This window comes from Netta rufina (assembly GCF_964035555.1).
Source record: "Netta rufina genome assembly, chromosome: 4".
Lineage (NCBI taxonomy): Eukaryota > Metazoa > Chordata > Aves > Anseriformes > Anatidae > Netta > Netta rufina.
In genome coordinates, this window is record NC_140127.1 from 66,033,967 (window position 1) to 66,312,621 (window position 278,655).

The 278,655-nt window shown below is 37.9% G+C and overlaps 3 protein-coding genes across 7 annotated transcripts; 2 read left to right on the top strand and 1 right to left on the bottom strand.

Annotated features, from left to right (window-relative positions):
• Positions 1–24,796: 24,796 nt before the first annotated feature.
• On the bottom strand, positions 24,797–171,616 carry ABLIM2 (actin binding LIM protein family member 2). 4 transcript variants are annotated; one of them, XM_084286157.1, is made up of 21 exons: positions 171,525–171,616; positions 133,958–134,101; positions 119,248–119,431; positions 109,352–109,467; positions 104,867–104,993; positions 103,347–103,440; positions 82,813–82,900; positions 79,446–79,504; positions 76,191–76,268; positions 71,468–71,614; positions 65,645–65,765; positions 63,846–63,944; positions 57,825–57,926; positions 56,631–56,684; positions 51,445–51,497; positions 50,660–50,807; positions 43,693–43,751; positions 41,394–41,448; positions 39,972–40,036; positions 39,714–39,794; positions 24,797–26,577 (listed from the first exon to the last, which is right to left on the bottom strand). In XM_084286157.1, exons 1-21 carry the CDS (start codon positions 171,538–171,540, stop codon positions 26,464–26,466), a joined length of 2,004 nt encoding a protein of 667 aa, XP_084142283.1. In that variant the 5' UTR covers positions 171,541–171,616; the 3' UTR covers positions 24,797–26,463. The 4 variants fall into 4 exon arrangements, with proteins under 4 accessions (XP_084142283.1, XP_084142282.1, XP_084142284.1 ...); XM_084286156.1 differs by lacking the exon at positions 171,525–171,616 and adding an exon at positions 141,955–142,092; XM_084286158.1 differs by lacking the exons at positions 63,846–63,944; positions 171,525–171,616 and adding an exon at positions 141,955–142,092.
• A 19,095-nt stretch (positions 171,617–190,711) lies between these two features.
• Positions 190,712–216,039, top strand: SH3TC1 (SH3 domain and tetratricopeptide repeats 1; the record flags this gene model as incomplete). Its single annotated transcript, XM_084285969.1, has 17 exons — positions 190,712–190,940; positions 193,189–193,263; positions 195,698–195,825; positions 199,193–199,298; positions 201,125–201,268; positions 201,967–202,144; positions 202,985–203,058; positions 203,963–204,158; positions 205,116–205,243; positions 206,145–206,186; positions 207,673–209,361; positions 210,052–210,232; positions 211,656–211,806; positions 213,929–214,051; positions 214,343–214,493; positions 215,390–215,586; positions 215,809–216,039. The coding sequence occupies 17 exons, from the start codon at positions 190,712–190,714 to the stop codon at positions 216,037–216,039; spliced, it is 4,023 nt and encodes a 1,340-aa protein (XP_084142095.1).
• Positions 216,040–249,086: 33,047 nt separating this feature from the next.
• On the top strand, positions 249,087–273,011 carry HTRA3 (HtrA serine peptidase 3). 2 transcript variants are annotated; one of them, XR_014618422.1, is made up of 9 exons: positions 249,087–249,773; positions 257,571–257,670; positions 259,441–259,663; positions 260,364–260,558; positions 263,212–263,244; positions 263,898–264,012; positions 269,436–269,480; positions 271,092–271,187; positions 272,140–272,176. XR_014618422.1 is itself a non-coding variant. In XM_084286875.1 (9 exons), the coding sequence occupies exons 1-9, from the start codon at positions 249,350–249,352 to the stop codon at positions 272,303–272,305; spliced, it is 1,401 nt and encodes a 466-aa protein (XP_084143001.1). In that variant the 5' UTR covers positions 249,087–249,349; the 3' UTR covers positions 272,306–273,011. The 2 variants fall into 2 exon arrangements, 1 of the variants encoding a protein (XP_084143001.1); XM_084286875.1 differs by having other exon boundaries at positions 269,432–269,480; positions 272,140–273,011.
• The last annotated feature ends 5,644 nt before the right edge of the window (positions 273,012–278,655 follow it).

Sequence of the window (278,655 nt, forward strand, 5' to 3'; positions counted from 1 at the left end):
ACTTTTTCTGGCTTCAGAATATTTTTTTTCCTGTGATATGACAGCACACTTTTTTTTGTTTGTTTGTTTTATTTTAAGTCTTTGCAGTAGTAATAAAACTCATTATTTTTGATCTATTTAATCCTGAGAACCTTGGTCACCAAAACACAAGACATTTTATTTAGTGAGACATGGAGCACAGCAGTATAAATAAAAATCTCACAACTGAATGAACCAACATTTGGTATACAATCTTTTATGAGAGCATTGTGGCAAATTTCTCGTAAAACAGAGAACAAAAATTAAACAGCAATTCTCAGAAATACACAGCTAAGAATTTTATACCATAAAACTCATTTTCCAGAAATCTGTCTCTGTTATCATTCCTGCATTTCAAATCTCTTTTCAAGGATGTTTTTATTTAGTCCTGTGATTGTTCAAAGCCTTTAAGCAGCCATACAAATACATTGTGACAAACTTTTTTCTAAGTGCCACAGAAGCCTAAATTGAGCGTACAAACCAAACAAACAAACAAACAAACAAAAACTATCTATGCAAATCCAGAGTTGTCATCTTGTTTTAAAACTCCTAAATAAATTATTTAACTTTAGAAGAATTACTCATTTTACATGGCTGAAAGTAGGGAGACAGGTCATTTGAATTTCAGAGGTGACATTCCTCTGACTAAATGCCAACACTTACAATGCAGTCATCTGTATTTGAGCTAGTTGCCCTAGGCTCACTGTACAGTCAATGGAGAAGTTTAGGCTTCCTAATATAGACATATAGAACAGAACAGATTAATTACATCCTCAAGAAGCAAATCTCCATCCAATGATCATAAAGGGAGTCTACAGGGAGCAAGTTCAGCTACAGACCTGCTCTCCTGTGTATGTCTCAGGTCTGGCAGGATGGATCCCACTATAAGGGCCTATAGGTTTTCACAGGCATTTAATTTGAAAATCTGATTCCATATTTACTAAAGAGAAAGTGAAAAATAGCTCTACTGTAATGAGACAGCACTTTAAAGATTATAAGACAGCTGTTTAAATACAGCCACATTATTTTCACATGCATATTTAATAGTGCTAGTATTACTTACCATCTTTATGACATCTTTTACCTGTGCTCAACCAGTTTTACAGGGAATAGAAATGAGAGAAATATCTAGACTTAAGTTTTCTGAAGTACATACTACTTGGTAACATTGAGAGCCCTTTTTTGTCATGTTCAGGATCACAGCAGAGGTTTCATCCTACTGTTCCAAGGGAAGGGAGAAGGAGGGAAAGAAAGCACTGCTGTCTCCTGAGCATCAAGAACAACCTATGCAACAGCCACCACAACAGTAAGTTAAATCATTTGAACAAATGTCACATATACTACCTCAAGTGCCACAGATAAGCAGGGACTTACACTGCACTCAGTTGCTTTGCTTTTCAGTACAAATTCAGCTCCATCAATCAGTCATCCTCTTCAGATCCCACAGTCCAGTGAATAACACAGTTCTATATCCCATTACTACTCTTCTACATCCGATGATAAACATCAATGCATTTATTTCACAAGTCTCCCTCTCTGTTACTGTTTGAAATCATTCTTTGATCAATATCCAAGTTGCTTGCCCTCTGCTTCACTTTGTCTTTGGTTGCAGACCTGGCACATGTCAAGTCACATGATGTCCCTGAAGGACAGTGGTTGAAAATAATCTGAAATTAAATCTCCTAAATAATTTCTGCCTATGGCCTTTTGATTAAAAATAAATAAATAAATAAAATCAGACCCAAACAAATTCCCACTGACAAGTCTCTGCATGGAGGGACTGAAAATTACCGTGCTGGAGCACCTTGGTCACGTTTCTTACAATAGGGAACTTTCTCATCCTTTATCTTCTAAAGCAATTTGTCAGGATCCTGATTCCATAATCTCTTATCACATGAAATTTCACAACAGATGCAGGTCTTCTTCAAATACAGAGTAAGGCAAGGCAAAACAAAACATACATATGTATATATATACGTATGTGTATATATATATACACATACGTATATATATACATATGTATATATATATATATATGTATATATACATATATACACATACGTATATATATGACAGACAATTATCAGACAGTTATACAGAGGATAAGGCAAACAGGCATATAGGGCAGACTTTTGTTTGAGAACAAGGTAAATATACATAATAATGATGATTATTCTGGGGTAGGATATTTACAAGCATTGGTTTCACTGTGGAGATGAATCTTTTTAACATTTTCCAAATCCAGCAGGAGTTTTATCATCTTTGGACAACACAGTTAGATCAAGCTCAACCTACATTGTAGAGTATCCTATGTGAGTAGATGCTGATAGATTATCATTTGAAAATATGCTTGGACAAGTAGCTATGAGTCACAGTCAATACACCATTTTAAATTTTCCCTTCAGAAGTTTCAATTTTCAACCTGAAAAACTGATAGTAATCTGACCTAACAAGTACCTTTGCAAAAATCCTACAATAACAACACAGCAAAAGAAAGGTGACACATTACTGATTACTTATCTTATACAGTATACAGGAAAAATACACAACTCTTCCCTTGAAAGAGTCTGAAAATTGGTGCACATATGAAGAAGGCAGGAAAAAAAAAAAAAAAAAAAAGGAAGATGAAGAGGCTCTGGCAACACAAAATTGCATAAATCAATCCCTTTGCAAATGTTCATATACATTTTACAGTTGTTTAACTAGCTTAATAATGCCATTTCTTAGCTCTCACACTTGGAACAGATGGGATGCAACTTTCTGATCCTTAAATTAAAGCACACACGATTTTATGCTGATGACACTTTTAATCATTGAGGACACACAGCCTACCACCACCAGAATTTTAATTTAGTGACATAATTCCATGGTGTGATCAGATAAAGAAAGGAAAATAATGGTATCCTCAAAAGCACAGCTTCTAGTAATCTTTAATACTAGTAGCAAGCCATCAGACAAGCTGAATGTAAAGCAAGACAATGAAAATTCTTTGAAAATTCAATGAAAATTCAAAGGCAGCAGACAATGAAAATTCACACTCTGCTGGCATTCAGTGATTTTCCAGCAGTCCTATTATTGGGTCCTAAGTCACTGATCCTCTGATTATTAGTCAATGACAAAAATTCACTTCCTACAGGTAGGGAAGGGGGCCAGGGAGAGTGACTTATTGTAGATATGGATACTATTTAAAAAAAAAAAATTACTATTTTATAAAAAAAAATATTTAAAATTATATTAAAATTAAATTTATAAATTTATAAATTTATAACAAATATTAATATAGTAATTTAAAAAATTACTATATTACTATTTTTTAAGCACAAGAACCAATCATCACTCTGATTACAACTCTGAATTTAAGACTGAGTAAATTATTAAATGTTGTAGGTTTACTACAGCATAAAATGTAGATGTTCTACAGTATAAATAATTGCTTAAAATTCCAAAAGAAAATGCACTTCAAATGAGAAATTTGTAACCACTGAACATTTATTTTTTCAGGTGGCTTTTATCATTTTGTTCTTAACAGTTTGAAATGGCATTTTCCCCTTCTGCTTTTGGACAACTTCCACTGGTGAATGTGGAGTATCTATTTCCTCATGATTTTCAAATTTAACAAAAATCTCACTGGGAGGAAATTCTCAATTTAATAAAGAAACAACAACAAAAGAAATTTCACATTTTCAGAAAGTATCCAATAATTACAATTTTGAAAAATTATGCCAGTAATAGCTATTTTTCCAATCCAAGGAAAAAACTTCTTGTAATGCCGTTTGTCTGCTTTCATGTAGTTATACTCTAACAGAATCTGTTATCACACAGGCACAGTTGCCTACAATTATTTTATACCTTTCTGAAACACCAAAGTTATTATTGAGTACACACTGTGAAGTGCTAAGATACACAAAGAGCCACACTTTGTCCCACCCTTCTTGGAGCTGACAAGAGCCTTCAAGAACTGTATGCATAATTTTAGTGGCTTCATTGCAATGGGTAGAGCTGAACTGAACAGGGGAAGGATTATTTTGGCAGACTGCTATGGAGACAGGCACTGTGAATACAACCAAAGAAAAAACACACATGTATGTGTGGAGAGGCCCAGCATGTCTCATTTCAGTGAGATAACTCACATGGCTCTTCTTGACTGGCTTGCTAGTCTATGATTTTAATAGCAAATAATATTGAATTATGTGATACTGCTCATGTAAGGAGAACAGGGCTGTAAGACAGCAGGTGAGATGTTTTTCTCCACACATTGCTTGACAGAAGGGCAAGGTGAGCTGGACTCTAATTAACTGCAGTTCAAAAGTAGTGCGACAAATGGTGTTGTAGATATAACATCCACCTTTATTAAATAAATTGTTTCCCAAGTAAAGTAAATAAATGCTTGTTTATCCCAGCTTTTAGAAGTGCTCCTAAACTCATTTGAATTTCAGGAGTTAAGATAAAAACTTGTAAAAGAGAGGTGACTATAGCAGGAAGAGATGCTATAGGACTCTTACATGCTTCTTACCCTCCTATACACTTCATTAAAATGTAGTTTGATTAGGGTTTTGTACTGAAATCTCGTGAGTGTTGAGTCAGTAGTGGGGCTGATGAGAGGCTGATGATAAGTAGCATGCCAAAATCCTCACAACTTTGCTAGGCATTTGTTTCAAGCCTTCAAGGAAACCAACCTACTTCTCTCCTTCCCACTGCACCCTGAATATCTGCCATTTCCTGTTCCTAATCCCCATTCCATCTCATGAAGTCATTAATTTTTGATGAGTTATTAACACGTAAAGAGCTGCTCTAAGTAGGTGCTCTGTAGGTCCCTAATGACAACTTACTAGAAGGACACAGACTTCTTTGTATAGCTCAAGCTGTATCTCAGGTGAGTTCCCGTTCCTGCTCTGTTATCTCTGGTCAAGAACAGCTCCGCAATCACACCAAGGCAAGGTGTGCACCTTCGTTTCACATATCTGTACTTTCAGGTTTTTACAATTAGATCTTCCTCTGGGTTGACCAGATCGTGACTCACAGAGAAAAGCACTTAGACCTCAGTAGGAAGGAGTCCTTCCCTCCAGCGATGAGCAGGGAGAGGGCCAGACTCGTTCATAAATACTGCTTCCAAGTCAGCTCCCTGAAGGGGAGAGGAACTTAATGAGTGTGAATGCAAAGACTGAGACTACTTAAAGCACACTCAAGCCATGCTAAGGTCTAATCCCTATTTGGCAGGGTATTTTTTCTTTGTTTGACTGTTTTTCTTTAAGGCTGGCAGAATGACAACCTTGGAACAGCTGTTTTTTTGCAAGGGCTGGTATGTCAGGAAACCTATCCCAAATGACCCCAAGTCTCAAAGACTGATTTTACCCTTTGCTCTCATAAAGTACAATAAACTTGAGGGCAATCTGAGTTTGCAGTTAGATCTTGGAGCCCTAGTCCTTGGAGCACATCTATGCTTGTGCTGACCAAAAAACAGAAAATGCAATTACAGCAGAGCTAGTCCTGTAATACTTAAAATGATATTACTGTGACACAGAAGAAGAGGAGGGCTGAAGATCCCCCAAAATCACTACAATCCCTTAAAACCCCCCAAATCATACCCTTCAAGACAGCTTTTGCTTTCCTTGCAATATAATCAGGATTTTAGCTGTTCTTTGAGGAGGCAGCACATGGGCCCCGTGCGCATACACATAATTGCCTTTAGGCTGTACAGAGAGCTACTGTTTAGAGGGAAGCCTTCAGGGTAGCTGCTCTTTACACTCAAATTGCTTTCAAAAGTCACATAGTTGGACTATAAGCAAAAGGAAAGAAAAATGAGAGATCTGGAGACGATGAGGTCAACGGGGTAACAGCTCTCAGCTAGTCTTTCCACATATGCAAAATCTAGACTAAGTGCTTTGTAAACAATAATAAGGGAGAACATCCAAAGGGATGTGAAGGAAATGGCTGCATTGAGTGGATATGAGGCTCAGTCATGGCAGACAGACAGACGGGAACAGCAGTTACCAGGAGACTAATTGGACCCTGAGTCAGGTTAAAATTACCTGTTGTGTCTTTCTGGCTTGCTGGACAAGGTCTAATCCAGATCGGCACTGTTGGAAGTTATCTCAGGCTGGCTCACAGCTGCAGGAGCAGAGATTGGTAGGACAGCTAATTTGGGGGACAGAAAAGTCGGTGCCAGGTGGCCAGGTGGCCAGGTACCCACCAGCCCGGCTGACTGGTGTTTGCTTGAGCTCCCGTTCAGCAAAGCAACATAAACACGCATACAACCCAACGCACTGATTTCACCGACATCAGATGCGGTGATTCACTGACTTAGAGCTGAGTGTTTGCAGCAACACTTCTCAGAGCTCTTGGGAAAGAAGTGCAGGAGACAAAGGAACTGCAAAAAGTGAACCAAGGACAGCAGAAAGTCCCAGAAAAGATGAAAAGTTCACAAGCCACAGGAACAGACAAACTTTCCCAGAGAGGGAACAGCACTTCTTTTCCCTGGAGGACACTTGTTTTGCTTATCTGAGGATTTTGCTGTGTGATTTCAGTTGTTTGTATATTTAGGGGCTTGCTTTCATTAATTTCTGAAGTGCCAGACTTAGGTTTTTTGCTTTTTTATGTGTATGTATGTGTTTTTTTTAAGGTCTCCAACTGGGTTTTTCCTTACAGATAAAACTGTACTTATTAAATATTCTTTTTTTTTTTTTTTCCCCTTCCCAGCAGAACTAACTAACCTTGGAAATATGGTTGTTTTTGTAACCAGGTGGGGTCCCACCCAACTGCACTCAGCATTATTCACACTGGCCCTCATCCAGAATCTTCCCCAAGACACTTCAGGGTGGATTTCATTCCTGTTAAGCTCAAAACAAAATGCTGTGGCCTGACCTAGCCTCTACCTCCTTCCAGCTCTCCTGGTTCTTCCTGAAGGACCCACCATGCACCTATCATCTCCTGTCCAAGAGGACTTGCAGTTTTTCATGGGCCTAATTAATTGAAAACACATGGTACAGATGGAGGGATGGGGTGAGAAGAGCTCTGTATATTCACAGAGGCTCCTCAGCCTTTTCATTCCAGAGGGTATTCTTTGATAATACATTTTGATAAAGCTGAAAACTGGATAACTCTAAATATTTAAAAGTTGTGTTGTCCCCCCCCCTTTTTTTTTGTTTGGTTTGTTTTTACATTTAAATGTATTTTTTTTTCCTCTGCCTGTATCTCCTACAGCCAGCTACAACGTCCAGTGAGTATTTAACTCTATTCCCTATCACAGACTTGACTTATAAAAATAAATTCCATACCATACATAAATTCCATACAAGGGAAATTTCTTTCAGTCTGATCTATGCTAAGCCCCAGCGGCAGCATCAGAGTGGCTCCTCTGTAGCTCAGCTCTTAGCCATCCCAGTCTCGGTAACACTTAACAGCCCTACTTCTCCTTACCTAATGACTTTGCCTCTTACATTCTCTATTTTGTTTTCAGCTCCTGCTATTCTATCATCTCCCCACTGTGGCCCATCCTGCCTGTTTTAATAAAGGATGCCTTTTTGTTCAGTCTGTGCCAGGGCCAAGCAGCCAGCTTGGAGCACACAAAGCAGGAGCACCCGAATGATGACACAGGGCTTGGCTCTGATTTGGCTAGCAGCTTCCCCTTTCTACCTCAACCTCCTGCTGCTGTGCACCCTGCTGATTGCTTTCATCTCCCACAACTCCTCTGCCAAGGCCCTGTCCTGAGCCTGGGCACAGGAGCTGGGCTAAGACCCATGAGTGATGCTGGCTTGGCAGTGAGGGTGGCACCACGTGCACTCAGCAGCTAGCAGCACCATCCAACACCACCCAAGAACACCTCAGGACCCTTCCCCTTGGCTTCCTAACGCTGCTCTGCATTTACTGAGTGCTTTCCTTGCACCTGCTATTGTATGTTGTTTATGGCATTTCCAGATTCCTCGCCCAAACCTGGTACAAATGTTGCTTCTGCCAAGAACCGACTGGTTAAAACCCCAAATGAATTATAGATTATACCCCACTCTGGCCAGCAACATCACCAGTTTCCAGTTCAGAGCCTCAATATAGTTGGTACTGAAACAACAGTAAATATATATTAGTAATGAGCCATTTCTCTCAAAAAACCTGTGACAATTGCAGTTGTAATACGTATCACCTATACAATACACACTCTTTCTCTCAATGTTCATCTGTATATACACACGAGCATAGGCTCACCAAGGAAGTTATGACTGCACACTAGCACATCTGCCTGTCCAATTGCTCCTTGCTCTGCCATCTAACTGGAAGCAAAGCACGAAGTGACAACCTGCTGCTGTGCCAAGCCCTCAGAAAGATGGCGAGAAGGTTGCACTTCCTGCAGCTCGCACGAAAAGGAGAGCAAAGGGACTTGGAAAAGGCATGGGATTGTAGCAGCGATCTAAGAACACAAATTGTTCTGAACTGCAATACAACTCTAAATGCAGACCAAGGCCGGTAGGGAAAAACAAACAAACAAACACAAAGCAAACAAACAAAGCACTTACATGGTGTGAATAATGCTTTGCAAGTTTGAAAGCTTGATGTTGCAGCTCACAAGCTGACTTGAGCCATCATAATAAACTTGCCTCCAAATGCAAGCCCCAGAAAAACCTGTGAAGGCACACAAGTTCCCACCAAAGCCAACAAACTGCTTCGTTTGGCAGAGCTGCATTATTTCATCCAAGAATCAACAAGGCTCAAAACCCTTCTTCCTTCCCTAACGCTTATGTATGCAGAAACTACCTAAAATAATCTAACTGCATTAACTCCTTGGTAAAAGTAACACTCAGGATTAGCACAAAATGAGAACAATGACTGCGAAAGGCTGAGGATGCCCTGGTTTGTGAGTAGTGTCTTAAGGACACCGAGGCTTAGTGTGAGTCTCTTTCACTGCTTTCCAGACATCGTATTTTATTAATCAGACCAATGGCACATGGTAAAAAATGAAGTCTGTCTACAAAGCTGGCATACATGGGAAAAGCTCACTCGTGTTTGTTTTATTTCAAACGAAACCTACAGTAGCTCCCATTGTTTGTTTGTTTTCCCCCCAGACTAGACAGCATGTGGCTCATGAGCCACACTGACAGACGCGATAAAGCTCGTGCCAGATCTGATTGATGACTGCACTAGGAAATGCAGTGAAGGTCATGCTGTAATTCTCTGTTTGCAGCTGCTCCTGGTAAGAAACACTGAACACAATAAAATCTGGGTCTGCTAATTGCTAATAATGTGGAAATTCCTTCCTTACCTTTCCATATCTTCTGTTCCCTGTTTGGACAGCAGCAACTCCACAAGCATATGCAACCATTCAGAGACCACGTAAGTTTGAAAAAGATACTTAAACATACTTGAATGAAGAAAAAAATAAAAAACACCCACAACAACTGGTCAAATATTGAGCTTTAATAGATTGGAAGACAGTTCATTATAATAGTTTGCATGAAAGCAGCATATTAAAGAGTTTTTACTATTTGCTTCTCTGCAAATCTGAGATAACATAATACTACATGTTCTTTGAGAAAGAGTGCTGTCCCTGATAATTCACATGAATTAAGCTAATTTCCCAGAGTCTGTTTATTTTAGATGAACCAAGCCAGCATGCTCATTAGAAGTGGCTACCAGCACAGGCTAAATTCATTGAGCCAGAACATCAGTCAGTCGAGTAGAAGGACACCAAAATCTTGTTTTCCCTAAGTGTTTAGATGTGGTTAGGAAAGTGATAAGAGACTTTGGGGAATTCACAAACATGATATAATGGCAGTCCCCTAATGAATAATATATATTCAGTGCAACTCATGGCAATTACCTCACATATACAAAGTGCTGTACTTCTTAAGGGTTAAAACCTTTGGGGGTTAAAAGTCTTTGAGACATCAACTAGATTACGGATTAAATCTGAGATCCCTTGTGCACTCTTTTATGGTACTTATTATCAATGGATGGACATATTATTATTCAGCATTTTGTCCTCATAAACATTTTGGCACAACAAGGACATTACCAACATCTGTCCTACAGTAAGATAGTTATTACCACTCAAAAATACATGGTAGCAGAGAGATGCTGGCAGCAGAAAACCCCAGATACTAAAAAACCACCCACCACTATGTTACCATGAAAGGAATAACGTACTGATTTTTAAAATGCTTATTTATTTTTCAGTTTAGGAAAGATATTTAAAGAAAACAGTCCTATGCAGTTCTGCTTATTTTACTGACATGCATATGGCATTGACTTTTAAGATACCACCACACCTATACAAAAGCAGATTTATAAAACATCCTCTTAGGAATTTCTTTCCTAGATTTCTTGATGGACAGCTGTGAAACTTACAGCAGATATTGACTCATCCTTTTCACAGCCTAGGGTGATCTCCCAGGGCTACTTTAGGGGAAATGATGCCCATTAGCTCACTTTGACAGTGTTGTGTGTTCAGGGTGCTCAGCAGCTTGAACAGCCAAATTTCACTACGCAACGTATGTTGTGAGCAACTTTCTGTCAAGGTAGCATGGGATAATGGAAGGCGGACAACTCTGTTCTTCTGCCATGTAGGACTTCATTTCTTGCCATATGTGAAAAAAAAAATTGTCATCTGCTATAAGATACCCTCCTTTCTATACTAACCCTCATTATGGTCCTGCAATGGTATCCATTAGCACTGCTAACTTCAGCACATGTTTCATGACCTGGAGAGTCCAGAGTTAACTTTTAATCAGAGAGTAAGAGCAATGAGCTCTTCTAAATCTGTACCATTGTATATGCAGTAAAAATACCAGACCTTCAGGTATATGTGCATGGGTAGGTGCTGTCTGACAGCCATGTACATCACTGCCATGTGATCACAGCTACATATTATCCTACTGCCTCATAGTGTTGATGGACAATTCTCTGTATTGCTTTATGCAGACACTCTACAGAAAGACATCTGGTATGATATTAAAAACTTACTTTTTCTCTAAGACCAACTTAGGACAGAAAAACTAATAGCAGAAAAACTAATTCCTCCAAAATTTGAATACGTAACTATTAAGGAAGACTTAGGAGCACATTCAGGACTTATTTTTTTCAGTCCTGGTTCACAGTAATGCTGTAAAATTTTGTATTGGGATATATTAACCTGGAATATTATCAACTGATTGTGTAAAACTCTCACCTGCCCTGCCCAGACAGAAGTTCCTGAGCCAAATGAGACGTGGTATTTGCCAACAAACTGATGAATCAGTGGAAATCCAGGGCCATACCACAAGCTAGGTGTCATTCACATGTAAAACAAGTTGAACTGCACAACTGCAGGATGCATGAATTCTTCAAGGACTTGACACAGTAGGCTTTACTGTGACTAAAACCACAGTATCACAGAGTTAACTAAACTGTTTGGGAGTTTGGAAGCTAAGTCCTTGCATCCCACCACTGCCACTTCAGCCAGGCAGAGATCTCCTGCAGATGAACACAAAGCACATCCTCGCTGCATCCACGCCACACAAAGAGCACAGCTTTGAACAATGCAGTTAACCAAGCGGGCCCTTGCTTACCCGTACTCTCATTGACTGAGGTATCAGATATGAAACTTTTGAAAACAGACGGAAATTAAATTGACTGACTCCAGATTGCATAAAGCAGCCCTGAAATGCTGGCTCTTTGTCCTGAGGCAATGTCTCAAGGAAGTCTGCAGTGAGCAGCTGGGCAAGACAATTCCTGTTGTGACCTTACAGAAGGCTCCCTTTGCACCACTGAAAGGAGCAGCACCATTAGTCACATGTGTATCAAACACAGCCTGGCTTCACTGAGATTGCACTGACACCTGCAAATGTTTTTGATGTCTCTGAAAATCTCTCTTCAATTTTGAAAGCTGCAGGAGATGAAAATAAAAAAATGCTTCACACAGGTTGAAAAATTGTAAAGTCATCTGAATGGCTGACCTATTTAAATGTCTGTATTTTACCCCTTTTTGCTGTCACTGCTTCAAGAAACACTGTGATTTTGACCCCAAAGACCTTCCAAATACCCTTATCTATAGATCTACCTGAGAACCAGGAGCATCACACACCACTTTGAGTTTTGCTGACTATTTCCTGGGAAACACCAAACAGTTCCGTGTATCACCAAAGGCAGTGCATGTCTGCTCATTGTTCTGCATGCAGACTTGTCACTACAATCACTGGGTATTCAGGCACACAAAGAAATCCGTAGATGCTTTTTTTTTTTCTTTTTTTTTTTTTTTTTTCCAGAATTCATTTCAAATGCTTCTTAGCCTCATCTGGTGCCCTATAGCCCTAGAAAGACAGGATTGCTTTCCCTTCAGCTCTAATACAGGATTCGGTTCTGTTCCACCCCATTTCCACAAGGAAACAGGAATTGTTCAAGAGGAGAAAGCAATTGTGCAGCTCTTCCTGTGGAAACCACCAGGAGGCATAAGGGATGACTGAAGGGCACAAAGTGCCCATATAAGAGAGCGCTGATGGATGGATCCATCTGGCTGCCAGGCTGTTCCCTTGTCCCTCTGCCCCAGCCCTTCCCAGGGAAACAGAGGAGAAGCCCTTCATAATACTTCCATTTTTATACAAGAAAAATGTGGCCCTGAAACACCTGGAGCCCACAGCCACAGAGCACCTGCGAGGGTGAGACACCCCACTTATGGAAAGAAAATACCTCTGAGAGCCAACCCAGTCCGTGCTGTGACATTTTTCCTCCCCTGGAACAAAACAAAGAACTGCACAAAGAACAGCAAAGCCTATCAGCCGAGGAAGCTTTGAATTGCTGTATGATACTGAATTAGATCATTCTCAAAGCAAGAAAGCTGATAAAATAATAGGAAGACCTCAGCTTAAAAGATCAGTCATTGCACAGGTACGACATATAAAACAGGCACAAACACAGCAAGTGTTTGTTGCGTCAAACTGTTCACAGAGGATCCAGAGGGGAGATTAGCTAAACACTTTTCCTGACATTTGTCTTGTCTTGCCTTTCAGAAGAGTGCATCCATTCATCCATATGGTGTTTGTGGGCAGGTGAACGCCTTGCTTTCTGAGGGCTGCCTGCCTGAATGCACCAATTCCGTTGACTCCAAAACTCATAGTTTATAAAGCAATGTCTGCTTTTGGCTGTTTATCTGGCTCTCTCTTTTGCCGGCCATTATTTTCCTACTGGCTAAATCTTTGGCAAGTTTCTTCCATGCCTCCCTCCCTATACACAGACAGAACTGACACAGTGAAAATCGAGTTTCCAAAAAAACTCTCAGTGGAAGAAATCAAAATACGTCGCTGCGAACTGAATAGCCTTCTACCAATCACACGCTGCTTTTTAGTTTTAACCTTTCTGTTAAACAGGAAATAAAAAGGAGGGGGTCAGATGGTGAAGCCAATGGGATAGATCTGGAAGGACGGTTCTTTTCGCCTTTGCCCTTACTGAATCCAGGACTGTAACATGATGCAATCTCCCCACTACGATGAAATGGGTTCGAGTGGCAAAGTCTGCAGAGAGACCACCTCTTCCCACCCTAAAAGGCAGAAAATAATGCAACTCGCAGCTGTACAAAGCAGCAGCCCGCCTGCGCCGGGCTCCCCCGGCAGCCAGGCTGGTGCCTTTCCCTGGGACAGGGGTGCGAGTTTCTGGGACGGCAGGAGGAGGGTTTGGTTCCGGGGGATCTCAGCCGGGTTTTTTGCCCCTTCAGAGCCCGAACGAGCACCGCACGGCGCGGCGGTGCTGGGGCCGAGGGGACGCAGCCTCCGCTTGATGCTCGGGCTCGCAGCCTTTCCCGTGCTTTTCTCCCGCCCGGCCAAGAAAACGACCGAGACTTCACGTCTTTTTCCTCGCCCCTGGGCTGGAAAAGCTCCCAGCAAGCCCACTGCTTTGCCTGCTAGCAATGAGCCCGGAGCAGCGGAGCCTCGGCAGAAAAAAAATAAAATAAAAAAGCCCCTTTCTGTGCCCAGCCCTTCCCCTCCCTCCATCCCTCCCAGCCCACGGAGCTGGGCAGGGGGCTGCTTCCCGGGGGCAGCAGGAGCCGTCCTACCTTGCGAGCCGTCCTCGCCGCGGCTGCCGGCACAAAGCGGGCTCCGCGCAGCACCGGGGGCGGGCGCAGCCCCGCGGAGCGCAGCCAGCGCCGCGCCGGGGCGGGAGCGGGAGAAGGAGGAGGAGGAGGAGGAGGAGAGTGGGGGACAAGGGAGGGGACAGGGCCGGGGAGGAGCCAGCGGAACAAAGGCCCCCGGTACGGGATTTAGGGAGGGGGGGCAGGTGCGCGGTTGCCCCCATTGTAAGGGGAGCGGGGCGCAGTACGCCCCGGGCAGGGCAGCCCCAGGCAGCCCCGCTGCCAGGCTGCTCGCCCCCTGGGGGATGGAGGCTGCCCCCAGCTCCCGGGAAAGCGCCACGGCTCGGTCCTTTCCTTTCCCTGGTCATGGTCCTGGTGCCGGCCGGGTGATGCTCTGCTCCGGCTGTCGGCCGCGGGGCACACCGAGCACGTTGCCATCTGTCTAAAGCCAAGATTTAAGCCCTTTTGTTTAAAATGGTGTAAAATCACTCAGCGCCAACGCTGATTTAAAACCATCTACTTTTGGCACAAGACAGAGGTGAGGCAAAAGCACAAGGTGAGGCTGGTTGTATCGATTAAAGTTTGTATTGAAAGTTCCCTCAGAGAGCTTAAAGCAGATTTTGATTTTTGACAAGGCTGCGGGCTGAACCTGTGCACAGTGCCATGGTGGGTAAAGATGTTGCAGCTTTGATAAATTCACATTTTTATTTTCTTCTCTTTCCATAAAGAAATTGGTAAACTGAAGCCACAGAAACGTAGCTAAAGCAAGAGCATCAGTTTCTTCATTTTTAGTCCACTGGGTGTTAGGATATTTTTAGCTCTTCTTCAGCTGTAACAGTTGGCTACACAAATGTTCTCTTGCAACAAGTATTTTTGCAGCATACTATATGCAAGTTCACACTTACATGTATGTACCAGGATGTAGCTCATCTGTGAGTATACAGCTCATTGAGTCTTTACATTTGGTGAACAAAACTCAGTTTGATCTCACCAAACTTGATACGGTTTGCTGTCCATTTTTATCATCCTCAGTCATTTCAATTGGGTGATAACCAAAGTAACAGGTTAGACCAGGGAAAGTTCTATTTATTCAGCATTTACAGTGCTTGACCAGCTAGGAAATGGATGAGCTCTCTGTGGCCTAAAACAGGAGTGCCTACTTCATGGCCCCACCTTGTCAGGACAATTTATCAAGCCTCAATCTCCCTTCCAGCTGCTCCCTTCCTTGCATGCCTTTGGATATGGGCAGGGAAGGAACTGCTGCCAGGATGAGCTCTTCCAGCAGCAACAGCAGCCTGCTCCTACCTGCCTTTTTGCATTATGCCTGTTGGGAGCTGGCAGAAAGGGGGTCTGGAGTACTTAGAAGCAGTGATTTTTCTGGCAATATTAAAGGGTTCTGTCGGCCTTGAAAAATTAAACCGTAGCTCCTCTTCTCCACAGTTCAAATGCTCTCAGCTATTGCTGTCACAGAGCTACTTGATTAGTATCAGGATCTGCAAAATGTGAGAGCTAACAAGAACAGTCCAAAACAGTTTGCTGGAAAAGTCAGAACAGCTCTTGGCTGCTCTGGCACATGCAGTGTAATCCATACAGAGTACCACTGACTCGTACAATTGCAGCAAGCACTTCTAGGATATGCTGGCTTTGCTGCCTCTGGACAGATGAATTTTAATGCACACATTACATTAAGTAACATTTCAATGCTCAGCCTCTGCCTAAGTTGTGCAGCCTCTCTGCAGTCTGTAAGCAGGGTGCCTGGGGCTAGCCGTACTGCAGAATATTTCTTCCAAATAAATGTCTAGAAGATGTTATGAAGCTGTTATGAGATTAATTACTAGTTAGTGTCCCAGCTCTGGCAACAAAACAAATCAAATTTCCAGTGGTAATTTCTGCAGCCTTTCCAGAGTGGATTCAGAGACTTAAAAGCTCTGCAACAACACAGACAAGACAACAAGCACTTTATGCCCTATGCTGGGTGAGAGAAGGTGCTTGTCCTTAGGCTGTTGGAGAGACTGGTAAGGACTTCATGCCTTCTGGTGGTAACTCCATCGGGACTAAAGGGTGGGACGTTTCTCATGGAGATGAACACCAGCCAGCACAAACCATTCCTCTTGGAGACAAACTCCCTTTAAAGCTGAAGAGCTCAAAAGAACTTTTTCTCATTTGAATTACTGGTTTCCACAATCCATCATTTTTAAATGCCATTTTTCCCCCCAATTCTGAATTTGGCCATGTGCATTTTGTGAGCTACCTCAGCTGCAAAACAGGCTGTAGAGATTCAGTGAATTTCTTTCCCATGAGTCTTTAATGATACTATTTAAACACAAAATCTATTCTATACAATTAAAAGGAACAGCATATAACTCACCTCAAACACAACATGATCAGAATAAATCAATTGATTACTAAGGAGTTTCTTGCATGGAAGCTGAAGTCACTTCATTAATAGGAAACCTGTGGTTCACAGTAACTGTACGTCATACCTTGCACCCAATAAAATTCTTAAACTAATCATCTAACACAAAGCTCTACAAGGTAAATTGGTACAAATCCTCCCATTTGAAACATATGTCCTCCATGTTTGAAAAGTGCCTTCTAGTTTTAAGTTACGAAAATGACAAGTTACTGGTAATAACAAACATCCATGTCATGTTCCAAATACCATCTTTGTTCTCAATAATTCACAATAAATTGCTAGTCTATCAAGGGTAACTTCATTAACATAGGAATAGTCTTTGGAAGCTTTAGGCAATATTTGGTGAAGCCTTGATACCCTTACCTTCCTGTAAACTTCTTACCATTCTTAGTACTGGTTATCACAAAAATAAATAAATAAATAAAATCAATAAAAAGAAATCATAGCAATAAAAAGAAGAAAGAAAGAAAAAGAAAAAAAAAGAAAAAAAGAAAAAGAAAAAAAAAAAAAGAGTACTCCTAGCAGTAAGATCTCAGTATAGTTGTTTACAAGATTGGTCTTTAACTATCAGATAATCCCCAGTGTGTTGAAGGAAGAAAGTTATGACAATGACAGGCCATATTTATTATCTTTAGGAGAATTATTATGCATGTTTGAAGATTTTTTCCCTTGGAAAATCAACATTGGATGAAAACTGAGAAACACAGGCATGAGAAAAAAAAATCCCCAACCATTTGTTGAGATTTATGTCTTGTACGAAACTCCAAGCAATTTGGATTTGGCTCACTTAAGTAATGTAAAAAGGCAGGAAAACAGTACTTTAAGCATTTAAAAGCATGGGTCAGTTTTTAAAAATACACTCAGTTACACTTCAAGTCTGGACTCTTGGACTGAGTCCATGAACAGACAACTTGCTAGAATCAGAGACCCCAAAACCTCAGCAACATCCTTGTGGAAAAAAAAAAAAAAAAAAAAAGAAAACTTTAGAAAAGCTATTGAATGATATAAGTGATGCATCCCCAAAATGTCAGTGCAATACTTTTCAGTAAGACCTTTCTAGATGCCTAAGCAAGAATATGGCTTTGTCAGTAACTTAGTGAAATCATAGCTGTAAGAAGCAATCTGTACGTTCTTGTCATTTTGGTACCAGAAAGGCTGTCAACATAGCTTCCCCCACCCCACCCTCACCTCCCCCTGCAACTGGCAAAATGACACAACGTAGTGGCCAGACACTGCCCCACATCATGGACACTGGCATTTGGGATATGGGAGATCAGAGCTTCATGGTGGCAGCCTTGATGCCACTGCCTCCAGCACTGTCTGACCTTCGGTCTTCCCATCCTACTGGCAGGGATGTGAACGGATGGTTTCAGGGCATTTTGCCTGAGAAGAAGGCAAAAATACTGTGCAATCTGGGCTGTCAAGAGATGGAGTGACATTACAGTAATTCCCACTGTCTTCAGTAAAATATAATGATGGCAGGATTTCAAAACAAGAAAGCATGTTACGGATTTTTGGAAAAACAAAATCATCTGTCACCTTGAAACTGTGATTTTTCTGTAAGAAAAAAATCCTTTCAGCTGTCTCAGAGGCTTGAGACATTTACAAACTAGAAGAAATGCACAGCATTTCATTCACAGAGTAAGCACAGCAGAAAGCTATTGATAAAGGATTTGTTTGTTTGTTTCTTTTATCATGTACTGTGATCCTGTTACTACCAACTCTATTATTGTTAATACCAAAACACTCGGCATCTTTCTGAATGTTTTAAGTGTATCTTTCTGAAGCAGCTCTTCAACAAGTTTTTTGTTTGTTTGTTTTGTTGTTTTTTTGATTCCCAAAAATCCCACTTTTCAGGTTTGCTGGGGAAAAAATCAGTTTTACATATGCATTCAAAATTTGCTTGAGGACTCTCAGTTAGCACTGAGTATATATATGCCCCACAAGGATTTCTTATATAGGTTAAATTCCCTGTTACAGAAATGCCATTCACCTTTCTGCAGAAAGCAAATTTTAAAACGTGTGCATCACAGAAACTTCAAGAAGAAAGATTATGCAGCTTTTATATAACACATGTGCTTCTCCTGACTCTTTACACAAGGAGAGCTTCTGTGTAACAAAAGTATTTGCAATTATACTCTCTTCACAAATGTAAAATAAACTATTGTTTTCATTCCACCGTTGATTGATTTTGAATCAGGGTGAGTGAAGGAATCACAAAAGTGCTGTATACTTTCCGGAGTCTGAATTCATAGCTTGAAGGGGTTACTTCCCATTTACATCCTTCTGCTTGAGTTAAGCACAAACAAACAATCCCCTCTTCTGATTCCACTTTCAGATGTTCTATACAACCTGACCTTTGCGGTGCTCAGCAAGTAATACTTCCACTGATTCCAGTGGGCTTAGCATTTAACAACTGACATTTTTAAAATGTTATGCTACGAACCTTCTATTCTTTGCATATTAAACTCCTACAATCACTGAAAAGCAGCTCCACCTTTGTGTAGTACGAATGTAATTTATTTATTTATTTTTAAGGCTGGGCTCGTTATTTTTATTTTTACATTAAGGTCAAACATAGCAGGATAAGATTTCCTGTAAAACTTGCCTCCTTGTCTCCAGTTTCTTCAAACGGAGGCATGACAGTGCCAAAAATGGAATCTCAGTCCTTCCCTGCCTCTCTTCTTTACCCTGCATTGTTCAACAACACATGAAACTCTATACCCCTCTTCTCCTTTATCATCACGATCAGGGAACAGCCAGTTCTTAAACTTACAATCTGTCAAAATAATGTCTGGGCAATCCGTTGAAAATCTCCACTATTCAGCTAAACCTACTGTGTTGTTTTACAACACTGGTTCTTCACACTCTTTCCTCCTGAAGCTCACTTACGTAAGCAGTGAAAAAGCAACTTCAAGTTACTCCTTATTTATATCTTATTTACTCTTGAGGTGACTGTCTGTGATATAACAGTCTCTCTCTTTTTTTTCTTTTTTCTTTTTTTTCTTTTTCTTCAAATAAGTAGTTTTCTTAGTCCTTCAAGCAAGCATAGATACTTTCAGAAGTAACAAAGCCATGCTGTTCATAGTTTTTCTGCTCTAAAAAACATTTCTGATTCTTCCATTTAAGCTAATGAATTAGAAGGATTTTTGAAAGAAAAAAAGACCTTATTTATGGTTGTACACATGCTACTCTAATGCTTGTTTTCTGTACAGTGTTTGGAAATCAAAGTCTGATGATGCAGAATTGGCATCCTTGTAAGGTTTGCTTTACAAATAGTAAGCCTCCTCATTTCTTAATGGAATTTCCTACAGAGATGTTTTGCCATTAATTTTTTAGTAAGCAAGACGGGAGGCAAGAATTTTTTCATACATACATCTAATTTCAAAGTATTGCCAAACTTATGATTATTTGTATAAAAATACTGATTTTATTTATCTGATGAGCACAGAAGACCTGAAATGTGCTAATTTATACAAGAACCCATTTCAGAGGTACAAATGTAAAGTAAATGTGAAAGCACAAAATCTGATATTTATATTTGTATAGGAGATTTTCAAAAACATTTACAAGCCGTGAAAGAAGACATCTGACTTGAAATTCAGCTCCTTGTAACAACCTATAACAGCAGTCCTGCTAATTACACCAGTATGTTCTGTGGAACCCTTTCATTTTAGCCCCTACTCAATAAATAAATAAATAAATAAATAAATAAATAAATAATAATAAATACTTTCAGCTTCTGCTTCTACTGTGCATTTATATTCTAATGTGTCATTTAGGAAAAAAATAATAAAGTCATTCAGTAGCCTTTGATTACTATTATTTTTATTGCACTAAACAAATAACCAGTTATTACACTGAAGAAAGAATTTAAAAAAAAATGCAATCTGAACAATTTGATGTTGTTTATATTTTATTCAGTGACTCATATAGTTCTGTAGACACTGCCATCTATTAAATACTAGCTGGGAGATGAAAAATGTCTAGTATAATACTAGAAAAAGTGGGGTGTCCAAAGCATCTGTATCCTTAACTTGAGAGAGTTTCTTTAAACCCTGAGTAGCAAAACCATCAATTGACAAGAATAGTATTAACCTGGTTCCCCACCTACATTATTCCAGGCCATATAACTATAAAGAAATTCAGAAAATCCATTAGAAACCTGGATTGACTTAGCATCTATCATGTTATCTATTTAATTATTATAAGGGAATGTAAGGATTGCAGTGGAAAAAATTAAAAACACTCAGAGTTCAGAAGCATGTCCATTTAGGCAAAGAAGCTTGCAACATCAGAGTTTCAACAAAATGCAAGTTTATAGTAAAAAAGTCAAAGTCATTCTTACCATTCTTTTTTCCCTGTCTAAAAAAAAATAAAAAAATGTTAGAATGTACTAGAATGTTTGACATAATACAGAGAATGTAAGGCAAATACTGTAATGCCTTTATTCTGGGTTAGGCCACCTCCTGAACACAAGGTACAATGGGATGAGAAGAATTATCAAGGGCACAAAAAGGTTTTCACTTCAAAAAAAAGATTGAAAAGATTGCAACTTTTACTGGAAACATGAGTTAAGAGGATACAATGCTCATCAGAGAAAGTGGAGAAAACAGACCAACAGCAAATCATTCAGGACACAGTTTTAACATGAATTCAGGAGAGGAAATCAAGGATATCCAGATTTATTCAAACAAATGGTAAATATACCATAGCTGAAACAAGAAAAAATCATCCTTAAATCTGTGAATCACTGTACATTTAGATGATACCCAGGACAGCTGTCTTTTGCCTGATTTGGGTTTCTTACCTAGATCATTCTGGAGCAGCTGGTGTCTGGCACAGAACTATTGGCTGGTCAAAACTTTTTGAATGCTGCAGACATTTGTTTGATTATTTAAAAAATGGAATCTTCCTACTACAAATGCCTGGATACATAGATGTCAAGACATCGAGCACCGAGGAGTAAGACAAAAACATACTGAATGATTGAAGAACACTTAGAAAAACAGGTGAAACTATTTACTTCTCTTAGCTTTAATCAGATAGATGCTGGATGTGAGGAGAAAAACATAACCAGCTGCAGTAATCCATCAAGCAAACTTCAACTTGCTGCATGTACTTGCAGCTTTATCATCAGAGAAGTAAACTATTGAGTCCTACTGTTTCAAAGGCACATGTTCTTCATGAATATCACCTTTTCCAACATGGCTTTCTCAGAATAGAAAGAGTGAGAAGAGATGCAAAGATTCAAAAAGCATGAGCAAGCACCTCCAAGCACCTCCAGCACTTGCACAGTGAGCCTGTGATGATTAGGTCGTATGTCAGAGGTAGTCTGGTGCAAACCTCCAGTATTATTTAACATGTACAGGAGGTTTTCAGTCTGTTATTAGGATACTAAAAAGTAATTTATTTTTTTTTCAGATACTCAAGATATCTGTAAAATAGTAGCCATGCCTGTGTTCTATCAAATAATTGATCACGTCAATCTAGATATTAGGAAACTTAGAAGAATATGACCCTCTTCCTCACAAGTCAAAGGGACAGTAAAATGATGCTCTGGAGCCCATGTACCACGCATATGGCAGTGCCTGGGATCTCATCACTGCAAATAGCAGAGCTGTGAAAAGGCTAATAAAATTAATGGTCTGTCTTCATCACACTTGAGAGAATTTATATAGGTGGTTCCTCGTCAAAATGAGGAATGTAATACAAGGTGCCTCTCTCGCTGTGAGCTGCATTTTTTTTGCTCATGTAAAACTAGCCTTGTCTTAGGGGATTATTAGATTCTAGGGAGCTTCTCATAATTATGTATTTCCCTGTTTCTGCAATTCCAGCTTTCAGAGTTCTCCACTGAACCACAAGGAAAAGAAATAGAAGGTCAGATAAAAATGTCCAGCCTTCTCAGACAGCTATAATAGTAATCTGGCATGCCTGGTTTCCTATCTGGAATTGTTGGTCAGATATGCTTCAGCATTAGTAAGTCAACCACAAAATCCATGTGTTCCTTTGTCTCAAGGAGTATGATGATGAAATAAGTTGGCTCTTTCATTACTGTGTTTGAGACATGCCTTTAAAATACATGAAGTGAGAATTAGGTCATACATCAGGGTTGTCATAAACAGCTGAGACGTACAAATCAGATCCAGGTATGAAAATGAAATCTCTGACAGAATTCCCTTACTTCTTGAATACATATCAAGAGAGGTTTCTTCAAGAATTAAAGTGATCCTTTTGAACCGCACAGCTGTACCCATACTTACCACAATGCTGAAAGATAGCATTTCTTTGAAAACAAGGCAATGGAACAATACCTAATGGTAAAGGGCATAATCCTAAAAAACAGCCAATGATTTGCTGAGACACTGATTTTCTTGCTGCCAATGTTGGACCATGCTATTAGATGGAAAATTCTGGCAAAGATTTATCTAATTATTCTGAAATGCATTTTCCATTTCATAATGCTATTTAAGATTAGCATATGGAGTTCTAGAAAGAAACCAGAACATCGATTATGCACATGTTAATCTATTCATGCATAACAAGACACTCCAAGTTATTGCATCTAGAATATATGACTAAAATTTCAATTCACAATTCTTAAATGGGGAAAATATGATAAATTTTAAAAACACAAATGTATTCTCTGGTATGCCATGTTCTGGTTTATGGAGTTTAAGTGATGTACAGAAGAAGTAGCAGTAAAGTGAATTAAAACACTTTATGGTCCTTTTCCACAGGTATATCTGGCTGGTTCCAAATCCACCATTCAGTAGCATGCTGTAAATGAGAATGATATGCTAAAAAGAACAACTAGCTAGGTTTATAAACCATGCGACAGTAGATGCTTTAAATATAGAGTGATACACTGCCATGTAACACCTGAAGAACAGAACAGCTTATTGAGCTATGCCATCTTCTCACAGAACAGACATCTACAGATCATTTCAAACTTTGGGGAAAATGAAATAAGAAGGATACACAACTTGTTCATCTAATGTCAGCAAAGGTTTTGTCTATGGAAGCCAAAATTCCTTTTTGGTTTGGCTGGCAGTAGGAACTTGAGTTGATAAACTGGCTGTCGTCTGAGACATTTTTGTGTGTTTGGCATTGAATGTTTGGTGAGTATATAATGAACACAAAGAATTATTTTATCAAGGCGTTTTATGAGATCTGTGCAATTCAAAGTACCATCCTGATGGCTTGAAAGTGATTTGATAACATGGGTTAGGAACTGCCAATGGTTGCGACACTGATACTTCACCACATTGAGATTGCTGTCTTAATGTTTTCACTTGCACAAGAATTCATTTTGTCTAAGATTAGGTAGTATGCAATGCATATTTCTCCATCTGGATTGGCTTTCTTTATATGCAGTGGACAGAAACATGGTAGGTGTAATTCATATAACTGGCTTTTAACACTAGGATGTGATCAAAGTGATTTTTTCTCTTGACTGACCATAAAAGGAAACCCAGAACGATGCCCACTGACTTGTAAGCAAATATGGGTGGATGATGGGGTACCATTCCTAGGTACAGTTGTGCATCATCATGACAACTGGTGCTCACGAGCTAAAACATTGACATGGGGGTATGCAAAATAAGAATTGCATCTGTTTTAGCAGTGATAAAAATAAGGATGAGGACCTCCAGAAGATACTTTTAAGCTGTTGGCATTGTGACAGACTAACTGACTCCAAACAGCATAAATGGGCCAAACAGAGCTCACATGCTTTGATTGTCCTCACATGTCATCTGCCATAGATCTGTGTAACTCAATACAGCAATATGGAGCTCTTGATCACGTGTTGATTAGCTATGCACATTTTCCTTGCACTGGTACAGTAACTGCCGTGGTTAAGCAATCTTCATGTTATTTACAAAGATCCGTGCTAAACCTGATCTGTATCACAGATTGCTGGTCACATTCTGCATTGGTCAATTTCAGTGCGCAGCAAGGTCTCACAAATATGCAACACGTAACAAGCTATTCTGAGGTTGAAAAGAATTAAGGATGCTGCCTGCATCCCTAGTTGAGTTGAGTTCAGGACCTCTCAATTAAGACTAGCTTATGGCTGTATACACTGAACACCCCAGCAAAGCAGCTCTTGCCTGGTGAGGTATGCCCATTGCTAGATGGATCATTTAAATCATGACAAACTTTGCAGTAAATTGATATTCAGAGGTATACTTCACAATAGAAGATATCCTTTCTCCTCATTGAACAAATCTAACAGAAATTACATATTAGTAACATAAATATTATTGGAAGAACCTATCCAGAGCAGCAATACAATCAAAAAATTATACACACATATTAGTATAGTCATCCAGTTATGTCTTTGTTTTAATGATTTTTTTTAAACATTTGTATCATCAGACAAAACATTTAGGTCATGAGAAAATATTTATTTCCAACAGCATGGATTTTGAAAGTTATTGGAAGAAGGCATGTTCAATGCTATGATTTTTCTGATGCTGGGGCAGTTGAAACAGTGTGTAGTAGTGCATATATTAACCAGTTACTTCAAGGAAATGGCAAAAAGACATAGTGAAATAGGAAGTGAGTACAAACATTCAAGGCAGTAAAAATGCAGAATACTGACACATGGCTGAAAAATGTACTTTTGTAATGCTCTTTTAGTATCACACAAAACTAGCAACTCACTTTAAAACATTCTTTGTCAGCAACCATACTTGTGACCGTATGAAATTATTAAATTTAATACAGTCTTTCAGCTGGAAGAGATAATAAGATCTAACGCTCATATCAAATGCTTGATTTTGTTAGCTTTGTTAATTAAGATAGTTTCAAGGTACTGCACCGGTATCACATAAAGTTGTTTGTTTTTTTTTTTTTTTTTTTAATTGACTTGTACAGAAACATGCAAGTAGTAATGCATGAGGGTTTCATATATTTGATTATAATTTGATAGACTATTGATAGAGCACACCAAGCTTTTTTTTTTGTTACATTTTATGCTGAACTGTTCCATTTCCACATCTACCAATTGCTATTACAGTTCTCATGGCTTATCATGATAAGCCAGATAGTGGAGAAAGTAAAAATGTCTTTACTTAGAACATATATTAATGAAAAAAAATCTCTTATAGATAGATATCTATCTACATATAATTAAGATTACATGGCATTTTTATCAGCATGAAATGTAAAAAAAAAAAGTCCCCCAAACATCCTAAAATAGTAGGAAAACACAGTTTACTAGCATAATAAATTCTTATGCCAGTTTTGTAATAAGGCTTCAGTTTTCCTGATGAATGGGACTACATTTTTAAGTAGGTTTCTGTATACATTTTGTTATTATAAGTGTTTTATGTCACAATATACTTTTAATAAAATAAAAACTCTTGTGCTGTAATTAAAGATAGCTAGTTACCATTTAGACAAATACAGCCTTTTAGAGAGTAGGCTGTGTCTAAAGTATAAGAAATAGAATTAAGGTGCTTCCATATTTTTGCTTTCATTCTTAAAAAGTACCACACATAAACAAAAGCTGCAATAATTGCTTGTGGACATGCTTTTCTTTGGCTTTTATCACATTTTCAATAGCATGTGATCCCCCACTGGTGAATTTTATATTAATTACTTACTTGATTTCATAAAAATTGTATTGTAAAACTTAATGAAACAAAATGTTGGATGTATTTCCTTTGTCACAGCTACACTTTTTCTCTTCCTTTCAGAATTTTGATTTGCATCAAGCAATAACTGCAAGCAACAATAAATTTAAAGCTAGATTTTTGCATGTTGTAAACTGGATAGGACCAGGAGTTACTGACAAAACCAGCTGGTCATGCAAGTTTAGCAAATTGTCTGTATTCCAACGCATTGCCATCTAATCTGTCCTGTTTCCCCTGACACATACTAACACAATGAAGCTGGACAATGGTTGAACAGCAAGTGCATGTGATAGTTCTGGCAAGACTTTTTTTTTTTTTTTTTTTTTTTTTTTTTGATTAAGCACATATTTATCCATGAGGGACTAGAAAAGCAGGGCCTTTTTCTTCAGGTCATTCCGCTTCCAAAGTGCCAGACGATCAAATTCCTCAATGCTCATTTTGAAGACTTCCTGGAACTCTTCAGGGGACAAATGCCTCTTGAAAATGAAAATAAAAAAGTATCATTAAGCTCTTCTGTACACAGGCACATTTCTGCCCTTCCTAATCTTTAAAACACACCACAAAATAATTCATTTGTATTTACATTTAAATTCCCAAATTCTGGAAGAAAACACATCAAAACCAAACCAGCTTACAACAGCTGGGCATTGAAATTGTTAGCACTAGCAACTTTTGAAAAAACAAATCTTTTCAATATAGTTCCAACTGAGTGGAAGCTACAGTCTTCAGGAAAAAGATGTATTTATATATGGTGCACGATGACAGAGCACACTGAGACAAATTTAAGCGACTCCTGGACTTTAAAGAAACTAATAACAATGTAATTTCAGAATTGGATTTGTTTTGCCTTGATCTTTAATGAGAGCTATGGACATCACACTGGTTCATTAATAGCAGCCTTATAACAAAGGAGAGAGCACACTGCTAAATTCTTAAATCCAGAATGTGATTATCCACAGGGATAGACTTGTACCAGGAGCCCAAGTTGGATAAAGCTTTTTTTAAATGCCAAGAACTATGCTTTTATTTGATGTTTTCATATATGAGACAAACACAAAAAGGGTAGAATAACAACTTTAAGAATTGGAACTAGGTAGGATAATGAATGTATACAAAGTTTGCCTAACAATTACTAGTATACCTGCAGAAAACGCTGAAAAGATAAATGTGTGAATTAGAAATGAAAAGCATACAAAATTCTTTTGATAACTGTGGGCTAACTTTTATTCAAGCATTTTAGTACTATCAATCAAGGTCCTGTTTCCATTGTCTTAAGCATACACCGTCTGAAAGGGACAGATTAACTGCAATGAAAATTACAAATTTATTATTTATTTTTTTTAACACGTCCTCTCATTTTCCACAAGACTTTCCTTGAAACCTTTCTGCTATTATCCAAAATTCTGGCAGGGACCACGCTAACGTGCCCTAATAATGCCACAATGGTTTATCTGACTATGGTGGACATGACCTCACTGGCCCTATCTTACACAGCTATTTTTTTTGACAAATTTGAAAGCAAAATTTTGATTTCCACTTATTAACGTTGAATTTCTCTTTTTAATGTAAATTACACATGGAAAATTAATGAATTTGTTTGCAAAGTATGACTAATTACCTTGAATGGTCATTGTGGGCCCTTATGGTTTCCTAAAAAAGGACAGGCTTTCTATTTTTTTTGCCTTGAGATTCCACATTTTCAAATCAACACTGACTAAGAGTTTGGAAGTGAGCCTTCATTCTTCATTTGACCAATGATAGCAACCCAAGCACTACGCATAGCATGGAACAAATACGCCATGCATATTTGGCAGAGGAGATCCTGTTTCACATGGAAATAAGCAACATCTGACAATGTATTTTAGAAAAAATCTCTCACTGACAGAATTTAATTCTACTGTGTTTGGAAAGAAAAAGAAACTTCTGCCTCCACTAACTTTGTTGTATTTTTCTGGTAACCTAGTGGATAAACTATAGCAAGCTTAACTTATTTTCTCAAAGTAAGGAACATGTCTATGAGCTGTGGGGTTGAAAAAAAAAGTTTGGATGAGCATAAGGTATCATAGTTTGTTTTATCTTGCTTCTAGACTGTGGGCAACTCTTGAGATGTCAGCTCAAGAGAAATCAGTGACAAACTGTAGTTCATATTCCAAAAGAAAATCAGAAAGCTTGTACCTTGCAGGTAAATCCAGTAAATCCAGTGACCATTATTCAAAACCATAGTAAACTATGATTTTAAAAAGAATAATTGCTCCTTTTTTTTTTTTTTTTCCTGAATTATAAGTTTTTTTCCTAGGAATTGCTATAGTCTCATCAGATCTATTTAAACACTGAAAGAAAAACTGTAAGTGCTACATCAGGCCACAGGTCCTTTCTGCAAGGTGCTGAATACTTGCTACAGCTCACTACCACAAGAAGCTTGCCACCAACCTCAAAAAAAAAAGCTCTGCAATTCCTCCTTTCCTCTCCAAGGCAGAACTTTCACATTTATCATTTTGCTCTGCCCTCAGAGTTAATGAGCTTTGAGTCCACATGCATCTATCCAAGCCAATAAAAATTAGATATGCTCTCTACTCCTGCTTATATGCAGATGACATCACTTTCATTCCTTGCATGCACTAATTTTCTAATTCTACTAAAGTTTGGTTTTATACCAGCAACTTTTTTTTTTTTTTTCCTCATAGAAGTCCTCAGTTGGTGCAGCCTGCTCCAAGAGCAGCTGAGAGTTTCCAGTCCAAGAATACCAACTAATACCAGAGATTGAGATGGGGAAAGGATGAGCTCTCTTATTTTTACCTCCCACTCTACTAAGCAGTTACTTTTTGCTTCTAAGTCTCCTCTATATACTGTACCTCATGTCAAGGACTAAGCTACCAGACTGCAATATCAGCAAAGTTTTTTACACTATTAATGCAATACCCACACTCAAACTTAATTCTAGTAGGAGGTAAAATTAATTCTAGTAGAAAGGAAAACTTCCTCTTTGGTTTGAACCCTCTCTGAGGACAGCCATCTATGCCCAGTGTCGCATGATTCCCACTGTTTTTCCTGCATCTCAGAAATTTTCACCATCCCTTTTTTAAGCATCATGGGCTTTGGGACCAACCCTAGCAGCAGCGATGATTACAGTTCTGTCTGCAGATTTTGGAATAACCCTTGATCCCTGAAAGATGTTGTCAAACTGGTGACATTTCAGATAAAAGCAACAAATATAATCATGGGTTGCAGAGTTTGATTTATGAGGAAAGACTAAAAGGCCTAAGTATGTAAAATTGTAGCCAAATGATGACTAAGGGAAAATATGGTAAATGTCTACAAATACTTGAAGGGTCTAAACGCCATGGGAATAGGCCAGTGTGGGAAGCTTATGTTCATACTTTTCTTTATGTGTGATGTTAAATTTTGTCTGCACTGTTGTTGGACTTTCTTAAACCTTATAGCTTTCAGACCTAAAGCTCTTCCCAAAGGCAGAGAAAATAGACTGCTAAGAAATATTAGACTGATTTTTCTTAGGTATTTGAATATTAATTTGTATTAGCTGAAATGCTCTCATGCAGAAGCATTGCCTTTTCTCATTAGTCAAACAAAAGAAGGGAAATTGAAAATTATTCATAGGGAATAGGGCAGGATATTCATCTTGAGGTATGAGATAAAATACGTATGAGGCCAAGAATGTGATTTCAGATTTGTTTTTTACTTTTTATTTTTTATGATTGGATCAGCTTAAAATATCCAGCTATGTTAATGCTGCATAATTGGGTCATTAAATGAAAAGCCCAAGTTATAAGCAGAAGTAACTTTTTTTTTTTTTTTTTTTTTTTTTTTTTTTTTGGCCTTGTTTACAAAGGAAGTCTGGGTGTTTTACAGTATGCCAGGAACCACTTCCTAACTCCCTTTGTGACAATTTGGACGCATTCAGACAGCTTAATCCAATCTACTTCTCTGCTCTGCTTCAATGGCAAAGTTGTACACAGTGCTGACACTGAGGAGAGGTACACAGGACAAGGCTAAGGCCCCTGTCTGAACACATCCTAACTGGCTGTATTTAGATTAGCTTAGTTTGGAAGCTGCATAGTGATGTTAACATGATGCTGCCTGAAAGCCTTTGTAAAAGATAATGTAAATAACTTAAATATGGTTCTTCACTGAAATGGCTGCTAACCTGGAGCCATTGGATGGTTGCAACATTCAACATTTTGGATATATTTAAATGTTATCACACTGGAAAAGACTACTGCATCACATTGTTTCAATAAAATCATATTAATCGGAGCCTTATAAAGTCAATAGCGTTCAGTCTTTTCTTCTGGACATCAGTTTGTGTCAGTTTGCATGGGAAAAGAGAAAAAGACAGTGAGATTCAAGTTCAGCAAAGTGCTGTATCTGTAATTCCTCATTTGCATGTTAGCTGAAATATGGCACAGTGCTGCCTGCAAAGGGTAACCATGCCTTTGCTGTAATCATGTAGCTAGCTCTCCTAAAACATAGAATTAAATGCAAAAAGAATTTAAATGCAAATGCTTTAATGATATGATATACAGAACTAGAGGGCTGAGCTAAATCTCTCTACTGCATTGCAACCACTAAAATGGAAAATCCTCATGTTCAACTAAGCATGATCATTAAGATGAGCAGTATAGATATGTGCTCAATTTTAATTTCCCAGAAGAAAAGTAATCAGTTGCACATTTTAACTCAGAAAGAAGTGATGCTTTTTGCTGTAAATTAACGAGGCTTGTTTCTGTTTTTCTGTGGCACGCTAAAAAGCCACTAATCATTCTACATGTAAATAGAGTTATAATGTTTATTTAATTCAATGAGATTTCTTTTGCACAAGAATAATCGTGCTTTTAATGTAATTCAGAGATCTTCAAAACTAATACTTAGGAACATGGCATTAGTGTGAATAAGTCACAGTAAGGAAAAATTGCAATTAACTACAGCTGTACTGTAGTAAGCAGGTCATGCTACATAACTGCATTTATTCTGTGTCAGTAATTGGATGGGAGTCCTGAAGTGAAAACTTGCTGATGTAGGAAATTCAGAGGATATCATACTTCCTCATAAGTCAATACTGAACCAATGAACCAACACAGAGGATGGCAGGAGTTGATGAGTTGAAGATAAGAAAAATCAAAGTCCTAATTCCTAGGGGTTATTTAAAACATCTGGCTTGTTTCTCTTTTTGTTTTTATTATCTTATGTACATAGGAAACTGCAGCTAAGTATTATATTGCCTTTGCTACTGTGCACTCTGTTGTATAGAATGTAATTTTAAATAGTTGTCCAATTAAATTAATTTTTGTTCAGAGTCCTTGTAATACTTCCAACTTATGCTCCACAAAATCTAGAAGTAAAAGCTATAGGATCTTTACCGGAGTCTTGAAAATGCAAAATACTCAAACTAAACTTGAATTTATCCAAAAAATTAACCATGGGTATGCATACATGTAAGTAAACAAATTTTAGTTCTTTAGGGTAATGCAGAGACTGTACTGATGGGATATAATCTTACTTCCTATATTAAAATTTAGGATGCTAGACGTATCTTAACTGAATATATTTGGAATAAAAATAGCCTGTTCCTTTCTCCCTTCTTCTGCTCCTGTCCCCCTCCTGTCCCGCAATTCCCTTCTCCCATTTCTCTAGAATTTTGACCAAATGTCACTTTCAGATGCCCAAACATATGTTTTTGGAAAAAAATCTCTTTGATGTACTGAATTTTAAATCCTTATTTTGCAGCATCAAGATGAACACTCCTCTGCATTCTTTCTGTTGCACTGCAGGGGCTCAGAAGGCTTTTCAGAGGCTTCTTCTAAGTCTACTGCATGGCTCATTACAAAGCTATAATTAGCCATGTGCCATGTTCCCAAGGGAATATTGAATGTTATCCTCATCTACCAAGTAATTAAGCTTCATGCCTAATAAATATTTTAAACTATTAAGTAATTATATGATAGGGGAAAGGAAAGTTAAGAAATGGCAGGAGTTGCCACCTCATGAACTTTAAAAGTATGAAGAGAGAACTGGGGCAACTCCATTTATAAGGGCCTTGTTTACAAAGGAATATATATATATAATATATATATATAATTTATATATAATATATATATAATTTATATATTTATAAGGTAGGAAGTGCTGCAATTGCGGTTTTGCTAGAACATGACACTTAGTCACAAAACTGACTAGTTGGGGCACTTTGTGCAATCAAGTGTTTGCAGGAGGTGTATACCCCCTTTTCTTCTCTGCTTCCACATTGCAATGTGGGTCCCCAGGAAGGCTCCCAGAAAGAGCAGTACAACAGAAGCAGCAAGAAAGGAAGTTTGAAACCCCTATCACTTGCCAATGTAATCCCTAGCATCCATACAATGCTCCTGGATCTGTGAATATATGTCATTTAGTATCTCACAGTATCATGAAACTCCACAGAGAATCTGCATTCCACTGAACAGCACTACTATGGGGTACTTACAGTTCAACCTGTCATGAAAGAAGGCATATACAAAATATTCTGTAGTAGTACAGTACATTCAATATTTTCCCTGTTTGAGTAATTATGCAAGAAGCTGAAAAGATACAAGTATTTCAATCAGTGATATCAATACATTCCCTACAAAGTGGTGTAAGAAGAACATCTCTAAGGATAACTTATCCCATCATTCTGTCATTCAACCAAATGAGCTTTTATATACTGCCATTTATGTAAGTAATTGCCTTCAACTTACTGCCGATAAGGATACCATTAAGAAAATGATTCATAAATAAAATTAAAACTATGAATCCATAGTAAATTAAGAAAATATATAGAAGATCTTGAGTTTCAAAAATTTAAGACATGTAAGTGCAGTTTTCTTAGAAGAGGGAGACATAGATGATTATTAAACTGGAAAATCCAATAAAGGTATTTACTGTGTATTCATGGATACTAGTGCTAACACTTGCTTGGATATTTGTCGCAGACTCATACCTGGGGCTCAGAGGTTTGGTTTCTGGTGATCTATCTGTGGTCTTTGGGCCTTATCCAAAAAAAGTACACTGAAGTCAACACGAAACTTTCCACATACACTTGCTTTAGGTTCAAAATACCTTGCTCCTAAAGCAGATTTTCCAGTTTTCCTTAATTTGGGTTTTCGTGTATCCACAATACTCATTCTCCACATCTGATCCCTCTTCAGTTCTACACTGGTTCCACTCTGGTAGGAATTAGCTCTATTACATATCATGTCATTTCTAATGTGTGCTTTTGTTTTGCAATGGCTCCTTTCATAAGGACTTTGAAAATTGATATAGACATCCAGCACTGATCACAACACAAGCATATGCTTAGAATAAGAAACACAACATGAATGTTTTGCAAGTTAAACAGTGTGAAGTTCCACTAAAGTCAGTGAACTGCGCTTTTTCATGCCAGGTTATGAGCTTCATTGTGAAGTGAACTTAAAATTCAAATTTAGCTTCAAACTACAAACTGCTCTTCCCCATGTTAAAACACATAACATTCCACTTTTGCCTTGATTTTTCCCATCCAAGCTCTAGAGGAGGTGGCACATACAACATTACTTGTATGAATGACATCTACAAGCTGGGGCTGTTATAAATTCAAACTGAATTACTGGAATCCATTCCTAAAATGGTTGCAGCCCAAATGGCTTGAACCCAGGGCAATTGTTGAATAAAAACTAGTGGAAAAAATCTCATCCTTAAAACAGATCCAGACAAGCAGTTTCAGGAGGAAAAGCATGTTTGAATTAATGTTAGTGCTCAGTTCAAACAAGACCGCACCCATGTTTAAATCTCTGATTTCTGTTTACAAGAGAACAAGGTGGCAGATGAAGGTTTGCTACTTGACATTCCAGAATATTTTTTTCCTTAGTAATTGTTTCAGTTAAGCAAAGAATGAACAGGCTCAAACAGAAGTGGAATAATATATTTTCTACTGTATCGGATGGGCATGAATGAATAATGCTTTTAACTCTGACATTCAAAAGAAAAGGCTAGAGAAACTCAGATGCATCAAGATAAGAAAATCAAAAGAAAAAAATAAATGATGTTTTCTAAATGGACTTTCCAAAAAAGACTCTAACTATGTTGACTTTCAAAACTACCAGCCTGTGACCAGGAAAGAAATATTATCCTCTGTGATAAAAGCAACTTCCGGAGAAAAATAAATAAATCTATGTGGTTGCGCATGAGCCATACTCAAAAACAGACGAGCAATATCCAGTGTAAGCTAAAAATATCAAGCACATTCTTTTAGGAGCCCAAGGAAAAAACTGTAAAAGGTATTCAAGTGCTTAAAAGTGGCACAAATATTTTCAAAAGTGTCCATAGGCATAGCTTCTGTTGGAGAAAATACAGACCACATGGAACACTACTCAGAAAAGAGCAGGTAAAGAATGTGCTTATTTATACCATCCAAAGGTGATGTCTTAGCCCCAGAACATCAATATTTAACCCTCTGCATAATAAAATGAACCTTTTGATAAAATGTTCCAAATGCACCAAAGTATTTATTTTTTCAATGCTATTGCAGCAAAAGTAACCTAGAATCCTATTTTGTGATTAGATTACTTTACATTAAGGCCTTGTCTCCACAGAACATATCATGATAAGCAAATTAAGGAGCTATGGAGGTCTTCAGAGTGGGGCTGACTTTTAATCACATCACTCAGGGCCTTGTCCAGATGAATTCTAAATGCTGCTTCAGCCTCATGGGTAACTGCTGTTCCAGAGCTTTACTCTCCCAGTGAGGAGCTTCTTCCTTATATTTAATTGTAACTGGCCTTCCTGCAACTCATAACTGCTGCCTCTCAACCCTTCAGAGCCTACATCTGAAATGGGCATGTTTTCTCTATAACCCCTTTACTGCCAAATTGTGCTGATGACTCACGTTCAGCTTATCATCAGGACCCTTCTGCAGAGCTGCTCCCCATCTTATGTTTCTGAATGGTGTTATTCCATCACAAGAGCCAGAATTCTGGTTTATCTTTGTGGCACTTCATGAGGTCACTATTGACCCACTCCTCTGTCCAGTCCAGGCCTCTTTGAATGAAAGTGCTGCTCTGTAGAGTATCAACTACTCTCCTTCCAGTCTGTGTTATCTGCAAACATGGTGAGGGTGCAATTCCTTTTCTTCACCCACATTGTATAATCCAGTCCCGTGTTACTGTTTATATCACCTAAATTAACTTGTTCTTCAACATTTCCCCTTATAACTGCTTGTGGGAATGCTGTTGCATTCACCTAACATTAGAATAAAAAGCAGCGTGGTAAAGAGAAACTTCTTAAAAAATCCTGGGCCAAATCCTTATCTTTTGTAAATTTCTCACATTTCTAATCAGCTTATATCAGAAGATCCAGGCTATTCATTCAAAATCAGAGTGCTGGTAATATATTTAAAAATCAGCATGTCATTTATTATAACTAGTTCTCAGTGCTGTGTGTATTAGCTCACTGTTGGCATAAGCATCTCCTCTAGGAGCACAAAGAACTGAACTACTTCTGCCTCACTGCTGAGTTAGAACAATCAAACAAAAACATGCCGAGTGTTTCTACGTTTACATATATGTGGTTTTGAAGAAAGAATTCCTATTATTTTAAAGGATTTATTACCAGTTGAGCCCTCCTAATCTCCAGATGCCTCTTAGGCTTAGAAAAATATGCATTTTTAGAAGAAAAAAAAAATATTATTTATAAGCCTTGAAACAGATTTCTTATGCAACAAGTAATCTAAAAAATACTCACAAGGGGAGCAAAGATAGGCAAACACTACCAAACATTAAAACCCCACCCTCCTGCAATCCTTGACCATTAGCAGAAACTTTCATGGCTGCCTCCCTTAATCTGACTCAAGGAGCTAATACCTTTTATGTGAGTTCACTTTTCATGATAAGAACATTCTCTACAGGAAACTTTCCTTGTAATAAGGAATCAGAGAACAGTGCCTTCTCCATGACATCTATGCTGGATCATTCAAAGTTCATAACAAACCCTGTTTCACAAAGAGGAGTTTGCTTCTAGTCAACTTGCAAGGGCTTTTAAAGAAATCTATCTCATGCAGATATACTGATCTTACTGCGACTAAGCAGACCAGGAAATCAGAGATATGATGTGTAAGAGATTTTAACTGCCTTAGGACAAGGCAAGATCACTTTCAAGTTTGACAGTTAATTGAAACCAATGATTTTAAGATTTCCTTTCACCAACACCACATCTATCCTCCTGTCCCTACCCATCACACCTAGGAGCTAGTTTACATTTGCAGTGGTGAGAACAAGGTAAGACTTTAGCCTGAGAAACTGATGGTAATAAAGCTATAATATTAGAACATTGACTCTGAAAATATTTTCTGAGATAAACCACTCTACAGTTTGGATAATACACAGGCTTAGCAGTGCTATCATCCTCACCATTTCTGCAGGCAAAATACAGCCCCTTCAAGAGTGAATTGGCTTTGCAGGATGAAAACAGAAGCTGGCAGCCCATTCTGCTTGGAGGGAGCACTTGCCTCCTGGAGATTTGTGAGCATTGAATCACACTTTTTAGAGAAAGTGAAACATAGCTTAAAAAAAGGTTAGAAATCTAACCTTACTGCTTACTTCCAGTATTCACAGCGTTGCCTCCAATATCTTAAGGATATCAAAAAATGCTAAATGGGTCCTCTACTAATGGACTGTGTATATATGTGTGCATGTGTGTCTAATCTCTGTCTGTTCCTGTGGAAACTTATAAACCCACGTACTCTTGGGCTGATGAAGTCCTGGGTCTTGCCCAACCTTGAAATCCACTGAATGTACAAGTCAGCAAACAAGTTACAATCTTCTTCTTCTGCCACAAGAGGAAATAATGACAAACTGCTTTTCTACCCAAAGCTACCTATTTCCAGCAATCCTTTAACACAAAAGAGTGGGACAGAGAAGAGAAGAGGCTGGCAAGTGAAGGCAACAGTTTAATCCTGTCACTCAACTCTGCATATGGTTTGAATGCATAGATGAACTGCTGTCTCTGTTTTTCCAGTAGTTATAATCCTTTTAAAATGTTGCTAATTTAATTGTTAAAAAAAAAAACAAACAAAACACACCTACCAATCCCTAATAAATGTAAGATGGTCTACAAAAGGGTCATTTGTAGACACACATGTTTAACATAGTGCAACAATCAGCAGATCGGTCTGGTCCCCTTATCGCTTTTCTGCTGCAGGTTTGAAGCAGACCTTGTTTATTGTTCTTTTGCAAACCTCTGTGAGATCTGAAGTGGTTGTGCTTCTTGAGCCATCAGGCACAGAGCTGCACCTGGGGTGAAGCAGACTGAGCAACTCTAATGTTAAACAAACAGCAGTCGCAGCTGAGGAGAGTGTATGCGTTATTGATAATGGCAGTCAGGATGTGCATGATCCATCCAAAGCAAACTATATGTTGTCTTAAAAAAGCAAGCTGGAGCTGCATTTGGTATTCAGACAAGCCTGATGTCTTTAAACAAAGATGCAATTTTTAAAAATACACAAACATATATATGTGTACATAAAAGAATCCTTTATAAGATGTGTCCAGATTAGTATCCTCCCAACTCCCTGCTCCTTCTTCTGGATTCATTATGCTTTTTATTATGGATCTCATACCTTGCTATATATCAGGCTTAAAACAGAACACTTTTGAGGCTGTCTTATCCTTACAATCAAATCCATACCATTTGTGGGGTAATCAAGCAACAAGCACATTGAACTACTTAAGGAATGTACAGCATTTCCAAAATATACAGTATGTTTAAGAATTCTATATATGATTTTGTTTTTGTTTGCTTTATGATATTTCTTCATTTCTTATAAAGTTATCATGTTAATAATACTATAAATTTATTTAAATATAAAACTTCCCCAAAGTCCAACATTGTTAATCACATATTTATTGTTGAAATCTCTCTTATTAATAATAATTAAAACAAAGGTACAAAAGCTTAATAATTTATTCAGTCCTGTCATTACTCAGGAAAAAAAATTAACTTTGTGAATTTTGCCTGAACATAACTTCAGGATTTGGCCTTTGGAAACAAAGCTCCCCTCTATAATATCTGCATTTCTCCAGCCACATTACTACTCATTGAGAGAGGTGGGTGCTACTGCAAAGTTATAGTACATTCTCATGTGATCATAGACCATACAGCCAAAAGGGGATGCTGAATGAGATAACAGACCTGTAACATAGTTCCATACATTAGAAGGATAATTGGAGCTTTTCTCTTTATTTTGTAATTCTCAGGTTATTCTAGGAGAGTTTTTTTTTTTTTTTTTTTTAAATATGATCTGCAACGAATAAGTTTCTATCTACCCAGTTTTTATTCCCAATACCCTGTAAAATCATCTAATACTAAAGGGTTTAATTGCTGTCTTTGTGAAACACCATTCTATCACACATTTTGGGGGTTTTGGGCTACTCCACTTCAGTTAAATTGCCTATGTAATATAATATATATATATATATATAAATATATATATATATATAGTATGTACAATTGCCTTGGGACTGGTACTATTTAATATATTTTTCAATGACATAGACTGTGGGATTGAGTGCACCCTCAGCAAGTTTGTCGATGACACCAAGTTGAGTGGTGCAGTTGATACAACAGAAGGAAGGGATGTCATCCAAAGGCACCCGGGCACCAAAAGGGACATGGACAATCTTGAGAAGTGGGCCCACATGAAATGAGGTTCGATAAATTCAAGTGCAAGGTGCTGCACCTTGGCTGGGGCATTTCAGACATGAGTACAGACTGGAAGAACTAATTGAGAACAGCCCTGCTGAGAAGGAGTTGGTGAGGACTTTCATCTGGTGGATGAAAAGCTTGAAATGAGCCAGCAGTGTGCACTTGCAGAAGGCCAACTGCATCCTGGGCTGCATAAAGGGAGAAGTGGCCAGCAGGTGGAGGGAGGGGATTGTGCCCCTTTGCTCTGCCCTTGTGAGACCCCACTTGGAGTACCGCATCCAGGTCTGGGGCCCCCAGCACAAGAAGGATGTGGACCCATTAAAGTGGGTTCAGAGGAGGGCCATGAAGAAGATCAGAGGGCTGGAGCACCTCTCCTATGAAGAAAGGCTGAGAGAGCTGGGGATGTTCGGCCAGGAGCAGAGAAGGCTCTGGGAAAACCTCACTGCAGCCTCTCAATACTTAAAGGAGGCTTATAAAAAAGATGGAGAGCAACTTTTTGCTCAGTCAGATAATGACAGGACAAGGGGGAATGGTTTTAAACTAAAAAAGGAAAGATTTAGATTAGAGGTTAGGAGGAAATTCTTCACTCATTGGAACAACTTGCCCAGAGCTGTGGATGCACCATCCCTGGAGGTGTTCAAGACTGGGTTGGATGAGGCCCTGGGGAACCTGATCTAGTGGGTTGCATCCCTGCCTATGGCAGGGGGTTGGAATTAGATGGTCTTTAAGGTTTCTTCCAACGTAAACCTTTGATTCTGTGATATACTGGTGCTTTCAAATAAAATATTATATATAGTGTTATTTTGCTTGTTTCATTGCTGTTACTTAACTTGGGCTTAGGAATACATCAGATGGTAAACAGACAGGACAAAGACTTGCAAAGCCATCAAGCACATATCATTCCTACCTCCAGTCTGGTCCTGTCCACATCCTTAGGCAATTTGACACGAACTCTGTTTGTTACAATAAGGGTTTCATAAGGATAAATCTGTTAAAAAGACAAGAACATATGAACTCCAGCCAAATCTGATTCTGATTTGTGGAAATGACAGTGTGGGGAACTTACTAATATTAATGGTACATACTTGCATCCTTATTTGACAAATATTTCACTGGGACAAAATTGACAAAATAAAATAAATAAAAAAAAAGAAGCACATGTAACCTTGCTAGGAAGTGCTGAATCTGATTGTTCTTCCAGTGTTGGAAAAGCCCTTCTTACCTTGTATTCTGCAAGAGAATGAGAATAGGTTCACAGTTTAGAATTTATAGGCTGCTTTTGAAGTCACCATTATGAACATATAGGTACATTAGTAATTTGTTATCCTACTACATTTCTCTTACAGTTTTCAATAGTTGTTGGATAACTGCATGCATTGTAAGCATTTGACCCCAATGGTCTCAATGCCTAAAACACTGAAGCAACAGTCCTTGAAATCAAAGGTTTATTACAGAAACTCCATCTCTTGATACCCCGTGAATATGGCAAAATTGGGAATTTCTCTTTATAAGAGGCTTTTGTGCAGAGTTAAGTCAGACTGTCATCCAAAAGTCCCGCCCATATTGTTCTTTACTGAAAACAGTTAAAATATATGGATTATTACAGGCATGTCATTTTGTGAACATACACAAAAATCATTAAGTTAATACAGTGTTCCAAGATGCCAACACCCTGCTCTTGGACTGACTGCAGTGGAAATAATGACAGCAATTGTTTTATTTTTTGGGGGAGTAGGGTGGGGTGCTCCTGCATCTAAATTAACACAAGAGTATTCTAGCTAGGCCAGTGTTGATAGATATGACTGCAGTATGCTCATCTATTCTCATATACATCAATGATTAAATGCTACTAAGACATCCAGCATGTTTCCATAGAAATATTTTTTTTTATGGTCAAAAAATTAAAATCAAAGATAAATCTACTTTTCAAAATTTACACTCTCCATTACTCAGACAAATATTTTTATCAACACAGAGGCATGAAGTGTAGCATTGGAGTAAGATTCTTTAAAAAACAAGATTAAGTGTCTTGGAAAAAAACACCCTACTCTTTCCCATCAGAAGCTGCATGTTCCTAAATTGCTCATCGCTTTTGAAAATTCTAACCCAATTTCCATATTAAGCATACAGTCCACTTAAACTGTAATAAAATAAATTAATGTAATGTAATTCTGCTTTTTGAATGCTGTACATCTTAGCCCTACTGTAGGACTAACAAGAAGCACAATGAACTTTATCTTTTTATCAGATACGGCTCAAAGAGTAATTAGCTTAAGTTTCTTCCTCTCTTTGACATGAGAACACCACCTGTTAAGCAAAGAGAATCATGGAGGCTGTTGCCATATATTCAGAATACTGGGATAAACTCAACATTGTTACATCACTTTGTGATGCAGGTGTCAGGCCTTTGTATTCAGTCAGATAAAAAGAAAATTCTCTGTGATGAACACGATACTGAGCTAGCTAGCTATCACTATCACATGAACCATGGGATGATATCAGAATAGTAACCCTTCTGGCAAGAAGTTAACAAACATCCTCAAAGGAAGAAAACATGAAGCGGAGTGGAAATGCTACTGCAATATACCTTTCATCCCCCAGCTTGCCTCCTGGTCTGTTTCGTATTGGCCCATATTTTCAGGCTGAAAGAGAAGAAAAAATGCAATGTAACAGCAAAATACACCATAAACCAACCCACACCACTCTGTGCACAATCAAAATACAGATCCTTATGAGACAGAAAGAGAGCAACATTTTTATTAGAAATTGACCTAATTGCTCTAAATGGGTATGCAGAGCACTCACAACACCCTTCAATCTACAGGAGCAAAGAAGGAGCTTTTCTTGTAGAAGTGGATGGAGTGTCAATAAGTGTACATCAAACTCTGAGGTAGTGCGGGTGCAGTGTACTGTCTACACTGTGAATTTCCATGGACCAATGAAAGATGGTGCTTGGGTGTCATCCAGGGAAGCAACTGCAAAGTCTTATCGGCCCATCTCACCCCTAAATCCTGTGGGTGTTTTTAAGCTCTGATTCTTAGCAATTTCCAATCAGGTTGAAAGGTGTCAGAAAGCCACCAGCCACTGTCATTTGAAGACCTGACATGAAGGTAAGCCTCCAATGCCTTTCCCTGCAATGCAGTGTTGTTATGACAGTCATCCCAGGAGACCTGATCACTTATGCTGCACTGAAACCTGTGTGTCTTATTCTGTTTTCTGCTTCACAACTGCAGATGCCACTAAGATCAGGGAGAACTGTCCATACGTGTCATAGCTTTGCTTGATCTATTGTCTTTTTCTTTGCTGGAAAATGCTATGATGATGACAGTTATTACAGGAGAAAGGCATTATTATTTTTTTTTTCCACTAGCATATACACCATGTGCATATCCAGGCTCAGAACAAACAGCAAGGCTCCTTATTGTTTGTTTTTGTTTTATTGCATTATGCACCAATGGGATAGTTGATTAAAAACAACATACCAAAAAAGCTGGTATGAATCTTCAGTCTAAACAGAGCACTTTCATTCTGAGAAGAATTTGATATAAAGGATTTGATCATTTTCAACTTTCCTGAAATTTTCAGAGATGAGGTTGCACCCCTTATATGGGACAAATGCTGCCATCTGCTGCTTTCCTATCACATTACATGACTTAAACCTGCAAAAGTACAGCAAACACTGCATCTATACTTTCTGATGGCTTTGTTTCCTCAACAGTGCAGAGGCTGTGAGCAAGTTGATCTTTTGCTTGGTCCAGGTTACTGGTAACAGTTATTCTGAAAAGTCAGAAAAAAAGCTATTGACTCTGAAATGGGGACAGGTTTATCCAAACATTTTCAAATTCATAAATCTAATTTTGTTAAGTCGTGTTGCCATTGGTTTCTTTAGAGAGGAATTCAAGCAGTCAGGTATTTGAAATATCACAGGCACAATTAGTCTTGTAATATTAACTCAAAAGGATGGACAGTAACTACAGAAAAAATCAGTTCAGCTGCTCTCTTACAATTACTTTCTTGTAGCTCCTACTAATAACCTATAGTTTAACTCATCACTGGAGAAGTTTAGGCCTGCTTATATACTTATGAAGCTTTCATATCTTTGTTTGGAGAAAAGAGGGAATTTGAATGAGGTCTTATCCATATAATTTAGACACAAATCAATCTTCAAAATGCAAGTGTATCTACGTATTCCCAATTTATCACCATTAACCATACTGTGTTTTTACCAAAAAATATGAGACATGAACTGAGAAGACAAAATATCGAATGCCAGAGAGAGAGAGACCACAGTATCAGTGATGGACTTTTCCTGAGGAATTACAAAAAGATACATAATAAAGAATTAGAAAATGAACTCCTAGTCTTAATCTGATCATAATTTTGTTATGTATTTTGCTTTCTAGGTTGCTTCCTGCCGTTCTCTCTGCCTTGCTCCCTCCTGCTTTATATAATGACTACATGTATATATATACACATACCAAGAAGGAAAAAAAAAATAAAAAAATAAAGTGGTTTAAGAAATGCAAAGGGTATGGGCTGCTCCACCTTTGCTCTAAGATCATTCCTTGCCTAATGAAAGGTTTAACCCATCCCATCATTAATTCAAGTTATACTGTGGTCTGTTAATATATGCAGCTTGTACATTTTGGACCTTGGTCCAAAGAAGAAGAATCAAGATTCCCAATGCTCATGCCACACCCAATCAAAACGAAAAGACTCAGTCTTACTCCTGCAGGCAGACAAACTGTAACCCTCATAAGGTATGAATCTGTCAGGCAGGGCTCATAGCCAAAAAACTGTGAAGTGTTACTGCTGTGTATATTTTTAACTAGTTGCCTATTTATGAAACGCTATTACATGGAGAATGCGTTTAAATGTATACCTACCTGATGCAAGCCGTTCCTTCCATAACCAGGTAGAGAAGCAGATTTAGAATATGGAAATCCTATAAAAGACATGATATATATATCATGATAATATTTTTTGTAAAGTCCTTTACAACTTAGTAGAACACAGAAATCAGGACAACAGCCAGAAACAGCAATTGCAAGGTAACTATGTATATTGTATTCATAGGATGAAATATAACTGAGTACTACTCATTTTAGAAGGATTAGTATCTTATCACTTAAGAGCAAACAATCAAACAAACAAACAAAAAAAACAGTCATTTTGAGTTCTTTAAAACTTACACTGCTTCAAGTGGAAAAAAAAACACAAACGTAAATGAAAGTATGGCAATGGAAAAAAGAAATAAGTGAGAGCATAAATACTGAATAGAAAGGTTCTGCATAGATTAAATTCACAAAGTGAAGTTACCAGTAACAGAGTAGATCTAATATGGTGAAAAAAAACTTTTAATATCTAGGCTAATAAGAAAGTTTGGGTGTTCTCTTTGTTGGTAAATGGACAAAAAGTGTTTTAGACTAGTTTGGTTTATAAAAATAATGCTGCATAGAAGTGGCAAGTTGAATCAGTTTAAATTCAACAGAAGATGAAGAAATGTGTCTGTAGTAAACGCTACTGATTTCAGTACAAGAAACTGATAAACTGAGGCAAAGAGTTAAGAGAAGTCACTTAGCTCAAAGAACTGAATGTACAAGTGTTCTTTCTGACAAAAATGCTAGCAATTTGTATCCAAAGGGGAATAAAGGAAGGGAATTCAGACCCAACTGGATTAATAAGTACCCTAAGGAGATTATTAGGAATAACCACATAGAAAGAAAAAACAAAAGATGGATCAGCAAAGAGCTCACAGTGTGCTGAGATAAAGTGAGAACTGCCAGGAGTCAAGCTGAGTTAAACATTGAAAATTATATTAAAACAAATAGCAAAAGGTTCTGCAGCTACACAAACAAAAAGAGAACAAGAAAAGAAGAAATGGGATCACTGGGAGTTATGCTGTGTCAGTACGCAAGATGAAACCTAGGTAGGACTCCAAGACTAAAGGATTATTTCACCTCAGCTTTTAGGAACAAATTTAGAGTATGGAGCAATGATAGAAAAAGCTAATACAATAAGGGTATGCAAATGAATCACAATTGTGACAGAAACATAATTCAAAGCACTCTGTACTTAAACAAGGGAGCCAATAAGCTCACAAAAGATTGGAAGTCCAATTGCTTATATCATTGGAGAACAGCAATTGCAGTTTTTGTGTTTGAGAAGGGAAAAAGGTAGTCAGAACTTTTTTGACAGAAAATCAATTATATTCATGTAGATTTTGATTGGTTTAACATAAAAGTTAGAGACAGCATCATAGTTCCGTGGTTGTTTTATTTGCTAAGAGAAACAACTTCCACGCAAAATAAATTTTATTGGATCTCATCTAATAAAATATCATCAAAATGTTCCATGTGTTGCCAAAGATGAAATCAAAGCTTCTGGAGAAGATGGAATTTATCAGAGGAATTTTAAGGTCAGTAGGGAAAAAATGAAATGTGAGAAATAGTGAAAACTGAGCAGTTCTCACTAGAGAGGGAAACGTCAGCATTAACTGGTGTGGAGTTGAAATTCCTTAATATTTTCACTAATAAACTGGACACCAAAAATAGTAATGGGCTAATAAACTTGGCTGTCTACACAGAAGTATAAAGAATTGCCAATATAGAGGAGGATTCCCCAATCATTAACTGGGAAAATCTTAATCATAAAAGTAATTGAAATGGGATGCAATTTAATAATTCATGGGAAAAATTGTACTTAGGGACTAATAAATATCCCAAACTTCTGCTATTTAAGCTCAGAGCTCATCATTTGGAAACAATGGAGACAGGCATAGTTATACAGCAACAAGGTGACCATTATAAATACACTTATTAACCTAAGTGTAAAAATGACAAAAGTTGGAAATGGCTGTCTTGATACCTTCAAGATATGGAAATAATTGTAGTGACAGGACATCATGGAAGGATGCTCTGTTCAGGTGGGTTAAATCAACTTCACTAGAACAATGGTCTACAGGATAACTGGGGCAATGAAAGCTCATCATATGAAAAATGGCTTTATGAAATTGACTTTTAATTTAGGAAAATTAAGACAAAAGTAAGAGATGTTTTAGAAATAAAATCTAACATCATGGAAGGAGTGGTATAAATTGTGAGCATATAAATTTGTTGGCATCTTGGCTACAGAGAAGGTGAGTGGGATTTGTTCTTTTGCCAAATTTGTCAGTTACAAGGGAAAAATACACTAAGGAAGAGATCATGGTTTGAAAACAAACACAATTAATTTTAGCACGTAGAAGCTCAGGAGTTGCCTCCCAGGCTGCCAGGACTGAGCCACATTTACAGGCACAAGCGACATCGTGTGGCTAGCTGGAAAAAACCCAAGAGGTGTATAAAGCTGGAAGAGCTCAGAACATACTAATAAGAAAAGAGACAGTGACTCCAGCTGGAAAAAACATTTCACCTAGTTTCTGTTTCCCATGAACTTATTTGTGAAGTTAAAAATGTTTTATTTTGCCTTTTTTTTTTTTTTTTTTTTTTAATAAAAAAATAACAGCAAAAGCCACCTACTGCTCATTATCACATCCAAATGCAGTTGTACTTTTATAGCAAATTTTCCCAAATTTTCTGGGGTAACTGATCAAGATACAGTAATCAGTCTCTCTAATTAGGCACTATCTGAACATCAGATACTCTCTGCATGGGCATGGATTCTGCTTTTTCCAATACGACATTCACTCTAACCTGGATATTCTGAGGCTGTTTTTCTGCACATCAGGTACACATTAACAGCAGGAGTTACACACCTTGTTAGATATTTAACTTCATAAATATGTGAAGTTAAAATAATGATTAATCATAGAATCATAGAATCATAGAATATCCTGAGTTGGAAGGGACCCTTAAGGATCATCAAGTCCAACTCTTGACACCGCACAGGTCTACCCAAAAGTTCAGACCATGTGACTAAGTGCACAGTCCAATCTCTTCTTAAATTCAGACAGGCTCGGTGCAGTGACCACTTCCCTGGGGAGCCTGTTCCAGTGTGCAACCACCCTCTCTGTGAAGAACCCCCTCCTGACGTCCAGCCTAAATTTCCCCTGCCTCAGCTTAACCCCGTTCCCGCGGGTCCTGTCACTAGTGTTAATGGAGAAAAGGTCTCCTGCCTCTCGACACCCCCTTACGAGGAAGTTGTAGACTGTGATGAGGTCTCCCCTCAGCCTCCTCTTCTCCAGGCTGAACAGGCCCAGTGACCTCAGCCGTTCTTCGTACGTCTTCCCCTCCAGGCCTTTCACCATCTTCGTAGCCCTCCTCTGGACACTTTCCAACAGTTTCATGTCCTTTTTATACTGTGGTGCCCAGAACTGCACACAGTACTCGAGGTGAGGCCGCACCAGCGCAGAGTAGAGCGGGACAATCACCTCCCTTGACCTACTAGCGATGCCGTGCTTGATGCACCCCAGGACACGATTCGCCCTCCTGGCTGCCAGGGCACACTGCTGGCTCATGTTCAACTTGCTGTCTACCACGACCCCCAGATCCCTCTCTTCTAGGCTGCTCTCCAGCGTCTCATCGCCCAGTCTGTACATGCAGCCAGGGTTTCCCCGTCCCAGGTGCAGGACCCGGCACTTGCTCTTATTGAACTTCATGCGGTTGGTGATCGCCCAGCTCTCCAACCTGTCCAGATCCCTCTGTAAGGCCTTTACGCCCTCATTTGAGTCCACAACTCCTCCAAGTTTGGTGTCATCAGCAAACTTGCTCAAAATACCTTCTATTCCTACATCCAGATCGTTTATAAAAATATTGAAAAGTACTGGCCCTAAAATGGAGCCTTGAGGGACCCCACTGGTGACCGCCCGCCAGCCTGACGCAGCCCCATTTACCATAACCCTTTGGGCCCTGCCCGTTAGCCAATTGCTCACCCATCGTATAATGTTTTTATTTAGCTGTATGGTGGACATTTTGTCCAGTAGGATCCTATGGGAAACCATGTCAAAAGCCTTGCTGAAGTCCAAAAAAATCACATCAGCTGGTTTCCCTTGGTAAACAATAAACTATAAAAAACCTATACGTATAGAAACAAGACACATTTATGCAGGTGGATGTAAGGAGATGCTGTCCCTGTCACTTAGTCTTCAACATGGCTGGACACAAGCAAGCTCCACTCCAGATACCTGCCAATTATACAAGCCTCATACATAAGTACTTTGATGTTAGATATATTCTTCTGGGAATGTAGCTAGAGTAATGTGACTAAATATCTTCTAGACCAGAATACCCTTCTTTGGTTTGCTCAGAGGCTAGATGAACGAATGCAGGGCTCTGCACAATGTTTGGACACATTTCCAGAGATTCACAGTCAGATGACTGCTAACCCTTCTATTCTGTATGTAACTGTTTGCACCAAGCCTGTATCTGAAAAGTTTATTCTCTTTGATACTCACTGGCAATGCCACAGAGACAGGGCTAAATGTCAGGTTAAAGATCTGGCCACTCTCAACCATAAGTGCAAAAGGGAGAAAAGCTACTGTTTAGGTGTTAATGAATTATAGATGTTAATAACTGTAAATAATAGATGTCCGGTGTGAGAAGTGATCAGACCTAGTTTTTTCTTGCTCAGGATTTTCTACAAAACATCTTGTGCACATGTATGCAATGTCTGGTGATGACTAAGGAATCAAATCCCTTCAGGTTAGACTAGTGAGACTGATGACCCAAAATAACCTTTCTTTTTTATCTTGTCACACCCTTGTGACAGGCTTTGTATCATCTGTTTTTCCTCTTTCTTGCATAGCTAAGCCATAATTTCCTTAATAGAAGTTGATGGAGCCAGCTATCACATTACCAAAATGCCCACAAGACTGACATCCTAGCCTTGCTGCCAGACATGCCTCACATTGGATACATTCTTTCGGAAAACTGCTTCCCCAGCTTTTTCACCCCAGATGACCTTCTACTGTTTTATGACATAAAGTGGAGGACACAGGGAGTGAAATGTCCAAGTTATCTGTTAAACTTTTAGTGATCCTTATGCTTTATCATGATACGGAAAAAATGGCTGTACTAATATTCAAAAGACATAATTTGTATCAAGGAGTAATTACCACAAGTCAAAAATATGCTTGATACTACTACCCTGTTTTGTTTTGTTTTGTTTTTAAATAGGTAGCGTACAGATAAGTGCTTTTATGTATTAATGAGGGGCAGGTTTTTGGTTAAGGAAATTCTCCTCTACAGAGAGATAATACAATTTCATTATATAAGCAATGCTTCTTACGGTATATAAGCACTGCAGCCAAGTCTGCAGTGACCATGAAATGGTAGAGTTTAGGATCCTGAGAGCAGCAAGGAGGGAGCACAGCAAGCTTGTTACCCTGGACTTTGTGAGAGCAGACTTTGCCCTGCAGGGATCTGCTTGGTAGAGTACTATGGGATAAAACCCTGGAGGGAAGAGGGGCCCAAGAAAGCTGGTTAATATTCAAGGATCACCTTCTTCAATCTCATGAGTGATGCATTCCAACAAAGACGTCAAGAAAAAATGCCAGGAGGCCTGCATTGATGAACAAGGAGCTCCTGGCCATAGTTGAGGCAGAGAAAGGAGGCCTACAGAGGGATGGGTAGCCTGGGAGGAATACAGAGAAATCATCCAAGCAGCCAGGGATCAGCTCAGGAAAGCTAAAGCCCTGTTAGACTTAAATGTGGCCAGAGACATCAAAGGCAACAAGAAAGGCTTGCAATAGCTGCATCCGTGTTTTGTAAAAGAAAGACTAGGGAAATTGCAAGCCCTCTTCAGAAGGAAATGGGAGACCTGGTTATCCAGAAGAGAAGAGAAGGCTGAGATACTCAACAGCCTTTTTTTGCCTCACTGGCAAGAGCTCTAGCCACGCTGCCCAAGTCACAGAAGGGGGCAAGCATTTGTGATCCTCAGGAAGTTCAATAAAGCCAAGAGCAAGGGCCTGCATATGGGTGGGGGAATCCCAAGCACAAATACAGGCTAAGTGGAGAATGGATTGAGAGCAACTCTGAGAAGGACTTGGGGATGTTGGTTGATGAGAAGCTTGGCGTAAACTGGCAATGTGTGCTTGCAGCCCAGAAAGCTAACCTGGGCTGCATCAAAATAAGTGTGGCCTGCAGGGTGAGGGAGGTGATTCTCCCCCTCTGCTCTGCTCTTGTGAGACCCCACCAGGAGGGGTGTGCCCCCAACATAAGGAGGACATCAACATATTAGAATCAGTCCAGAAGAGGGGCACAAAGATGATGAGAGGGCTGAAGCAGCTCTCCTATGAAGACAGGCTGAGGGCGTTGAGGTTTCTAAGCCTGGAGAAGAGAAGGCTCTGTGGAGACCTCATTGTGGTCTTCAAGTACCTAAGGTGGGCCTACAGAAAAACTAGGGAGGGACTCTTTGTCAGGGAGTGTAGTGATAGGACAAGGGGGAATGGATTTAAACTGAACGAGGGTCAATTTAGATTAGATAATAGGAAGAAATTCTTTGCTATGAGGGTGGTGAGGCACTGGCACAGGTTGCCCAGAGAAGCTGTGGATGCCCCATCCCTGAAAGTATTCAAGGCCAGGCTGGACAGGGCTTTGGGCAACCTGGTCTACTGGGATGCGACCCTGCTCATGGCAGAGGGGTTGGAACTAGATGATCTTTAAGGTGCCTTCCAACCCAAACAATTCTATGATTCTTTCATTAATAGAAAACTAAAAATAGTTTCAATATTGAAAACCAAAGGTACCGAATGCTTACAAGCCACATAGCTAAAACAACTGGAAAATACACATAACTATGATAGGGAAATGAAGCATAAAGCACTAGAGAACTATTTGGACACGCCTACAGCAGGGCCATCTTCCTTTGTCACATTCCTTCTTGCCCGCTATGACAGCCCCGAGATGCAGTACTCACGGGAGTATGTGGCAGTAGTACCCTCCTGTGTTCTCTGGAAGTTTTCTCTGTCAGTTCCGGGAGTAAGAGACAGGGACCGAGTTTCTGAATCTGGGGAATTAGTTCTGGTGTCCATATCCCCTTTCAGAATAAGCCAACTGGTCTTTAGCTGAAATGAATAAAAAACAATTAAATCAGCCAAGATTTAACATCCAAATGCACGTCCTACTTCACCAGCCTGGGAAGTCTTGCTAACTTGCATGTTTATACTCAGTACAGTCTGTACCAACATTTATCAAATTATAGAAATTGACTATATAACAGGATTCCACATTAGATGTCACAGCTACTGAAAACTTTTAACTTTCATCTGGGCTGAGGATAATTTCTCTGTTGCATAAGTTGTCCACTATGCCCCACTTTAGAAGATGTGCTATGTCACGTTCTTACAACTAACCTGTTATGACGTTTTTCTTGTATGTTAACACACACCCTAAGCAAAGGTCCAACAGCCTTAGCTGAATCACCAGTGTATGTATTGAGACTGAGTAAAAATCCACAAACTTATTGTTGCTAATCTTAATATCCTTATTTCTTTCTTTACTGAAAAATGTAAATTCTAAACACTCTGGGTGAGACATTATGCTTAATAAATATTCCTGAAACTGTCTTTTGTAAAGACCTAAAATCAGTAATGCTTATTTCAGTTATATAAAAGAATACCTTTAAACATAACCAGGTTTTATAGAACAGTTCCCTCAAGAAACTCAAGTAAACTACCACCTGTTGTTCTTTCTGGTCATTACCTTCTTACTGTCCTGATCCAAACTTCCATCCTCCCCTTCTGATCTTCTTGATGCTGGAAGATTAAAGTTAATTTTAAAAATTGAAAGAGATTACTTTTTGTTTTCTGTTTTGGCTGCGTTAATGTTCTAAATATTCTCAAAAGGGGAAAAAACAATACATAATGAATCTGAAGTTGGGCAGATAATTGGATGCGTAGCACTACGGTGTCACAGAACTAAACGTTTGGAAAAGATTATGTTAATACTAATTCTGTAGACATACAGTAAATGTAGAAAAACTAATCCTGATGGATTTTTAAACTATCTTCTAGGAAGAAGCTACTTCAGTGGAATGACAGGTGGTTAAAAAAAATACATCATAACTTAGGGACAGATCTATATAGTCACTGCACCAAGGAGCAAGTCATTTGCAAGCAAATCTCCATTATTCTTTGTTACCATGATCATGAAAGAACATATGTTTATATAGCTATATGGTGGTCTTGCACATTTGTGCCTCCTACGTTCTTCAGCATGTTAGGCAATGATGGCAAACAAAATAGGTACAAATTTAGTATTACCTCTTGATGATACCTGCAAGACAGGCTGTGTCAGTACAAGTGAGAGTGAAGGTAAGGTAAGGTGAGGTAGGTAAGGGCCAGGCGGTCCTGACCTTCACATAGCTGCACTCATCATTTCTTAGATAAAGTAAAAGAGGACTCTTAAATTCACAGGGTAACTCAATTTTTTAACTATATTGCTCTCTGTAATAATTTACTATCAAGAAATATTTATCTCTTGTTATATTATTCTGTAACCTGCCAACTTCCTGAGAAGAAAAAATGAAAATTGAAAACCTACAAGATAGTCACTGAATAGTTCCCAACCATTAAATATATTTTTCCTGGTATTCTCTACTAGAGTTCTGTATCAGAGACTGATTTATAACTCAGACAGAATTTTACAGAAATATTTTGTGCCAAATTTCATGCCATTTCAGATTACTTCCAAAAATCTGAATCTTTCTTGCCCTTGTATCACTCTATGTTGTGGGGAGAGTTTTAATGGTATAAAACTGGAGCAGTGCAATGTCTTAGTATAATTTTAAATCCATGAGAGCTTATAACAAGGGAATTGTCTGCAATATCTGAGTACAAGAGCAACAGAAGAATTCCATGCACAACGAGGCAGCCAGAAGAATATATTTATTAACAATACAAGTAGCATGAGAATACAAAAGTTAAGGAACAGATTAGATTGCTCAGAGACAGAGGTGAAGAGGAGATCAAGTTGCACCCTTAAAAGTCTGCAACACTCCCAGCTAGCTGGGAACAACTTTGCCCTCTCCAGTTCCCCAGCCAGCATGTTTGCAGAGGATCTGCCCTGCATCTAAACAACATAGTCAAAAGGCCACTACATTATCATTTCAGTGCTCTTCTGTTTCATTTTCTGGTGCCATTACACAGGTTGCATCTGGGCCTTAACTGGTTTTGTCAAGATAGTGATACTTGAAAAATTAAAAAATTTTACTTGTCATTTTGGAAATACCCATGTGAAAATATTTCAATGCTTTTTTTTTTTCTTTTTTTTTTTCCTTTTTTTCTTTTTTTTCCCTCTCAATATAATTAAACAAAAAAACAACATTGTGAAAAAAACTCTGTTTTCACAATTAGCTAATGGCATTCTGACCATGGCATTTTTCTGATATGGCAAGCTGTTTCTTTGAGAAAGAAATAATAGCAATTTGAACATAGCTTGTTGATTCATTAACAATGTGAAAGATGAAAAATTGAAGTGCCTACATTGCAAGAAGTTCTTGGACCTGATTTACTGGTATTTTGGGAGCATACCGTAAATCTCCAGTCAGCAAGCTGTTCCAGGTTATATGGATGGATCTCTTTCACACTCAAGAGAAATCCATGCAGAGAATTTGATGCATGTTTGCAAATTGATTTTGTTTCAAGACACTGATGCTTTTAAAGAATAAAAAATACATATATATTTTTTTTAAAAAGTGATATCCAAAGTGTTATTCAGAAATTCCAAACATCACATGCGATCGTCAAAATAGTTAAACACCCAAGTTTTACACAGAGGTCCAGAGGAGTCCAATGAAAATCAAAAGAGGCCTGCAAAGCTTGCCCCTCCCAAGTTCCTGACATTACTGGCAGATAAATCCAAGTGGCCTGAATTTCATCAGTATTGAGAACTAGCTTCTCCAATACAAGGGATACTTGGTTCTGTTGTGAACCCTGATGTGAACTACACCTTTCACTTAGATCAGTGCTAGCATTGCCGCAGAACAAACTTTTTTTTTTTTTTAACTTTGTATTATGTTCAAATGTTGTTGATATATCAATGCACAAAATAAACAAATAAATAAATAAAGACCATTCAGGCTCCAGCATGCTTTGATTTCTGACCCGATTTCAGACCTCTCAGCCTGACCAGCCTTGTATGAACCATTCTTCCACAAGCGTTTTTTTTGTTTTTTTTTTTTTTTTTTTCATTCTGCATTTAAGTGTTTATAATAGAAACACAGAAGCTGTAGCTATAGCAAATCTGTTGGGCACTGCTGTAACTGAAACCTCCCAAAGACAAATGTTTTGGAAGAGCTTCTTGCACTTTTTGTTTTAAAGAACATTTTTGTGCTTGTTTGTTCAAACTTGGTCTTTTCAGCGAAGGAATGTTCTCTGGCTCCCTTTCAGCATGCATTAGTTCAGTGTCCCTTTAGCTTGAGGAGTTGAATCATCAGTTGCTCATGTGTTCATGCTTTAGTAGAAAGATTTATAGAACTTCTGCTGGGAGTTCTTCCAGAACAAAAGGTAAATGCTACTTTTTTTTTTTTTTAAATGCAAGGAGAGTTCATTAATCCATTTTGTTTGTTTTTGAATTATAGTAAATTAAGTTTTGCTTCTCAGCAGAAACACAACTAGCACATATTTTCAACACATCTGCAATCCACACACTTAGAATATCTATAGTATATAAAAGAAGTTTAAAGTATAGATCCTCTTAATGTATAGTTTGCTGACTAGATAATTTCACTTTCCACTTCAGTGATTACTAGGAACAACTCCATTAAAGTTAGTGGACATACAGCAGTGCAAAATTGACAAAATCCAGACTTCAGCTGCATATCCAACTAACTGAAAACTGATATAAAAAGCCCTGTCCTGAAACAAAAAAAAAAAAAAAAAAAAAAGCTGCTCATTATAATCTTCTTTGCAAACCAAAAGTATCAGTAAAATTAAATGACACAGCCAGAATGGAAGAGCCATATCATCAGGTTGTGTAAATCGCTGAAGCTATGTTGATTTATATCAGAACAAGTTCTGACACTTATTTTGTAACTTTGCATTTGCTCTTTCCAAACACCACTGTAATATTCAACTTTTTCCTTTGTCAGTATTTTTTTTTTGCCCAGCTTTAGTACTTAACACTAATGATTTGTGCATCTAAAGAGAAGAAAGAATTGGACAGCTTGGGCAGCCTCTAAATTTCGTGGATGACACTAAATCAAGCACTACATCAAACAGATATTATCTTTTACCTTTGGAGGAAGCATTAGTTTGACCAAGATTAGGATAATGTGAGCAGAAAAAGTCTATCTAAAGTGCACTGAAACATCAGCAAGTCTGACTTTGCTCAAAACCAGATCAACCACAGAGGTTATCTAAATATTAATGATTTGAATGTGCAGTTACTTGAGCATGAAACACTTCAGTTACAGTGAATGTACACAGGGTGTTTCACCCAGCTGGGACATAACATTTGTCAATTTTGTTTCTACTAATACTGTATTGGATACAAACCAGAAGGTTAACCAAAACAGAAGTGTTGTTTTCCATGAAAGGTAGTATAAAAATTTTAACTACATAAAAATATTATTCTTTTCACTATGCTTATTGAGCATTTTAAAACAGCTAAAGCCCTCTGTTACCGCAACAGGAAGGTATTTAAAATGTATTATCCTTATTCTGATCATGAAGACAGTGATAAATCTGCAGTTTCCTAACCTTTCACTCATGGAAAGCTATCAACTATCAGTTAAAGTATGTGAAAACACATATGCATGGTTTTCTCACTCTTGTATGCAAAGTGGGAAGTCACCTCTGTGCAGAAAGTGTTGCAGGAGTTAGTAAAATGGGAGAAGTTGCTCCAACAGAGACCTGTCCTTGCCATTAAGAGTGATATAGCTATCTGTATTGCTTTCATCCCCTAAGTGCCTTAGGTACGGTTCGCAGTGTGATGAACATCCACTTCATTCTCTCACATCTTTCCAAGCAGGGGGGTAAATCATGGCTTTTGTTTTAGGGCAGATTCATATCATGCATTTCATTTTTATTTTTGCCTTTTTGTCTTTTGAGTACAGTAGCACCCCACTCATGATTCTTTTAAACAGAAATGTACTTCTGCACTTCTCAGGCATTCTATAACAGCATATGCCTTATATATTTGCTTCCAAAGATTAATAATGGAATTTAGCTCAGAAAAATGAATTCTGAATTACTAAGCCTGTATTATGAACAAAGATAATTGTCAAACATTACTGAGAACCCAAGTAGACACTGACACAAAGAAATTACAGTGATGGTAATAAGTGAAATATACAATAAAAATAATAATGGAAGAATGCAGACCTTATAATCCTGTATTTTTTTAATATTTACTAGAGTATCAATGCAGATCCTCAGTGGCATAAAGCATCATATATTTATTTCCATGGTTTGGAAACTCAGACAGCAACCTTGTTGCTTTGTCTATCAAATGGTTTCCAATCGTATCTTGCCAATGTTATCAGATACTGAATTTGTTTCTAACTGCCATGGTGTGATTACATTAGATCCCAATATTATACAGCTTGAAGAACTTGCAGATGAGAAGTAGGTATTTCAATTAGGTGTTGGACTCAATGATCCTTGTGGGCCAATTCCAGCTCAGGCTATTCTATGATTCTATAATATACACCAGTTCATAATATATATATATATATATATATATATTTTTTTTTCCCTCCAGCAATATAGAAGAGTTATTTACCAAAACTGGATATTCAAAGGCATGGTGTGAAAACAGGAGATCAATTTTCTATGTTTACACATTTTATACCATTATGTAAATAAGAAAACTGCTTTTAATATCTGCTCTAAATTACCAATACAAGTCAAAATATCTTTTTTGCAATAGAGAAAAGCAGACTGTACCATGCTGTTTGTAGATAGGAGGTTTCCTATAGATGTTATCTTTTACGCCAGTGTCTGAGGAAGAGGAAAGAGAAAGGAAAGAATAAAAGAGTAAGCAAGCAGTTCAGACTGTGCTGCTCTTGTCTCCTCTCAACAACACTAAAATGCAAACACTTGAGCAAAGACTGCTGATTATTTCATCGGTTTGTCATTCAGTTCTTATTACAAGAGAATGCAGCCTTACCCATCAACTTTATTTAAAACAGTGCCTACGCCTACCTAAATAGCATAATCCACTCTTAAGTCCCTTAAAATGTTTTCAGATATCTTGAGTGCTGCATTACCAATTTATATAGACAACAAAGAAACTGCATATACTCGTCATTATTTAAAATAAAATTAATATAATGGTAGAACAGACTACTATAAAACAGTCAAACTTGAAAAGGGACTGTTTCTCCATTAATTAGAAAGACAGATATATGGTCAGATATAGATGTTTATACTGGAAATTCTTATATATTCTAATATGAAATTCTATAGCTTGTCTACATATTGAAATGTATAGTTGGCCTTTCAGGAATTTTTGGAAAGCCCCCAAAACCACAGTCCAATGTTCCCATATCGTGTTGTAGAGATGTCAGATGTTACTTAGACCTACCGACCTGAGCAAATACAATTCCTAAGTACAGTGTGTTCATAGAAACACTAATCCCAGAAGCTAAACATAATTAAACAAAGTATACCATTGAGCTTAGCAGTCGGTGTGCTTAGCAGTCAAAAGCTAAGCAGTGTGAATATAAACGTAGTATGCTTGTAACTGAATGCAAACTTGAAAACAGCATAGTATGTATGCAAAGACACAGCCTCTGTGAGCTTCATGGAGGCCCAAAGTCTTTCACCAGTTTTCAAAGTCTGTATTTATGTGACTCTCTAGTTCAGAAAGTGAATGGATAAAGAAAAAAAGTAAAACAAAAAACCCCTGCAGCTAGGCTTCATAACATTTGCCATCATCTAATGCAAATTTTTATACCTAAGCACACAGTACTAACTCCTTTATTTATGAGACAGTTTACAGATTTTCACTCAGTAATTTTCTTCTTTTGAAGCTCTAAATTCACAAATTAATAGGAAAACAAACAAACAAACAACATTGAGAAGAGAATAAACAGGTGTCAGCAATTGAAGATCAAACACTAAGCAGTGAATGCCTACCTGGAATATGGAAATGTCTAGGAGCCTGCTGATAGACAGAAGATGAAGATTTGCTGTCTGAGTACATGGATAAGCTTGGAGTGCTCCGACCACTTTCACTGCCTCCAAGGGGAAGAGCAAAGAAAGCAGATAAAAGAAAAAAATGGAAGGCAAAGTAGAGTATTTCAAGCATAAAAGCTTGTTCAGAATGACTTGTTAATCCAACAGTTTTAAATAACTGGGAAACCATTTTCAACACAGTGAATTGGCTCAATCAACAAACATCTCATCAACAATTAATATCTGATAGATAATATCAGATTAAAATGCAGTCTTGCATCCTCTCTTTGAAACTAAAGCTCCTCTTTTAAAAACACCATAATGAACAAAATAAAAGGATGAGTGCATCCACAGTCTTGTAGTATGTTTTGCATAGTTAAGTGAATAACCTATCAATCAAGATTTTGAAAAGTTTAATGCTATGGCTCATAGCCTGCCCTTAAAACTAGTAATAAATTATTCAGTACTGTTCAAAATATCTCAAAGCAGGACTAGACCAAAAAACAGATGTTACAGTTAAGTCAAATGCTCCTACATGTATCAATTACAAAACTAGATGTTGATTTTTTTTAAATTGCAAACATTCCTCACAGATAACATGCCACAGCATTTTATATTTATGCAAAGTTGGATTAACAAGTCATAGATCTATAATGCCATAGTCACTTGACAAAATTTGAAGACGTATATAACATTGATCGGTATCCATTTTTCCACTTGTTTTGTCAAATACTCATTAAGTACCATTAATTTCCTCTTAGTTTATTTCCCTGAAGCACACTCTATGGCATTATAGTGCAGCTTGGCAAACAAAAAAGTAAAGCTCTACTTTTTTGGGACTTGTAAAATCCAATTAATTTATAGCACTTTTAAGCAACTGGAAGCCAAACATGACATTTATTCTAACATAAAAGGGCTGTTAATTTACTGTTATTATTTTAGTTCAGATGGAGCACAAAATTAATGGATAGTAATAATGAAATTATAGCAAGATTTTTTGGGGAAAGGAAGTGCAGCAGTTCAGAGCATTAGATCTATAACTGAGATCTGCCTACAGGGATTGGAAGTTTTATAACTATAAAACCACTGGATTGCCATAACTATCAAGGCTATGCCCACGGAGGGCATATCCACTGAACCCTTCCCAGATCTCTGTTGACTTGATGTATGATCGATGGTCTGTAACCAAACGCGGCCTGGACATGCACCACTGAAATCAATAGGGTAGTGCTACTGAGTTCAATGGGAGCAGAAGCAGGCCAGATGAAATCATGATGATACACTAAGTTATCCATTCTAAATTTTGTCTCTGTTATTTTCACATTTGGTGAAAAACTAAAATTGAAAACTATTTGGCTGTTAACACTGCACACTCAAGAACAGTGATTTCCTGTTGGAATAATGCCATGAAGTTGATCTGGAGCAACTCTCTTATGAAGAAAGTCTGAGAGAGCTGGGTCTGCTTCATTCAGAGGCTGGTTAAGCAGTCAAACAGGTTGCCCAGAGAAGTTCTGAATGCCCCATCCTTGGAGGTATTCATGGCAGGCTGGATGTGGCTTTGGGCAACCTGGGCCAGTGGGTGGCGTCTCTGTACATGAAAGAGGGGATGGAACCAGATGGTCTTTAAGGTCCCTTCCAACCCAAACCATTCCATGATTCTATGAAAATACAACTAGAACAGGTGAGAAATTGAAATTACAACTGTGGGTGGTGGTGGTGGCCTATGGTCTTTCCAAAAAGGAAGGGAAGAATTACAGAATTACTAAAAATCTGTTACACCACAATCAGTTTGTAGTCAAGTTGTCTTCAGACAAGGAACCAGACGGTTATTCAATTTCTTGATTCCCACTTTGCTCTTTGAAGGAAAGCAGTGGTGACAGGTTTTCACTATGCATTTATTAATTCCTTCTTTCTTTGCTGCTGGCTTCTGAGATGCTTGGCCATCCCTACTAAGCAGAAGAAGCCTCAATTTCACTCCAAATTTGAATGCAAAGAGCAGTGGTGGCTACTTACTTAAAGTAAATTTCCTGACAACTCCAACAACCTTAAAAATCTTCTAATGTCATTCATCCCAAAGTGATGTGATTGGAATTCCAAAGTGATTGGAATTTATTAATTTAAAAAGAAAAGGAAAGTTTTCAAGTGATTTTCACTGTGTATTTATTCGTCATTTACTTAAAAATTAGCATGTTATTAAAAGCATACATGTATTAATTAATATATAACCTACATGAAAAAACACTTCAGTGAACCCCAGTGACCCGCAGGTGCTGGCATTATACACCCATAGAGTCATTATTCTGGGATAGGGTGTCAGTAGCATATTCGGGGAGCCAGGAGGAAGCATTAATTAGGATGAATAAACTTGCAAGAAAACAGGAAGCAAGAACAAGTACCAGAAAACAACAAATCGCAAACTTCTCTGTGTAAGCATCACCTGAAAGGAGCATTTAGCAGAGCCATCACCTCTAATTTGCTTGAAAGGGAAGAATTATGGATGGAATGGGGGAAAAGTTTCTACTGGCAGCCCACTCATTCAAGTTGATGTATATTTAAAATATATTTAATATTCTGCCACTGATTTCGACAAACACAAAAGAATAGTTGCATTTCACATTATGCATATGAAAATAAGTATTTAATAATAAAGCAAAGTGGAGATATATGTAGGAAGTTCACATGTTGAAACTCCAGACACTCTTTTAATCTAGCCTATAATGAGTCTCTAAAATAAGACTCTGCCAAGAATTTGTCTCTTTCAAGGTTTGCCTTGTACACACTGAAGAACTTCAAATAAGGTCCCTGAGAAAATAAAACTACTGGACAGAGCAACTTTTCAAACTCTTGGTTTTGTCTTCTGCCACAAGCAGCTGCAGGATGTGATCTGATCTACTGGTCACTGTAGAGTGAAAAACCAGAATCACAAACTCTTCCCTGGATTTTGTTTAACTTGGAAAGAATCTGGAAAAGTTTACTTTGAACTTCAGCATCAACCACAAAACCCTTCTTGTGTCTTTTGGCTGTGGAGACGATAGGCTGCTCCTTTAACCTTGTGTATTTTTGTAGACAACTGACCAGAGCTCAAACCATGCTCCCTTTTTCATAGTGCTTAAGGGACTGTCAGGAAAAGTGCAATATTGCTTATACCTCCTTCCTTGTTGGCTTTTATCTTATTTGGTAGGATGAGAAATTCGATAACATGTTACATTAAGTGCTGTCTAAGTTTCCTGACTTGTGTTTGAACAACAAGCAGATACCACTGGCCAAATAAAGATGTCAAAGATTACCCCTGAAACTGGATTCTTCAACATCTATTGGCACATGGTGCATTAGGCTAGACAAAGTTTTTTGAAGTCTAATTACAAACTCTCTCCAAGTATTCAAAGCCAAATAACAAAGCTTTGGAAGCTGTGTTCCTACACTAGAAAGGCAAGATGCTTTCCACTGTGTTTCAAGTAAGCGTTTTTTCACTGGGGCTTAAGCACTGACTTTATGTTCCCTGACTCAATGCTCAATGACTCCATCAACTCAAGAGGAAGAGTTGTACCAAGCATAGGTACTCTGGAGATCACATACTATGATTCTGAAGGGCATGAACTGTGATGCTTTCTTGATGCAAGACTGTTACAGAATTTGTCTTGATGATATTTTGAAGACAAAAATTCTTAAAAAGGGGGGAAAAAAAAAACAACAAAAAACACTACAAGTAATTTATCTGCATGACAAAGAGCAGCTCATCCTATTACTCTTCGTGGAAGCTAGACTACTTCTACAGGAAGTGTACTGAAGAAAGAAGAGAAACTCGGTTATTTCTGTTGGAAAAATGATGAACCATGTAGCTTTTGGGAAGAACATGATACAAACTCAGTGAAATCAAAAGGAATATTTTGGCAGGTTTTATTTTTTCTTAAGGTAGTAAAAATTCTGTGAGCCAGAAGTTTAAAGAAATATTTTTATCATGATTGTGGACAGCTAGTTTTACAAAGATTAGTTCTATTATTACTAACTAGTGTATTATTTTCTGGATTTAATCAAAGCTTATTTATTTATTTGTTTATTTTAAAAATTAGTTTGATTTCACTTTTTAAAAGTTGAAATGGTAACAATAACCTTGGTCTGTATATGAAGCACAGAGTCCTACAACTCTATTCTTTCCACACTAACCACTTTGAAAAGAAAAAAAAACAAAAGTACAGCAACACCCTCAAAAGACTTATCCAGATAAGGAAAAAAATGCAGTCTTCAACTTAGAGAAAAGAATTCACAGAACTTGAAGAGGATAGGGCAAATCTTTCGACTCCTTTCAGGCTGAGACATTAACTCAGTGTAAAGCAGTGGTTAATCCATACAACCTCTGCAGGGCTCAGAACTACCTATAAAGAAGAATTATAAACATGCTTGCCTGCCTCGTAGGAGTGCTAAAAAGCATTATAAATTACTGCTTGCAAGATATTTTAGCTTCATGATAAAAAGTGTTGCAGAATTGCAAAATATTATAATTTTGATCACTCTACTAATAAATGTATGGGCAAAAACAGCTGCCACTTAAGGATTTCTTCCTCCAAACATCAGCAATAAGTAATTGCTGCTGCTCTGAGCAACAGCAGGTAGCATTGAACAGAAACTCATTTTAGCAAGAGTGCTGCTAAGCAACTGCAAGCCTTTGAATAAGAGCTTTCTGTGCAGTGAAATCAGGCAATGCAGCACAGTGATGAGCTTTTCTTACTCAGTAGATCAGGTTGGATAATATTGTCCAAATTTAGAGGATATAGAAAAAAAATGTTCAGGCAGTGTTTCAGGTGTGTCAGCCTTCCATGAATTGCAGGTGGGTGGGTGTGTTTGTGGATGGGGGAAGAAGCTTTGTAGGTAGACTTTAAAATGACAATTGGTTTAATCTCATCAGCTTTTTCTTCCAGAATTTTCTCTTAAGGATCACATTTGCAGCACTTAAGTCTAATTCTGTTCCTATTTGTGTTCATGAAATTCATCTGACTTTGAACAGAACTGTTTATGGATACATTAGAGACTAATCAAGATGCATTAGTTATTTTTTCCAAAGGCAATGAGCATCTGCAATTCATTTGAGTTTGTATGTCAGATCTATTTGTAAATCTGGTTCCTGCAGAGGGTCACTTCCTTTTCTGTAAAGGTTACAGTGACAAGAACAGTTTCCCTTTACTAAATAAAATGGTACATAAGAGCTGGGGAACAGGCACCGAAAATGTTTGCCATTCAAATCTCCTCCACACTCTTGTTGTTCCTGGAGAAGACAGAATCAGGGGAAGACACGTGGTAATTGAATGTCTTCTCTTTCTTCTGTTTAAGTAGCTAGCTAAAAGAACAGCATTTGCCTGAAAGGCTTACAGGTATTCCTCATTACTGTCTCCTGTCTGCAACATGGAGTTCATTAGCAGTTAATATCCAATGCAAAAAAAAAAAAAAAAATGTAATGGCAAGGAGACTAGTCTCAATTACTCTGCTTCAAAATACATGGCACAAATTATTTGCTAATCAGTGCAACTATATTGATTCAACCAGCTTATCTGGAAAGATTTCTGGTAATGCTGCAAATAATAATAATAATAATCTCTAAATGAAAGTTATAAGGTTAAATAACTGACTGTCTGATGTTGGATCAAACATACAAGCTTGTCGTAATACTTATTTAGCAACACCAAATTAGGGCAAACATAAACATAGTATCTTAGAACAAACAGGATTTAAAATTATTTCCCTCTCTCATTTTCGTCATAAAATCTATTTCCTCCGAAAAACAATAACACTCACTGAAAATAAATAAATAAATAAAACAACTCATACCCACTCATTTCTTAAAACTACACAATACGTCAAGAAAGCACTTGCAAAAAATTAAGACAAATTTTATCCAATTGGAAGCCATGCTTGCACAGACAAAAAAAGTGAAACACATCTGAATAAGTCTACAGTATCACAGCACGGTTTTGCATTCCTGGACCTTACCTTTGAAGAAAGGGATGTAATGATGTCTGAATGTAGATGTAGGGCTTGGGTGTTGGGGCAGGGAGATGCAGCTACTGGTACCAAGACTCTGAGTACCAGCTGGGGGCAACAGAGAGTAAGTGAAAATAAACTATTTAGTTCACTTACTGAAAGCCACAAATTACAATGCCATCCTTTTTTTTTTTTTCAGGAACATTTTCCTCCTGATGCTTAGAAAACATATATTTTATATGTAAGATTTCATCTTTCTCTGGTTATGTATAAAAACATCACAGTGTATGTGGCTGACCATGGACAAAGGATTTCAACAGAGAGTTATTGTATAAAACCTTGATAATGTAATGCATCAGAAAATATTCCAGAAAAGGAACCACAAAAAGCATAGCTGCACTCAGGGAATTTCTGCATATTAAAAAAGCTGCAAGAGGGAATGATATATGCTTATAATGGATCTAATGAAATGAAATGGGGAGTGCCTTGTCTGTGATGAGAACTGTTTTACAAGTGGGTCCAGTTCTCACTGCTGTCAGTGCATACTGGTAGGACTTAGTCCACAATGTACCAGGACACTCAAGTGCATGGCTAATTTAAGCACTTGAAGAAACGTCCTGGAGTTCTTTCAGCTCTGAAAGTCAGACATGTAATTAAATACTTCGAAAAATATTCTTAGAAGTCACTTTATTTGTTTGCTTTGTTGTAACAACCTCCTGATAACGTATTTGGAGGACGAATAGAGAACTATTAAAAATAACAATTATGATGACTAAATTTTCAGTGAAGCTGTATGACAGAATTAATTTGGAATTTCTTTCACCTTTGCTCCTTCCTTTAATATTGTGCAGCTAAGCTTAGGTATGACACAGCTGCCAGACCTTCAGCACAGACTAATCTTCCCTATCTCTAATAGATCTTTGATCCTCTATCTCATCTTCACTTTACCAAAGACTTTACATAGTACAAATAAACAATTCCTGTTTCTGTTACCCATACAATTTTTATTTCCACTGGAAAGATTAATAATTCAATTTTTTTTTTGTTCTAAACTAGTTTATAATTATAATGTATCCCCAATGAAATTGGTAGACACTGAGAAAACAATAGAAATTTTCTGAATTTCTGTGTTTTCAGTTCAGATGATGAAATGGAAAAAAATTAGAATGAATTTTGAGCAATTTGGTTGATCATTCTAAGGATAAAATTCTGCACAGTGTCCATTTTGTAATGGGCCTTAGTATGAGGCATCCATGTAAAGATCAAAAGAGGGTGATCCCTCCTCTTTGTGCACAAGAACATCAATAAACATTGCTGACAGCTTCTCTTCTAAAGCAATCTGGACTTCAAATCTAGTTGCCTCTTATTAGTGCCTCTAGTTGCTACTCTAGCTCTTGCACTGTGGTGAGGAGAGCCACCATGGATCATAAACCTGCAGTACAGAAGGGACACAAAATCACCTGAGCACCCTCTTGGCTTTGTGCACATTCACTGGTATTATGCCAAACCATGAAAGAGCTGTGGATTGAATGTGAGGAAGGATGGGACCAGGATTAAGTCTGTTATATCTTCTGTTTACAGATACATAAAATCAAGCTTTCTAGATGCTTGTTTTCTTTTTCTTAGATGTTTATACCTGAAGAATTTTCTCCTTCCTCCCCATGGGACAATCTGTTCATGATAAACAAAATACTATTCTGAACTACGCCTCCACCTAAAACACCTGTCTACTGGAGTCTACCCTGCCTACAACATGAGACAAATTAGGGGAAAAATCTAGAGAACTAATAGGGATGATTCTCAATTACCTGGTCTGCTGTAATGCTGAGGAGAATGGGACGTTGGAGTGTAGCGACCATAACCCAGTGAGCCAGCAGAGCTAGGACTTGATGTCCTGTACTGTTTGAAAGATCTGTCATCTTGGTCGCCCTGAGAGGAAGACAGAAAATATTTCATTAGGGAAGATAAATCACTTCCAAAGCAGGCAGAATATGCCATTTCACATGTTTCTGTGCTGTGTAGATGGAACTTGATGCTATTGTAATGCTCCATGCAATCCCAATGAAACAAGGTGGCTTTCAGCTGTAAGCACCTCAACTGCAGTATGACCAAAGGAGCTCTGGAACGGCCAAGTTTCACAGAATGGTCATGTTCACAGGAAAGGCAACACATACATGAATTTAAAATGACAGTATCATTTGACAAGAACATAATACTGTAGAAGTACTGTTTCAAGGCAGTATAATTTGTCAGTCTCTTCCACCTTATGTAAAAGTTTAACATACATGGGGGCAGGTGGAAGATGAGATCAGGTTAGCGCGATAGCACTATGGTCACTTTTTACCCACGTAGATGGCTGTAGAGTATAAGGGTCACAGACAACACAATATCAGCACTCGGCTTTACTGCATCACAGAAACTACTGTTATCTGCTATATAAATTGTCCCAGCACGCCATACTACAAGCAAAACATGGTCACTATTAGCTAGGTAATCTATAATACATACTCATATAAATAGCATTAGAATTAACACTGCAAAATTGTACAATATATAACCTATTTCCAAAAAAGCCTTGACTTCAGCTACTTAAAATCATGTACACCCATGCAAAGTCCCTCACTTTCTATAGCTAGTTAAATTACAGTTGTAATTTGCCCAGTGTCTTAACAGTAAAAACATCCAGTAATGAATTAGATAAGGAAATGACTTTCTGTCAACTAGCTACAAGAGCAAATTCAATTTTCTTGTTTAAGACAAGTGAGAAATGGCTTCAGTTAACTTCAGATTAGAGCAAATCAATGTAACCTAAAGATGCTCCCTTATGGAAAGTGCTATTCCAAAAAGTGCTACCCCCCTCCTATTCCAGTAGGAGTGAGTGAAGAGCATGCCATCCCATAGCAGGTGTTCGCCACTTATCATGAATCCTGGGATATCTTTAGGCATCTGTAATTCCCACTAGATAACTCATCATTTAAACACACTGAAGGTCCTAACTGACCCCATCATAATTTTCCAGATTCCTATCAGGACAACTAAATTATATCTGTTCATTCATCTTTAGATTCTTCCTGCCTGAAGTTTCCAATTTGGCTGCTCTGGGACTATCCTTGACACTGGGGATGTACAATGTCATCTCAGTCACCACTTTCTCTCCTCTGGCCAAAGTGTCCTCTGTTCCTTCCATGTCACCCCATACTCAGTGACATGGAAGTGACATACTCATTTTCGAAAATATTGAAGATCAGTTTTGCATACTAGGAAATAGCATTATTGCTTAAATATCCATTTCAAAGTCAGAAATACCTGAGAAAAGGAGAGCAACAACTGGCACCTTCCCAAGCATGCAGCATTATACAGGCATTCTGCCACCAACTCCCCCAAGGTCGGTTTGGAATGTTTCTCCATTTATGTAGCTATGTTATTTAATACTCATTCTAACCCAGTCAAAAAGAGTTATGCTGCAGTATAGCCACATCTCTGGAAAATCTTGGGATGATATTTTAATACCAAATGAGTGTTATCCAATGTTCTTTGAAGTTTTGGTTGTATGACACAGTGAACTTTTTTTTCTGATAAAACCCTCTCCAAAAAAACTGGTGACAAGTTTGCAGATGATGATACCTAAGCACTTGATCACAGACTCTTTAGAGGAAGACTGGAAACAGAAAAGCTGGATAACCTGGGATAACTTGTATGACATAGGTAACAGCAGCACTGACCTCCATACTAGTGCCATGTCTGCAATTTAACAGCATGACAACTAGCTCACTGATAGCTAATTGAAAGGAAATTATTGTAATCTTCCACAACACCAAGAGTTCATGTTGATTATTTCAGACCTTACCTTTTGTGTACTTTTGGTCTCTGTAATGAACAGTCATTCAAGTTCATGAAATCCAATATTAAATAAAACATGTTTTTATTTTTAATGTGTAAAATAAATTACATTTTGATTGGTTAAATTCTCTGTTTAACCAATATTCATGGTGAAAATTAATGAATTATAACTTTTAATGGAAATTGCAAGTTCTTCTCTACTACCAAAATTCTGCAACATAGTTCTCTTTACAGAAAATTGGAATAATGGAGAAATGAGCCAGGACTGTGATATTTGAGTTGATATCTGGGAAGTTATGTGAAATGCTTTTGCTGCCTATAATAAGGTGAAACAGTGACAGGCTTTTATCATTAATGTACATCAAGATACACTTAGAAGTTCAGGTATGTGCACGATTCAACAGTATATGTGTACAAACAATATAAATAGTTTAACTGGCTGTGGAATAAAAAGAAAAATAATAAATAAATACATAAATAAAAGAGAAAGCCATACCAAGCATTAATTCATATCAACTCATGCTGGCAGCTTTAAATGTTAAAATAAATCCTGTTTCCCAATGGAATTTATTCAGTAGAGCTTGTAGAAGTGACCACAATACAACCTTTATTTTGGAAAGCTGAAACATGGATGACAGTGGACATAGATGAATACAGATGACAATCCAGAAGCAGAGCACATATTCAACACAAGTAACACTGTTAAAAACAAATTATAAAACCCCATGCACTGCAGAGGCAGGAGGCAAACCCCACATTTCAGACGCTGCTGGTTATCAGTATGACCAGGTTTATGCATCACAAAATGGGTCAGAACAGGAGAACAAAGGCACTGGGGATTACCTCAGTAGGTGTTGGAGAGAGCAACTGAGGTGACTGCAAACAGCAACACACAACAAATTAGTGATACAAATTCATGCATGATGTTACTTGTGAGAAGAACTACTCTTAAAACATCAATATCCATGTATAACACATGATATAGTTAAGAAAAATAACTGTGAGGTAAATTAGAATATATTTTTTTAATTATTTTTCTTTGTTTTTAAACAACGTAAGAAGGAATAAGTTATAAAACCTTTCATAGACAGCTGTTCTTGATTTCATTACTACAAAATCCTGTGGCCTGGTGAGGCCAGACCTGTACCACAACGTACTGTTAGTAGAAAACCCACATTTAAAGCAGCTGCCTGAAGTACTACCAAAATCTGGATTATAATTCTGTTGCTCAGAGCTAGCTGCTTTAAGGGAAACAAAAATATTTGTACTATTTTATTTTTAATTAAATGTCATGTAATTCAATTATTTAGTGTTCACTCATTTTCCTTTCAAAATTAGTAAGTTTTAAGCTTGATTATCTGAGCACAACTCTACTGAAACTCCTGGAGCTGTATATATAGCCAGGATGCTGAAGTTTGAAAATCAGGATATTTTTTTTACCATGCTAAAATCAAGGATGTAAAATATTTAAAGCATCATGAAAATGTGCATGTTGGATTGAGAGTACAGCCCCAAATGCTCTTCCTAGTCTAGGCGTCTAGAAACCAGATCTTATTTTTTCTTTTTTAAGATATCACAGAGGTCTTAGTGACACAAATAGCTACATCAGCATAGACCTACCTAAGCAAACTTTAATCTAGTGCTACAAACACCGGGGAAAGAACAAATGCAACATGAAACTCAGTACATGCTTTAAAGCACGTCCATGAATGAAGGCAGAAAACTGGCTGGAAAGTCTGTGTTAAGACAGGTATCTTAATTGTTATTGGTAAGTAATATATCTAGCTTAAAGCTTGCTCAAATATATCTGTATGCTAGCAACCGTGGCTGAAGGGGACATGCACTCCTGAGCCTCTTTGGAAGCAAGCAAGAAAACAGCTGTTTTGTAGGCAAGTACTGGGCTGCTGGTCCCAAGTGAACCAATGTATCTCCTACTGCCCCAAGTGAAAAGACCCTTTTTTATGATGTGGTCCTTTTTATCATCTACAAAGGTATTTATCTTCCAAAAAGAGCAATGACTCCAGCTGTCCCAATAAACTTTTACTATAGCAGGATAACCACTTAGCTATACACTAAAAGCAGCAATACCCTCTTTGCTTTTTTTTTTTTTTTTTAAATTTATTTTAATTTATTTTATTTATTTTAAGAGCTCAGCTGCAATTGCCTTCTAACTCACTCCTAAAATTTCAGTGCTGAGGTTTCCAAAGTTTGCAGGCACTGAATCCCAGCCAAAAATGGGCTACCACCAAATCAGTCAGTTTCACTGCACCTCTGAGTGGCTGTCCCACCTGTGGCATCTCCAGATTTTGAGTGAAAACCATGGGGGTCAGATCACACCAGGGGTCCAGACAAAGCCTCGTACCTAGCTCAGCCACACAGACACCTACTCTGGCAAAGGACTGAAACTGCAGCAAGTGGCCAAGGATCTGCTGAAAGTGGATGGGAGAAACTCCCTCCAGCAGCAGCATATATTTTTGGTAGGTGAGATGCTTTTATAACCATCTCCTTGACACATGTGCAATGACTGAGTCTTCAGAAGAGCAGGGCAGAAAGTTGCAGAGCATATGCACCTCTGTCAAATCTAAATGTCACCTCTGAAAGGTCAGATGTGAATGGGCAGTTGAGGAAGGACACAAACATTAACAGCACCCACAAATTTTGACATAGAAAGGAAGTGTTTACACTGCATAGGTTCAGGGTGAGGCAGCAGCTTCCAGTTTTATGAATTCAGAAACCATTAAATACCATTTAAACTCTTTACCAGATATAATCTTAATTCTTTTAGCACTCATTATAATGGAGCTACTGTGGTTCAGCATTGTATGGGGAGGATTTGGAAGTGAGTCTGCAAGAACTAATATGTACTGCACTTTGCCTGAGAGTAGCACTGGAGACTTCAGTGGTACTGATTAAGCATAAAAGGCAATGGTGATAGCAAGACTGCGGCTATTATAAATAGTACTACTATTATTTCTAGTACTTATTTCTATCCATCCATTTACACCTATAGAGAAAAAAAGACTTCCATTCTAGACAGCATATAACTTATTAACCTACCTACTATACCTGAGAGCTTTAACTTGCAAAAAGCATCTAAAATTATAAAATATATTAGAAATTGAAACAAAAGGAAGATATGATTAGGGAAGAAAAATAAACTTGTATGACAGGAGTTATATACAAATATGCTTCACAAAAAAAAAAAAATAAAAAGGAAGAAGAAAGAATCAGAATTAATAAGATTATGTTAAATTAGATTTCATTACCACAAATTGTCTAACATTAGCTCTGCATATGAATAGATTGAAATGCATGTGTGACATGAGGATGAACTTTAGTAAGGGACAGTTGAAAGAAATTTGTGCATAGCAAAGTGATACCATTGTTGTGCTACCAAAATAACATAGTACACTTAAAAAAAATATCATGAAAGACATTTGGCTTTGCTTCTGATTTTTGCATTATAATTAGCAATGGCTCATGTTTCCTACCACATGCATGCAGAACTCCTCTCATAGAAAAACATATTTTAATTACATGTCATCTGTTTAAAAAATGATCACAGAAAGCAATTCTTTAATTTCCATGAGCTAAAAAGTGAAATGAAAGCCTCACTTGTATTTTTAGAAGGCTAAAATGCGTTGTGGGTGAATGCATGACATGACTCAACTAATTGAAGTTATAAAAGATATGTATTTTTTTAATTCTGCACATTTTAGTGTTCAGCAAATTTTAATGATGCACATTAAAATCTCAAATTTGTATTAAAAAAAATACCCATGTTTCAGTACCTCCCCGTAACTATGCCTGTCATCTGAAGAGTAACTGATATATGGAGAATAGGAGATCATATCTGGGCGGTCAATGTTATAGATGGCTTTATTTTTAGGAAGAGCAGCCAAATCCCTGTAGTCAAGAATTTCATCTCCAAGCTTTGCCTAAGAAAAGGAGGAAAGAAAGCAGTGAGAATAAGAAAGAATATGATCAGGATACAATCAGAAAAGGACAGATATATATAGATAGAAAAGTCATCATCATAATAATAGGCTTTTTCTTTGTGCAAATATAAGTATCTTATATTTACTACACAACACTAAATATTACTGTTGCTTTCTTATTATATACTGGTGCTTTCTCCTTTTCTTTTTCAATCACATTTAGCTAACAGGAGTAGCATGGCACAATTCCAGTTCCCTTGGTAATATCCCGCTTACTGTTAGCTGCACAAAGAGACATGTGGGACAGATATTGAAGTCTTTCTCAAGCAAAACACCCTTCATTTTAAAGTGGTTTTGGTGTGCAGGGTTCCCCTACCACAAGCAGTAGTGAATAATCAAATGTGTATTTCCAACATATACTCTCCAGACGCTGACAAACATTAGTCAGGTCTTTAATTTTTTCCATTCAGCTGTATCCCACAACTTCACCTCCTTTCCTGACTATTTCTAAGTAGTCCTTAATTACAGGTCACAAACCAGCAGATGATGGATTTGCACTGTGGTGGATTAGTTGGAAAATCACAGATGCCACTTAAATAAAGCTCATATACTTTCAGGAGACTCACACAACCAACAGAAGAAAAAAGCTTGCTCTTTCCCAGCTGTTTCACTCTTCATCCTCCTCTTGCTATCCTTATTCCAAAAGCATGATTATCAAAAGCCACATTTTCACAGATTATCCTTAGGATAATGGTAGCTTGCAGTAAAACTGTATCCAGCATGTATGTACTAGGCTTGTAGATATGATGACAAGCCAGCCACGCTGAGAGGAGAGAAATGGGAAGCAAAATTGTCTAATTCCTACCTCAGGCTTTACGGAATGATAAGTTCTTTGCTGGCAGCAAAATGATGACTGAATCACGCTTGTCTCTGAGAACTCACTGTTCTCAGTACAATCAGCTGTAAAACTGCAATAATGCTTTCCAAACGCAAAAGATATGAAAGTATCCAAGATTTATGTGTGCAGTGATTATCTCTTTTCTTACTATGAGATAATAAAAGTTCAACAGATTTTTCAGGAAAGTTTTCTTTTAGATTAATTATAAATACAGAAAAATTAGAAAGATTTAGATTAATTATAAATATAGAAGTTTGGCATGACAACTTTCATTTATCCCTTTCCCTAAAATAATGTATGAATTGTACATACATTAGCAACATGGAAAGGAAGAAGATTCTTCTTAACTAAGAAAATGGAATGAAGAGGTGGCAACCTCTAATGCAGGGACAGGTCATTCAAAGATCAGAAGCCTATCTGGCAGGTCTCTTCCAGGAAAAAAATGGGCAGAATTGTAGCTTACAAGGAAGACCAGGGAGGCTGTGATAATTTCTTTTTAAAGGTATTCAGGTTGTGCAGATTATTCTAGAGAAAACAAAAAAGTTCAAAATTGGGAATATGTGAATTACAGTAATTTTATCCCCTGTCTCTCTGTGTAGAAGTGCAATGTTGGATCCTCCCACAAAACTTCCAAAATATCAAGAGTAAAACTTACCTACTTACAAAATTCCTGTCACTCTAAATATCCAAATGTAAGCAAATTTGGATGAAAAAATGCCTTAGAGATATAGTTGCTTTCTAAACACTCCATTCTGCAAGCATTCAGCCTACATTTTCTATTTTATTTTTACCTACTTTCAAATACTTGAGTGGAATTTAAATATTCTAGAGATGACTCAAATTACAGCTAAGAGGCTTTATTCCATTTCTTCAATAATCTAGTATTTTGGATTCTGTTAAAAACAAGTTTTAAGTTTAGAGTATCTCTTTCATTTGGACTATGTACTTCTACAATTGTATAATAGCAAATATGTTTCTGTATGAAAATATAATGTGATTTATATTCCCAGTATAAGAATGTACAACACATCTTTGTAACCTAAACTAAACCTGGTTAGATATATATTTATCTGGTTAGATATATCTTTGTAGGGATAAAGCTCCTAAATATCCTTAGAATTTAGCTAAGTGTAAATAAAGACTTCTATTCAAGCTCTATTTAATGGCATGACTTAGAAATTTATTGATTTTATTGATTTTTAAGTGGTATTCAGTGACTCTGAAGGAATGTCTGCACTGGAGTAAATTTCAGTCTGTAAATTTCAGCCCAGTCATCTCTGAAATTAATGAAAAGATGACTGTTAACTTCAAAGGGAATTAGTCTATGCCCTCTCTCAGTGCAAGAAGACGCCACAGTCTATTACCAAGAAAAGAAAAAAAAAAAAGATATACAGCTTTAGTAAATGGTCTGCATGAACCACACTCAGGTTTAGTTAAAACATGCTTTCTTAATCTTTCCCTAGCTGACCAGTAAACCACAACCCAGAAGCACATCACCCCTGAGATGGTTCAGAACAATCATGTCACTCAGACTTGATGCCTTTGAAAGAATAAGTACCACAGAATCATGGTTCCTAAGTTTTAACTGTTTCTCAAAACGCTCTTTTGTCAAACACAGTTCTTCAAAGAGTTCAACAGCTGTTAAGGTACAGTTTCAATAATTATTTTAATTACACACATGCATGTTATTGCTGATGGTGCCTGTTGTGCATGTGCTTTACACTCTGCTCTGCCTTCCCTCACCTCTGTTAGCATTATAAATTTGGTAGACAGCTGGGTCTTTTTCATGGGTTATTTTCTAATAATAATAATAATAAAAGCTTTTCCTGGGTTATTTTCTAGCTGAAGATAGTCTCAAATCTGACTGATCATATCTCTGTGTACCAACTAGCACCAAAGAGGAGACAGGAGGACAGGGCTGGAGAGGAACAGGACCATGTGTAAGAAGGACTTTCCGTCAGTGGCAGCATAGATTTGGCTAAAACAGTCATGAAAGCACCCAAGACAAATTTTGAGCATGTCTGTATGTCATAAAAAACAGATGCAAAAGATAGCCGAAGGATCATTTGGATAACATATAAGTCCAAAAACATGTTTTTGATTCTTCTTAGTTTTCTGTTCCTAAAAGCTGAAATTGGATTTAATTGAACTCACAGCTTTCTGACAATTAAGCAGTCATATATGAGACAGATATAGCAAGAACTTGCACACCTCTGGGAAATCTCTTTTTTGTAATTGGCTCATATTTGCTTGAGAACTTTATTCTTTCATAGCCCCAGATGCCTCTAAAGGAGTATATTACAGTAACAAGCATTAGAGTTGTGTGCTAACTTAATGATATCCTTTGAAAAAAGCAGAAAAAGAAAATGGAGGTTTGTCCTTGACTGTTAACAGCCTATGAAGTACATTTAAAGTGATAATCACAGACACCAAGAAAGAGTACCATCTAATAAAAAAAAAAAAAAATCATTAAAAGTACATAAATCTTAGAAGAATGCTTATGATTTGTAAAAGCAATGGAGCAGCACATGGCTGAAGAGATGGAGACCATCTGGCCAAAGAAAATGTTTACGTGATAATAGTCTTTTACCACCATGAACTGTCTTCATAGCAGTCTTGGCAATGACATTTTTTTAAGTGGGAATATACCCTGGTATGCAAAAGCATGGAGTTTAACTGGAAGGAGAACTCAGAAACACTTATGGCCTTTCAGATAAGGGGCAATTCCTACACTAGTAGCTCATATAAAGGGTATATTGCTTTCAAAATTATTTCTATTTGAAGAAAGAAGACAAGTTGGCTTCAAGGCACGGTTTCACTTGTCTCTGTGCAGTAAATAAGAGTCCTTAACTTTAGCATAGCAACCTCTTTGACAGTCAATCACATCTCCAGCAATTCCCTCTAGTACTATTCAGTGACAATGACTTACCTGTCTGAGGACAAAGAAATCTTGGAAAGAACAAAGAATAGTCCTGAGAATACTGAAGACCTCACAGAGATGTTTATACAGATGCCACAATTCTGGATTTTTTTTCACCTATTGCTTACCAAGTGGTAGCTTTGAGACTTTGCTCATGAACAATATCTACAGCAATTATTACAAGTAAGGTACACCTGGTACTGAAAAAAATACTCAGCATAAGCTTTTATCATATTTGTGCAGTTATTTTAAACTCTCTGAGCTTTCCAGAGCTAGCACTTATTAGACCACAAACACATCAAAGGTCCTCTGAGGTTAGGGACTGGAATTTGTTGAGGCCTGAGTCCTGCAATCATACACAAGTGTTTTCATAAGCAATCAGAGGCAGCCTCAAAGGCTTGATTTAGACGTATAGTGTTCAAATCTAAGCTTGTAATCTACCTGTGGGCTGTACTGTTTACTTAAACTTTTCTTTTTAGAAAGTATTGTGGTATTTTGCTTGCTGTGGTACAAAACAGTTCTGGTGGTAATGTAAGTGCTATAAATACACCACAAAAAATAACAAGAAACTGCCAGAAGTCTGTTATGGTAAAGGCAGTATTCAAACATTTTAAATATGAGTAAGTAAATTCCATTTTAGAGGAATCACCAACTATAGTGGTTTGGAGACATTAACTTTACATACATGTTAAACTGTAGGAGGAAGCATGGGCTTTTTTCCACATCTCACAGAATGCATTTCACAGTAAAATACTTACATAGATCACACGGCTTGGGGAACCTGATGTACTTGAAGCAGGTACAGAAATAATACTCTCAGAGGAAGTCCTTGTTTCCTATGGCAGGAGAAGAGATGTGAAACAGAAGAAATAGGGAGACAGGTCAGAGACATTTCTTTTAATTTAATTTTTACCACTTAAAAATGGCATATTATATTTAGCTAAAAATGTACAAGCACATCAAAAACTTGCAAAAAATGTGCTTAATCCAACTGATAAATTTGAAAATGCAAAATGATTTTACATACAACTTGCTCTCCCCTCTTCCCTTCAGAAGAGAATGGCCTGGGGCATTCCTAGGCTGCCAGGACAGCCTTTGGACACTATCAGAGACATTACAGGAGCACTGCATCTGGTGTCACAAGGTGATTTATTTGCAATATTACTTATATTTGCAACTCTATGGTTGTAATGTCAAACCAATTCACGTTGCTACTGGAACGTGTCGTGGTAGTGTGTCATTCACTCAGAGCAAACAGCATGACATCCTGCAGAACATCCTGAATCAGATAACCAATAGCTTAGCTTTGCCCTCTCTGATTTTAAGAGATTTGTTTCAATATTCAGCTATTTTTTTTATGTTTTCAATCATTCTGGCATTCAGTGACAGATCATTATTGCTTTTGATAGATTCCTTTACGATGAAAAATATAATTACTGATAAATAACAAAAGGTTGTGAGAAACAATGATACTAACAATGAGTGAATAGATCTGACATTCTTAACTGAAGTTTAAACGAATCTTACTAAGAGTTTTATACCCTATTTTTACCCAGATATGTTAATGTATTGTAAAATATTTTTTCCCATCTATGGAGAAAACTGGCCCTGATTGGAAAAAATATGAATTTTGCCATTTGTTAAGAATGACTGTGATTTCCTATTTCACCAAATGCAGACAATTCTTATCTGGAGGTTACAATTGCTCAAAACCTTTTAGCATTATTAAGCTGTCAGGTCAAGGTAGCACCCTTCCTACTACTTGTCTTTTCTTGAAATATTTGCTAGCTTTTAGAAGCAATATGTAAATATACCTTATCTCAGAAGTGTCTGTATGGCAGGTACTAACACGACCTGAGGAAATGCCCATATTATTCAATTTGTTGGCAGAGAACCATAAAATGAATATGTAACACAGCAATCTCTTACCAAGTAGAGAAACAATGATCACTTAATAACATAGCATTTACAGATAGGGGTGAAACATTATTTGTAATCATTAAATGTTTTCACATGGAACAGAAAACTCTTTAATTATGAAGTAGCAAGAAAGAATGGCTAAAAGTAAAAATTCTATAAATCATACAAATATATCTATATATTCTTCATCAGTTTGATGAACTTTGACTTCTTCTGCCATTACCAGCTTTATCTCTTCTGTTTACTCATACTCCCCAAATTTTTCTTTTTGCTGTCACACTTTTTCACTTCTTCATCCCTTCCACTCCATCTCCAAAGTTTTGTAGTGTGCTGTTACTTACTCTTCCTACCTTTTTTACCTACTTTAGTTACATACTGTGCTTATATTGGTATAAATACATAGAGAGATGACTTTTTAAAAACAATACTCTTCACAGATTGACCAGAAGATTGCTCAACCAGTATATCCTATTCCCAGCTGTACTAGATATGCTGAAAAGTCCCTTACTACTCAATTTGAAAAAGCATCCTTTCTTCTTCTTATTTCTTGTTTGTTTGTTTGTTTAATTAATGAATATAATGATGAGGAAAAAAAGAAAAACAAAACAAAACAAATCAGGAAAACCCCAAAGAAAAGGAAAAATGACTAGGCTTGGAAAAATTATTTGAGTTTCATTCTGTTTTTTATTTGTACTTAGGCAAGCCTCCCACTGACTTTCAGATTCAGTTATCTTTCTCTGCTGCGGAAGGGGCAGACTCCCAGCACTCAGGTGATATGTGTCATGAATGACATGTGTCAGCCTCTACACAATATATTACAAGCATACTTTCTTTTCCTTGGTGGGGTAGAGACCGCCAGTATGAACCCAGTACAATAGTATCCACTGTTTGTCTTTGAAGGAGACAAAAAAAGGACTACTACGCTTTCAATAAAGTACACTGGGTTTCAGTCCTGCAATTTCAGTTACTCAGTCAGAATAATATCCTTAGAAAGCCTGATAATAGAAGCTGCGTAATGCTATTAGACTGAATCAGCAGCACTTATTAAACTGAAATATTTTGACAATATACTTCTTTTTTTTTTTTAATACTGAAACACTACTTACTTGGTATTCAGAGCCCGCCACAGAATACCAGAGCAATCACTTCCTAACACATGGGTACAAAAACTACAGCCAAGATCCTTCAGGGTAAGGCCCAAAAAAGATTTTTTCAAAACTGTAATTTAGTCAAAGTTGTACTTGCTAACACACCAGATTTGTAAACACTCTTTTTATAGTTGCTGCCTCCTGTTCTGACTTGTCCCATGTGACTTGTGTCCAAGCCTTCATGAATCAAAGCAAGGCTTTTTTGAACAGGATACCAAGGATACCACTTGGAGCATCAGAGAAAAGCAGAACCGAAAAGCTCCACAGTTGGCCTCTGCATTAAATGAGATAGCTGCATCTCAGTCCCACCACTTCAGAGAGATCATTTCCCCAGCTACAGATTAATTCTTCATTTCCTAAGGGCAGCTTATTCATCTGCTAACCTTGTAATTATTAAAGTTGCCAGAACAACCCCCTCTTCCCTTTGCACACAGACAGATGCACAAATCATCCAACTTAAGGAGGTACTTCAAGCCAGAGATTAAATTAAGTTGTGGCTGGCTTGCCAACATTTTACAAACAATAAAAAAGAAATTCCAAGGAGAATTGGTACTTTTTTTTTTTTTTTTGGTAAAAACAAATTAAGCGAACCTCCTCTGATCTTTTAAATGCTGAGCCACATAAAAAGAGAAAAGATCATGCACTGATTACATCATAATCAGACAAGTTAAAAAATAACTTGATTTCTTTATATTTTCATATTTTTTCCTATTCAGCTTATATATATATATAACTCTTAAGTCAGGATTCTCCTTTAATCACTAGTAAAAGCAGAATAAAAAACACTACTTTAACCAACTAGATTTCTGTCATTGAAGTTTAAAATTCACTAATTTTAATAAAAAATTCCAAATCTTTCCCTCTACACCTACTCAAAAAAAAAAAAAAAAAAAAAAAAAGGATAGGGAATAAAATGTAAAAAGTGTAAAAATAAGGTATTTTTACCTTGTTTTTTTCTTCAGCCTTGGCAGCTTGTCTACAAACTGGATGCCAGATGGATGTACCTGGAGAGTAAGTTTAAAGTTTTGCTTAATTAAGTTATCAAATAAGAGGCTTTTATAAAATACAGCATGCTAACTGATTTGACTGCCATCACAATTTTGTGGATAGTTTCAAAGCTAAAAAATGACAACAGCTCAGTATCAGTAAAACTGGCCACATACATTTTAAAGACTTGGTGCATTTTAGAAAGCTACATGGACTTCAATAAGTGAAATTAACATCAAAACCTGTGTCCTAAGAGGCATTATATGGGATCTCTGGAACTCCTCCAGCCTGACCTCCTGTTCACAGCAGGTCACATTTCAGAAAGCAGCTCAGGGCTGTGGCCAGTTGGGTTCTGACCATCTCCAAGGATGGAGATCCACAGTACTCCTGGACAACATTTTCCACTCTCATGGTAATTTTGTATTTCCTTATATGTACTCAGAATTTCCTGTTCTCTATTCTTGTAATAGGTTGGCCCAGGTCATATTAAGGAGAACCTAGTGATGGAATGGAATGTCACTGTGGCATTTAAAACTAGCTGAAAATCCAGTCTTTTTTTTTTTTCCCTAAATTCTTCATTGTACTGACCTTGCACTATGTGTTTGTGTCATATAAATTAAATATTAAAGAACTTCTTTAATTTAGGGGAATGTTCACCCTCAAGAAACAGAAAATACACAAATGAACCAATTCTATACTGCATATATGTGTTGAATAGAGGACTACAAACTCCAGAGATGTAAGTCAACAGAAGTGTGAAAAAGAAACTTAATGGTTTTGAATTTGTCAGAAAGAAAAAGAAATCTTTTAAGACTTCAACATAACATTCAGTACTCATTGTGTTCAATGTTCAGAGGAGTGGAATATGTGTACTTATTTAAAATAAAGAATTACATTCAAATTTTAATAGCAAAAAGGAACTGTTATGTTTATGTCAGGCTGACATAGGACAAGACACAAGCTAAAGCATTTCTCCACACATATAAATAATATCAGTGCACTACAAGTTCTTTCTGAGTAACTGGGAAGTTGAGAATTTCTGTTATAAAGGTTTAGTGTTTAGACTGGGTGGAGAGCACCAAGAGGATTTATAGGAAATGTTTTGTTTTCACAGCAATTTGATAATTTTCCAGCAGATAGTTTGATAGCAGTTTCACCAGTAGATTTTGGAAACAAGATAGAAACAGAAAGTCTATTTCCCAGAAGACAGATGGAGATCATCAGAATTCAATTCACAAGAATAATCCAGATGAACCCAGACTCAAACAGTAAAAGATTATCTGCAAGTCCAGACTGGATAAATTAAGTTTAATAAGTTACTGAAGTTTTCTAGGGACTGAACCACTAAGAAATGGTTTTATAGCACCTTCAAATTCAGTGCTAATTTATGCTCCAATTATGAATGGGTCTGAGCTCACCAACTGAAAGAGTTTGTCTCAAATGGCACATAATTTGATGTAAATCTTCCAAGTGGTTCTAAATAGTAATTAGATCAATTTTTTTGAATTACTTACTCCTGTCTGTGGTCACATGAAATAGGCTAGGGAACTTTTCATATAGAACAAAAAGTCATTTCACCCAAAAGTCATCTGCTGGATCTACTGAAGACTCAATTTCTGCTAAGGCACATGCTTAAAGTTCTTAAGGGAACTTTATGTGTGTTTATTAAGAGGACAAAGAACATGTTATAAACCCCTAGGATTTTTTTAATTATCTAACTCATCAGGTCAGGCAGTTCAAATAACTAATCACAGATCTTTCACAAAGTTAACACTTAACAAAGTTAAGTTTTTCATTTAAGTTTCTAATGGAAACTCCTTTTTACATGAAGTAATAAAGTGTATGATAACAAGTTGGTAGGAATGTTTCATGTATCAGGAAATAAAGTGAGTAAGATGGGTCTAAGTTAGTAGGACAAGAGCATAGTTTTTTAGCTATTGAACTGTAAATCTGGACAGAAATTAATATCAATCCTTACAACAAACTAAACTTAAAAAGATTCACTGCAAGGCAATTTCAGATGGTTTGAAATCTAGAAACAAATCTGCAGTTTGGTATCTTTTTTTAAAAGTATTGATTTCCCAGGGGATTTTAGCATTGCTAAGCTACTTTGCAATTGGAAAAACCACAGCATTTTCTGGCTCCTGAGAGAGAATGCATGAGCACAGACAAGGATCATTATGTCCTTTAACGAGATAGTTCTTGTTGTAAACCAAAGTGACAATAAAATTGTAATTTTGAATAACATACTAAATTATAATTAGATCTTACTGAGACCACTGTTTTGTTTTAAAGTCAAACTTTTCCAGCTTAAAGAATGATTTCTAAGTACACTTCTAGAAAACTGTGGACAATTGCATAAGTTGTAATGCAATGGGCAAGGATGTGATTTTGGAATAATACACCAACCTTGCAGTTCCCACATCCTACTGAGCTTCTCTTCTCTATTTTGTTTCGAAAACATAGGCCCTGTCAAAAATGCAGGCAAAAGCCTTCATTTTCTCTGGTGACTGACCCTCTATTTAACTGTGTACACAGCTTTTCTCTTTGATCAATTTAGTACAGCCAAAATTTGCTACTTCTGAAATGCAGATTTTAGCTTATATCTATGTTTATTATCATTATTATTATTGAATAATTTACAGACCAAGTCTTTCCTATTACCGCTGAAATTCCCTGACAAGAAACACTGAATTTCTTCTGTGCAAGCTCCTGGCTGTCTCCAGTACAGGCACTGTCTGGTATAGGCTTCAGATCCATGGCATCATCATCACCATTCTCAGAGGTTACCCTGAGAATGTCAGGCCTGACTAAGAATTCAGGTAAGGTTCTATAGGCTTTCTCCTTGTATGTAAATGAACAGTGGGTGCAGAATTGGTGTTACATCTTCAATGGTAGCTTTAAGAAACCTACTGTCCTGCATGTATGTAAACTTTTATGTGGAAGTCTTATCACTGCAGAAAAGTCACATTTTCTAGTAAATGGAAAGGTTCATAATCTTCACTGTCAAGCACTTCCATCTGCATGAAAAAAAAACAACCTGCTACCACTCATTCTTCCTGTGATTGCCACTTGCCCTGTGATTTAAATCAAGAGAGAAGTAACAGTGAATAAGAATAAATAAGTTTTCCTGCTGTTGCTTTTGCTTTTCCTTAGCCTACATGTTGCATTCTCCACTTTCTTTGGTAGTTATGAAGAATATGCACAATACAGCTCAGCCATGTGAGCATGCTGCCTAATATAACTGTTGTTTTTTTGTTGTTGTTGTTTGTTTGTTTTTGTTGTTGTTGTTTGCTTGCTTTTTTGTTTGTTTGTTTGTTTTTACCTTGAAGATACATTTCTTCTCCTTCTGCAAACATCTGACTGCACCTGACACATCGTGCGCAAGTTGGGTGATAATGTTTTTCTCCCGCCTGTTTGGGAAAAAAAAATGTACAATTGAGTAAGTATACTGACCGGTTTTGTAGCTTCATTATGAGAAGGGCTTTCTTCACAATCTAGAATGTTTAATTACAGTAAATTAGTTAATAGAGTTAATTAGTTCAACAGTCTTCTAAAGTCTCAATGCTTATTTTTGATTTTTGGTTACAGACACTTCATAAAATGAAATTGTGGTTTTCCCTAAAATAAATAAATAAATAAAAATAAATAAAAGTTAACATGCACTAGTTAGGTTTGTGAATTTATGAAACAGAAACACTTCAATATAGAGAACACTTTTTCCTGTGAATAATCATACTTTGCACCAAATGCAAGGTAGCTTAGGATTTACCTGCACAAGGCAGGTGGGAGGTCATGGATTGAGCATGGATTTGCAATTCACTGTATGCTCCTCACAACCCCCCTACACTCTTAATGCTTATCAAGAACCATCTTGTGCAACGAATGTTTGTATCTGCTTTGAAAGTGAAGTGTCTTGCAGGTAACAGGTACTGAAGTTGATCCATGAGAGTTGATCCAGAGCTTACACTTCCAGATACTATGCACTAACTTCCTCACACAGATAAACCAGGAGTTTTGCCAAGTAATCTTTGTAATTTAATACCACTGTTTTCATTTATTGGAATGAGAACAGAAAATTGCTTAGAAAAGTTTAGTAGGTCATCAATTTTCATAAGTTTCAATTTCCAGTTATTTTACAACCCCATTAATTTCAACTGTTTCACCACTCACTTCAGTGTGTTTTTCAAGAGGGGACACAGAACAAAAGAAAGAAAAAAGAAAAGAAAAAATCCACACACACACACAAAAAACAACAACAACAACAACAACAACAAAAACAAAACAAACAAACAAAAAAAAAACAACAAAAAACAACAACAACAACAAAACAGGAACAAGAGATTTATGCAGCACACTTTTTGGTAGCTTGGTAAGTTTTTTGCTAAAAAAAGCTTGGTAGCTTTGTTAACTTTTTGGCCAAAATTCAGTTCTATGGTCAACTGTGGGAAACCTTGTTAGCTCTGGTTCCTGTTTGCAAGGACAGCAGCAACCCAAGGCAATGAGCCAGTGACAAAAACAGCATCCAGGGAGTTGTGCTCTTCCAAGTAAGCAAAGTGGGCAAGTGACATCCCTTACTTTCCCATCTCCCCAAACATACCCCCGACACCATCTTTCAGATGACACTCACAAAACAGAAATGTTAAAACAATGAACTGTGAAACATTCTCCCTATGTGAATATATCCCTATGTGTATGTGTGTACACATACACATGACAATAGAATGGTTTAGGTTGGAAGAGACCTCTGAAGGTCAACTGGTCCAGCTCCCATGTTTAAGCATGGTCACCAAGAGCAGGTTGCTCAGGCCTGTGTCCAGGTAGCTTTTGAATATCTCCAAACAGGGAGACTCCACAAACTCTGTGGGCACCTCATGCCAGTGCTCGGTCACCTGTACAGTGAATACTTTCTGATGTTTAGAGGAAACGTCTTGTGTTCCTGTTTGTGCCCATTGCCTCTTGTCCTAGCATCAGATACCACTGAAAATAGCCTCACTTTGTCCCTACTACACCCTCCTTTCAGGTATACAACCCTCTATGCACAGTTCTCACCCACAACTCATGTGGTCTCTACATATAACAGATTCCTGTTAGGTTCAACAACCCAAAGCCAGCTCTTGCATATGCTCCAAGCAGCCCTTGCTCTTCAAAACCCCTATGGAAACAAAAGCCAGATCTTGTCCTCTTTGACCCTGCATTATTCAGAATGGCTCATGGTTTTTGAGGTCAATGTGGCTTCCATTATGAAAAAAAAAACACACAAAAAACCAACAAAAAAAACCACCACAGGAGACCAAGTAATTCTAAAGCTGAGTCTGACTCCAATAGAAGTTCTCAATGAAGTAAAAATATGCAAATGTAGACTATGTTGCCTGTTAACCTGGAGGAGGTTGAAAGGGCTACTAGAATTCTGTGTACGTTTAACAAATTACTAGTACTGTCCCACTATCTTCATCATCTAAATATGCTCCCAAAGCACTGTACCTTCTGTTAAGCTAGAAATTTTACACTATTACTACAGAAATGGCTTGTCAATCTTTTTCACTAAATGAATGTCAAAGCCTCCAGAGGTTTTTATGCTGAAGAACATTATCTAGGTCTAGGGGCTATTTGCCATTTGCTGTTTGAAATATGGGAGCATAATTTAGGTTAAAAAATCTTGTTTCTACTTCATAGAACCACAGAATCATAGAATGATTTGAGTTGGAAGGGGTCTTAAAGATCATATAGTTCCAGGCCTCCTGCCATGGGCAGGAACATCTTCCACTAGATCAACTTGATCAAACTTAACCAATGTAAAGTTCATGCACACCTGAAAACTTGTTCCTATTTTTGAAACCATTGTGGTGTAAATGCCTGAAGTATGATGATAGTGGTTGTAGGCAAAATCCTAACTCCCCTATTCCCACCTGGAGTGAATTGGTACAAGACATAGATAAGTACGGACACCGAATGGGCTGGATTAATTCATCCAGTATTAAATCCCAAGACCACTCGGCAGGTCCACCGAATCCACACTCAAAATCCCAGATACCCCAAATTCAAAGAGAGATTCAAACCTAATAGGGAATGGAGTGAGTTGTGGTGTCGGCAAAAAAACTCTTATCCCCGGGGAGGGCAGTGAGCCACCCTGCTCAGCGGGTATTAGCAATTCAATGGCTCTCTAATGAACACTCTGACCCTATCATTGCCATTCCTGTTGAACCCCCCAGAAATATTGGTAAATTTTCTTATTGATACCAGGACCCAAATGTCAGTAATTACACATGAGACAGCACAAACCCTGAGCATAACACAAACCCTGAGCAGGGGTGGTCAACACAGGGTTAAATTCACGGGAATCAATGGTGTGGAAAAACAATGTCCCACTGCAAAAATTTCACTCTGGTTGCCAGAGGAACAAAAATTAACCAGGATAGAAGTACTAGTTGGTGCTGCATATACTAATATTTTAGGATTTGACATACTGCATGGTTGTACGTGGAAGCTCCCTGATGGAACTGTGTGGAGTTTCGCGACACATCAAAGGGATTCAGGCACTGTGAGACTGAGCCTGTTACAAACATCCATACCCTTATCCCCTGCTAAAATCATTAATGATCGGCAATATCTGTTGTCAGCAGCAGCACTTATGGGGATTGACTGGGTGGTAACAGAATTGGAAAAAAGAGACATTATTAAAAGGACCCATTCACCTTACAATTCACTGGTGTGGCCAGTAAAGAAACCACCCAGGCAATGGCGTTTTACAGTGGATTACAGACAGTTAAATGCTAACACTACACCTTTGACTGCCGCAGTTCCAAACATGGCAGAGATAGTGAAAGCCCTCTGTGTATCTAACAGTAGTAATAGTGCTAACTACTCCCAAATATTTCTATGCATGGGAAATCAAAGATTGCTATTTCACCCTCTTTCTAACCCTGCCGGTTGAGTACAACCGAGCATATTTTATTTTCCTTTGTGTTCACAGGAACCCTGAGCGAACTGTATATGGACAGCTGGAAGATGATGAATCAACAGTTTGGATTAATAATGCTATGCTTTACCCTGACCTTGATGCAATTACAGACCTTAAAGGAAACTTAGCTACTGTGGCTGTGCATGGAACTGAGGTGTTTCACCATGGCATTTAACCACGTATTGTCACAGTATAGCACAGTACAAAATATTTTCAAAAGATGAATGGAGTTGGAATGATTCTCTAAGAATGGCTGAACTTCAAGCCATGTCTGGACAGACAATACAAATTGGTTGCCGAATAACTAACTGATCCACTTATAATTGGCCGACTGAAATTAAGACAGCTTCCACAATAACTGAACCAAATTTTGATTGCTGGTACAATTTTACTTTCACCAAACCTATAATTGTGTACTGTCTTTGGGGTTACAGAGGCACAGAAATATTATTTGAATTCATGGTTAATACAGAAACATCATCGACTACAAAGGATAAGAAGCCTCTGCCTCCGCAGATACTTGAAAACGAACCGACTCAGCCTCCCATTGGTCTAACTCCTTCCATCTTCAACATAGGTCCTTACATAATTAAAAATGTGGGACAACAACAAATTCTCTTTAACCCTAGTTGGTCCCTAAAAAGGGCCACGGGATGCAACTAGGTTATTAGGGACAGGATTAGGTATATTAAATAGCATTGGTGCTGAGGTCTTAATGAGTAGAGTAACTGCTACTACAGATGACCTAAGGAAACTGGAACAACCAATAAAATCATCCTTATTGGCTTTAGGAGCAAATCAATGGCTTCTATCAGATATTTTACCCCATTGGGAACAAATTGAGGAAAATGATCATCAATTAATTGTAAATGCCCTTGGAAAAGCCCAAGGCAATACCTCCCTTGCCTTGAGCTGCATCCAAGCGCAGTTATGGATACAATCTGTAGCAGCAGCTATTATTAGAGAGGGAAAAGGAAAAACTTTGCCCACTGAAATTCGAAAATTGATTTGGGTTATTACTTCAGAATTTGAAAAAGAGTTTCAAGCTTGGTGGCAATTAGTCAACTTTACCCATTGTGCAGAAAATGATGAAACTGTTGCCTTTATACTTACTATAAGTAATGCCACCGTATACAATGTATATCCAATCATTGCATTAGGACTCAATCATAATGGAACTATACTTTATCCTAAAGAGCATAAAGTATGGGCCCATCAAAAGGGAGGAAAGTGGCAAACAATTGATGTAAATGCATGTATTGTGCATGAACAAAAAGGTTTCATCTGTGAAAGTAACACGCTGGAATCCCAAGACATTTGTCTTGACACTGAGCAAAATATTTGCCACTTTGAGATACATCCTAATGAAACCCTTGAAACTGTACTTGTATATATTGGGAAAGGTTGTGTTTGCATGAGAACTCATTGTGATTCTATAGTCGTAGATAATGCAGTGGTAGATACCAGTAATCACTCTAATGTTTGTGTTTGCAATTTTACCAAAATTCTAGGATGTGATTTTAGATACTCAGTTCCTGACACTTCTTATCAACTTATTGCATCTAATTATATTCTGCTTCATGAACTGCTGCCTACTCCTATTGGAATGAACCTTGGTGAAGAAATTGCTGGTACATGAGGACCTGAAGCAGCTGATGACACAAGTCCGAGAAAATGGACAAAAGACTCTGATTACTGTCCATCATGATGCACAAGAAATACATCAAGTGATGGAAAGAGTAAAGAGAGATGAGAGACACCGTTGGTGGGACACTTTGTTTGGATGGTCACCAGCTGCCACGGGAATCTTCAACAAGATGCTTCACCCTGTTATTGTTCTGTTAATACTCACTGTATTATGTTTTATACTGACAACTAGTTTGTATGTTAAACTCTGGTTTATAAGAAACGTTTAGCATCCCTACACAATGTACATACACTCGATAAACCTCATTCTGAGAATGTATGTGATATCCCCGACATATTCCAACCATCGTGAAGCTTGAGTGACTATAGTCACGGGGTGGATTATGTGGTGTAAATGCCTGAAGTAACTAGGAAAATAAAACTAACATTCACATTTTTAAGGAAAAGGTACAGCATTGAAGAGGCTTTCAGGGTAGGGCATAACTGCATTACCTGAGCGTTTCCTAGGCTCCCAACCTTAGATGCTATCGCACTGGGGAAACTTGGTGTGCTAGCTCTAAGGAACAGCACAGAGCGTAGAGTGGAGTGGAGACACCACGGCTAGGCTCTGTAATCAGGTGGGGCCTCGATTGTTCTTGTTGTGCACAAAGCTGCCTCTTTTTGCCACCCTGAGCCAAAGACCTGTCATGTTTTGACAAATGCTGTACCCTAGTGTACTTTTTGCTCATTATAATATCATTATAATACCAAAACACACCTCCATCCCAAAAGCTACCCACCTCCAAGGTGCGACCACCCCTCACTGAGCATGCGCCCTGAATTTCTCGGAGCCTATTACTTTAAACGGAGACGGGAAAACTTTACACCAATCATAACTAAGATATGCTTGACTAGAGCCACTCAAGCTCCACCTAAAAGATAGAAAATAATATAAATTGGTCCAAGAGAGAGGGGATGTTAGGGAAGATACCACCGTCAGGGGAGATACCATCCCGAGGAAATACAACATCCTTAGGACCTCCTGACTCCTGGGATCAGTCGACGGGCTGAGCCTCTCTCCCCCCCCCCATTGGGATGCCTTTGGGTGAGATCTGAATACTTGCTTATAAATCTCTATAGAGTCTTTGATCCTTTTAACGTGTTTATTTCTAGGCTGCGCACCTGTGACACCTGTAACATCTATAACATCTATAACACCTGTAACATCTGTAACACCTACAACACCTATAACACCTGTAACATCTGTAACACCTACAACACCTGTGTATTTCATGCATACTAGCTTGCTTTTGCAGACAGTCCCTATCACCGGCAATCCAAAAGAACCTGATTATCTGTTGCTGTAATAAACCATACTTTATTGCATTGTGATAGCTCTCATTAAGTGCAACTAGGGTGAGGGTGGTTAACTGTGATAGTTCAGTGTTCTGAATCCAACCAGACCCCCAGACAGTTAATGCGTTTTTGGTGAATGTCTGAACGGACCCCCAGACGGTTAATGCGTTTTGGTGAAGGTCTGACTGGACCCCCTGATAGTTAACGCATTTTTGATGAATGTCCGACTGGTTCAGTACTCTGAATCTGACCGGGCCCGTAACGGTTAATCAGCTACACCCCTTAACGCGACAACCATCAACAAGGAAGAGCAACACATCACATCAGAGTTACCATTTTGAAAACAGCTTTTCTTTTTTATGGTATCATTTGTGCAAACTGCTGAGTGATTTCTGCAATGTAAGGAATGGAAGTTGAACACTATTTACTATGTCAACACCTTAAGTTATCATGCCATTAAGTATCAGTATTGGGTTTAAACCTCAGAGGTTTAAAATTGCTTGCATGAATGCTGGTGTTTAACCACAGAAGGGTATTCAGCTATCACCAGATGAACTCAAATTTATAATATCAAGCTGGAAAGAAATATAATTTGCCCTGGAAGATTCATATCGCACAAGCATTGCAAATGTAATGTATAGCCTCAATAATTCAATTGCTTTGGCACAGATGATATAATTCCCAGGCTAACACTAACTAAGGGAGTTCAATTACTACTTTGCTAAAATAAACTGTCAGAATACATTCTCATATAACTTGGATGCATCACAGAATAAAATATATTTCCCTAAATATAACTAGATAACCAAATACATAATTTTCATTCAATCTGTATAGAAAGTAATACTGACTAGCTGTAGAATGTCACAGAGACCTCTTTTTATGAAAAATACAACAGGAAAATAAGGGAAGAAAGGTGCAGTGATCCACTTGCTGATGCTCACATCTGAATAATTCCAGTTGATTTTGTATAATTACCTATGAATTAAAATAGGATATACTCAAATTTTTCATATAACTCTTAGTGCTGACACTGTTTTTTGCTTCCCCCTTTATTAAATTTATTATACCCCTCTTCTAACCAAAGCACGTAACACAAGAATTGCCAGAATCCTTATCACTAAGTGTTTAAAACATCACACCACCTTTCTAAATGAGAGGTGATAACTAAATCTGAGGTTACAAACTTCATGCAGGAATTAACTAATAATATTCCTTAATAGGTTTATACAGTTAGACTCATTAGATACCATGAATTGCATTTAGACCATGGGACCTGGGTGTGTTGGGTCTGAATGCAAACCATAACCTCATTTGGGTATGTGCCAAAAAGGCTTTCATTGCTGTCCCTCTTCAGGCTATTTCAGATGCTTCATCTCATGGTTGAGCAATTGGTTCCAGCAGAACCCAGAAATTTTATAAGCTCAGGACAGTAACTGTTTTATGTTTTCAATTTAGTTGTATTGATGTCCTTGTTATTTTTTATTTTCTTGGTTATATTGATATGAGGGAGTTTAATGCAGCTAAAATAATCATATAGTTTCTTCTTTGCACAGCTTGAAAGATCAGTTTGACAGATTGTTCCCCCAGTGTTGCCTGTTTAATAAAATATCTACACACACACACACAGCACAGATGAAGCAACAACAATCTCTGAGAGATCTCTTATTGTTCAAGTGGTAGATTATCATAGAATCATAGAATATCCCCAGTTGGAAGGGACTTCCAAGGATCATTGTGCCCAACTCCAGGCTCTGCACAGGACCACACAAAACTCAGCCCGAATGTCTAAGAACATTGTCCAAACACTTCGTGAACTCCAGCAGGTACCATGACCACTGGCCTGGGGAGCCTGTCCCAGTGCCCAACCACCCTCTGGGTGAAGAACCTTTCCCTAACACCCAGCCTGACCCTCCCTTGTCCCAGCTCCACGCCATGCCCTCGGGTCCTGTCGCTGTCCCCAGAGAGCAGAGCTCAGCACCTGCTGCTCCGCTCCCCTCGTGAGGGAGCTGCAGGCCACCATGAGGCCTCCCTTCAGCCTGCTCTGCTCTGGGCTGAACAAACCAAGGGACCTCAGCCTCTCATCATACCCTTCCCCTCTAGACCCTTCACCATCTTTGTAGCCCTCCTTTGGACACTTTCAAACAGTTTTATGTCTTTATGCAGTGGTGCCCCAAACTGCACACAGTACTTGAGTTGAGGCCGCACCAGCACAAGGCAGAGTGGGACAATCTCTTCCCTCGACTGGCTGGCAGTGCCTGATACACCCCAGGGTATGGTTGGCCCTTCTGGCTGCCAGGGCACACTGCTGATTTATGTTTAACTTACCATCAACCAAAGCTCCCAGATCTGGGGGACTGCTCTCCATCCTCTCATTCCCCAGTCTGTATATACCCTTCCCAGGTGGAGAATCCAGCACTTGCTCTTGTTTCTTGTCTTGTCACTTGTCTCTTCATGTGGTTGTTGACTGCCCAGATCTCTAATTTGTCAAGATCTCTCTGCAGGGCTTCTCTACCCTTGAGGGAGTCCACAGCTCCTCCCAATTTAGTATGGTCCACAACTTATTTAGTATGCATTTGAGTCCTGCATCCAATCATTTATAAAAACATTGAAGAGAACTGGCCCTAAAATGGATCCCTGGAAAACTCCATTAGTGATTGGCCACTAGCCTGATGTAACCCTATTTACTGTAACCATTTAACCATTTGAGTCCCTTCTCAGTATCCTACATTTCCTTCAAGACTGCACCTGGTCTTTGCATCCAGGCACTCAGATGTGAAGAAAGTATTATTATGAAGATCAATTTAAAGATTAATTTGCAACTGAGACTTCCTCAAACCAACGATTTAATTAATTTAATTACCAACAATTTAATTTCCTTTCAAGTGACTACACCAGCTTTCCACAATCACTGAGTCAAAGTGTTGGTGTGCAATTTAAAGATGGAATCAAAACAGTCCTTAAACTCTGAGGGAAAAAAAAATAATGTTATGAATTACTTCATTCTTCTTAGGTATGAGGGAATGCATCCTATGATAATTCTCTTCTGTGCAGTGGGAACAGTTTTCTGGATGACATCAACATAAGAAATGTTCTCACACTGGATAAAGACCACTAACAACTATCCACACTCTGTACTCGAAGCATGAGGGACACTGCAATTACTGTCTGTCCCACAGCACATCAACAAGAAAACCCAAGTTTCACTAGGAGCAGGAGTAGAAGTCTCTGCAAAAATAATAATAATAATAAAAAAGCATAAAGTGTATACAACTGCATTTACTTATTTCCCATACCTTGAGGGACTGAACTAGGAAAAAAAATGAATTTTATGTGATAAGTGTGAATTGCGTAATTTAAAGCACAATTTGAAGACAATAAAGAGAGTAATCCTAGAGCCTGTAGGGAACTGAGAGCAGCATGAACATCATGCCTGGAAAACATACAATATAATTTGTACCAGGAAAAACAAACTAAACTACTAAAAGTTGGGTTCTAAATTAGCTGTCATCACTCAGGGAAAAGATATTACATTATCATAGACAGCTCAGTGAAAACCTCTGCAATGGCTGCGATAATTGATGAGGTGGTAAAATATATAAAAGAATGTATGTACAGTAATTGAGACTATCACAATGACATTGCTATTCTGGCCTCTCATGCCATTGTTGGAAGTGTGACAGATGTCACGGTTTTACTGCAGGTGATGAGCAATAGCTGCTTGTGGATTGACACTTGAGGGACTAAACCAGAGTGGCCCAGAGCTCAAAGTGTGAACTAAGTCCCAGAAAGAAGACTCAAGATTTCTGACAACTCACTCTCAAGTGAAGCACAAGTACATACTATCTCACTGAATTATTGATTTAGTAAACTTGTCTGTAAAGGAAGACAGAAAGTAGACTCTATTTTAAAACTATACTAGTAGAAAAGTAGAAAAGAATTAGAAAGTAGACTCTATTTTACTCATTATTTAATTAGTAAAATAATTATACTTGTAACTACTTGGTTGCTGTCCCGATTATGAATTATTCAGTAAAATTCCTCCTTTTAAACAACAACAACAAAATCTATCTCAGCAGCAAAATGCACAATAGTATCTCACCTCTTTTACTACTGGGAGTAAAGAGCTCATATAAGTGGAAAAAAAATGTTAGACTGCGGCAGTCTCATCTACTGAGATAGGTCCGAATCCTGTCATCCTCATACACTACAATCTTCAAATGAGGTCCTGACTGCACCCTATTCTGGACAAAGATAATGGAAATCAGCCTGCAAAATACAGAACCTGCTGTTATGCTGACACATGTGGTAGTTGTGTGAACCACAAAGTCAACAAAAAACTCATATGAAGGATTCTTCATTACAGTCTTTTTCCATGGTACAAATCTACTACAGAGTTGGGTCATCGCCAAGAAGACACCTGTTCAAGTAAAGGTAAACAGAGTAAAGCACAAAAATACCAACAAACAACACCTTTAAATCAGGAAGCTTATCTCCATGTATTCATATCAATAGAACTGGGGAGAAAAGCAACATCTTAACACTCAGTAAAGAAGATCATTATCTGTCATTTTAAGTTCAGCATTAAGAAGTATCTACCTTCACTGAGAATTTTTACAGAACATGCAAATTAAAAAGCTAAACTCTTTTAATTTATATTTAATTCATCTTGTTTATACTTCCTCGTTCATTCCTAAAATGACTGTTTTTACTGGGGAATTAAACTGTAATGTGAATGAACTTTTTTTTTTTTTTTTTTTTTTTCTCCTCAGGTGGTAGAAATGTACAGGAAACTGATGATGAAATACAGGTATAAAAAGGAACTCTGGATTTTTCATGAAATTCAATTAAGTTTTTAAATGAGATACAGCTTTTCAATGTTAATGAACCCAACCAGCCATTGCATTGATTTATGAAGGCAAATTTGTAATTTCTGTAAGTAAATGCAGTTCCCTGACTTTAGCTGTGCTGAATTTCTAGTTCCTGCTCCCAGAAATATACTAGTTATTATTTAATTACTGCCCAACCTAACAGCACAGAACTAGCCCAGAAAATATTCCTACCTTGGTATTCCACCTACCAGGCTGAAATCAGGACTTATTTTATTACTTATTATTGTCGTTCTGTTTTTATCTCAAGAGTACCGGGGAGAGGGCGCACAGCACCGTACCAAGTGTTGTTCAGCAGTCACACCCTAATACCTCTGCTATTGCATGTGATCATAATGGCACAGTATGTGGACTATACTGTCTTTGTAAACTGGAGTCTATGGGTTTTTTTCAAATAAGTGTGATGATGTTCAGAAAATCAGATAACCACTGCTGCTCGCAGTATATTACTGTGCTTGGTTGCCAGCTTTAGGAGTAACCAGATAAAATCTCCATTCACATTTATAGCAAAGTCAGAGCTTTGCATATTCTACAGATGAACCTGAAACTTTAAACAGTAACAGGTGCATACAGTAATGGTTAAATTAGTAAAAAGCTATCATGTCATCTACTGGGTATGAAGGGACAGGCAACATTAACAATGCAGAGATATTCAGCAAAATATCAATTGCTTATATTATACAACAGTGACGAGGAGAAAAAAATGTGACAGCAACAAGACAAAAAGAAATGTGGAGGAAAACTCTTACTAATTCTCTTAGTCACAGTGTACCTGACTCACCACTGAGTCACTTCAACAGTGTGCCAAGGCAAGTGCACTGTTTTCAATGGGGTTTACACAAGTGTAAATGTTGTGTAATGTTTTGAAACAATTCTTCTCCTTATCTTCTCCTTATTGGATTCATTTATCTTCCCATTAGATGCCAATAAACAGTCATTTGAATTGTTCAGCACATACATCTGCAGCATTACTTACCGCTCTAGCACTCTCACATGTACGACTATTTCATATTGTCTTGGTTCTGGCTCATCCCCCTGTACTTTGCAGAGCCTTGAGAATTCCCACCCACATTTGAGTCATTTTTACTGCCTCCCACATACTTTTTATTCTTCCAGGTATAAAATGCAGAATTGAATGTACCAACAGGGATATGTATCTCAGAATCATAGTAACTTACTATATACTGGATGTTCTAAAGTATAAGTTTCTAATGCTTGTGTGTGTGTGTGTGGGGGGGTTAATAATAATAAAAATAAATACTAAAGGGAATAATTAAGAAAAAAAAATAGAAAAAGCTAAACACTGTTATAACTCTAATCTCATTCTGTGACACCAGCAAACAAGTTCTGACTCAGGAGTGGTTTCATCCCTGCCGCAGTCAAGCAAAAGCTGAGAAAGGCCAACAGAACTTGGTATATGATCTTGTGAACCAAAAAGGTCAAACATGCCTAAAAATCACTAATTTTTCACTCAGTTGCTTTTTTTATACAATGAGTGATCTTTTGTCTTTTTCTACTTAGCTTTGCATTTTTTTTCTTGCCACCCACTGAGACTGGAAGAGCCTTCTGTTTTCCATTTGCTCAACAACCTCCTTCATTTCTTTTCAACTTTCCTCTCCCACTCCTTCAAATCCACTTATGGGCCAAGACAAGCTGCAGCTGGCTCTCACTTCTGCCATCCCTTGATAGGGGAGAGAGAGCAAAGAAGGAGAAAGATGACTTGCAGACATATTCCCCTTCCTTTTCAACTTTGCAGCTGTGGATTTCGCCCACCCATTTCAGACAGGAAGAATGAAGCCGCAACCAACATTGAACAGCCCTGGAGAGGCAGGATGTTTTACCAAATGAAGCCAGCACAGCTCTTCTCATGTCGGTTGTGGTGATCAAGGATGCAAACTTCTGAGGACAGAAGCTGTCTCTCATTATGTGCCTGAATAAGGGCTGATATTTTGGATCCCCAGATTTAGCTGTGACCAGAAATGCTACTTTCATCTACAGAATTGACATTAATAGTACTTCCTGGGAGTAGGAAGGTGTTGCTTTAATACTTAGAAATACAAGAAGTAAGTCACATAGGCAGCTCTCCTGCTAATAGCAGATACGTGGAACCATTGTCACATGGGCCAGAGCATACTGGAGATGCTTTATCAACACAGGCACTTGTCACTAAGTACACTTATTGCTACACCACTGTCATGGTTACAGGACAGAGCTGGAGGGAGGCTGCGTGCTGGTGGCTGGATCGTGGCTGTGTTACAGAGTACAGCAGAGAAGCCGTCTAGCCGACCACAGTGTGCCCAAGGCATGAATCAGAAGAGAAACAGCACTGAGAGAAATTATGCAAAGCAATATGATGAGGAACTGAAGGTGTCCAAAAAGTGCAACGTTTCACACTGTCAAAATATTCAAATGCTGGCAGATAGTGCTAGATAATAATGTATCACCACAGCAACACAGTGCTCAGAAGGGCATTGTAACTGGCATAGTGCATGCTGCTTGTATCTTAGGTACAGGGTAAATACAGAAGCCACTGCTTTGATGCAAAACAATCTTAATTGATTGAGATATTCAAAACTAATTAATAATCTAACGTAATTAATTAATTATGGCAGTTTCAATGAACTGATACTACATTTTTGCATAATGAAAAGCAGTGGACATCACTCACCTACCTTTCAGGAGTCTAACCATGAGCCCGGAGTCTAATTACACACTAGACCTCTACCACACACAAACCCACACAGCCAAAACTGCACAGCAGTGCTATCAGGGACCATTTCCATGCATACAACAGGAATTATTACAATAAAAGAAAGCACACAATTGAAAAAAAAATAATCTACCATAATAAGTTTTACCTCTGTATCAACCAATTTCCCTCATATTTTGAGCTTCTTATTTGTATTATTCAGAAATAGTTTGCAGAATCTCTTACTTTGGTAAAAATTTAAAAATGTAGCAGGCTTAAGCTGTTGAGAAATGCCACTGCTTGCACTTACTCAAGAACCCCAAAAAAATTACTTATAGGGTAAAATTCTGCAACCAGTTCCTTCTAATATGTACTAGTTTTTCTTGACATCTAAAGAGCTGTGAGTTTTTAACAGTTTGGATAATAAGTATAGATAAGAGTAGCTCTGTATCTCCTTCTGGATGGAAGAGGCTGTTGAAAAAGGGGAAGGATGAGGGTGGGAGACAGATTAGGTGAATGAACCTAAAGCATTGTAATTGGGCTACAGAAAAGACTAAAAACTAAGCTTAAAAATGTTTGCATTGCTATTTATATGCTTGTTGGTAATATTTTAATGATATCTGTTTCAAAGCAAAAAGCCCAGGTCAGCTCACCCAGTTGAGTTCAGATACAACGCACTGATGATTAACCTGCCTTTGCAAGCCAGCAGCTCCCGACAAATGCAAGTGGCACTGAAACAGAGACAGTTCTCAAACTGCAAAATGTCTTGCATCTTAGCAAACACTAGTCATTGAAAGTGCTAGTTAATGTTTCCTACCTTTGATGGTTTCCTTTGGCAAGAGCTAATGCTGATTTATTTAGATGTATCTTTTCCAACAGTTTTCCTTCTTCTCTCGTGATGGAGAAAACTGGCATGCAGAACAATTTCTAAATGAGGATCAGTATAGACACTTAGATCCTTTTGCTGCTCTGACAACCTTCTTGAGGCTGTCCATGCTACAGGAAATATTTTGTTCAAATAGACGGAGTCACATTTATTGCGTGCTTCAGTATTAATGCTTGTATTATATGCTGCTGAAGTACCTTTCACACATCACTAGGTTTTGTTGTTAGTGAAACAGCAGGGGAACAGACATTTCAGAATGAACCATTATTCCACACTGCAGGCAGAAATTCATGCACCCTGCTGTAAAGAATTAGTCTCGTCTCTCTGCTACACTGAGACTTCTGCAAAGGGAAAGGCAATTGATTTACAAAGTGGATGGGGATGCGAATAAAAACCAGCTCAACCCTAGGGGAAAGAGAAAAGCAAACTACAAAGAAAAATACTCATGTTTTAATTAATATGCCACTGAGGTATAATTGCCATTTAATTGACATGTACATAACTGGCATTTCTAGTCTCAGTCCTGTCTAGTGCCTACTGCATTTCTTACCTCATTTTAAAGCACCATACAGTTATGATTAATAGATTTAAAAAATATATTAATTATATTTTCTAGATATTTAAGCAAACAACAAAATGTTAACCCTCTCTTCCCCATATACTGACTTCCATGCTGCCGTATCAGGCAGCATTTAGACCCATCTTTATGTTTAGCAAACGATATGGCCATTATCACCAGTTTGTGTAGGATACATTTACACCACAGCCATGTAGCTGTAAATCAGGGGACAGTTGTAGACAAAAGTCTATTCAAGAGGTGAAAATATCCCTCAGCACTTACAGTAGCAATTATGTTAGTTAGGTTGCATGGAAATAAGTCCCAAAAGACCTTTCCAAAATCATATGCTCCAACATTTTACACTGTCAACTTTTATTCACATCAAATGCAAAACACCAGCTAGTAGTGACAGAGAATCATCTAGTTCATCAGCTACCACTACAGTTGGTCATGGAGGAGCTCAGCCTGGCCATAACTGCTGCAGTTGCCTATCTAAGCAAGAACACCTTATTTCCTCACTGTCTAAAATGAGTTTGCCATCAAAACATCGCCAGGAGATTAAGTTTGGATATTAAGTTTTCTCTAGCAACCTAGGAAATCATTTGCTGAAACAGCAGATGAAGAGAAACATCCCCCAAGGTATATCTTACTATAGGCTGTCAGTGGTAACAAAGTCACTGGAAAAAAAAAATAATAAAATGCAAACACCATATTCAGTCTGAGATGTTCCAGGGAAGGGACTTTCTTTAGAAACAGTGAAAAGAGTTACTATTACTGCACAAGGTAGCGGTGAGACGTCATCTGGAGTACAATGTCCATCCATGCTGAAAGATTGTGATTCCAGCTGGCAGTGGGCACTGAGAAAGTCTACCAACATCACAACATGAGCTTGGAGCTTCTTTTACAAGCTGAGGATAATTTGGCTTGTTCATTTTAGCAAATGAAAGTTGGTAGGAACTAAGACTGTTCTCTATAATTTTTCCTTAGACTTCATCAATTAAAAGGAAGAAGATCAAAAAAGCTAAAAATCAATCTTTATCAGAAGAATTAGCAACTGTAGACTGACCACATACAAATAGAAAGGTGCTGGAATTGAGAAAAAGTTTCTAATTATTACAGGTTAAGGAAACCCAGCCACAATTCCCAGAAGAGGACCAGAAGTTGCTGGCTGCCACACAGTACCTCTACACACCGCATCAGCCTTCCAAGCCTCTGCACAGGTTGTCCTGTGGGAAGGACTGGGATGTAGGGAACCCACCTCTGTTCCCTCTGAGCAAAACACAACAAGGAGATCGATAAAATTTCACTAAATAAATGGAAAGCATTCTTTGGACAGAAAAGAGTTTGTACCAGCATTTGGATTATATTGTGAAATATAGTATATTTTCATAACAAAACAATTACACTTATTTTGTCTATTTTTATATGCCTATTAGCACAAGTTGAGACTTTAATTAATAAGTAACTACTTGTGATATTAAAAAGAGATAAAAAATGTTTTTAGTGCCAAATGAAGAGGAATAGATTGCAACACAACAAAATGGAAATGAATGGTTATAAAAAAATCAAAAGCGTATTATTTTAAAATGTGTTTATTTTCTGTGCTACTGCTTGATGTCCACTGTTGCTAGATGGAGAACAGAGCTGCAGCATAGACACATGTGATAGCTATAGCACAAAGAATAAAGTCTTCTTTTCCCTAAAGTCTTGCAGATACACTGCATTAAGTCAAACTATAAAGCAAACTCCAGCCACCTCTTCCTGTCCATTTTAGATGGGAGGAGAAAGTAGGACAGGGCTGATGTTGCGTTAAACAGTGCCCTTTAGGCTTTCATGAGCAAACCAAACCTTATCCATACAATCACTGGTGAGAAGGGCTTTTGTAAAAAGAACAGCAAAATTGTTTCTATTTAAAGCAATAGAATAATTTGTGGTCTCCATAAATCATTTGCTTGTCCCCTTTTGTGTCTTTTTCAGTACAAGTTCCCTGGGAGGCTGAGGGCAAGACAAGGTGGACTAAAGAGGAAGAAAGCCAAGAAAGGAATTATAAACAGCTATCCTATGTTTAAGACTATTTTCTCCATGCAGTGGATCTGGCCCTCAGAAAATGCGCTGAAGGAGGAATTTAAATAACTAAATCATCGCTGTATTTGGCTGCCAACCTACAAAAACAGACATATTTTTAATAAGTTATCGGTAATTCACACTAGTTGACTCTCCCTTCCTCTTCTGCTGAATAAACACTTAAAATGAGCAAGTGTTGGGAAGGGAGACAGTATTATAAAATCTGGACACAGAATAATTGTGGAAGCAGCTGTCCTCCTGACATTATCACAGAAATCAGAGATGGAAAAAATCCTATTAGGTCATATAGTCCCACCCTTTGTCATTGCAGGATTGTTCCCTAACGTAGATTTTCCAATGCCTTGTCCAATCTAGTTTTAATATGATCTAAATGATAGCTTCCAGCAGCTCTCCTGGGGGACTATTCCCCTGGCTAAAAAGTATCACTATCAAGATTTCTTCCTCTCTTTAACAGTAATTTACCCTACTATTTCTGTGTATCTCTAGATTATATTCAAGACCACGAAAAGAAATACTGAAGTACTGAAAAATGTTTCAGGATTCCTCACAATTCTATCCAAAACCTCAAAATATGACAAGCAGCCACAGCTATTTTTTTTTCTATCCTCCTGACCAGGAGGTACACAAATGTCCCAACAAACTGGCCAGTGACAAACACGCCCTGAGTTTGATACCAGACAGATTGAAGAGATCAGCCCCAACTTCAAGCCTTTTGAATAAATCTGTCTGCTACAGGCAAACAACAAATGACAACTGTGGTAGCAATGGACGTAGTCTCCATGTTTTTTCAAATTTGTTTGCCTAAGTCACAACTTTTAGTCTCTCTTATTCATGAAATAAGGTGTGCATACTACTTCCTTATCTGGCTGTTCTCCATTGCTGACACAAGAACTCAATGGGAATTTTCTGAGATCCCTCAGAGAGGTCCAAACGCTGGTGGAAATCCCAGGTCGGTAGAGGGCTGAGAGTCAAATCAGGGAGAGGCACCAGCAGTAACTCTCCAGCCTGTGGACTGATTACCATGTAGATATTACACTATCTGTCATCTCTTGCCCATGTAAATGTGGTGGAAATGTAAAGGAAAAACACTAGAGATATTTGAGAGGAAATGACCAGGTTTGGGAGAGTTGAAGATGCACAGCTGGAATTATCATGGCAGCAAAATACTAGGACACAGGACAGTCCAGTTTCCAGACTGTTATAACAAATCTCCAGTTACTGAGTATCAATGTACCCGTTCTAATCCATTGCCTACTTCATACTAAGTTCATCCCAGCATTCCTATTTGAAAGTGACACTGTCTGATGCTACTGTGCTTTTACAGATTGCAAAAGTCCTTTTTCTTACATATCTGCTTCCTCTTTTTAGAAGTGTTTTCAGAATCAGAATTGATATTTTCATCCACACTTAAATGCTATAGACTTCAATCAGTTGCTCCCAACCTGCACAAGTACCAAAACAATAAGTGTATCAATGCTACAGCTTTTTCACAAGAGCCACATTACAGGGGGTAGGCAGGAAGGACAGAGGAAAGGAGGTAATGCATGCACTAACCAAAAGTCAATGAATCAGTGATGGTAAAACTCGTACAACACCTTTAAAGAATTATCTTTTCTCAAGTTTATTATGGTCCATCTGCAGCAAAAACAAGGAATTCTTGTGCTGCTCAATACACTCTCACCAAGTAATTACAAGAAATGGATAAAGATGTATATGCCCACAGACTTCACAAAGCAAACTGAGCTCTGTTACTACACAGGCCACATTGTACCACATGTAATTTTTTAACCAAACTGTGGGTAAAATTCTACCAAATAAAAAGAACATTTTTGTACAGATGTTATTAGAAGTCTATTTTCTGAGATGTCTATAAAACATTTGACAATAATAATTTGAAATATTTCCCATGCACTAATCCCAGTAACACATTATGCCAACTAGTACAGACTCATTGTTTCCTTCCACTTGCCTCTCAATTCCTTCCACAGCTACTATTGTCTACCATTTGGATAATTAAGTCTGTATGACTAGCAGCTATTTCTCTGGCAGATGTCCATTGGGACTTCTCCAGGTTCTCTGAGCTGATGAAAAGAAGGAAGCAGAGATCTGGGGAACCTCTTACTAATTCCAGTACTGCTAAGGCTTAACAAGACGCAGAGAAAGGGCAGATCCAAAAAGTGGATAAAGAATAACATTGATTGGATCACCGCACACTTGGATCCAGGGCGAAATTCTATTTGAATCAAATAAATTTATTAACTTCTAACCTTTGGTCACTTACGTGGAAACCTCTTTTGGATAAAGCATAAACATGCACTTAGAACAAACAATCTCCTTGCTCAAAACAAGCAAACAAACAAAACTCCCCAACAACCAACCCTGAAACGTAGCTCATTTCTGGGTGCAAAAATAAATTTTATAAATTTTGCTCAAAAATAAAACTAATTCTAGTTTTTCAGCATCTTCATTGTAAATCTGGGGAATGTCAAGCAGAATCAAAGAGCAGAGTTTACAAAGGAATTTCACATAAGTATAAAAATATGTCTGATAACCCATTCACATCCTACTTCTTCTACCTGAATGTTCTTCAGTACCACAAACATCTATTTAGGATGTGTATTATCAAATCATTAAAAGATGAAACAGGAAACAATTATAGAAGTAATTCCTACTATTGCATAAAAACAAACAAACAAAAAAAACATTAAACCATTGAATTAACACTCATTTGTGAGCATAAGAATATGTGGAAAAGAGCAAGTCTCTTTGCATACTTTGAGATTTGTTCAAAGGACAGATTCTCCTTACCTCGAGCACTCTTCCTGTGATATACTTTTCACAATTGTCACATCTGATACCAAACTTGGCATGATAGTCTGTTTCACAATATGGAATGCCATCTCTAGGGAAGAAGGACAGGCAACACAGAGCTTTACATAGGCTTACAGGTATTCTGGAGGATTATACAGCCAAAATATGTTAACAATTACAATTTAAAAGTATGAATAATACAAATGGGAGTCTTAGCTGTTTTTTCCTAAAAAGTTGGAATCAAGGAACTTGGTCTACTTTGCTGAAATTAACCCATCTGTTAATTCTGCATTTATGTCACAGTTTTTCAAAATTTTGCATTTAGATCACTAAACAGTGGAATGAAAAATAATTGCTTTAGAAGAAACTGGAGACTGTTCTCTTGTGTGAAGTGCAAATTAAACATAGTTAAATCTGTTTGGTGCCTTGCTGCATAATATGCTAAAAGAGGCAATGATCAGGTGGGTTTATTAGCAGAGGCACAGTTTTATTGGACTTTTTCCTGGAGAAAAATAAGTATTAATTTTATAGCATATCAACTGGAATGGACTAACCTATAAGTTATCAAAATAATTAACTGAATCAGTTGAAGAAAGGATGTTTTTTTCTATTCAGTTTTGTTTTGAATTTAGCTTTTTTTTTTTAAAGAGAGGATTTCACAGTAGCTATATATTTAAAACATTTTTTTTCTTAACAAATAGAAAAAAAAATCAAAAACAAAATGTACCAAAATACAGCAGAATAATGTAGGATTTGAGATAATGCAAAACCATGTTTAGGAACACCCTTTTTTAAAATATTGTTTTCTTGGTCTCTGGTTCATGCTCCAAAATTAACTTGTATTAATCTAAACCCAGAAAATTGTTGAAAGCCAGTGGGACATTGGCTGTGAAATCCCATTACCTATGAATCTCTGGGTGCTGGTGGTTGTTAGCTGTTTAGGAAAATTTCATCATATCAACACACTTCTCTAAAGGAGAAATTAATCCCAGTTGCGTTGGCCAGTGAAAGCCCTGTATCTCGATCAGACTGATACGAGTGCTGACATGAGACTTTGTCTGTGTCTGTGTTTTGTGCTGACTCTCACTGCTGTCATCAAATTCAGTCCAAGTCTGATGGCATGAGGGTCTGGAGTAGTGCAAAAAAGTCTGACACATGCCTCTTTAATGAACATTTAGAGAATTTTTTTGCTTATGTGAAACACATGGAAACATTATTCACATTACAGAACTGCATAGAGCAAAAGCAAACAGAAAATTAAGGGCATATCTGCACAGCTTTGAAGCATACTCCACCTTTAGTATAATTGGTTTTAGTATAATTGCTTTTTTTTACCAATACTAGGCGAATGGAAAAATTCTACTTCTACTTGTTTTTCTTTAGATTGTGAATCTTTAATACCTCTAAAACCATTGATAAACACAAAGTAAAGGATATGCAACACTGAATTAATCATTTGCTATCATTGTACTGCTGAAAACAAAGGAAAATGCTTTAAGCTCCCCCACTCAACTTACTTGCTGATGTACTCTGCATTCAGTAGCTTGCCACATGTATTGCACTTAAAACAGCCCAAATGCCAGTGTTTGTCCAAGGCAACCAACGACTGCCCATTTTTTATTTCTGAACCACAGCCTCCACAATCTGCAAGAGAAAAATCCAATATGAGTGCATCACATGCTTTACATGCACAAGATCAATACACATCACTGCAGTACATGAATCCACTGCTGTCCTAGTAACAGCTTGTGCATTCTCTAAAGCTTACTACTGTGGTCCTGTTGTAATATCCTAGATGACAACAAATCATTCAACAAACAACCCTACTAACTTAGGTTTCCTAATAACTTTGGTTTTATTGCAATTTCTTTACAATCTGTTTAAAAAAATACATAAAAAGGAAATGTTGCTCATTGAAAGTATAGAAAATCAGTCCTAAATAAATAAATAAAGACCTAAAAGTTACAAGACTAAAACAAATAACTGATTCTTTTTAAAAGACTTTATTCCAGGTCTGACAGTTGGCTAATGTTTCAAAATACTTTTTGCAACTTTGGAAAAAAAGTAAGCTGAAATTCTGATGTGCAATTTCTGCAACCACGAAAAGTATACCAAAACGTAAGAGGCGTTAGAAATTCCTGAATCATAGTGACATTGGATATGCAACATGTGAAAGAGATGGCTGGCTGTAAAGACATTATTTATAGAAACTCACTTATATAAAGCTCCAAAAAGTTCTAAGAAAAATTAAAAGCAAACCATGCTGTAACTGGATAATATAGCCTAAGCTAAATCGCTTAAACAGGCTGCATGTGAAGTAGTGCTTTACTGCCCAGGAACAGTAATTGAAGATAAGACTTTTGTATTTATTTATGTATTTATTTGTTTTTAAGAAAAAAAAAAAGATGGATGCTTTTGATTGATACTGATTCTAGTATCAACAACAGAGTAATCTTTCTGATTTGTATGATCTAATCTGAAAATATATATATAGTTTTGGAGGAATTCTTCATATATACCAACAGTTTGCTAGAGAAAAGACAAAACCTGAATGACACATTAAAGAGTCAGTTAAAGATGCCAGAGGAGAAAAAAGAAACCATCTTACATGGAAGAGAAAGATACACAAAAGCATTAAAAAAAACCACCACCACCACCAAAGATTTATCTAGTTATTAAGAAAGTGCTCCAAACATAGGATCTCATTAAAAGATTTAAACAGTCCTCTTAAAAACTTTGTGATTTAAGATTCTATTTAGTTGATTACATGACCCTAATGAGACACTCTGTTAGTGCAGTTGTAAATGTTTAATTTCTGAGCACAAAACAATAAAGGATAGTTCTTATTTTCCTTTAGTGGATTTGGAATGGTTTACGGGAGTTATATCAGGTCTCTTTAATATCACTCAGTAGAGCACCAATATGTGGAAACAAGACCAGCATAAAAGTGTGTGCAGAACAGATCAGAACATTTGAGTTTTTGCTAATAAGAGAGAACATTTGGGTGTGTGCCTACATTTAGTCCCACAAGACAATAAAAACTTCAGTATCTATATTTAAACTGCAATCAGAAATTTGTTTGTGATCTCCCATGCACCAGGGGTTTATCTGGTAATCTAATTTAATCTCTCTAGTTGAAAGTTTATTTTGCAAACTTAATACAACAGCGTGTTGAGATGTCATTTGCCTTTCATATTGCTTAAGCTTGGGTGTGCAGAAATGCAGCATTCTGGGGGTGCTGTTTTCTCTGTTAAGTTCTAGATAAGTAAAAACAAATATTGTGGTTGCTATGCCAACACTGCCTATTGATGTGATGCCCTTGTCTTCCTGTCTTGGGTGTAGCATCCTTTGGTGACTCACCTAATCTCAACCAATAACTCTGCAGAACACACCAATTTGTTGCTACCTATTGATATACTTCTCCAAGTACTCTTTCAGCATCATCACTGCCACAAGGGGTTTTCACAGATAGTGTTTTATAAACTCAATAACAGAGGTAGGTAGGCATGTATATAATCATAAGAAATTCTGGGGCTTGGGCAAAAAGCAAGTATTTCACATTCTTCATTTATTCTAAATGTAATGTATAGAAGAGTTCAAAACTAAACGGGGAAGACAAAAACAGAGGATGTGGTCAGAGGGGGCTGTCATGCTGGGAGATCAGTAAGTCCTAAGACATCTCCTCAAAGCATTCTTGAGCTCAATTCAGAGATAAATAGACTAACAAATAGCATACATAGCACATATCAGAGATTCAGAGGCAAGAGTAAAACCATGTTAACAGTCGTTCAACACATATTACTCAGTCCTTTACTCAGCTTGCTTGAGGACACATGTTTTTGTGCACTACTGTTCTTTCATAAAACGAATTGTTTGTTTAAAACATGAAGTTCTTTTCCAAGAAGACTGTTATTAAAACAGGAAGATACTAATGCTATTTATTGCATTATGTAATACATAGAGAAGCTCCAGACAACCATTCTGGACTTTCAATTTTGCACTTCAACCATGATGTCATTGACACTGAGTTGTCTTTGTCACTGCTTGTTTATTCCTGAAATGCTGGCTCTAGCCTAAGGGTTAGCAAGTGATTGAAAAACAGATGTTATTACATATTTCTCTTTTACATATTGCATTATTTTCTGAATATTGTCCAAGTTCATTCTTATTCTTTTAGCTATTTGGTTAATTTCCTGCATATCATCATTTGCCAGACTTATGTATCCAGCTACTTATACACAAACACACTTACACACATTTGTGTCTGCAGTGTTTCCCCTTAATCCCTCAAAGCTCTATTTCCTACACCATTGCAAACCAATTTTCTGAGGCCCTTGAGCTTTGCAGCTTCTGGGTGCTGCATGTTACCTTGAAATCAGAAGATGTTGCCCTGCAGCAGCACTGCAGCAGCACTGCAAGATACTGGGGCACTGGAGTAAGAAAAAGACAAGAATGGACATAGCGTGGCAGATATTAAAGATATTATTGAACCACAGCTCTTACCCAATTCCACTGAAACCTGTAGAAAGATTTCCTCATTTTATAATGAGACTTAAAGCAGACCTGTATTTGAGGTTTAAATACTTGCATGTGTTTGAGGTTTTATTTGGAGAAAAGCCAAACTTTTGTTTTCAAAGGTCCTGTTTTGCCATAAAGATGTGCTTCCAGGACTCATTCTCTTTGAGGCATGGGGTTTGCTAAGGGTCTGCAGGCAAGGAGCTGTAGTAGCTGTGCACTGGGGAGGCATGGTGAAGGCAACTAGGTGAACTGGGGAAATACAGCACAGGAAGCAGCCTCTGTGACGTGTGTGTGGACAAAGAAAGAATTTAAGTACATTAAAGGATTCTGTATCATAGATAATCAAATGAACTTGTTCTGTCAGTAATCAACCAGGCAAATCATTTCCATTAAAGTCAAAGGCAGTTTTCCCATAAGAAAAAGAGACAGGTAATTAAAGGCCATATAGTATGGGTCTGCACATTCAGCCAGACAAAATGGATTAGATTCAAGGCTGAGGATGATCTGTCTCCAGAATAAGTGACAAGGGAAAGCACCTAAAAGAGACACGTATTGCCTCCTCTAAAGAGAATAGCAGTAGCAAGAAAGGAGTCAGCATAGAGTCTCACACCGCATTTACACAGCAGCTTTTGCTGACAAACAGAAAAAACGAGATGGTGAAAATTTCTGTAAAGGGAGAGCTGTGGGGAAAAAAATGGTGGGGAAAAAAAGGGGGGGGGGGAGATTTCTCCCTGAAGCGAGCTGGATTCTTTACATACAAAGATAAGCAATCTAGGTGTTTTTTCCTCAGTCATACTAAATTCAGCTTGATGTGATAGTCATTAAAAATATTTCTGTATTCATCATTTAATTAAATTGCTGTTGCTGTTTGATTACTCTTTTTGTGTGGTAGCTGCTCATGAACGAATGGGCACAGTGACAGAATTCAGAGCAGCAATGCTAATCTATGAAACCTCAGTTCAGCTGCAAAAAATGTGCTATGAAACAATCATACTTCTCTGTAGTGTATGTATCTTCTAATAGAAGTCCCCTTGATTACATTGCATACTTTAACCCTTCCTGTGCAGTATTTAGACATGCAACCGTGTCACAGATATTTCTAAATCACTCCTGGAAAACATACAAATGACTAAATCTCATGTTGGATTTTATTTTAGCTGGAGTTGGATTAAACTCTCAAAAATATTAACATCTATATTACGCCTTCTTTCAAATATTTTGATTTACTCCAGTTTTAAACTAATGTTCTGAGAGGTTCTGTGTATTATTAAGTCTACAATGGCACCATTTGTGTTTCATTTTAAAAATCAGACTTTCTCAGAAAATTGCCATGTATTTCTTCATACGACTACACTGGATTTGTTGACAGCTTCTATGCAGTGTAGTAGTAAAAAACCCAGTTACAGATTTTAGTGTAAAATTTGTTCTTTAAGCATGTGCAGGCTAGAAAGTAACAACAGAAAACAGCACAACTCCCCACTTACTTCGCAAGTTCTGTACTGGGAAAGAGCCAGTACTGCTGGAAGGGGGCAGGGAACATTTCTGGCAGATGCACTCTTTCCCATTAAAAGTTACTCGGTCACCTGCGGGGAAAGGCAGCCTAAAACAGAGGAAACAAAAGCATATGGGTTACATTCTCACACCTTTATTGAAATGAAATGTCTTTCCGTAAAGGTACTGCCTATTACTGTAGTTGATTTTTCTCTACTTGTCCGTATCTCATTCCCCATTTCTCAGACACTTGTAGGCTAAAGTATCAAAGGGACATTTGCAAATGCTGATGTTACAGCTACTTATATCAAGAGATACAAAAAGACACTGAGCACTCAAGTCCAAATTCTTGCATATATAAGAAATGTAGTATCAGCAATGGTTGGTCATTAACAGGATCAGCTATGGAATGAAAATAAAATTGGAATTACAGGGATCAAGTACCAGAAAATGCAGATGTTACTAAGAAAATGATGCCTGAGGGTGATGATTTTATTCCTTAAAGATGACAGCATTTCTCTTCCCAACTTGGATCATATAAAAGTCCTTCACTTAATCCATTTATACAGAAAGCAAATATTAGTGGACTCTCATCGGAGAAAACACATCCTTCTTATAAAAACAGAAGCATCTACATCACTTGTTTGTTCTATCCAAGAACAGCTTTCCTTACACTTAATTAAATCTTTCCTTTTTATCAGTGTCCTTAAAACAACAAGCTTTCTGCCATGAGCTTTCTTGTCCATGTACAGAAACACAGTTTTTTTTCTCTTTATAAGAGGACCAGACGGACAAATCACTATAATTCAGCAAAGGATGGTAGGGTTTAGAAGCACATTTCACTCTACTCAAAGCTCAACTAAATCCCAAGCGAGCTATCAAAATATGGCTTAAGTAGGGCATAAAAATAAGGCAGACCTTCTGCCTCCTTGTGAAATGTATCTGACCAGATTAATTCATTAACATTTAATTAAAAATCTGCATAACATTCCCCCACAGAAGCTATCAGATTTATACTAAAGAAGAGATTGTCTTTGCTACAAGACACACAGATATTTCTTGGTATGTACAAACATTATTTTGCTCTCTAAACTGTCTGAGAGTAGCTTATTTTACATTTGCGTTGCATCTAAATGAAAAAATTAAGTACTTCAAAAGAGAACAAAAGCTATGCTATCCTTTGTAAATATGGTTACTAAAATACACCTAAAACCAGCTAGATAACTGTTCAGCAATGTCATCCATTTTGGACCATGGGCAACACTTAAAAAAAATATGAGGACACATGCAGTTTAATTACTGTTTTATCTGTGGAAAGCTGGTAATGGATTTTGCTTGTCATCTGTTGATGACTTAATACTCCAAATATTTGATTCCTTCTTTCTTACTTACATTGAGCTAAGGAATAATATTTTATGGAAATAGCCTTTAAAATTGTTTTGCTCTTTTATTCAACTAAATAGTCCATGTGTGATTCTGATAGAGTCCCAAAACCATGCCAGTACAGATAAGGGAGTGCTACATTTCCACCTGTTCAACAGAATATTTTCTATGATTGATTTTACTGCATACACTGATTAGAAGAAGAAAACACTGCCACCAGTATAGCAGGCAGAGTGTGATGGAGCCAAACTACTTCAGTGAGCAGTAAGTCTGTCCCATCTTGCAGTAATGCAACAACAGCAAGCTCCTGTGTTACATATATAAAATGTTCTTTATGGGTCAATATTATTATTCACAATGGATTTTTATATTGCTTGAAGTCACAAAGCCTTCTAATATCTAGAATAAAAGAGTTTCATGAACATCACAGAACTGTTGAGGTTGGAATGGACCTCTGGAGGTCATCTGGTCCAAAGCAGAAGTTTATTCAAATGAACATAGAGTGATTTGAATAAAAATTACCCCTGATTACCCCAAAATGTCTCAACAGTGGAGTGATATAATTCAAGTGCTCTACTAGCTTTCTACTGCCAATGTGAAAGACACCATTTAATCATATGTTCATTTTAATAAGATATTACAAAACCAAGTCTAAAACCAAGCACTATTCATTCACTTTGAAAGGCACAAGGCAAGGAACTTCAACTGTTCCAGGACTGAGATCAGAGCTCGTAATAAACCTCCTACATGTTTTTAGGAAGAAATCTCACTTTGATTAGCAGATGTACGTAGATTTACCAGGACCACTTCTAATCTGCTGTAAATTAAAACCCCACAAAAAAGTAAGTTGTTCCACAGATAAAATCATGCAACTACACTGTCAAACAATTACCCCAATACCTTTTGTTCTTATGAATGTTTGAATTCCCTGGGCAGAATGTTACCATCCATTATGGTTTGCCATATTCTTTAATGGGAATAAGGCTGGGAATCAGCTAACGAGCCAATTGGACTATCATGTGAGGTCTCAATAAAACAAAACTCTTTGCAGTATTTATAATCCTAGGGATAATGATGTCATGGAAGCCATGAATAACTTACATCTTTGAAGAAGTATCGCTACTACTAAGCATTCTTGTATCTATTACATTAGGAGATGTATTCATAGGGAAAAGTTTTTTTTTTTTTTTTTTTTTTTTAATTTGCTTGACAGTAATCCAGCTGAACATAGAAGCCATCTGAAACAGATGCACCAAACCTGAAGTAAAGCAGAAGCAGGGACCAATCACTTTAAACTAATTCATCTATGTGATCTATGGCAATCTGAAAGCAAATGCAATTAAAGCTAGAAGAGACTAATAGAATAACTGACCTCCTATGGCACAAAGACACCCACAGATAGATAACACCCACAAAATATGCCAATGCTCACATGTACCACAACAAGCCACAGAGTCTAGTTCAGAGGGAAGGTGTGGGGGGCTTTATTATCCCATTTGCTTTATTTTCTGAAAGCTTAGTAACCATGCCCTTTCATTCAGAGGGGAAAGGGCAATAAATTTACTTCTGTATTAAGTTTTCCACGTTCGTAAGATACCTTGCTCTATAAAAGTTGGGAAATCCTCCTTGGAGGTTATCCCTCCAAAGGCAGATTTCTATGTCTTGCTGCTTCAGCATGGGCAGTAGGGCCTGACCAGCAACTGTCTAGTTTTCTAAACTCATAATCAAATGGTGGCATTTGCTCCACTATCTCATTCACTGGGAATCCAAAATTCATACACCATACACTTGAGAGCATTTTTGTAACATCTGACCTCTCCATTTCACAAGCAGCCCCACTCCAGGATTTCAATGCCAGTACAAGTGAAGGCATAACAGAAGGTGATAACAGACAGTTAACAAGGTTTCTGTTTCTGAGATCTTTAACTTGTGAGCAGGACTATATATAGCATTGTAGGTTAAGAGCAGCATATCTGCCTTTGAATATAATGACATGTCACAACCAGCTACTCCCTGAACATTGATAGGTATGGGTTTTAATTAGCTACACATCCCTTTAAAAAATATTCAGTGTGATTTTCACAGTTGGTTAATCTATTTTTAAGATGTGAATTAAGAGTATCTTTAAAGCAGTTCTCTGAAGTGTCTTGTAAGCTACATATTTCATGACTTATGTCCCCGTGAATTTTGTTTTATCCACCTGCCTATAATATTTGTAAAGTTTGTGATGACTGGAGATGACCAAAAAAATTATATTGTAAAACATCAAAACACCACCAGCCTAACCCAGGGTAACTGTGTGCTGACACTTAAAGGTCTGGCCTTTGTCTTGTACATGCACTCAGCATATGCAGCTGAGGGCAAGTCATTCAAACATTCTGGGCCAAATAGAAGATGTTCATTTTTTCCAGAGCAGACTGATGGCTTTCTGTTCTTTAAGTTGCTGATCTGACTGCATGGTTGAACAGTCAATTAAATTTGATATAAGAAAATTAACAGAAGCATATGATCAGGAACGTGGGGAGAGCAAAGCCATGCATTTCAGCAGCAGCCTGCAGTTACACTGGGTCAGTGTAATGCCAGAACGTAACCTGAGGACCTACAGGATCATATTGTGCTCTAATTTGTACCTGGTACATTCACATTCCTCAAGGTTGCTCCAGACGGATGAATTTGACCCAGGATGCTAAAGTCGATGAGACAAAGTGAACATTACTTGCATCTATTGTCTTCATGAAGTTCAACAAGGGCAAAAGCTAAGCTTGCACCTGGGGAAGAACAATCCTATGCATCAGTACATGCTGAGGGTTGATCAGCTGGGAAGCAGCTTAAAAAGATTTTGCATAAAAAGATGTGTCAGTCTTAGTGGACATTGTATTGAATATGAGTCAGCAGCAAAGTCCTTGTAGCAAAGAATGTCGTCCACATCCTGGGCTGCATTAGTGCAGTCAGCAGGATGAGGGAAGTGATCTTTCCTTCTGTTCATCACCTGAGAGACTGAATCTGAAGTCGTGCACCCAGTTTTGGTCTCCTCAGGAAAAGACAGACATTGATATACTGGAAGCAGGTCAGCGGAGGTGGCTAGGCCCAGAGCTGGAGTACAGGATGCACATGGAGGGGCTGAAATAGATGGAATAGTTCAGCCTTAAAATGCTCAGGGGAGATCTTACTGCTGCCGAAAATTACCTGATAGTGTGTATACGAAGCTGGAGTCAGACTCTTCTCAGAGGTACAGAGTGGAAGGACATGAGGCAGCAGACATAAGCCAGAACATGGGAAATGCCAACTCAGTATAAGGTTAAAAAAATAATACCCTGAGTGTATTCAAACACTAGAACAGGCTATCCAGAGACTGTGGAATCTCAATTTTTGGACATACTTAAAATGTGACTGGACAATGGCCTCAGCACCCTGACCAATCTGGACCAGCTTTGAGCCAGGGTCTGGACCACAGGACCTCCACAGGTCCCTTCCATGAGCCTAGGCTATTGGTACACTCCATGCATGAATCTGAAGAGCAGGTCAATAAGAGTCCTTTGTCCAGGAAGCACCTTATATTGATAAATGCATTTGTTTTACAATCAAAATCCCAAGAAGTCCAGTCTGATTTCAAAGTTTTTGTGTCAACATCCAGATGAAGAAGTCTGCTTTATGAGATGCTTTATTAAATACCCAGTGGTGCTTAAGTGGGAACAAACTCTTCCAGATTTCAGCAGCATTAAAAAAGTGAGTAATTAAAAAGGTTTAGCATATTCAAGGTTTAGCATATTCAAAGTGTGACATAATTGCTACATTCCAGAATGAACTGAATTAACTTCTAATTTTCAGTATTGTCTTAATTTCTTAAGTCATACGTATACAAAAGCCAATAAATTCTTACTAGAAATAGCAGTGTTATATAGGACTATAAACATTTTTTTTTTTTCAACAAAGTTTTCAGTTTTCTGAATTTTTATATTCAACTGCTTGGCTACAGTTAGTTATGTTCTTGAAGATAACAGTAATATAAATGGATTGAGAGAAGTTTTAGAAACAGATTTGGCACAAGCCCCTTGAAGAGTAGATAACTGTACCTCTTACCTCTACCCATATCATTCACCTCTGGGCACGTATTCTACTTCTGCCAATACATTGTTTCAAGAGAAAACTTTCTAAATTCAGATGAAACACAGAACTCGGATAGTCAAATTCTGTAAAGCAAACATGATGCTGTGTGGACATTAACCCAAAACAGTCATGCTAATTTATCACACACCTAAGTGTTAAATTGTTCCTTATTCATCTTTTACGTGTCACACATACACAAAAAAATGTTTATAACTAATTATAAGAATTGTGAAAGTTTAGGGATGACGATTACATACACTTATCCAACTGGGTGAATAAATAACTCCTATCCCAAACTTATTTAATTATATTAACCCATATTACCAAAACCTAGACTGATGCCCTATGCACACATAGCATGTCAGTATCACTGAAATCCAACACAGTGTCTATGTATAGTTTAAGCATATCTTACATATGATTAATATATCTATATAACTTATTATCACATTAAGATTTCTCATGAAAATTCCATTTTAAAAAGTATTTTTTTTATCATCACAGGTAATGATTTCCCATTGCTTTTTGAACACTATTTCCTGGCCTTCCACATTGTACACAAGCTGCTCCTGTCAGCCATGAAGTTTTGTGTCTGATCACCATATAAGAATTATGAGAACAATTTTAATAAAACTGAGCTCCTCTTGATAGAGATAGCCTTAATTATCTCCCTCTTTTTATTTTGCTTTTACAGATATGAGACCTTTCAGAGGAGATGTCTCTGGCAGCCCTCAGAAGGACACAGCCACTTCCAGTTAATGAACAGGACTGCTTACCCCCTTCCTGGGAGTTCAGAGTAAGAAGTTGATCTGCAATGTTTTTCAATCTACATTGTCATTCTAGGCTTTCCTGGTTTTAGGCAATATCATCACAATACATGACAGCTGCAAATAGTTACACTCAGCATTTGGAGAAGGAGCTAAGCCCTCAAACTATGCCAGCAGAGCAAACACGCAAATCAAACCTGAATTTGTTTAGGATCAATGCAAGATAGAGAGAAAAAATCACATAGGACACTAGGTTATGTTGTATTTTTAACAGTCAGTTTTTCTCATTGATAATGAATTTTTTTCACTTCAAATTTTGGCAGCTGAGGGAACAAGAACATCCAAGTCCCAATGGATGCCTCAGGGAAGATTTGGGTTTCTGACACAAGCTTTTTCACAGAGCAGTGCAGCAGCTTATCAACACAGTGCAGATGGCAAGAGGGAATACAGCTCTTTTGTGTGACACTGGGTCACATAGCATTCAAAAGTAGTAATGTCAATAGCTCCAGAAACTGATTGGAGCTATGTTATTTGCATTTTCCCCACTGCTCCAGCTAGCTGTGTGTACATTACATTTTCTCACTGATTTTACCATCTGAAGCCAGACACACTTCCTACCAGTTTCTGTTCAAATCAAGAGATTCTGTGAAAACAAGAAAAAAAAAAAATAGCTAGTGTCACTGGTTTACTACTCAATGCAGGAACAGTTTCTTCACCAGCTACAGAAATGTAGGTTACAAAAGTGCTCATTTAAAGTCCTTAACAATCCTGCAATATGCTGAAGACCCTTCTCATAAGTACCAAGTGCCTTCTGCTGTCAACGTTTTCTTTTGCAGCTGAAGTTGGTAAGAGCCATGCTTGGTTTCCATTAGAGCAGGAAGGGCAGCCACCACTGTTCTAGAAGTCAGACTTCTAAGAAAGAGCCCACATTAAAGTCCAGCTGCAATAGGCAATGTCAGACACAATTTGTGTGATCAGCCAGCTGCCTAAGATGGTGTGCTTTTGGTCCATTATTTAACGTTTCTGCCCATCTGTAATAAATAAGGACACAAATGGTACTCCAGACCCTTTCCTCTAAAGAAAAGGCCAAGGAAATGTGCTTTGCAATTTTGTACCCCTAATCAAATGTCTCTGGGGCTTCCCACCCCTTTTTTTTTTTTTTAATTTAATGATTTATTTTTATTTATTTAATGAAAAACACAAACACACAAAACATAACCTAACTCTATGTGAGCTTAAACCACATGTATTTACAGTCTACCCACCTGAATTTTGCTGAGGATACCACTCAATAAAATAAATGCTGATGATGTTTAGATCAGACACTCTTTCCCATAAAAAACATGAATTACGTTTGGCTTACAAAGACTAGCATAATTGAAGCAAGGCTGATTTAAAGCAGTTAAGAACCTGGTCTGGTGTTTTTAATATAAACGGATGATAGTATTCTTCTGTTGATCTACACCACAAGTCAGTGTTACAACCCCCCTAGGAGGCACAAATTGAATCCTGCAAGTCAGCTGGACATTAATTGGCTCTGATGAAGACAATATGAATTTGTGTGTCCTTCTAAGGAAAGCAACAGAAGCATATCTGTGTCTTTCTAATGAAGGTTTAGACAGCAGCAATTAGAAAATTTATCAGTACAACAGCTTTTAATCCAATAATTTAGTTATACATGAAAGTTAGGGAACATCTCTGATTTTTTTTTATTTATTTTTTTTAATATGAAATAATATTGTATCAGCAACTTTATGTTTAAAGTTGTAACCTAGGTTTGGCATGTCTTCACTACCTGTGATATTTGTAGCATTTTCCTGTGAGTATCTTCTCTGTATTGCAATTCAGCTCACCTGAAATGTTAGGTACTTAACTAATTTAGTCATATGGAAGCTTGTTCTGAATTTCCAGGGAAAGGAGACAAATTCTACCACAAAGCTCCCTACTATCAGCTGAAGGACTGACTAAATACAGCAAGAGGTTAGTTTAGCAACAGCCTGACTGAAACCTGTGTGATTTAACAAGTTTCTAAGTACAGTAACACACAGGCACATAAATTAGGCCCCAGTGATAAGCCCTAGTCTTATCACTGAGGATGAGACTGTGAGGATGAGACGATGAGGATGAGGAAGCTGAGGATGTCACCACACTTAGCAGGAAAGTAGAATCGATGTGTTTTTATTCTCCTCTTAGCTGAAGAAGTACCTCACTGTACAAGAAGGTACTACTGCTAAGAAAGGTACCAAGAATTACCTGTGCTGCTTTGCAGATGAGCTGTAATACTGACAAGCTGCAGGTAGAGCACGTGCAGTCAGCTTTTAACTCATGAGTGTCACAAATAACCATGTAAATCATTCTACCTCCTATTAAATATACACGTGTATTTAGACTTATTTGTTATCTTCTCTCCTCATGTTTGTTTAAACTATACAAAAGGAAAAATCTCCTGCTAATCATGGCAAAACCTGAACAGACATAATTTAATCTAACAAAGGCCTGTCAGTCTTGGAGACTTCCCCTTAATGTGGCTATTTAATTATTTCTGCAATTGATATATTCAGGCTACACAGACATCCTGCCACGAAGCATGGCTGTTCTGGAATTTGAAGCAAGTCCTGTTTCTGTATGAGCACAGGAGGACGTCAGAGCTGCACAATTATCTGGACATGGCATGGCATCTATAATGTGATGCCTCAGTGCCCCGTTACTCACAGCAACAAAGCCTGTGCTTTCTCTTTGAATGCAGAATTGCTTTATTGTGTTGGTACAGGCTCCAGTTTAGACTGATAAATTATTAGAGCATTTGCATTTACTTCAAACTGTTGCAACAATGGTGCGTTTCCTAAAGATGTAGTGTACATAAAGTTTCTTCCAGAAGTCTTCAACAGATGTTTGTGCTATTTCCACAGACGAGGGTTAAGATATGGTTCCAATAAACATCAATATTTTACTGCAGAGGCTGCAAACATTGCCACCAACACTGGGTCACAACATGACATGTGCATGCACAGGAAATTATCCCAGTGAACTCCACCACGCTGCTCAGGGAGGGGACAACCTGTATGCTGTGTCACTTGTCACCTATGCTCCTGTGGGAGAATCTTGGTGAAATCCAACACATACCTCAGTGTCTGTGAGACTGGGACCTTTCTGTCCTATTTTAAATGACTACTGTAGTTTCTGGGAAGCAGCACTGTGATATTTCAATTTAAGTCTATTCGTACTGTATACATTTGGCTTGCCTCAGACTCAGTCAATGGTTTCTGAATCCTGTGTAACTTCAGTCAACAGAATACAAAAGACACCAGAGAAATAAGACAATATTTGGGGGAAAATGATTGACTGTAGATGCAGTGGCAGTTTCTGAAGTACCTTGAAAGCCTCATATATAAAACACCATAAAATAGAGAAAGCATTAAAAAACAAATGATGTACTCACAATTTGGATGTACTTTTTTGATGTACTCAAAATCTGCTATTTTTAAGGAGTAGATAATAGAAAACAGATTTTATATATCTCTATCTATCTATCTATCTATATATATACACATACATGTTACAAGTTTGAATGCCTGGCATTGGTCCTTCAAAATCTATTTTTTAAATGAAATACAACTTGAGAGAACACATACCTGCACACAGCACACACAAAACAGTCTGGGTGATATGTTTTGCCCAGTGCTGAGACCACTTCTCCCTCAATGAACTCATCGCAACTGAAGCACCGTGTACCATAAAGTCTCTGGTAGTCCAAAGTACAGATGTAGTCTCCCTGTCTCACAAAAAATCCTCCTTGAGCCAGGTCACATCCACAAGCTGCAGGAAGAAAAAAAAAAGACAGACTCAGAAGGCTGAAAAATGAAAGCTCTCTTTTAAAGATGATTAGTAGGGTTCCTCGTGGAGTATTTTGGCAGTTCAATACATGGGCTTATGGTCACAGAACAGTTTGGCATCTGAAAAGCACTGCTTTTGTAGTAAATTACATCAGTGATGCATTTTGTACACCAATAGTTCAGATTTATTACTTGTAAAAATACTAACATCAGTGCAGATGCTGCTAGTACAGAGTTAAGTCTTTAATAGTCAGGTACAGGGCTGGCATAAACAATACTCACAGTTATATTTAATAGGTTAAAGGAAATGCATAAAGGATGTAAACCTTCATAATCCAAAGCACCTATGTTACAATTAAATGTCTCTGATTTTACTCTACAATCGCTTGATATTCTTCCTGGATAATAGATAAATGGAGAAGATAAAATACTTCTCCCCCTAAACTCGGGGTTTGGTGTGCATGGCAACTTCTGTAAACTTCTGTTACAGTTTACAAAATCTTTTAAAATAGATCTTAGGTTTACCTGATAAACGTCACACACCAAGCATGAGTAGAAGAGATCTCCAGAACCATCTGCTCCTGGCAAAAGTAGAGTTTTTAATCCTATCTGTTGATCTATAGTTTTAAAGCTGAAGCTGGAGGAAAGGGTTAAAGTGGATTAACCAAATATTTGTGAGAGTTTTCAAGAGGCTTTCTATATTGCACCAGGCCTTGTGCTAGGCTGGCATTTTGAGATTATAAAATAGGAAAAGAGAGAGACAACAGACGCTCTCTCTCTCTTCTGTGTGGCTGAAGTCACACAGAGGTAGACAGAGATGCAGGAGATGATCTTCATCCATACTGACCCAGATCCTTGAAAACCTATCAAACTGATTTACAACAACTGAAATTGAAAACGGTGATTCTGCACTGCACTTCTCTTATTCTAAGTCACAGCATAAAACATGTTAATACGGTCTTCTGCTCCTGGGGATGTGCATGTTGGGAAGTGCTTCCAGCAGCAAACCGTGCTTACAGTCAAATGAGTCTGAGATGTGTAGCAGAGCAGACTGTGACAGTGTCACTACATGGATGCAGCATGCAGATGAGTGGAAATGTTGCTTATCACATTTGGGTTCCATGTACTACATGCCGCAAAGATTTTCTGTGTCTCTGTCCCAAAACTGCGGGAGTACTTAAATGTCAAAAATGTTCCCGAGTAAGATTCCTGCTTAGGTACCAGAGTCCACAGACAATGTTATTTAAAAGTAAAGCTCCCTTTTCACACCAAGACCTGATTGCATCATGGCCAGAATCAGATGTTTTGTATGTAAACAGTGAGAAACGAGTCCAGTAAGCATGCTTGAGGCACAGAGTAACCGAGTAACATACCCACAACACAGAAAATCCTAGAAAGCATAGGATCCTGTTGTTTTCATTCAAAACCATATCCAGTCATGTTTTATTTATTTATTTATTTAATTGATTATATTTTTTTTTATCATCTTGCTTAATAGCTAGAGACTGTGCCACAAGAGGCCTGGACTCAAGGCCCTCTTTAAAGTCTGAGTGGGCATCTAAATTTCATTCTTCCTCCCTGGAGATGTCCCTAACCGCTACATGACAGAAAACAACAATCATGCTGAAAACGTATTAGTATATGAATAAGAACCAAAGAACCTGGGTTAATTAATCTTCTTAATTAACCTTTCTTTGGCTTATAGACCAAAATAATTCCAGTTATATTGTATTATATAACAACAACAACAATAGGTTAGATGATTCATATTGCAGTAGTACATTGTTCGTGTGCCTTACTTCACAGGCTTAAGATATATGCATTAACATTTTTCTTCCTCACCATTAGCCTTTGGTCTAATTTTTAGTAATGACACACTTTTTGTACAAACTCTTCACAAGACTTGCTAAGTGTTACGGGTTTCTTTGTTGATGTATTTTGCCCAGGTATGTACTGGTGTGACAAAAACACAAATCAGCTATGGATTTAAGATGAGGATGAGCAGCACGCTGAAATGATATTAATGATGTGATAGCTCTAAATTGTATTATATAGTGATTAAGCTTGCTGAGTGGGTCATAAATAAAGAAAATTAAAGGACATAATTATGTTTTTGAAAGGAGCAGGGAGAGGTTGCTTCCCTATTGAGTACTTCTTTATGCCAGCGGTGGCATATCTTTCTACAGTGCAACTGGAAAAAGCCACCAAGAACTGTTTTGGGCAAGATTATATCATAAGATTGCTAGTTACTATAGCCATCTGAACTATGAAGACAAGATTTCAGCATAAACAGAGATGCTTTGGCAAAAAGTAAAGACAGATTTTATACAAAATCATACGAAATGCACAATGAAGAAGCAGCTGTCTGGAGAATGAGGTGGATGTTTGTAACGCTCCACACAGCTTTAACTGCCCATTGCACCTTCACCCTCACCAGGTGAGCAGCACCCCTCAGGCCTCTACTGCAGCCACTCACAGACCAAGCTTGGCAGGAGATGCAGGACAGGAACTGACTTACACATTTTTGCCTGCACCATCTAAAAGCAACTTGGAGCTTGGCATCCAAAAAAAGGAGATGATGAGGAGATTCTGATGTACTCATAAATCATCTGTCACTACTCTGTCTTGCACTCTTACCATTACTCACTTGCTACTCACTTGTTTGTGCAGAAAACACAAACAAACCAACGTTTGCCTTGCTAACATGGGTCACAACAGGCTCTGTCATGACAGCCTTGCCACTATCATTAGATGGGACTCTGTCTCACCCTGAAACTATTTGCCTTTCCTATCACTGCCACAGAGGTTAAAATTACCTTGGCATGTTGGGTATTACTCCACATCCCTTTGCACTAATGCAAAGGAGAGGATCATGATAGTAAGGGGGGCTGGATGTCTTGAGATGTGGAGCAGGGATTTATTTTCAGGACACAAAGTGAAATGTCTTCCGTGCAAACATAAACAACAAAAATCCTTTCTGAGTGCCAGAAGGAAAGAAAAAACTTGCAAATACTGGCAATCAGAGAACTACAAGTCATTAATGCTTTAGATGCACTGTGCCAAGTAGGTCCCACAGAGCTAGTGAGTATTGGAGGCACTATAGCTTGTGAGACCTCATCTAGCACATAGGGTATAAATTGCTCAGCTATTTTCACAAAAGACTGATTCACACCAGAGCAGGTGTAAGGATGGCTATCAGGATGACATGAAAAAAAGAAAGCCTATTTTAATAGAAAGGCAGAACTTAGCTTGTTTAGCCTACCAAAACAAAATCTAGCAAAACCCTAGAAAAAAACTAATATCTAAACATAAAACCAAGGTTGAAACAGATTGAGTTTAAAGAAAAGATTAAGAGGTATTTACACCCAGTGAGAATGTTGCCACAAGAACAAGGGAGGAAATTAATAGAAGTGTTTCTAACCATCACAGGAAAGTGGTTTTGGAACAGCAAACCAGTAAGTATGGAAGAAAAAAAAAAAGGAAAAAAAAAAAGGAAAAAAGGCCTCAGATCTCTACAGCTTTGGTATTAAGTCTGAGCAATATTAAAAAGGGATTATGAGGTGTGATTGATTGAAATGTTAGCTTAAAGAGACTATTTTTAAGGGTAAGAAATATCACAGAATAATAAAAAGCATGAAGTGTGAGATGAATTAGGAGGTAATTATAAATACATATATTTATAAATCTATATATATTAAATATCTTGGGGATTGTGTACCTTATTATATATTATATCCAATATATTCATGGAATACACATATCAACATTTTAAAATACATTCCTTTCATTTAATGCTTTTTCTTAATTAAGCAGATGCATCTGTCACCCTCCATAAATCAGCACTTAATGAATGTTATAATATAAGAAAAACCTGAACAGCTTTATTCAACTGTTCCCCAATAATGACAAAATGTCAAGTTCTTGAATGCTATGCTTACAATGGAAAGTGCATAGGAAGTGATAATACTAGTTTCTGTGTAATACAGTAGTAGAAATACACTGACATAAATAGGTTATAGCAAAAATTTATTTGGAACCAATTAGATCTGTAACAAATTGAATTGCCACTACTAGCCAAGATACGTATTTTTCTTTGGAGATTTGATAACCTCTTCCACTCAGCAAGGCTATTACCTCATCAGTGCACATCAGTGCAACTAATGATTCGGTTTATTACACTAACATTTTTATGGAAGAGTATTATAACTTCCTTGAATATTTGTTTTATAAACTCAGCTGTTTTTATGTCAGTAAAAACACAGTTTGTGAAGATTCCGTCTGAAGCAATCTTACAGGTGCTATACTAAAGATTTTTTTTTTTTTTTTTTATTTTTGCTTTTAGATGAAAAAAGGCTTTTCAGGCAAAAACGTCAGGTACGTTGTAAGATACTAAATCACAGAAAAAAAGCTGGAAGGAAAAGTTTTAAAACAGGCTTAGCCATCACACAGCAGTTTTCTTTCTGTACCAATAACATCACTTTTAATATTTTTTTTCAGTGTCTTATCATTCTAAGAAATTTAAAATAATTTTTAATAGATATTTATTGATGCCACATTTGTTCCCCTAATCTCAATTCTTGACAATGGTCATAAGTACTTCTAGGAGTTTCCTCTAAACTGATTAGCTATAAGCAAAACAGCTATGCAAGAAAGTCTATTAGTATATATATATATATAATTTTTATTTATTTATTTATTTTACACAGAAAACTAAGCAGAATGAGCTTTTGGCCCTTCCTTTGTATCTTTCCTTAGTATCTTATTTTAGCATGTGTCCATAACAGACACCACTTATGTGAGAGACAGAGGTCTCTCTGCAAAATCAAGATTTATTCATGAATGGGGAAAAATGTAGCTCATGAGTGACTTTGGGGCACAGGACAGAGTCACCGTGGTTATGCCCTCCTGCTCACCCCCTGATCCAGCAGCGTGGGTGAAGTTCCACAACCCTCCTCTGCTCCTGGCACATTGCTCCCCCACCTACTATGCTGTGCCACCTATAGCCCAAGCCATGAGCCCTCACATCGAGCCTGCACTCTTTGAACCATTTGATATGTTTTAACTTGATACCTAGCTGAGCAGAGGACAATACTAGGAATCCGATTAAATGCTGGCTTGAATATTAAAAGAAGTCCCAGTTTACAGCTGAGAGGAGGAGATCTGAAAAACAGACCCACAGTCTCTACCTTAGGTGAGATGCTGCCCCCTTTCCTACTGAAGATGTGGGCAGAGACACACTGCCCAGCTGAGATGGTCCTGCACACCTGCAGAAACAAGAAATCAGGGAAAGGAAACCTGAAGAATGCCTGGGGAGCACGTCTGAAGGCATTCACCAGACCTCACTCTTTTAGGATAGGAAATCAGCGTTATGTCACAGATCCACTCCTACCCAACACTTGTCACCCGAAATGAATATCTGGAGGTAGGGTTATTTAAAACCTAGAAACAGCTTCCCACTACTACCGAAGTTCTTCTTACTGAAACAAGGAAAACATTGCAAATATAGCACTTGTGATAATAAAGAGACAGTGACACTGAGAAACTAAGCTGCTTGTCTTGGCACCACCCTGCACAGCCAGGCAATGCCCCACACTGAATGGCTTTAGGAGCGATTTTCAAGCAGTGAATAGACAAGTGTTTGTGTCCTCCTACGGTATATGGCAGCAAACCAGTACCAGCATGGTGGGGGACTCAAGAGGAAGGTAGCTGCACTGTTTCTGAACAGGGTACCTCAGGATGGTTTCTCCCACAGCTTGGTATTTCCACTCATGGAGATGATTTCCAGTTACCTGACACCAAAATACCTCCTATGGATATGAGGGGTTCCTCTACTTACTAGAAAAAGGTGATTTTTTTCCCCAGCCTGGTCTCTGTAACAGCTCCTGGAGTACCGTCATTTATGCCATGTGATTTCACAGTCTAACTCCATAAATTTTAAGGGTGGTTCATCACATAAGGCCTACAGCCTATAAAGATAAATAATAGCAATTAATTAGGGGACTTTAAGCACACTGCTAGCCCTGTTATTCCATCAGTATTCCATTTGCACTGTACGAATATAGAACAGTCCTCTATTTTCCTTGCTTTCAAATGAGACTAGTGAAAGAAGATTAATTTTTCGGCTGTGTGCAGGGCCTGAAAATCAGCTGTGTCATGAGAGGCTCAGAGGATGCTGCAGTTGCTGTGCTACAGCAGGCTGTAACAGTAAAATGCGCTGGTCCTCTTGTCATCCAGGCAGTGCTGTTTTGCTTTCAGCCTGCCAAACAAGCAAGCATTTTGCTTATCAACCTGAAAATGCATGTATGAAGTTTTTTTGTTGCTGTTGTTGTTTTTTGTTTTTTTTTTTTGTTTTTTTTTTTTTTAAATTGTTCCCTCTCCCATTTGTTCCCTGATGCAAGCAACTAGGCATGAAAACAAGATAGGAGAGAGATGCATAGTCCCTGAAAATAAAAAGAAGAAAAACACAACCATAATGTTACAGGCTAAACAAAGAAAAAAATATCTGCTTTCCCAACAGCTAAATGGAAATTTTCTTCCTCAGCACTGCAGTTTTAGTCCGTTTCTAGCATTTTCTTCCATCTCTGAGGTGGATCCTGTTGGCCAACTAAGATCTCAAGAATAAAATGCTAAGTATACTGCTAACATAGTTCTCTTCTGGCAGAAATATATCACTGATGCAGCCTGGGATCTCATCCTCCAAAAGCCCATTATTATTTCTGGAGCATTTCTCATGGCCACTATGCCTGTGAGAAACAACAACAATCACCTGGCAAGCTTCCACTGCTACAATTTTAACTTAACTTCAAATTAATTGCAAGTCAGTTTGAAGTGGTCTAAACCAATTACCAGAAGATAACTGTCCATACTGCTCTTTCTGCTCTGTGTTTTGGTGCTGATGAGTCCTGGTAAACTTCTCACAGAAGTTTTGGAGAAGTCTTCTGCCTCATAATATCTGAAATACCTGTAATCTCATCTCATTTTCTTACAGCCTGTTGCAAACAAAAGAAGGAGCATGCAGCATCAGAAAAGGTGTGCTGGACCCTTCCTCAGCTTCCAAACAGGAACACATAAGCAGGCAGCTCTAGCAGGGTGCAACCAGAACAGCTTTCTGGAGCAGATAAGACACAGAGAACTGTGGGAATATACCTTATCCATCTTACAACATTTCACCTTACACATGTAGCACTGATAACAGTCTAGCTCTCAAGCTAGACTGGCTATTGTACATACTTTAGTGCAGGAAAACTAGAGATTCTGAGTGATCTTACCAGACTGATGAAATATTAAAGACTCAGTTGCCTTAATTAAAGTGAATAGTTTGGGGAGCTTTTTGTGCATTATGTAACTTGACTCCTATAATTTATTGGAACTACATATCTAATAATGTTTGCATTAGTACATGTCCATTTTTCATTTTCCTCTTGTAATGCAGAATTTCCCAATAGCTTAAAAACAGCATAACAGCCCTGCAAAAGCTCTCACATAATGTTACTATATATATGGCTCTTCCTAGATACCACAACTTCCCCAAAATCTAGAAAAATTGTCTGTATTGATTTATTATTTTAAGGAATCAATCTGATTATTTTTAATTTACAAGCAAGCTGGAGAAACTTAAGAAACAGAATAATGTGTTTTCAGCCACTGTCAACCTTCTAACACCTTTGACATTTCTGACAAAATACTGCTGTCATTTGCCAGACTACTTAAGATATTGTGTCTCTCTTAAAAAATAAAATAAAACCATGTAAAGCGAAAACATTAAATATTTTCTATTTATTTATTTATTTATTTTTTGTAATGATGCTTTGGGTGCCCATTACAGGTTTGCAAATTAAATAGTTTTTCATCTGACTACATACCGATATGGCAGATGGTCTGGTGTTAATGAGTCGCAGAAAGCGGGAGGTGCAATAACAGTACTGTGGCAGTGATGAATTTAATGCAACAGCTCTGGGTCTCTGTGCAGACCTCACATCACCTTGGCACACTGAAATGCCCAGTAACTACCCCAGCGTGGTGTCTGTATCCTTGTTGTACCTCTATGTGAAAGGGCATGGTATACAATCCCCCTCCACAGAGGCAACTTTGCACTGACTTCTTTTGCGTGGGTAAAAACTTCACCCAGAGAAGAGAACTTCAGCAATTGAAAAGAATTACAGGCTTTTCATAGAGGTGACACTATCTAATGTGGGCTGAAGTTATGTATGCTCAAAATTGCCTTATTGAAATAATAACTTTACTGCCTGCAAAGTTTGTTTCCATCTAACATTTCATTTAATGAACATCAAGCATCATTTTAAAATGCATTCAGTTCTGTCTTATGCACATGGCTGTATGTGTGGTTTGGATCATCCCCCAGAAGTTTCAGCAGTAACTTCTTTAAAAATCCATGTTTTCAACAAGCACTTCACTTTCAAGTATAACCGCTCCATCTTTGGACTAGAAGGATGGGGTTAAGGCTAAAAGTAAGGCAATGGAAGGACTAAAGAAAAAATGTATTAGTAAGAAAATATTGGGTGGTATCCTAGGTGTAAAGACTAGAGTGAGCAGGTACAGTGTTACTATGCCCTGAAAAAACTAAGGCCCCACACACTGTGTCTTTAAATGAAATCAATCAAGTGGGAAACCAGAAATAACAAAAGCATGGATTCCTGTGTTTGATGGTTTGATAAGCTCTATTTAAATATTAGTAAAATATTCCTTTTCCAGCACTTGCAACCATGATACTTGTAACTCTGTCCCTTTCACCAAATTTTACTAATATTATGTAAATTAATGAACGATACTTTAAAAAAAAATCATCATGCAGATGAAATATATGCCTTGAAGCAAAGCTTTCACTAAAGCATTGATGTGGTTGTTATACCACCAAGACTTGAGGGGCTTCAGTATGTTGGATATTAGGAAGAACTTCTTTACCAAAAGGGTTGTTAGGCATTAGAATGGACTGCTTAGGGAAGTGGCTGAGTCACCATCCCTGGAGGTCTTTAAAAGATGTTTAGATGTAGAGCTTAGGGATATCATTTAGTGGAGGTCTTGTTAATGTTAGGTCAGAGGTTGGACTAGGTGATCTTGGAGGTCTCTTCCAACCTAGGTGATTCTGTGATTAACTTAACTTTTTTTTTTTTTTTTTTTTAATACTTAATAAAAGCAAGCTTTAATTATTAAGTTGCTTTTAGAAAGCTAGTGATTAGTGATTTCTAGCATTTAAAAATCTCAAACCTCAACACAACCACTGCCCACTGCAGTAGATCATTTGTACATTGGCAGAAGTGATTTTTTTCAGTGATAGAAAATGTAAAGTTAGCATGACATTCCTAAATCAGCCCTACACCAAACGTACTGTCAAAGAAAAACTTTGTCATTATTGTGTCAAAAGTGTTTTTTTTTTCCCCCTATTATACTGAGTTAGTGTGAGATTGCAAGATCCTAAAGGACTTCGGAAGTGATGGGCATGTTGCTGAGAGTGCCTGATGAACAAGAGCCACCACGTTTCAACCCAGTGCCTGAGATACCACACATGCCACCAACCCCCACTGCTTTGCCAAAAGCTGGGACTCAGAAATCTTACAAGTGAGTTTCCCGTAAATGACTTCCATTCTGAAATGTGAAACCCCTTAGCTATGTGCAGATACCAGTCCCTCAGATCACACAGCATAGCTTTTAACGTGCTTATTTATATCGTAGCAGATGTATTTGATCTAACAAACAAATCACTCCTACTACCAAGTTACTTTACTTTTTTAAACTTTTCACCAAAAATTCTGTCTTAGCCATTCCTATTAAACACAGCTTCACAACAAATGGTATAAATCCAGGCTGCACTGTATGTTCTAATAAAAAAAGCATGCATGTAAGGGCCTTAAAATTGGTCTAAAAATCCAGTCCAGGGCTCTTTCACAATTCCCAGGAAGTTGTAATGCTGCAAGATAAACATTGAACCACCTACTTAACTCCAGCTGAAGATTAGAAATGTTCTACCTGGTTAATTAAACTAATAGATCAAAATATGTGGGGAAAAAAATTGTACTTCAACCTGTCAGCCATGCTGCCATGGAAGACTGCATATTCTGCATCCATAACAAGACAGCATTCCAGGGAATCCTGATTAGGGGTCAAGCAACATAACCTATGGATACATACATAGTGAAGCTTATATACCACAATGGTCATGTTTTTGTTTTTTTTCCTCTTGTCAGACCAAACCAGTTCATCTTAAATATGAACCATCTTGTATATAGAACAGTTTTGCAGGATTTTCCCATTTAAGTAGGGTGAAGGCTACAGAAATTTTGCATGTAAATAGATTTGCAAACTTGCTATGGATTTTCCATTATCTAGTCTGCTAGAGTATATAAAATATTATATATAGAGAGAGTATATAAAATACTGTAAAGTATGTTTTCTGGTTTTATATGAAAAAATAGTAATCATATTACCCATATCCTTAGAAATGCTGGGCTTTGATTCAGACTTCCTTATTTCCTGAATACTGTATTTGCCACAGGCTACTGCTACCTTGTAAATGTCAGGATGCTATTACACCACAAAAGAAATACTTGAGAAACATCTAAGAACAAGATAATTTCTATCTTTATTTAGGGCCAAAAAGGTTATTCAGGATAATATAATCACGGCACCTACATCTCTCCTATCTGCAATTTTACATTTGTCTGTGCCTCTCAGGGCTGTTGTAAATTATGCTGTTGTAAATGAGCTCCAGGTGAGTATTTACCTAGCACAGTATGCAGTATGAGAAGCAGTCCTGACAGACACCCTCAGAATGAACTAGACTTTGCAATTAGTTTCAGTTTTATTGTCTGAATTGTCAATATTTTATCACCTCTTCTCATTTTCCTTGTTGCTTTACATTACAAAAGAAGGAAATAATATTAGAATTTGCAAGTAAGGGAACCAAATATTTTGAAGTTTAATGAATAAAATGTTTGCCTTATATTTCAAAGGCATTTTCTTCAATTGTAACTGCACTTTTATTAAACCTGATTAAAGTGGGAGATATTTTAAAGACTGAGTAAAATTTTGAAGTGGGGCTCAATGGCACATTACCTACAGCTTTTTACTAGCAGATTAGTTGTGCACTTTAACAGTAAATAATACATACAAATAGATATGAGTATAAGCATTGCTTGTCATGCATATTTACCTCCATAGATCTTATTAAACTTTTATATTAGACAAAAATAGCAGGTGTTCACAGTATTTCCATTACATTTTTTTAACGTGTATGTGTACCTCACATTCTTGAATAAGAACAAGAATCTTGAATAATAACAACAATCATTTCAAGTACAGGAAGCATTTGATAACTTTTCTCAGAATTCTTTAGAACCATTATTGGGGGAATTCAGGAAGAACTGGATGGGAATAAGTGACTTTATACTAACCTTCCTTAGATTTGCATGGTTGTATCAATTATTTTAAAGGTAAACAGCACCTACATACATGCCATTACCATTCTGAGCATTTCTGAAACTCATAGTCTGCATAGGAATAATCAGATGGCAATACAACAATATATAAAACTATCTTTCTACCCTAAAAAAGTGAAACACCTAAATGTCTATACTACTCTGTCTACTAAACCTCGCATTTTATCCAAAACTCCAACTCTGATAAGTGGTTTCACATTTCACACATATTCAAAAAGTACACACAACTTCTTTGAGTGTAATATCACTTCTGACATATCAAGTCATTTAAACATACTTCCAATAACTCTAGACACCTCTCAAGACATTGTCATTTGTACTTCTTCATGATCTCTTAGTTTGTGGTCTTCATCCTATTACTTCTATACATGTGAAGAAACAATTTTCTGCAGTCTTGAAAGCATCTTAAGCTTAAGGTTGTCTGATGACGGCCATGAGATGGTTTAATATGGAGGCAGTCAACCTAAGGACGCAGGCAGCACACAGCTCTGCCAGCCCACACCAAGAATTAGCTGTCCTGGGACTGTTCTGCTGCTGCACTGGATGGACATCTCCTCTTGAGGTGCTATCTTTGGTGGATGAGGCAAAAGGGGGAAAACAGCATCACCGAGTACCATCAAAATAAATGCACTGCAGGGAGGAGTCAACTGTAATGTAAACTTATTCTCAGGGTAGTCACCCTGCCCATGCACAAGAGTCTAGTGGCATGACAGTGAAGGGTTCAGAAAAGGGGTTGTGACACGAATCTCTCCTCCAAGCCTAAAGGGAGGTAAGTAGTTAACTGACCAAGAGAACTGAGAAACACTTTTTGCTAAATCCTAACATATTAACTACATTTTACCATCCACTGATTTAAGCACATGATTAAAAACCCAAATCACATTTGTCGAACCTAGTTTTCTTTTCCCATTACATTAACTGGTGAAATGTATGTTTCACCATAGAACAATAGAACAATAGAACAGTTCTCTGTTCTGTTTCAATAGAACAGTTCTCTGTTCTATTTCTAATCTCATCTCACATAACAGTGTGGTAAATCCACATTGGAAAGAAACTTACCGTTCATAAGTGACATATAAAACACCAGAAACAAAATAAAAGCAGATATCAGAGATAGGTCTGCTAACTGATGGAAATGAAAAGTAACAAAAATAATTTTGGCATTTAAATGAGGAAAAACAAAAACTAATTTAAAAAATCATATGTAAACTTAGTATTTAGCAAAATTACTGATACCATGAATCAGTGTAACCATGATTGATAAGTGTAACTTATACCATCTCTCCTGTGCTAATTGGGAGTCTGATGTGTGGCTGACAGAAGCTGCCCTACTTCTTGCTTGCTAATATAGAGGGGTGTTTTTTTTTTTCCTCAGTTTATCCAAGATCTGCCTGAAATGAACATACAACTACTTATCTCTATGAGGCAGGTAGGAGAGGTAGGAGTAATGTACTTCCTAATCCAGGAAGGTTTCAGTGAAAGGATCAGAGAAAGTTTCAGAATCAGCTTGCTGCATTTGTGGGTGACAGCCTGCAAAAGAATGTGCTCTGTGAAATGAACACATGGATGTATTGTATGGTCCCTTTCCATAGGATTTGTCAGTTTGTTTTCTCACAGCAGATCTGTATAAAAGAGGACTTGACTTCATCAAGACAATTAAATGGAGGATAAACCAATATGTTTTGAGACTTCAGGAAGGAAGCAACTCCTGAATAATAAATTAGCTGCTCTCCTACCAAGTAAGGTCTTAAAAACTAATTTGATGATAAAATTAGTCAAAAGAACAGGTGACTTTAAAAAAGAAAGGAATGAGTATGGGTTGTGTGCTGCTTCAAACACCATTCTGATTCTGAATAGGCAACCCAAATTTTTTCCTATTTAGGATAGCACATTATGCTTACTTTTCTGCTGTGTAATTTTGCAACAAATGCAATTAATGAGCTGCACATTTAATACTATCTATCTTACTCATTAAAGTCTGACTCAGGTATTGAATACGATATATGGGATTTATAAAAATATCACTGTACCTGACAGATAATGACAGTTTTCTTTCTGATTATTTCCTCAAGAGTCTTTTCCTCAAATTTTAAACAGCATTAAAGAAGCATTCAATTTATTATTGAAATGCACACATTGCCTGGTAGACAGGTGCAGTGCAGGAATTACTAAACCTTGATCTAGCAGTAACCAGCTCTGTTACATTGGCAAGTCCACTTTTTTTTTTTTTTTTTTTTTTTTTCTCATGCTTCTCCTATCTTCATCCCTCTAGATTGTTTCTACCCTGAGAAGTTAGATTTTCTTGGAAACAGTCACATCAACAGAGCTGGGACCATGTTCTTAATTCTAGGTGGTGCTATAGGCACGGATAAATGTCGTTTTAAATACTAAGTGATGTACTATCCAGTAAATGTAAGTTAACATTTTATTCATTTGTACACCAAATTAGATCTTTGCAGCTTTCAGGTAATCTTTCAAACAACTGTGTACCTACAGAATGTTTGTCTGTCACTTAATTCCCTGTTTCTTTCCAAGACTCTTATATTTCTGTCATCCACAGTGTGTTAATATTAGATCCCTTCCAGGTGCCTATCTGGAGCAAACCAAGTAGCTCTCTCCCCAAAACAGAAAAGCACAGACAGTCACAGTAGTCTTCAAACATCACACTGTGACACAAGACAGTCTGAACAAACAAGGCAATGGCTCGCACTATGGCATGCATTGGAAAGCTGGAAGAGAGAGAACCTTGGAGTTTCTCCATAAATATTAGTTTTCTCCTGACCCCATACTATGCTTCACTACCAGTTTCCCCAACCTTCTCTTCTTCGGGTCCCAACTCCGTAGTAAAATTCATGGGTTTATATCCATTCAAAACACACTCCACTTTTAGGATTTAGGATGTTTACACTCTTACAGTAAGCAGTTGTACAGTTTACAATAAATCCTCTCAGGCATGGATTGCATTGTAAATTATTTTTATGAAGTTTCCAATACCGTGAAGTCACATGTCCTATGTTAATGCACTCTTCATAGTAACAGCTGTCACAAACACTTACCTTTGCAAACAAAGCACTTAATATGGAAATATTTGTTCTGAACTCTCAAAACTTCTCCTTTGCATGGGTTTCCACAGGTATTGCAGAGAATTGCAGTACTTGATGGCTTCTCCAGTTGGCTATGTACAGCCTGGGGTTGGGAAACTGCAAGGTAAAACCAAAGGTAGAACATTTTAAATGCCATTGGATGCATAACTGCAATAAAGCCATCTTCTGTAAGGTCCACAAATCATGACAATTAACACTTGGGACAAATCATGTCATGTGGATAGAACAGTTTTAACTTGTACATGTATAATTGGCCAGCACAGGAGAAAATATCCTCTGAATGAACTGGGACTTTTCTTGTTTCATAACTTGCAAGGCTCATGACTTCAAACATCTCAAACATAAATGTGAATTGCTTACAGAAGAAAAAATCCACATGATGAAGTCTTGTGTGCCACTGCCTGAATTTCAAAAAATTCTTTTTCGCATGTTATTTTCAGGTACCCAAAAACTGCAGATGAAATCCATTATTTTTATACAAAATACCTTCAATGGGATTTAATAACTGTTACACTGTGAGCTACTTATATTTACGATTCAAGATAATTACCTTTTTAATTGATTTTAAGGCAGAAATACATTTCTGTAGATACTTTGAGTTTATACTTTGAAATATTAACATGTCTGTAAAGATGTATATCTGATCATTAAATAATCATTTTGTACGAAAACTGATTTCAAGAGATTAGGCTTATTTAGGTTAGTAAAAGATTAAGTGAATTAAAAATTTGCTGCCATCTTGTGATGTAAATTAGAAATTGCATTTATTAGACTTGATATAACCATATAAATTGACATTACAATATATTATGCAGAACAGGTGAGATATGACCTTATTCTTTCGATTTAGCATAATTATATGCATATTTTCAGCATATATGCATGACTTTTATATTGCCCTGTATTAAGTAAGAGTCTAGAGAGTAAACATCATGACAGTTATTGTATTGGGGCTGTACTATAATTCGAAAGATGTCCTTTTTTCATAGCTGAAGGAAAATTAGTAACAGAATAATTTATCACAGTTTAAGTAAATTACATAATTCATGACATTCTTCCTTAATATGGCATGTTTATTCCATGTTTGGATTGCTTATTTCAAAGTGACTGAATTTTTAAAAATTTTACTTCAAAATAAACTTAACAACATTGTGCAAATTCTCATAGGCAAATGCATTAAGTATGAATGGGAATAAAACATGTTTCCTTTTCAGGGTTTAGTGAGGGAATAATGTCACTGCTGCACAACCCTTTTCTTCCATTAACAACAGACAAACAAACCCACCACCATTACCACCAACACAAAACACATAATGAAATAACTTTTTCTGTGAAACTGCTGCAACATGATTAATAAAATTATAAAAGTCTGAGTTAAATTCAGATTGGCCAAGACCTTTAATTTATATTTCTACTGCAATATCAGAGTTGTAACATCAGAAAGATGTATGATAGAAATATGTATGATGGAAATAAAATAAATAAATAAATGTAATAATAAAAAGATGGAAAAACAACCACAACACAGAATTGATTTAATTATAACCAAAACCTGAAAGCCCACAGTGACATCTGTATCTTCACATAGGTAGGGAAGATACAGAGAGGCTATGACAGTACTACCATATAAACATATATGATAACAAATTACACCAAAATCTGGAAGAGAGTCTCATTCAGTTTTCTAATGTCTGCCCTTGCTGCAATTCCTCCTCCATTCTCACCCTCATTGCCACCACTAGATACCTAAAAGCCCTTTCCATGTCCACCAAGTCAGTAGTTCACTGAGATGCTGAACCTCCCACTCAGTCTTCCAGGGGAAGTTTCTGGAAGTTTTGCCCAAACTGACACACAATACTCCCATAAACAGAAGTTTTTGTTTTGTTTTGTTTTGTTTGCTCATTTTGTTTTTGTCTTAGTACATGCATGGGATTGAGCTTCCTGTAGCATTATTCAGCAGCCATTGGTATTCTGTCTTGTCTGCTAAAATTACCCATTCTCTGACTATCAAAAAGTCCTGTTCAAAGCAATGTGATTTCTGGAGCTATTACTGAAGACCTGGTTATAATTAAGTACATATCCAATAAAAACAACACAGTGCAAAAAGCAATTACAAGTTTATAGAAAGGCAGATGCTCAAACTTACACAAACAGTGCACACAGTTCATGCTAATGTGAGCCTTACTCCTCCAAAGAAAACAGAGGAAACTGAACTTTGCAGTGTTTAACTTTTGACATGACAATTTCTCTTTACTGCAACCTGCCCAAAACTACCCACCCTGAAACAAGTAAAGTACCAGCCCTGTAAGAAACTGAAACATGTTTTCTTGAGCACGGCACTAGCTTATAACTGTGGAGGAAAGAAGCTTCTTTCTCCAAAGTTATTAACAGAAGCATCAAATTTGTAGCATTTAATTCATGAAATACTAGATTTAAAAATAGCTGACTAGCCAGAACATATTGGCCTAAAAGAAGACGCCGGAGGTGCCGAACACACCACCAGAGAGTCCTGCAGCACCCTGCCAGGACAGACTAACTGATCTTCACTGCAGTCAAAATATTCTTATCTTTTCAGAGAAAACTATATTTTTCTTCTTCAAAACACAAAAAACATTCTGACTACGCATATACAGAATTGACTACTTCAACCTTTTCCCCTTGTTTTTTCATGTCAAGTGATGATTTTTATAACCTCTGCTTCCTAGCTAATCAGGAATCACAGAACAATGGAATGGTTTGGGTTTAAGGGACCTTAAAGCCCCATCCAGCCTGGCCCTGAGCACTTCCAGGGATGGGGCATCCACAGCTTCTCTGGGCAACCTGTTCCAGTGCCCCACCACTCCCATAGTAAAGAATTTCTTTATATCTAATCTAAATCTCCCCTCTTTTAGTTAAAAACATAACCCCTTTCCCTATTGCTTTTCTGTAGTCCCCCTTTAGGGAAGGGGGAAATTATGCATAACTTCTTATCAAGGTATAGAATTAAACAAACAAACCAACCTTGGATATAAAATAAATTATAAGAAAAAAACATGGAGTATTTCTTTTGGAATTCTACGAAACTTGAAGTAACATAAATCATATTTAAAATATGCATGTTAGATGAATAATTATGTTGCTCTCCTCTCATTTCAGTCCTAAACTAATCAATATTTCACACAAAACCCAAGAAGGGATACAGTGCCTTTGGGCTCTTTATAAAACTGTTCTTTTGAAGAACAGTTTCAAATACTTTCTTCTAGCACAACAAAATGATGTAATTAATAGTATATTTGTTTACATTTGAAGATTTAAAAATATATTGTGCTTTATGTTAAAATAACAAGAGAGGGTGGTTGCACACTGGAACAGGCTCCCCAGGGAAGTGGTCACTGCACTGAGCCTGTCTGAATTTAAGAAGAGATTGGACTGTGCACTTAGGCACATGGTCTGAACTTTTGGGTAGACCTGTGCGGTGTCAAGAGTTGGACTTGATGATCCTTAAGGGTCCCTTCCAACTCAGGATATTCTATTATTCTATGATAACAATGATTGACATAATTTTGAGAATATTAGCCGACATAAAATTTTAGCTTGTGTATGACTCAATGTGTATTGAGTCATTTTAAAATAAATATGTTCAAGTGGTAATTTTCATTATTCTTCTTTTATGCCTTTCTGTATCAAAATCAGTCTTCAATGCAGAAGTTACAATGAACATATTTAATGAGTGAAATAGTGAATTACTGATGGAACGTAATGATCTGAGACTACTTACCTGATCAGAATTGAATAGGGAGCTCATTAAAAACTAAACAATTACATTATACCTTGGTTTGCAGAATGTAATCAAACTAGAAATTTCTTTCTTAACATTGAACGATTCCTTCTGACTGGAAATACAAGTGCCTGGTTTTCCAAAATTTGCCTCCTCCCAGTTTGGCAGCATTCTACTTTGGCAAAAGTATGGTTTTTTAAACAACAACAACAAAAATAATAATATATAAAAAAAACCCATACAATAAGATAACTTTCTCAGATAGATTTACTTCTTTTCTGTTTGCTCTAGACACTTCCTACAAGCACTAGTGGAAGAGAGGATAATTATATCACACATTATTAAAGCTGCTTTACAAACCTTACTGCAATTGTAAAATCATGTTTTCAATGTGCTTATGTCTTTGCCAAACTACACCCATTTATACTGGCATTCTTCACATTTGGTGTTCTTAATCTCATGTCTTTACAGGAAAGTTCAGAAAAACTGCTTAAGCTTTTTATAAAGGTGAAAAATACCATAGGATAAAATATATTAAATTTCAATGTTAAAAAGAAAGAGTAGCATCTTGGAAGTACTTTGGAGTGAAGGCTGACGAGGAGATGGATTTCCTACAGGTACACAGTTTTGCAAAAATCCACAGACATGTGGTCCAAAAACACCCAATTCTTAGAACAAACCCATCTCATTCAGCATTGCTAGACTAACTAGGATGTAGCAACAATGAGGGCTGAAGAAGAAATTTGGCTGAGACAGAAGTGTTTTGGAAGTAGCGCAAAGGAAACTGTGGTGGCAGAAATGGAGAAGATTTGTGAATCCCTGATCATGCTCTGCTCTAAAGCCTGGAATGGAGAATTCAAATCCTTGGCAAAAGATCTTATCTAGGACTAGTCCACGCAGAGACTGACAAACCACTTTGCTATCACGTTGTCTTTTAACCAAATGAGAGAAATCCTCTCAGTGGATTACAAACACTATAAAGAAACATATGGCCAGAAACTGCATAATTTGACATAGTCTAATGCTTTTTCCAGTTTTGTGCTTTTATTTTAACTTACATAAGGACCCACAGAAGCCATTACTGAGTGTAGAAAAAAAAGTACTGAAAAGTGAAGATGAGTCACACTTAAGAATATACATTCAGTCTCAGATCAGACCTCATATATGAAGCTTAATAGTAAAGACTTCCACCTGTTTTGACCACTGTATGGACACAAATAAGTCCACACATCCCATTTACTCCATATTATTTATATTATTTAACACTGTTCTAAAAAAAAAAATAAAAGTTTATTAGGCTTCCTACCCTTGGTCACTATAGAAGCATGAAATAACAAAGGACCAAATTACACAATTTAACCATTGGTCTGGCAGGTGCTTTCTGTTCTGTGATACAGATATTTTCAAGAGTGTTGTGAAAGAAACAATAAAGCGCAGTTTGAATGGATAGACAACACTGATGTGAATAAATACTTTATTCCTAAAGAACAGTTTTTAGCAGTCCCAACAATTACCTCTCAATCAATGGAAAGTGCTGATTCTTCAGCAAGCTTCTCTGATGGATACTGTAGAACCAGAACCTAAAGTCAAAAGTAAAAGGAAAACCAGAGAAACAGGAGGGGTTTGTTGGGATGTGGAGGTGGTTCCCCTCTCCTGTTCTTTTTGTGTCAGTTGTGGGTTTTGTTTTGTTTTTTGTTGGTTGTGCTTTGTTTGTTTGATTGTTTTTTTTTCTGTTCTTGAAGTTGGGTTAAAAAGGGACAACCCTTTCATTTCAGGCTCACGTAAATGCACCATCATTTGTCTTCAAATCACAGCCCTTCATCAGAAGAAAAAATACATGTTTTTCTTCAAAAACTATCAGCACTAACAGCTCATCTGTAAATTCAGCAGGAACATTCCTACTTCACAACCCATTATATTAATTTCATGAGACAGAAACGTTTTGCTTGAGCAAAAAAAAACACACCTTGTAATATCTAGAATAACATATAAAATTACCAATATCAGCTGTTTGGTTCATAAAGAGATCCGGCAAAGCCAAAGGCCACATTCCAACTCCAAACTAAAACCATACGTTATCATTCTGAAAATGAATATTGTTCTGCATAACTGGATTAAGAGAAAGTTATCTCAGCAGTGTTGACACTGAACCTTGTCATGTCTACAGCTAGAGATGATTCTTGAAAATCAAAATAAACAAATAGGATACACAAATACCATTTACTTATTAAGAATTTTGGACACAGGACAGAAGTATTGATTGTTGAAACCCTGTATTTTGCAATTTGGGAAGGGTGTGGTTCAGGGAAGCCTGGAGGGGAATTAAATTTGCAATCTTCTCTGAGGAAGATTAGAGGAGAATCAGATGAGAATTAGAGACCAAAGCTTAAGTTGTTATTTTGCCAAACATTTCTGGTGTTGCTTCAATCAAAACACTCAGAGCTGGACTCAAACCACCAGATGAAAGCAAAGGAAACAAATATTGAAGTGCCTGTAAAAGTCCTTTTAGGCATTACTTGTGGTTTTAGGTGTCTAAAGCTGGCCTCTGCTGCCTCCCTGCTTTGTGTTTGCATGTAAAATGCAGTGACTAGGAGCACCTCCAATGCTGGCATGTGCGCAGGGATAATAAGTAATACTATAATAAGTAAGTAATAAGGTAATACACATGGTGTTTGAAGAACTAGTTGGGCATGAGCTAAAAATTTCCCTTAGACAAGGGGTTTTATTTTACTATTTTTTTTTCCCCCTAAGAACTTGTGATTCATTAAGGAGCTCTGTGGGGGCGTAAGATCTCAATGGTCCTGCAACAGCATGTTAAATATCCCATGGCAGCCTGTTCTAACATATTTCTCAGTTGTTTATGTTAAAACCTTTTTTCAGGATAGTGCATTTGTGCACTTTGCGGTGCCTTTTCATTATCATGTAATACCTTTTCTTTTCATGCATCACAACAAAACACAGTTAACAAGGAGAAAAGGAAAGCTAAAGTGTTGCCTTGTATTTCCACATCACGTAGCCCCTTGAGAACTCCAGCTGGCCATGCAGAGGGCTGAGCTGTGCCCACCCAGCAAGCACAAACGAGCTGCCCTCCCAAGCAGGGCTTTGCAGCACCAGCTGCCTGTAGTTGCTCCTGCAGAAATGCTCACGGCTTCTCCCAGCACCACTGTTGTAGACTCCTACTGCTATTACTGCTCCTCTCTTTAGTTTATATTCTGTAAGACAGGCCGTTCAGCAAATTCAGTAAATCTTTATGTGATAGGCCTCTATTTAATTAAATTTACTAACGTGGTCCAAAAAGACAAAATACCACAATTTGAGAATCATGTTCCTTTTTGAACCACAAACCTGTTTCTACTGTTTATAGACAGCTTGTGCAGTGCCTTTCCTTTGGCACAGGGGAGAGGACTGCATGCTTTCTCCAGCACTTCCTATGGATCAAAATCAAATCAAAAATCTATAGCTGATACAGGACAGCAGGCAGTTAACATAAAGACTGAAACAACCTGTGATGTTTTTGGCTAATTTCAGAGTTTATGGCACTAGAGATGAACGAGAAGCGTTACCCAGCAGAATGCAAAGCAATACAAACACACATGAGACACAGCACAAGCACTCAGCACACAAGAGCTCCAAATCTCACCATATGCTCAGTGCAAAATTTGTGTCATATAAACAAGCCTAGCACAAGCTAACCTCCTGCCTTCATAATTGTAATAAAATATTTACTGAATCCAAGTACAGTTAGAAAGAAATCTCTGCTGAATTTTAGAAACTGTTAGTGCAGCAATATAAAGGCTATTTTTGCATGGCTTCTAGTGAGACTGCAATGAGAAAGAATATAGCAGCAGCTCTGCAATATTTCCACATGTAGCTAATGGTATTTTTTCATTATAATATAATGAAGTCTAAAGTCATTTAATATTAAATAATAATAGGGAAATTTAAAAATTGATCTGTCAACTAATAAGCGCTAGTATAATCGTAGCTTCATAATCTTCACTGATGTAATTAAATTATCTGAAACAATTTGAAGTAAATGTTTAACCATCTTTCTCTACTCTACAGAATTTTCACTTAACTCCCAAACAAACATTCTTGTGACAATACCAGTGATTAAGTTCCCACGGTTCTGGATGAAAACCAAGTCATTTCAGGTCTGTGCCCCCAAAAATGTGGAGTCATCCCACCATACCTGTATCTTCCGGCATTCTTGCATTAATCCAGCTCTACTGGGACATGGACGTGGGAAATGCCACCACGCTTTCCTGAGCCCTGCTCACAGCGAGGAGCAGCCGGCGGTGGGACAAGCAGGCGCTGCGGCAACGCGCTGTCACGAGAGTGGCTCCGGCACAACTGCGGCCAGGGCTCAGATGACTCCTGCAGCACCCACGCACAGGCGGGAGGCAAGCCAAAGCCTCGCTGGCATGTAAAAATAGCGCCCTGCAGAAGGCTCAATGTTCACACGTCCGCAGGGTGTCCAACGGTGGGCCACTGCTGGCAAGGACATGGAGGGACTGGGGATGCCACCTCCTATAGGCACTGCAAGGCAGCACCAGAAAAAAAAAAGGCTTGAAGAAGAAAAACCTTCAAACTGGCTGGCCAAAAATTAAAAATACAGGCAGCTGACAAATTAAATATATGGTATCTGCCACATGTGGAGAAACCCCTCTAGCCATACCCTCAATACAGGCTGTCCCGCTCCCTGTCCCTGTGCACAGGAGGGCACAGCACTGATTTCAGAAGATGCTCAGAGCTTACTTCTCTCCAAAAAGCAGTCACGGAGATAACTGGCAACCCAAAATCGCTCCCCTGATTGCTCATATGGAGCTGGACTGTGCATCACTGGAATAACAGTGATGTGTTGAGCTATTTAAAGCAATACTTGCTCGCCCAGTTCTCATGTGAATATGTTACAATCTGTAGCTCTTGCTTTGGACTAACTTTGTGTGAAGGCGGTAAGGTGGCGTGTATATTCAGAAAGGGGACTGATGGAATGGGGAATAACCTGGCTAAACCTGAGCTAAAGTGCTGGGACAGGAATAGGACTGCATCTGCCTTTAACATGAAGATTTTATTTTTTCCTGCAGTCTCTGAAGCCACCAAAACACTCTCCCCTCCTCCCTTGTTCACCATCCTCTATCCTGTCATTGCCTGCTTGGTTACAAAGCTGCTAAGAAACAGTTTCTTCTCTCTTTCAACAAACAGAAACTGGTCAGGGGTGTAACTGTGAAAATATCTCCTCAGTGTCTGATGCTGCTGTGGGAGGGCTGGGAAAGCAACACATATTTTGCAGCAGTGTGCACAAGAGTTACAGCAAGTTCACAGTGCCATGCAGATTGAAGAATATTTTGCACCAAATCATATTAAAATCTATTGAACTGATCTTAGCTGCAGGTACGTTTAAGGGTGATTCTCCATCAACATCTATAGTTGATGCTGAATCTTTTCAGAGAAAGTTCAATTCCTTCCAATTTCCATCAAAAAATAAAGCTATCATTTAAAGCTTATTTGTGCAGAATAAGGTGGAAATTTAAAGAAGGCTCAGTGAAGCTCTTACAAATTTCTCTAAGTTCTTACTAGCTCACTACGGATGGATTGTTATAAACACTACATAGAAAGAGGTAGGTGGAGGCTTTTTTTTCCCCCAAAAAAAACAAAAGCATCAAAGCGTCATAAGCATCAAGATGCAATTACGATCAAATTTGAAAATATTTCATGATGATAAGCCAGAATCAGCTGACTGTTTTTGATCTTACAGACTTGACTATCAACTAAAGCAGAAATTAGTAGCAACTCCAGCACTTAGTAGTAACTTCACCACTTTTGCAGAATGTTGCCCTTTAGTTTATTACTTACACAAAATATCTTTACAGCAGATATGAAATAAAACATTGTTTTGTTTGTCAAGTACTGACTATGGGGAATGGAAGAAGCTTGTCTATAAGGACAATTGAGGAGCTTGGGCTTCAGAGATCCCTGTGGTGTCCCTGGGCCATGCCTGACATGGACCATAACTTTACAGAGCCCCTGGCAGTCGCAGCCTGGGACTCAGACAGCAAGCTTTAAGATCGCAGCTCCTGAGCCCAAATTCTGCACACTGAAACCATAAGCTCACATGCACCACAAGCTGCAGACACAAGGTGTGATATCTGAAATCAAGTAAGTTTAAAGCCATGAATTCACTTTTAACGGTATTATATATGCCCTATCTTACAGGAGCTGACTTTTGGCATTAAAACCTTATGACAGTACTTTTTTCATTCAATACTTTTGTGCTGTCTGTGCTTGGCCAGATCATTCCCCGCAGTCTTTTGGATCCCCACCAGATGTCCTGGCTGAGCACTCCAGACACTGGCAGGATTTGGCCTCTGTAGTTCTTCCCAGAGGCTGCTTCAGCTTGGCAGAGGGGCAGGAAGCACTTTGCTAAATAGCACCACTCAGAAGAAAGGTAAATGAATAGGCAGGAAACGTCAAAGAGCTTTCCTTCTAATACAGCCTTTCCCTCCACTTCCCAGACCATTTCCTTTTCAAGACTAAATGCTATATCATCTATATTTTGACAATCATGACACAGTCGAATACTGTTCTAATTTGTATTTACAATTCCGCTTGTAAGCTTTGAGCCTCCCCTATGGTCTCGCGACTTGGCTACAGCAGAGGAAAACTCATAGATGAATAGCTGAGAGGTTTTTGATAGTGTTACAGTGAAACTCCAGCACTTGGCTTGATGGACACAAACTAGCAGACTATTGCCCCTCATTCATTGTGGTTTACTGACAAGATGAGGCAATGGCAAAAGATAACTGATGGCAGCACAAGCAGGACAGCTCACATACCGACTGCTGATACTCCTGCTGCAAATGAGCCATAAAACATTACAGGTTTAAACCTATTTCTCAACTCAATGCAAGCCAAACACCTGTAACTCCTCTATAGTAATGGCAGTAATAATACTCCACCCTTGTTATAGAAAAAGATGAGGCCCTTGGCTCTTCTTGAAACTTCAAGTTCTGGTAGCCAGGGCACTGCCCTCACAGCATCCCTCACCATCTTTCTGTTTTGGGTTTTGTTTAACCAAGGTTACATCACTGAGGTCAATGCCTCTGCTGATGGCAGCCAGACAGCTTAGCAACAAATTCAGGCCACGCTGAAGTAGATTAGCAAGCTGCAAACTCTCTAGAGCTGATGGTGCCATTGGTTTTAAATGGCTTTTTTTTATTATTATTATTAAAAAAAAAAAAAAAAAAGATTTCAGATCTATTCCTGATTAATTCACTTTTTTCTATATTCATCTCACTCTTCCCACTACAAGTGAGTGGCAATAGTATGGAGAGAGTATACAATCTAACACTGCTACCATTCTCCCATGATCAGAGCACCTTTCTAGACCCATTTGAGCTTTTTTTTTTCCATAGCCTGTCTTAGAAAATGTTTAGAAAAAATATTTACTTTATAAAATAAAAATATTTATTTTACTAAATATGGAAAAATGCAGTCGTTCTTCACTATAAAAAAAAAAACAAAACAAAACTTTTATCTAATTGAGAATTTAAAGAAAAAAATCAGAGCTAACATAACAGCTGAGATTCAGGAATTTTGCAATATACAACATACACATGCCTGCTTGCACACAGCAATTCCCATGCTGTTTGAGGTCCGCATGTCCATGAACTATTTGCCTCTTACTAAGTTTCTAACCAACAGTGTATATGATTTTAACAGCACATGGAAATTACAGAGCTCACTCTCACTAGATATTAAAAAGAATTACGTTTTATACACAACCTGTAATTGATGAATTTTACTTTGAGTACACTGGAAAATACAAGAAATATTTCACAGATTGTTCACAGCATGCTTTAAATTATTTTTCCTCCTAGGTCACAAAAAGTGGCTGCAGTGCTACTTGGGATAGCATTTATTTGGATTTTCCATTGAGGACAGAATGATCACAAACAAACAAGCAAGCAATAAAAGTGAATACATCCCTGTATATAAATACAGAGATTTTGGCAATGCTTGATCACTAGGACAAAAATAATGAAACAGATTTCCTTTTAATTATCGTCATCTGTTAGTTGAAGTAATCTGTAGTGGTTGTGTTCAAAGTTGGCACTACTGCCGAATGATCCTTGCCCTCAAGCACTTATGATGTAAACAAAGACGACAAACATATGGTGGAAGTGAAAACAAACAATAAAGGGTAAAGGTTTAACAACATAAAGTAGGATAAACGGTACATCCACAACTAAACCTATAACCTTTGACTTTCTGCCCATTCTTTCTTGGTGTTACCAAGCACAGCTCCCATTCCTGCTGGAAATGGACTTGCAGCACCACCCAACTGCATCCACTGGGACCAGATATACCCTGACAAATCTGTCCTGTGCAGAAGTAGCCCAAATTCTAACTTCTCTTCTGACTATCAAACACTTCCGTCCTCAAGTGAGAGAAAACATCTGCACAGTAATGAAATATACATGGATGTGTCTAACTGAAACACACACACGAGCAAGTCTGAGAAAAGAGCAATTTGTGGTTTCTTGTAGTGCAAGGCATTGAATTATAAGATACTGAAAATGCTGCATATTTATAAAGCAGAAAATATTCAAATGTGAAATAAGGCTGAGAATTCACTCTGAGCTTTGCATATAGAATTGCACGTAGCTGTGCTCGCTCCAGAGGTAACTGGGTCATGAGTCCCTTCCTGCTCCCTGATATCTCTTGGGAATAAAGAGCTTCCTTCAGCCCTGAAACTGGTGATGACAGCCCTTGTCTGCTGGCCAGCCCATTGAATGAATGAGACCACAGCTTCTCCCACTGCCGGCTTCTTTCTCACATGGGTCCCCCTACAGCAGACCTAGATCAGACTGAAGCACGTGATGTCCCCTTTTACTGTCCCGACTACAACATAAGCACCAGCCTCCAGATTTATCTGGAAAAAACATACTAATACATACAAAATGGTGCACAGAGGTCAAATATACAGCCTTTAACGAAGCTTTCATAACAGCAAAAATACTATACAAAGAAGTGCAAGAAAATTCTTAAGAGAACTGGAGGAAAAAAAATATCCCTGTCTCATAATGAGGTCACGGCATGCCAGCACATCCAGAAAGTGGTTTGCTAAGTGACACAGGTCAGAGGGTAAATGGATACGCTCTGGTTAGCAGCAAAGTGACAGTGAAAGCCACAGAGATGCCACCACGTACCTCACATCTTACAAATAGACCTGAAGCACAGGGAACTTGCTGACCTTGCAAAACTGATAGAGATGGCCAGTGAAAACGGAGCAGATGTCATAAAAGACACGACATGCTTAAGTAGAGGTCATAGACTGATGTGCTATTTAGAGCAGAAAAACCACCATGTAATATGGGTAAGGCAAAGAATGAACAAAAGGTATTCGTTACTAAAAGGTCAGGCACTACAAGGGACTAATGAGAGGGAGGATTAGAGAGAGAGGGAGGGAAACTTAAACCCTCTGCTGAATAGCTGGTACTAAATGAGGAACACAATCAGGAGAATGGGATGTGTTGTGTTAAGGGAAGGTATCCCGGCAGCAATAAAATGGTACTGTAACAAGAACTGTCAAGATAAAACCCTGAATCCAAGCTCAGCACTTTATGGGAGGGAAACAGCAGCAGCAGATGAGACAATAAATGGCAGTCAATATGACCAAAATTCTCCCTAGAAGGCTTGGAAGTTAGAAGAGCTAATTTATATCCTTTAATACAGCAGGAACTATACTACACGGAATTGTGACATTTAGAGGATTGTGAACAGTGCAAGAAAGATGACAGGCCCTGTGAATATGCCAGGATCATTTGGGGGTATTTCTTCTGGGAGTAAATGAATGCATACAGCAGGTTTTTAAGGTTGGATTTTCTGTGTGGGCTTATGTTTCACATTCATACAAAGGGAGAAAGAGATCACTAAATGTTATTTTATCATTGTTTTACACACAAAAATACCATTTACATTGTCTGGATTTTTAATCAATGGAAATTTCCAGTGCTTAAATAGAGAATAAACCAAACCATTAGCTAAGTAATTACATAGACTTAAAGGGTCTTCATTGCTTTGCTCTCTTCAGGAAAGTTACACAGCCATTTCCATAATTTTGCAGACATAAGCTGTCTGTTGTATAGGACCATCAAATAATAGTATACGTTGACTGCTCTCCTTGTCCCCTGCATGTACACCCAACTCCTAGCACTTTAAACCCACAGTGACCAAGCCAGGAAACAATTTTCTGCCTGCTTTCCAAATCCCATCTTCTATAAAACAATGTAGCTGCAAAACAGCAGGGCAGATCCAAAGCCTGCTTGAATACATTAATTTTGGTTGATGGTCACTGAGGAATTTGCCAACAGTATGGGTTGTTGTTTAGAAAGCAAAGATAAAAAATAAGTCATCACTGGAAATCTAATACTGTTGGACTTTACCCTGCTCCCAATGATGCCCACCAGTGAAACTGCTATTGATTCAGTTGGAAGACTTTAAACAGCATTAATTTCTCATCTCAGTTCAACTAAGTTTTGATCTCAGCATTTTACTTATCACTACGAGAAAGTTCAGCGTTTTCCCTATTCGCCTAAGGTTACAATGTCTCATCAGCAGCATTTGAAAGGAAATCATCTCTGAGCTCACTTTAATACCAAGAAACAAAGCAAAAAGATTTTTTTTCTTGGAGTGCTTTAAATTTATTGATATTCTTTATTGTTCAGTGCCAGAATAAGTAGTTCCAAAATTAATAGCTGCCTCTTTTTTAAAGAATCAATTAAAAAACCCTGGACTCATTACCAGTGTATCAGCGTGAACCTGAGATAAATGCTCAAAACACTTTAAAATTACATGCTGATTTATCATAAGAGGAAGCTCACAGAAAGCTGTGAAACTACTAAATATGTGTAACCTCGAGATAACGTAAAGGGTTGTTGATATGAGTGTTCTTCTGAATGCAGGTGTTGTTGGACAGATTAAGCCCCACACAGGCTGCAGCTGATGGGCAGTAAAGGAGGTGCTGGAACTGCATCTGCTCTGCAGCTCCCCGGCTGCCCCACGGTCACTTCCAGTACCTCCACTGGTTATTGGAGCCATACTCTTTCCCAACTTTAGGATATCAAACCATAGAGAAGATGCTGTAGATCAGAACCTGCTGTTTTGTTGCTGGTTCCCACTCTCCGGTTGGCAGTACTGACCAGACTATGGCCCTGCTCAGCATCCTCCCACCTCATTTTCACGGTGATATTTGCTCTCAGCTGTGTTGTTGAGCAGAGGAAGGGAACAAGCAAATTCCCTGGCTAGGAAATGAGCAAGTGTTTGGAACCAGGAAAAAACAGTTTAGAACAAATTTCCATGGCTCATTTCTCTTTCCATTCCCTGGTACAAACAGAGTAACAACAGCCATGCCTACTTGTTATAGCAACACCAAAAAGCCAAAGCAAAATAAAATAACATAAAACCCAGTAATTTATCTTGCTAGTTAAGCCACAATGATTTACCCTCAACCATTGATTACTCTATAAGGTACTCACTTTCCATTAATGTTATATGAAATGGAGTTTCTAAAAGGATTACAAACAATAATTTAAGGACCTTTTCAAAGGTTCTTTCTTTTTTTATGTATTATTCTGTTGAATATAAAAATGTCTTGAATAATTCATGCTGCAATATAAAACTGAACTCCTCCTGGCTTTATTCACTATGCTTAATTTGGCATTAAGATGGGATTAACCACTGTTTTATTGCAATCATACAGTTACTTCAAATATATATAGGTATTGACATTACTGAAGTGTTGGAGCTAAAGTCACACCACTTTAAACAGGTGCAAATTAGTTAACATTGGTGAAGTTGTCACAGCATGAAACCTCTTCGATTCACTTATATAAGAGTTAAATTGTGCTTCATCCCCAAGAGATACATCAGCACACTGCCTCTATTTTCACATTTGGGCTACACAATTTCTGTAATTGCTTCTCTTCCAAAACTGCATCCATAAGAGAAACGTGTTACATTCACACAAACACAACCCCTGAGCCTAGAGCCACTGTGCTACTTCTTGCACAGCTCTGCAACCAACATTTTTACTGCCTCCAGACACTTTTTTTAGCTGCTTACAACAGTCTTTGAGCACACAAGATAGAGTTTTTGGTTTGCTTACTTTGCAACATGCCAGCTAATACTGTTAGTGGATTCATGTAAAACCAAATACATGTATTTTGGTAAGGAGCTTTATACAAACCTGTCATGGAAAGAAGGGGAAAAAGAAATATCACCTAAAAAAAAAGTGTCTATTTGTTGGAGAAGTATTGCACAGCACTTTTTCCAGGTAATATACAGAAATGCAACTCATTGAAGGACAGATGAAAATGCTATACCAAATCCTGTGCCAGAAGAGTCCTCTAATTTTAATAGGGTTGAAACCTGGAAAAATTACGTTCCCCATTTCAGGGGAACAACAGCAAGATGTATGCAGTGTGTGGGCAGGAGATGCTGGAGCCTCTATGCCTCTTCCAACCCCTGTGCCCAGGTTGCTCTGCACAGAGGCCTGTGTTTTGAAGAGGAGCATGAACTTGGTGCTGCAGCCTGGTTCCAGCCCCGGGGCAGGGTGAGGCTGTGCACCACCAGGTTCTGTCTGTGTCAGAGTGTCCAGAGGGCTGGAAAAGAAGGAAAAAATGCAGCCCTGTGTGATGAAAAGTGGGATTCAGAAACTGATTTCAGTTCACCAAGGGGAAAACTGTAAGTTATGGTTGGAGGACAGCACCGAAGAGCATTTTTCAATTCAAAATAAAAGTAACCAGAGGAAAATACTTTAAAGAATTTTAAGGAACTTTCTTAATCTAAATGCGCCATTAGTTTCACTGTGACTGAATCTGGTAAATCCTCTCGTTGCAGGCAACAAATATGAGGAACCTAAGACTGTAGCCAAGGCCTGGCGTTGACCAGCTGTTTTTCCAAGAGCATTAGGAAAAACCTTTATTTTCCTCTGCCTCAAGAGACCCCCTTCTTTCCATCCCTAAGCCAAGAGTTTTTGCCAAGCAGAGGCCGATGCCCCACCACCCATTCCACCGGCTGCAGCTCCTGGCAGATGTAGGTCACACCGATGGGAAGGAACTGTGGAGCTTGATCTGCCTGCAGTCTGCTCCAATTGCCAATAATCCCACAGATTCTGGTCTTTAATGACAACATACTAAGATGATGATTATATGGGATGCAAGTAGCTATTCCTTGACCTATAGCCTGCTAAAATGAGACTCAGTCTATCTGGCTTTCCTTGCCACTGCCAGTCTGTGACACTGTTGCTTGATGTTTGGCCAACTGGTATTTTGTAGAAGTTGGATAAATGATGCTTGGCTAAGCCTGGTGGACCATGGGAGCCAGGGGAGCAGGAGGAGGCTAGCCTGCCTTATTGTCTTGCAGGACTGCAAAACACAGGAGCTCTTTTTCCTCTTCCCCATTGTGGACCACATGCCAAAGAAGCATCAGGCACAATCCAGCCCTGCTCTACTCCCCCAGTATCACACAAAAATAATGGTTTTAATAAGAGAGCAGTCCAACTTCAGTTTAATATACTACACAGAAAAAGCAAGCAATCCATGCTACCACAGTACACTTCTAGTGTTTATTTCAGAAATAGAATATAAGCAAAGATAATTCTCCTCCCAGTCCAAACAGTCATAAAGTAAGTGATGACTCAGAGGGTAAATACCAATTCTATGGCATCCCAGTCCTCTCTATCATTTAGAGTGACAGCCCTGCTCCCACTGAATAAAAAAGACAATTATGCTTTGTAATGAATGAAATAAACATTTGCGCCAGTATGACTAGTTTTTCTGCACTGCTGAACACTATCAGTATCTGTATTTCAAAACCTCTGTGTTTTAACAGCAACTCTCTAGAAACAGGCCTGAAGTTCAAAAAGTTATTTTGCTTTTCTGAGTACTTCCTTAAAGCATGGATATGAACACAGCACTAAGTAAGCTACCTAAGAAAAACATAAAGTTAATCTGATCAAGCTAGAAGAAGCCAATATCAATTTCATATTCAAAGCGTGATATCCAACACTGTGAAAAGACTGATGAGGTCCTCAGGGTATGAAAAATGATAGGATGTGATTGAATTATCTCAGCAATACAATTAAAAGAGCTAGGAAAAAAAAAAAAAAAAAAAAAAAAAAAAAGACACAGTGATGCCTAACATGTTAAATAAGCAAAGAACTAGGAGCAATTCCTTAATCCAATCCTCCAATCAATCCTTACTTTTCTAATAAATTTAGCTACAACTGTCATTGCTGCTGTGCAAAATGAGACATTTTCTGGAAGTACCTGTCTGCTCATTAACCACCTCACTCACCCCAGCCAGTGACATATAAGGTGCCAAAAGCACAAATCCCTAAATTAGCCATCATAACTTGCAGAAGCCCTTAATTTGAGATAACTTGAAGACTCAGTCATTCTAACAACATCTTTCATACTGTCAGTCACATATCAGTCCCATCTCTTTAAGCTACTCAACTAGTAATACCTTTCTGTCTCAGAGTTGGAAATTCCTGTGCTATCTCAATTTCTTCCTGCACTTAGTTGAAAAGCACGGTCTGAATTTCAGTCTGGAAGATGGGAATGACATGCACTTAAGCCCCAAGCCATACAGCTTAATGACCCACATCATGTCACAGTTTCACCACCTAACACCACACTGACAAACGAAGGCAGAGGCTTTAACGCTATGGATTGTGCCACTGGTTTCATAATGACAATGTTTTTAGACAGTTTTATATATTCAAAGCACTGTGAGGAAGAGTAACATTTCAAACTGCAATTGTAGTCATTAAAGGAATGAGTTTTCAGCTTTTCACTCTGCAAAAACACAAGCTTTATACAAATAGACAAATAAGGTCAAATTTCTGTCTTCCCTTGTCTGATGGGATGGACATCATCTCACCTACCTCCAAGCATCCAAGAATTAGGGAAGTCATTAAAGTCATTAATATATATATATATATGTATATAATTACTTTAAACAAATATCATTGTTTCTGGAGGCTGATAACACCTCAGTACAATGTTGTCAATCCATTACTTCACCAATGCACTGCACCATTTTCTTCCTTTTTGTGCTATTTTTCTCCTTTGAGTACCCCTTGATAATTACGAACTTTTAATCATTAATTATCCTAGTTATTGGCTGAGACTTTTTCTGGTTTCTTTCTTTGTTTTTTCCTCTGCAAATATGAATTCATTAATTGTCTTTCATATTTTTGGATGTTCATACTAACAGAGTGCATACTACCATGAGCATCAATGAATATGAAAAATATTAGTGCAATATTTCAGTTGTATTGAAGTCAGCTGAAATACTCCTGTGTATTTCATTCATGGATATATATTCATGGATACCTATCTTGATGGGTTTGGCAGGTCAAACTATCAACTCTTCAGAGGCAAGTTCATAATTACTTTTTATCTCTATATTATGCCAGCTTTTGTTTGCTCAAATAATACTGCCAAGAACAATGCAAGTTTAATCAGAAAAAAATTAGCAATTTCCACACGAAGACCACTGTGCAACACGTTACAACATGCAAATGTATTTTATTCAAAACAGAGGTATTATAACGGTTTAAGCATCACTCTTGGATGAGAATTAACAATATGTACCATTGTGTAACAAACACGAAACATCTTTAACCTCTTAACTTTAAAATTAGGCAACGGGGAAAAAAAGGAACTCTTTCCGAATAAATATTTCCCAAATGCTACAAATTCTTATTTCCAGATCCTGACTGTGCAAGTTCAGGATATATTAAATACATTTGTAAACTGTCTCTTTAACATAGACTCTTAAGAAAACTTTACAGATAAATGGAAAAGAATGATTTTTCAGTGAAAAGGAAAGTTGTCCTTTTTAGAGTAAGGTTTGTAAAACAATAGGAAACCTCTACATATAAGTACCTGGTAAATTCATGCAAACACAGGCATTGCCCATAAGGAAAAAAAAAAAAAGAAAAGAAAAAAAAAAGAAAAGAATTACTCAAAATTACTCATCTCCCTGGGAACAGAAGAGCCACAGGTACTCTGCAGTGGGGAAATACCTGAAAGCAGCATTTCTGACTGAGGAGATTGCCTCCTGTTTTTTGGCCCTGCCATTCTCAACAAAAATGGTCTTTTTTCACATTATTTTCTTATTATTTTTTTTTCCAAGGAATACATGCATCCATTGTCAATTCTTCTTCCTAACCAAAAGAATAAAAAGCGCCCTAAATGCTAGTTTACAGTATTGCTCATATTTTTTTTCCTCAAATGGTATCATTTGAGGATTGACATCTATCACTTTACAATCCTTCGAGTTTTTGATAAAACAGTCTTGGTCAAGATGCTGTATTGGAAGTTTTCTATACATATAGTAACAATTATATTTTTATTAGTAAATATGCCATTCAGTATGGCATTCAAGAGAAAGTAGCCTAATCCCTGCACCTGTATTCAAGAATATTTTCTGTTCTGCTTTACAAATGGCTTCTTTTAAGCTCCCACTTTGCTTTCTTTGCAGTTGCAGGTCAAATCCACCACCTAAGTCATGCAATCAGTTCTAGCTTGATTATCCCTATACTGATGTAATCAACACTTAGTTGCCAATTAATTGAGCTGATTTCAGTTGTGAGTTCCACTTAGTGAAGGGGAAGGATACGGGAAAATGACTCCAAATCCTTTCTTTGCTCTCTAGACATGTGACCAATGTGCCGTGCCCTTCACTACAGCGGTGTGATAGCAGCCCCCCAGGGATCCTCTGGCAGACTGACACTGCTGTGTATTTATCATTTCCTCATATGGTCTGATAACAATTATTAGAAATTTTTAGAAATTTAGAAAATTATTAGAAATTTAAAAGACAGAAAATAATTCTAATCAAGCTGAAGTTGACTATTTTTCATTCATAGTCTATGTTTCTTTTTAAAGCAGTGAGATTATGTTTTTGTACATTTGCACAGAGGCAGAATTATGACTCCTTTAAAATGCATTCTTCTACTTACACAGAAAGATTTAATTATCTTACTTAAAAACAATACAAACCCTTTTAAACATTCATATCTACTCAATGACTTTAATGACTATATGCTAATCCGAAATTCAGTTATGCATCAATCCATTTATTAGCTGCATGATGAAGCATGGCCATAGATGGAAAATATAATAAAATAAATATTGCTCTTTTAAAACTGATTTTGGTCTCATCTTTAAAACAGCTCCTTGTCTACAATATATTTTACAATCATTTTACAGATGGTTTTATATTAATGAGTTTCTACCTCTCCTCAATAGATATTCAGGAATTCACAATATGCTTTCCATTCAGTGCACAAGAAAATAATGATCTCAAGATTCAACTTTAAAATCAATACACTATCTTAAAATTGGCCTAGCTGTAGTAATGGCATACTAAATTAAAAATTAAAAGCTGCGTATTCTATTATGCAGAAAATCTACAGAATATTTGAAATGTATTGTTTTTATTCTCAGGTCAGCTGTGTAAGAGATTAGATCTTTTAATTATCTGTTGCAGAATGGGCAAGTTAAGTCTTGAATCCATTTAGCTGTTCAGTTTATGACCTGGAGAATTAAATCTGACCCTTTATAAAGTGCATCACACACACTCTGACACATGGCTACAGTTATAAAACAGACACATAACTCTTAGCTGAGATACCATTACGCTAAAGAAGAACTTAAGTTTCCATTGAAAGTTTTTCTTTTATTTTTGGAAGCACTGCATGAGAGTCCCAGAAGCATTAACTTACTCTTCAGCTCTAGCTTTAAATAAAAATTTAATCACACTGAAGTCAAGTTTAGCACACCCACACACTACATTTAGAACCACAGAATAATGTAGGTTGGGAGGCACCTCTGGAGGTCATTGAGTCCTGCTTACCCCTCAGCATGGATCCCTCTCAGTCAGGTTCCCAGGGCATTGTCTGGTTCTGATCTGACAGAAGGATGGAAGGACACCACTTCCCTGAAAAACCTGCTCCAGCGCTTTTCCACCTCCCCTGGGATTTTTTCCCCCCTTATATCTAATCAGAAATTCCAATGCTGCACTGCTGACTCTTGTTCTTTTGCCATGCATCTCTGAGAAGCAGATCTCAGAAACAGAAGTTCCACCATCTTTTCAGTCCACCAGGTGGAAGTCGAAGACAACGATGTAAACATCCTCTCAGCCTCCCCTTGGAGCCTGGCTCCACAGCCCCTCCTCATACACCCAGACCCCAGCTGCCCATGGACGTGTTCCTCTTTGTGCCGGGGCAGGACTCTGCACGACACCCTGACTTGACAGCAAAACAGACCTGTCTAAAATCACTCTCTAGCATGAACATCACCATAAATGCATGAGGACTCTTTGCAGCAAGGTGATAACAATTAGGCTCCCAAATTCATATTCAGGATCTACGGAAAAAGCAGCGTGGCATTCGGTGCTGCTGAACACCTTTAACTTGCAGAATCTTTTTCCATCTAGATTTTTACAAGGCCATCTTCCATCATAATGTTATACTACACAACACAAGTAGTAAAGCCAAACTTTTCTCTCCAGATCTGCCATAAGAAATTTGGGATATCCTGGCAGGGGGTCAACATTTCTCATCTGAACTTGTAGTTTTAGACCACTGGATTCTATTAGAACAGAATCTACTTTTAGGCAGTCATATAAGTGACTAAATGAATGACATTTATTTTTCTTCTGTTGTTGTTGTTTTAAGATATAAATGTCAAAATGAATTTCTTATCCCATAGTGCTGTCAGTCACAATGAATATGTATTTCCATTTATACTTCTTGCCTTCAGACTTGCAGCTGTCTGGCTCTAGGATAGACCCAGAGAGAGTTCAGGAGGAATTTCATTTCAATCCTACAAATAAAATATTACTCACAATGACCTTGGAAATGCCATCGTCAAAAAGTCACAGTTAAGTGGAGGAGCAATGCCATCTTTTAAAATCTATGCTTATACCATACATACAAAGAAATGAATCTGGTTTACAATATTAAACATTTAACACTGCACTTTGCAGGGCCAGACATTAGAAAAGTTGTAGCAATTTTATAGCAGTAAACACTGATCCCAGTGAACCACATGTTCTACAGGGCACAATCTTTGGCACAGATATTACTGTACATGTATCCAGCATCAAGACTCTGCATGCTGCACAGCTCCCTTGCAGTTCAAATGCTAGGCAAAGTGATTAGCACTGCTTATCTAACTGCTTGTTGAAATTTGGCTGACTCTTCCACTTTGGGAGCTTTGGGATTGCAATATAAGAAGCATTGTTAAGTCTCACTGTTTTATCACAGCCTTGAAACACGTGATGTTTTAAACTAAGTGCCATCACTGCGAGACTAGTGATTATGCAGAAATCTACAGGCTGAGGGAATTGGAGTTGTTCAGTCTGGAGAAGAAAAGGCTCTGGGGAGACCTTAGCAGCCCTCCAGTACCTAAAGGAGCCTACTGGACAGTTGGGGAGGGACTCTTTGTCAGGAGGTGTAGTGGTAGGACAAGGAGTAATGGCTTTAAAATAAAAGAGGGGAGATTTAGATTAGATGTTAGAAAGAAATTCTTTACTCAGAGGGTGGTGAGGCACTGTAACAGGTTGCCCAAAGGAGTGATAGATATCCCATTCCTGTAAATGTTCAAGGCCAGCCTGGATATGGCTTTGAGCAACCTGGTCTAGTGGGAGGTGTCCAGGGGGTTGGAACTGAACGGTCTTTAAGGTCCTTTCTAACCCAAACCATTCCGTGATTTATTTATTTATTTTTAATTATTATAATCTGTTTGTAACTGTTCTAGTTGCAGAAGAAGGTTGCAATTTTTTTATCATTTTAAGTCTCCTCATGCCATTCCCATATGAGCAATACAAATTCCTAATGGCAAAAAAAAAAAAGAAAAAAAGAAAAAAAAAGATGCTCCAACTTGTCTTTTACTTTTCATATACAGATGTTATTGCTCGCAATTTCTCCCCTAATTTCCCTGCATGTGTACATGCCCTACTTGATAGCTACATCTCAGGGGTAAGCATGAGGTTTTCACTTCTGTTTGTATGGTACAAGATTACGTATATCATGTTTATCTGGTAAACTGATGATACTAAAATTATTAAAGAAATTGTAGAAAACTACTTAAAGTCCTAGAGATACAGTAGAATACCTTGCTTTGGAGTAAGATTGACAGTCTCATGAGTGTTGTCCTAATGATGCCTACGTAGGGTGTTGGGAAGAGCAAAGTAACTTGGAGAAGTATTATGGGGAAAAAAAAAAAAAAAGAACAATCCTCCCACAGCTCATTATATTTATATTCCTCATTGCTAGTGGCCTAGAACTGTACACAGCAGAAACACCAGCAACAGCCCATTAAAGCCACTCACCAATTCTAGTGCTGTGGCAGGAGGAAAAATAGGACGGCAGGGACATGCCTGATGCTGAACATCTCCTGCAAGCCCAGGTGGGATGAAGGGGCTGCAAGCATCTCACCAGTGTGACTGGAGTCAAAGGACCCAAAACTGGCCTCACCACTTCGAGCATTAAATCCTGAGCTGCTGGATCTGTCTGTGCAGCTTTTGCCACAATACATAATTTTCCAGCCCGTAGGCAACTGACAGAGCAGATGTTACCAAAATGACTTAATGCATTAAGCTGCTGTTTGTTTAATTCTGATGTGGAAAATGTGTCGTCCTCCAAATAGTTTAGTATGTTAACGTACTGGTGCACTGACCTACAGCAATCTTCCATAATTTTATTCTATACCTATTTGCTTATTGATTTTATTCTAAATAATAATCAAAACCTTCTGTTTTCTTGCATCATACCTGTGCTTTTTAACATGCTCCTAACTTCCTGTATAGGTTCCGCAAGCTGAATAAACAAAACTATTATCTGAAAAGAACATTTAAATATTTAATGTCCTAACGTATTTTATCTATAATTTGTTTGCATTAAATGACATAAACATCTGCAAACTTCCAGAATAAAGTAACCAGTTAATAACTTGCAACACAGTACTTCACAGATGAAGGATTTAGGGAGTTCAACTGTAAGGGAAAACAGTTTAGGATCTATATCTGCTCAAGGAAGATGACCAAAGCTATATTTGGAGTGGTCTGTGAGTAACATGAAAAATCTTTTCCAAGAATGTTGATTCAAATAAAAAGATTTTAGAAATTTTAAAGTCTAACACAAGGGATAGTTTTTAATAATTATATCAAAAGAGTTTTGTTTTTATATTTATATACTTTCTTATGCTTCAATAGGACAAGTGACAAAAAGCATATCTAGTCTTGAAAGTTATTAATCTCAAAAACATCCATTTTAGAATCAATTTTAGAATAACTTTAAAAACATGACGAGCACTACAAATGAAGAATGCCAAGCTGTAAACAAGAACAGCACCCATTTCAAAACAAAGGCACAATAAAATGCGTACTAAATTTAACTCATTTGTGGATTTGCATCTGAGGTTGTGAAGCCTTCTTAGCTCAAAGCATGTAAAATTAATCCTCTTGCATGTAGCTGCACTCCTTTGATAAGTCAGCATCCCCAGCATTAGCACTTATGCTTTCTTGAGAGTCTCTGGTAGTGCATAAGATACTTTTAACTTGCCAGCACCTTATTCTGATGTTCTGCCACAGCACATTTTGACAGCTATTCCTTACGGGGACTGTAGACTTCAAGACTGGCAGTTGTTTCATCTGTGGCTTCGAGAGAACAGCTCTGAAAATAAGCTTCAAGAAATTTCTTAGACTACAAATTTGAACAAACTTTTGAGTACACCTTTCAAAACACAGCTTTTGAAACTTCTGTTGTTTGAAGTCCGGTTGAAGTCCATCATTTGTATGGTATTGGGGATTTCCAGCAAAGAAATACTTGTCTGTGTTTTGCTTTACATCAATTCCAATCAACTGGTTGTTGTCAAATGACGACTCCTCACCAACTAGACTGCAATGACCCAGATACCTGTTAGTATATAGTATATATATAGTATATATATAGTATATATATATACTATAATATAGTATATATATATACTATAATATAGTATATATAGTATATATATAGTATAGTAGTATAACCATTGTGAGCCACACCTGGAACAAAGGCCAAGCACATAAACGGGCTTCAAACAACACAGAAAGCTGAAGTGAGTTTCAGTTCTTCATTGGATATAAGGAAGAAATTTTTCAGGATAAGGGTGGTGAGGCACTGGAGCAGGGTGCCCAGAGAAGCTGTGGATGCCCCATCCCTGGAGATGTTCAAGGCCAAGGCTGGATGAACAATCTGGTATTGTGGGAGGTGTCACTGACTATGACAGGGGGGTTGGAACTGGGTGATCTTTAAGGTCCCTTCCAACCCAAACCATTCCATGATTCTATAACCACGCTGTGCTGGTACTGCACCAGTCTCCAGAGGACAACATCTGGTGTGACCTTGTGCATTCCTAGTCTCATTTGAATGGTTCTCCTTATTCATGTGATGCTCTTTGCTCTACAAATATGTGGTATCAGTGGTTATACTCTTCTGGAACCATGACAAATTTACCCAGTAAACAAGTCTGACTCAGTGCAAGCCCTCAGGACTGCCATAATCTCCACCCCAGTAACTAAGCTTTCAGCTTACCAGGGATACAAAAGCTTAGAGGCATTATCAGTCTGAATTAAAAATATTTTCCAAATTACCTATTGTATTAATGTGACCGTGACTGATGGAAGTTGCAGGAATTGGCTCTTATTTCAGTTGGACTACAAAAATGTTCAGCCATCTGACACCCTCCAGCAGAGCCCTGGCTTCTCTCCATTCTTACCGCTGACCTGCCTTGATCTCTGCGCCCTGCTCTCACTGCTGCACACAGCAGGCCACTGACCCCAGTGCCCAGCTTCCCTACCCAGCTGGGAAACAGTGATGGGCAGAGAGAAGAGCAGGGGCTTTGCCTTATTTCTACATGTATCTACAACATTGGCCTTCGGCGCTAGGGAAATATTAGCTTAACCCTGCCCCTAGAGCAAAGAGTGGCATGTTATCTCTCTGACATGTTACGTCACCTTTAAACAGCTTGAAACAACTGGCAAGTGACAGTGGCAGCTGCTGGCAAGGGTCTGCTGGGACAAGCGTGCTCTGGGCTGCAGGTTCCTTGGTGGGGCTGCACGACTGCAGCCCATGTGCCAGTACATGCAGCCCTTGCGTGTTGCATAAAAATAAGAATGTTACCCAGGGTTAGCTTTTTGTATCTTCATCTGTTTGATTTAAATATTTTACAAGAACAACCATGTCTGATGGGCGACATCAGTTGCAATCCTGATTTCTTTGTGGAATGGAGTCTCATGGATACTAGCCAGATGGAAACAAAGCTCAAGGAGGGGAATATCCAGGCTGCCCAGTGCACAGAATCAGCAGCAGGAAACTGGCTTTGTTATTTATTTATTTATTTTTGCAAGTCTAATTCTTCCCTTTCTCTTTCCCTCCTTTATCTGTTGGACAACCTAAGGACCAGATTTTATTTTTCAAAACTTGGTGGAAGGTGACAAGAGTTCATTTTCCTTTCTTACTTCTTCATCCAAATGTCAGCCACTTACATCAATGCTAAAACCAACCCCAAATATATCAAGTTTTATACTTATGAAGCCAGTGACCTAATGGATGCAACATTTAACTCATACTTTGGTATTCCTAATTCTTTTTCCCTTGATCAATCCTACAAAAGAGAAGTCACAAATCTGTCCTCAGCTCCCCTAGGTGTACAAGTGAATTAAGAAGTCATTAATTCTCTTGTGAGAGCTTTGTAGCACATTGATGAACAGTACTAGCAAAAAGCTAAACATATTTATAAAAATACACAACTCCAACAGTACCACAACGACATTCTACCAAAAGGAAACCCTAAAATCAGAGAGCATAAATGTAAAGAGTGATCCATCCTAACAAAAATGGAAGGAATTCTTGCCAAATAGAGGAGAAATTTCCTAAGTAGATGAAGTTACTTTTCAGTTTGGGACTAAAAATAGTATGGCTGTTTATGCAGTACACAGAGACAGAACCTCCTCCCCAAAGTTTACAAGCTAAATAAACTGCAGTCAGATGAAGTATAGGAAAAAATATTAACAACAATAATTACCCTCTTAATTGCATTATTTGTGTGTAGAAGAGCTTTCCATTTTCTTACTGCGTTAGCAATTTCTTTAGGGCATAACGTTTTAGGATGTTTACACTGAAATATGCAACAACAACAACAAAGTCTGAAGTGATAAAAAGAAGCTTTAAACGCCAACATGGAGATGCAACATTATGTCAGACACAGCAGTTTTGAAGAGATCACAGCCTAGAGACAGGATGAAGTGAAACATGTAGGATGACCAATTTGTAGGTTAGTACCACCGGACTCTCCTGGACACATAGCTCTTACTGTCCATCAGAAGTCCTCGCTCCCTACTGCTCAAGTGCTATACATAGCTGTCAAGCTGAAATGTCAAATAGCCTGTGACCAATATAGGACCTTCGGTAACTGTTAATTCTTCACAGTCCAATAATGTCAATGCAGTGATAATACTTTCCGTACCACTGTTTTTTTCCACACCATAATTACCAAAATTTCCCTAGCAAATTTCTAGGAGATTCCTGTTAACCTGCAGCCCTTTGCCTTCCAGCATGCCCAGAGCACTGGAACCACCACCTGCCTTCCAGAACCACATCAAGAAGCCTCAGGGTAGGCTAAGAGTAGGCAGCTTTCTTTATCATGTCAAGGTTTGCTGTTTACCAACTGCAAAGGGCTCTCTAAGTGACACTGGATGCATAACTTAAAATACATTCACAGGTTCACTTCAAGAAAACAGGTTCAGCTACAGAAAACAAGAAATGAAATGTTTCTAAAAATATGAAAGGGAACAGTACTTTCTAAGCACAAGAGTGACTAGTACAGAAAAAGACTATCAGGAGAAGTGGTAGGTTTGTTATCTTTTGTTGTCTATGGGGAAGACAGGTCTGTTTTTTCTAACTCGGTTCTGGAATATGCGAGTGCAAACAACCAGTTATTCTGAGAAGTAGTAGAAGATTAGATGATTAAGCAACTGAATTTGACCCGTAACCTACACAATAAAATAAAAATAGCTCAAATGAATAACTAGAGTTAAATAGAAATTCAACCTAAATTCCAGACCTGAAATTGGTGAACTGTTTTGATGTCTACAGTGCAAACAGCTATACTGAAATCATCCATCCCTAATTGAACAGATCACCACAACAGTCTTAGGAAACATGTGCAAAATCAAAATCAGAGCTGAAGCTGAGAATGCCTCCTATATATAGCATTCCTATATATTTCCAAAAATATTAAGTACCTTTGTATGCATAAATACTCTGAGAAGATGCCTTGTTCTAATCTGTAATGGGTGAATCAAGCAAGTATCCAACCAACGTTATGGCAGCTTCTGACAGCTCTAGCTTAACAGCCAGGCTTTTTCTGCCAACTTCAGTTTGCAGCAAGTGCTATGTATTGCCTTCTAAAATAGCCATGACTATGGCATGCTTCTAGATCTATGCAGACCTTATGTGCTTCAGAGACAGCATGCAGAAAGCCCAGCTGAGCATTTCTGCAGAGCTGGCAGCATCACTCTAATGTTAGTCTCATATTCTTTTCAGGACATGGACCATGTTGTTCCCATGGAAAAATCAACGCTGACCATGAAAAAAAAGCTCAGGCATATCACAAATTAAAATTTTAGCTCTAAGGAAAAAAAGAAAATTGAATTTGAAATGAGTGACTACCACTACCACGGTTTTCCTGAAAAAAAAAAAAAAAAAAAAAAAAAGTGTACTATAATGTTCACTCTGGGAAGATTAACTCTGAGTTTAGAAATAACAGGAGTTATGGGTCCTCAGCACAATCTAGCTTTCACTCTTAGCTCAATCCAAATTAATAAATAATACAGACAAAATCAAATCAACAGCAGTATAACTGTTTTTCAGAATAGCTCTATTAAGATACAAATGTATACTGAAGTTTATCGTTACACTGACTTTCTGCAGAGAAAGAAATTTAGGCCAGGATATTAAAAAAGAGCTAAAATCAGGTATTTGTATGAAACATCGCTTTGTGTTCATCCTGGTCTTGCACAATTTTCAAGATACTATTATCAGCCACTGCTAACCACACTGGGTGATGGGTGCTGCTGGACACAGTGTGTTGGGCCACACAGGCACTTGATCTGGTATAGGCATCACTGCAATGTTTGCTTAAATAACAGCAATGAATGTGACATACAGCAAAATGAAGTGCTAATGCTTACAGTTTAATGGCTTGTAAAGACATACATGTAGCTGATGGCACATTAACACAGTCTCGGAGATGTTAGTTTAGTTCCATATCATGAGAAGCTGTGTTTATTAAAAATGTTAACATCTTTACCTTGATTCTTCAGTTAGTCATGAAAAGAAATGCCCCAGTTGCAGAGCGAAGAAACACTCCGCAGCTCTCAGTGATCTCAGCCACAAGTGCTATCATTTCTCGAAATCCCAGCATGGATGGAGAAGCCAGATGTTCACACCATGCTTGGTGTCTGTCACCCCTTGGCTCTGCAGTTGTGCTAGCATAGCCCACGGGAGTGGGCCTGCATCTTCTGGGTGATAGTTCAACAGGTTTGTGGTCCATAAAACACTTTCTCCACAGGGCCTGGTGCAGGAGAACTTACAAATGCTCCTACACAAAGCTGAAGCTAGAAGTAGTAGTTTTTTTCCTCCAATTTCATGAGATAGGAATGAGCCACCAAAGCCTAGGAGGAACGCTGATCAGTAAATAAGTAAGGCATTCAAGATAAATCTGCCTGTAGGTCTCTGTAGCAGAGAGATCCTCAGAAAATTTGGGACTGGATAGGACACCCAGAGGTCCAACACACTGCAGGTCTATACTCAAAGTTAGGTCAGGTTGCTCAGACTTTTGCAAAATAGATTTTTAAAAACCCTGGACGTTTTACGGCCATCTTGGGAAAAACTCTTCCAGATTTCAGGCACTCCCATTCCTGTTTTTCTTCTCCTTATAGCCAGCACAAATTTCCCTTGCTCTAACTCCTAGCTGTCACCTCATGCCCTTTCTCCACGTACCTGTGAGGGGAGCTTGGCTCCATCTTCCCTACAGCCACTCACCAGGCGTTTCCAGCTGAAGAGAGCAGTGAGATTCCCCCTTGTACAGGAGTTGTTAACCACGCGGGTGGGAACTCTGTACCCAAAGGCACACTGAGCCATGGACGGGCTCCAGATGGCACACAAACCCACTCTGGCCTGTCACCACTACCACATACCCACAACCTGTGCTCAGGTGCAGCGCTGGTCTGCTCTCCAGGCAAAGGCAGAGTGCATTATTTTCGGGTTGGCTCTGCTTTATTTAGCCTGAGTAGGGCAGGAACTGGTGAGCACACTGGAACTCAGGCCGCAAGCAGAAACCCTAAAATTGGCACTCAGAGCCCGACTTGCAGCCAGGTTAGCACATAGCAGAACGGATGGCATATGTGCGAGTCACAGGGGCAAGGTGTTGGAGGCACTGCCAGACGTTTGCTCCAGATCGCCGCCATACAGACATACGAAGGCCCAGCTGTTCCAGATTGCCTTGTACTCCATTTGTGTGAATTGGCTGCAAATCCTACTCCATTCCTGCCTTCCTGTCAGCAAGGCCAGTTTCTGTCTGTAGGTCTCCATGCCCTACATAATTATATACATACAGCCTTAAAGATTAGGTCCTCTGTATCTGTGTTATATCTAAAATTGTGATCAAGAGATTGTTTTAACGCCGCTGGTATTGCAAAGCCAAAAGAAACATGGGAGCAAGGCAAACTCTACAAGACTATCAAAAGCAAACTTGTCAGCTAAACTCTATTAAAACCCCTCACTGTTTTGTTACAAGGCAAAGCAGAGAAATAACTTGCAGATCCAAAATAAGTTTGCAACTCTGAGAACACAACAGGAAAGGAAAAGGGACCTAGAGAATCTGTAAACTGGGCAAAGTAAACACAAGTAACTGAGATGAAAACAAAGATGAAACTGTAAAAATATTTTTCATGACTTCTAGATCATTCACATAATTTTAAACTGCAATACTGCAACAATCTATGATTTACAAATGCACCTCAGTGAACTCTCTTGACAAAAGTAGAAATAAATCAAGCAAAAACTGGCCTCTGATCAAGAACTCTCTGAATTAACCACCTCATGTTCATTTAGTCCCATTTAGCATAGCTTAGAGAAGATCTCAATATTTACTTAAACAATTAGTAAAGTGCCTTACTTATTACCTCTGAGGTTTGCTGCCACCTGTGAATCCACAAGTCACACACCTGCAAGGGGAAGGAGCTCTAATGACCTATTTTCTGAAGTTGCCAAAGCTCTTGTATGACACACTCAAGCATAACAGGTTCTTTGACTTTTTCTGCATATGATATGGATCAAACTTTAACTCCTCCCTCTTGCCCAAGGATTTTACACTATAAACAGTCATAGGGATTTGGTTTTACTTTCTTGTCCTTTGAAACAGGCTTGAAGGAACGCAAGTACAGTATGCTTACTGCTCCACATTTACGCTATATTCAGTTATTTCACTCCATAAACCAGCAGGGGCCAGAATTTTTTTTAACACCTATATTTATTTTTGTCTCCCAAATACGAATTTGGCAAGAGGGAAGAGGAAAAACACAGGACAATCACATTTCATCCTCTCTTGATGCATCAGAGACTGACCAATGCTAGATATGTAAAAACAAAGGAGATATTTGAAAACTTTCAAGGACTGCTGTGTTTGTGATCAGTTACCATACAGTAATAACTAAGGTACCACGCTTTCTTCTCCTATCTATCATGAGGAGCAATTGTGGTCTGTTATGCTTAACAGTGACAATACTGCTTAATTCAAAAAGTAATAGTTTCTAAATAGCAAAAAAAAAAATAAAAATCCATATTATGGGAACATTAAAGTCTTTTAAAAACATCTTTAGTGATATCTTACTATTCAGGAATATTTATTTTTATTTTTGATGGCTAATTGCAGTGACGCTTTGATTTCCTTCACTACAGATCAACCAACTTGTACTATACTATCAGGAAAAATCTCCAAACTGAAGGGATTGATCAATATAGCTAATGCCAGTAGAATTGTTTTTACAGATAAAAGGAGAAAATATGTTCCTAAAGCAGACAGAACTATTCACTGAATGGAGCTTATATTCCTCTCAGATTTCTTTTCTAGAACAGAAAAATAAATAACTGTCCTTCCTGCAAAACAAGACTCCATCTAGATTTCAGAGCACGAGCATCAGCTAACCAGCTGTGAAAAAAAACCCTCCAACATTTCAGAAGGTAACAGCTCAAGGCCCTGACACACTGCTAATAGATTTTGACACAGGGAATCATCTAAATTCAGAAATATTTGCCTGAAGGATATATTTAAGGATGCAGACAATGAGCCAGCAAATTGTCTGATAATCTCTGAGGCCCCTCTGCTGCTGTGTCTGATGCTGGCCTGCTGGAGGGATGAATGAAGAAGGCACAGTATTGCTGCTAGTCGTTCCCGCTCCCATCCCAGCAGTCATCCCTGCCCTGTGAAAGCCCTAAGCAGAATGCTCTACTTCCACCCAAATATGCTTCATTCACTGTTATGATCCCTTTGTTTGAAAATTCAGGGTATGAAGGTGAGCAACCCCCCAGCAGGACTGGGAAACACTGCTCTGAGCTTTAAGTCAGGAGGGACACATCTCCACAGCCTGGATTTGGGAGTCTGTAGAGGATAGAAGGTGAATGGTTTGTCAAAATCAGCAAAACTATGACCGGGGTTTCCTCACTTTGAATATTGGCGAGCCCATGTCACAGAATGAGGAAAAAGAGGGGAAAAGTTACCTCAACAGCCACACTTTAATTGGTTTTTCAATTATTTATCTCTTTACATTTCTTGGCCCTCTGTTTCTATCATAAAGTTGAATATTGGGCATTAAGTATGTAAGCCCTGTGCAGCAAAACCAACAGTGCTTTACTACCATACTGAAGTGACAGCCAGCTGTGGCCAGAAGAGCAGACACACAGGGTGTTCGGTGCTGCAGACACCATGCAGAAGACGGGCAGGTTGGCAAGAAGCAGACCTCACTCGTGGAGCAAAATGTCCGGGTGTTTTAAAGGAGAACAAGCTACCTTTCCCATCTGAGCAGAGCTCGGGTAGCACAGAAAGGCCTGCAGCAGGCAGGATGTCCTGCAGTCAGAAGTTACTGGCTGATGAAGCTATCACCTGATAATCTCTTCTGACCAATTTCACCCTCTTGTAGCAGTGCTGTATATTCTTACCATCAAAGAACATGATGTTGCAAAGAATAATCTTCAACAAAAAACAAACAAACAAACAAAAAAACAAACAAACAAAAACAACTTAAGCCTAAGATACAGCTTCCTATTTTTTTTTACAATCCAAATATATGTGTGTGTGTATATACATATATATATATATTCCACGAAATTCAATTTTAGAGCAAGAATTACCATCAGCAATTACATGCCATTGTATACTTTCTCAGGGAGATCATGCCATGGCTAAAATGGCAAGGAAATGAAGTAGCTCTAATTCTGTTTAATTACTAAACTTGGAGGACTGCACATTATTATCTTCATACATACATATTTCATTAGTTGGAGAACTCCAAAGCAAGGCGACCTCTTGCTGCTCCCATCAAGTAACTTAATGCTCTCTGCTACCAGTGCTCAAAAGGAAGGGATGAAAGTAAAACAGGAAAATATACTTGTCTGAAACAAACAGGCTATTGTCTCTGGGGAGGGTTCCCGTTGGCCTATTTACATGTGAATTTTGAAAAGGAGTTAAGCATCTCCCCGGCAGGGCAGGAACCAGTGTGACCAGCCTGTGCAGCCTCTTTTGTAACCAGTGCACTATGGCCATGCGCCATTTGGGTTGTGAACCTCTGTCAGCAGCTCTCTGATCCACACAACCAAATTTTCCCTCTAATGTAACAGTTTAGAAACTAAAGAGCCAAGCGAATTTGTGTCATGACATTTAATTTAATCTAATCTGAGATAATTCACCTAGTATGTAATTAGCTCTGTGATTCTTCTTGCACTTAAATAATCAACACCATGTTACCCTATTTCTGGGAACTGATGGAAACCTAGTTTTCTCAATTTCAAATTTTTAACCTACTTTGTTCTTTTTGCTATGATTTCAAGACAGCAAAGAACTGGGATATCAGGCTGATAACCATATTATAAATTATTAAAAGTACACTCAGAATCCTGAATACACAGCCATTTCATGCAACTCTCCTAGGTATATAGGGGTTGTGAATGAGCCCTTGCTTAGAAATGTTTTCAGACAAGGTCAGAGGTAAGTATATGGAATTCAGCTGAGGATAATCATGTGTGGGAAAACCTAATTATGCTATAAATACTAATACATTTGAGTTGTGTTTTCCTATGCCACATGATCATATGTTTTCTAGATGTAAAACTATACCACGAGTCTGTAGTTCATTAATACAGAATGACATTTCAGAGAACTATACAGCCACTTTAAAAGGTATTATCTGTATCTATGTATCATAAACTAAATCACATTACCAAATGTAACCATTTGTACATCTAAAGGGCAAGGCAGCGTGGCAGGGATCCAGGCAGGGATCCCAATGATGTGGCACATCAGCACAAGACACGCAGACTGAGCAAAGGCTTCTGGAGTAGCAAGTAGAGATCCACAAAGGTTGACTCCATCTCATGAGGATGGATCACCAAACACGGCAGCAATGCCTTAAACCTTATGTGGCAGTGATTTCGATGCCACATTTCAGCCTGGTTTTCTTGGCAGAGACAGAAACATCCTTCTGCTACAACACCACCACTGAGCTTTGAATTACAGCCTTTCCAGAGCAATTTTGGTGGAAATCTTTTGTAAGCAGTAATTTTACTCAAGTGAGTTGTGGCATTAAATTTGCTGTACGATAGTTGCACTACTGATGTTAAAAGAAATTTTCCATTGCTTTTGCAGAGTAGAGGTGGGCTCCCCACATTTAATTTATCATAGAAATTGATTGCAAATTTTTTACATAGTCCACACAGACACGGTAAATCCAAATCTGGAAACATCAAAGCTAAAGTGATACTTAAAAACAATGCTCCTAAAACTGCCAGTTGTAATTTCAAATGAGAGCTAAGGACTCTCAGGGGTTTTTCCACCCTTTTTCCTAGGATGTTATTTTTATCTTGGCACTATTCATTAGTTCTCTTTCATTTATGCTGTATTTGGTGCAATTACAGAGATAGAATTGTGTCAAGTCTCATCTGTACTAGACTGTTATCCACAAACTTTTCTTCTGTGTTTCTGACTTTGCAATCTATCAAATTTGTGTTTAAAACATTCTCAGGATGCAACTCTGGAATTTTCTACTCCCTCTCTCAGCCTCAGCTCTACTGCTACAGAATATAAACGCTTCACAGTGCTGCATATTCTTCTGTTGGAGATTACAGATGGGGAACAGGATAGGATTCTGTGCTTGACTTTAATCATCTCCAATGCAGATGTCACCATCTGTGTTAACCATCTTGATTCCTTTAGAGGCAGAAGAAAGGCTCAGGATTTCCAGCACCCCTGAACACGCTCTTGCTCTGCTCCCACCTGCCCCAGCCTGGGCACTTGGCAGGTTGGAAGTGTGCCTTCCATGCACAGACCACACGGAAGCACAGCTGATAGGCATATGTGGAAATCGCTACGCTTTCAATAGAGGAAATGCAAAGCTCCGTTTTTATATGAAGCCTCCGGCAGGTGTTTGACCCCGGGTCTCTCACTGCTCTAACAAGGAGCCTGTCTTCCTCTTTGTTTGCGTTAGGCTCTCATTTGGCTCGCTGCGAGGATGTGGTGTGATTAAGCGTGTTGACATACAGAGTCACCACGTAATTGTAGCTATTCAACGTCTCCCCGTTGTTGTGGCAGAGGGTATATTTAGCAGCTACAGTTATGCTCAGAAATGAAATATACAATCAGCTCTGAAAGCCTCCCCCTTTCCCTATGCACAACCCTGGGTTTGCCTTAAAGACTATAATATTGTGCGATCAGCTGAGCTCTGAAGCAATCACCCGCCAGTGCCACCCAATGCAGACGAATGCTGAATTGCTGGAAAACACAATTTCAAGCCCGTTCACAAATCCTGCATGTATCACGGGGGGAAGGAGGGGGATGGGGAGGGAATAATAAAAAAATACTTTTGTATTTCCCTGGGCAACTGGATCTCCTGGGTGGAAATCGTAGCTGGTGTTCCGACGAAACCTGCGTGGTTTTCACCTCCCCTGCCAGCATGCAATCTCAGCCGGGAGTAGAGGCCGAGCTTTCAACCCCAATATTTTAACCTCAAACCCGTCTGATGAGCTGCGGGCTCCTTCCCTGCGGGATGCCGGGCGGGGAAGGGGGACAGCAGGTTCCTGCCCCACGCTCGGCGGGGTACCGGTGGGCGCCGGCAGCCGAACCCACCCCGCGGAGCTCCCTGCGGTGTGCGGGCGGCGCCCGGGCTCCGAGCTCCCCTCAGAGATGCACATACATACAATAATAATAATATATATATAAATATATGTAAAAATACAGAAATCTTTACGGTCCGCAATTTCCAGCTGCCCCCCCCACCCCGCAAAAAAAAAATCGCAACGTCGCCCTCCCGATATGCTCGGTGCATATGTAGGGGTTCGGGGGGGGTCCTCCCGCTGCCTCCTACCTGTGCCGGTGCTCATGTCGCGCAGGAGGGGCCGCCGCCGCCGCCACCGCTGCCGCCCGTCCCCGCCGCCCGTCCCCACGGCCCCGCGGGCGGCCCCGGCCCCATCCCCGCCCGCCGCCGCGCTCCGCCCCTGCCGCAGGTGCCCAGCACCCCGGCCACCCCAGCGGGCACCTTGGGGTTTTCGGCAGCTCCGTGCCTCCTCCAGGGGTTTACATCTCACTCCGGGGCTGCGGGGACCCCCCCCCGGTTCCCCCTCAGCCGCATCCCGCTCGCACCTTTTTCCCCGGCAGCTCCCCTTCCTCCGCATTTTCCTGCCGGTGCTCGGCTGGTGAGGTCGCCGACGTTTGTGCAAAGCGGGTCGCTGCACAGGTGCTTTAGCATGTCCCCGGAACGGCCAGGGAAGGAGGATGGGGATGTTTGAGCTCTTCCTCAGCTCGGCCCGGGCTCCAGGCAGCGCTGCACCGCAGAAGACGTTTGGCAGCAAGTGTGGTTATTGAGGAGAGGAAGGGAGTGCTGGCTGGAGCAGGGGAACCTCACTGATCCTTCATTTGTGAAATTAGAAAGACTCACAGTGTTTTGTGAAAGCCAGGCTGTCCAGTATTCCATCTATCTAACAAATAATTGCTATAATTCTGATAGAAATAATGTGTTTTTTTTTTTTTTTTAATTATTATTTTAATAAAACAGCACCCAAACTTCCATTTTAAGAAACCCAGCAAGATCCAGATGCAGTTACATAAGCACATCATGTTGCACAGCTCCTCTGATGCTGCGTGCAGGGCAGCTTGGCATAACACTACCAGCGTGAGGAAGCAGGAGCATGCAGAGGACTCCTGCTCTGCACTCAAATGATGCAAATCCTGGAGATAATTGCTGCCACTGGGAAGAGTATGGACCTACACTCAGGCATCACAGGGATATGGGATCAGACAATCCAAGCTGGTGCCCCACTGCTGACAGCCAGCAGCAATGGATATTTGCAGAGCAGACTTGCTGAGCCAAATGAGTTTTCTGCATGTTTAAGAACCTTCCATGCATTTTCTTCCATTACCTTGCTCAACTGTTTTATTTTATTTTATTTTATTTTATTTTATTTTATTTTATTTATTTATTTTTGTTTTGTTTTGTTTTTCAGTCTATGCACACTTCAAGCAACCGCAGTACCCTGCTTGAGAGATTTCACAGCTGAACTATGGGTGCTGCAAAGAACCACCTGCTTTTGTTTTGAACCTGCTATTTGCTATCTTTATTCAATGCCTACTCACTCTTGTAGTGGAAGAGAGAGCAAACATATTGTTCCCTATTCACTTTCTCTGTGTCACTCATGAATCTGTCCTATCAGATTCCACCCTTCACTCCTACTCTGCTTAGTCATTCCTTGAAGCTCATGACTTGTAACTTCAGTAGCATGCTGCTATCCCTTTCTGTCATTTGCAGAATGCATCTTTAATTGTTCAATAGCATGTTTTGCTAACTGCCTTTATTGCCATTTTTCCATCCAGCAACCTTCTGCCACCCATTTGCCAATGAAAGCTTTCTTGCACTGCCCAGTTGTACTAAAGTGTGGCAGAGGAGTTGGAGTTGGTCTTGTAGAACTTCACTAGGTTGCAGACGGTACAAGAATATCCATGTGTTTATGTCTGTTACATATCAGAGTAGCAGAAATTTGTAGAGCATCTCAATTGTGGCAATGCAGCAGCATTCATCTCGTCTTTGTTCTGCATTCATGTTAATAAGATCTGGCTTCCAGCATCACCGCAATTTGTGTAACAGTTTAATCATGAAATATCTTTGCATATAATAACTATCATGAGTTCAAGGCATTCTTTGAGTGATGCTAGTAAGCCTGTGGCTATGCAGAAGTGTTGCTTTGAAAGCAAAATTAGACATAACTTGCAATCAATAATCAATAATTGTGCAATCAATACCGGGTGTAACAAGAGGGAACTGTTTTGGGCTTTCAGGCTGCTAAAGTTGGACCCTTCTGCTGGGCAGTAGTGCAGGAGACTGAACACTAAAGCCATTGCTTATTCATTGCAGAGAAAACCCAAGGTCTATGAGTGGATTCTTGAAGTTCTATCAGTCATGGAAATAACCAAAAGGCCCAGTTACCCAAATGCTCAGAATGGTTTGCTGAGCACATGGCACAAATGTGCTTTAGGAAATGCTGTAAGAAACAGATTTTGGAGTTCAAAATTCTCCTTGTTTAAGACAACAGCACCTGCCACAAGCTTAATTAGGGGACCCTGTGACCCAGTGCATAACTCATACGCTGCCACTCGGTAGGACCTCACCACTCCAACCAAGAGACCATGGAGCAATCCCTGCTTTTGTGGACTATCATCCAAAACAGCCTTATCCAGGATACAGAGGGCAAGAGAAAGCTCTGCCTGAATGACTTTTTGAAGTAGTTTAATGCTAGTAGTTTTAAAACCATCCAGAAAAAGTTGTCAAGAAGGTTAACACTAAACAATTTACACCGAGCATTTTGTCTTATAGACAAATCAGCTGAGATCCTTCAGGACAATGATACACCCTGAGAATGATCACACAGTCATCAAGGCACTGCAAGATTCAGTCTCATGTTACCAATTAAAATTTCAGGCTAATAGGCAATGCTGACAATCATTGTGACAATCATCTCCTGACAGTGTTTGTGAAAGTGATCAGCTTGTCCAGCCACTGCGAAAAAGGCTGAAAAGTCACAGAACCACAGAGTCATCTAGGTTGGAAGAGACCCCCAAGATCAGCCTCCAAAATATCAGCATTTTGCACCACTTCTGTCTTTACTGGAAACTGAACTGGCATTTGACAGTCCTGATAGTCTGGCTTCCACCAAACCTTCAGTGTTATCATGGGAGAGATTAAAAAACTCTGTGCAAGGCAAAAAACTTTACTTTTATAGTATATGAATGTTTTCTAACATTTCTTCACTATTGTTATTCAGGGATATTGGACTAAAAAATTTTTAAAGATCCCTTCCAACATAAACCATTCCATGATTCTAAGAACTTACATTGCATTTTACTGTACCTGGGTATTTAAACTGTGTGTTTCTTACTTATATTCATACGTCTTCTATTACATTAGTTCTATTGGAATAAAAATCTTTGCTTTCTGTTGAATTGCTAACCACCCCAAATATCAGAAATGAATCCATGGCAAATAAAAAAATACATCTCACGTTTCATTTTCTCTGCTTCCGGAAAACAGATGGATATAGTCAGGTTCTTACTGCCAGGCAAGTTCTGTGATATCGTGGTGTGCTTGACTTGAAATTATGTATGGCTTCATGTAAAGGAAAAAGGAGTGAACACTTTAAATATAAAATAGAACAATCAATATAGCATATATTCATGAATAGATACTAGCGTTACACTTGACAATGTGTATGTTCTTGTGTATGCCTCTGTATCTTAAGTACACTGCAGATTTATGGACTGACAAAATATACATTCTCGCAGAAGCTGCCCCATATTTTTTTTTTCTGTATATTTAAGTGAAATTAAGAACATTGCTTATATTTCCCTTTCTTCACTTTTTCTTTTTTATTTTTCTTAAAATTCAGAGTGTTCAATAGGTGTAGTATTCAATTAATAATACTAGCATTTTAAAATTCAGTTTCTCAGTAAGGCTGCCATACAATATTTTTATTCAGAATTTTTATTGAGAAAGTCCAGTTGAAGCAAACAAAAAAAGGCTGTTTTTGAAATTCCTTTTTATTTTTTTTTAATTTTTATTTTTTCCAACAATGGGGAAGCCATAGGCTCCTCAGTGCAATAAAATTATTACTTTTATTTAATTGTTTGTCTGCAAAGTTTTTTGAGGTCATTACCAGTATAGTATGAAAGGGGTCATATTTTAAAAGCATCCCAATGATGGAAGGTCAATCTACAGGAACTTGCTGCTCTGCATGGGGAATGAAAAAACACTCACTTGTGAAAAAACATTCACCCAGTCAGATATTAGAAGTGATTTACATTCTTGTCCAGAATATAGGAGATCGCAATTTCAAATACCTGATGTTGAAGTTGTTATAAGAAGTTGGCCCTTGGCTTCACGTTCAAAGCAGAGATAGTACCAAAGGATATTCAGGGCAACCTAGAGCAAAACTTTAAAAAAAAAAAATAAATAAAATTCATCAGTTTGTGACAGTTATACAATTAGTTGCGCAAATTCCTATTAAAATGACCTAAACTTATCATAAACAAATCAGAAAAAAAATAATCTACTGTGCATCTCTGTATTTTTTGCCATTGAATTCTATGAGGTAGTCCTGAAAACTGAGCTTAATCTGCCAAGAAACTTTGGCATTTCTTTACTTTGTCAACTTAAATCTAATTATTAGGATCGTATTTACTCCAAGTTGCTGTCTTTTGACAACTATTAGATCTCCTGTAAGATGAAAAGTGATCTTGCAATCCATAGTAATTTATTTTGAAGAGCTTATGTTTTAAATGACAAATTGTCCCTCAATTTTGTTCCAGAAATTTCTAATTTTCCTATTACTCCCAGTTCGAGTTATGGCTTGTTCAACATTCAGGCTACTATATTCAGGCTACTACATCAGGGAATTGCTGGCTCTGGGACAGCTGCCAAAATGGGCCAGGCTTGTGTTTGCAATGTGTTGGTGCCTGTGACACTGGGTGCTTATCCACCATGTTCCTGGGTTTGTCGTGTGTTGCTTTGGCATTGATAGTAAACAAGATGTAAGTCAAGTCTGAAGTCTACAAAGAGTAACAGGCTGAGAGATCTTAAAATGAGATTCAGGATATGAAAATAAATTGCCAGCTATTTACTAAGCCAGAGGTACACATGTTTATAACTAATGAATTAGTGTGGAACAGCTGTAATGAAATAATAGAGCACTGTATGGAGATGTCTGTATTGCAATACCAAGATGTCTGTAACAACTTTTATGTACAGCTCCTCTTACACTGTGGGCAGAATATAAATATTACATCAGCAGTTTCAACTTAGGCATCAATTACCCATTACAAACCTAAATGCATTATGATCAGTAGGTCAAATACAACTTCAAGGCAAACTTTGAAAACAGAAAGAATGGAATAACATCAAAGGAAACAATGGCTGAGGATGAAAGAATTCTCTGTTACAATGAGACAATCAGGGACTGTTCTCTCATGTCAGCAGTCAGCTTTTGGAAAGTTGGTCAAAACAAATAAATTTTAATATCGAAGACTGCTGCATATGACAGGAAGTCTAGCAGGTAATGCTATATAATTTATATCCAAGAATGACAACCACACAAGTTATAGAAATGAGGTGTGCAGAAATATAAATACAAAGAATGATTTGGGGAAGAGCCAATATAAGGCATGAATAATATAAAAGTCACAACTACACGTGCAAAAACATTGGCAAAAGTTTAACTTGAATTTGAGAACAGCAGATGAAGCTTGCAAGGATTCCAGTGCAATGTTACACAGTTTATGTAGCTAGTGAAATCAGTACCCCTGTCTGTAAATTTGTAAATGATGTGCTTTCTGTAGTAAACAAGCTTGAACTCTAATACTATCCCCTTTGTGCCTGTTGCAGAGAGGTTAGCACTTATTAAGCACCGTGTGATCTCTTGCAGATGTGACTCCTTGGAAAATTACCGCTTTTGTGAAGCTGCAACTTCTCACTTCAAGTAGCTGATATTATACCCCACTGTCCCTGAGTCAGTTTAACTCTGTACTCTGCAGAACAAGCTGATATATGCTGATTTGCTGTTGCTTGTCTTGCATTTCATCTCTAACACTGTTGTAATCTAAAAAAAAAAAAAAAATACTGTACCATGTTAGCAGAACTTAGACTCTTACTAGGTGACAAAATTTTCACATAGCATCATCTGCGAGCAAGGCCTTGCCTTCATGACAGTTTATAGAAGCTTTCGCTGCACTCTGCCAGGGAATATACCTGGTTTGGAAAGCATCAGACCCCAGGAAAATGCAGCTGTGACTGAACAGTTCTGTGGATGTCCTCAACTGCATCAAAGCTGTCTCATGTTATCACTATTGCTTTCCAGGCTTAATGATACCAGTCGAAGGCCCTAGTTTTTATGTAATGGCTTGGGCCAAGCCTACCTAAAAGAAAAGTTAAAGGTGGCTGAGGGTTGTGGATAATGTATGCAGAGAAGTCACCTAGAAAATAAGGAATAAATGATTATTTTTTATTTTTATTTTTTAATTATTTTTACTTCTCCAAAATGGATCAAAATGGTGAAAAATGGATCATTACTGAATATAATGTATGGACATAAGACACATACTGTGCATTTAATGCAGTGTACCCAGCAAGTGACAAGGCTTGTTATAATTTTTCTTTTTAGTTGCATGCCCTTAAATGTAGTAAAAATATCTTTATAGCATGTCCCCTCCCCAGTCACACCTTCACATAATTACAGTTTCTGTTGGCACTAACAGAAATAAAAATAAAGCACCTCCAGTCTCAAAACTAAAAGCTTTAAATTTGTGTAAATTGTATTTCACGTAATCAAAAGTTCATAAGTGGAATTGTAAGATGGTTCAAAAGCTGAAATTCAAATAGGAAGCATTTTGAGTTCCAGTGATTTTCAGATCCTTATTGAAAAATCCTCCACTGTGCCTCAGATATTCTTTATTAAATAGAAAATCTTTCCACATATTTCACAAGACTGATGATTTCACTGTATCTTTTAACTATTTTATTATTTTTCTAAGAAATATTGAATGAAGCATGCCAAGGCTGGACACTTAAGTAGCAGAAAGTGTTGGTCTTGTTATGTTTATTGCCATCATTTCATATTCTTAGTCTTGGTGTCTTTAGACAACCGTTCAATAGAGATACATATAAGAGGAAAGGTGCTCCTAGGAGAAGCTGAGATCTAGTAACTACAGACAGAACTGCAAACACTGGACGCTTGAACACATGAGCCCTTCTTCAGGTCTCAACTAGAGGGCAGCAGTAATTTGGAAAAATCCCCGTCTTCTCTGCTAGTTTTATATGAGTGCAGGAATTTATGGTCATTTGTTAAAGTCAAAACTATCAATATAAGATTTTCTATCTTGTAGACATTTCAGGGACTGGAGGCATTAATCCAAAACTATAAGAAAATAATATTTTATGCTATATTTATCAAAAGGAAAATCCTTATATGGCATACCTACCACCAGTATTCATTTCATCAATCATGGAAGCTACCTACACTAACTTTGTGTGGCACAAAGATGACATGATAATAAATCACAGTTTTATGATCATTTCTAATCTGGTGGCTATCTATTGTTTTGGTCCTCCAGGTATTCCTTCAGGCATATCCTTTCGCAGAGCATCAGCAGAGACAAAAGCAAACCTTTATTTTACTGAGTCTACATTGAAATATATATTTATATATAGTGATTTCCTCCACTTTGGATGCCTAAGTCAAAATTTACTTCCTTAATACCAAAATTAGCTTATGTATTCCATATATATTCAGGTTCCAATAAGTACAGTTCCTTCACACTGTATTTTCAAGCACTAATCAGAATCACCTAACAGACTGCTGAAATTTCAGTACTGCAGATTTCAGCATACAGTAGAAGCCATGGCCTCCTACTCCAGTCTGGTTTTAAATCCTCACAATAAACATGTTCAGATATACTGAAATAGTTTTCTGTTTTAAAAACTAGAGGGAAAACTCTGACAATATAAATAAGAAACTCACTCAGTGAAAAACCTAGATTAGTGTCCTTTTCTGAATGGCTAACGTGAAAAAGAAGATATTTCTTCAAAGGAAAAGAAGCATTACATTCATTTGAACAGAGTAGATAACATATTATCATATTAGCTTTCCTTGGAAATCCATAGGAAGGTTACAGATTTGTCCTTAACTCTTTCTCCCTGAAAACTTTAAGCAGCTGGATAAGTCAACCTTTAATGAAAAAAAAAAAAAATAATTCACCTGTTAATGAAAGGAAGTGCTCATTTTCCTTTAAGTTGCCCAAAATGCTTTAAAAGGTGTCTCTTCAGGTTATGCAGGGGTGGTGGTGGCATTTAAAGTATAAATTGAACTAAGTTTAGATAATTCTATTTCACCTTCCTCTTTTTAATAGTTGTAGGTTTGTAGAAGAGCAGTACTATTGCCTTTATGTCAAAATACATTTCCTAAATTCTTAAGGCTTTTTTGTGCTTTTTAGAGACCTGAATTTCTAGGTGGTTTGTTAATTGCAGTGGCTAAGGAAAGATATATGGAATTCAATTTCATCTAACAGCTTTAATAATAAAATAGAGAAAGCTTGTTCCCTGTACTGGAGCTTGTGAATACAAACCCTGACTGCTTTTGGTTTGGGGGTCATGAAGAAGTATAAGCTGTCTGTGGTATGTGTGAATCCAAAGTGTGTACCTGATTATGGGAGGTTGTTATGGCTGTGGGTCAGAAAATAAATCTTGGTGATACAGAAGGAAGGAAATGATAAATCTTCTGAGTGGTAAGTGTGAAATACTATTTTTTTATTGTGAGATGATGAAACTATTCTAGAAGGTTTCTTTTTCTCTAATACGTGAGAGACCTGAAATCTGTGTCATGGCTGAAACAGAACAGGGAGTCCTATCATGACCTTCTTGCCTGCCTGGACTGGGATACGAGCCCAAATGTTTTCACTGGTATGAGCTTGTTGGCTTTTTGGTCCGTGGCCAAAAATGTCCTCAAGCAACTAACAGTGGTTCTCAGGAGCTGCGAAACTTAGGAGGAAGTTTTGTCAGGAGTGTACCATGTTGTGGTTTGTTGAGGGATAACGAGCTTAATAGAAACTATTATTAATGTGTGATAATTGTAAGTAAACTTAGCTGTTATTTAGTGCGCTAGGTAAATAGCTAAGGAACAGTGTTGAAGCAGTGTAACAGCTGGATGTTTTGACTCAGCATTTTCCTGCAGACTACAAGGCGACGGCATTTCCTTACAGATGGATGGGAGTATATTTTTCTTTTCATGTTTTCTGTTTTTCCTTTCTAACCCAGCCTGTGGAGCTGGGGTGGTGTTTTTTCCAAGACCTGGGGGAAGTAAAGCTATCTGGGTTCCAACCAGGCAGGGGAAAAGATGACAGGACTCTGGGAGAAAACACTTTAACTCTTTACCTAACTGTATGTGCAGTCACTGGAGAGATAACACGCTAATCAAAAGGAAACATATGGCTAAACCTATTTATAAGGAAGTTTTATGCAGCTGTAATATTGAAACATTGACACAACGTGCACATTAGTAAGCCTGTTAAAAATATATATCATTATTTAGGCAAGTTCCTTAAATAAAAGGTTACTACTGTAGGCTCACACTCCAAGCTGTACAGATTTTACATCTGTGTGCTCAATTGGTATTTCTCTTAAATTTACAGTTCAGATTGTATTGCATTGCTTTTGTTTGCTTTGTGAGTATACCTCAACTGCTGGATGAAATAAAACAAAGAGAATAATTCAGCCAAAAAAGCAGCAACTTGCATGACTTCAAGTTTGTCATGCCAGCTGAAGTGATGAATGATAATTTGAGCAAAACATTAAACAGAAGAGGTTCTTTTGTTATAGGATTCAGCAAGGGTAAATAGGCTTTGTAACACATCGTGGGCTTGAGATGAAAGATTATCTGGCAGGAATTTAGTAAACAGGTAGAAAGACCCCTTCTTGCCTAAATCTGTTATTTGCTGCAAGTTATCAGTTAATAAGGGTTCCAAATAAGTTACATTTCAATGCGCTTAAGCATTAAAGTTGGTCCCTTTGGTAGCAGGCTAAAATATGCTTTCATAGGTATATCTCTAACTATGATGGAAGAGTAGTTATAATAGAAGGTGTAGCCTGGCCTGACTATTAAAATGTGTTGTTTTTCCCAATGCAAGCTGTTCTAATGAAAAGCTGCTGGACAAATATGCAGCTGCAGAAGGGCAGACAAACAGGATAATGAAAAACAATGACAGAGAAAGACAATTAGAGGAAGTTTCTTGTTTCAACACGCAATGTCCTCCTGGCAGCTTCTTTTAATGATTCTGAAAAGCTCAGGGACAACCACACATAAACAGGCTGTCAAGTCTGCTTGTAATCTTTATAGTTAAACAAGATGATTTCTGAAGACTGTTCTTTCACATAAGGAAACCTGAGCAGGTGGCACAACTCATACGTAGCAAATTTTTGTGATTAAAATGTAGTCCAATGGATGTGATTACTAATATGGAAACCACCCTGCTAACTTTGCCTTCTTCCTGTTTGCTACAGTATATTGGTCTCTAGAGTTATTTCATGGGAACAGCTGTTCACAACTTCAGTAACGCTGAATAAAATCTCTGTAATGTGGATTGGTACTCTTTTAAAAAGACAAGAGAGCAAACTTCTGATAGCATTGCCCTGAGGTTGAAAACTTAGTTTTCATACTTCCACCTAAACTACATGGAAGTAGACATCCCCATGAAACTAAACATGGCATGATGAAATACACTTTGGAGTAAAATCATAGAGGACAGCTGAAGAAGAAGGTACTGAAAAGGAAGTTAAGGAACTGTGAGTTCAGCTGATAGTTTGTAACTTGTTTCCTTAAGCAAGATATGTCTCTCCTGATTTCACTTCTCTAAAACAATTGTTTGTACTTGAGATTTTAGGAACACACGAATCAGTGGTATATGTGTATGGATTCTGCAGTGACGGGGGCATAGAAACAGAAGATTGAAGGTTGGTAATCATGGAGGAAAACAGGTTTAGATTTTTTTTTTTTTTCAAAACTATTTTAGGTTCACATTAAAAAAAAAAATAAATAAAAAAAAGGAATACCAGCAAAGATCTGAGTTTATAATGTGATAAAAGATTATCCTTCAGTATACAAACTAAATAAATGTGCTAAAAAGATTTAGACATTTATAAAAGTTATGGAAAATTAGTTATTTGTAAAATGGTGATATAAATATGGTATTTCATACTGTGGGCATAGCTAATTTATAAATTAAAACTGAAGTGGTACTAGAACACAGCTTTGTGCACTTTGTTATTGAGCAATATCAAATAGATTCCAATGGGAGAGAAGCCCTGTGGGATGGTTGGTTAGGTATGATTTATACACTCACTTGAAAAGAATTCAAAATTTATAATTTCTTGAAGGATGGAGTGTTCCCAAACATACTGTGGGAACAGATTGGCTAATCTGCATGAAGTAGTATTTACAATTCATGTTAATATAGTATGACTGGCTGAAGTAAGGTAAACAAGAGTGTGATTTGTAATTAATCACTACTTATAAAGTCAAGAAGCAACTTAAATGTGCGTTGTGATTTTGTTGTCTGGGGATGTCTGAGATGCCAGATGTATAGACTTTGGGGCAGACACCCTCTCTTTGTTCTGTTCTCATTTAGTGCCTGCTGCAATGCTGAGGACAGCCCACACCACTGGCTTTTGGGCGTACATAGTGCTTACCAGCAAGGTGGCCATGTGTGGAATATTCACTGTTAGGCAGAAAGAAAAGATAAAAACAAAGCCATCTTCATCTTATTGCAGAGGACAAAAAGCCAATAAATTTGAAGTGGGATGGATTCTTGTTCCTTTGCCTTTGTGGGTCATTTCTTTAGGCTGTGGAATCTGGATCATTGATAAAGGCTTGTGTATATATTCCTTAACTTCCAAAACTTATTTAATGCTATGTGGCTGCAGATTGCATAATTGAGCTGCAAAGCCCTACACTTTGCAATTTAAAACCAAGTGTATCAGAGTGAGTTCACTGTCAAATAATTCTTCACGAGGCTTTTTGTAGCCATAATGATAGCAAGAAATCTAATTCTGTGATTAAAAGCAAAGGGGAAACGAAGCCTGGTGCTTCATCTGAAGGTCTGTTTGTTACTTTGACTGAACATGCTTGCTTAGCACAATGGCCTGGATATGTCCATTGAAACCTTTTAGCAGCTAATGCAAAATGACAAAATGAATTATTGCTTTGAAAAGCAGGAATAATGAATTCCAGCACATTTGATACATTTCTGCTTTGTATAATAAACTTTAGTAGCTCAACTTGTGAATGTTGTTTTTTTCCCCCTAAAAAAAGCTTTTCAATTAACAGTATCAGTTAATAGACAACTTATTGTACATACCACATCCCGGCCTGGCTGTGCAATCAACAGGAAAGATAAGAAGGTCAAACAGGAAGAGCTGTGCTGGAGTCAGTTCTGACCAGAGCGGAGGAAGGCACAGATCTGCCTGCTGTTTACTGGCATGTTGCAGCAAGTCCTACGTGCAAAAGGTAGGAAATCAGTGCTCTGTGTCTGTACCTCTGCCTCTCACCGTTATTTAGGTACTTGTGGTCTGGCATCTGACTCCATGTTTATCGTTAGCATGTTAGAATTGCAGCCAGTTAAGGGGGACAACTTTAGTAGTTTAATACTTTTATGTACCAATAATGTACTGGAAAATGTGTGAATGTGATCTGTTGTAGTTTGAGAAGCTGTTGTGGGCAGTGTTGTGTGAGCTATTCTGTGACAAGAGCGTTCCTCCTACTTGATTCTGCTGCGTTAGCTGCCAGAGGCCAAACTGTCAGACCTAACACATAAAACGAAGTGTTGAGATTCACAGATACCTTTTATAGTTTTCTAGTGGTGATCTGATCTTCTTTTGAAGCACCCATAAAACTTGTGTATTTTTAAGCAGCTATGCAATCCTAGATTTGAGTCTACAAATCTCAGTGTCAAAACTTGGAAGATTTGAACTTATTGTGCATTCAAAGCTAAACGTTGAGTGGAAAGAATATTTCAGTGCTACAAAGGTATGAAGAAAAAAGAATCATGAGGGGTTTAAAACTCCTGAAGAAATATATCGCACCTTTCAGATTTGAAGCTGGGGCTCTTTTGTTTGTAGACTAAACATGAGAAATGATACTGCTTGCAACATAGCTTACTAAGAATTGATAACTAACCTAGTTACTTCACTGAAGTAACTTCAGTGATAAAGGAGTCTGTCTTACATTTTTGGAGAGTGCTCAGATGTCTAAATCCGTGTAACTTGATTACAGATTTGCTTTACGTTTCTGTGTAATACATAGTAGGACTGAAGGAAAAAAACTCACTGTTTTAATTTTTGCCTACGTAGTACATAGTATGGATTATTTTTCTGAATTCATGCCCATGACTGACTTACATGAAGACCAAGGCTGTGATTTTTTTTCTAAGTACAAAGTTTGTAATAGTCTTTGTAGTGAGATGTTTCTAGCCTAATAGAGAAGAGGTGAAGCAATCGTGAGTTGAGAGAAACATGGAAGAAAGAATAACAAAATAATCTAGCATCAGTTTGGGAAAATCATTTAGTTTAACTTTGGATCTGACTATTTGAATGGTCTTGATCTCGTGCAGACTGCAGAGAACAAGATCAAGAATACAGGCAAATGTGCTTCAAATGAAGGTGTAACACAGGTTTTGTTAGTAGCCTTTCTTGGTTTGGAGCCCCTGAGGAATGCAACACACCACAAGATGAGTAAAAATTTGGGGGCTACAAGTGCTCTGTTGTATTGGGTACAGAAGAGGCTAGAGACTTAAATATAGAAGAGTTGCCCATGTTCCAGGAGGGGCGCAGGTGAGCTGAGATGAGGAGGGAAAGAAAGTAGCAGTTGCTCATTTGCCTTAAAGATGGGAATTAATGCACAAAAGGAGCAATCACAGCAACGTTCCCAATATGTACGAATTATCCCCTTGGATAAACTAATTGAACTTTACATTTACTTCTGGACTCTGGCTATTTCTCCAGCACCTCTATAGCACTCCTGTATGACCACAAATAATCTCTGCATGCAGTTTTTTGGCAACTAGTTAAAATACAACCTATTTTATATACTGGGCACCTTTCTCAGACTTAAAAATACACCTTTAAAGATATAGACAGAACCTGTTCAACATATGTTATTAGTTTTCTTTTTCAACCCTCTTTAATTGGAAGAAATTGACTGAAGTGAAAATTAATGTTTCTATCATCCACAACTCCTCTTAAAACAACACCAAAAAACAGAGGGGGAAAAAACCCTCCACCTTCATAGTCAGGGTAATGGAAAATATCAAGCTATGTGTTTTTTCTTCTGTATCTGTGTTTTGAAAACAGATATAGGCACTCAATGAAAAGGAAGCAGCAACAGAGGGAAATTGCACACCTCTTGTGTGCGTGGCTTTTGCACAGAGGTTGGTTTCAAAAAATGAGAAGATCACTGGCTTTTTTGGACAGCATCCTACACCAAATATTAATTTCTTGGTTGAGCCTCAAAGTACATGAGATGTAAGTAAAATGTTTTGTCAGTGCACACAAATACAGAACTAGCTTTAAAAGACAAAGTTAGTAATCAAGATATTAGAACAAATCTTTACTCCACTTCTTCATTATCTTGTAATTGTTGCTATCACTGAATAGCTAGTTTCTAGTAAATACAGTAGTAGAAGTTGGGGCTATATGTTTATGAAATATATTTGAGTGATTCAAGCACTGAAGGTTAATATTTATTAAATCTTATAGTAGTTAAAAGTTTTCCTCTGCTTTGGTGCTTCTGAATCTGTTTTAATGTGTATTGGAACTATTTGATAATAGATGAGAAAACACCAAGCATAATAAAGATGCCGACATACCTTAGCATTGTTTTTATGTTACAGTTTTGCTCCTTGGGGTACTTGATATTCAAAGGTGAACAGTAAAAGAACAGACGTGATGCAAAATTCAGTGAAAGATTTGTCACTTGGGTCCAAATTTGTATCCCTTGAGATGTGTTTAGATGTGTTTTTTTGTTTGTTTGTTTGTTTGTTTAAAAAAAAAAAAATGAAAAAGGCATTCTAAAGTGCCTAGGTAGACAAGGTGCCTACCTGCAGGGAAATGATTGACAGTCTTGTTCTCAGTGTCTCAGTGCTTGTGTATAGCTACATAGGCTGACACTTTAAGGTAAACATTAAAGATGGGAAAGAAAACTGCAGAGCTGAGCATGTCTGTCAAAGGTTTTTGAGATCTTAATTTTAATTCTGTGTATTTTGGAAAAGGGAAGAGAAAATATTGAGAATTTATCACTTTTACTTTTATTTCACCCATCCTGATTTGTTCCTTGCCTTAGGCTCTTAGATACTATGGCTTCTTAAATAGATCATATTTATCTTGACTCATTCAAAGTCCCACTTGTTCTTGTTTTTGCAGCACCATGCTCTATAGGTTCGTTCATAATCCTGTTTATATATGTTACCCTTACCAACAGGCAGGCATTCATGCAGAAGATAGGAAGATTTAATTTATATCTGTTCTCTACCTCAACTGAATTCTAAGAATACAAGTTACATTATGATTTTTGGTAAAACTTTTAAAGGAAGATATTTCTGCTAGTAATAGCAGATGATGGAAAATATTAAGATTCTGAATATTGAATTTCACTTCTGGGATTAAGGATAATCTGATCTAAAAATAAGAACTGGCTTTGAGATTCATAGAACAGTATATTTTAAACTACATATGGAATTTAGTTATCCTTAATATCACAGTATTTCTTCATGAGACACCACACATAGAAGACAGATACAGAAGTGTTTAATTCATAAGTGTGGAAAAAATACGAATCATGGTACAATACGAAAAGGAATGGTGTTAGCTACTGCCATTACTCTAAGGAAAAGACCAGCTATATAAATGGATAAGCATATCTCTAGTAATGTGAGTTCAGGCTCTGCAAGCCTGCATTTTTAATTATTTATAATTAGATCATAAGGACAGATACAAAGTTTTACAGGAGAGTTAGACAAAATTGAGATCAGAAGTAAGAACTGCAATGTTACCTAGATATATTAGTAGAAATACTCTTAGGTGTAATTACTAAGATACATTGAGTTTTGAGTTTTTGTCTGTGTTTTGTAAGTGTATATAAGATATAACTTCATGGTGAGAACCACAGAGCTACAGCACAGTCTTCTGAAAATCAGCCTTGCCACTCTGACAGGCACTTAAAAAAAAAAAAAAATAGTGAAAGGGGACAACAAAAATATTAAAACAATGTTCATCCTAATCTCTTTATACTTCATTAATTTATGTGGTTTAATTCTCTCAGTTGATCATACTACCTTCATGTATACCTTGTTAATTTGTTATCATTGTGTAACATTCTTCTGTCTATACATATTTTACTGTTTATTCAAGTGCTCTGTGGGCTAAAGTTCTCATGACTGCAAAACAGTATGGAGGTTGTGCAAACAGATCGCAGCCTTGTCCTGTGTGTCTGCCCACCACGGCAGGCAGCGAGGGGCTGGTGCCACTGGTCACAATGGCCATCAGTTTGCTTAGGTTATGGAACCTATGACATGAGGCTTGTTACGGAGCAAAGTGCTGGAAAGTGTGTATGCAAAAGGGCAAGCTGGAACAACGTGCTTTAAGATTCCCCATTTCATAGTGAACAGATGTGGTGGTTTTACTCAGGTGGGCAGCTGAGCTCCACCACAACCACTCTCTCATTCCCCCTCCTCAAAGGGAAAGGGGGAGAAAATATGATGAAGAGGGCTCAAGGGTTCAGGTAAGGGCAGGGAGATGACTCAACAATTACCATAATGAGCAAAACAGACTCCATGTAGGGAGATTAGAGAAATTTATTGCTTATTACTAACTGTGGTGTTTTTACTCAGGTGGGCAGCCAAGCTCTACCACAACCACTCTCTCACTCCCCCTCTCCTCAAAGAGGAAGGGGGAGAAAATACAACACAGAGAACTCGAGGTTTGAGATGAGAAAGGTTTAATTAAAGGGAAAGGGAATGGGGAGAAAAACAAACCACAGAAACAGCAAGTCTGCGTGGAAGCACAGAGAGAAGGGAAAAAATTATTCTCTACGTCCCATCAACAAGTGATGTTCAGCCACGTTCTGGGAAGCAGGGCCTCAAAATGCGTAGTGGTTGTTCAGGAGGAACAGCCCCCTCCCCTATGAGAGCCCTCCTTTTTATTGCTGAGTGTGACATCAGGTGTTATGGAATATCCCTTTGGTTGGTTTAGGTCAGCTGCCCTGGCGATGTCCCCTCCCCATCACTTGCCCACCCCCAACCTGATGGTTCTTGGGGGCTTGGAAGGAGACCTGATGCTGTGCCAGCACTATGCAGCAATAGACACAACACTGGAGTGATATCAGTGCTGTTCCAGCTACGAGTGCAGAGCACAGCACTGTATGGGCTGCTGCAGGGAAAAGGTGACTCCAGCTCAGACAGACCCAACACATTAACAAGCTAGAGAAGTGAGAAACAAGGAAAACAAACTTAAAAACACCTTCCCTAAATCCACCCTCTTCTACCTTCTCCCCCTGAGCAGAGTAGGGGAGCAGTGAATGGGGGCTGCGGTCAGTCTATAGCACTTCATCTCCACCACTCCTGCCCATATAAACCCACTACAATAGAGAAGAGAGAGATTTGCAGACCAGTCTAAAGGTAGATCATAAAGGGACACTAGGGTTACTGGGCACTAGTCTGAGGTTTTGGAAGAGCAGAAGCAGTCTTTCATCTACAGCTTCGTTTTTAACCAATTCTTCTGGACAAGAAGCAGCAGAGGAAATTTCACAAAGATTACAAGTTTGATATACTTACAGTGATAGTCGCTTGTTAATGAGCACGGCTGGAGTAAGCACAGAGGAATTTGTGTTTGAGTCCCAGTGACAGAACTAAGGGAAAAATCTATCCTGTGGCTTTATGAAACCAATTAAAGAGGTCTGTGAGAACCCACTGAGGAAGTGGGTCTAAATATCAGTGGGACGTGCTGGCTACATGAGCTTCATCCTTTGCAGATGCACTGGAGATGATGTCTGTTCCACTTTTTACACAGAATCATAGAATTGTTCAGTTGGAAAAGACCTTGAAGATTGTTTAGTCCAACCTTTAAAACTGGGTTTTGAGACTGAACTAGCTTGTCCTGAAGATCCCATTTCATGGTTACATCTCAAGTCAGCAACCTGTAAAGGGAGCAATGAAGCTTGCAACTACTTGTGCTCTACTTCCATTTCTATTGCTTTTTCCTGATGTTCGTGCCAGTAACAGTATTGCTGCCAACAGCCTCAAGCTTCAGTGGATCTCTGCTGCTTTACTGCAAAGACATATTTGGATGCTTTTATACCAGTCTTCCAGCACTGGGGGTTCCTCCAGAGGATTCATTCTTTAACTGGATTTATAAAACTTTGCCTGCTTGTTGCAATTAAGCATGCAGTACCCGTTCCATCCTTGTCACCTTCAGAAAATGTTTTCCTCTGCATTGCCTATGTTAATACTAATGACGCAATACCTTGGAGGCTCTGCCTTAGAGCTGTCCAGGAACAAATAATTAGCAGTGGACACAAATATGTTTCACTTCAGGCCTTGGAGTGCTGCTATTAGTCAAACCTACTGAGTGCTTTGTCACTAAAGCAGCAATGACACCTGACTGCAGGAGCTTTTTCTGGGATGAGTTTGGGTGTTATGTACCAGTTCTGTCTGAAAGAAGTCTAAAGCAAAAGTCAGACAGTGACAAGCAGTGTTTTCAAAAGGGAAATTACAAACACTAGTGAATTTCAGACACCCTGTCCCCAAAAGTATGTAGTAAACTTGATTTCCTCTTCGTTCGAGATGTGCAGTGAGGGAGAGTGAGGTATTCATTAGGTAAAGTGCCTTGCCCAGGACTAGGGTTAAGGTATGACAATGAGGATGTTTCCTCACTGCTTCCAGTGTAGTTTCTGGAGAAGTTTCTAGAGTATTTCAGATTGCTCGCACATGGAACTTAGATATCTTTCATAGGGTGCATCCCAACACCCAGCCTGGGGAAGCACTCCTTTCTTCTTCCCACCCCTATTTGTATCTTCAGATTCAAGCAGCAGCAGAATAGCTCTGAGTGCTTTCCCCTGCCAGCTGCTGTGTTTCCAACAGCTTCTTCCCTTCCTGTCACGTTGTACAGCTGATCACAGGTCAACTGTCCCTGTGACAAAGCAATAACATCTTAGTGTTGTCATAGTAATTGCTTTTTCTCCATTATGTTCCTCTCTTTATTCTCTTTTCTGTCCTCCATGACTTGGGTCTCCAATCCTGGTGGGTTGTGAAATAATACTTTAACATTTATTACAATTAAAAATAACTCCCACAGAAGACAGAGGACAGCTCTCGCATACGTGCATGTATTCTGAGATTTTTTTAAATACATTATTTTATTTTATTTTTCTCTCAGATCATTGATAATGCTAATCATGTCACTGTGAGGACCTGCAAATGATGGCAAGTTTGGCAGCAGGAGGTGGCATGTCTGTGCTCAGCTCTGATGGCACCATGGAGGAGGGAACCCCTGCTCCTACTTCAGAGGGAAAGCAAGGCAGTAACTTGGAAAGAAATGAAACAGAGCAGGGAATGTGCATGCCTAGCTGGGAATGTGAGGCAGCCAGTGGTGCCATGAGCACTGCCAGGGATGGAGGCAAGACAGACACTCTGCAAGAACAACAAATGGGTAAGACCTCTATCAATACATTCTGATCACTTTGCTCTTGACTTACCTTTGCATTTTTTTTTTTTTTATTATTATTGTTTGGAGGGAATGGTAAATGAGTGTTTTTTTTTTTTTTTTTTTTGTTTGTTTGTTTTTAACAAAAACATTGCTTGCAGTGTGCTAGCAGAGAGCTGTCGTGTTTTTCCACTGAGCTTTTTTCTGACCTACATCTACAGTACAAGGCGAACAGCCGTATTTCCTCTGTAGTAATGCTGCAGAGGTTTGCAAACTAAATAATCTATATAGAAACTCTATGTTAGTTAAAATTAGATGAGATGAAAATTATCAGAATCCAAGAGCCAGAATAGTGAACTGCAGGTACTTTGCTTCGCATTTTTTGCTATAATCTCTGAGAGCTGGAAGTAAAGACAAGTTAGACTGCATGTTTCCATTTTACAATACCATATACCATCTTTATTTTTCTGCAAATGAAAACATACTTCATGCTGTAAAAATATGCAAGTCAGAAACACTTTCTGGGTGGACCAGTGGAGTGGCATAGGTCTGTCAGACCTATGTGGCCAAACTCCTACTTTTTAGTAGGTCTGAATATGAGCTTTCTAAATGTGAATATACTTTTAGAGACCACGAAAACTTATTTAATTTTAAATTGTATGTCCTATGGCTTAGAAAGACGATGTCTTTCTGTTGACAGCTGCAACTCTCCTGCCATCCAGGAATACCAGGTACAAGCATCCCAGGGCAGTATAAAGTTTCTTTTCAGTTTGCCAAGAAGCATGCAAGTCATCCAGAATGGGGCATGGAATGCATGTTAAATCTTTGAATCTAATTATAGAATTTCAGAAAATGTTTAAAAGATATTTATAGTAACTTCTATGCTTTAACTTAAATTTTATAGCAAACCATTATTTGTAATTAAACTCCCTTGAGTAATAAAATGCTTGCTCATAGTTTTTGCTTCTTCCCCAAAGTAACGGAAATTAGGTTTAGTTTTAACATAAAACATTACCTGCTGGGTATTAACATCTCAGCAAATACCTTTCAAGAAAAATCTGTATCTGATACTATCGAAATAACAGTAATGCCTATTTCACATACCAGAAACATCTATCAATAAATTGCCCTTATTGACTACTGGGTAATAATAAAACTTATAATATGTTGTTAGAGTTTTGACAGTTATTTTGTACTTCTGGCTGAGCAGGGAGATGGACCAGAGGAACTCCAGGGGTCCCTTCCAATCTCCAGCATTTCTGTGATTCTGATTCTATGACACCACCTACTCTCCTGCAAAATCCAAAGTGCTTGGGAACTTCAATTTCTAATGCTAGTATAGTAATAATTATCCTTAAAGATGATGCTTTTACTGTGTACTGTTTTATCTCTGATGTAGGAAAATTCTGTGCTTTTGTATTCCTGGTTGGTTGTGTGCCATTGTTCATGTAATATCAACAAAAGCACTGAAAGGGAAGATATTTCCACATCCTACTATATTGCAACCATTTTCTTAAGACATTTTCCACTGCTCTCCTTTTAAGATACATGAAAATTGCATCAGATTTTTTCTTTTAAAAAAGAAAGACCTTTTCCTACCACTTTCAGTCTCAGAAATATCAAGCTTTGGCTTCATTGATTTTTGCTCAGGGAACCTTGAGAAAACAGAACTTGCTTGGGCGTGTGTTTTCTAGCATGAAAACCTACCATTTCCAAAAGGACTGGAAGAAATATGAGTCAAAAAAACAAAAATTTTTTTTGGTGTTAATTTTTTAAAACTTCAGTTCACTCTTATTTTTTACATTATCCCTCTCCCAAGTGTTAAATTCGTAACAATTATAAAGAGAAGGATTATTGCTCCCTGTGTATGCATTGGTATGTGTCATTGATACTATTTGCAATTTATACTACTGAAACTTCTGTGGAGGCCACTTTTTAGTATAGGTGTAAGTGAAGAAACAATGGTGTTTCTTTTGCTCCCTCCCAAATGGGACTTCAGTTTTCCTTTTCAGCAATTTTCTATTGATGGAAAATTCCATCTTAAAGCTTCACATTAAGATAAAATCAAGATTTAACTTTCTCCCTGGTAGGAGAGAAATGATCTTTAGATACTTTTAAAATTTTGGAGAATTATAAAGCAGAAAGGGAAAAAATATTTATTTTGTTCTAGTACTTCTCAAGAGCATCAAATGAAAGTGATTATTTATGTGGACATTGAAAATGCACTTAACTGCTCATTTGTTTATCATAATAGATTATCCACAAAATGGAAAATGCACAAATGTCAGTTCAAGGACCCTTCCCAGTCAAGCTGAGAATTTTCCAACTGGTAAGAATTTTTCTGCTTTTATATCATGCAATCATGCAATGCTTTCTCATTTCTTTTTCAAATAGAGACAGCTACAACAACAGCATTTGCAGTTGTCATTCCTCTAATTTTATGACATGCTTCATGGCATCTATGAAGTGCCTAATTTCTACATATGATTTGTTGACAATTTCTCATAAAAAAAAAAAAAAAAGTAATTTATTAACTGCAATAAAACCTAGAAACTATTTATGGACTATACTGGAATGGCTAATAAAAACAAGAGAAGCAAATAAAAACTTCACTGTTTTATGTACGGGTTTCAGTTCTTCAAATGTTTTATTTCTAAGTTTGCAGCCCTTCTAAGTCTCAAAATTTAACATGCTGTATTTTTAATAAAGCTGGAGTTGAGTTCTTCAGGAAACACAACAGGCTTCTTTTGAGGTGGGCTCCTAGCTCCCCCTGTGAATTGAGGGTGTCATCACATTTTTTTCTTATGGAAAATGAAAAATAACAGACTGGTTGATATCAAAAGATTTGACTCTTAAAGGAAATGTGTGAATTCCTCATCATTCTGGAGTTTCTACTCCCTTCCTTCAAGCAAACTAGGTGCTCCTATACCAACAGATCAATGACTCCTCTGATAATTTGGGAGATGTTGATATCTTAGAAATATCTGTGCTTGATGTCCTCTGTAGTCTGTCTGGCTTCAGTATTTGCATGAAGCATACAGACTTAACTCATTGAATGTAAAGCAGCCCCTGAACCCAGTCTTCTGGACTCTGCTCTAGAGATAAAGAAATTGGAAACAACACTGGGATGTTTTCTGGCATATGGTGGTTTGTACGGAAATTATTCATGCTTGCCTCACCCATATAGAATTTGGGTTTTTAATTAAGGGTATGGATCAGGGCAGACAGGACCACAATTGTACCACAGGTGCAATTGGGTTTTGGACTATGTTTCATTCCGATAAGCCATTACTATTTGTTCTCTTGGCAGAAGCACACATATTTTAGTCCGTTTAGTTCAACGCATTTATTATTTCAGTCTTATTAACCCATATAAGACTTAAATCATGTTTATAGAGTTTATAGAATATTTAACTTGAAGGGAATTTGATTATGTAAAATAATTTAAGCAAACTTTTTAAAAATAAGTCTTTTCTTGCGCTGGTATCTGTCATGGCTTCGAATAAAATGAAAAGATCAACAACGCTCTTACCTAAAAGTGATCTGAGTAACACTCAAAGGCTTTAGTTTGTGTTTTGTGCTTTACAGTTGACTGTATGACCACAGCTATACAGAGGTCTTGTAATTCAGTAATACTGCTTTGCATCTCTGAGAAACCCTTACTGACATTAAAGTAATGGCTAATTCAGGTTCAAGTCAGTCATAAAACTCCAGAAACAGAAAGCACTCCAAAAACAGATTAAGATGCAACACTTTAGAATGTGAAAGTATCTATTTTACTGGATTAAGAGGTGAATCTCAGAGGAGCTGGAATATTTTAGAATGTGCAACAACCCTAGTTATTGGTGGAAGCATGACCTATATACATGCTTGCAATAGGAATTCTTCCTGAGTGGGTATTATTGGCTTATGTGCCTATCGAAGTATCTGAAACCTTATGAATATGATTTACTGTTACTGAGTTAAATTAACAGATGAGACATGAAGAATGAAAGCAACTTTATTGAAGATCCTCTTTATCTGAGAGGAGTTAGCAACAACTATAACCCTAGCTGTTGTAAAAGCTTCTCATTTGCTACTTTAAGGTCTGAGCATAGGTATCCAGATTCTTTCACATGTGATAAGGAAATCATGTAAGTGAGTCTTTAGTTTGGCCATTTATTTTGGTTTATACTGCTTAACTAGCTTAGCTGAGAAAGAGCTTTTCCCATATTCAATTTATAGAAGCCTTCTGAAGTAGTGGGGATGATGTGTCGTCTAACCATGAATTTAAGATTAGCATTGAGCATTGTTGTAACACACTGAACTATGGTTGTCTTTTCCTGAGATGCCATTATCTAATATGTTTTCTTTGACTTTTAAAATATGCACAGGATATTTGGAAATCTGGGCATGTTCTCAATGCCTGCAGAGCTGTCTGATTTGATAAATTACCAATCTGCTTGATTTTTCTTCTTCTACATCCCCAAGCATGATAGTTTCAGAAATTTTCTTCAGACTATCAAATCCTTTGTATAGCTGAAGCCTTTTTTATAATACCAAGAGAAATCTTGTGTCTTATGCTAGATCATTATTCCTACTGGATAATAAAAATGAAGAAAATATCCCATGTGTGAAGCAGCCCAATTTTCTGTGTGTCTGTCTCTGAAACTGTAAAAATATTTCTTAATGTAGATTCTCTGCTTTTGAGGGGTTTTCTGGCTCTACAAAGCTGATTCTTCATCACCAAACTTGTAGCACTATAAATGGATATCCTTCTCCAGATATCTCCTTGAAGTTAACAATGGTAAGGCGCAAGAGTGGATGTCCTGATCCCAGACTCCAAAGACACCTCAGAGAACAGCTCCGTCTTCTGGAAAATGACAGCAGGGAGGTCATGGCAGTTTTCAGTGTAAGTCAATTGTTTTGGAATTGAGAGGTTTATTTGTTCAGAGAACACAGCTGTATGCTACTGAACTCATCAGGGAGATGCTTGGGTTCCAATCCCATCTGCATGCTGTATCCTTGAATTTGAATGACCAGAGTTTCCTCCTGGTTCACAAAATGATCTACAGACCTGAGAAATATCAAACCATTGAAAGAGACAGCAACACCAAATTCACGCCAAATAAACCCAGCTAAATAAGTTACTTAAGAATTCTAATTAAAATATCTTCTGCTTTGATTTGCATCACAGGAAACTGTCTTTTGTATGATTTATTAATTTGCCCTCACACTGGCTTTTCAGTTTCCAGTTGCTTATAGTCATTTGGCATGTAAGTTACTTAGAAAATCCACTGCAAAGCCCAAGTGGAAGTCTGAAGAATAGTATAAATATTCAGCTTCCTAGGGCTAGATAGCTATAGGTTTAAATTGCACACAAGAGCATTAAACATTTTTTATTACTGTCTTTAATTTGTTAGTATATAGGAAACCTGTTCTGTACAAATACTGAGGTTTTCTAGAAATACAACTTAAAGTCTTCCTTTTACTCTTGATGAAAAAAGCAGGATGACACCATTTGACCTTTGGCATCCTTTTTCTGTTTTAGCCTCCTTCACTAGCAAGCCAAACACTGAAATCTTAATTAGTTATGACTTTATGACTGTGCTGGATGTATGTGTTCCTACATGATTTTCCTTTCATGTGTTATGAACCCTCCATCACCAGCCTGCTGATTTTGTGACTGTGAAAACAGCCTGTACTCCTGCTGCTCTGCTCTAACTTTTGTTTAGGAGGAGATGGAGGAAGAGATGGGTGATGAGGAAAAGGAAAAGAGCATGCAAATAGGCTAGATTTGTGGCCTTATTAGAAACAGACTAGGAAAAGAACTTTGAAGGAAACAAGATTTATAATGATAAATTTCCTTAGAATGTTGTTTTGATATTCATCAGTGCATAAAGCCCCTGAGGCTCAGATATTTTAGCATGTGTTGGCAATTTATTAATAGATTTCAGGCTCTTGTTAGTATTTAATCTGGTGAAGAAAGGAGTATGCACAAGATCAAAGCAGTGATGAGGCGTGCCTGTTGGAAGAGGCTTAAACTGGACTTTTATTTTCAAAAAGGAATTACTATTTTAATGTGTTCATGTTGTGTGAATTAAAAATATAGAAATTAATTAATTCAGAGAACTTTTAAAATTGAGACATAAGTTATAAACTGTGGATCAAGTTATGTCTTGCTTAGATTACAGAAAATATTTGAGGGATAAATTCTTGTAAATTTAAAATCAATTTCTAGATCTGTCTTGAGGATTATGTGGCAAGGGCTCAGTAGAAGGGGGTTTACCTCTGTGAACGGAGCCCAGTGCTGCCCCATGTAAGCTCCAGCTGGCTCCAAAAGGGACCTGCTGCTGGTCAGAGCTGAGCCATGAGTGGTGGTGGTTGGGCCTCTGGGAGAGAAGATTGAAGAAAAGGAAAAAAAATAAAAAATGTTGTGACACAGCAGCTAGGAGAGAGAAGAGAGATCCAGCCCTGCAGACCCCAAGGTCAGTGCAGAAGGAGGGCAGGAGGTGCTCCAGGCATGCAGCAGAAGTTCCCCTGTTACCTGAGGAGAGGCCCCTGGTGGAGCAGGCTGTGCCCCCGCAGCCCATGGGTCCCACATGGAGCAGATCTCCACACTGCAGCCCATGGAGAGCCCCCGCAGGAGCAGGCCCCAGGCCGGAGCTTCAGCCCGTGGACAGGAGCCCACGCAGGAGCAGGGGTCTGTGGGGAGCAGCCACCCATCCATGGGGGACCTGTGCTGGAGCAGTTTGCTCCTGGGGGATGGATGGACCCCGTGGTACAGAGCCATGTGAGAGCAGTTCTTGAAGAGCTGCTGTCTGTGGGCAGCCCCCGCAGGATCAATTTGGGAGGGATGGCATCCCGTGGGAGGGACCCTGCATGAGGCAGGGGCAGAGAGTGACTGAGAAGGAGAACCGCAGATGAAGCATTAGGGACTGAATGTAGCCCCCATTCCGTGTTCCTCTGCACTGCACAGGAGGAGGAGGTAGAAGAGGGTGAATGGGGGGAAGGTGTTTTTAGTTTGCTTTTAGTTTCTTATAGTTCTAGTCTGCTAGTGATAGGCAATAAATTACATTAATCTCCCCTCTTCCTTTGAGGATGGGGAGTGAAAGAGCAGTTGTGGTGGAGTTCAGCTGCCCAGCAGGGTCCTTATCTTTTTTTAAAAGATGCACTTCAATTTTATGATGTGCCAGGATCAAAGCTACAGTACTGGGAAATGATACAATAAGACTTTTGGCTGTGCATCTGATTTATTCTCTGAGATACTGGTTCAGGTATTTGACTCATAAATTGCCGCAGTTCTTCATATTTTCCTGAAACATAGCAACCAACAGTACTGCAGAGCCCCATTTTTAAACAATTAATTGATGTGCAACCAGACCGTATATTGTCGATCTTTGGCTAGAATCCATTAAAATGCATATTTCTTACACTAATTTGAAAGCTTATGTAGCTCTCACCATGAGCATTGTCCTTATAAAATTCAACATTATAATTTACAATTATTATTGCTGCTCTTTGTTAAATTCACAACTTAATGATACCCTAACAATATGAACTGTTACAAATGAGGAGGAAAGGATCTTTGTGCGTATTCTAAAAAAAAAATAATAAAATATTCCAACATATTAAATTAGTCTTAATGCATGGAACCAGAGAACTAGGAGATGTCTGTTCCACGTCTCCTCTGGCACAAGACTGAAGCTCCCAGGTAGCAGGTTCAAAGATGCATCAAAGGAGGTATGTTGTCCTATGTATACAGAGCTCTGAGGTGAGCCTACAATAGGATGCCATGGATCCCAAAAATTTGCAGTGGCTCAAGTGACCTACAGATATTTTAAAATGTTAACAAACAATCAAAAATCCTTATGCCTTTTCTTCCTCTTCCTGGCAAAAGCAGTTCCCAAGCTGTAAATTGTTTTGGGCTAGGAGGGTATTCTTGGAAAGGATCACTACAGGCCTTCCTGGCTTTCACACTCCATATAGTGAATATTGGCCACTCTACAGACAGGTCTGAAATTCCACTTTTAATTCCAGTGTGGTTAATTTACAAAGAAATTGTTAGTATAACTGGTAAGAATAAATTGGATTAAAATTTGTTTGGCTATATGTTATAGATATGTGTTAAAGAAGAGGTATTTAATATAGGCAAAATCCTGGATGATTTTTTTTTGCGCTTCTTAGTACATAGTGTTTTAGTGTAAGTGTTAACTAGTGAGAAATTTTGCTTGAGCCTGGCAAAATTGTAATTAAAATATTGTTTTTTATTTTTTTAGGAGCTCTCTGCTAGATTGCTCTCAATTCACAGTGATCAAGATCTAATAGTGGTGACATTTAAAACTTTTGAAGAAATATGGAAGTTTCTAACTTATCACTCACTGGGTAAAGCTCTTTTACCATACGGCAGTACAATATGCTTTTTTTATTCCTCTGCATATAATTTCTGATTGACTGGGAATATGTTGAATGCGATCTTGACATTTTCAATGTGATAACTCCTAAAAGCAGTAAATAACATGCTTGACCATAGTACTGGTGATAGGGCTGGAGAGACATCCCCCACCTCCAAGAGAACCTGCATTTGTACCAAAGCAGGTAACAGCTATCATTACTGGATGGTGTTTAGTCTAAATACCCCAGCATCCGATCATGCTTTCTTTACAAACAGTTTATTCTGATCCAAGTGTTTGTGCTGTATTGTCTAATCCATGCTGCTACTTAAATACTTTCACAGCTTTTTCTGCTCACCCTAGATATGGAGAACTTATAATTCTTTCCTTGCACCAGGCTCAGACCTAAGTGAAGACTTCTAACTCACACTTCCCCTCAGTGTTTTTTTTTTTTTTTTAGGAAAATCCACCCTAATTCCTTTAATCCTTCTTCACAGAGTGTATTTTCTAGAACTCTGATCATGTTCCCCACTGGACTCCTCTAGTTGGTCCACATCTTTCCTGAGTAGTAATGAGCAAACTGGACCAAGCTGGTAAGGCTTCAGATGAAATATCAAGTAAAACAGATTTGCATGCTTTGGTCCTGTTTCTAAATCTGAGCATACATTTTGTGGCAGTGTGGTGCTGTTGATTTGAGTTCCATTTTTAATGACCTATAACTTCACAGGTCTTTTCTGAAGAATAGTGTTTGAATCAGATTTTGTCTTTTAATTTTGTTCACTTGATTATATTTTTCTTATGTGTATGGAGAACCCTGTGTGCACTACTACATTGAGTTTGTCTGTTTTCATCAGACAAATTTAATATAATGACTTTTATTTTTTGTTGTTATTTATTTGTCATTTTGTATTTTAAGACATTCCTTAGTGAAATAGAGAAAATACCTTTCTTATCCAAATTCACAGAGAAAGCACAAAAAGATGAAGCTTCTTATGTGAGACTGGCTGAAAGGAAATCAATTAGCATCTTCCAAACTGCAAAGTAGCACCTTGATTACTGATCTGTCTGCCCCTTCCTCTCCACTGTAACTGTATACTCAAAGGATCAACTAATGTTCTAATCTTGGTCCCTGAAGTAATAATCTACCATCTATAACATACTATACACTACTACCATACTATACCATACTACACTGACTCAGATGTTCCTGTAACCATGATACGGCTTTGAAAGCTGTAAATCCGAATGTAAGGAGTCCCAGTTTCCAAGATCAAGCACTGTCTTGTGGCTTACTTAACTCTAATGTGCAGTATCATCTCTGTCTCAAAGAAATTTCAGGAATTTGATACCCAGGCACAGTATCTGCTTAAATCGACATAGCTGATACAGGCAACAGAAGTTTATGAAGAGATTATTTCTTGAGATTATTTCTAGTCACCTGTTATTACAGGATGCGAAGCAGCTGTTATGCAAAGCTTGCTAGTGAAAACCTTTGAAATACAGCTAAACCACGTGGAACCCTTGTAATGTGAGGACATGGTCTGCTTTTTCAGCAATGTTAGAGGCAAAGAACTTCTGTACCTTTTAGGTGTAGCTTGTGATAGCTAAGCACCTAAAGTTGCTGTAATGCATGTGACTCAATGGATGTAATTTTGCTTAGTAACAATGGGTTAAATAACAACACTATGGGTTAAGCAATAATGGAGTTATCAGAACGCATACCCCAGTTTATGATTTTCTGAAAGTTATTTTCTTTAAAATATAGTAACACTGCAAAGAAAACAAATTCTTTTTTTTTTTTTTTTTTTTCTCTCATAGGTTTTATAAATCATTGCATGGAGAACTTATTCCTAGATCAGTCCTTCTGGCTTTGTTCTCAAGAGGAGGAAGAAACAGGCATTGAAGTGTGTGTAAACGAAAAATCATTGAAGATGATGTACAGAAGTCTACTAGTACAAGAAGGTAAGGAAGACTGTATGCACTAAGGTTAAATTTAGAGAAGTGCCTTTCTTTAAAGCTGTTTCTTAAAATCCTTAAAAGTAAATCTTAAGATCTACTCAAATACTTAGTTAAGTTGAAATTTAAATCTGTTAAATCCAAGTGTACCAAAAAGAGAAGAGAAAGGAGCAGCTCAGGAAGAGTTCAGAAGAATCAAAGGGGGATTAGATAAATTCAAGTGCAACTGCTCCATAATTGGATACCAAAAGGGTTAGATAGGGATGTGCATTCCAACTTGGTTAATATTACTGCAGATCCTGGAGTTGTAAAAGGGATTACAAATAGTTGCCAGGCTTATGTGCTTCTCTTAAACAGTATCATCTGCTGCCACTGTCAGAGACAGAATGCTGGACTAGCTAGCTTGTTGACCAATGCAATAGGAATGTTTCTTGTGTTCTGCAGGGAATATAGACACACATATCCATGTAATCTGCTGCAAAATAATGCAGAAGAGGGTTCTACACTTTACGTCATTTTACTGATATAGAAACTAGACAAAAATGTATGAAAATCTGATAAATAATGAAAAGGATAATTTGAGATTTCGCAATTATTTTCTATCTCTAATTGGACGTTACAGATGCTCTTGAAGAGAATTTTAAAGCTTGTATGGCATTAAAAAATTACATAAAATGGCATCTGCTACACTGCATTCTTTTTAGGGGCATTTTTTGTTTTACATCCTGACAATCTGGTAACAAAGATAACGGCTACAGACTGCGAAACGAACACTTATTTTGAGACTGCAGCTTTTACTGAAGATGTAACAGATGGATCTGTGGATGGTGACATGACCATGCTGTCTAACATTTCTCTGGAGCCACTGATCCCTTTTCATCAGTAGGTACCTGACCCTAACTACCTCTTTTACATGTATATGCATCTGTTTCATGCGTATGTATCTGATTAGAGAAAGGTCCATCTAAATGATGGTTTCTTATGGAATATCCATCTTCTATTAACACTGAGAACAAATGCTCTATTTCCTTCCATACCAAGTAATTGAAATTAATTCCAATGCCTGAAATGCAGCTTTTAAAGAAGATGGTTTACCATCTTGTAAATTAGATACTGCTTTTTTTTTTTTTTTTTTTTTTTTTCCTGGATATGAAATATAAGCTATTAGTATTTCTAAAATAATTTAAATTGACAATTCTCGTTTTTCAGGATGCTTGGAAATATGGATGGTAACAGGTGGGATGCTTGGAAATGTGATGAGGACAATACAGCAGTGTTTTTACTCAATGTTATTAGCAGAAGCCATCCGCAGTTATAATGCAGTTTCTTTCAAGTTCATATCCAATCTCGTAATTGCTAGAAAGCTGAAATTTTATCAGTGGGCTTAATCTACTCCCTATTTTAGGAATAATCAAAAATTATTAATTCTTGGTGTTCTCAGTAGTTCAAAAGCTGTAATTTTTCTGTGGATCTTGGGTGGGGAGAAGTAGCAGGGCTTTTTTTGCTAGGTTGCTAGAGGAACTGAGGTAACATTTCTTTCAGTGCTAACATTGCTCAAAATATAGCTGTATCTGAAGTTTAGTCAGTGTTGAAATTGAAAGATACTTGTTGGGAGTGGTACATCTTTTTGGTTTTAAATGCATTTAAAACCAAAACTGTTACTGTCACAAGATTTAATAAGGTGTTTCATGCACTAACTACAATTTCTTTTTCTACTTAAAGATGGTTTCTTAAGGTGTATTCTGATCCTGTTGATGTTACATACAAAACTGAATGTAAATCCATTGGGCAAGTTGGTAAGAAATTCCATTCAAATGTCAACGTGTGAAAAACAAAACAAACTTACTCTATGATTTCACTAGGACAGACTCTGAAGGGTTCAATATTTCTTTTTATTAGGATGAGAAAACAGCTTTTAAAATTGTATTGCTGTAAAATTAGTGAAAGCATAAATCTCTGCCTACGACAAAGGGGTTTTACAAAATAAATGGCTAGACGTATCTAATTTGAGTTAAACTCTTAGGCTTATGTCTCCTTTTTTTTTTTTGTCTCCTATATGGTGTGTTAAGTAGATATACAAAGTAATTAATTTGATGCCCTGTAGATTTGATGATAAACTTTAAATAGGTATACACACCGATGTAATTTTTGTGGATCTTTCACACGTGTATTGATGTAGCTAATACTGACAGAAAAATAACACTCATACAGACGGGCTCAGGTTGGAGAGTAAACATGGCTTATTTTCTACCATACATGTCAGTTTCAATACTGTATGGACTGGTATATAACTGCCTATTTACTTAATAAAGATTTTATAAATTGGTTCAAATGCTTGTGCTGTGGCCTGGCAGCACAAAAGACAGAAAGGAGGGACTTAAAGCAATTCCTTTTTGTCACTTTTTCAGATTTTTGAAAAGGTTTTAGATTTTGCTTTCTAGTGGCTGGGAAATTACTAGTATAAATTTTAATGCTGTTATTCACAGTTTTAATTGCTCAAACCAAACTGATTCCATACAGATGTTTTAAATCTTGTTGCATTGGTTGTACAACTCAGGTTGTACAGGGTTCCAGAAAAATATTCCAGGGTTCCAGGAATATTTTTCACTAAATAAATTTCTCTGCTGAGTTGCTAGTCTACTAAATGTATTGTTAAACTACTGTATCTTCAAATAATATTTATCTATCTCTATTACACAGCAACAGGATCCTGTATAGCTGTGATGAATTATGAAAGTACTGTGCCTGAAGAGATTAGTTTCCAGGAAGGAGACGAAATTGAGATCCTTGGTTACCTCATTGAATGCATGGAATGGTTTGTTGGAAGACATCTGCTTACTGGCCAAATAGGTTTTGTAAAGACGAATTCTGTTAAACTGGACTTACCTGGAAATACGTAAGTGTTACGTATTTAACTTGGAAACCAAAAGAGGCTTAGGAAGAGTCTCTTGAGCTTTAAAATACTGAACTTTAAACTTAAGTTTGCAGTTTTTTGGTTTGGTTTTGTGTGTTCTGTTGATAAAAATTGCCATAGTGTATATCAGTCAGAACTAACACAGAGAAATATGAAATATGAAATTAGCTTAGATATTGGGAAGCAATATCACATTATACCTGAGTTTCTTGCTGGGAAAAGGGGTTGCTGTAGTTGCCTATATCTGGTTCAGTGTCTATTCTTTGGATCATCTAATCCTAGAATTTTTACTGTTTCAGAAGATTCAATTTTTACTGTTTTCAGGATCTTTATTAAAGTATCCAACTTCTGATTTTGCTAGTACCATCACCATAGGCCTTAACTTGCTTAATATGAGGTTCATTTATGAATAATTGTTCATAATGCAAAAAGAAACCTGTAAAAATGTGTATTTCAGAATGCATTGGCGCCATGTAAATAGGTTGCCCTTATGTCTGGATTGCATGCATGCTGAAATGAGGAGTTCTTAGATGTTGCTTATAGTTTCATTTGATATGTAACATTGAGCTTAGAACATCAATACCATAATGTCCTTAAATATTTGTGTTTTTAATAAATTCTCTCATAAAATGCTATACAGTGATACAGATTGACAAAATGGCAGAAATAATACGGCAGAAACTGTTAGCTTGCAAGCATCATTAGGTATCATTAGTTTGTGTATACAGTTGTAAGTATGATGACTGATACTAATTTTGAACATAACCGGTTGTAAGTATGATGACTGATACTAATTTTGAACACAACAGGACCTGTAATGTGAAGCCTGTATTGGTTTCTCTTAACAAGTTCAAACTTAGTGAGGCATTCAAATTTCATTGAGCTTCTCAAGCCAAATCTGCTTTGAAACACCTTCTAAGTTGCTTATTTCTTTGTTAGAGTACAAGACCTGGATTTTCTTAAAGCAGAAGAGCTGTCTTGTTTTTCAAAAGAAAAACAATTAGAAGAAGTGGTACATTTGTTGAAGCAAACCTCAATCACAGATGTTTGCTCTGTGTATAGAATAGGTAAGTACAAGTTTTACTTCTTTTCGCTGCCTAAAATGCATGTGTTTTTCCTATATCCTTGTCATAAGTGAGTTTTTTTCTATTTTAACGATATTCTAGACTTTGTAGCTACTTTGAAATATATTGGTATTCAGTTTGATCACAGATATGTCGTTTAGGTAATCTTTGCTATTTTCCTGCTGATGCAAAACTTCTCCCAACAGAGCATTTAGAAATCCTCTTTTGTCCATTTTTGAGCGAATTAAACATCAGGACTTTCAAATACTGCTATTGAACTGAACAGATCATTAAGCATTCAAACGTCAGAGTGCTGCATTAGAAAAAACTGTGTTCAGCTAAATGTTATCTGCTTTGCATTTTTGTTATGAAATGTGGCATAATGATTATTGACAGGTAATGTAAACACACACCTCTTCATGTTTCATTTAACTATCAAAAGCATAGCAAAATCTATTAATACAAAGAAATAATTTACTTGTAGCTACATCATCTCTAATACAGCTGTTATCTCTTGAAGTGTTTATGCTTCATGTGAAGTAATTGGGACAATCAGGGTTTCCTCTCTAGAGACTTGGTCTAAGGTAGTCAATATAATTAATTGTCTTGCTAAACTGACCAGGAGCACTAATTTCTTATGCCACCACAGGCTGTGTAAGACAATGAAAATAATCAGTATGGCAACTGGCATATCCTGAGAAATATCTTCTACATAAAAAAGTAATTCTTTTATGTTCTACAGATGTGCTATGTTAGACATTTAAATATAGGTCTTTGGGTCAGATTTAGGAAATTAATCTTTTCTAAATTTACAGGGAACATCCAATTTTTCTACCCTATGGAACTGGAAAAAAAAAAAAAGTTGTAAGATACCATAGCTAACATGACTTTTTCTTTCTTACAGACCAGTTAGAAGAACAGGAATTTCAGAAAACTCATGAATGTGGTAATAAATATGCATACAAATTTTTATTTATTAAAATATTTGTATTTATTAAAACTAATGTAGCTTCTAATCTTTTTGCTTTTGTCTTTCCGATGTCTTTTCACATTCTGACTTTCTCTCATTGCTTTTCTACTTTATCATTAGGTTTTGCTGTAAGATGTATCTTTCACAAGTATCGGATGCCTTTCTCAGACATTGCTATCCTATTGCAAAGTATTTTTACTGATTTGACCACACGTTATTTTGTTTAAGAAGTCAAAGTACTTTTTATGGGACACCTGGCAAGTGCCCAGTTTGAATTCTAGTAGATCTTCAGTCTGCTAGAAAACATCCCATAAATATATTCCCTAAAGGAGTTACTTTGAGAATGCAGAATTATTTCCTGCTGGAATTTAGCTACTAAGCTGTTACTGCCATTACTTCCATTGTACTAACATTTTTCTAAATACTGATTTTGTGTTTATGGTTCCGCTGAACACTTTCATAAATGGAGTTCTACGGAAACTGAGCTCTTCAATTTTGCAAGGTCAATAAACTCCTGTTGATACTCAGCTGTAAGCTTTACACTGACTATGAATGTAACCTGATAACAGTGGGAGAACTGAAAAATGATAGCATGTCTGTCTTGTTTGTGTTTATAATATATTCAGCAGTGATAGCTCTAGAAGAATTTAGATCAGTGACCACAATGACAACCACAAACTTTGTAATTCTAGGAAAGATGATCTGCACCAGCAGAGAAGCGGGGTTGGTATCTGACAATGGAATCTTATTACACCTGTTATACAGGCATGGCTGTCCACGTGGAGATAATGTGGGCAAGAGTACAGTACTTTCACAGGCGCCCACTTCAGACTTTAACAACACAAATAGCTCCATCTCACCATCCCTGGCTAATCTACCTTAGTTTTCTAGCAGAATTTAGGCGTACCCTTACTCAACTCAAATGCTCAAATTTATGGTTCCTTCAAACCTTAAATCTATCCCATATCCATGCCCAGACCTTAGGCCCTTTATTCAGCCTCCACTGTAGACCCTGTTTTTTTCCAGATTCTGGTGGTCTCCAGCTTACCAGGTAGTCTGAATTTTAATTCCTTGGTAGTGCTTGCTCTTGCTTTCATATACACTCAAAGTGTACTTTGAGTATACACTCAAACACACAAAAAAAGTTTGTATTAGTTAAATAGGATGGAACAGACTTTGGTGATCAGGAACAGGTGAGATAACTGTAATAATCAGAAGTGTGCTTAGGTGTGAAAAGTCCTTTTATCCCCATTCTTCCATTTCCCATGTTTGCTCCTCCCTGACCCATCTTGTTCTCTTCTCCCCACCTTTGGTTAGTCTCCTAAACATATTCTTGAGAAAGCAGTATGTTTATATAGTGTTTCCTAACATCCTCTACTGATAAATGTTTCTGTTGGTCTGAAAGATCATTGTGTACATGCACACATGAAACTTTGATCTGTGAATTATTTTTGAATTGCAGAAATTCCATGTTCACACTCTAACACGGTATGCACTAGCAAGAATGGCAAGATAGAAGAATTCTTAAAGAACTTCAAGAATTTGGAGGTCACACGGGCAGAAGGGCCAGATACTGAAGGAAAGGATTCTGCCAGGTCTCCAAATCAGGAAATCTTTCCTCCACCTGCAGGACCTTGCTTCTACATCTATCAAGATGATGGTCAAGCATCTGATGTCTTTGAGTCATTGCTACTCTTCTTAAATAGGGAAGAGTATGAGAGAGATTTCAAAAACCTGTATGATTTCTCTTATCCGTTTATTAATAGCATGTTTTATGGCTTTTCAGAAGAAGATGAACTGGTTAGCTTTTTTAGCATAGCAAGGGAGTTAGCAAAGAAAGCAGGTATGTCCTGGGCACTAGCGAGGCTATGCTTTCTATTAGGCAGGCTAAGTTTTAAAAAAGTGAAGTTTTCTCAAGCTCGGGTTTATTTTGAAGAAGCATTGGGGGCAGTAACTGGAGGGTTTAGTGATTTGTACTTCGTAATTGCTCTTTACACAAATCTAGCAATCATCTACTTGACACAGAAGAACAAAGAAAAATGTGCTCATATTTTTGACAAGGCTACATCTCTTCTCATGGGAATTCCCAACTACATTTGCAGTGCTGACCTTGAGTCAGATATTCTGAAGTATGCTCTGAAGAGGACAATTTTGAGCCAGAACAAACATGCGGAAGCAAGGGCATGCTTTCTACTGGCAAAACACTACACTGCACGCAAACAGCATGAAGAGGCACTGCCCTTCTTAGAAAGGCTGCAATTGTTGCTTAATGATTTGGGTTTACAAAACAACTTATCCAACAACTGTTATTTCAAACTAGCAGAGTCCTACAATGAGAAGTGTTTGCCACACATTGTGTTAAGTTGCATAAAAGTCTCCGCTTCCCAGAGCTCAAGTACTTTAATGGATTCCTTGAAAAGGATTGATTTAGTCATCAAAAATGCTCCGAAGCTCTATGGCTTGAGAAAACTCAGACAAATACTTCCAGCTCAAATTGCACCTTACCTGATACAAGCTCTTTCCTCTGCATTTACAAATGAGCGACAAGGACTGTGCAGCACCATCTATCTCAGCTTAGCAAAACTGTACAGCCACCACAAACAGTATGGAAAAGCCATTGTTTACATGATGAAAGCACTGGACTCTGATACATCTGTGAAGCCAGAGGAAACTATTAACTATTTGGTTTCGCTTGCTTGGTTATACATTCTTTACAGGCGATATGATGTGGCAGTAACCATTTTAAATACTGTTGTAGACTCCTCACAGAGCAATCCTCAACAACTAGGTGTTGCTTATAATATGCTTGCTATTGCTTTGAAAAGAACAAACAACACAAAGGAAGCTGCTGAAAGCTGTTATAAAGCTCTACAGCTTTCTGAAGAGGCAAATATGACCCATAACCAAGCTATAGCTCTGGCTAATTTTGGGGCGCTCTGCCTGCATGCAGCAGCCAATAAGCTGGCAGAACATTATTATATCAAGGCAGTGAAGCTATTCTCCAAACTTTCAAGCATGGACTGTGGCCAAGAGTTTATCCAAGTCCTCCTTCAACTGGGATGTTACTACGTTAGTGGAAGGCAGAGAGAAAAGGGAAGGTTTTATTATGAATGGGCATTTTTAGTTGCAATGGAGACAAGTCATCTGGAAAGTAAGTTTTTTTGTTTGTTTTTCTCTTGAAGTTATGAAATGTACCCTGTTTGGGAATGTTTGTTATATGGACATATATTATTTTTTTCTTTAACTTTTTATGTTTAGTTATGTGACATCTGTGATGAAAATCACCACCATTCCATAATGGTGGAGAATATAAGTACTTGTTTATTTGTGTTTCTGGTACTTCTCAGGCCAGAAATGATGGAGAAGGTGTAAGCATTAAGAAACAAATAAATTACTAGAAAGTCTAGAGACTTCTTTGGTCAATACTACGTAGAATGTCAATGTTCAATAATATTTATAATAGCTATGATATCATTGGCTGTACAAACATCACAAGACTCAAATATAAATGTGAAAACAATGGGTACTCTGGATTAATTTTGCATAAAATAGCTGGATTTAGAAGAACCACGCTATATTTATGTTTGCTGATTTAGGCAGTTTATGCAGGTAAGGTGACTGTTTTATCACTTTTTCCAGAAACCAAGTTTTAAATAACCTCTAGCCTTGCTTAATTTTGTTGAGGGTGAAGAAGCTTGTGGTGGAATCTTCTTGTCATGACTTCTATATTATTCACTGACTGCTGAGCTTATGAAACAGTAGGAATGAACTATTTTAAAACTAATTTAACTTTCATTTTAAAATAGAAATTCATGGCAGTATTTCATATCTATTCCCCTAGGTCAGCTTCAAGCAATTAAACTGCTGTGTCAGTTCTACAGTACGGTTGTTCCCAATGAGGCTCAGTGTGTCATCTACAATGAATATCAACTATCTTTAGCTAGAAAGATGTCCAATAAAGTTCTGGAGGGACAAATTTTGGAAACCATTAGTCAGCTCTACTTGTCATTAGGAACAGAAAGGTAAGACATGCTGAATGACTTTTCTTTTATCCTGATTTTAACTCTTCTGTCATGCTAAAGGATCTCAATTTTTGCAGCAGTTGACTGTGACTGATTTTTTTCCCACTGCTTTGCCAACACACTTTATTATAATTGAAGGGGGTCCAGTGCTAGTGAAGACTTCTGATTTGCTTTTTTAAGTAACTATCATCTCTCAAGGGAGACAAGATGTTCAACAGGGATTAGCACCACTTCAAGAGCCAAAATATTTTTAAAATGTAAGTAAATGGTTTAAAAAAATTGTATGCTATGCAACACTTGACTGCAACATCACAAGGATTCTTGCTGGTAGGTGACTTGTTTGTGATAAATTTTCCATGACAATTTTTCCATTGGAAACTGAATGGGATATTCCAAGTGAAATATCAGATTGTCTCTATGTAAGTGTTTCTCTTTGAGGAAATGTTTTTCAAAATTTATATAATCAGAAAACCTATGTGCAGTACTGCACAGTGTCAGTCTACAGAATTTTCTACCCTGTTATTGTTCTTATAATACCATTTTTTTTGTTTATCATTAAAGAAAATATAGACTGCACAGCTCCATAGTAATTAACAGGTGCTTGAGAAACTTAAGGGGTTCTCATAACAACAACAGCAGAAGTGTTTGTCTGAATTTTTTCTTACTATACCTCACTTGGGGAATCAGTTTAGATTCAGATGTCTTTAGGCATACCTCAGTATAGGAAAAAATATGCTCAATTGTGGGGAGAGAGTAGATGCTTATTTTTGTGGCTTAAGTTCAAGCATCTAATTTTTCTAATATGCCATCTAATTTATTCTGCTTTAACTGCTTCCATTTGCTGTAAAAGCAACTGTGCACTTCATGGTATATTTTAATATGTTTGTGCCTTGTGCTTGGAGGAAAGTGCATCTGGTCATGGTGATGGGAATCTACCATAGGACAGATAGAAGAGGATTTAATAAAGAAATCTGGGGCTTCTGTGGTTGATATCAAGCACTGCAAGCAGCAATCAGTGCGGCCCAGTGACCTCATAATTTATGTTCCCCCCCATCCCACTCCAAAATTTTGTACAAGGGTGGATTAGTCTGAACTGTACATAAGTCAAAGGCCTAGATGATATTTAGAAAAACAAAATTACAAACTATTTCTTTCTGAGGCTTGTAGGAAAAAGAGCAAGTAATAGAAGAGATGAAGGTGAGGAAATATTTTTTCTATCTGTTACTATCATGAGGTAGGGGAAAAAACATCTAAATAAAACTAAATAAATCACTCTGAAATAACATAATGTGATAACAATCTAACAGAAAACAGATTTGAACCAATAGTCTTTTACATTAGTATAACACTTCTCTAATTATAATGAAAAACGTTCCCAATTCTCAAGAGCCATTCAGTGATAAGCAGTTTTCCCCCATTTCAGGGCTTACAGATCAGCTCTGGAATATACCAAAAGAAGCCTTGGAATATTTATAGATCTCCAGAAAAAAGAGAAGGAAGCATACGCCTGGCTACGGGCAGGAAAGATATATTATGTTCTGAGGCAGAATGAGCTTGTGGATCTTTATATTCAGGTATGTTGTCAAGACAAGCATGCATATGTCATCAGCATGGTGCAGGTGGCATGGTAAGAGAGTAAATAAGTAATAACTATCCCAGAGATTTTGTTAACTGATGTTCTGAATGCATAGTAACACCATTCATGTAATAAGCTGAAAGTCTGAGCATCTTCCTGTGGTGTTCCATTTTAACCTGTTGCTAGACTCTGGAAAGATGTTGTGCCATGACCTTTACTTCCTGCTTTCTTGCAAACTTTGTGTTCTGTGCATCTCTTCATCCTATTACATAATTGTCTACCAGCTGTGCAGCACCACAGCAATTGAATTGTTTATGTGTGCTACATGCTGGTGGATAGCATAATTAGTATAGTGTGCTGGCTTGTAGGCCAGATCCTCAGGAAAACAGAGCAGCTTCTTCATCAAGCATTCCCAGAACATCTAAAGCATTCCTTCCATGTCTGTGCACAGTGTGGCACAGGGCCAGCTGGAGCTGCTGCTGCCTTTGCAGCACTCAGGCTGGTGGCTTGCACAGCTTGGACCCCCTGCAACTGAGTAGGATCTGCTACTGCTTCTATTGCTGTGCTAACAGACTGAACAATGACCTGAAACTGGGATCCAGGCCTTGACTGCTGCAACTGGATCATCCAGAGTCTTTTTTGGAGCTGCACTGCAGCGTAGACCTGTCTCTTAATCATCTGTACAGCTTCTAGCCAATCACTTAAGTATCTGGGGAATTAATTTTTGTAAAAAGCTTTTGTAAAGGGTGTAAAAATCCTCCCCATCATAAGGGAGGGTGATGCCTTGCAGCGATATATACAGAATTTGACATAGCAAGATCTGAGTCTTGGTTGGTGTATGAGTGGTACCAAAATAGGATAGTAAAATAAAATATTCTGACATCTACTGTTGTTTTGAAAAAAATGTGCAAAGAAGCAGGAAAACATAAGGAACAAATTCACGTTTCAAATGTGCTGAGACATGTTGGGCTAATTTAATGAATTTTTCTGTTAGCTTTTTGAATGCATGCCAGTAAGACTGAATAAATGCATCTACGGGAAGAAACTGTGCTATGGATATATTATTTCTTCTTCTTTTACTAAATGGTTTTATCTTATAGTTTACAAGTCTGTCATTCACCTGGTAGTGCAAAACCTAAATAAGCATTTGAGATGTTTTTCTCTGTTACACTTTCTTCAAGAGGAAGGGTGGGTCAGGGACATGTATGTACATGTATATTCCATAATGTGTATGTATGGAATCTGATATTTAGAACACAGTACCTTTGCATGAGGAAAATCTTAAAAGAGGAGTCTCCCCACTAGAAGGTTGACCAAAATTCTAGTAATTTGTGCAAGTCATCACAACTCAACTTGCACGTAAAGCACAACTTCCAAAACTGTAGAACAATAGTCCTTTGGTGCCTAAAGCTAAAACAGGCTGAAAAGGGGCACTGCCTTTGAGCCAAAGCAGAGAGTTGCACTTGTATTTATTTTGATGCAACTTGAAAACCAAAACAAGATTCATCCTGCTTTGTGTGCAAGTCCTCTTTCCCATTACTGCTTATCCAATCAGTAACTGAGTATCCTGATATCACTTATTTTCTTTGGGGTGGGTGTATGCTTCCTCTCATGAAGCATTTTTTGCTAACGTGGCATACATTTAGTTAGAGCAGCCAGGATAGTAGAGCAGCATTTATTTACAGAATTCACAGGCTTTTAAATCTGTGCTGTTAGCTATATCTAACTCCCAATCACTTATTTCTATGACAAACTTGATTTCAATTAAATTTAGTGTTACAGTTATCGAGAACAGTGCTTTTTTTTTTTTTTTTTTTCCTCTGTTGTTCTGTTTTGCGCTGACAAAGTTAGTAGGATATTATTTACAGAGAAAGGGAGACCTGTATGTGCCCTGGTTCCTATATTCTTTTTTCAGCATCTACCACTGGCCTACTCAAAAACAGCGTACCAAAAAAAAGACGAAGTATGGTCTCATGAAGTATAGTTTTTCCTGTATTATAATAAGAAGAGGGGGCATAACAAGATCATTTTTTTCAATTGATAGTATTTGTATATTTTTTTTTTAATCAAGATGTAATGAATATTTTTTTTATTTCTTTTCCCTCATTCCTTGTTTTCAGGTTGCTCAGGATGTTGCTCTCCATACAGGAGATCCTAATTTAGCAATGGAATTGTTTGAAGCTGCTGGAGACATATTTTTCAATGGTACATGGGAGAAGGAGAAAGCAGTGACTTTCTACAAGGTTTTGTGTATTTTTATTTCTTTTTACAGCATCAATAGTTACATGCCCTCCCTCTGTCACAGACTTCTAAAAATCTTGAACCTCTCAGCAAACAAGATTATAGCCTATTGTACTGAGTACTTCATGCCATCCTATTAGTAGATCTCACCTGTTGCAACTCTTCTGGGTTTAAGAAGTGATATATTCAAAGAGCAAAGAAAAACAAGAAATTGCTTGACATGATGTAAATGGAAGTTTTTCAGTGCACATCTTGTGGTCCATAAATGCCTAACTTGTTCTCGTGCATTTCAGGACAGGGCTCTTCCACTTGCTGTTGAGATTGGCAACAAAAACACAGAACTCAGATTATATAATAAACTGGTGGAATTGCTGGTGAATCTGAAGGTTTACGAGGAAAGTCTGGAATATGCAAAAGCATCTCTTATGCTTAGCGTAAATTTAGGTAAGACCAGTTTCAATTACAGTTGGATATGACTGATATCTCCAATTTAAGACAGGAATCTAAAAATAAGATGTTTTTGTCCTTCAAATTCAGTCAGATTTCCTGACAGGAATTCCTAACAATACTCTCCTTGCTATTTTTGCCTCTGTTCAAGAAAGAACAATGTTATTGCTGCATCTTCAAGCTCTAAATTCATATGGAAAATGTACAGCACAGAATTAAGTGTGGGATTCCACGCCCAAGTTTAATGTGTTTTCTTACAACCAAGCTGCAATACTGATCAATACCTTTGTGCCAAGATGCTTATGAGTATCATGTGCTCTATTCAGATTTGCTTGTAGCCTTGCTGGTGAACAGATCTAAGAAAAAGTAATTAAAAACAATAAGGCTAGATTCTGAAATGATTTTCTTCATTTTTGAGAACTGTTCAACTGATTAGGAATGCTTCTGTCCCTCTGTACATGCACAGACAGATCATTTTGATCAGTCATCTTTTTTCATATAAATTCTAATGTAAAGTTTTCACTAGGAGGGTTAAGGGAATTTGTAATCCCATTATCTATTACCCTTTTGAAAACTTCCAAAATAGTCTATGTTCTTTATAAATGTGCACAGTGTGTGATACATGAAAGGTATGAATGCAGTTATTTTAGAAAATCCCAGAGACAGTCAAATCCGACAGTCAAAAAAATCAGTAATTCTTTGGGATATTTAAGGAAAAAGGCAGGTTTTGCCATGTATTGCTTGGCCATGTATCAAAACAAAAATAGTTTTGATCAACAAAATATTGCATAGAAATAAACTTAAAAATATATATATTATAGATATATTCTGGTTTGAAAGAATCTGACTTTTGTTTCTTTGGTTTTATCCTGATTTGTACGTTATCTCATTAGGAAATCAGCTAAATGAACGAATAGCTTATCATCGTCTGGCTGCCATCCATCATCATTTGGGTCACTGTGAACTAGCTGAACACTTTTATTTAAAGGCCTTGTCCCTCTGTTCCTCTCCCCTGGAGTTTGAGGAGGAAACATTGTATTATGTCAAGGTGTACTTGAACTTAGGAGACATAATATTCTATGATCTTAAGGTAAGAATTTCTGAAAACTGCTGTGGAAAATGATTGCACTTAGTAATGTTTCTTTACATCATTTTGCTAAGTTTTTATGCATTTAGAATGTAAACAATAAGGTGGGAGAAGATCTGAAACTATATTTTTCTGGTTTGTTACCTAACAAACTGAGCTTGGATGTCCTCTTAGACAGCTGTACTGGAGAAGGTACTACTGTTTTTATTTATTTTTAAATTTCAGGATCCCTTTGATGCAGCAGGCTATTATCATTTGGCTCTCGCTGCTGCCATGGACTTGGGCAATAAAAAAGCTCAATTGAAGATTTACACAAGACTTGCAATAATCTACCATAACTTCCTTGTGGATCGGGAAATGTCTCTCTTCTTCTATCAAAAGGCAAGAACCTTTGCAACAGAGCTGAATGTTAGAAGAATAAATCTAGCTCCTGATCAGTGTTATAAGAGTTTATAAACAACTTTGAAACAATGCAGTCTAGCAATTACAGAAGTAGTTAGAGAAATATTACACAGGTTTGGCAGGAGCATGCAGAATGCTCCTGTCTCATACTGTTCAGTGTCTCATACTGCATGTGCTGTGAGCAGGAGTTCAGCATCCTGAGATAAATTACCTGTTTCCAAGACAGTGGACTGCATTTTATCATCTAAGATGATAAAACATCTTGCACTTGTTATCTGAGGATCAGACTATGAACTAAAACCAAAACCCATCAGCCTTTATTCTTTTTAATATTATTTTTTTCTTTGCTATCTTTTTTTTGCCTAGTTGCATATTAAAAAATGATCAATGTATACATGTGATGAAAAGTATTTAATAAAGCATTATAGAGAAATAACACTCCGTACAAACTGGCTTTCTTTGTATGACCTAGTTCTTGTTTGACCTACCTCTATTTAATTGTAATTGATGCCAAAGAACTATTTGCACAAGCATGTTAGATGCAGTATTTGAGAACTGGTTTGATCCAGTTCCCTAGAAATCACCCCTCATTTCCCAACAAACTAACCTACTGCAGAACTCAGAGCTCCTAATTATCTCTGAAATTCTGATGTTGTATGTTGTAAAAACTAACCAGTGCTCAGGAATGAAGTCTCTGGTAATATGCATGTTGTTCCATGGATTTCATTTGTCATGTGAAGGCTCTCTTTCTCTCTTTTCAAAGACATTTTTAATTGACCTTTTTCAGAATTGTCAATATTGTTTGCAATGACTTACTACAGCATTTCCTGCCATTTTACATATATTTACATTATGTTCAGAAAAATGCATCCTTTCATGTTAGTTGCAAAAATACTAGATTGTTAATTTTGGTAGTTCTAAATCTTTATGCCTCAAAACATTTTCATACTAAAGCTTTATGAGAAATGACACTGTAGAATGTATATACTGAATGTGTATATCTACAAAAAAAAAGTCTGTTAAAGTTTCAATTAAAACATTCAGAGAAAATTTGAAATCATGCCTGTTCGTTCTCTATAACAATTTTATATAGAAACTTAGTTTGCTATATTTTTAAAGGACTTTTAGAAAGAATGGAAGCTTCAATGGAAGATGTGCACACAGACTCAATAGCCAGTGGGGGGTGGGGATGGGGGTCGGCTACCTATTGTTTTTATTATCAAACCTGGGGGAAGTGAAAGATGCAAGAAACAACGTATTTTCTGGTTTGTCTAGCTATGTATTCTCATTGCTTTGGTTCTTTGCCCAATAATCTTTTTTCTTTCCTAAAACTGTCATTCACAGCAGACTCTGAAACTTTACATATATGCAATTGGGCATTTAACTTTTGCCATCTTCCTGACCTTGTGAATTTTTCATTCATTTGTTGACTTCCTCCAGTAAAGGAATAGAGTATGCTTGTAAATATATGTCACTCACCAAATATAGCTCAAAATTTTGCTTTTAAAAAAGAAAAAACATTATGTTGAACAATGAATCAGACGCCTGAGTGTGTACTGCTGAAAGCAATTCCACTCATTTTTTCTGAACGCTTGCAATCAGACTTGAACCAAGCATTAAAGCTGGAAGTTTTAATGTTCAGGTAGCTTGGGATCTTACACTAAAGGCATAAACACATTCAGTCTGGTGTCATACTGTCTCAATAAGCATTGGAAATATGTCCTCTTCCTTGCCTTGACCTGAAAGCTCAACAGAAATCTTGTATTATCTCCATAGAGCTGGGAAAATTGTGGATGTCGCTCTCTGTAAAATAGCTTACTTTTCAGTGCTTGGCAGTCTACTCTCCATTTCATTTGGCTTTCAGTCTAGATAAATTTATAACTTCTCTCTGGTTCTGATTGCTGTAAGCACAGGCAGTCTCCTTATATTCTGGGAGGGGAAGTTGTGTTTCCAAACCTGTAATTCAATTCTTCTTCTAAGACCTATCTTCTTTCTTGCATTGCTACTTCTTTTTTTTTTTTTTTTTTTTTGCCCTGATTTCACAGGATTTTTGCTTTCACAGCAATCCAGTACTTCATTACTAATTCACCTTTTAATGTTAAATTGTGCTTGTGTCTAGCACACCACTTCTTGGGCGCTGCCTTCAAGCCAGATGAACAGAATGAAAACTTTAGCCAACTTTTGAAAAGGCAGTACCTGAATTCTCTCTCCTTGCTCTGCGAAAAAATGTGTTTTCCTACTCCATGTGGTTAAAGTGATCTGTAGGTATGGAACTTCAAAGAGCTGCATTTCTATTAGATGTCTGGCATTTAGAAAGTACAACATAATTTCATGATTTTCTTGTAACAAATGCAATGCACTTGAGCAACAAAGTTCGAATTTACAAATTCTGGGAGGAACTAAATCTGGGCTAAAGGATTTTGCTATTTAGTTGTGTTCCCTTTGATCAGGAATGGTAAGATTCATCTTCCGTTCAGGAAGACACCTGTTAGATGGCTATGGTCCTGTTAGCATCAGAGAATGGTCAGCAGGCTACAAAGCAGAATTCTATAGGTGGGTGAGATGAATCTCTCCTGGCATGCTCTCTGGTGCGTCTATATAATGTTTCAAATAATCAGACTTACACTCTGTTTTGCCACAGCTATTATGTAAATGATCAATTTTGGCTAGGTGACTGGCAGAACATTCTTCAAGCTTAATGAAACAAAAAGGCAGAACAGCATGGAATCTGGATGCCTATTAGATAGGGATTAAAAAACATACCTCTGCAGAGGATGTTTGTTAGAAAAGCCAACAAGGAAGAGCATGTTTGGTTCCTAAATTAAAAAAGACACAGAAAGCAAATGCAGATTCAGTGGGCTTACACTCAACGCTAGTTATATAGCCAGACAGTAGAAAAAGTTTGATACTCTTTTAATGAGCCAAAAAGCCCTGCTGGGCTGTTAAAACCTCTGCAGGCTACTGGAACACCAGGTATTTCTGCTTGAATTGAAAAAATAACAAGCTTCTATTTCCAGGAAACTATGAACTGGTGCCTGTGAGCAGCTACATACCTAGAACCTTGTCAAAGATAGGCATACAACTGCGGTGTTTTCTCATCCAGGTACAGATGTCAAGTGTCATCTCTTCATTTTGAAAATGGGACTAGGGAGGACATAATACTACAATCATTGTACAGAATACTTAATTACTAGAAAAGGGTCTCCCTGACACGCACACAGGCTTTGGTCTGGTCCTTTTCTCCATCTCTTCTAGTTAGATAAAAAGATGTGCCAAATTCTTCATGCCCTCTGGGTCTGTGTGAAAAGGGAGCTCGACCTTGTCCTCTCAGGAATTCACCTTGGAGTAAAGGAAGGTTGAGCTCCACCACCTATGTTCTGAAGCACTTGCATTTAACACCTCTGTATAACATACACTCTCTGGATTAGAAACTAGCACACAGAATTCCTGGATGTTGGGCATCTTATTTATTTAATTAATTTTATTAGAGTATCATTTTTTGTTTTGTTTGTTTTTGTTTTGTTGCAATTTTGGCCTCTTCAGAGAAGTTACACCTGTTTCATGCTGGTTTTAGCAGGACCTAAGCCATTCAATCTTAACACTTCAGTTTTTCCAGGACCAAAAGTCACTATCTAGCCTAAAAAATCTGTAGCCACGTGGTGGCACTCTCTAGCTTTAAATAAGTGGTCTCCAGTCCTGGAGGCTAAGGAAAGAATTCAGAAACCTGAAAATATAGCACATGGTTCCTCCTTTACTCTTCATTTCCAAGCAAAAGCTAACACCCTGTAAAACCAAACCAAACAAAACCCTTCAAAAATGAGGCCTAAGGTCCTTTCTACGGACTCTTCTGGTAAAGCCCCTTTACCAGAGCAAGGGAAACACTGATCTTCCCCAGATAAGCATCTATGTGTTCTTCCACAAAGGAAACATACTCCAGGAAAGCAACAGAGCACATGCAATGAATAAAAAGAGTTGTAGATAATTTTAAACTACTTTGAAATATTGACAGTTCTTGTAACTGACTTGTCCACAGCCAACCTGGATAAAGTCATCAGCTCTCAGGTATTTCACGTTTTTATTTGGTACTCAGAAAACTGGGGTGCAAATATAGAATACTGTGATAGAAGAGAAACTTAGAAAATGATACCAGAGGCAGGCACACACTGCAGACTGATGGTCTTTAAAATGGTCTACTTCTGACAGCTACCTGTTTTGTTAAGATAAATGCCATCGGAATTCCTTTGTATGAGCCTGGTGCTATAGTATTCCGGGCAGTGATATTCAAAATAGTTAACAGATGGAGATCAGGCAAACCACTTTTTTGGGGGAAAATATCCTAAAGCTATCAGCAGATTTGGTAGCAGTTTTGGACATATAAATTGCTCTCCTGGTATTAATGTCTGCTGATGTGCAAAGGAGATGTTGCCCTAAATATTTTACTTTTAATGCTGTTCTGATTTCTTTTTGTTATTTCAGATGGTGACGGGAAGAAAGAAAATAATGAATTTCTCAGCAGATATTCCTCCAGCCAGCACTTTGATCACTAAGTGGGCAGGTTAAGTTTCCCTTGCAGTGCACTGACATACTAAATGGATTGAATCTTTGCATAAGAAAATAAACACAAACAAACAAACAAACAAAAACAAACAAACAAACAACAACAAAAAAAACTAGATTAGTCTGACTTATATTATTTTAGAGAGTTATGTGCTGGGAAACTCTTGAAAATTTTCAGCAGGTGTTTTTCCTGATGTGGCAGATGTACAAAATCTGCTCTCAAAGTATTCTTTCTTTGCCAAGTCAACAGAAGGGAATTTCACTATTGCAAGGAATTTAATTTTTTGGAAGTTTTGATGAGTATGATTAATGAAGCATTTCTGCTTCTTTAAAAATAACATGGCTCCCTGCTGAATGTTTTCTGAACTATATCTAACACTACTGGCTGTTTGTTAAACATAAAAAAGAAAAAAAAAAAGTGTTATATGAGTTACATTATAAACTGTGGGAAAAGACAAACTTCACAGGAGCCAATCCATTTGCAAAGCAGGAAAGAACTTTACCAAGAATTACTGACCATCATCCACCTGCTTATTTTCTGCTTGAAATGCAGATACATTTCTTTGTGCCTGCCTTTACTAGTATAGGCCATGTATGTGAGACACAACACACCTGTTTCTTTCTCTCCCTTAAGAAGTAATATCTAACACAGTATAACTGGGCATTTTGTGTAATATCAAAAAGCAACAGCATACGTGCATTAGGACATAGAAAGAAACTCCCAAGAAGTGACCTTGACCCCCACCTTTTCCTGGAGTTCTTGTACATGGCCTTTTGACATGAATACTCACAGAGAGAGGAGACGTGTTTTTATGGGAACTGGGGGCTTAGGTCTTGTGATGTATCAAACCCCCAAATAAATTTCTTCACTTTCCCATAATTTATTTTCACCAATTCCTATCTATTTAATAACATGCAAAAACTTTCAATAGAGCTACACTGTTATTTTTCAGTGCCAATGCAGGGAAGTATCCATACTTGCTTGAAATTCTGAAGTAAATTCTAATTATTTTTTAGTTTACTTTCTTTCTACGAGTATCTTCAGCCATGAATGATATATGATTTTTTGAGGCAATTTGATCCTCAACGCATAATAGAAGTATGGAGCATCACTGTAAAATATGGCTCTTTTTTTTTTTTTTTTCCTGTTTTCAAAATTTTCAAAGTTGCTATTAGTATCAACTATGTAGAAACACCTATATTGTAAAGAATTAGGATAGTAAAACAAATACATCCCCTCTACCTATTGCATGTGAGAAAGCATTACTTCTTGCATTCATAACTCTTGACATACTTGCATTTAGTTGCCTGGTAGACTAAAACTGCTATGCTGCAAGTTTCTTTAAACCTTAAACCTTTGCCTCATATTGGTCAAGATTTACATGGTATAGAGACTCAGTTAACATTTGTGCTCTCTCATACTGATGAATTGAACTCAAGAAAAAACACTTGTAAATTGCTTACTAAGTAACTCAAAAATGATTTTCTTTTATGCTCTGCTGTAGGTCTGTCAATTACACGTTTTATAAAAAATGTTGTTCCTGTTTTTCCTGCATACCATAGATAACAATAGTCTCACATGCAAATGTATAGCTAAGGAAATGTTATTCACCACAAAGTAACGATAATTAGATTACTCGAATATTATTTGGTTATCTCAGAGAGCAATCAATCTAAGTTTCTCATTTTATTTTACTTATTGATAACTATACGATTTTTAGAATCTCAAAAGACTTGTGATTACAAGAAGCTTCAGGAAAACTGAGCTGCGTGTCAATAAGTATCTTAGCCTGAAATTCTGTCTTTTATTAACAGATTTTGACAGATTTGTTTCCAACATGTTTTTTCTTCTTTCTCAGATATGTGGAATTTTTGGATAGAATCACCTGGTAGATTATTAGTTTCCTTTCTTTGTCTGCCAGTAGATCAATATGTATGAATTTCTGTCTGGGATTTTCTGGGTCACTGAATCACAATTTCTTATTAAAGCAGAGAAAAGTTGTCCATGTTGCACCTCTTGTCAATTATATTTGCTCTATTGTTTTCCTTTTTTAGCCACCATCTTTACTTGTTTTTAGGTCTGCCAGACTTTTCATCACCATTGCTGAATCCTGGGTGTCTGCCACATACCAGTTAATGCTGGAAACAAATCATTCCTATTTCTAAGAATGAGTCTGGAAAAAAAGTACACTAATTGGTCAATGTTTATTTTAAAATGAGTGAAGTCTGGTTACCTGTTTTCTACAATGGTTTACCGACCAGGAGCAGGGATTTAGCAGCAAAGTGGGATTGCTTTAGGAATGGACTTTCTCACATCTAAATATATTCCTATCAAAAGCTTTTAAAAAAATTACAACTTATGTAGTAAGGATGTTTTGACATGTGCTACCAAAATTTAATGCTTATTGAGAGAGCTTAAGCTACTTGTATCTTGGGCAATTGAGAATTTGCCATGTGTAAATGATGTTTCAAGCTGTTAAAAGTGTAAAGGAAACAAAGCTAGGAGCCTTGCAACAGATACTAAGAGACTAGTTTTTAGAAGTATGAGGAAAGCTTATCCTCTGGCCAGAATGAGAAAGAATTTAGGAGGAAAATGTTTGACCATGCTGCCAAAGGATGTATCATGGGAGTAAACACTGCATAAACAACAGTAAACATGCATAAACAACATTAGTTAGTGGATTTTCTGAGTACTTAACAATGTTTAATAATTGCATTTATAGACTGCAGGTATCCCATATCAATTTTTATTTGTTAGTAAAGGATTATTGCCTATTATTTCCCTTCTACTCTAAGTTATGTTAGTTTTGAAGTAGCAGATACCAAGATTGAACAGAAAGGGAGCCACTTTTGAAGATGCTCACATCCAGTCTCCCACAAGTACAGCAATTATATATTAAAACCTTCAGAATTCCTTTGTGCCTTTTGTTAGACAGACCAAAATACATCCTTTTTAAATGGCAAGAGGTAAAACTTAAAGCAGTGTACTGAATATGTTTCTCCGTGGTCTTTGTAGCAGGCAAACATCTTCAGTTTTGCAAGCTCCATGTTTAGCTCTTCTGAACTTCCCTTTTAAACCTGTACCTGAGTTACCCAAATGCATTTGCTCTTCTTTTCTGAATTCTCTTCTTTTTTTTCTTTTTTTGTTTAGTAAATTTTGATCTCTTACCCTTGTATAAAAATACACTGGATATGGTTTATAACAAGCAAAATCTAATATAAACTTAGATTGAGCATTTAGAAATATTTAGATTGCTGCCTCCACATGCACAATTTAAGGTTTTATTTTACTCAGTTGCTGAGATGTGGATTTTGATTTGGACAATAGGCCACTTTCTCAGTTCACATAAATCAGTTAAGCTCCATTAAAATAAAACTCCAGTTCTGGGTTAAATTAACAATTTGAGATTTGGCTAAAGGTCCGTATCTAACATGACATTCCCTTGCCACAGGAGATTATAACGAAATGCTGAGGTTCTGCGTAAAGGTCCAAGTCGAAGAGACTCCTGGAAACAGTGAGTGTATGTGAGCTGAGACACTCGATCTTCCTCCCATCCAATAGCTGCTGAGCAACTCTGTTGTGTGGCTCTTTTCCCGTGTGAGAGTCTAGAGGAGTGGGTTGTGTGGGCATGGATGCATTGGAGAGACTTCCTCAGCATTGTGTCTGCACTAAACCACGTGGAACACGGCTCCACAGGATGCCAAAGTTTTGGCATATTGTTGCAAATCCTCCTCCTTGGTTGTCTTGTCCACGACCTCTCACTCCCTTTACTGTTGTACAAAGTGTGAGAGGTTCTACAGGAAAGAGGGCTACAGAGTAGGCCACATTTTGCAGCATTTGGTTTGTAAGACCCACTAGGGTCTCATTCTGAAGAAGGTTATGACTGCATGCTCTGAAACCATTCTCTCTTTCCATTTTATTCAAGATTTTACAGAAATTTTTCTTTCTATCTGCTGAAAAAAAGAATGTGTAACCCTTCATTGACTTATTCATATTTTTGTAATTAGTCTTCTCCCATTTCACATTTTGTAAGTCACGATACTGTCTGCTCTGTTTACATTTTGGTTAAACTTATGTTTGGACAATTTGACTGTAGTACAATTTAATTAAAAAAAAAAAAAAAAAAAAGCTTGGATTCTTTGCTACTTCATTTGTTATATTACGCAGAAACTTTGCATACAGTTTTTCAATGACTAACTGATAGACTATCAATAAGAATATAAAATTATCCTGCATTTAAGTCTGAATATCAGTAAGATGGGAAATTGTAAAATTGACTCTTCAGTTCTCCTGAATTAATTTATAAGGGAAACTGTGAATGCTTTTAATTTCTCAAAATTGCTATCAAGGCATATTTTTGTTTATGTTTTTGTAATTTTAGAAATTTTAACTTAAAGCTGAAATTGTTTAATATAAAGTTTCAGATTAAGCAAGCACATGTATTCTCAATGTCACTCAGCTAGTTTAAAATAGTCTTAGGAGCATCTAACAGAATATGTGTCTAGTCTGGTGTTTTATTAAAGTAACAATGTGTGTGGGATAATCAGCAGTGTTTTTCCATTGTGGTCAAAGTACTTTGGAGAATTCAAACATAAGAAAAACAGTCTCAGGACACTTGGAAATCCTCACTTTTTTCATTTTTGTCTAATAGTTTCACTGCGTTGCTTCTATTGGCTTTATTCCTTTTCAACAATGAAAATCAAACAGAAATGTCTAGAATAAGTTATTCAAATGGTTCCTTTCAGACTTAAAAAGTTTAAATTTGTGAACTAGACAAGCACAAGAGAGCAACATATCTTTAATACCTTGATCACTTCTTCAAAAGTATTATAATTTTTTCTCATAGTATTGATGAGCTAGGCCAGAGCAAGTAAAGAACAAAGCCATTAAAACCACTATCTGCACTGGCAGTCATGTAGTTTAAGTGAAGAGGCTTAAATTATTAAATGAAGAAAATTCAGGCCACTAAGATCCAAGCATTCATTAGCTATATTCCCCAGTGAAGTCTTTGGTGAAAACTGCATGTACAAACAAAGACATAACAAGGTAGAAGATGGCAGAACCAGGAACTGAGATAACCTGATTATTTTCAAGGTCTTAGATACTTCTTTTCTCATATTCCAGCTCAGAAATTTTTCATGTTTCTATTTTTTTGCAAACATACAACTCATTTTAAGATTTTTAGCACTATTTTTATTTTGCTTAAAGTGACATCCAGGTTGGATGGGGCTTTGAGCAACATGGTCTAGTGGAAGGTGTCCCTGCCCATGGCAATGGGGTTGAAATTAGATGATCTTCAAGGTCCCCTCCAACCCAAACCATTCTATGACTGCAAAATTTATTTCATAAAGAAGAGGACTGGATCACTATAGAAGAAGATATATGAAAACCAAGATAGCTGTTACACCTCATGGGATAAAGTAACAGAGTTATGACCCTTGAGCTCCCAAGATCTACAGGTTCAGTCAGCCATGTGTAAGCATCTCAGATATGGAAGCAACCTTGGCCAACGTCTGAATGCTCAGCTGCTGTACCTCATACTACAGGGTGTGGTAGTATATCAGTGTTGAAAATCATCTATGTCCTGAGGCAATACTTTTGAATAAATAGTGGGAAACAAAGTGGATTAAGTTTTAGAAAACATCTGAAAATATCCTGAAGCTATTTTTCTTCCTTCTGAATGCTCAGTCCTTTAAGGGGAGGTGGCTCTTCTTTGCTAGGTGGAGTCAAGTATCATTTTTCATTTAGTCCATACATTACCATACGTTAAAATACTGTTCATTCCCTAACTTCATCTTTCATGAATAAAAACAAACTAATAAAACTCCCTGGAAGAACTCACTGTGCAAATAAACTGTTTCACTATTACGGAGGCTTATATCATCACTTAGAAATAAGTGTATGTACTTATAATTGAACTTATTAAAATAAAAGATCTTGTTACAGATTTACTTCACACACCCTTTTCCAAAGAACATACAAATTTGTTTCACTCCCAAGAGGCTGCTCTTGGGCAGACTTTTTTATTATTATAAGGATGCCAGTACAAAAACGCAAAGTCTCTACAATTTGGATTTGATAACTTTGCAATTCCTAGATTACTGTTGTCCTTATACTTTGTAAAATCTGTAGCACTAATCTAGGTACCCACTTTTCCTCTGAACTCCAAAGACTTCACAAGTGGGTTTTATAAAAACATGACGTGTTATAAGCCACCGGTGTGAGACTGCAGCTGGCAGTATTGATACCAAGATAATGGTAAATGATCTTAGAGCTCACATGCCAAAATTTTGCTTGCACAACTATGTTATCTAATGGGACAGTGTATGAAGGTGAGATCATAAATGCCAGGACTATGTATAACAGTTTCACATCATACATTCTCCTGTAAAAGAATACGGGATATTGTCTCAACATTTCCATGACCTGAACATGTGATTTACTAAAAAATTGAAAATTAGATATTGGGACATCACACTTTATAAATGAAAGGGATTTCAAACAGGGCCCTGCATAGCAAAATTTGGGGACCTGTTTAAATGATTTGAAGAAATCTGGATGTCTATAATTTGCTGAAGATGGAAAACAGGAAAGAGTAAAATGCACTCTTGAGGGTGGTAATGCAAAAATGGCAAACTTCAAATCAGTGGATGTGTCACAGACAACAAAGGAAATTACTTTCTGTCCAGTGAGACCTTGGACGAAGAACTCTGTCTAGTTTAGGCACAACACAACACATGAAAGATGTTGACAAATTAGAGTACAAAGAGGAACAATAAGACTGATAGAAAGTTTAGAAAATATGAACTTTGAAGACGGGTTGAAGGAGCTATGTTTGTTTAGTCTAGAGCAGGATGAGGGTAGATATAACAGTCTTCACAATGCCTTTTGTAAAGAAGATAGCTCTTCTCATCTGCAAGGGAAAGAAAAATAAGATTTATATTGTGTATTTTCATAATAGTAGGGTAATGAAGCACCAGAATCTATTATGGAAGGAGAATTTCTTCACTGCAGCTTTTTAAAAACATTAGATAAATATCTTTTGCTATATAGTATCCTAATTATGTTCATTTCTGCCTCTGTGCACCAGGGCTTCACTGGGTTCTTGGTGATCCCTTGAACTTGCTTGCTTTCAAGATTTCATTTGACATACTAGAATGGTGTAAGCTATGAAGGGATTAAAAGACATCCATCTGTAAATGTCACAGAGCAAAGTGGATATAAACCAAGGGAGATGGTGATTCAGACTCTTTCATGTCTAGTACTCCAACCACTAAGTAAAAGGGCATTATATCATTTGGTTGTGTTCTGTTGGGACAAACCATGCTTAGATCACTGGAGTGAGAGGTAGGGGAAACCTGTTTTCTGACAATTTTGTAAGAGTACAGCTGCTTCTTTGGCACTGTCAGTGCTGATGTGTATGTGACCAGTGCCAAAACCGTAAGCGTACATGGGATTTAATCAGGCTGAAGTGTTGAGAAGAGATTTTGAATGGTGGCTATACCAAAACACAGGACAGATGCTTAGTAAGGAATCCCATATCCTACAGTGACTGAATGGGCTTTGGTCTACCCAAGCTAAACAATATAAAATCTTTTTGGAAGATTTAGCTTTTTCATTGTATTGTTACTGCGATTTTGCTGAGCTCAGACAAGCCTAGTGCTTCTGAATGAAATGAGATATGACAGCAGAAGAGACAGACACTATTTCCTTATCTGCACAAGCACAGTATGAACCACAGTGACAATACTACTGCTAAAAGATTTTTCTCAGTTTTGAGAGAGGATAGTTTAGTCTTCAGCCTGAAGCAGAAACAATTACTTACAGAGACTGATGACTCTGATAAGGATGTCTGTCCACTAGGAAGTGAGATTGAAAGGAGTGTAGGCTAACAAACAGTTGTCACTAACATCTCAGACAGAATTAAATCCATAATTTAGAAAAGAAATCTAACATCCACTGCCTGTTACTGGTCTGTTCATCAATTCATTTCCTTTCTAAAACAATTTTTATAAGCAGAATTGTGTTATACACACAGTTTTATTTCAACAGAAGTAACGCTCTAATTTTAACTGAAAAATGCAGCTACTTCCTGATTTTTACAGTACTTTTCAGGAAGAATCAGATTCAACAGTGAGTCAAACATGACACAAGCTCATCCGGTAATCTTTCTTGTTACGTATTTCTGCTGGCTCACATCTCTTTTCCATCTGTCAGACCTCAATGACAATAATTCAAAATGCTAAAGTATGGGCTACATGGATGAATGAGTATGTCAGATACTAGACTCCTGACATCAAAGCTCTGGCCCTCCAAACTCCTGCTTATGACCTGCATAAAGCATTCTGAAGTCCATAAATGCTTATGATTTTGGCCATTACATTCTGTTGACTAGATATTCTTCTTGTGATACAACTATAGCTACTGTATCACAGGAAGCTCAAAACTTCTCTATCATTTAAGTTCCTTCTCTATCATTTAAGTATGCTAACAAGACATTCTTTGGCTTATTTTGTTTGACATCTCAATCAAGAAAACAGCTTCAAACTTTCTTAATAAGTCATTATTTCCAAAAAGAATAGCTGAAAGATGTTTCTCATCCTAAACATGAGGCACTGCTACTTTTGGGGAAGAACCGGTAGAAAATGGGGCAACTATGCCCCCAGTAGAGCAATAAAACTATGAAATCACATGGAATCTCTGTGGCTTAATGGTTTGGGTACTCCTTTAGCATAAACTTATAGGCACTACTGCTGAATATCAGTACTTATCCTAAGGTCCCAGATAAATATATGTGGGCTTTGCAGTTCCAGAAGAAGGTTCTTATTGGAAGAAAAGTCTTGTTTTGGAAGAGGAAGGACACCACTAAAACAGTGGGGTAATTACCCTATTCCTCCCTTTGCTGTGTCTCAGCTGCATTAAAAGTACAATGACCCCAGTGCTGTAAACTTCCATTACACCTCCAACTGGCATTGTTGATTTACCTAGACTGGCCTTTCAGCTTTGGATACTGTGGTTTGATGCTGATGAAAACTCAAGCAAACACTCTAAAGACTGAATGATGACTGCTTTTTTTCAGTGGTTGTGGTATTACACCAGTAACACTGTGAAGTTTACAAAGATTAAATCAACCATTCCATAGTATCAAATCCATAATAGGAGCAATACATTGTCTTCATCAAAATATACATCCAAAAATCTAGACTAGTGACAGCTTTCTTGTGTTTAATTGGTAGAGTTCATACTACTGTACTAATTTTACCAGCTGAGAGATTTGTTGTCATTGAGTTTGGTGTCCTATTTCAGGTATAAACCAAGAAATATACCCTAGAAATATACCCATTTTTAGCCATTGAGTTTATCACCTTCATTGCCAAAGAAAATATTTTCAAAACTGAAAAACACACAGGCTTTATTTTCATACTTGTTAAAAAAATTTCCACTGCTTACACAAACACAAACACACCCGTGAGCACAAATCCTCAGTGAGGTAATGGCAAAGCTAGGAAGCAAGTCTGCAAGAACTGAGACCTGCTTATGTGGATAAAAACATATGAAATTTACAGGCTGGTGGCTGACTGCTATCTTTCACAGGTGCTGGACATAATTTAGCAATATATATATATATTAATTACTGCATTCAGTTTTTATTTTGGTTGCTTTTATTTCCAGTATATGCCTATCAGAAGCCTTTGATCTTAACTACAATCTTCTAATTACTCTTACTAAGCTCCTTTAATTCTAATGGATATCCATATTTGTGCCTGACAGTAGCAAAACAAAAGAGAACACCATGGCTATGGTTTGCAACCATCATATTTGTCCTTATGTGGCATAAAGGAAAATGTGGTCCTGGTTCTATTAGTAAGAATAGTCTGTCTACTACTATAAGCACTATTTCCAAATCATTTTTGATCAAAAAATTACTGTGTTCTTAGTAAAAAGGTAAATGTATAAAATACCAGGGAAATAGAGTATTTAGTATTATTTTCAGTTTTAGAGGTGTGCAGCTTTTTGCCTTAAAATAGAACTAGTGACTTAATGAGGGCAGAGGAGTGAAGAGTGAGAAGCTCCGTTCTTTACCTTTCTGTTTTCACTGAAAATTTACTCTTTTCCATTAAGTTCTAACCTGATAATCTTACAATTCCAAAGGTACCCTCAGACAAAATGGCTATTACCCTGTCTGGAAAAGGAGATGGTTTAAAGAAGATTTTGCCTGCATGTTTCATAAGAATGGATTTCTGAGAATGACTTAATGGAAAAATTCTGTGGACTTAGCAGCCATTTTGAGTTACAAAATGATGCCAGTAGTGATTATATTTGTCCATGGAAAATGTTGACCTACGTCAGGAGGCCTAAAGCAAGGCAAAACAAAACACACTTTCTTTAACAGAGAACTAGGAAGCTGGTTGTGAGAATAAGAGCTTAAGTAATTGAGTTTCTACCCGCTCACATAAACAGCTTTTGGGATCTCTACCAATATTACCTAGATTAGACACCACACAGAAGGGAATATCTGAAGCCTGCAAAGAGAACCAAAAATTGCACTTAAAAGGTATTAAAATAAATTCCATGACAAGGATGTTTATGTACTTTTGGCTCTGCCCCAAAAATTGGCCCTGTAGAAATAAGACCACAATTTCCTTCTCTGAAGAGTTATAACCCAATAGCAAATGTGACATAATTATTAAGAATTAGAAACAACAGCTAATGAGAGATGTGCGCCACAGAAAAAGTCACGGCATACTGAAGCTTCTAAGAAAGTCAGAGAGCCACTAGTGAGAATTTGTAAGGAACACATTAAAAAGCACCAAAAAAACAAACAAACAAACAAACAAAATAAATGACCATCATAGATGCCACGGTATGGACCAGAGAAATCAGTATTTCACAGAAGCTACAGAAATTCAGAGCTTAATTCTATCCTTCCTTTCAATAGGCTGGGCACGTTTCACTTAAGCTATTCTGAAGGTGGCCTTTTCCATGAACATTTTGAGAAGGCAGACACACGCAGTCACTTTCCCTGAGATCTCAAGAATGATATCCTAAAAATGCTTGCTGTGATCAAAGACATTATCTCCTACAGTTCCACAGGAAAGTAAATGTGTAAGAGATTGGGAGACAAAAGCTGTATTGCCACGTATATGTATCTGGTTGGTTTTGTGTCTACAGAGAAACAATACATTTTGACTTAGGAATATGTTGAATAAAAGGTAACACAGTCCTGAACCTAGCATACAGTGCTTTATCTGCCTCAGAGAAAATAACATTTTTTAAAATTAAGAACATTGGTGGTAAGTTTAGGATAGTGTAGTTTGAAAAATATTTTTAGGATAATCTCTGCCTTTCTATGAAATCTATAATGATAGCACTGGACTAAAGGATTATGAGTCTAATATGAATAAACAGAGAGCACATTAAAGAACAGCTGATTAAGCAAACACGAGATCTATTTAAAACTACGTATACAATCAAAAACTGGCAGCAATTTATCTGTCTATAGCATGTCAGATAATTTCTAGGTTAAAACCAAAATGAAGGACCAGAATTCCTATGACAGCAAAATTCTTCATTATACTCCACTGTAACATAGTAATTTTTGGAATTATTATTGCATAGAGTAAATATTCTCCTATCTATCAGGGTTTCAAACTCATCAGTGAAGAGGCCTGTTTCAATGCCAAATAGAAGTAATGGAAAAACTCGGAGTGCCGTCAGTGAGAATTGAAAAAGTCCTTGGAGAAGGAAGTCTGTTGTGAATAAGGTTCCTTCCTTATGGTATGGGTTTCCTTCAACAAATGCATATTTCCACAGATAAAACTGGTTTTATAAGCAATGTTAACTGCTGTGGGCCTTAGTGAAGCAGACAAACTGAAGTCCTACATTACACGCTTTGCTCTGTGGCAAAAGTATAAGTGCTGCATGTAAAGTATTGGACTCAAAATTGCTTGCTCAAGGCCTTTTTGTAACATTCTTGAAAGAAACGGTGAGAAGAGAGACAATAAATATTTAGAATTTAAATGTGTAATTTGAATATTAAAGTAGGATACCAGGGAGAAAGTTGGAAATGATTATGTAAATCTTGCCAGTGTTTTCTACAGGAAAGATACCAGAACTGTTCAAGGTCATTAATTTCATACACATATACTGAAATAATTTTAGGTTCATTCTTTCCAAAATTATGCTTTCTTCAATCCCACAATCCAACTGGTATTATCAGTTTGGTACTGAAGCAGTAGAATGGAATTGATGACACGGTAGGAGGCTTGTCTAAACCAAATGAGTCCACGTAATCAATTTTTTTAGCTAACACAGATTTTCCTGCCTCTCTGGTAATCCTTGCTATTCAGGCTATGTTCCTTTCTTAAGGAAAAAGATATTCCTTACACATTAAAAAAGGAAAAAAAAGAAAACCAACAAAACATAAAATGACTAATGCTTCTTTAAGCTTATAGTGGTTCTAAGCAGTAACTTAAATGAGAGGCTATTAGTTCATCTGTGACTGAAAACCAAAACCAGATGGATTATCTTGTTAGAGTTCTCACAAAATATAACTATGAGTTATAGTCATGGTTGGGAATGCATTTATTTTTCAGTTGCCTTCTTTTAAGCTTTTCATTCAGCTGTTTCATTACACTAGGCTTTTAGAAAATTGTTGCATTTAATCTCTTCTAAAAAGTCTTATTGAGTAAAAGGAAAGAACAGATGTTATTTTCATATGTAAAAAATGTAGCTAAATGATGAAACAAGTTTGCTAGGGACAACTCATAAACCCTATGTGTTCTAATACTTCTCTTCTGTCAAAGAGAAGCCAAATTTGAAATATAGTTAAACAAAAAGAGATATTAATTTTATGTTAAATCCACATTCTTCTTTTTGAGTTTTTGCATGAATTTAGGACTAATGAATGAATATAACAGTGGCTGCTGCTCATTTTTCTCTGTGTATACACAAACATGTTTAGCAAAACAAATGCACCAAATGAATTTAGCATGAAGATACCAACAGTGTGAATTTTAAGGGGCTCTAACGTGAAAGGGGCAGTTAGATGTCCTGCTTTATCAGGACAGTATAATTTTACACATCCCAAGGAACACAATTTTACATACATATGGAAGCTTTAACTGGAAAATTGTATTCATTTCAACTCATGATACACTATGGTGCATTATAACAAGCTTCTGCATGGAGAGTTCTGGCAGAAGTGTGCTTTTGAGTCCCCCTCCTGTTCAGACTGGAAAGGCCTCCGTTTCTGTCAGGAAGGGAGTGGATTTATCAGGTCATTTGGCAAGTTTTAAGACTCCTCTAGCTCCTCTCAAACCTCTTTCATAGAATCATAGAATCATTAAGATTGCAAAAGACCTCCAAGATCATCTGCTCCAACCATTCCCCTACCACCAATGTCAGCAACTAAACTATATCCCTAAGCACCACGTCCAACCTTTCCTTAAATGTCCCCAGGGATGGTGACTCCACCACCTCCTTGGGCAACCTGTTCCAATGCCTGACTGCTTTTTCTGAGAAGAAATGTCTCCTCATTTCCAACCTAAACCTCCCCTGGTGCAACTTGAGGCCATTCCCTCTAGTCTTATTGCTAGTTATCTGCGAGAAGAAAATGAATCTGATAAGCAATACAGATATTCAGTCTCTGGCAGAAATTCATGAAAAGGTACATCAGGCTTTGTCATATGAACATCTTTACAATACACAATATGTCTTAACCACAGTGGAAGAAATATCAGCTACTAGGGTAATTAGGGTAGTTGCCATGCCTGTTTGGCCTTTGCTATTGGTTTGCAAACTGATGCTAACAACTAGTGTCCAGCTACAGAACTCTGCAGCTAGCAAGCTGAATCAAACCTAATTTTTCTCATTATTATAAAACCTGAGTCTTGGATGCACAACTAGTGTGAACTTCATTGTTTTTTGGCAGGATGTCAATACGTATCTACAGGACTGAGATACCAAACAGCTATTAGATGAGAGTAAGTTTTGATTCTGACAAGCTTCACTTCTATTTAAAAAGGAATAATGATAGTTATGAGGACTCCCAGCTATTATAGATAGTTGAGCCAATTCCCATCAAAACACATGGAAAGACTGCCAGTGTCTTGTGAAAGTTGACCTAAATCCTTTTGAAGTTCTTAACTGAAACAAGACGTAATGCATATTATTCCTATCAGCTAAACTCAAGGACTGAATTCAGCTGTCTAAATATTCTCCAGAGGGTCATGCTGCCATCCAGAGGGACCTTGACAGGCTGGAGAGGTGGGCTGACAAAAATCTCATGAAATTCAACAAGGAAAAATACAAAGTCCTGCACTATTATCAAATCTACACAAATGCTTAGACTGCAGGTATCTAAAGCTGTTAAATCCCACCTGAGCAATGCCAACATGATCCTATGTGAACAACTCTTTCAGAACAGGAGAAAAAACAAAATGTTTAGTTCATAAGTAAGTTCTTTCTCAAAAGAACAGTTGAAGAAACTTCCATGTTATTTATTTCAAAGCTTAGAGATGAGCTAGTGTTAATAATATCTTCCACCCAAGGCAAAATTAAAGCCACAGAAATCAGGTGGTCATAGAATGTAAGCAACAAGGGAGTCTGAGGAAATGACAATACAGAGAAATCACAGAGGGAATGAAAAACTATAAGCTGTGATCGTGTACAGCAGGATTAAAGTCATGTATGATACTGCAGAAAAACTTCCAGCACTGAAGGTCACTGAAAGTTTTGTCTAATCCTTAAATAGGCAGACACATTTGATCAAATCCATTGAACCTTATACTCCATTGACTATACTGATAAAAAGAACTAAATGTTCTGCTTCTCTGTAACTCCCACAATGGTAAAAACAGCTAAAGAGTCTTTGGTTTATGGCTGACCACTGACACTGTGCTCAAGTTTTCATTTCTCTGCCAGTGCCTCCAGACTGCAATGTAAGGATTTTTTCTCCTCAGGGAACTGTCATGGTTCTCCAGCTCATATAATTTTCTGAATGTCCACCAAACTAAGTAAAGCCGTGTCAGTTTAAGTATAAATCACCTATCTAGGAGGAAGCTGACAGATTCAGAAGACAAACTTTTAATAGGACATCTAAGTTCCCTGTACATTTTGTCTTTTGACTAGCTAACTCAGTCTGATCTTTCTTGTTGTGCCTTGAAAGCTGTATTTGCATTGTGGAACTTGTACATAGTCTGCCAAATTTTAGCCTGCCTGCATAATAATGAGTGTAGTTATCAGCTGTTTGTTTAGAGGTTTCTTAAATTGTAAGGCATTTTCTTCAAGTCAGCCACTATACAAATTCAAGTTATGATCCTTCCAGATCTTGCAAAGCAATGCAGGTTCAGAGTGGCTAAAATCCATACGGAAGCTGGGATCTCAGAACTGCCAGGTGCTGCAGTAAAACAGTGGTTGTGATTCAGAAGATAGCATCTTCTGAATGAAGGATGCAGGGTTGTGATTCTCGACAGGTTCAGCATCGAACTACTACCCGGTGTGCTTCAAAGAGGCCCTGTTCTGTTGTGAAAGATAAACCCGACTCTTGGTGACTTATAGTCAATTAAAGATCTCATGGAACTTTTTGCAGGGGGGAAAGATATTAACCTTTGTATCCTGGCCAAATTAAATGGTATTAATAAAGTCAAGTCCCCAACATTTTGGGTCTGGTTGTGCATTCCTCACTCATAGCTGGGTGCCAGGATCTCTTCTGGTATCCTTTGAATTCAAATGAGTTCCACGAACTTAAAGCTGCATAGGATTTGGCCCTAGAAGCAGTTCCCTTTCAGATCTGCTGTCATCTGTGCATTGGGAAATTCACCAGAAGCAGATGATTTTTGTCTTGTTTTGGTTTTGATGCTGTCAGGTGGGTGGGAGTTATCTGAACTCCAATGGAAGAAGTGGAAATAAAAAAGCAAGCTAAATCCCAATTGACTGCATCCATAAGAAGATGCTTTTAGAAAACTGCAATTAATAAGCCTGTACCAGAAAGCATCAATTACAATAGGAAAACAGATTGTTGGCACTTAATGTATTCCAAGAAAATAGCACTATAAACAAGGAAAAAAGAAAACATTTTATGTTAGTGCTTCTAAATCATATTTACTTGCTAAATATTAATACCAGATGAGTTGTCATTTGTTGATTAAAACATTTCAAAGTGATAAAGGCTTTCACCTCTCACCTCTCTCTCTCTTTTCTTTTTCTTTTTTTCTTTTTTTTTTTTTTTTTCTGTGAAACATTGCAAGATGTGGAATACTTAAAAGGGAAAGACAGGTTGGTTTATATATGAACAAGCAAAACTTGAAAATATTTTGAGTATGAAATGTAGGGACAAATACAGTCACAATTCAATGGATTGATGGGGCACACAATAGGCAGACTTGACTGACTACTGTGGCAAAGTAACACTTGCACTAAGTGTTTGAGATACCAGTGTGAATATACACTGAAAACTCAACTTGTCCCTAAGCTGACATATACCTTTAGGAATAGTTTTTTCATTATTGTGTGGAATATTTTGCCATTCAAAAAACTTTTCAGCCTGCTATGAAACACTATACTATGAGATCATTACACAGAATTCTTGGGAAATTTAACTATAGATTGAAAAGGGACTGATCTAACTTCAACAAATAATGTAATTTATTTGAGTGTTCATCACAACTAAGTCAGGGATATATAAGGTAAGTCACCTCTTTAAACGTGGGGAAAGAAGAGGGGGAGGAGATGGGGTAAGGAGGAAGATTCTTCAAGAAGCCAGATGAAAAGACAAAGGTGAGGTTAAAGAAAGTAATTCTGCTGAGGCAACCTCTCAAGAACTTGGGGAAGTGAAAGTAGCTGTGATTAGATAGTGATTAGATAAGGAGTCAAGAGAAGTTGGTGTGGAAGAGGTGAAAAGAAGTTATGTCTCTGGAGACTGGAGTAGGAATAAAAAGTGTGAATTTAAAGTCAGGAGAACAAGTGTATAATGAGAGGCCAGCAGTAGGAAAGGGTAGAGTAGTGTGCCTGAGGGAGTTAGTTAGAGGGAGCTGAGGGAGTCACACTGCAAAATGGCAGCATTCTGCTCCAACAGCAAATACCTCCCCACGTGGGGACAGTCTAAAATATCTCCCTTAACCCATGATGTTGCCTATAAATGAAATAAAGACATTATTGCTTTAAGTTACTCTGTGATACTTGGTATATGTAGTGGCTCCCAAACATGGATCTTGCTGTAGACTACCATTTACTAGGATTTTGCAGAATGGAATTCTAATTCTTCAGTCTATTTAAAACAAACAAACAAAAACAAAAACAAAATTAAAACATTGCCTTGCTCCCTCCTACACATGCATAAAAAACATTAATACACTAGAATTTTGTAGCATAGGTTTATTTTAGGTAAGGTCTTACAGAAAGGGGCAGTAGGGAGACACCCATTTTTTAAAAAACCTGTCTCTGAAGGACACTTATTTGCTAGTGTTAGGCTACTGAGCACAAACATTGTGTACTGGCATAAGCGTAAGTATTCGGAAGACTTTGCCACGCTTGTCCCACTGAGCTGAATATCCTAAACACTAGACTATAGAAGCCGTCTGCCATCTGGACTTATGCATTTTTATGGTCAGAAAAAATGGTGGGAGCTCTCAAAGACAATTGCCAATAGCTTGTGTAAAAAAAACAGTAGGAGATGCAGGCCAAAATCCCTTCCAGATGAGAATGGTCAAGAATTCTGCCTCTTGCTTCTTGGATGAGTTCTCTGATCAGTATATTGCTATATAAAACATGAATACCTCTCCTTGTCCTCCAGTGGTCCTTCTGAAGAGGAGCAGGCAAACATGTCTAAAGAGAACACTCAGGTGTCCAAGCACAGGAGCAAATTTACTCCTCAGTCTGTTTCACTGCAGTAATTGCCAGCCAGCAACATCACGCTTGGCCTATTCCTAAAATTTTCAGCTACCTCATCGTGAGGAGTTCATCTCATCTGTGTTCCCCATGCCTTTGTGGCACAGTGTAATGTCAAGGACCACCTTTACAGACTTAGAAAGCTGAAACTACTAACAAAGGATTTGTGGATTAGTGTCATAAAGAACTGTATGAAGGACTTGGAGACTGAGTGAACACAAAGTTTTGGGACTCCTTGAGGAACAGAATGGCAGCTCCATGGAGATAAATTCATGCGTTTGGAACCTGGCTGTTTCATTGCTGTTGTCCCTGAATAACAAGACACTGGCATATCCAAAAAAGAACCTGCTCTTCCAGCTGAGGCTCAACCCGCCACAAACATTTGCAGACAAAAGCTTCATGAGTCTGTGCACTGCTAAAAATGGAATTATTGAATCCTTTTTTAATCTTGCAACAATGAACACCACATTATTTAATTTTCTTCTCAGATTTGATTTCAACTGCAAATACTGATATATTCATCTTGTTCTCTTCCATATGTAGTCACTGTTCTGACAACTCTGAAATGCAGCTGCGCTATGACAAGTAAGGGATGAGAAAACAGGCATGCATGACTCTTTGACTAGTAAAATTTTCCAAAGACTGGGCCAGAAGCACACAGAAGTCCGGGGGATACCACTAAGTATGCATTCCCTTGGGTTTCTTGGAGTGGAGAGAAAGCAAGCATCTCTTCTTCCCTCCCCCTCCCCACCCTCCCCAATCAAAAAGACCCTTCGTTTTCAGCACTTCTCCAAATATATTTTGTGCACCGCAGTAATAAGATTCATTAATTTCATTAGGCAAATAATTTCATTAGGTAATTATCTAACTTGGAGTGCCCTTCTTTTCTCTGGTCATCATCAAAAATCGTTAACAGATTAGTCTACCTGGTTAAAGGACGTTTATAAAAATATTTGGCTGAGAATACCAATTAAAACAATTTTTTCATCAAGAAAAACTGTGGGAGACGTCAAGCACAGGGAAGATCTTGGCCTTGAATGGAAGAGGACTGTGAAGCAGACGTGAAAGAGCCCATCTCTGCCTTTCAGTGTGGCTCAGTAATGATGCACAGAATTTCAACAGGCAGCCATGCAGAGGGGGTGGCAAGCAGAAAGCCTTGTCAGGACTGCTAGTGAGTTTTCACAGATAACCATGCATGGAGATGAACCAGAGATATGTGATTAATGAGCTGGAATAACACGATCTTGACGAGTATTGCAGTTTGTGCTACAGTGTTTCTTCCCACTGCACACATCTGTCACAAACAGGCTCATGAAATCATTTGCTGTTTGCTTTATCTGCAGAGACATTCTTTGTGTGCTGACATCATATAAATCGTGCCAGGGTAAGCAAATAAAACCCTATGGCAAACAGCTTCATCTAACAGTGACACCTGTCTTCCTAACTTGCTTGGGCCAACTATTTCACGGGGCTAAGCTGAAAAAAATGCTCACAGGTCAGGTATGACAGTCTAACTACCGTCTCTCTTTGCAGTCCAGCCCTTTTGCTCAGAGTTAGGCTGGTGCACATTGTTGGAGACTTCCAATTTGAAGAGTTGCAGAGGTGGAAGGGTGTATGTGAGCAATCTGCTGGTCCCAAATTGGTGCTATCTAGGGTGGGCAAGTGTCAGTTCAGCCTTGTCCTATTCTTCTCCAAGGATCTGTTGTAAGGCACCATAAATGAGAGGACACCATCCCTCTGGACTGATCTAGTAATACCACACTTACAATCTTATCTTCTTGAATCACTGTTCCCCATCTTTTCAGCCCCCATACCATGGCTTTTGAGTTCTGCTAGTGGCTCTCTTTAGCTGTCATTCAGCCTTCACAGGGAAAAGTCAGGCACCACTCTAATTTTCCTCAGATGTTGACTTAGCCTTTAATTCCCCATAAGTACTTCTACTTATCTTCAAGTTCTAGGACTCTAAAGCTTCCAACTCTCATAATTTTACTGCAAATCTTGAAAATGTGGTGTTTTTCTTAAAACATTAACTCCTGCAGTAACTTGAGAGTCTCCATTCCATAATAAAACACTTTTTCCAGCCCTCACTTGATGGAGAGAAGCTCAAAAACATAACTTCTAGGCTTATAAAAAGAAACAGAATAAAGATTATTAATTTTCAAATTCATAATTAGAAAAGGGTCAGGAGTTTGGGAATTTGATGTTGGCAGTACTCCTAAACCCACCTTTCCTCATCAATCTTCCTTTGGACTGATTAATGAGATAAATTTGATGAGAAAAGCAGCCAGTTATATCATGGCTTTTTGTGTACCCTAAGCAGGAAATATTCTTATGGCAAATCTAATATTTTCCAAGTGAGATTGAGTCATTTGTCCATTCATGGATTAAGTAGAATAAAGATTTATTCATTAATTTAAACTACTTACCTTGATTTCTATAATTTATTCTATATTTGTTTCTGTAATTAATTCTATAATTCTGTTTCAGTCTTCCAACCCTCATCCCTCTTGGCACTCATTTTGCAGACCCTCTCACAGAAGGATTGGCTGATATCCAGTGACATCGACACCATCCTGCTACAATGCCAAGTCACCATAAAAAGATCCATAAAATCTGCAGGCCCCTGAATCTTGTTACACTGTCAGGGAGGAAAAAAAGCAGTCACAGAAAATGGGATGGTATCAACAAGAAAAATTAGGGAAGAGAAGGAAGGCAAAAGGAATTTAATTTTGTTATGCTTTAGATAATATTCATAGCTATATGTCTAATAACTAGTGATACCAATAACAATAGCCACACAGAGAGTAAGTTTGATTAAGACATAGAATTGGCATATTTAAAACATAAACTCATTTACAGGAAGCCTTTTCTTGCTGAATAGAATTTAATATAATACACTTGCTATACCTCTCTTTACAGTGCATCCTCCTTTTGGCTAGATTCCTTAATCTTGCCAATCTTTCAAGGAGATAATACATGCCATCTGGAGGAAATGTTTCTTTTTCCCCCACAGTCCCATCTGTTATTTATTTCTCTTTGATCTCTCCCACCCCCAGCATTTTATCCTATGATCATCCCTAGACCTCAAACTCTCTTAAATGTGCTCGTTCACATAGCTGTACAACCATTTTCACTTTCAATCTCAATGTATTTCTATTTAGGTTTTGCCTTGTGGTTTTATCACACGACTGAAACTACTACCCTACAATAGTCTTAACTGTTTTTTTTTGGTTTTTTTTTTTTTTTTTTTTGTTTTGTTTTTTTGTTGTTGTTGTTGTTTTGTTTTGTTTTGTTTTTTATTCTCCAATTCTAACCTCTTTCTTCCTTTCTTCTTGAAAAGAAGCTGACTTCTCTGAGTCAGCTTCCTAATTTCTTTTTAGGGCTTCAGCTATCTGATTATATACTCTTTAATATGGCAGATTGTATGCATTAACATCAAAAACTCAGAAAAAAAAAAAAAAAGTAAGAAGGCAATTCAACATTCTACCTACTAAAGGCAGGGTCAGTTCTTTATAAAGAAGTTCTCAGTGTTGGCTATCTAAGCTTTCTTATACAAAAGGTCTTAAAAAAATTGACATTCTACGTCTCCACAAAAGTCAGTTCCAGTGCTTTGCTACCTTTTTATTTTAAAAGTTCTTCCTAATATCAGTCATAAACTCCTAGCAGCATTTTGAGCTTTTTTCCTGTCCTACACCAACGAACATGGAGAACAGCTTGTTACTCTCATCTTTCAGCAACCTTTTACATATTTGAAGACTCTTATCATGTCCCCTTTTTGTCTTCTTTCGTTTAGACTAAACAATTTCAGTTCTTTCAAGCTTAGCTTGTAAGACATATTTAAGATCCCTAATGATTTTAAAGTTCTGGAGTTTTTCTCCAACTGATTTCCCCCCCACCCCCCTCTTTTTTTTTTTTTTTTCTTAATGTGGGAGATGCAAAACTGTCAGAGAATTCCAACTGAGACCTTATAATCAGTGAGGAAAAGAGAAAGATTTCTTTTGTTGTTGTTTTTAGTAAGATGTACAAAGGATCTGTGTATTTCAGTAAGGTGGAGAGGCTTTGATGGCTTTGATGTTTTTCACCCTCCATCATGTAGACTGATGGCCTCTCGTAAACTTGAAAACTTTTATGGAGAACTGTATTTAGCCAGTCATTCCCTGTTTTATAAATGGGTTGCTCATTAATTGTGCCGAACTGTAGTACTTTGCCCTTGTCATTATTGTATTGCATCATATTTATGGAGAACAACACCTCCAATTTGCAAAAAACAAAACAAAACAAAACAAAACAAACAAACAAACAAAAACAACAACAACAACATTTTACGTGTCAATTTTTCTATTCTTTTATCTTGTGGTCAACTGTAGATTTAATATGAATAGTACTGGACTCAGGCTATGCCCCCATGGAAACCCCTGACACTACATCATGGGTAGATAATGAAGGAAGGATGACTTTTTGGACAACAGAATTACCAGAAATTATACAGCATGAATTTTCACATGATTTAAATTTCATTATTGGCTTACAAAAATAGTATAATAAAACACAGTATCAAAAATACGAATGTATTTATTTATGTGCATTTATGACATCTACAGCTTTTATCCTCTCTACAATTCTATTTTTCAATTATAGAAGAAATCTGATTGGTGAGACGTGATATGTTCTTAATTATAACGACTGTTGTATACCACTTTATTGTCTTCTGGAGGTTTACAAGCTCACTTTATTTTCACTCTACTGTGAACAGCACTTCTAAGCTGCTTCTGACAGTTCATTAAGTGCTTCCTAAGGTGAATTTTATTGGGCCTGGATGAATAGAAAACATCTAAAAGTGACTCTTTAATTTCTACTCAAATTCATTCCTCTTTCTTTAACACACATCAGCAGGATTTTGCAGGACACATGCATTCATAGGAACACATCAGATGGGATGAGGTTTGAAGTATTTTCTCAGCAGTGAAGCAGAACACAGAAAAACAAAACTCCATTTATATTTGTGTGTTTTCCTCCAATCCACTCTAGCTGTTTATTAGAAGAATAAGGCATTTCTGTGACTCATGATCATTTCCATTTGACTGCTGGTTCCACAAATTCAAATCACACACACAAATCTATGAACTAGAGGAGACTGTGGTGCGGTTCTGGCGATGTGTCTTGTCTGAAGAACCCACAAAAGCGTGGTTTGAATTGAAGGAGATTTCTTTTTCTTTCAGATAGCCCCACACATGCTAAACTGATAGCAGTTGGTGTCACAGGATCTCTCTTTGGAGAGCTAATAGGAGGCAAGGCAGCAGCATTTTTAGAGAACTGCAAACTCACGTATCCTGCCGAGCAGCGCCTTTGCCATCGGTCTGCCTTGTCCTCCTAACCCCTCTCAGCTGCTAACTGAGCTTGCTTGTTGCATCTTCAGACCTGGTGCAATGTCTCTTACACTCTTACAGAGTGGCAGAGTGGCACAACCAGATGGCCCTATTCAAAAGGCTCTTCACACAACCTCTGGGCCCGACTAATGGAAGTCCCTATAGGAGGGTGCATGTGAAAAAGTCTGCATGTGACAACAGGTTTCATATTTGTTTTCATTTTGCTTCTGCAAAAACTAAGGCTTCTAACACCTTATATAAGAAAAAATGAATCTTCCGGGACAAATTAAAAAAATAACCACAACACAAAAAAAAACTAAATTCAAGTCCTTGCTATTGACCGGAAAGATCAGATAACTGAGTCTGAGTTTTCTACATTTCAGAAGAAAATCTCCAAATTTTCATTCTTGGATATCCTGGAGCGGAAAGACAAAGGGGTCTTTTCTTTCCCTTTTTCATTCTCCATCCTTATCTTTTCAAACATATGCTTTGACCAGATCTACCTGTTTTCTTATACATACTGTCACACATCAAACAGCTCTTCCAAACACAAGTTTTCTTCCTCTAGATACCCTTCATTTTTGCGAATCGGTATTTTCTAACAGAAGTGACCTTTTTTTGCCCCAGACATCTCCTCAAATACACACCTACCTTTTCCTTGCAGATCTTACATTTAATGATTAAAGTTTGAGATGGAATTCCCTCTTCTACAGTTAGAAAAAGACTTATTAAGACTGTGAAAGAATTTAAAGTGTATGATTTTTAGGCCAGTTCTGCTATTAATGGTCTGAATTTCCTCCCCTTAAGCATACCAACACAAACTGTTCTTTTGGCTAGAAATATTGAAGAACAGAGCAGGCTGTGGCATTTCCTTCAAATAATCCCATGTCTGTGCCAAAAGCCTACCTTTTTTTCTCTTGCACCAAGTGCAATGAGTTCAGACTAGCTGTCTCTCATGTTAAACGAGAACAAGCAATCGATTTTTTAATTTGCTTTCAGGATACTTTGCAAAAGAATTGCTTGAATGCGTGATTTGGACTCATCAACACTTCCAAACATTATTTATTGGCATCAGTTTGAGCAGAACATAGAGAAGAAAAATGATGCTATGATTTTTAACTGCTGTTAGGGGATGGGAGAAAGAGAAAGAGATTGTCCTTAAAAGTGTATTGCTAAGACACAGCTTGCCTGGCTGATGAAGGCAGCCGAGAAAGTTCTCGCTTTGTTTGAATTGATGTGTTTGCGGAAGTCTTATTTTTTTTCCCCCACCCCTATTTTTCTCCTGCAATGTCCAGTCTTGAAAACAAACTGACAGATGTTCCGTTGGATCAGCTTGTGAGACTTGCAATGTCAGGAGTGCAAACAGACTTTAGCTGTTTAGTTCGGGAAATGAAATGTGGACAGTCTGATAAACAAACAGTGCTTATTACCCGAGCTTAAAGTGTGCTTTGGATTTCTTTTCAAAATACTAAAAGGAACTGAGAATGAATATTAAACATGTGCTCCTAATTTAGAGACCTCAATGGAGAGGTCAGAGTGGTCTTCAAATTACACAATTTGTATAGCGAGGTTATAATATAAGTGAATGTTTCTGAACTCTAACCATGTTAAGGAAACAGTAACAAGAAATTTTAATGATATAGAAATTCACTCCAAAGAACCTTCTAAGACTTAGGTATATGCAGAGATGAATTAGAATAATAGGACTTAGGAGAGTGTGTGGATTAGAATATGCTCTGATTTAAAATGAGAAAAAGAGGCAGACAGACAAACAGATGTTTAAATTAGCTGATACTTAACTATCCAGTTTGGGTTGGGACAAGCCAGAGTAGAAAATATTCTTATACTCAAGCCATTCAGTGTGCATTTAAATGCTTACTGGGACATGCATTTAGAATTTGCCAACAACTAAATGGCACTTTCTTTACCAGCAGCATATAGATCCCTATTGCAGTGCTCTGATGAGGCATTATATCACTATTAATTCTGTGCAGTGTCACGTGCTGCCTTACTTTGTAGCCTACAGGAGGACTACATGAGGACTACACAGCACAGAAGACATCAGTATCCATATCTCCGATACCTATCCCAGGCTCCTGGATCATAGGAGTCTGGAACATAGGAGCCTAGGAACATATATATACCTGTCCTGCATATACACCAGGAGGGGAAAATAAACTGGCAAAATAGCACAGTTAATGACATAGAAAGCCAGCAGGGATTATTTTCCTAATCTGAGAAAAGGAATAAGAGGTTTTAGAATGCAGTAGGTAAATTTTGGAGTGAACTCATGGTGTTCTCTTAAGGGCAAGGCAACTACATGCTTTCTTGATCTTTGGGGTTTGCATGAAACCACAATTTGGCCCTTAAGGGAGAGGACCCTTTGAGTCATCAGTAATGTTTCCTTCATTGCTTTGGATTTGTCTTGAGGCACCTCCCTTCCAGCTATGCAGTAAGCATCATTTTCACCAGACGGAAGTGATTCAGAACCCATGAAACAGTCATTTTTCCAAGTGATGGAGAACTCTTACTGAATGAGTTATCATTTGAATAGGTTTTAATACCACTTTTGACTTTTTGCATGAATTAAAATTCAAGTGAAAGGCATTCAACAAGTAGTACTGAGCCATGAAACCTCTTACTCACTTTTCCAAAGAAGAGCACCCAGTACTTGACATAATATTTTTGTTATTATTATTTATTTTTTCTAGCCTTGCTCTCTGTGTCACTCTTTTTGAGGGAGAATAATAATTTTTGAAAGATGAAAAAAAAAATAGTAGCAGAGACTTAAATATCACTTACTGTTCTTGTTTTGTCTCCTATAATAAACAGGAGCCTAACACATACCCCTCAAAATATAACTAATGTTTAGCTTTAACAGTAGAAGCTTCTCTAAGAAACTGCATTTGTTTTATTTTGGCTATGACAACAGGCAAGAGAAAATACCTTTCAGATTTATTTTCATTCTAAGTTAATAAGATGCAAACCAATAAGACATTTACATACGATTCTGTGAATCTCTTTACACTCATCCAAGATCACAAGCACATCAGCTGAGTTTGCTCTATTTCTCTGTCTGAATTTGTCCTGTATTTCCTATATGTTGTCTGAAGTCTCCAAGAATGACTACAGAAAGAGGCAACCAACAGGAATGTCAATACAGCTATAAAAGATTCTGTAGCCTAACAGCAGTAGCTTACAGACTGCTATTTGTAATTTGAAACATTTTCCTCAACCTCTTCCTTGTAACTGTCATCATAAATAATGAAAATATTCATGTTACTTACACACAGAGCCCTTGTTTTCCTTCTGATCTATGTTTCAGACCTAACACTTTTAATTTTATGAGTCTCCTGCCTCCTTAAAGGGCAAGTTTGTATCAAAACATAGACATTTTTCATATTTTATGTACTGCTCCATAAGAAAAAGTAAATCTTACCTTTTCAAAAAAAAAATGACAAAATGTGTTCTACAACAAAGCTTTACAGTTTTCCCGCTCTACTCTGCACTGGTGCGATCTCACCTAGAGTACTATGTGCAGTTCAGGATGTGAACAAAGGATGTGAAACTGCTGGAGAGTGTCCAGAGGAGGGCTATGAAGATGGTGAAGGGCCTGGATGGAAAGACATACAAGGAGCAGCTGAAGTCACTTGGTCTGTTCTGCCTGGAAAAGAGGAGGCTGAAGGGAGACCTCATCATGGTCTACAGCTTCCTCACGAGGGGGAGTGAAGGTGCAGGTGCCAATCTATTCTCTTCAGTCACCAGTGACAGGACCTTGGGGAATGGTGTCAAGCTGCGGCAGGGGAGGTTCAGGCTGGATATCAAGAAGAGGTTCTTCACTGAGAAGGTTTTTACGCACTGGAACAGGCTCCCCAGGGTCGTAGTCACGGCACAAAGCCTGATGGAGTTTAAGAAGTGTTTGGACTGTGCACTTAGTCATATGGTCTGAATTCCTCAGTAGACCTGTGTGATGCCAGGAGTTGGACTCAGTGATCCTTATGGGTCCCTTCCAACTCGGGATATTCTATGAGTCTATTCTATGATTCTATGAGTTTTTTGTTTTGTTTTGTTTTGTTTTGTTTTTTGTTTGTTTGTTTTTTTTTTTTGTTTTTTGTTTGTTTGTTTTTTGTTTTTTGTTTTTTTCCCTGTAAGTGGGACTGCAGCTGTCTGGAGAATCCAGTCTTGAACCACTTCTGTCTGTATAACACAGGAAACAACAAAACACTAACTGTGGCTGGGGATTCTAGAGTCTGCCTACTGCATTCAAGGTCCTTAATTGGAAGACAGCAACAGCATTTCTCCCTCTGTATGACCCTATAGCCAGACGCAGATGATCAATAAACTGTAGTCATCTATTGCCGACTTACACCTGGTTCATGGGATCCCATCAGGAGATGTCCAAGGCACAGTCTTGCAGGGTTCAGTATGCTGTATCCCCAACATGAAGAGTGAACTGCAGCTAGAAGTGAAGAGTCTGTCATACCCAGTGAGTAGGGCTTGCTTATCATGTTCCGTGTGGTCTTTAGATGAGTTATGTTGGAAGTTTTTCTGCATAAGTTAGGGTAAGGTTTCTAGCAGCCATAGGTAAATTAAGTAGTTTGAAAGCTGCAACAAGCTACATGAGAGCATGTGTTTTGTTGGTAAGGATAGTGCACATCAGTAAGTTTTACTCTATCTATTACGAAAACTGTGTTAGCGGCTAGTTAACACAGCTTGGCAGGTACTCTCCCAAATGAGAATGATTCTGAACACTTTGTAGTAAAGGATAGCTGAAAAAAGAAAACAATCACCCAAGGATTAGGCCTTCGGCAATACTTCCCATTAATATTATATTATACAGAAGCTACCAAATCTTCTGTTGAGGTAAGTTACAATGGAGAGCCCCACGGATGCCCTTCGTTGGGGGAAGATGTCCTGGACAACTTGCTGTCACGCCATACAAGTGATCATCTGGCAGAACGTCCAGCTGTGTCCCTCTCACTACCCGGCTCGCTACAGCCGGGCTCCCCCTCACCCTTTCCCCCCTTTTGGCCGGTGATTTCCCAGTAGGAGAGCAGCATGAGCCAAACTGAGGGGAGCGAGCCTTCCCCGCTCCGCCCGCCCGCCGGGAGCCGTCCCTCCCCGGCCGGGGTGGGGCCTGGCGGTCACCGAGCTCCGGCGGCTGCCGCTGGAGGCGGCGGCGGCCCGGGGCACGTCCCCCATAAAACCCCCCTTGCTCCTCTCGGTCCTGCTTGTCCTCACTGCTTCCCCCGGCCACCTTGCGCGGCGGCTTGGCCATGGCTGGGCGCCTCAGCGCTGCCAGCTAGTGCCGGGGAGCAGCTGGGCGCCGCGCCTCATAAGGACGGAGCTGGTCTTCATCCCGCAGCCTCCTCCTCCTCTCCGCTTTTCGCTCCTCCTCGGGGGAATCAGGACTTTCCCACCCGTGTGTGCACCAAGCCCGACTTTCCCTTCCCTCACTGCACCTCGACTGCACTTTTTCCCTCTCTCCTCCTCCTCCTTTTTCCTTCCCCTCGGGTCGGGCAGAGCTCGCACCCCTTCTCCGCCGCCGAGGATGCGGGTGTCTCTGCTCAGCCCCTTGCTCCTGCTCTCCCTCGGCTGCAGCCGAGGCTCCGCCGAGCTCCCGGCGTCCCGAGCCAAGTGCCCGACCCGCTGCGATGTCTCCAAGTGCCCGAGCCCCAGCTGCCCCAGCGGCTACGTCCCCGACCGCTGCAACTGCTGCCTCATCTGCGCCGCGGGCGAGGGAGACTCGTGTGGCCGCAAAGAGGATCCCCCCTGCGGGGACAGCCTGGACTGCCGCTACCCCATGGGCAAGCGCTTCGCCAAGGGGGTCTGCCAGTGCAAGCTCAGCGCCCAGGTGTGTGGCAGCGACGGCCGCACCTACGACAACGTCTGCCAGCTGAAGGCGGTGAGCCGCAAGGCACTGCAGCACGGTCTGCCCGCTGTCGCCCAGGTTCAGAAGGGAGCCTGTGAATCGGGTAGGAGCATGGCGGGGTCTGCCTGGGGTGGGTGGTGTGGGGAGTGCTGCTTGACAGGCCATAGTGAGGGGCTGGGGGCTGCAGGAGGGCTTCGAGGCTTCCCAGGGGCAAGGCGGCTCGTTCTGCTGTCAGCATTCACTGTGGTGTGGTGTAGGGGTTTTTGGGTGCTCAGGTCCTCTCGGAAGGGATCAAATCCCCTTCCTGTATCCTCTGGGTGGGCTTAGAGCATTAGGAAGGTTGCCCCGTGGCAGCATGGCCACAGGCACCTCAATGCTGTGCATGCTGCTGAGCATGAGACAAGCACGGTTTGTCGTGTGGCAGTGACCACAGGCATTAGGCAATCAGGTCAGTCACCCCTTTTCAAGGCACACTGTCCATGCTACAAGCTTGCTCTGATATTGCCAGCATCATGTTTACTTCATAGGCTTGGTGCTCATTATTGATGCTTCTCAATGGCATTGCCTTTGTGAGCTGTGCTGCAAAACCATGGTGCCATGTCCTGCACAGAGTGCAGAGCTGGAAATGACTCTGCTCTGGGATTGTCCCTGGGAATGTTATCAGAGGTTGCTTTGATTCACCTGACAGGTATCCTGGCAAGAAAGTGCCTGCTAAAGTAGTGTATCTCAGACAGTGCAAAAAAAAAAAAAAGCACCAGGTAGTACATAAAACATCTAAACATAGTCTTTTATTTTCTTCTCACAAGATGTTTTACAGCTGGAGTCTTACGGAGTTTAAAGGGGAAAGGATGCCTGTAAACCTTCCTTGTGGTTTAAAATGATGACACTCACGATATCAAGCAGTCTTCTGTTTTGCAATAACATACCAAGGCCTTTGCTTGACCTAGGATATTGTAATAATCAGCAGTAACTTCAGGCTATAACATCAGAAAGCTTAGTAATCACCTATGTTGGAGTTCTGTTTTGTTTCTTGTTACTAAAATTGGTCACTTTATATAAGGGTTAACATTGCTAGTTTCTTTTTCCATACTTCCTTGTATGTTATTTTTAAGGGTGTGCTTCTACTAGCTTTCTAATACCGTTCCTAGAAAGAAAACTCATATGCATAGTGGGGTTTTAAGTCATGTATTAGGGCATCCATGTCAGGTGAACCACCAACCGTTAGCAAACATAGATAGCAAACTTTCTAAAAGCTATTGGGAGGAGTTAGAGGGAAAAGCCCAACCGTTGTTGGCCTTTTAAAACCTTTCTGTGAATAGGAGGGCTTTCATATATCCCACTTCTCTGAGAAAGCAAAGGGAGGCAGAAAGAGGGAGGGGGTAAAATGATATTCCTGAAGTTACTTCTTGGCTTGTCAGAGCCAAAAACTGCTCCACTGCTAGTTGGAGCTGTGATAATCAGTCTCTTCAGTGTTTAGCAATCAGAAACTTCTGTTTGTCTGTTCATTTTCTCACAAGCATCCGTTAGCTTTAGTACTCCTAATATTTGGTTGGAACTGATCCACTCAAAATAACAAGAATGTTTAACCAGAATGGGTGAGCTAGCCTGCAACTTAGGCTTACAGAGTGCTTGGGGCTTGGTACACATGACATTTTCTTTAAGGAATCCTCCTGAGTCTACTGTTTAATAGGCTTAGGAATTCAGAGCAGTAAGGTAGAGGTATGATTTTTTTTTTTTTTTCCAAGCAACTATTTTAATGTTCGCTTTATTTTGGCTTTATTTTTTGTCCCAGTAAACCACAGCTTAGATGAAGCATCTGGTTCTCTGTGAAGTTTTAATTTTTTTATTCAATTCTACAGCTGCACAAACTGAAGCTCAAAGAAACCAAGTGTCTTGCCCAAGGTCAAACTGAGTTGGTGGTTGAGCCAGGAATAGAACTCAATTATGTTTTGTGTTTTTTTTTTTTTCTTTCTTTTTTTTTTTTTTTTAACAATAACATGCAATGGCTGTAATGAGAGGCTTTAGAAGAAAATCGACAGTTTAAAACTGCTGTTGAGTTTCTCTATTTTCCCTGTTCATGAAAGCAATCTGGCCTCAGATGACTCAGAGGTTGGAGACCTAAACTAGTTACAAAGTAAATCTAATTTTACTTAACCATACATACATTAAAACAATCTTAGATAATGGTAGCCTTACATAGCATGAATTAGGTTGTTTTCAGAACATGCAATGACTTGGAGAGCAGCTCTTGAAACTTCTGCTTCTGCCCATTTGTAGTTTCTTACCTTGATGCTAAGTTAGATGCTCGTTGTGATAAACCAAGGTAGGCTAAAAAAATTTAGCCGTAGTTTCATGGTGACAGAAATCTGGTGAATGAATGCATTAAAAAAGGAGTAGTAGGTGCAGAAAGGGAGAAAGGTCTCTAGAATTACAAAGCAAGTGATATTTCCAAAGCTTACAAACCTTAAATTTTGTTTTTTCCTTATTAAGGACCTGTATTAGCTTGAAGAACACCATGCTACATTGAGAGTTTTAGATGCAGGGAACTGCAAGGTGGTGGGCACTGCATGGAGATTCAGGAACTCTGTTATGGGTTTTCTTCAGTCTGCCTGTGTGCTGAAATGGTTATTCATGCAATCAGCCTTATGCATCTGAGCAAACCCATGAACTTACTGAAGACACCAATGGAAATTGTATGCAGAACTTATGGACATATTTGAACTATATACTACATATAATTGTGTGTTTGTTTTTTCCTTGTTCAACACAAGGTACCTTATGATATGGTAGCCTTCTGAAACAGCTAGCTTTTACCTGCCTTTTGTCACGTTCTGTCACAAAGACAAAGCAGTATATGCTAGTGTGTAAGTAATGGCATAAACATTGATGGAAGACAACCTCTGTAGTCAAAGACCCATTCTTACAGAGCTCTGTTTACCACTGTAGCAAATGGAAGTTTTAATGTCACACTCCTCACGCAAAGTATTCATTAGGTCACCTGTGATTTATTGCCAAATTATGTCAGATTTTTTTTTCTTGCACAGAGGGTTGTTTATCAGCTCTCAATACGACATGCTCAGTACAGTTAATAATTCTCTGCAATGTTATTTTGCTAATGGTTTCTTGGAAGGCAGGTCATATGTCAAACAATTTGGGTTTTCTCTCCTAGGATGCAGAAGCAAAGGGGAAAAAAAAATGAATTAAAAAAAAAAAAAGGTGTTGTTTCATCAGTGCAACAAGAAAAAAAATAGAAAACCTTTGAGGAAATAAATTCAATAAATTCCAGGAAACAAGACCCATTGGCCTTAATACTGATCTTTTGCAGGGTTCTGCCTGAGAAAGTCTGCCCTCTGCATTGTGAATTGAAGTCATAATTGAAGTCACTGTCAGAAAGCAGTCATGATATAAAACATTACCCATGTCAGTCAAATCTTTGCAAGCGAGGAGTCTAGAAGTTTCACTCCTGAAAAGAAACACTTGAAAATACAGTTAAAGTTTGAGCAGGTCATTGCACACAGTTCTGCCTAGGGCATTTGGATTGTGTAAGAGTGTAACCTTGAAGATGCAGAGGAATAACTGAGGACATCATTACTTGCATTTCTGAAAAACTGGCCCAGTAAGAGATACTGAGGTCTCCTAATGGCATTATTGTCATCAGAACTTTACACCTGCCTCCAGCTGTATTTAGGGAAATGCATTGCGGGGTATTAGCTGGAAATAAACTCTAGTCACATTCCTTTACTGATTGTTTTCTTTATGTCTGAGTTTGGGTTTAGTTCCTGCAGGTGAGGATGAACATAGTACAATGTTTGGTATATATTCAGAGTGTAGCACTTCACTGTTTTCATAAAAGATATTTGTCAGGAAAGAGATGTTCTCGTGTCTCATCATGAGAGTCACTTGGGAAGAAGGAATAACAAGCCTCTGAAGTCAGTGATGAGGTGGTTAGGTGTCTGTGCTGGAAGGCATGTGCCAATCTTTGTCTGGCTGTTGTGACTGCTGTACTGCACAGGAAAGCCACTTTGGTGTTGGTTCACCAAGCTGTTTTCATCTGTGCACAGTAGACATCCACTGTATAAGCAAGCTGCCTGAACCATAAAGTGGCATTAAACCCACCAAGGCTTTATGGTCAGTGCACAGCTATGCAACTTGATCTTAATGCTGAATTCATCAGAAAAGCTGCCCATGAACCTATGTTTCCAGCAGATGTTTCTGTTTTTTAAGCAGAGACATTATAATCTTTTATTTGTCTTTCATTTCTTGCCATGAAAGCGTAGTAGGGACAGTGTTTATCCCTGGTGATCAGATCTGCCAGGTTGCAGTCCTCCCTTAGACATAATAATTTTGCTGAACATACAGATCCTTTCTGACGCTGGTTTTGGAAGGGTAATGGCAGAACAGCCTCAAAAGAATGGGTTTCCCAGGCTCACTAATTCCTAATGAATATAAATTTGTGGATTTTGATAAAATGTATCGTCTTTAAGAAGGCGTTGAATACAATTTGGTTTGATTCCACAGGGAATAAGTTGGCAGATATTCAGAAATTTTCAGTCTTCTTCAACTGTAAACAGTTCAAGTTTTATTGTCTTCAGTGGGATAATGACACTTTATTTCTACTAATTATTTTTTTTCAGTTCTTTTCGTACTAGCTAACTCCACAAATTTGTTGGAGTTGTTCCTGATTTACAGCAGTGCTAATGTGGTTGGAGGGGGTCTATTGCCTCTGCAAGAAAATAGATATAAAGCTATTAAATGAACTCATAGGCTGTAGATAATGCTACTATCCAAATCTTCAGCTGATAATAATGGGCTCTTACCTGATTGTCACTTAGCTTTAGCCAATTGGATGTAAATCCATAGTAGTTGGAGCCCATAGAGCTGGAAACGCAAGATCAAATTTAACAGACTAGACTGAACATCTTTAACTTCAGTTCATACACTTATACCCAAGTCTGGAATTTGAATTCTCCATGGGAGGTGCCTGAAAGCTTTTCAAGATTTAATGACTTGATTTAAATGGTAGGATGATACTTCAGATCTGCTGAATCTGGTTGATTTGTGGGTATGGATTGGAAAAAAAAATCTAGCTATTTTGATTAAGAAAGATGCAGAGAGCTAAAGACTTTGATAATATAAGTTTGTTTTTGTTTCAGGTACAACCTGCTCACAACACTTTTCATGTCTTGGCTGTTCTGCAGAGAGTTACTTGCATCATATTACGCCTTCTTGCCAAGATAAATTAGCTTTGACTGATGTGAGATGATCTTGAACATGCAGCAATAACATGGAGAAGAATGGATGCTATTAAGAGACCTTTAAAAAAATATGCAGCAAATCTCATTAGGTCAATAGGTCAAAAGCCCTGAAGCTGCTGTAAACGTGGAGCTTTTACATTCTCAGTCCAGCAGAGGTCTGAGAGCTGCATGAAACTGAGAGACAGCAAGAATGTCTGGCGGGGGAGAGGAAGGAATAAGATGTGATTAGTTTTATGTTTTAGTAAGAACAGTAGCTAGTCCTTACCACCTAATGCAAATTAAAGGATAGATTGAAGGTCTGACATAAAACCCTGATTCTATTACTCCAGCTGTGACACTTCTTTGAGGATGACTTTATACAGCTTAGACAATGCTGTATATTCATTCCCCCTTCTGTTTCTCAGGCTGCAATACCTGCCTTTTAAAGCAGATTGAAAAGTTCTGATGAAAATCAGTGGCTTAACAACTGTGCAGCACGCTGGTATTGATTAGTAATAACCAACATTTTAGTTCCCTTAAATCAGTCTATACATCTGAGACCAAGTATTAGTTGCCAGTTACTTCCTGGTCCACAGTTTGAGCTTCCTTGGATGCCATCTAATGTGGCTAAAGCTTCTTGTCACTCCCAGCTTGCAGAAAATGATTCAAGAAAAGTCAGTTTCTATGCAGGCATCTCAAGATTGGCAGTATTTAGCCCCCACCAGAAACTAATAAGAACAGCTCATCTCTCATCAGGCCAGGAGATCTTCAGCTAGACTTCGAAGAAAAAGTTTGCATGTCTGCTATTCTTGATCCTTCTTTGTTTGAAATTTCCCCTTCCTCCAAGGAAGGCAGGTTTGGATGCACCTTCACATCTGAGTGTTCATGGTTTCTGACCCCAGCACCAAGCTTCTGGACTTTGCTCAGACTGAGAAATGCTTTCAGTATACTGTGGAAAGACGAGATTTGCTTCAGTTTTACTCTCTTCTCTTTTACTGCATGTTATTTTCTTCCACTCTTTCAATATTTACATTAATCCACTGTTTCGTTCAGATTTTATCTTTCTGCTTACCCCAAATGGTACCTGGAAAGCCACTGCCACCCATGATGATTGCGTGGTGGTGGGTCAGGAGTGGTGTGAAGATGAGTTCTTTGGCAGGCTTCCTCCTCTGCTTTTGGCAGAGTGCAGCACTGTGACAATTTGGCACGAGTGGAACAGTTCAGCACTCAATAGATACAAAGCATTGTAGTTGCCCTGACTCACATAGTACATCACTTCACTGATGTACACCGACTGAAAAAAGCTTTTCACAATGCTTTACCCCCCACTTTTCTGATAGCTCATCAGCTGAGGGTCTAGCCAACTGATTTTCATAGATGTGTAGCCATTTCTATTATAATAAATGTGATGATAATATTATATCCTGTCAGTGTACACTGCTGTGTGTGCAACCATTTAAAGTCATGTTAGTAGACTTCAAAGGATATACTGCGTAATCTGGCAAGCTGCTTGTGAGCTGAAGGTAAGATCAATCTTCAGTGCCCCAGAAAGCAAAATAAATAAGTGTATTGTGCTTACATGTGTCTGCCTCTGTGATTCCTGTTTGCAGTGTTTCTTTTAAACCAAATACTGAAAGAAGTATATTCAATTGGATGGAAGGATTTTTCAGAGTGCGTGAGAATGTACATAGAAATAATAGCCTGAATCTGCTCCTGCCAAGTTGTTCTGTCTGTTTATACCGTACCATATAAATTTAGCTTGTAAATGTAAGCATGGTTTCTTTACCCTCAAAAGTAAATCCCATGTCCAGTAACAGGAAAAAGAACTCATGGACTTCTATGGAGAAATGCCTAATTTTGTTGATCTGGTTTCTTTAATGCTTTCTTCCTTCATACTGGTGGTGTGTCAGTTCCAAAGTTCCCTTCTTTGCTACAAGTCTCTACATATTGTGGTAATGAAAAGAGTCTCACTTTCTGACTTTGTAGGTCCTTTAACAGTTTATTGTGAAAGAATTCTGAAAGACTATGTGAACTATGACAGCTAGTTAATTAATCTTAGGAATTAATTCAAAGAACAGGGTAGATCAGTGACATGTCTTTTTTTTTGTAAATAGGTTAAACTCCATGGTGCTGTAATCTCATAACTCATAAACAACTTGAATACAAAGGTTTCATGGTCAGTAATACATATGTAGATATGGATTGGTGAAAGTGACCTTTAAATTAAGAACTATGCAGCATACCAAAATGCGTGAGATCTGTTTATCAAACTTCTCTCCTTCTTTTCTGTGTATCTTTCCTTTTTGGGTGATTCCCCAGGCCCCCTTTCCTTTTAAAGACTTGGGTAAAGGGCATCTGAAGAAAGAAGTGTATACTTTAGAAAGACAGAATCTTTATCTGTAGCCATTACTATGTTATGTCATCTAGAAATAAGCAAATCTAGTACTCCTGAAGACCAGGTGTTGACTTGGAGTACAAGACCTACTACTGTGAGGTCATTCTTCAGTATGAGCTGAACATAGAGAAAATCATGGTGGCACAAAAACATTGCTTCTGATGATTTGATGTCATTTAGAAATTAGAATGTAGAGCCTCTCCTTCATCTCACCTACTTAGTAAAAAGGGTATTGTCTTATTAACATATCCAATTCTTTCTGCTAGTATAGGTCACCTACAGTCCAGCAGCCCAAGATATAAATTCAACTTCATAGCAGATGTGGTGGAAAAGATTGCACCTGCAGTTGTGCACATTGAACTTTTCCTCAGGTAATTCTTCTAATTCTTTGATATGTAATTGCATTGTTTAATGAAGGTTTAAAGATTTTCCTTTTCCTCTGTTTGCAACCAAGTTGAATTGTGTGCTAACTTGTGAGTTCTTGATATTCCCAAAAAAATCTGAAACATTACAGAAGACCCATTTATTCAGAGAAGGTTGATACAAAGGTTGTGAAATTGAGGTATCACATGAATAATACAATTCCCATTATGTGTTTTGCTCCTGTTTAGTAGATCTACTATATTGGTTTTAGAGTCTTTAAAGTACTTTACATAAAAAATAAGTCTATTTCATCTTTGGATGTCTCTTCAGCCTTAACTAAGATGTGCTGTTTATTAAATTATGTTTAATATCTCCAGAATTTAAAAAAAAAAAAAAAAAAAGTCCAGAAATAAGCTGAAAAAACATAGCACCTTGGTGTTTATTCCACTTTCAGTGAGACATAATGTCGGCTGGTTTTATTTGTCGGTGAGAACAGTAAGAGCCCTGTTGACCATCTCTATATAACCTATCTAAACACATAAATGATTTCTGTTGGGGAAAAATGATCTAAATTTGCTGACCAAGACATACCGATATTCAGTGTTACTGAAGCTGAGGAGCCAGGTTTGATGTTGAGTGTTCAAGCCAACCAGCTGTCAGAACAAGTTACTGCAAATATTACAGATGTTCCATTACCTGAATATCTCTCTACCCAGGAGATATTTTTACAGGCTTTTTTATTATGCAAAATCAAGATAATCAGATTTTCTGAGACCTTGCTTTATGCACATAGTCTTACTGGTCTAATGAGAGAACATTAAAATTGAATGTGTTTGAGATCTTTGCATTCTATATGTAGTCAAGATTGTTTGTTCTTTCCCTATAAGTAAATGTTTGTCCAGCAGCCTGCTGGGTGCTAATTGTAGCACTGCCTTCTGCCTGGGATTGATTCCAATTCTTTACTGCTGAATAGCCCAGAATTTTCAAACAATTTCCTAATACGGACCACATCTTGGAAGAAGGAAGAATTTGTGGACCTTTTCTCATCTTCTGCCACATTTTCCGTTCCCCTAACAAATTTAAGGTCATAACGTCAATTGTTCACAGAGAAAAGTCACAGTACTCTAAACAGTTTATAAAGTCTTAACTGTCTATATTGCAACAAATGTCATTCTCCACCAAATCTTACCCACTGTTAGTGTTTTTCATTTCTTTTGTCTTTTGTGTTCCTAGTCCTTTCAGTCTCCAGACATTTTTTTCCTGTCTTTCTACACTTGTGCTTCATGATTCCCTGAGAAGTCATCTCTTCCTTTGCTCCTCTGTCCAGCTGCAAGGTTCTTCTTTGTCCCTGGTCAGCTTTTTCCCATTAGAGGATCAGTCCATTTGTTAGCCTTACTATTTTCTGTCATCATTTTCTTCCCATATGGAAGCAGCAATTAGTGGGTCAGACGGGTTCCTTCTCCTTCCATTTTTGTCACCTAGCCTCTCTGCAAGGAAACCTATAGGATTAGAAACCAAAGGAAAAGGACCATGCCAGCTATCCAAAAAGCTCAGTTTCTATCTCCCTGGCTGACTACAATCAGTCTGCAAGAGATGCTTTCTCCATCAATGTATTTTTTGTTTGTTTGTTTTGTGGGGTTGTTGTTTGTTTTGGTAAGGGTTATAACATCCGTGATCAAATGCTTTGTTATTGGCTGAAAGATGGTAAATGATTTCTGACATAATCATCTCTACATTATGTTTCCCTTATGAATTACAATTACTTGCTTCTTGCACAGGCACCCCCTCTTTGGTCGAAATGTCCCACTTTCCAGTGGATCAGGGTTTATTATGTCTGATTCTGGTTTAATTGTGACTAATGCCCACGTGGTGTCAAGTACCAACGCTATATCAGGGAGACAACAGTTGAAAGTGCAGCTACAGAATGGAGACACCTATGAAGCAACTATCAGAGACATTGACAAAAAATCTGACATTGCAACAATAAAGATTCACCCTAAGGTGAGTAGCATAAAGACCTTGATGAATTAATTTGGTAACTTTATCTCAATTTCATTTAGTGCAGACATATTGACTGGCGTATATGCTTAGGGATTCCTTGGGAATATATCTGGAGACAACAATGTACTAAACAAACATTTTCTATTGGCCTGAAAAAAATTTCCCACCTTAGAATTAAATTACCTTGTCTTCTGTACTACAAACTGCTTTTTTTTTTTTTTTTTAAAAAAAAAAAAAAAAAAGGTGGTGGTTGGGGGAAATATAGTTCAGCTAGTATGTGGCCAGATTCTGCTGTCCTTACCTGAAGACACAGGGCATCTTAGTTAATCATTCTAGCTTAGTGCCAGTACATGCTCTGGCAGGTAATGCAGGGGGAGTGGCAGGCTGATCTACAGCTGGTTTGTATGCTGTTTCCAGGAGGAGGAGGTAAAAATCTGCTGGAAAATGGGGAAATCTGGTTCAGAATCTTGTTAACATTTTTCTGGAATTACTGCTGCTAGCAGTTAGTTTCTGAAGACAGTTTAAGGCAGTAATGCCATGCAGTATACTAATGGTATCTAATGTAAGTTTTGGGCATATGCTAGTGAGTTACATTAATGTAATGGAAAGTATGTGTTCCGAAGTTCATGCTAGTTTATCTTTCTAAGCAAGTTACTATCAATATAAACTAATGGCTGTTTCTTTCTGTGTTTTATTTAAGAAAAAATTGCCAGTATTGTTACTGGGTCATTCTGCTGATCTGAGACCAGGAGAATTTGTGGTGGCAATTGGAAGCCCTTTTGCCTTACAGAACACTGTGACAACAGGTATTGTCAGCACTGCTCAGCGAGATGGCAAAGAACTTGGCTTGCGGGACTCTGATATGGATTACATTCAGACAGATGCTATTATCAATGTAAGTACTAGGTACAAGAGAAACTGGGCTTCACAGTCCTGGGACTTTTAAATCCCTCCCTTTTTAACAGATAAATCCACCAAATGAACCCTGTGTTTGAAATCAGTGATAGGCACTTATTTTTATAAGACTATGCACTGTCTGTTAGCTGCACTCAGGCATTAATGTCATAAAAGGGATGTTAAATAAAACGGACCTCTCTGAGTTTATCCATGAAGATGTTACATATGACAGACCCGTCTCACTCTGTAGATCTTGTGCAGTAAGACATGATTATATAGACCCACAGTAAATCAACACATTTCTCTCTGTGCTTGTTCAGCTGGTCTGGCCCAGCATACTGTAGAATAGAGCCAAAGTTTCTTTCATCTCCATCCATTAGAACCAGATGGAGCAGTCAAGTTGATAGCATCTGCTTGAATTTAATGTGAGAACACCAAGGTAAGAACTTAAGGAAAAGGTTTTTCTGTTGTTTTTCTTTAAGGAGAAATGGGGGGAGGGAGGGTGTCTTCCTGTTTTGTTTTCCCTTTGAGCATCACATAATTCAAATAAGAGTCTAGATGTAAAAGAAATTAAACTTTGAAATACTGTACAGAGTTAAAGCCCCCTAGTGTTGCCTGTTGTATAGAAAAACACGAAAATAATACTCCTTCAGAGCTTCAGCTTGGAGAGATCCAAAGTGCTTTAGTGAAGTCCTTGGGTGTGTATATAACTTGTAGTGATTCTAAAAAGAGCACTGCACGCATATCTGAGGTTTTACAGCTTAAATCTGTTATACATTAAAAGAAAAATACTTTCAGCATTTATTTGCTGGACCTCGATACCAAATTTCACATAAACACTAAGCATTATGACTCATTTACACATGCAAAGCTCCTGACAAATATGTATCGTCACAGAGCTATTGAGAGAAATTTTATGAAAAAAACAAGGTTAACTACACTTTTGTGCTAAGATATGACATAAAAATGAACTTTTTGAAAAAGGCTTTGTATGATTCAGAAGCTGAATGTCCTAAGACATGTAATTAGAATTAGTTTCTTCAGTTGTAAAAAGAAGATAGGAAAACTTATGCAAAATGTTTTACTTGGAAGCACACACTGATTTGGTGGCAGAGGCAAAATTAGAACATGGGATTCTTGACTTCACGCCTGTGCACATTCCTCAAGATCAGACTGTTTCCTTGCATATAGTTAGGCATTCACTGCACTCAAAAGCTGGTGGACAAGTTTACACAAGGATAACAGTACATCAGATAATACTAGAGCAAATGGAATACTGATAGTAGAGTAGGTAAGGAAAATGACAACGTGTAAGTTGCCATCGGAGACCACAAAACATGAAGATAGTCCCTGGCATAGCGATGCTGTGTATTTAGCTAATGCACTAGTTTTCTCCTGAGAATGGGAGGAGTTTGAGTGCTGGTCTAGTCAGAGCATTCCTGTGGCTTAGCCAAGATGTTACTGTAGGAATGTGCATGCAGCTGCCTTCTGAGAAATGCTAGGACAGCAGGAGCAGGAGAAAACAGGACCGTAAGTTCCTAAATGGAGCTATATTGCATGTGCTAAAGTTCTTTCACTGAGCAGATCCTTCAAGCAGAGGACAAGTGGATCAAAGATGGTAGGCTGAGCAAGTCTGAAAAATCAGTCTCAGTTCTTTTGAGTCAGTGAGACCAAAAAAAAGTAAGCGTGTAACCTCTGATCACTGAAAAGATACATTGTAAGAAACTGATCTCTTTGTTTAAACGTGAACTTTGAAGCTTATTTTAAAACGTTAATGTCTGTTTTACTGTTCTGAGAATCTATAAGGTTTGCTCAGTGCTATCTAAGTGTAAACAGTTTATATGGCTCACGTTGCTGTCATGCATCACTTAGCTTTTGTTTATTTTGAGTGGTAAGTTGCTGCTTTTGGCTGTTCAGTACACCTACTTGAAAAGTCTGGCCTTGCTCAAAAATGAACTTGTTGAGCCAACATGAAGATGGACAAGGAAATTCTCCAACTCCCACTTCCTGTAGTCCTGTTGGATGTTTCCTTTGAAGGACATTAAGTATTAGGTCATTCCAGATTGTTCAGAGCTGCTATATGCTCTCCCTAGAGGGGAGTGCATCTCTGTGGCTAAATCAGTCCTTATGTAGAACCTACCTCATAGGTGATTAAACTTCCAAAGCACTGCGTTCTCTTCCAGTGGAGAATGAGAGATTGACAGTGCTACAAACCAAAGTGATGAATAAAACTACTTAAAAATGATGCCTATGTTGAATGTACCTCCTTGAAATATAACTGTAACCAGCAATTACTTATTTCAAAACCTTGTTCTAACAGTATTTAGAATAATTGAAATACCCATTTTTAATTAGCGATTTAGTGATTCTTCTTTAAATTTAAGGCAGAACTATTTTGAGTTTTAAATTGCTGCTCCTAGCTTAATTCCGGTTATTGAAAAGAAAAAATAATAATCATCATCATAAGAGGTGTGAGCAGGTAGTGTAAAACCTACTTGCAATACTGATCACAGAAGATTACATCCTTCAATGCTGCCTAAGAAATGCCTTGTTCTCTTTCAATTGCTTACAAACAAAATACTACTTGAAATGCAATCTTCGTTTCCTACGGTGGAGCACATATTTATTGTTCCCTTATGTCTTTTTTACAGTATGGCAACTCTGGAGGACCTCTAGTTAATCTGGTAAGTCCAGGTGACTTGTCTTTAAGAACTAGTTTGAAATAAGTTGGAGAATATTTCTTTGTAATGGTTCATAGACTATACCATCTTCCAGCCATCCAGCCTAATGGTGGGCAGATAACCTGAAGCTAATACAAGCAACACCAATTGAGCTTCAGTTCATACATCTTTGAGAAACATTCCATTGTTGGGTACAGGAAATTATACACAGCAATGAGGAAAATGGGTTCTGGTAGGAGCAGTTATTTTCTTTCATGCTCTGAAACCTGGGGGACAAGGCAAAGATGGGACTTGCTCAATCTACACAACTGCTTTTAAAATAGATTACTTAAAACCAACCCTGATTTTGTAGGTCAGTGAATTCTGGCTGTAATGATAGTTGTGACTCTGCTGCCTGCTCGGCAGAGAGGAAATCTTGATGAGTGGTTGGATGTACCTTGGATGAACAAACTGTACTGTAATCTCTCTGGCCATCACAGTTAAATGTGAGAGGGATTGTGAATCAGAGCCCAGATCCTCCCTTAGAAGTAATGTTTATTTCTTGAGTGATTACAACACTCTACAATCACTTACACCAGACTTTAAAATGAAAGGCTAGGTTGTGAGCTGAATCCTGTCACTTAGGAGCACATTAATTGAGTGCTGTCTCCCAACAGGATGGTGAAGTGATTGGAATTAACACCTTGAAGGTTACAGCTGGAATTTCCTTTGCTATTCCATCAGATCGCATCACTCAGTTCCTTACAGAGTCACTTGACAAACAAAATAAAGGTAAGGTCTGCAAGATACAGTGATGATGTTATCTTCCAGTTATTATCCTAACCTGAAGTTTGGGTGAAATGCAAAAAGGCACAGGTCTTGGATCCTACTGCTGAAAGAAGTAGCATTATTTTACCATATAGAACACCTTGAACTTGAAAATAGAAGACTTCTTCATAGAAGAGAGAGTGTTGCTTTATTATTAACAGCCCCAAAGAGTAGGTATTACCTGTGTAAATCTGGAAAAAGGAGCTCTGTGGTCACAAATGAGTCATGACAGTCTCAAATGATCTTGAGACCAGATGGTGACTCAGCAAGTCTTCTTCTCCTCTTTCACATTGTCCAAGCAAAAAGGAGATTAAGATGTACTGTGGACAATAAGGAGCAAACTCATAAAACAATTATCCAACAACGGTTTGTAGTGTGCACATTATCTGTGGTTGATCTTTCTTTTGTCCTGGTCATCTATGTCTGTGCTACGTAACTGAATATTGCGATAGATCCTCAGACCCATGGGGAAGAACAACTACGTGCTAGTTCACAGGAGAGGAAAAAAATATCTCAGAACCAAAGAACATATACTTCTAAATATATCAGCGACTGCAGTGCTCTGGGGTTTTCATATGTGCCTCATGTCTAACACTGTACTAGTAGGTGTCATAGTATGTGCTACACAGCCAAAGTTGATCTAGCAATACTTCATCCAGGCCAAACTTTCTTTTCTCTCGTTTGCCAACTTATCTGTCCACACCCTACTCATCTTGCTTCACGACTGCTGGCTGTTGGTTTTCTTGAATCTTTTTGATTTTAATCTCATCCTCCTCAGTTCATCCAGTTTCTGATGCCAGAACTGCTTCCCTGCACTGCTGTCTTCTATGTTCTGTCAGACACTTTTAATTCAGAAACTTCCATTAGAGAATTCAAAGTTATGCATCTGCCTATATATTTGAGACCATCACTATTCTGACTGGGTTTCCTTCATTCAAGCTTTGCTACTTTCCCCAAATCAGGTTGCTTTCCCTTGTTGATTTGGAAAAAAATGATGAAAATAGGTACTATGTACTGAAAAGTGCATTTCAAGGTAGCTGTCTTAATTTTACTTCAGTCAACAAGTCAAAAAAAAAAAGTTTCTTTACTCAGTTTACCAGCTGTTCCATTTCTGTTGCCTTCTGACAGAAGCAGCCTATACTGTTGGTGATGCCGCCCTGCAGAATCAAACTGCTTGCTCCAAGACAAGGCAGAGTGATGGTGTACCCTGCAGGCTATTGAGGCTGAAAGCCTACCACCTGCCAGCAAATTCTTGGTCACTGTATGGAAGGTGAAGGCTGGATATGCCACCACTGAAACAAGCCCTCTTGTTTCCTTAGGCACCCTCAGGCACCTTTGCTTCTCCAAAGTGGTGAACCTGCTAGGCCCAGCTAGAGGACCTGGAGATGGTGCTGCCTATGGACCCCTAAAAAAAAATAGCGAAAGATTTAAGCTTAGTTGGCACGTGACACTCATTATTTTTGATCCTTCTATTTATCCTGTGATGAAAAGAAAAGGATTCACATTAACTCTTAACATCAGCAAGCTTCACTGTCTGACATATGCTCTTGGCACAGGCAATTTTTACAAATTTTTTATTTGTTACCTATTGAAGGACCTTGTACTTTCACTTCATGCATTTAGAGCCCTTGATGCACAGAGGAGGAGAACTTCTAGCAGATATTTTCATAATGTCTGAGATTTAGTTTGCATTTTTTAGGCATTTGTTAATAGTTTTAATTTTTGTTTTATAGACGTTATTTCTTGTCATAAAGAATTTATGTAAGCAGGATTTTTGGAATGTTTTTATCATGCTTTATTTTGCTCCAGTTACATTTCAGTAGTTTCAGTGGGATCCACCCTTATGGTACAATTAGGTCATAGAAATAAATTTAAGGGTATTACCATCTTGCTGTAAATATCATATTGCCTGAAGATGATAAAATTCCCAGCGGAAACATCTCTTTCTTCAGAATCTTTTCAGATTCACTTTGGCCTATAGGAGATATTCAGGGTATTATTAAATAAGTCTGATTTGAGTCTTTTAAATCTCAGTTGATCAGTTAACTGCCAGTTTCATGTAGAAGGCATAAATTCTCGAAGTCTCATCCATTATATACCTGGAAATATACAAATATATAGTCTACCTAAGTACAGGGCAGAGGGGAAGTAGAAGAGAATGGCATTTGAATTAATTATCTAAACATTCTTTGTTACCAAATATATTGTATGGTCCATACAAAATAATTTCTAATGTATTTTTACCAAAAACATACCGTGCTTTGTACAGATCATGCTTACTGCTTGAAAGGTCTGGAACTTTGCTAATTTTGAATTCAAGTCATAATGTCAACCTACTTCCATAGTTATGAATTCCTAAACAGGTGGATGAAATTAAGTGTTTCCATCTATGTCTCAATTTTAACCATGTGTTGTGTTTTTACATGTGGAAATCAGTCTATATATTTTGGCATCCACTGATTTATTATATATTTTTTATTTTTTTACTTCAGTGCCTTTTGCTAGTGTCCAACAGGAATTTCTTCCTACTGAATTAATTAAGCTCTGCAGTTTATATTGAAGATACACTACACATAATTCAGCATTATAGTTTGGAGTTATATTTCCTGATTTCTTTTTGGCTGTGGAATATCTTTTGTAAATGCTTTCAGGACTGCTCATGCAACTTGCAAGATCTAAGTGTAGAAGTGGGAATTTTGTTTGCCATTTGAATAAAGAGTGCAGGTTTTGTTCCTACAGTCACATCGTGGTGATATCCTGGACCCACTGATATTAACTGCTCATGTGACAGATGTTCATGTCCATGAAGAGTCTGAGTGACTGACTCCTTAATTTAAATTTATTGGTTATTTTTGTCAGTTTATAAACATTTCTGTCTTCAGCCTCTGTTTATCGAGCTGCTTTGTATATCTATATACAACCTATATAGATTGTATATCTATATACAATCTATGTATATTGTTATAAGCATCAATTAAAAACAGTTTAATAGTAAAATAAATACTTTCCTTACTGTGCAACAGAAAGCTCCTTAAATAACGAACTGAATCTAGATACTTGATGTCAGCTGCTTGTCACTTTCTATTAACACAAAACAGATTTAATTTTAAGCTGATGGCTGAGGCTGGTTTACTTGACTTTGTACCACTAGAATCAGTGTTCAAGCTCACCAGGTGTCCACAAAAACTAAATGTGATTTGAATCTCTCCTTCTGCCATGCTCTGCTAAAACTCAACGCTGCAGTGATTTCACAATTGTTCAAACTGACTGTTGTAATATATTAACCTTCTTTTAACCTCTGCTGGGACTTAACCCTGGCGATATGCTTATTAAATGTATGACCTCCCTTTATTCCAGTTCTCTCAGTTATTTTTCTTCTTCTGCCTCGTGATTGCACAAATTGACAAAATGATAGGTTTTGAGTCTTTTTATTTGCAGAGGAAATATATGACGGGTAGTTCCAGGTGCTGCATACTGTTTTGCCAATGTGACTCAATCCTGACCCATCACAAGGCCCCTTGGGATGATAAGACAGTACAACTGGTTGTCTGTGCCCATTCAGTCTCTGTTGATATTTAAAAAAAAAAAAAAAAAAAAAAAAAGACAATTTTACTTGTTGTTCATGAAAACTTAGTGTAAGACTTTTGACTTGGCTTAAATTGGATGGACTTGTACAAAACAAAAGGCTTGAAGCTTTCTTTACCTTTCTTACCTAACACATTTTGGTTTACAAAATGACAGTGATTGGGAAGGGGAGGAATCTAGATTCTGCAGCTTAAATAACTTATGCCTCATAGCTTATTGTTCGTATTCTGCATTTCATAGGCAATGAGTGACAGCAAAGTGTTCAATACAGACAGTAAACTGTCCCCAGAAAATTTGTCATTTATGTGGTCTAAGGAAGTCTAAGGATGACAATTTCATCACTTAACTGTCCACATTGCAGAAAAGGGGGGGGGAATTGTTTGTCAGGTATCGGAGTTACCATGTTTATTTTATATTTTATTTTATTTTATTTTATTTTATTTTATTTTATTTTATTTTATTTTATTTTATTTTATTTTATTTTATTTTATTTTATTTTATTTTATTTTATTTTATTTTATTTTATTTTATTTTATTTTATTTTATTTTATTTTATTTTATTTTATTTTATTTTATTTTATTTTATTTTATTTTATTTTATTTTATTTTATTTTATTTTATTTTATTTTATTTTATTTTATTTTTTTAGAGTGGACATTTAAGTATTTGTATATGCTGTGTATGCTTGTGAAGCACTGTGAGTGTGCTAGTTCATGGCTGTGCCCAAGGCTTATGAGACTTCAGTTTTGAGTAATAGGACATCTTTGCGATACTTACACTAAAGCTGATTGTGATCTCATTAGTTTCACTAATACAATAAAATACAAGAGACAGAACATTTCAAGGAAAAGCAGAGATGACGGTTACCGATATGACTGTCCAGAGTGTCGTAAATTCCATGTTTTAGTACTCAACATTTTCACAGACATTAATGGGAATATTGGACATGCTTAATATTTAGGACTAATTCTTTTACTTGGGACTATTTTTCTTGGAAAGAATAAGAGTTAGAGGAGGCTCTACATCTCCTCTTCAATCTTTTTCCTCACATGAGAATATAGAGAAACTCAAAGAAATTGTGGAGTAGTTATGCTGGAACAAGTAAGGGGAAATACTGTTTCATACCGGAGATAAATAACTACTGAAGCACTCACTTCAGGAAGTCATCAGACTGCATTTGTTCACAAAACGGCTGTGCAATATCATGACTGCTAAAAGGCAAATACAGAAATTTGGTGCTGTTCCTGAAGGAGTGAATTTGTACCATTTAAAATTCTGTAGAGTCCTGGGTAAGGTCTATGGTGTCATTTTGTTATTTTTTTTTAACTTACTTTTCATTCTTTGGAGTAGAACTCATGAACCTTTCAGTTGTGTCTTTATAAGGCTGTCTTTTCTCTGAAAGGTGGAAATTTTCCTTTCTTTAAATCCCATTTCTACAATTTTAATGAGGATACTATATGATTAAATTGTTTTGACCAGTTTCAGATGAAATGGCAGTTGGTTATGAAATCTATTTACTGAAGTAGTATGATACTAAATCACTGAATTTTTCCTAAATTTCCTGAAGGAAAACTCTTAGAAAGCATAAATGAGTTTCTCTCATACTTACTGGCAGAGAGCAGGATTGTCATTCCATATACCAAGGTTAAGCGAAAGATGACCTCAGCGTAGATGTGTATGACTCGTTTTTAGATTTATGATACTTCCTGTTTTAATTGACAAGTACTTTAGGGGAAAAAATAGTTATTTTTTGCAGTATTTGTCTGAATTTCTTCAATATTTTTTATGTTATTTTCAGATAGCAAGAAGCGTTTCATTGGCATCCGAATGCTGACAATAACACCTGCGTAAGTATCTTGGAAAGGTAATCTGTATGACTGTGCATAGCATGTGTGGCAAGATACGTCCAGTTGTGTTTCAGAACTTCACCATTCAGCTTTTGCCATAAGTCTCCAGAGAATCGAGAAGTGTGTGGATTACACAGTTAGCTTCTTGGAAGTCTGTTAATAATTTAATTGTATTGGTGAAATGTGTGTTCTCAGACTTGAAAAAGCTGTCCTCTAAATACTGATAATGGTAAATGACTTATTGGAAGCTGAGGGAAATTAGGGAGGGCTTGAATACTTCCTTTCCTTCTTGACAAGGTTGTCTGGAGTGACACCAGGTTATTTAAACAAGCTGCTGCATTCAGGTGACTCTGAGTGCCAGTAGCAGATTAGCTGCCTGAGGGTTTGTTGATGTATTTTTCAGTGCCAGTAGAGGCTATATGATATGAGATTTTATGTCTAACCACTAACTGGGAAGAAAGTAGTTGCTAAAATTCAAAACTATGCTTACATGTTAACAAAAGCAGGATATGGACACCTTCCTCCATTTTTATTTTTATTTTATTTTTTTTTACTTTTTTCTTTCTCGTACTGCTTTGTGTCTTGCTGTTATTCAGACATGTCCTGGGATTACAAATGAGGGTTCTTACACTTTTGTTCTTTCTCAGCAGTAGGCACGTTTCCAAAGTGGCAGTAGACTAAAAAATTAAACAAGACAATTTCCAGCTGGGGTTGTAGTAAAGCCATCTTTATTTATTGAGTTACACTCTTGCAATCCTCCCCAAAGAGTCAGATCCTCAGCTGGAACAAATCAGTGGAATGGCATTAACATCACTGGACTGCCACCAATAAAGAGGAACTCAGAATGTTTCTCTGTGTAGCTATGACATGAACACAATGTGAGATTTTACTGGCTTTGAGTTGTCTAATGAACCAGTGTAAGATGTCTCCAGGCCTATTTTCAGGAAAAGGCTATTTCACTCCATGTGTTTGCTTTAGTCATGTAATTATGTTAGCTTCCTTAATAAAAAATAAAACAAAGTGAAGCTCTGTGCAGCCATTTGAGCTTTCTTTCAATCTGAGGGTTTTCATGACTGACAGCAGAGAAATCCATCATTAATTAAAAATTCTCTGTTTCTGGAAGTGGGTTTTAACCTACACAGTACACAAAGCTGAAATAATGTCATTATCTCAGAAATTAGAGAATGTTTTTAATGCCTCTATTTTGCAGCTGGTTCCTGTCTTCTTTCTTTAAAAAGACGAGCACAACCCATTTTATATGTGAGAAAATTTGAGGAAGATGAAGTTTCCCTGGAAAACTCACAGTTCTAATCTCCTACATGACGACTGAAGTTGTCAAAAGCTATGTTGTTCTATGGATTTAGACTATCTTTTAAAATGTAAAAACGCAAAAACATTAGCAAATTTCTGCATCGTTGCCCGTGTTAGCTCTTTAGGGCAGAAATGTCTTTTGCCTCTGTAGTGCGTAGGACACAGTGCTACTATTTCTGTGCTGCATTCAGTTTTAGTCACAAACATTTGAGAATAAATAAATTTGAGGTTATATATGAATTTTTGAGTGCTGCTGCTTTTGTAGTGGATTCAAATGCTATATAATTGTGTTCTTTTTAGCTTGGTGGAAGAATTGAAACACAATAATGCTGATTTTCCTGATGTCAGAAGTGGAATTTACGTACACGAGGTTGTTCCAAACTCACCTTCTCATAGGTATGTAGAGCACATTATTCTCTTCACCATAAACAAATTTCCAAATAGATATTAGTAGGTAGTATTCCTATTCATATTCAAGTACATCATTATATCAGTCTTGATTTCTGTTTAAACAATTTAAAATAGTGCCTGTGGGTTTAAAAAGAAAAAAAACAATGTGCTAAGATTCTACTGCAATGAAATATTTTGATATCAGAACTATTCTAAATGACACCAGGCAGTATTGAATAGTGTGCAAATTTAAATAACACCCTACATTTAATGAACCAAAGTTGTGTTTGGAAAGTATGTTGAATATTTAAAAATAGAAACTTGGACTTAGTTTAAACAGGAAACAGGATAGCACTCACATAAGATACTGTCTGAGCTATTGTCTGAGACAATGCTTTATCTTAGAGGAAAAGACTATTTTACAGAAAAGCTGGAAAATAAATAGCATTTCTATAAATTATTTCAGGAATGATTAAAAAGATGCAAAAGCCAATAAAAGTGGCTATTGTGGCCTATCTTTGAACAGCAAGAGAAAAATAATTTGCCTATTGTTCAGTTGGTACATCACTGCTTTTCTTGAAATTTTGATAGTGTTCGATTTCCAATGCCTGACACTCTAGAGATAAAAACATATTCTTGTAAATGGATGGAGTCAGGAAGTCTTGGCTAAAAGTCTTTTCTATTTCTCCTCTGCTGTAGTTTTGATGAAGACAAAGAAAACTAGACTACTTTAGCTGTTTTCTGTTTTAGAAGAAAATCCTCAATGAAATATTGTAAGATAAACTGCATTTAGCAGTACTACAGTTTATTCTGTTCCAGTCAGAAGGGTGAAATTCCCTTTCAGTGGAAACTAAAACACACAAAAATTCATTACATCAGCCATAGAGGTGGTGAGTTTTGGTACTTCTCTACACAGAAGGCAAGGCATACTTATTGTCTGTTTCTTCTGTCTTTGCAGAGGAGGGATCCAAGATGGAGATATTATTGTTAAAGTCAATGGGCGTCCTTTGATGACTTCCAGTGACCTGCAAGAGGCTGTGATGAATGAGTCACCTCTACTACTTGAAGTCCGAAGAGGAAATGATGACTTGTTATTTAACATTGAGCCTGAAATTGTCATGTAAATAGAATTGAGGAAGCTCCCACCATAATTAAACTCACTTATTCTGGAACACTAGATACCTCCTTTACAGCTACAGTAATTGTACTTCCTGTTGACTAATGACAAGGTGGACTAACTTAATTGCCTGAACCATTTCTGTACATAGTAGCTAGAATAAATTCAATTATGCCACGTATTGCAGGTTTGACTTTCAAAGCAATTTAAGACACAGGTTCTGGGGTTGGGGAGGAGGAAAGTAAGTTTTGGGTAGCCAGTGGAAACGGGGCCTACTTCCAGTTTGAGGAGATTTCAGAGTAGGTTTAATTCTTTGTTCTGAAAGATGAAAATACAACTGGAAGCTAGAAAACACACCAAAGGGGTAAATTATTCTTAAATTACAGTCATAGCTGCAGCAGAACCAAGCTATTGCAATTGAGCTTTTTTTATATATAACTTTTTCAATGTGAAACTACTATTGGCAAAGCTTGTATTTGTTCTTAGTGCTTGTATGCTACATGTCAATGCAGGTAGATTAAATCTGTAAATATCGAAAGGAACAAAAATGGTATCAGGCTATAGAGTGTTACACCTAGGTCATGCGATTTTGGAATATAGTAAATGATTCTTATAGAATTAATGCCTTATAAATCAAAACAATGTGCTGAACAAAGTTAAGTTTGAGAAAGTGCACAGTTTTTTTTAAAAAAATGATACAAATTAGTTTTGCATTTTACTGGTAAGCTTTGCTGTAAAATTGTTATACTACTTTTGGCTTGTACTGTGTAAGTTTCTACTGTAAGGAGATTAAAGTTTACACAAATAAAGTGTTGGTGTAAACCTCTTTTTAAACAAGTGTTTTCTACCTTCCCTATTCTATCAGACTGGAATAGACTCTCTCAAGCCAAAATTTTCTTGCGGAAAATTGGGCCCTGATGCTCTGAAACCCCTTTGCAATCCTATGGTATAATTATTCAGCCCGTATTTAGGCTATGTTTAGAAATGCTTTGTACACAAGTCATTTATTTACACTATTTTTTTCCCATATTTATGAATCATGCTTTGATGTAATTTAGAGACTATCTAGCTGGGTTCCTGTTATGCTCTATTCTGCAAATACGTGACAAGAAGCAGAAAGGAAGCACTACTAAGCTCCAGCTACAGTGTGTGAGATATATGTGTAATAAATACAGCACAGAAATTGCTGAAAGCTAAATCCTGATCTCATTTTGAGGTTTAGGACACTTATCTTCTTTCTTAGTGAATATTGCTACCATTACCAAAGAGAGACAGCAAGTTTTTATCTGGAGCATTTTATACATCTAGCTGTGGTTTCTAGACTTCTATCTAGATTACTTGTGCCTTTAAGACATTTTTTAATCAAAGCAAAATCCTTGGGGCAACTAGAAGCTCCTCTTTAGGTAGCCGTCAACTCTAGACATGTGGGCTATACCAACTAACTTGTGACAATTCTTGTGCCTTTGTGTTCATATGATGGCAAGCATGTGGAAAAGAGAAGTCTTGTTACACACTGGCTATCTGTGACTGCAACTATACAGTTGAAAAATGGGTCATATTAATCCTGAAAGTGAAGGTGTTTTTTCTTCCTTCTCATTATTGCCTATGTCTTTGGTAATGGCATGACACCCATGTTGTCACTAAAATGTGAGCTGTAGACCCTGTCAACAAATGTGTCTTAGTTATATCTGTAGAGTATTCACTGTTCAGGGGGATTAACTACATTCCCATGAGTTACAAAATTTGCATCTAAGCTCGCAAAAAACATAAGTATGTTGAATTTAAGATAACTGTGGCATGTAGGATAGATACTGTCACAGCTAAATTCAAGCCTATACATAAGTGTGTACCATGTTAGGACTACCGTATTCTAGTTCATGAAGGATATTGGACTGTTTGTATCCACTTATTAATATTAGACAAGTTTAAATATTTCCAACAGTTATTAATTTTTCAAATTTTTGACCGAGTATGTGGTAAGATCAACTGAGTGATTAGCCATTTCTGTGGTGCTTCTTGTAACAGAAGCCTTATGGCTTCCTGATAAAACAACAATGATTTTGAAATAAATTTCTTACAACTCTTGTTACAATAATACTGAACAGAGTCTGAAAGTGACAGAGCAATGTTAACATTTAAGCAGTGCACTCTATAGAGTGCATTGGCCTTTCAGTCATCACACTACAGAGGAGAGACACTACTCATCTAAAACTCTTGTGTTCCACCAACACCTCCCATTTTTCAAAGCTCTGTCTGAAAATCTTGTGGAGCTTACACATCCAACAGTCTCAAGTGCCTTTGTATTGGGGGGGATTTTACTCTGAGGAAATAAGTGTCAGATGTGGTTCTCTTAAGGAGAAAAAAAAAAAAAAGTCATTTCCTTTGGACACAATAGTGTCTGTGTCACTTCAGCTGTTGTGTGACCCTTTACTGCTGAGATATGAGAGCCTATTTTATTAATTGCCACTTGTTCCCTGACTTTGGTCAGTGCTGAAAAGGTTAATTGCTCTGTCATAAGACAGAGTCAGCATCTACTGATGGCAGCAGTTAACACTGGATCTATAATACAGCCTTATTATCTTTCTTTGTTTCTGGGCTAAGACCTTTGGAGTAAAAAATGGCAGTTGGTGTCTCTTTACAAAAAGAAATGTTCAGGCAACTTTTCTGCAGTATGCAATTACTGCCTGTCTCTTGTTTAAAAAAAAAAAAAAAAAAAAAAAAGTTAAATAAATAAATAAGTTACAGAAGCCCAATCTCAATCTTTCAAAGAAACTGGCAGCTACAGCTTTTCCAAGTCAAGTTTGAACTAGAAAGATGAAAATTTTGGTGTTCATTTGTCCAACAAGCCTTTTATTACCACAAAGATTTCTAAAGCCAATTCATTGTTTCTGCAAGGCCCAATGAGCAAAAGTAAGGAAGTAGAGAGATCAGTAATCATAGAATCACAGAATTGTAGGGTTTGGAAGGGACCTCCAGAGATCGCTGGGTCCAACCCCCCTGCCAAAGCAGGTTCCCCAGAGCAGGTTGCCAAGGTCGGTGTCCAGACGGGCCTTGAATATCTCCAGAGAAGGAGACTCCACAACCTCCCTGGGCAGCCTGTTCCAGTGCTCCGTCACCCTCACCGTGAAGAAGTTCTTTCACATGTTGGTTCCTCTGCTCCATTTTGTGGACATTGCCCCTTGTCCTGTCCCCACAGATCACTGAAAAGAGGTAGGCCAAATCCCTCTGTCTCCCACATTTCAGGTATTTATAAACATTGATAAGATCCCCTTTCACTCGTCTTTTCTCAAGACTAAACAGACCCAGGTTTCTTAGCCTTTCCTCATAGGGGAGATGTTCCAGGTCCTGTATCATTTTTGTGGTCCTCTGCTAGACTCTTCCCTGTCCTTTTTGTACTGGGGAGCCCAGAACTGGACACGGTACTCCAGGTGAGGCCTGACCAGGGCAGAGTAGAAGGGGAGGATCACCTCCCTTGACCTCCTGGCCACACTCTTTTTTATGCACACCAGGATCCCATTAGCCCTCTTGGCCACAAGGGCACACTGCTGGCTCATGGCCAACCTGTCGTCCACTAGGACCTCCAGGTCCTTCTCAGAGCTCCTCTCCAGCAGGTCATCCCCCAGCCTGTACTGATACATACAGTTATTCCCTCCCAGGCGCAGGACTCTACGTTTGCTCTTATTCAATCTCATTTTGTTTCTTCCTGCCCAGCTCTCCAGCCTGTCCAGGTCTTGCTGAATGGCATTACAGCCTTCTGGCATGTTGGCCACTCCTCCAGCTTTGTGTCATCAGTGTACTTGCTGAGGGTGAACACTACATCAAGATCGTTGATGAAGATGTTGAACAAGACCGGACCCCTGGGGAACACCACTAGTCACTGACCTCCAGCCGGACTATGTACCGCTGATCACCACCCTCTGAGCTTGGCCGGTCAGCCAGTTCTCAACCCACTTTACTGCCCACACATCTATTCCACACTTTCTCAGCTTTGCTAGCAGGATGTCATGGGAGACAGTATCAAAAGCCTTGCTGAAAGGCAATCTGAAGGACATGAGCATTTGGGGAAGTTTCTATGCTGCAGCCCAGCAAGGCCTACAAAGCACAGCACTCTAGCAGGCTAACCCCTGACTTCAAGCTCCCTCTCACCCACCCTGCCTACCTGTGGCTGCTGTGGGACTGAGGAAGTTAAAGACAACTTTACAGGTTCAGTGTACATTAGAAGGCAGGAATGGGATGGTATCATGCATAAAACAGCGTTAGTAAATGGCAATGGTGGCTGTTACAAAGTATGCATGAAGTAGACAACAAGAAGAGGAAAGAGCATGAAATAACAAGAAAAAAAATAGTCCCTGTAGGAGATAAATCTTTTAAAGATATATAAAAAAATCTTTTATATAATTATATAGGCACGACACTGGGCCAAGACTACTGTACAGCTGCCTCAACTAGGTATTTGAAGACCCCTCTCTGCAGGGTTGGCATCTTATTATTATCTCGGTAACCTCATAGCAGTTTGGTTCAAGGGAGAGGTAACATCCCTAAACATGCACAATTCTTCCTGAGAGGAACAGGTGATAGAGAGACTGCAGTCAGTGGGGCACACACCTTCTCACTTTTCCTAAGCCCCATCCTCAGCAACAGCTCCTGTGGCTGATGGTTTTTGCCTATTTTCTCCTCCACTACGCAAGTGCCCTGTTGCACTTGTACTTCTGATATCAGTTCAAAAATATGACGTCAGTGGAGAGACAGGCTTTTTCTATTTGCAAGCAATGAAAAACAAGGGAGTGCCTTTCACTTACAGAGGATTCTGTAGCTCTGTGAAGGAACTGACAGGAAATGAGGTGCATGAGTTGCAGCTGGCTGCAGTTGAAAGGCAGGCAAGGAAAGCTGGTGATCTGCAGTCTGTAGCTGTACACCACAATGCAGTCGTACCTGCTGCAGCTCCAGGAATTTTGGCCTCTGGGGATCTGAAAAATCTTGAAAAGGTTGCAGAAATATGAGCTACTGAGGAGCTTCAGTGGTCACAAAGGAAAATCAGTGCATGGCAGCTCTTCTGCAGAGCCTGTTCCTTGCTTGCTGTTCTGTATTTGTTCTGCACAACCACAGACAGCCAGCAGTCCCTCCTTTCTATATATCTATTTTGACTGCTCCTGAACTGGCTCCTCTCTGCAAAGCTCTTCTGCATGGCTTCTTCCACCGTAGCTGTTCTGCACTTTTGCATTTTGCCCTCTACAGCAGCTGCTGTGTTTATTTTCTCCACTGGTTTTGCACCAGCTATTCTGTAGCACCATATATCCCAGACAGTCATCTCACACTCTTTTAGTTTTGTTTTGACTGCTTGTTTCTTGCTTGGGGGTTGGTTTACCAGAAATCCAGAATAAATAGGATTTATTTATTTATTTCTTCATAAGCTCTGAAGTCTGGAGTGCTTTGCTGAGCATTTCAGGTCTGTAACATAGTCTAGGGTAGTGGTTTGGTGATTTTTAATTTTTTTTTTATATATATAAACTGAAGACACTACAGGATATAAAAGATGATGCTGTCTCTGTTCAGGCACTGCTAGCCAGGAAATGGTGTTCAAAGACATGTGAGACTGAGAGTTTATCCCAGAGGTGATGTTATGGATAGTATGGGTATGCTCCCTGTACCCACATCTAGGGCTAAAGTCTGAGGATTACTTTGAAGTGGGAAGAAGACCAAAACAGGGAAGGAAAAGGGGATGTAGCAGCATGTTTATTTTATTTTATTCCCTTTATTTACTTGGGTTCCCGTAATCTTCATTTAACTGAAGGTGCCTGGGGAAACAAACATCCAGGTCTGTGTTCGTTCCCATCCCTCTTCCCACAGTAGCAGATTATTTTTGCAACTTTGGTGTTCCACAAATAGTAGATTTGGTCTTTTATCCAGACCCTCCCAGTGCTTGGATCAGCAGACACAGCTTGGTGGGGTTGTGCAGTAGAAAACTGTATTGGCTATGCCATGGAGTGTAAACCTAGGCTGAAAGAAGCAGAACCACCAGCAGTTAAAGCAGAGCTGTTTAGAAAAGATTGTTGGCAGGTCCAAATCTCTATCTTTTGGCAAGCACGCAAGGCAACGCTATATTGCATTTTTCTACCAAAAAGTGCTCAGCAAAAAACAAAACAAACAAAAAAGAAAGAGAGAGGGAGAAAAAGATATTTATTTTTTCTCTTTTTATTTTTATCCTCTGGAGAGAAAGGTCAGACAAAGCAGGTCTCCCCCAATCCTCCTTCCTCTTCCCCTCCCTCTCTATCAAAGGGCTCCTCTGGAGACTGTGAGAATATGTCAATATTAAACAGCATTTTCCCTGTAAGGCTCCCTGGAGAATAACAGAAGTAA

Coding starts and splice junctions, on each gene's coding strand:
- ABLIM2 (XM_084286157.1), bottom strand. Junction 82,901..103,346: donor TCACAGGAAGAGTGCTCGAG/GTAAGGAGAATC, acceptor TTTCCCAAACAG/GCGGGAGAAAAACATTATCA. Junction 43,752..50,659: donor TACTACTGCCACATACTCCC/GTGAGTACTGCA, acceptor TGTCTTTTATAG/GATTTCCATATTCTAAATCT.
- HTRA3 (XM_084286875.1), top strand. CDS start 249,350: ATGCGGGTGTCTCTGCTCAGCCCCTTGCTCCTGCTCTCCCTCGGCTGC. Junction 257,671..259,440: donor CACATTGAACTTTTCCTCAG/GTAATTCTTCTA, acceptor CTTCTTGCACAG/GCACCCCCTCTTTGGTCGAA. Junction 264,013..269,431: donor ACTTGACAAACAAAATAAAG/GTAAGGTCTGCA, acceptor TGTTATTTTCAG/ATAGCAAGAAGCGTTTCATT.